General features: G+C 41.8%; 3 protein-coding genes across 3 annotated transcripts; 2 read left to right on the top strand and 1 right to left on the bottom strand.

Moving 5' to 3' along the window:
- The first annotated feature begins 52,159 nt into the window (after positions 1–52,159).
- Positions 52,160–202,524, top strand: LOC139444959 (uncharacterized). Its single transcript, XM_071225989.1, has 6 exons — positions 52,160–52,722; positions 149,422–149,575; positions 171,883–172,031; positions 191,621–191,750; positions 193,637–193,778; positions 200,698–202,524. The coding sequence occupies exons 1-6, from the start codon at positions 52,644–52,646 to the stop codon at positions 200,881–200,883; spliced, it is 840 nt and encodes a 279-aa protein (XP_071082090.1). The 5' UTR covers positions 52,160–52,643; the 3' UTR covers positions 200,884–202,524.
- A 10,180-nt stretch (positions 202,525–212,704) lies between these two features.
- LOC139446552 (putative golgin subfamily A member 6-like protein 19) lies at positions 212,705–214,594 on the top strand. Its single transcript, XM_071227852.1, has 2 exons — positions 212,705–213,112; positions 214,550–214,594. Exons 1-2 carry the CDS (start codon positions 212,705–212,707, stop codon positions 214,592–214,594), a joined length of 453 nt encoding a protein of 150 aa, XP_071083953.1.
- Positions 214,595–260,702: 46,108 nt separating this feature from the next.
- On the bottom strand, positions 260,703–262,965 carry LOC139446551 (uncharacterized). The gene is made up of 3 exons (XM_071227851.1): positions 262,942–262,965; positions 261,258–261,776; positions 260,703–261,206 (listed from the first exon to the last, which is right to left on the bottom strand). The coding sequence occupies exons 1-3, from the start codon at positions 262,963–262,965 to the stop codon at positions 260,703–260,705; spliced, it is 1,047 nt and encodes a 348-aa protein (XP_071083952.1).
- Between the last annotated feature and the right edge of the window lie 11,897 nt (positions 262,966–274,862).

Here is a 274,862-nt window from a genome sequence, read left to right as displayed (position 1 = left end):
CGTCAAAAGTCCAAATCTTGATCAGGGCAGCACATAGATATGGTTACCACAGATACATGTGCACTTGAGCTATGAAGTAGGATTAACTAGGTTTGAGACCCGTTAAGCCTCCGGGGTAGAATAGGTCTTCACCAACCCATGCCTGCCGTAAAAGGCGACTATTGTCGTAGGAAGCGACTAACGGGAGTAGTTGATCAGGCTCGCAGACTTGGCTGATGCATGTCATCGTATCCCAGTTGCGTAGATCGATGCTCATGATATCAATCACTGGATGATCCGATTATTTACAGATCGCCGTCATATAGCTGAAATATTGCCGAGTGGAGCCCTAAACACCAAACAAACAAACAAAACATATGTTTGAAGATAACCGAACTCCGAGGTTCATGGCGTATCTCCATTATTTTTCCACACATTTTCCCCAAAACCAGTTACAAACATAACACATAAATTCTAATAAACATTGTGGAACATAACCTCAAAGTTTTAATTATCGGTTGTTTATATTCCATCACGAAGAGCACGAGGCACGTGTCATACACATGTACACAGTCTACAGATAGCACCTGTCATTCATTTTCATGTACATAACCCCTCACTCCCGAGGGTTCTCTTATCACGTGATCTGCATATTCTCATCTGTGGACATTTTGCATCTATTTTGTGTAATGGATGTGTATTTCAGAACTAATGACTTTTTAAAAACGCTCACGCGATAGCGATTTCCTCCCGTCATTATTTATCATAATATAATCCCTTGTGCGTAAGGAGAATATTAGGAGTTACCATCGCCACCGAGGTCGTGGTTGTCTAATATACTGTGCTTGATAAGGTTTTGATTTAAAGCGTTGCGTATTTTGTTGCGTCGTCTAAGATGAAATTAATTTATCATAAGTCGGATCTGGACTCGGCACGCATACATCATACATGCTTTAGTATGTAGGTTTCTTGTTTACAGTGAAATATGTGTGTGGTTGTATGTTTGAACAGGGTTGAATTTAAAATTTGTACAGCATGCATTTAATAATGGTAGAATGAAATATAAATAGTTTTTCAAAAGATAAATCAGAACTAGTCTACCTTGATTAGGATTACATAACGGTATATACTTTTGTTGAAGACAAAAACATGTCAGAGAAATATTTCAAAAAATAAAGAGAGGGAAATTATGTAACAAAAGATAGGGACGGATGTTGTTTAATAAAAAAGGACGGATGTAATTTATAATAAAATATGTATATTTATTAATAATATGCTTAAGTCTGTACTTTTCTCTTGCCAATGAAGCAAGTTTTCATCGACTCGCTTCTGTTTGTCGAATGTACTTTTGTTTGTGTTTTTGTTGTTTAACGCTGCACTCAGTAATATTCCAGCTGTATGAAAAACATAATCGAGTCTGGACCAGACAATCCAGTGATTGATATTGTGAGCAAAGATCCACGTTGTTGAGGTACGATGACACGAATCAACCAAGTCATCGAGTCTTACCACTCGATCCATTCAGTCGCCTCTGACCACTAGCATAAGATTCTGGTGACCTATTCTAACCCGGAATCCCCACAAGGGTCGAATGAACCTACGCAATGTATCATATATCTATTGTTGAAATGTAAATTATTATATTTATTCCAAGAAGAAACTAAAATCGATATTTTCACGAAGTGAAATATCATCATGTTACTTATCTCATGGTTATTCCATATCAAATATGGCTCCGTCCCGGAACTAGTGAGTGAGTGAGTATGGTTTAACGCCACTTTGACGTCAGGTTGGTGTGGAGTGAGTGAGTGAGTGAGTATGGTTTAACGCCGATTTTAACAGTATTCCAGTTATATCACGGCGTGTCAGCTTAATGTGGGAGGAAAGCCCGAAGTGATGCAGGTCTCAGACGTTTACCACTTCGGTGAAACCCACGAGCACGGGTATGGTGCTGACGAACCTAGAAACATAATCGGGGCGAACCGGGATTTGAACCCACAATCATAGGTTTCTGCACAGCGAATCGTGGCGCATTGGGTACAATGTGTGAAGCCCATTTCTGGTGTCCCCCGCCGTGATATTGCTGGAATATTACTAAAAGCGGCCTAAAACCATACTCACTCACAATACTTCTCAATTGTTGTTTTCTATGCAAATTTGCTGTCACCGTTTCACAGTCATTTGGTACCTCACATCAGCACGTGCTGTAATGTGCTATTAAACTCGCCACTAGACACGCATACATCCATCGTACTAGTTGCTGCGGGCCACTCGCGACCCCTTTCTGAACAATAGTCCGCGACAGCTGACACTTTGGCGTCGTCGACCATTTGATGTTCTGGGTGATGCTCGCGATAGTTCACTGGAAATCCTGGATTTTGGCAAAATATATTATAAACCTGGCACACTTGCCAATTGTATTGTAGGTGAGTGAGTGAGTGAGTGATTGGGTTTAACGCCGCTTTTAACAGTATTCCAGTTATATCACGGCGTGTCAGCTTAATGTGGGAGGAAAGCCCGAAGTGATGCAGGTCTCAGACGTTTACCGCTTCGGTGAAACCCACGAGCACGGGTATGGTGCTAACAAACCTAGAAACATAATCAGAGCGAACCGGGATTCGAACCCACAATCAAAGGTTTCTGGCGTGCCCAAGGGACGCAACTCTGCACAGCCAATCGCGGCACTTTAGACGACTAGGCCATCGGTACCCCCCTGTATTTTAGGTATCTTCCTATTGTATCCCACTGCTTTCCCACAGAGCCACCGGGGCAGGTGATGAAAAGTTGTTCAATTTTACTTTTCATGACTTCAATTTCTGCTGCATGTGTTTTTTTCTCTCGCACGCTCTGATCGAATTCCATTTATACCGCGACACACTGTATTGTTTCACTGAAAGGTATCCCGATGGGTTTTTTAAATTTTCTCTGGCATTTCATGCATTTAGACATAAGTTTAGGTTCATAAGTAGGATTAAACACTCATCGGTATTGGTTCGCGGTTTTACATTTTCAATAATTTCTCGTGCAGCGACAGCTTTCGCCAACAATCTTATACATGAACAGGCTTTACTATTGTCTCTTTAAACGCACCAAATGTAAATTTTAAATTAAACTCTTTTGACGGTTCAGAATCCAGAGGTTTTTGGTTGAAGGAGGCGGGAAATCCCTCACCCTCGTGGTAACATTTTGAACCAAAACCTCGGAGGCGTGTTTTCTCCTATGCATAAAATATCTAACCTACCCAATTATTTTTTCCATGTAAGAAAAGGTAGACACTTGAAAACTGGATTTGACCAAACGTTATCAACACGATACCAGGTTGAAAACAGCGGCCGAAACTTTGCAAACTTTAGGTCCAAAACACAACTATGATACCTGCATCAAATGCACCATAATCGAATGAACATTTCTTGTTTGTTTCACTTTAAGTCACCATCAAACATGAGTGTATATTTTCTTTTACCCGCCTTTTTTGCTCTGAATGATGAAGTTTCGCTTTGTTATTTGAAACTTCACATACTTCGTGTCAGGTGAATTAAAAAAAAAGTAACTTTGATTGAAATACAGTTTGTTTTTTTAAAAACCCAAGTCAAATACTAGATGATCTGTTAAACTGGTACTGCATAACTATAGTCTTTGAGAAGGAATGTCAGCTCACATTTTGGGAGTAACACGATTGACATACCCTCGGATGTGAGGTATTGACAACCAACATGGACAGCTTTATGCTTTTAACAGTTTGTTATTGTTAGGAATACCTCGTATAAATCCCGTATATATAGGGGTATGGCATATAAACATTGACAAAAATTGGGCGAGTTGATGTGAAATGGGGTTAGATGTCGCGTTCAAGATTGTTTTACTTAGCCACGTCCAGGAACGTGTGTGTGGCTGCTTGTACTATTCCAGGCTGAAACTGGTTTCATAGCGCTAACCGAGATACCATACCGCAGTTTAGCATGCATACTCTATTCAGACACAGTTTACTGACTCCGAGGCGATCAGTCCTTGTTTTATCCCCTTATCACCGAGCGCCAGGCAGGGAAACAACAAGTTCCATATTTTAACCTTTTTTTGGTATGACGCGGTCAAAGGATCGAACCTTTGATCTTGCGCACAGTATGGTTATGGGAAGCGAATGTTTATAAACCAATGATGGTAGGAATCTGGCTTGCCTAATGGATGAAGCTCCCGTATCATCTTTAGGGACCCAAAATATTTTAGGGTTCATTCGAGCGAGCACGATAAGACTTTGTATCTAAATCGGGCAAATGTTTAAACATATTGACGACCTGTACATATATACGTTTTGCATTTACTTTTGAACAATTTTAATTGTGTCTTTTATTTCTTTTTGAGTGCATATGATTTGCTTATAAATCGCATGGGTATATTCCAGCTATTATACAACTGCCTGTAAATAATCGACTCGGTGCCAGAAAATACAGTGATCGATATTGTGAGTAAGGATCAACACCGTCGGGGTACGATATATAATAATAATAACAAGAAGAAGAAGAAGAAGCAGAAGCAGAAGAAGTAGAAGAGGAAGAAGCAGAAGTAGAAGAAGCAGCAGAAGAAGAAGAAGAGGAAGAAGTAGAAGTAGTAGAAGAAGAAGCAGCAGAAGAAGAAGAGGAAGAAGTAGTAGAAGAAGAAGAAGCAGCAGAAGAAGAAGCAGCAGCTTTGGCACAAACACAGTATCTAAAACGACATGATGGAGTGGTTCGATCATTTCATTACCGTCTTCGCCATGCTTGTGGTTTTGACGCAGAGGTCTATCCATGGTACGACCCACAGAATATATAGGGCGTCATTGAAAATCATAAATACAAAATTATTTGGAATAGGCCCGTAGACAGCCTCAGACCTCTATCCAGGCCAACAAACCTGATCTTGTCCTTTTTGATAAATCCAATGAAATCATTTATATTATAATTAAATTTTCTGTCCCTTTTGCGGACCTCGCTTTCGAAATGTCAAGCTTGTATCCCAAGTACCAACTTGTCCGACTCCCCATTGTTCTCAGTGCCTTAGGTTTGGTACCTCCCAATCTGTTGACTGACATTGGGAGAGTACCCGGGTTTGCTACCAGGAATACAGCCCTTCTGGCAATCTGGGTAATGCAGAAGGCTGCAGTGTTGGGGAGTGTTCACATTCTCCGAAAGGTTCTGGGTGGGTTCGACTAGGCAGTGCTTCCTGGGAGAAGTCCCATTCACTGTCTGGGCTGCGTGTAGAGGGGGCAAGGGCCCTAAGCTGATGATGAGCCTAACCAGCCTGACTGTGCCAGGATCACACGAACCCTCTTTGCTGCATTTTAATATAAATAATAATAATAATAATAACAATAATGATAATAATAAAAATAATAATGGACCTTTGACCACTCACTCACACGGGTGTCCCATGGGTCTATGTCACCGCATCTCGTTGTGCAGGTTTGCCTCCCTTTGGGATACCAGGATCCGCTGGACTAAGGTTTGTGTTTCAGATATTCAATTATTATGACGCAAAGTCTGTTTTATCCGTGTGTCTGTGGGATGTCTTCCCACATTAAGCTGACGCACCGTGAAAGGAAATGAATACAGAGCCTTAAAGAGGCGTTCAACCCATGTCAACCACTCACTCACTCCAGGTGAGCTCAATTGATTTTTCAGATTCTTCGGAGAACGTTACCGACGAATCTAATCCTTAACGATGCAGTGCCACATTGACTGCTTGTGCAGAAGATCCCCCAAATAAAGTTCCAGCTGCTAATGACTCACGGTCATATAAAGTAGGCTTAACGAGGACCGAAAACAAAATCTAACCATCATTTCATAATGGAAGACTCAATCTAATTACAGATCCCACTTTGACACTGAACATTTTTCACATATCGATGAATCATGCCCCTAGGCAGTGAAAATATTGCCCGGATGAGTAAAAAAAGCAGAAAGTGAAAATAAATTCGATATTCTCAGTGATTTGAGTCAGGTCGACACAATGATTTACGATGTCCCTGTCACAAATTACGCAATGTGCAAATATAAACTAAATTTGACCACTAACTCTCGAGTCAATTCTGATGAATATCGGTATCATTTTTCATTGACAATTATTGTCAATAATCTACTGAAATTATTTAGATCAATGGCTTACTCCCGTTACGGGGGTTCGTTTAACACCGAGGGGAGAACCAAATGTTACTATTAGGAGCCAATACGTTCTGTTTCTTCACACTGTGATGTGAGCGAGGAAGGACGGTGAATGTTTGGTGCCCCGGGGAGAGGATTTCAGCGGCGAGACATTGGCGGTGTTACTGGTGGTGCGCATCTTTTCAGTTGAAATTCCTTCTTGAGCTGTTTCTGAAGTTTGTTTTGAAGTTTATTATCTCACGATTGCTGTAACAAGCAGCTAGAGGGTCTGGCCTTCAAGCGTATCATTGCTCTGACGTTGATACTAGAGGTTGATCCGACGTTGATACTAGTGCTTGATCCGACGTTGATACTAATGATTGATCTGGCGTTGATACTAATGGTTGATCCGACGTTGATACTTATGGTTGTTCTGGCGTTAATACTAGAGGTTGTTCCGACGTTGATACTTATGGTTGATCTGGCGTTGATACTAGTGGTTGATCTGGCGTTGATACAAGTGGATGTTCTGACGTTGATACTAATGGTTGATCTGGCGTTGATACTAGTGGTTGATCCGACGTTGATACTAATGGTTGATCTGGCGTTGATACTAGTGGTTGATCCGACGTTGATACTGATGGTTGATCTGGCGTTGATACTAGTGGTTGTTCCGACGTTGATACTAATGGTTGATCCGACGTTGATACTTGTGGTTGATCCGACGTTAATACTGATGGTTGATATGGCGTTGATACTAGTGGTTGATCCGACGTTGATACTAATGGTTGATCCGACGTTGATACTTATGGTTGTTCTGGCGTTGATACTAGAGGTTGTTCCGACGTTGATACTTATGGTTGATCTGGCGTTGATACTAGTGGTTGATCTGGCGTTGATACAAGTGGATGTTCTGACGTTGATACTAATGGTTGATCTGGCGTTGATACTAGTGGTTGATCCGACGTTGATACTAATGGTTGATTTGGCGTTGGTACTAGTGGTTGTTCCGACGTTGATACTAATGGTTTATTTGGCGTTGATACTAATGGTTGATCCGACGTTGATACTTGTGGTTGATCCGATTACTGGTATCACTATATCAATTTCTGATATCTATTCCTGATATCACAACATGCTGTTCATTAATTGATATCATCAGTGACATCCGGTTCATTGTGGGAATTACTGATATCATCACCGAGAGATATTTGGTAAAGTCAGTCGATTGTATAAAGAATATTTAAGACGCTTCAATCGGATATTTGAACACTCAGTCATTAAAGGCTAGACGTCACAATGTGTTGACGGTATAGGGTCAAATACATGTTGGGAATTAAGGTCTTATTAGGTTATAATTTTTAGAGATCAATACCTTTTAACTGATATCAGTAATAAAGCAGTAGTTGTGATAACAAGAATCCATTAGTGACACCATGAATTGAACTGTGATATCATGAAATGAATTATTAATATCATCAATACTCTATGAACAAGTGATAACATGAAATGAAATGTTGATATCATCAAATCAAGTAATATCATTAATCAAAATCTTGATATCATTTATCCAATGTATGATATCCGTAATTATGTTTATATCAATTATTAATGGTTTTATATGATGTCAGTACTTAGATATCAATAATTCATATCATGATATCATTAAAACAATCATTGATATTCGGGAAATAAATAGTTTATTAGAAAATTGGCTTTTACCGCTTGGGGTTTCGACCACCACTTGGATTTGACCTTGGTGAGGATATTCAATCACTGTGTTCTGACATTGCCACTGACGATTTTCTTGCGTCGGTATAGGCGTTTGTTCCAGCTTTGGAACGAACGATTGTTCTTGTGTTGGAACTGACGATTGTTCTAGCTTTGGAACTGACGATTGTTTTTAGGATGCAAATGGCGATTGTTCTAGTGTTGGTACTGACTATTGTTTAAGCGTTGGTACTTAGTTCTATTGTTCTAGCGTAGGTACTGACGACTGTTCTAGCGTTGGTACTGACGATTGTTCTCGCGTTGGTTCTAGTGTTGGTCATGACGATTGTTCTTGCGTTGGTTCTCGCGTTGGTACTGACGATTGTTCTTGCGTTGGTAATGTATGTTTAGTTTGGTTCCTTGATTTGTTCTGGCAGTAATACTGACGAGTGTTATGACATTAGCACTGACGAGTGTTCAGAGGTTGTCATATGGCCATGCTATATATTGTTAAACAATGTTGCAACTGTACTACATAATCTCTGTTAAGATTCTGTAGAAGTTCATAGGATTGTGTTTTGACAATAGTTAGTTGTCAGGAATGTAGTACTATCTAATGTAAGTAGTGGTGTGGAAGTTACTATATTTAGAAGATTTTGGAGTCAAGTGTAATCCGGAATGTTCTACAACAGCTAGACTAATCCATCTTGGGATGGAACCTTCCGGAAGGTATTAAGACAATACAAGGGGGCAAGTGCGTGTCTGTCGAATCTCCAATTACATTTCACATTACATCAAGACCAGCTTTTGTGAGAAAATCATTGTTGTCACCCTGGATATCTAGGATAGGCATATTTCGAAAGTTTGACCACTGTTGTTGCTAGGTGAATATTATTACCACAGCTATTATATTTTATACTGCCATTCTACTTGTAATTCCGGCCTATCGTGTACTGCCAGTGTACACCTTGCTGTGCAGTAATTTGTATTGATTTGCAAACCTGGTTCATTCTATAATTCCCATGCTTGCCGTAAAAGGCGACTATGCTTGTCGTAAGAGGCGACTAACAGGATCGAGTGGTCAGGCTCGCTGACTTGGTTGATGCATGTCATCGTATCCCAACTGCGTGTATCGATGCTCATGATGTCAATCACTGGACTGTCTGGTCTAGACTCGATTATTTACAGACCGCCGTCATATTTGTGGAATATTGCTGAGTGCGGCGTTAAACAACAAACAAACCAGCCAACCAAATCATTCTATAATTAAGTATTAATCGTATACCAATTATTTCTTGTTTGTTGGTTTCACACTGAATTCTTTTTATGTATAGAATTCTGGGGTAACTTATTGTTCAGTTCGGAAGTCGACACGTGACAACGTTGATATAACTTGTTGTGATGACGTTGGTTCAAAACGTTTGGTGTTCTGTCCTGACGTTGGGAATTATTATATACTCACCGACAAAAGAAGTATGTCGTGATAAGAATAAAGACATGCTCTGGTAACACTTGACTGATTGTTAGTTTTGTCATTAGTTGTAACACATTGAAGACATCCTTTCTTAACGTACATACTGCTCTATATGTTTCTAGGGTTTGCGTTTCTTTTGGCGGTGAGTATATTTGCCTATGTGATGTTGGTTCTTTTGTTCTGACGTTAAAACTGATGACCTTTCTGCGGTGGTGACGTGGCTTCTTGACGTTGGTAGACGACAGCATGGTAACGTTTGGACAATGTTGGTTCTGATTATTGCGCACACAACAAACATCACATTAAAATCCTAGACATGGTGGGGTGGAGTGGGGGTGGGGGTTGGTGGGGGTGGGGGTTGGTGGGGTGGTTGTTCTGACGCTGCTACGGACTGTTCTGATATTTCGCCCGCGACAGAGATTAGTTTACCTCTCCTTGACACGATGCACACACCAACATATTTTCCAATCTTCAAATATTTCTGACGCTGGTAATGAAGTGGACCTGTTCTGTGATGGTTCTAATGTTGATGCTCACTATTGTTCTGACCATTGTTCTCAGTTTACGCACACAAGGGACATTAGTTGACTATTCCAGTTACATCTTTCATATTCTGGGATGAGGGCTTTCAATCTGTCTGTGCAACATATCATATATGGTCAACCAAACCACGTGTATTTGTGTGATGAACGTGCACAACAGAGTCAAAACTGACACGTGAGCTTTGATGATGTCCAAATCCAAATATGAAACAGAGCGACGCGCATGGACGTGTGTGAGTGCCCCTTAATGCCGAGCGCCAGACAGGGTAACAACAAGTACCATCTTTTAACGTCTTTTGGTATGACGCGGCCGGGGATCGAACCCCGGACCTTCCGCTCTCCGGGCGGACGCTCTACCACTCTCCACGGAGGCGGTCTGATACCAAGGGAAATGATGGAGCAGTGATATAATAATTTCAGGATATCACTGTTATCCCTATAATCCCAAATCATGCCCCTAAAAGTTTAGATAATCCCAAATCATGCCCCTAAAAGTTTAGGGCAGACATTTAGAAAGGCCTTTAATAATAGAAATACGGTAAAGTAAAAATATTCATATGGGTTTTGCATAAGGGCAACGACTGCAGCCAGACTTTGTCTGTATTGTGATAGTAACGTGAACTAGTGAAACTAGTTATTCAGTTCCAATCTTGATTGCTGCCAATGCTGGTCGAGAAGACAAATGGGAATGAGGTGAGCTCAGTGATATATAATAATGCACTTGTAAATACTATTTACCTTCAAACTAGTTCAAATTTATATAAGACCCTCCAAGATGTTCGTCGCAAGAGTATTATTTTTGAAGTTGACATAGACATCAAATGAAAGAAGAAGAAAAAAGCATTAGTAATGAATCGCACTCTCTGTTCTGGGAGACAGACAGTCAGGTTGATTAGGAGAGAAAAACAATCACTTATCTTGTTGAAATTACCTACCTTTGACAAGACACAGGACGTCGTATGTAGGCCCCCTTAATCTGAATATCGCCAAGGACGCATCGCGAGGGAGCTGTCATTTTTCATTTCCTGATGGCTTTAATTTCCCTGGATGAACCGCTTTGGTGGTAGATAGCATCAGAGTAATCATTCAAATAACTAACGGCCCCTTCTAACCTCCCAAGGGAGATCACTCTGTTTGGTAAGTTGCACACGGTCGTGCGCGCGAAATCCCGCAGGAGTCAGTTTCTGTTATTGAAAGTGGATTTTTCACTCTGCGACCTGTTCAGATTGTTAACCTAGTTTGAAAATATTTGGAACCGTGAACTGAGAAAGAGAGGTTTGTTTTACACGGCAGCCACGACAGGTTACTGCCATAACACGGCGTCGCGTAAATTATCGAATCTGTTTTCAGTCCATCCTGTGGTTGATATTATGAGCGGCGATCCATGACGTAAGGGTACCAGGATACACATTGTTGCCACGTGATGTTTTTAAGTCGGCTCTAACAACAAGCACGGGACAGATGGTTTATTCTGCTGCGAAATGCCAGTGGAATTTTGAAATGGAAGTTATTTTGTTTAATTTGTTTGTTTGTTGTTTAACGCCGCACTCGGCAATATTCCAGCTATATGACAGCGGTCTGTAAATAATCAAGTCTGGACAAGACAGTCAAGTGATTGATATCATGAGCATCGATCCACTCAATTGGGATACGATGACATGCATCAACCAAGTCAGCGAGTCTGACCACCCGAGTCCGTTAGTCGCCTTTTAGTACAAGCATAGGTTGCTGAAGACCTATTCTACCCAGTATTTTCACGGGTTTAAACACCCACGGCCACATTTTGTGTTCTTTACCTTCCCTGAAAGAAAAGTTTACCTACGAGATTGTAAAGCGATCACCTAGAATTCACTTGCTATCTGCAATATTGTCCCCGGACATTAGCAGTGAAATATATCACATGATATATACAAAGCGAGTGAGTGAGTTGAGTTTAACGACGCTTTTAACATTATAACAGTTATATCACGGCGTGTCTGCTTAATGTGGGAGGAAAGCCCGAAGTGATGCAGGTCTCAGACGTTTACCACTTCGGTGAAACCCACGAGCACGGGTATGGTGCTGACAAACCTAGAAACATAATCGCGGCGAACCGGGATTCGAACCTACAATCATAGGTTTCTGGCGTGCCCAAGGGACGCAACTCTGCACAGCGAATCGCGGCGCCTTAGACGACTGGGCCACCCGTGCCTCCGATATATACAAAGGAACGGATCCTGGGTTGGTGTAAGTTGGTGTAAGTTGGTGGGTTGGTACATGGTCGCCGAGTGACATCTTTATATTTTTATGGGTATGTCATGGAGTGCAGCAACTTGCGTAAGCATGGTCGTCTGCTGTTAGGAACTATATAGCTCGCAAAGATGAACTGTATCACTGCAAGATGTCGCTTGTCAACAACCAAAGCTAAAAAGCTTCAACATTTCAGTCAAGCAATGTTGCAAATATTGCCCCAGAGACTCAACAATATATTTCATGGGCTATATTTCACGTCTTATGCCCGGGGCCAATATTGCAGAGAGCTAGCGAAATCTAGGCGATCGCTTTACAATCTCTCATGGGATTTTCGGCAATTTCCGTATCTTTGATGTCTACAGCCAGTTGCCTACAAAGTCAGCTTTGATAGCTTCCGTAGAACGAGAGCGGCACATCCCGTTCCCCGCTTAGTTAAAAAGCCCTCTCGATTCCATTGATAAAGTCATCATTCGCATTACAATAACGTGCAGGCTCTTTGACTGGCTCCGATTGCTGGCAGAAGGACTATATTACGATATCGCGGAAGGATTTGGTATGGTGTGAGCTTGGGTCACAGATGAGAGGATTATATGGCTTTCTCCAAGACTGGAACCATTACCATTTAGAGAACACTTCACTCATAACGAACGGTATCAATTCGGATTCGTCTTAAAGTAAACATTAAAGTTTCTTCTTTTAGAAACTTTTTGAGCTGTGACCTTTTCTATGGTTTCCTGTTTAATTTACAACTTCTAAATAAGGCGCACGTTTCAAGGAGGGAGACGGGTGAAATACGGCCAGAGTCATACAGTCGGTCAGTGACACGTACTGGATACATATGAGTGAGTGAGTATAGTTTTAGGCCGCTTTTTTTAGCAATATTCCAGCAATATCACGGCGGGGGACACCAGAAATGGGCTTCACGCATTGTACACATGTCGGGAATCGAACCCGGGTCTTCGGCGTGACGGGCGAATGCTTTAACCACTAGGCTACCCGACCACCCCGAATACACAAGATACACGTAGACATAGTTTTATTGTCATTTGGGATTTTAGTGGGAAGGTTTGCACAAAGACATGCATCTAAACAAGTGTTTGGAAATTGAAATTGTTTGATCAATACTTGTATAGCCTGGTGAAGGAGGAACGTTCAAAGTAACGCTCGTCGAACCTGCTTCCACTTTGGGGAAACCCACGAGCACAGGTAGGGAGCGAACGGCTCAGGGATCCTAGTCTGGGATTCGAACTAGCGAACAACAGATCCTGGCTCGATTGTAATGGACGCAACACTGCACAACTAGTGAGTGAGTGAGTGAGTGAGTATGGTTTTACGCCGCTTTTAGCAATATTCCAGCAATATCACGGCGGGGGACACCAGAAATGGGCTTCACACACTGTACCCATGTCGGGAATCGAACCCGGGTCTTCAGCGTGACGAGCGACCGCTTTAACCACTAGGCTACCCGACCGCCCCCACTGCACAACGAATCGTAGAGCCTTGACCTAAAAGAATCCGATTTTCTGATTGAAATATTGAAATTGTATGCCTCTTTCACTTCCACAAATTTCCGTCTGTTACAACATTCAAGGCCTGAGTAATATTTTATAGTATAAACATGGGGAGGATATTCCAACATTTGACGTATCAGTGAGAAAATGATGTCCGATGCAATCAGCTATTTTGACTTTTACCATACGCTTCCGGTTTTTGGGGTGTGAACCATTGACTTGTCTTTGCATGTGTTTGTGACTGATGCCACCGGTGGGACGGGAGACATTCACCTTCACGCGAACACCTGGTATCATCATAATTAGATAGTGATAAATACATACATGTTTATAACAGGGTTATAGTTGAAGCTGGTTCAGGATTTTTTGTTTAATATTTGTTTTGTTGTTGTTTAACACCGCACTCAGCAATATTCCAGTAATATGGCGTCGGTCTGTTAATAATCTAGTCCGGCCCAGACAATCCAGTGATTGACATCATGAGCATCGATCCCCCCAATTGGGATACGATGACATGCATCAACCAAGTCAGTGAGCCTGACATGATCCCGTTAGTCGCCTCTTACGACAAGCATAGTCGTCTTTTACGGCAAGCATGGTTTCCTGAAGACCTATTCTCTACCCGGATCTCCGCGGGTCCAAAATGGGTGGGAGGGTGGCAGTGTGCGCTAGCCGAATCGGGTGTGGACAGAATATATGAAAGCGGGACTGACAGGGATGTCTTATCACATGTCTGAAACAAATGCAGTCATGGTTCCTTCTAATTCCATCTTCGGCAGCTGTAACAGCATTAACTACCACTACACAGCTGCATGTTTACGTTGTCGTGTTTTGTTTAACGCCGCACTCAGAAATAATCCAGCTGTATGACCGTGGCCTTTAAATAATCGACTCTGGGCCAGACAATCCAGTGATTGATATTAAGAGCAACGATCCACGCCTTCAACAAAACCACCGATATATGTTGATATGTTCGTGCAAACCTCTCGCAACCAGGTATACTAGTGAGTGAGTATGGTCTTACGCCGCTTTTAGCAATATTCCAGCAATATGACGGCGGGGGACATCAGGAATGGTCTTCACACATTGTACCTGTGTGGGGAATCAAACCCGGGTCTTCGGCGTGACTAGCGAACGCTTTAACCACTAGGCTACCCCACCGCCCTTAAGAATGGAGAGATACTTGGACATTTCCCCTCTACGTGGGATACGCCTCTCCCCAACCGCTGCCTCGCGTTATCTACCAAGCAGGATAGTAAATTCGCTGTTTACTAACCTTCTGGCTGATGCTACTGATTAAGTTAAAGGAATTCACTCGACTGTTACCCAGGGAGCTTAATGTGGGAGGAGAGCTCCAAGTGATGCAGGTCACAGACGTTTACAACTTCGATGAAACCCACGAGCACGGGGATGGTGCTGACAAACCTTGAAACATAATCGGGGCGAACCGGGATTCGAACCAACAAACATAGGTTTTTGGCGTACCCAAGGGACGTCATGAATTTGAGAGACCTGAAGGTTCCTTCATGTACTCAACGCTTCCTAAACTCCGCAATTTCAAAATATTAACTTGAAATTTCAACTTGATATCTTGAAAAATTTCAACCTCACATCTTGAAATGTCAACATAGTATCTTGAAATTTCTAGTGAGTTTCTTGAAATTTCAAATTATTGTCTCGATATTTCAAGACGTTATGGCCCTAAAAGGCTTCCGTGCTCCCATCTCACTAGGGCTCCTTTCCAAGTTATATGTAGCTGCTCGTTGTTGACCAAATACTATAGACCAATAGAGACTAAATGTCAGTCTATAAAATGCCTTTATCATTATGTTATTGTAAAGGGCCCAATAGTTTCCCACATAGAATCGCGCCAGTCTGACCTATATCCTTTAAAGAATCTTACGCAATGTCGACTGGTATCAGTTATCTTGCGTTCAGAAAACAATCAATGATGTGGATCTCTTTACACACAGTTCTGCCAGATTCTTGTCTGTGATCTCTCGACCCGGGGCTGGGAGTAAGTCCCGCTACAGTGGCGGACAATTCATTTCCCTCAGTCAGTAAACACTGCGAACACATTGCAATCCTGATGTGAGCTCGGGTCGTACACGGGTGGATGGGTCAGCTCGTTCGCAAAATGAAATTGGAAGATCCGAGAAACGGGTTGAGTTGTCCTGATCGGGGGACGTGGTTATTGTGATTTAACACCTCCCTCTATGGGGCTTTCAGAGAAGACTGGGTACTGAACCGTTACTGTGCCGGAATCATGGGCGGATACAGATTTTATTTCGAAAAAAATCGATATTTCCGTATAAATTACCACCAAAGACAATAAATAGATGTTAATTGTGCACACCCCCCCCCCCCCCACCCCCACACACCCACCCCCCCCCCCACCCCCCACCCCCACCCCCACCCCCCCACCCCCTCCCACCCCCCTTTTCAAAAAAGCTGTATCCGCCTCTGGGAATGTTAGGCTCAGGACTCGTGGTTGCTTTGGGGAGAGACCCTCGGGGAGTTCCGAACCTGTAATAAGTATACATGATTATCTGTTTGGTGTTCAGGTCTCAGACACTAGTATTCCGTTTTATATGGCTGTTTCCATATGACTGTAGGAGGGTGGGCACAAAATATTTTCTTCAGGTTTTTAAAAACCATCGATGAATTTTAGTGTATATTATTAAGTATTCTTCCAACGAGAGAGAGGGGGGGGGGGGGGCAGAGAGGGAGAGGGAGAGGGGGGGTGGTAAGAGAGGGAGGAGGAGGAGGCGAGAGAGCGCGAGGGAGGGGAAAGAGGAGAGGGAGAGAGAGGTGGTTGGAGAAAGGGAGAGAGGAGAAAGAAGAATGGGGGAAAGGAGAGAATTAGAGAGAGAGAGGGGGGGGGGGGGGGGGGGGGTAGAGGGAGAGTTGGGTAGGGAATTCACATACAACCTAACATCACAATATTATTTCTTCCCAAAGGTTTATCTGGGCTAAAAACCCAACCCATCGATCACCCGACTCCCAGCATAACAATACTCCGTATGTCAGCCCACCAACACCCGATTCCCCTACCCGTATCTATGCGACACTACCCCGCCCCACGCACTTCGCCCCATCCATCACCCCCTGACGACAGCGAACAGTGAACACACTGTTACAGCACAATCTGATGAGTCGCATCCCAATGCCCGTCACCTCTTGACACGCCATCAATTCCCCTGGCTCAGATGGAGAGATAGAACGCCAGGGTTACCTGTCTCAAACACCAACCCAGCAGTTAGCACAGTGTCTATCAGCATCGCATGACCCGTGCGCTGGAGTCGAAGAAGAGCGTTACTTACCAGGCCTGATAATGGCAGGTCGAGCCGCGTCCAAAGACTGATGTTCCAACTCCGTGATTAGCGTCTATATTACTGGGATAAGTGTTGGTTCTCTACCTAATGATATATAACCGTAGCTATGGATATCATTCCTTAACTGCAGGGCTAGCTCCAAGATGACATCTATGCACGATCTACACATGATGTTGGCACTGAGAACTTTTGTTTGTAGTTATTATTAGGTGTTAGATATGTAAACATTCCTATTTTCTGATTACTTCTGGAGATAAAACTGTTTCTTGGTAGCATAGCTTGTCAGTGATGATCTATGGTGTTTTCTTAGATTTTATCACTGTTATTGAGACATTTTATTGGAGTAAGGTCATTGAATCACTTCGGTTGTTTATACCGACTAAATGAATGATATTCCTGCGTGCATTATTTGAACAATAAACGTTGTTTGTGTTCCATCAAACAGAACCATGCTGGCCCCATGACCTCCGAACAGATAAAGCACCCCGGCTGCCTGCAGTTGACATTATGATTAGTTTCAATTAATCTCTCGGGATAACGGCAATCCACAGGAGAAAGAGGGAGAGAGAGTGAAACAGAGCGAAACAGAGAGAGGAAGAGAGAGAGAGAGATGGAGAGGGTGTAACAGAGCGAAACAGAGAGAGAGAGAGAGGGAGAGAGTGAAACAGAGCGAAACAGAGAGAGAATGAGAGAGTGAAACAGAGAGAGAGATGGAGAGAATGCAACAGAGCAAAACAGAGAGAAATGGCGAGAGAGGGAGTGTAACAGAGCGTAACAGAGAGAGAGACGGAGAGAGTGAAACAGAGCGAAACAGAGAGAGTGATGGAGAGTGTGTAACAGTGCGAAACACAGAGAGAGAGAGATGGAGAGAGTGAAACAGAGAGAAAGGGGAGAGAGATGGAGAGAGTGCAACAGAGCAAAACAGAGAGAAATGGCGAGAGAGGGAGTGTAACAGAGCGTAACAGAGAGAGAGGTAGAGAGTGAAACAGAGAGAGAGAAGGAGAGATGGAGAGTATGCAACAGAGCAAAACAAAGAGAGAAATGGCGAGAGAGGGAGTGTAACAGAGCGTAACAGAGAGAGAGGGAGAGAGTGAAACAGAGAGAGAGGGAGAGAGGGAGATGGAGAGTATGCAACATAGCAAAACAGAGAGAGAAATGGCGAGAGAGGGAGTGTAACAGAGCGTAACAGAGAGACATACAGAGAGAGGGAGTGAGATGTAATTTTTAAATTAGGTTAATGACAAACGTATTTGTTGAGAGAGAGAGAGAGTGAAACGGCGAAACAGAGAGAGAGAGAGAGAGAGAGGGAGGGACAGAGAGAGCGACAAAGAAAAAACAATTGGAGAGACCGGAATTAGAAGGTCGTGTTGAAGGAGACAAAAGGGGACAGAGACAGAAGGAGAAGGTCGTGTTGAAGGAGACAAAAGGGGAGAGAGACAGAAGGAGAAGGTCGTGTTGAATGAGACAAAAGGGGACAGAGACAGAAGGAGAAGGTCGTGTTGAAGGAGACAAAAGGGGACAGAGACAGAAGGAGAAGGTCGTGTTGAAGGAGACAAAAGGGGAGAGAGACAGAAGTAGAAGGTCGTGTTGAAGGAGACAAAAGGGGACAAAGACAGAAGGAGAAGGTCGTGTTGAAGGAGACAAAAGGGGAGAGAGACAGAAGGAGAAGGTCGTGTTGAAGGAGACAAAAGGGGAGAGAGACAGAAGGAGAAGGTCGTGTTGAAGGAGACAAAAGGGGACAAAGACAGAAGGAGAAGGTCGTGTTGAAGGAGACACAAGGGGAGAGAGACAGAAGGAGAAGGTCGTGTTGAAGGAGACAAAAGGGGAGAGAGACAGAAGGAGAAGGTCGTGTTGAAGGAGACAAAAGGGGAGAGAGACAGAAGGAGAAGGTCGTGTTGAAGGAGACACAAGGGGAGAGAGACAGAAGACGAAGGTCGTGTTGAAGGAGACACAAGGGGAGAGAGACAGAAGGAGAAGGTCGTGTTGAAGGAGACAAAAGGGGACAGAGACAGAAGACGAAGGTCGTGTTGAAGGAGACAAAAGGGGACAGAGACAGAAGGAGAAGGTCGTGTTGAAGGAGACAAAAGGGGAGAGAGACAGAAGTAGAAGGTCGTGTTGAAGGAGACAAAAGGGGACAAAGACAGAAGGAGAAGGTCGTGTTGAAGGAGACAAAAGGGGAGAGAGACAGAAGGAGAAGGTCGTGTTGAATGAGACAAAAGGGGAGAGAGACAGAAGGAGAAGGTCGTGTTGAAGGAGACACAAGGGGAGAGAGACAGAAGGAGAAGGTCGTGTTGAAGGAGACAAAAGGGGAGAGAGACAGAAGTAGAAGGTCGTGTTGAAGGAGACACAAGGGGAGAGAGACGGAAGGAGAAGGTCGTGTTGAAGGAGACAAAAGGGGACAGAGACAGAAGGAGAAGGTCGTGTTGAAGGAGACAAAAGGGGACAGAGACAGAAGGAGAAGGTCGTGTTGAAGGAGACAAAAGGGGAGAGAGACAGGAGGGAGAGACAAGTAAGAGAGAGAAGGGATAGACTCAGAAGAGGGAAGGCGAGAGAAAAGAGAAGTTCCTTGTGTTCATAATGGCGAGAGGGGCGTTTATTGAGAACTGACGAGAGGAAAGTGAGACCAATAATTGTATTCGGACCAATGAACGCTGTATCACGTCAACATTTCGTGGAGGAATACAAAAGTTTACAGAGGATTTACTCCAACTCAACAATACATCAGTGATACAAGAGATTAATCACTCTACTCAACCAGTAGCTAACTGAATAAGAGAATTATTGAGAGAGAAAACACAACCTGACAATGCACGACAAATATGTTGAAATGTAAATGCAGTTGAAGCAAATAGAACACTGCGGTTAAACAAAGGCAAACCTGTTACAAATATATTAACTGTGTGGGTCGTATATTACGCTGCGTTCAGCAAGACTCAAGCAATATGATGGCGGGGAAAGCAGGTACGGCTTCTAGCCATGTGGGGAATGATTGCGGGGAAAGCAGGTACGGCTTCTAGCCATGTAGGAAATGATGGCGGGGAAAGCAGGTACGGGTTCCATCCATGTGGGGAATGATGGCGGGGAAAGCAGGTACGGGTTCCAGCAATGTTGGGAATGATGGCGGGGAAAGCAGGTGTGGGTTCCAGCAATGAGGGGAATGACGGCGGGGAAAGCAGATACAATCTCATTTAAATCAGATCTTAGTTTTCGCTACCGCTAAACAAAGATCTGAGGACATCCCTTAACGGGTCACGTCAGAACGACCTTTCGCGAATTGTGACCGACCAATGAAATGACTGACACGAAATTGACATTAGCCCATCCGAAGGCAGCTTTCTCGAGCTTTACGACACAAGTTTCAAACTGGCGAGTACGCTTCGAAACATATTTTGACGTATTCTCGATTAAAATTAAAACTGATAAGAAGAACATTCTGGAATGGCTTATATATATATACATGGCCTAGATTGTATGTATATAATCATAAAACCCGTAACTGTCGTTCGGAATACCCCGTGTAAAATAGTTCGTGGTTTTATGATTAAACATCACATTCCGACTGTCACTTTCATGATCTGGTAAGCGACGCTCTGATTTGTTGGATGAAAGGTCGTTCTGACGTGACCCTTATGGGATGTCCTCAGATCTTTGTTCAGTGATAGCGAGAACTAAGATCAGATTTTAATGAGATTGAAGCAGATACGGGTTCTAGCCATTTTAGGGTGATGGCGGTGAAAGCAGGTGCGGTTTCTAGCCATGTGGGGAATGATGGCGGGGAAAGCAGGTACAGCTTCTAGCCATGTGGGCAATGATGGCGGGGAAAGCAGGTACAGCTTCTAGCCATGTGGGGAATGATGGCGGGGAAAGCAGGTACAGCTTCTAGCCATGTGGGCAATGATGGCGGGGAAAGCAGGTACAGCTTCTAGCCATGTGGGGAATGATGGCGGGGAAAGCAGGTACAGCTTCTAGCCATGTGGGGAATGATGGCGGGGAAAACAGATACACGTTCTAGCCATGTGGGGAATGATGGCGGGGAACGCAGGTGCGGGTTCCAGCAATGTGGGGTATGATGGCGGGGAAAGCAGATATGGGTTCTAGCCATTTTAGGATGATGGCGGTGAAGCAGGTGCGGTTTCTAGCTATGTGGAGAATGATGGCGGGGAACGCAGGTACGGGTTCAGGCAATGTGGGGAATTAATGCGGGTAAAACAGATACGGGTTCTAGCCATGTGGGGAATGATGGCGGGGAACGCAGGTACAGCTTCTAGCCATGTGGGGAATGATGGCGGGGAAAACAGATACGAGTTCTAGCTATGTGGGGAATGATGGCGGTGAAATAGGTGCGGTTTCTATCTATGTGGGGAATGATGGCGGGGAAAGCAGGTACAGCTTCTAGCCATGTGGGGAATGATGGCGGGGAACGCAGGTACAGCTTCTAGCCATGTGGGGAATGATGGCGGGGAACGCAGGTACAGCTTCTAGCCATGTGGGCAATGATGGCGGGGAACGCAGGTACAGCTTCTAGCCATGTGGGGAATGATGGCGGGGAACGCAGGTACGGGTTCCAGCAATGTGGGGAATGATGGCGGGGAAAACAGATACGAGTTCTAGCTATGTGGGGAATGATGGCGGTGAAATAGGTGCGGTTTCTATCTATGTGGGGAATGATGGCGGGGAAAGCAGGTACAGCTTCTAGCCATGTGGGGAATGATGGCGGGGAACGCAGGTACAGCTTCTAGCCATGTGGGGAATGATGGCGGGGAACGCAGGTACAGCTTCTAGCCATGTGGGCAATGATGGCGGGGAACGCAGGTACAGCTTCTAGCCATGTGGGGAATGATGGCGGGGAACGCAGGTACGGGTTCCAGCAATGTGGGGAATGATGACGGGGAAAACAGATACTGGTTCTAGCCATGTGGGGAATGATGGCGGGGAACGCAGGTACAGCTTCTAGCCATGTGGGGACTGATGGCGGGGAAAACAGATACGGGTTCTAGCCATGTGGGGAATGATGGCGGGGGAAGCAGGTGCGGTTTTTAGCCATGTGGGGAATGATGGCGGGGAAAGCAGGTGCGGTTTTTAGCCATGTGGGGAATGATGGCGGGGAAAGTAGGTGCGGTTTTTAGCCATGTGGGGAATGATGGCCGGGAAAGCAGGTGCGGTTTTAGCCATGTGGGGAATGATAGCGGGGAACGCAGGTGCGGGTTCCAGTCATGTTGGGAATCGAAGTGGATTCCGCATGGGTACATCTGTGAATCCCATTTTCTGGTAGACCCCCCAAACGCATATTTACATTCGATTTGAGGTTAGATCGGTTAACAGCTTAACTGTTGAGGTTAGATTGGTTGACATCGTGACATTTCAGGTTAGATTGGTTGACATCGTGACATTTGACGTAAGACTTGTTGACATCGTGACATTTGACGTAAAACTGGTTCACGTCGTGACATTTGCGTTTAGATTGGATAACATCATGATATTTGCGGTTAGATTGGATAACAACATGACATTTGACGTAAGATTGGTAAAGATCATGACATTTGCGGTTCGATTGGTAAACATAACATTTGACGTTAGATTGGTAAATATCATAACATTTGCGGTTAGATTGGTAAATATCATGACATTTGCGTTAAGATTGGATAACATCATGACATTTGACGTTAGATTGGTAAACAACATGACATTTGACGTTAGACTGGTAAAGATCATGACATTTGAGGTTAGATTGGTAAACATAGCATTTGCTGTTAGATTGGTAAAGAACATAACATTTGACGTTAGATTGGTAAAGATCATGACATTTGACGTTAGATTGGTAAACATCATGACATTTGACGTAAGATTGGTAAACAACATGACATTTGACGTTAGATTGGTAAAGATCATGATATTTGACGTTATATTGGTAAACATCATGACATTTGCGTTTAGATTGGATAACAACATGACATTTGACGTAAGATTGGTAAACAACATGACATTTGACGTTAGATTGGTAAAAATCATGACATTTGCGGTTAGATTGGTAAACATCATGACGTTTGACGTTAGATTGGTAAACATCATGACATTTGCGGTTAGATTTGTAAACATGATGACATTTGCGTCTAGATTGGATAACAACATGACATTTGACGTAAGATTGGTAAAGATCATGACATTTGCGGTTCGATTGGTAAACATAACATTTGCGGTTAGATTGGTAAACAACATGACATTTGACGTTAGATTGGTAAAGATCATGACATTTGCGGTTCGATTGGTAAACATCATGACGTTTGCGGTTAGATTGGTAGACATCATGGCATTTGAAGTTGCAGACAGACAATGCAGTGTTAGAATGACTGGAAGCAACCTTACTGGGACTGTCATATTGGCCCGAGCGTAGTTCCCCTTTAAGGCTTGACATCTGTGGTGATAATTCGTGAGTCCGAACACCTTAGACCGGACAGCCCGCCTTTCGGACAATATAGGCTGGGAACACATCCATGTTTGATCACACACAAAATCACATTACTCCATTAATACGGACATTTGTATATCCGCACGATTTAATTGGAAACGGTACCGTTCGGATTAACAGGGTTTCGTTGTATAGTAATTCAAAGCTCTAGTGTTTATTCGCTTGTCTCCAAGATGTCGTCAATCCGTTCCGTCTTCATTTGACAATAAGTATCACTACATACGTTCTGCCTCTTTCTCTGCCTTGTTTCTCTGGCCACAAGCTCATCAAAGCGCCTCTAATGCCATCGGTTGTTTGAACAACAATATGACATAGAAGAATTAAAACTTCAAACAACAGAAATCTATTTGGTGCTGTCGTTATTGTCAAGTAATCGTAAGTCTTGAATATCATCTCACGTCATTTGTCTTGAAGCTTCCCATCATGTGACAACCTTTTACATTAACGCTGTTCAAGACAACAAGCGAGTTTTTTTTCTGGATAATGTTTCCAATTCATACATTTGGTTGAAGGCTTCCAAAAACCATTAATCCTGCTAATCGTTTCATTCGTAATCTAACATTATAAAGTATTCTCGATTCTCATGAGGAAAATTGTTTATAGTTTTATGCAAATGGTGCTATTGTTAGTGTGATGCTTAAAGCCCCAGTCGGATATATGCGGCGGAGTTTGAATTAACGAGTCTAACCAGACAATCTAGTGATCGATATTGTGAGCAACGATCCACCCCGTCGGGGCACGAAGACTGGAGTCAACCAAGTCACCTGACCAGGTCAGCGAGCCTGACCACCCGATTCCGTTAGTCGCCTAGTCGCCTTTTTCGGCAAGCACGGGTTGCTGAAGACCTATTCTACACCGGACCTTCACGGGTCTCGCCTAGTACGCCAGAAACCTATGATTGTGGGTTCGAATCCCGGTTCGCCCCGATTATGTTTCTAGGTTTATCAGCACCATACCCGTGCTCGTGGGTTTCACCGAAGTGGTAAACGTCTGAGACCTGCATCACTTCAGGCTTTCCTCCCACATTAAGCTGACACGCCGTGATATGACTGGAATACTGTTAAAAGCGGCGTTAAACCCAACTCACTCACTCACTCATAAGAAAAAAAATGAGATACTGTTCATGTCAACACTTGCATGTTTTGGAATGGATTTATCTCTAAGGAAATGATTTTTAGTTTAAATCATAATTCATAGATCATATAAATAATATGAATATTGTATTGATATATAATATTGCCCCTATAAAAGACTTGCGACCTACGATGCAGTGTGGGCTTATCTAGACTTGCCTGTCATAAGGATATAAGTGCCGTACATCCATGTACTTATCATTCAGTACAGCCTTGGAGCAAGGCTAGACTTGTCTTGTCTTTTGCTAATCACCTGTCAGCGCCATCTGTTGGCTTCCCTTGTAAGTTTCTACCCTTTTGTAATTTTTCACCTATTGTTATCTAATTAATTATGTTGTCCTTACATGTACATATACATACTCCGAATACTCCGAAACATTGTGTTCCTCATAATAAAGAAGTTGACATCCATATATTCTCTTCCTTGAATGGAGACTGTTTTAGAGGTTTTCATGAAGCTCTTTTCATATGTTTAAAAGTCGTCCAAAAGTATAATTATACATATGGTAAAACATCATCTCACTGACTTTTAATTTTCATACTTGTCACTTGAAGATCACTTTGTTGATTCATATCAGCCATAGTTCTATATATGAACATGTCATAAGTCCCAAACTTGAAACTGTGCCAAAGAAAACAAATGTGTAGAACTGACACATGTCTGGTAAGTTTAATACCAATATTTCAAAGTTTTCCACAGTTTTAGAACTTATCATTTCCAAGCGCCCAAACAGGGCCTCCACGTCGGCCGGAACCGGAAGTTGCCGTACTTGTTGACGTCGCCCAATATCTTGGCATAGCCTTGGTCCCTGGAACGTAGAATAACCGCGTGTCAAAGAGCTTGGTCTCCGGAACATCGAGTAATCTCAAGTCAAAGTGAAGTGGTCTCTGACACTTCGAAAAAACCGCGAGTCAAAGTGACTTGCATATAAAAGTGACGTTCACATCAAACGGCTACGATTACATCTATTATCGCTTCGATCTTGCTGTTTTGTAATCGATCGGTGTATGGTTAAATGTTGCAAATTGTCTCCAGTCACTCGACACTAACACGTTCGTATCTTATAACATACCATTCATATTGTTACAGAGTGACTTGCGAAAAGCAAGAATGTGAAGATCTGATTATTAGCGATATGCTGTTGAAGATTGGTCGTTTATTGTCTGCTATAGCTGTCACAGGCGGTTTACCACTGATCACTGCGCCTATATGTCGAGATTACGTTAAATATCCAGCTCTAATTATCATCTGATATGTTGAAAATTTTCCATTCATCGCACATCACTATTACATATTAGAGGAAGAAAAAGGTTTAATTTGAGTCGTGCTGAATGAATCCAAGTTATGTACAAAAATAATAGTTTTAATTTTCCCCAGGCAATATAATCCTATCTAGACACGAAACAAAAGTTTGATTTACTGTGTCATTTTTTCCGTAGTTATTAAATTGCTGTCTTTTTGTGTGACATGTTCTACACCAAAAAGTTTAAGTGGAATAATTAATTGATATTCATTCTGTTTTCTTTCATTAAACTTTCAAAGTTAGAAACGGAAAGTTTCAAGTTTCACCGATAATGTTTGAAGAGCGACAGATCTTCGTTAAATATATTACTACACTGCAGTTCCTATAGTTGAAACGGGTCCTGGAATATTTGTTTGTTTGTTTGTTGTTCAACGCCGCACTCCGCAATATTCTAGCTATATGACAGCTGTCTGTAAATAATGGAGTCTGGACTAGACAATCCAGTGACTGATGCTATTATCATCGATCCACGCAACTGGGATACGATGACATGTATCAACCAAGTCGGCGAGCCTGACCACCCGATCCCGTAAGTCGCCTCTAACGACAAGCATAGTCGCCTCTTACGACAAGCATAGTCGCCTGTTAGGGCAAGCATGGGGTGAAGAAGACCTATTTTTACCCAGACGCTACCCGAGTCAGGGTGAACAGAATACATGATGGGGGACTAAGGCAGCTGTCTAATCACAAACAAAACGGGGAATTTTATAGAATGTTGAAAACCTACTTCTTCGTTGAAGTCAAATAATTAACAAAACCGCAACTATGTTATCCTCTCGTCTACGTGATCATAATTCAAAGGGGGGCACGGGTGGCCCAGCCGTCTAAGGCGCCGCCAGAAACCTATGATTGTAGGCTCGAATCCCGGTTCGCCCCGATTATGTTTATAGGTTTGTCAGCACCATACCCGTGCTCGTGGGTTTCACCGAAGCGCTAAACGTCTGAGACCTGCATCACTTCGGGCTTTCCTCCCACATTAACCTGACACGCCGCAATATAACTGGAATACTGTTAAAAGCGGCGTTTAACCCAACTCACTCACTCACTCACTCACTCACTCAAAATTCAAACACTTTTACTGTACCTCACGGCGTTCTTAATTCATTCATAAATGCTGTGCCTTACGATTATTGTGGTAAACTAAGGTCACAAAGCTGTTTTTTTTTCTACGAGTGTCGTAATTCTATGTTAAAGTGTAGGAGTTACGATAGTCTATCACTTTCAGGAACTGGGTCAAGCACCACTGGGTATCTAAACACTACGACTACTCTATCAGGTCAAGTGAAATGGAGTTCATCGTCACGTTCAAGATTATAGCACTTATATCAATCTCTTTAAAATCAGATCTTAGTGCTCGCTACGGCTAAACAAAGATCTGAGGACATCCCATTACGGGTCACGTCAGACCGACCTTGCGCGAACTTTGACCGACAAATGGAATGACCAATCAGAAGGCCGCTTTCTCGTGCTTTACGGCACTAATTTAAAATTGGCGACTACACGAAACATATTTTGACAAATTCTCGATCACAATTTTGAAACCTGAACAAAAGAATATTCTGGAATGGCTAATGATGGTCTAGATTGTATGTCCTCAGTGGTTAAAATCGTAAATATCGTTCGGAGTTAAAGTATTCGAGGTTGCATGATTAGAAATCACATTCCGACTGTTACATTCATAATCTGGTAAGCGATGCTTTGATTGGTCGAATGAAAGGTCGTTCTGACGTGACCCCTAATGGGATGTCCTCTGATCTTTGTTTAGCGGTAGCGAGAACTGAGGTCTGATTTTAATGAGATTGGCACTTATATATACAGCGTCCTGTATGAACATGTGTGTGTGTGCGTGCGTGTGTTTGGCTTACTGTACTTGTCGGGACAAATGCAGACTTTATAGTGCTAGCCCTCTGAAATACCATACCAAGTTTACCCTAGATACCCCTCTCAGATAGTATACTGACTCCGAGCCGACCAGTCCTTGTTTTAGCCCCTTAATGTCGGGCTTCAGGCAGGGTAACAAAACGTAAAATCTTTTAACGCCTCTTGATAGGACAGAGGCGGTCTTCGACACTATCAATAGACTTGGGATCGTGGCAACTCTTCGACGGCTCAGTGGGACTAGTCCTGCAGCCGCACACGGAAGAAGACAAGCTAGCTGTCGACACAATGACACGACGCTGAAATAGCAATGCAATTAAATTACACTCACGTGAGATCAACTCTGTGGTAAATTATATATAGTGAGAGAGTGAGTGTGGTTTTACGCAAATATTCCAGCAATACCACGGCGGGGAACACTAGAACTTGGCTTCACAGATCGTACCCATGTGGGGAATCGAACGCGGGCCGTCGGCGTGAAGCGCGAACGCTATAACCTAACCGCATATTTATTTTATGAACGCATACAAAAGCAAGTCTAACGAGCTCAAGCTAGCTCTATTTCACTAGGGAATTTTTATTTTATTTTTAGATTCAAGAAGGATATTGTGTAATATAAGATTTCAGAGACTAATTGTTAGTCTAAGGTAACAACATTGAAAGGCTCTAGTCCATAGCTGGAAAGTCTATACTGAGGAACAGATAGCAGGTGTTGATTTGCTGATCGAAGAGTTCTTGGTGGATTATGAAGCTGGAGCAGAGTGGAGAGATAAGCTGGAGCCCGGCTGTTGACACACTTATAAGTCAAAGATAGAATTTTGTACATGATCCCAGATTACCACATTGAAACAATATGTTTACCCGAAAATCTGCACGTAGGAGAACATAGTGTGAAACCAACAAACTTAACAAATCAATAAAACATACTGCACACCTATTACAATGGCAGTACACGATAGAGTGGTAGTACAATATTCAATATAATATGGTGGCAGTGGTTAAGCTGAGATGGACTAGGCAGGGAATCAGTGATGATGAGCGATCCTCACATGGAAGCTGGTACCGATGAAATGCGCGAGAAATACGCAAACACACTCTTGTCCCGCTATATATACACAGTCTAACAAGCTACTGGAAGTTTCTATACTGTGCCCTCACCAGTCTAGAAGCACTAGAACATTCAGAACTTCCCATATGTTTCTATACTATATAACTGTCTAACATACTATAACTGTCCGCGGTATACCGAGCCGGAAGTTTACAGACCTCACCAGCCAAGCTCCTCACAGCGATATCCCGTTCGCGGAGCTCTCTATACTATCGCTGACACCAGTGAAAGCTCCCTACTGTGATAGGTGGCTACAACCATGCTTGGAGTTGAACTCGCAATCGCGGGACCGTTATGTTTACAAACAAACGATGACAGCCGTGACGCCGAATACAGTTACCCCTGCTAACCTATTTCTTTGTCAATCTGAATTTCTGTTTCATTACATCTGTCATGTAATTGATACGGTAAGAATGTTAGGGGAAAGTTGATTGATTATCCGTTCTTTGGCAATATCGAACCAATCTGATCAACAAAACACAAAGGTAAACGCATCTAGGAAATATGCTCAGTCGTAAACCTTTTCAAAATTCACTTTGATTGCATTCATAAAGACATAAACGAAAGTATTAAAATGACAACATTTGGGGTTAGTGGGCAAATTGCAAGATTCTGGTTATGGCCGCGCCCACACTGGTCGCAGCTATGTTACCGAAATTGTAAAGAAGGTGTCGCGCGCTGGGAAGGAGTTTGCACGCTTGCATCTAAATATAGTAGCGTCCTGACGACTGCTTACTGCCAAAATACAATTAAACGAGCGTCTTCCGAATCTTAACAGAGACAACGCAACACAGCTATAAAATACGATAAAATAAAAGGATAAAATAATCTTGTTGCAATAGTTGTACAAGTATTTATGATATTATGGATTCATAGCAAAGCCATTGTTGTTTTGTTGCCCTTACAAAATATAGCTAAGAAGGACAAAATTAGTCAAACATCTGCATCGTGACAATTTTTACCAATTGTTTTTAGTTACATTATTAGTAATATTTTTGACATTGAGAAATGTCGCTTTTTCGTGTTGTCTCCCTCTGGTAAATATCCGAAAGTATACAATGCGGTCAAGATGCCGTGTAATCACATTGCACTTTCGTTAATTGATTTGATTTTTGCATGGTTTTGTCAAAGTGACAACGTGACAATGTCCCTTCTAGAATTCCATACATGTAGAAAATTACAATTACGATCAAAGGCTGACAGTCAGATATAATTAGACTTCTTTAAATGTTTTCTAAATTATGAAACATTTCATAAATCATACGAGTCCCCTCGCTACTCTTCTTTCTTTTAATATGCCATGACAATTTAATAATTTGTCAATGTCTGATCATAACCGGTCATTCGTGACACGCTCCGGTAAAGCAACCGTCGCAGGACAATAGAATATGTCTCTCCTATGAATCACTAACTCGTGAATCTCAAACCGTGGAGCGTCAAAGCTATAAGTCACGCGCATGCCTTGGGGATTTCTTTGTTTCGCGGAGTTGTTGAATGAGTAAAACTGGCGCAACAAGGCCAATAAATAACACAAGCAACAATCGCGATTAAATATCAAAGACATACAGAATTAAATATTGATGACCACATACTTCGTAGAGATGGTATCGACTGTGATCATCATCCCAGCGTTGTTGGGATGCTTTGCTCAGAGGTGCCGTGTGTTCAGGTGTCTTAAACCGAAGCATTTCCGCATGAATTATTCATGCTGATGTGTCACCCAGCGGGAGAGGAATGTCCGCCGTACCTAAAGTAGCGGGGGATTAAATGGAGCCCCATACCTCCGGCACATTCAGCAGGAATAAGCCAGCTGATCATGGTTATCACTCGTGAAGCAGCTAAACCATCACTCCACGTGTTGGGGTTTGATGATATACTAGTTCAGCCAGCTAAATGCATCCAGGGCGGTCATGAAGCATAGTGGTTTAAAGCGTTTGCTCGTCACGCCGAAGGCCCGGGTTCGATCCTCCACATGGGTACAATGTGTGAAGCCCATTTCTGGTGTCCCCCGCCGTGAGATTGCTGGAATATTGCTTAAAGCGGTGTAAAAACATATTCACTCACTCACTCACTCAAGGCAACCAGGTTGTCACGTTCTGAACGATTTAATAATAATTACTTTTTCATTTAACTGGGCTGCTTTGCGCCGTTGATAATCATTTTCGGTCTTCTTTAAATGTAAATTTCAAGTTTGAAAGTATACTTTAAACTTTCTTTATGATTATTCACAAAGTTTTCTTGAAGTTTACATTTCAAGTTTGAAAGTATGACACAAAAAGTGCTAATTTTATAACATTATATTTTTTGGTACAGGTGTATTTGAATGGACATTTCTCGAACAAAATCGCATAATAATAAAAACATGTTACAAAGGTACTCCCACAAGGGAAGAATAAAAGCTATAAATCATAATTGAATAAGAATAACGCTTCTGAAAAATTGATTTGAGCGTTGCTATGACAGATGCATCTCTTGGGGTTTCCAGGCTGCGTCTTTTTTGTTTCCCCATGCCACTGAAACAACGCTGATTACTTTTCATGTCAGCGGATGACCGTATCTCTGGCTTATCGTCTATCAATTAGTTGCAAGGAAGACAGTTTCTCGGTAGTGACACATCCGGCTCTTCGGCTACTCGATCATATATCCATAGGGTCGACCCCGGTAGTGATAAATGACTGTTAATGTGGGACTCCGGCGTCGTGCGACGTCGTGCGACGTCGTGGTGGGGATGTCGTTGTAGCGACGTGTTGGAAATAAAAGGGAGTCCAGTGGATGGAAATTGGTGAAAACACACCCTATTCAAACCAAATACGTCACTAAGGCGCTGTATTCAAAGATGGTGGTTCTCCCGCTTCCGGTGCACAGCTGGAAAGTCTACGGTCGTTGATGGTTACACAAAACAAAATGTTTTCCCACAGACTTCTATTGTAACGTTATATATTTTTTTAATTAATGAGGCATTCAACAGATATTACATATACATGTGTTTACAGTTTGGCCGTATGGCAACAATAAAGACGAAGGGAATGCCTAACTCAGACAGTTTCAGCTCTCCTACCCAGAGTTCCTTGCGGCCAGCATAGTACCTCTGCTACACAGGCCCGCGCCATGTGACGATTCGCCACATCTTACACTACCATTTACGATAATGTATAATGTTTTTAATTTGTTTCAGTTTTGACGAATCTACATATTGAGATACACATACACTCTTAAAAAAAATGAAACGCACAGGTAGATTTTTAGTAAATTTAGTGTACCTTATAAAGTGGATATATTTAATTTAATATCATAGCTACAAACATGAAATTTTGGAGCTCGATCGTCACATGTTGTTACACATAGGCACTGAAAATTGTTCACTGTCATGTCACATAAGGCCACAAGGTTGCGCTTAACTCCGTATATCGTGTGACCGCTCCGGACAGCAATCACGGCTCTGCATCTCTTCGGCACTAACAGGATAAGTGTACGAATTCTGTCCTGCGGAATTCTGCGTCATTCTGCCTGTAACGCATTGGTCAGTTGTGGGAGTGTCTGTCGATTGTTCTGACGTTGACGTACACATCGATCGAGTTAATTCCAGAGGTGTTCATTTGGGTGTATCTGGAGATCTCGACGGCCAGGGCAAGGCGTTGATGTTGGCATTATGACGGTAGACCACCGTGACACGAGCTGTGTGCGGTGGATCGTCGTCCTGTTGAAACGACTCCCTGTGGTGGTCAAGGATTGGAAGAAGGTGAGGTTGAAGAACTTGATTCATGTAGCGATTTGCTGTCAAATTTCCCTGAACCACAACCAAGTCAGATCTCGTGGTGTAGGATAGCCCCCTATTTCCATTTGCGCAGTTATCCTATGTTTACATTGGTTGTACGGCTCCACGTACTGTCATCGAAGCCATAATGAGAACCTGCGATCGCAGTTGTAGTAGCATATCTATGTAATTATGCAAAATAATTTGTAAATCGAACGGGAAGGCTTGCATTAGGCAGTTCTGATTTTAAAATATGCAAGTTTGTCAAAGTCCGGTCACGTGATATGTAAATTAGCCTTTGGCAGTGGTCTTATGCCAAGTCACCACGGCGCCGGAGTGTGCCCAGTTTCTTTTCCGAGTACAGGAAGCTAAACACGCCACCCCCAGTTCCGCACCAAATATCACTAAGAAGGGTGGCCTAATGGTTGAAGCTTTTGCTCGTCACGCCGAAAACCCGGATTCGATTCCCCACATTTCTGGTGTCCCCCGCCGTGATATTGCTGGAATATTGCTAAATGCGGGGTAAAATCATACCTACTCACTAGTTCATTAATAAACAATATTACAACAATGTTAATATTACTTTAAAAAAGATAAACTATGAAAACATATTAATAACTAGATATATAGTCGCCTAACACTTCAACGGTCGCTGCTGAGCAAGTCTAACCCGGAATCCCACGGGGTCAAGTGACCTGTTTGAATTTGCAAACGCGTCCGTATACCATGTCAAACATTGTCAAACCTCATCTGAGAACAATATGCGTATTTTGGGTCATTCTCTTTATGCCAGAGCTCACTCACTTGTTTCCCTGGTCCAGGTATTTTAGATGGAATAAAATCACTCTCTCACTCACTCACTCGCTCATTTGTGTGATGTAAAACCTTTACCTTTTTACTACCACAAAAAAAATAATTGCCACGATAGCCAAGGTATGTATGGAATTTTACTTTAACCTGATAACAAATACAAAGAAATCTTTTCCACGTAGGCTGTTGACCATGTGATATATACTACTCAAAAGAAGTTAAGGACCACCTGATTCTTTCATATTACTAAAGTTAATACATCATGGCATGCCAGATTAACTGGAGTGGTCCTTACCTTCTTTTGAGTAGTATATATATGATATTATCATACGAGCATGTGTGTTATACTGGTTTTACGAAACGAGTGTCAGAATTAATGTATTTCTTGAGCGTCAGCGTTTCGTGATTCAGTATGGCAGCATGTGAGTGTAATAATTTCCTTGTTACCCATTATTTCTAATTCCTTTTGAGATCCACTTTAGAAAAATATAGTGACCACCACCACTGTCCTAGAAATCCACAATTTATCGAATGTCGTTAACAATCTTCAGCTTTGACGACGTTTCTAGTCACTATAGGATTCGAATGACGTCAATAATGCCGTTCGGTTGACGGAAACAATACACTAGTGCACATTGGTTTTTCTTTTTAACTCGGTTATTTTTAACGCTATGGGTGATAAAGACGATTGTGATGTAGATGGAATATTTCTGTCGCGTTAAACAAAATTCACTCAAACTCTAATTTGTGTAAAGTTAAACTTTTACCGTTTAACTACCTCAAATTAAGAAATCTTATCCATTAAGGCTGTGGACCCTGTGATATAGACGATTGTGATATGAAGGGAATATTTCTGACTGTCGCGGTAAACAAAATTCACTCACACAACTCATCTGTGAAAAGTTATCTAATACAAAAAATTTAATTGTTGGCCAAGGACCGCTGTGATAGACATGGAAGATCAACTTTCTGACAAAATTCACTCACTTGTTTAGAGTTACACTTTGACCTAAAAACTAATGTAAAGAAATTGTATCCAAGTAAGTTGAAGACATACAACCCCGGAGGGTCAGGGGTGGGCCATTCGTCCAACGCGCCGCAATTCGCTGGACAGAGTTACGTACCTTGGGCACACCAGGAACCTATGATTGTGTTCGAATCACGGTTAGGCCCAGATGATGTTTCTTGTAATTGGGTTCACCACAGTGGGAAACATTTCAGACCTGTATCACTTCGAGCTTTCCTCCCACATTAAGCTGACACACTGATATAACTGGAATACAGTTAAAAACGGCGTTAACCCGTGTGTTTCTATTGGCAGACTACCAATATGTAAGACCCGTGAAGATCCGGGGTAGAATAGGTCTTCAGTAACCCAGGCTTGCCGTAAAAGGTGACTATGCTTGTCGTAAAAGGCGACTAACTGGATCGGGTGGTCAGGCTCGCTGACTTGGTTGAAGCATGTCATCGATCCCAATTGCGTGGATTGATGCTCATGATATCAATCACTGGATTGTCTGGTCCAGACTCGATTATTTACAGATAGCGGTCATATTTGTGGAATATTGCTGAGTGCGGCGTTAAACAACAAACAAACAAACAAACCTAGATGTAGCCAATGTGTAACATGCACATTCGTATCAGCCGGCTGCAGTTAAAGAAGTTATTTTATTTAGAGAAGTTTCATGAATCCAAAGATAATTTCAAATTGAAATTTAGTAGTGTCAATTATTCTAGATAAAGAGTTCGTCCTAAAGAGACACTGACGAATATGATTGCATTACGTACAAAATTGGAAAAAGAAATTATTAAAAAAAAGACAAAGTAAAATCAGTAATCACCTCCTTACTACATTAAAATCCTGACTTGGGAATAAAAGTAATCAGAAAGTGATTCCATAATTTCTACCAGTGCGTTAACCCAGTGTTTATTAACTGCATTTTCAGTCAGTGATCAATGCGGTTCCTGTTTGTACTGACAATGTGATGAATAAATACACTTAGTTCCTGTAAACGGGCTACGATGCATTGTTGGGGGCACAAGTGGTCAGTCGTCTAAGGCGCCACAATTCACTGTGCAGAGTTGTCCAGAATCTATCATTGTGGGTTCGAATCCCGGTTCGCCCCGATTCTGTTTCTAGGTTTGTCAGCACCATACCCGTGCTCGTGGGTTTCACTATGTGGTAAACGTCTGAGACCTGCATCACTTCGGGCTTTCCTCCAACATTAAGCTGACACGCCGCGATATAACTGGAATACTGTTAAAAGCGGCGTTAAACCCAACTAAATCACTCAATCGCTATCTAAAACGAGGTCACAATCCAAACACCATCCTTAGTTCGTTTCGTTTTCCATGGCAGATTTACAGTAGTCTGAAAAAGACATTTAATTGAGCTAAAGAGATGGGTCATAATGCAGCTTTTGCCCATAAAATAGACAGGGTTTGGACCAGACAATCCAGTGGTTGATAACAGAATCGATTCACGCAATTGGGATCGATGACATGCTTCAACCAAGTTAGCGAGCCTGACCACCCGATCCCGTAAGTCGCCTCTTACGACAAGCTTAGTCGCCTTTTACGGCAAGCATGGGTTGCTGAAGACCTATTCTTCCCCGGATCTTCACGGGTCCATACGTAAGAGGCTAAAATATAAATTATAGTCATGATATAAAACCATGTAGGTTAGGGTTCAGGTTTAAAATAAATATCTTTGAAATGTGAACGTAGGAAATTCATTTCCATGCCACATACAATTATCCTTGGACATGGATATGCAAATATGCAACTGTAATCTTCATCTGTGACATGACACGCGCTTTCATCGACCTCTCGTCAAAACCATTATGACGTCACGTATTAAGCAGACGACAATATTTATCCTTTCAAATTCAAATTTTCGGTTGACCTATGTTTGCGTCAGGCCTCGATCCTATGTTGCGGCGGCCGAAAAGCTAACGGTGTTTTAGTAATAAATCTGCAAAGCAAACTTGCCATTCATTCAAGTACCCTAGCGCCGTCTGTACCCCCTCCTTAACCCATATAGACTCCTCCCCTGGTCTTCACAAAACAGGATACCCGACTAGATTTAGGGGGTATCAGGTTACAAGCCAAACGTCCCCTTCTCTATTGAGAAAACAGACGGGGGGATCATTTTTGTTTGATAAATATTGAAAAACTTGCATGACTTTGTATTCTGAATGCTTTAAGAAATGGAGCGAGTTGTTGACTTTGGTCGTGGATGTTTTCCTCACTTGTCTAGCGGCAATATCGGGAATATGTTTGCTTTGCCTGAAGTCGGCAGCTTTGAGCTGTATTGAAAGGTTCGAAGTATTTGCTTTGAGTTGAAAGCTTAATATTTAAATTCCACGAGGTGAACTGTGAAGGGTGGATTGTCCGGGTAGATGACTTGCCTTTCCTTCCTTCATGATGCGGGTGGATGTACCCGGTTGTATTTCATCCAGGTAACTTTGAATATGCAGGTTACGGGCCACATAGAATTCACCTGAACTTACGCATATGCATTACATTATACGTGTCTTTCAGACTGCTTATGCAGCAAGTTGCACGGAAATTTAGAACTGAATCGTTTAAATGAATTTCTCAATGTGTCGGCATTTATTTATTCATTCTAAAGGGTGTCCTCCAGTAAAGCCAGTTATTCCGTGTTTATTAATGCGATACTGAATTTATCGGAAAATATAAATCAATATCTCATTCGATTGAAAAAAACATGTCACTTCACTTGAGTGAGACCGCCTCCGTGGTCTAGACGTAGAGCGTCCGCCCGGAGAGAGGAAGGTCCGGGGTTCGATCCCCGGCCGCGTCATACCAAAAGACGTTAAAAGATGGTTCTTGTTGTTACCCTGTCTGGCGCTCGGCATTAAGGGGCTAAAACAAGGACTGGTCGGCTCGGAGTCAGTATACTGTGTCTGAGTGGGGTATTCATGTTAAACTGCGGCATGGTATCTCAGTGGGCTAGCACTATAAATCGGCAACTGTCCGGACTAGTACAAGCAGCCATGCACACAAACACAAACACGTACATGCACGTCGCTATATAAGTGCAATAATCTTGGACGCGACGTTAAACCCCATTTCACCTCACTTCGCTTGGAGCAACATTTAATGCCGGAACTACTTTCTGCCAGTCTCAATGACACTGTGGATTTGAGAGAAAGACCCTTGAAGGTTAGTAAGAAAATACATAGTATAAGGAAATTATGTTTGTCGCATCTCGTGACCTGCAAAAGTTGACAATTTCACTCCTTGAGGCGCAGTTCATGAGTAAATTAAACTTTTTCTCACTCGATGAGATAAAAATGTTATTTATAAAGAAAAAAAATACGCCGCACTCAGCAATATTCCAGCTATATGACGGCGGTCTGTAAATAATCGAGTCAAGACCAGAAAATCCAGTGATTGACATCATGAGCATCAATCCACGCAGTTGGGATAAGATGACATGTATCCACCAAGTCAGTGAGCCTGAGTACCCGATCCCGTTAGTCGCCTGTTACGACAAGCATGGCTTGCTGAAGACGGATCTTCACGGGCCAACGTTAAGACATAGCTTGCCGAGGGTGAGTGAGTGAGTGAGTGAGTGAGTGAGTGAGTGAGTATGGTAACTTCCGCCTTTAACAATAGTCCTTATTCCAGCAGTAACGAACACCGTACACGCTAGTCTGTGGCACTGACCGTACTGCAGATGAAGAAATGTAATTGCTTTTAGAATTAGATTTTGGTTAACTGACAAGTGCTGAGTCTCACACAGAAGGAATTGCGTCACAAGAAAAATCGTTTGCTGGGGACATTGCATGGTGTCACAGACGTTTATCCAGGAAAAAAAACTTGAGTAATTGAGAAAGTGTTTAATAAGGAGCGGTCTGTGACCTTTTGCAAAATGGACAAACACGAGGAACGTGATCAAGTACTTGCAGAAAATAGCTTAACACCAAAAGGCATCCATGAATGATGAGGACAACACGAGAGAAGGATTCCACTTCCCTTGCCAGCATAAAGAGGTAGGTAGCAGAGTAGCAGGCAAGGAAGCCTTCATATCACAGGAATTAGTACACGCCATTATCACAGAAAGTTCCCAATGAAGAACGTATCTGGATCCAAAGCTTCTGATGACCGACTGAAAAGGGACAGGCACGTCATGTCTCGTGATAATTAGGTCTGTTTGAAGCTTGTCGAGAAAGGTTCTTGCAACGAGTTGTGACAGGATGAAACCTGGGTTTTACCACTTCCAGTCTGAGTCTAAACGGTGGATGCATTTGACATCACCTCCGCCAAAGAAGACAAGGACATCCCATCGGATGGAAAGGTTATGGCCTCCGTGTTCTGTGATGCCGAAGGTATCATCATGGTGGACTTTCTTCCAAAATGCCAGACAATAAACGGAAAAAGAGTCCTATAAAGCCTAAAGAAAAGATAAACACTTGGGCCGCTTTATGTCATCAGAAAAAAATGATTAAATGCGAAATTAATAGACATAAAAGGCATCTTCTCTGGAAAAAAATTAACTCAGCCTTGACAAGTGTCTATCAGATAAGTTTCAGTTGCTTCTGAGAAAACGTGTTCACATTGCAAACACTATGCTGCAGTAACATAGCATGGATCAAGGGCCGTGACGCTGGAAAATTGACGGCACCAATGTTCGATCTCAGTCTTGACAGGTGTCTCTTTTATAAGCATGCAAACTTATGAGGGGGCACAGGTGGCCCTGTCGTCTAAGGCGCTGCGATTTGCTGTGCAGAGTTGCGTCCCTTGGGCACGCCAGAAACCTATGATTATGGGTTCGAATCCCGGTTCGCCCCGATTATGTTTCTAGGTTTGTTAGCACCGTACCCGTGCTCGTGGGTTTCACCGAAGTGGTAAACATCTGAGACCTGCATCATTTCGGGCTTTCCTCCCACATTAAGCTGACACGCCGCGATATAACTGGAATACTGTTAAAAGCGGCGTTAAACCCAACTCACTCACTCACTGTAAGCATGCAAACTTTCATTCTTGTAACTTCAGTAGTTCTGAGAAAACGTGTCCCCTTTTTGCAATCTCAGAAAAAAAACAAGTTCCATTCTATCAAAACATTTGATTTTTCAGCTTTGTACACCGCTATCCCACATGACAAACGTGAGGCAAAACTTCATTCCTTGGTCCATGGGGCTTTTGTAACAAAACGTGGTGAAGACAGATACAGTTTCATATCTATATTGAGAGGTTCAGGACAATCTGTGAAAAATGAAAGCAAATGACATCTGAAGTTTTTTGAGAGAAAACAATATGTGACATGCTTGACTTCCTCATTGATAGCATCTACGTAATATTTTGGGGTAAGACATTGAGGCAAGAAGTAGGCATCCCCATGGGCACCCCTTGCTGCAGATCACATGGTCATGACATAGCCGGAATCGTACAATCGATTCTGTTTTATGCAGAGCCTCTATTGCTTATGGAAAGGGTTTTGTCGCTTTATTTACGTCAGGTCTTTCTAGGTGAGGCTCGGCCCGTAAAGATCCGGGGTAGAATAGGTCTTCAGCAACACATGTTTGCCGTAAAAGCCGACTATGCTTGTCGTAAAGGCGACTCGGGTGGTCAGACTCGCTGACTTGGTTGATGCATGCCATCGATCCCAATAGCGTGTATCGAATCTCATGTTTGCGTGGATCGATGCTCATGTTGTCAATCACATCACTGGATTGTCTGGTCCAGCCTCGACTATTTACAGACCACCGTCATATAGCTGAAATATGTCTGATCTAACTCCCCCCCCCCCCCCCCCCCAAAAAAAAATAAATAAATAAATAAATAAATAAAATAAATATATATGATATATAAAAACAAACAAAACAACAACAAAACAAACAAAAACAACACAAATCAAAAACAAAAACAACACAAAACAAATAAACAAAGCAAAAAAACAGGTAGCGTGGGTGAGAGGACAAATCTAACACATCATGTTTTGAAATTAAACAATACTGACATTTTTACATTCATTTTGTCATTTTTCCGTAACTAAACAAACAGGTTTTTCGCAAGTAAAACATATACAGTGAAACCTGGTTAACCCAGACGATTCCGCTGGGAATACTTGAATGTATATAATCAAAGTGATATTACTCCAGACTCTTGATTCGTTAATCCGGACATTTGTGAGTCCGGATTAGAGGGGTTTCACTGTAGTCTCTTTCTGTGACGTACTGATAACAAATGATTAAGAGATTCCAATGAGTGTCTCGTAAAAGATATCAAATGGTGACTGGGTGAATAGTCCTCAGTTGGCTTACAACCCAGATAGGCCCATTCTCGCCCGTGACCTGTCTGTCTGTCTCTAAACCCTATCGACCTTCGGTCTCGATCACAAACTGAAGTAATGTTAACCCTTTGACTGCTCAATTAATTTAAAGAGCTTCGGGAAGTTCAACAACGCATAAAGTACAGCTCTCTCCTCATTAATTGAAGTTTTATTGAATATTTTGGTAATTCCCATGTATGATAACGGACCACTCACTGACAGACATTTGGAGCTTGTGGGGAGTCCAAGTTAGACCAAGTGCCCAGTGACACCAGAGCGGAATGTCCGGGGTTCGATCCCTGGCCGCGTCATAACAAAAGAGACCCGTGAAGATTCCGGGGTAGAATAGGTCTTCAGCAACCCATGCTTGCCGTAAAAGGTGACTATGCTTGTCGTAAAAGGCGACTAACTTGATCGGGTGGTCAGGCTCGCTGACTTGATTGATGCATGTCATCGATCCCAATTGCGTGGATCGATGCTCATGATATTAATCACTGGATTGTCTGGTCCAGACTCGATTATTTACATACCGCCGTCATATAGCTGAGTGCGGCGTTAACCAACAAACCAACCATAACAAAAGAGATTAAAGGTGGTACTTGTTGTTACCCTGCCAAGCGCTCGGCATTAAGGGGCTAAAACAAGGATTTGTCGACAAGGAGTCAGTATACTGTGTCTTAGTGGGGTATTCATGTTAAACTGCTGCATGGTATCTCAGTGGGATAGCACAATAAATCGGCAGCAGTCGAAACTAGCACAATCAGCCACACATACACACGTGCATGCACGTCGCTATATGAGTGCAGTAATCTTGGAGGCAACGTTAACCCTCATTTCACCTCACCCCAGTAACCTATACTTGTCGCAAATAAATCGGATTTGTTACATGTCATCGTAACCCGACGGCATGGGAAGTTGTTCACTATATCAACCACTTGTTTGTCTTGTCCTGACTCGAATATTTACAGGCCGCCGCTTTGGAACTAGAACATTGCGGCGTGCGGAGTCAAACAACACACATAGAGCAACATGGTTAGCCTGGCGATAACAACCGCGAAACCGCAACCACTTCCAGCTTTTATTTTATTAATCGACATTTACTAATGACAACAAATAAACGTCACAATGAAAGCACCAGTCCATGGCGACAATTTCCCGGCTGTGCCGATAGTAAAAATAAAGCATGTCAATATTTCTGTGATCGACATCTTCACACGCAAAGAGTGAAATGGATTCTCCATTTTATGGCCAAATCAATGTTTGAAGCAAAAAAAAACACCCTTTAATAATCGTAAAAATCTTTTGAAAAAGATGCTAGTAATAAGATAACATTGGCCCTGCGGCTCCATGATCGGAAATGCCAGACGCTGTTTCGCATTTCTCTCAAAGGTTAGCTCCGATTTTGTAAACGTAAAATAATGGTTTTCTTAATATTTTACAATTACAATTACGCTTTATTCGGCTATGTTTCACCAGACCCAGACAAAACGCATTGCTAACGGCCTGTGAGCAGCCCTCCGGTTTATCCAACGCCAGTCGTTCTTGCTCCTATATTCTGCTTAAGCTCACACCCCATGGATAAGCTTTGACATTGAGGAATGGTCAGTTGTCTAACTGACGCCTAATGCCGTTTTTTCTTCCATTTTCGTCGATTATTATTCATTGAACAACAGAACAGAGTGAGTTATTGAACACTTGTTGAGGCGCTCTGCCAATTTGAGAGCGCTCAGTTAACTCAATCAGTTAGTTGAACACAACGGGAATGTGCGCATGTGTTTAGAGCATCTTGCACGTGCATGCTCAAATAAATGCGTAAAAACAGCAGGTACACAGACAGCAGACGCCAAAAAGATTAGGCCGATTTGTTAAAATCATTATTCTGATGTCGAAATAAGAGAGGGTTGGTTAAAGATGCACAGAGAACAAGCGAACGCGAGGCCTTCTGTTGTTGGCGGTCTGAAATGATGGCTGGCAGTCGATGCAGGGAACATGTTGCTATTTGATTTGAGGTTTGAACAACTTTTACGGTTTCTTTGAAAAAAAATGTTGTATGGAGTGATGCGTGCGTCATCCGGGCCTTAAGAGAAAACGAGACTGTTGTTTTTTAATTCAAAGGTTTTGGGAGGCAAGAGAAATGTTACTTCGGGCTTTCCTCCCTAATCAAGCTGACACACCGTTCAATGAGTTTGTTTTTTTATTTGTTGTTAAATGTCGCACTCAGAATTATTCCAGCTATATGAGGGCGGTCTGTAATTAATCGTGTCTGGACCAGACAAGCCAGTGATTAACATCATGAACATCGATCTACGCAATAAGGATCGATGGCATGCATCAACCAAGTCAGCGAGCTTGACCACCCGATCCCGTTTATCGCCTCTTACGACAAGCATAGTCGCCTTTTACGACAAGTATGAGTTGCTGAAGACCTATTCTACCCCGGGTCTTCACGGGTCCGTTCAATAAGCGAAATACTGTTCAAATCTGCGTTAAACTCAACTCACTCGCTTACTCGCTAAAGAAAGGAAACAACGCTGAACGTGTCGTAGTGTTTCCAATTTTTTTGTTATTGCTTCTTGTTGACTTGATATCAGGTAATATGTTGTTCATGCATATTTTGTCTAAATGTTGTACATGTGAAGATCTTAGCTAGAATTGGTCTACAGCAATCCATGCTTGTCCTACGAACGGGATCGGTTGGTCGATGCATGTCATCGTACCCCAATTGCGTAGATTGATGCTCATGATGTTAATCACTAGACTGTCTGGTCCCGACTTGATTATTTAGAGACCGCCGTCATATACGTAGCTGGAATATTGCGGTGTTAAATAACCCCAAAAAAGGATTGTACTGCACTATCAAAGAGTGAGTGAGACAGGTTTTACTATAAGGGCGATCTCTAAATCTTTGTGTCTGGACAAGCGATTGATATCATCTGCATCTGGTTCCATAATGGGGTAAGATGAGCACATTCAACCAGGTCAACCAGGTCATCCTATGTAGGCGCTCGGCGCCAGGTTAGAAAAGCAGCCGGAATGTGGGGACGTCATTGCCACATCGTCCTGGAATCTTCTGCCTCCCTGGAGCCTCCTTTGCGCGACCGACAGCGTGCATTGAACGATGACTGTGGCGACCGCTGTGCCTCCATTCGGCGACCACGGCAACCCTTGAGACACCATGGCAATGCTTCTGCCTCTTTTCTGCCTCCTTTGAGCTACCTGTAGTGTCTCCTCAGCCTGCCTATAGATAGAGGGCGTGTACCTGCAGTGTTTCATTGTGGTTGCAGACGTTGAACAACTCGAGCAGTTACTGCTGAACAACTGCTGGAGCAGTTACATAGAAACATGATTTTCTGGGTTCAGGCGACCATTGAGCGTCCTGGCCAGTTTTTGATCGCTCGTAGGTGGCACAAAGGTCGCAGCCCTGTGTAAAGGGGGCTTAAGATAACTAAGCAAAATGAATTTATGTTACGAGACACATTTTCTTCCCTTGAGCGATGTGGTAGATGTCAATATTTCACAAGTGTATGACGATGTTTCATGCCTTCACTCGCTTATCCACGACCAACGGCCCGCGGTTCACGGTCCACTCTCAAAGGTCCACGGCTCATGGTTTACGGTCGACGGTCGACTCACACATGAACGTTACACCCTCCAAATCAGGATCTCATCATTGGTGTTGTCTTATACTACCTGCGGTTGCCGTTACCCTGATCCATTCCTCGTTTGATAGGATTTTACTAACGGAACTATGGATGGAACTGATAACCGCTCGTATTCCGATATGCGCTGTAGTGTTTGCATCTCCGACTGGTTACAAATCATAACATACCTTCCAATATGTCACTACCTTACTCACGTATTGTTTATTTGTTTCATGTTTGTTTAATGCCTGGACCAGACTATCCAGTGATTGACATCATGAGCATCGATCCACGCAAATGGGATATGATGACGTGCATCAACCAAGTCAGTGAGCCTAAACCCGATCCCGTTAATCGCCTCCGAGCATAGTTGCCTATTAAGTGAGTGAGTGAGTGAGCAGGGTTTAACGCCGCTTTTTACAGTATTCCAGTTATATCGCGGCGTGTCAGCTTAGTGTGGGAGGAAAGCCCGAAGTGATGCAGGTCTCAGACGTTTACCACTTCGGTGAAACCCACGAGCACGGGTAAGGTGCTGACAAACCTAGAAACATAATCGGGGCGAACCGGGATTCGAACCCACAATCATAGGTTTCTGGCGTGCCCAAGGGACGCAATTCTGCACAGCGAATCGCGGCGCCTTAGACGACTGGGCCACCTGTGCCCCCTTGCCTATTAAGACAAGCATGGGTTGCTGAAGACAAGAACTATTCTACCCCGGATCTTCACGGGTCTTACTCACTTATTTTCATTTCATCGAAATTGAACTTAAAGTAAGTTAGGAGGAGAAGTGTGTTGGGGGGGGGGGGGGGGGGGGGGGGGGGGGGGGTGTTATCGAGAAACTCTGACGAAAAAAGAAACCTTGGTTGTTTCCCGTTAACCCACGCGGGTCAACCTTTTCCGCCAATGTTGTCATTCATAACACGGGAAGGTAACTCTAAAAACATTACAGTGACATAGACACATGTATTTCTGTTTGTGCAACTTAATCTAAATCCTGTGCGGACTACCTATTCGAAAAGTGTATATATTTTAATACCATTCAAAGGCGAAATATATTTAGACACATATGTCAATAACCAAAATATGCTTCATGAGTTTACTGGGATGAATCCTTCATAAAATATTTAGTCAAGGCGCCTCAGTCCATCAGCCGGGTACAGTTTAGTTGAGTATGGAATACTGTCAGGGACATTCTCGCGATCTGGCATTCTCGCGATCTCGACCTCTGGGAACGAGCCTAATATTCCAAAAGTGCGAGAATGCATGGCCAAATCTCGCGTTCTCGCGATCTCGCACTTTTGGCATATTTAGCTCGTTCTCAAAGGTCGAGATGGCGAGAATGCAAGAATACGAGGATGTCCATTACAGTATTCCATAGTTGAGGGAGTATTTTGGAACAGCGAAATGTGTTCAACGAGAGTCGAGGCGCTCCATCAGAACGACCGCTCTACCGCCGTACAAGTGAAGCATTGATTCTTGTAGCTGAGTCGAGCGTACTCAGAAAGGTAAACGTGTCAGTTTTATCACTGGAATGGTTTTGTTGAGACATGATATTTCTTGTTTAATCACTAAGTTGCATGTCTGGAGTGTAGGACTATATATCGAGGTGTTACATAAAGAACGCAATCAAAATATATCACCGTCTTTCTCGGCAATACAGCGCCGTGTATATAACATGGGCACAGTTATAAGAGCTTGTGTCATATTCATCTTCAAAGAACATTTGAAAAAGAGTAAAATCGTTACCGTTAATTATATAAATGTTCTTCATTTAATTATACAAAGTTGTTTGTGTTAAGACGCGGTGATAGCCAGAGCAACGTTACGTACAAAGAGAACGAAAAGTGTTAGATTGCATTACGTTCGGTGGAGATAATTCATCTTTCTGTGTTTTCCTCTTCAGATTGAGTATTTTCTTGAGAACGGATGATGATGTGACGATACCAAATGCTTGTTTTATGGTCTGATTGAGTGAGGTGAGGTGAGGTGAGGTGAGGTGAGGTGAAATGGGGGTTTAACGTCGCGTCCAAGATTATTGCACTTATATAGCGACATGCATGTACGTGTGTCTGTGTGTGTGTGGCTGCTTGTACTAGACCGGACTGTTGCCGATTTATAGTGCTAGCACACTGAGATACCATGCTGCAGTTTAACATGAATACCCCACTCAGACACAGTATACTGACTCCGAGCCGAGTCCTTGTTTTAACTACTTAATGCCGAGCGCCAGACAGGGTAACAACAAGTACCATCTTTTAACGTCTTTTGGTATGACGCGGCCCGGGATCGAACTCCAGACCTTCCGCTCTCCGGGCGGACGCTCTACCACTAGACCACGGAGGCGGTCTCTGATTGAGTGAGTGAATGTCGTTTTACGTCGTAATCGTGTTATTAGCAAGTTCACAACTGCTTTGTCGCGACGACCTGTAAATTATGGGGTGGTGGGGTAGCCAAGTGGATAAGGCATTCGCTTGTCACACCGAAGGCCTGGGTTTGATTCTCCACAAAGGTACAATGCGTGAAGCCCATTTCTCCCGCCGTAATATTGCTTGAATGTAAAGCCATACTCACTCACAGTATTTGTTTGTTTTGTTGTTTAACGCCCAACTCAGCAACATTCCAGGTATATGACGGCGGTTTGTAAATAATCGAGTCTGGACCAGACCAGACAGTCCAGTGATTGACATCATGAGCATCGATCTGGGCAACAGGGATACGATGACATGTATCAACCAAGTCTGCGAGCCTTACCACCCGATCCCGTTAGTCGACTCATACGACAAGCATAGTCGCCTCTTACGACTTATATAGTCCCCTGTTACGGCAATCATAGGTTGCTGATGACCGGATCACCACGGGTCCCACTCACAGTAAATAATCATTTGTGGCCCGTAAACCCAGTGGTTGATAGTATGAACAGCGTTCCAAGCCGCCAGGATCCAATGACATGTTGTAAGAAACTCAGCAAGTCCAGTTCCCAAGTGGCGGAATGGGGCGGAACATGCTGTGGTTTGGTCGGATCAGCTGTTCATGGAAGCAATTGCTTGTAACTTCGCCATATTGATGCAAATTGTCGGGTAAACAAACAACAACATTAGACATCAGACCGTTGAGGATTCGGGTTAAAATAGGTCTTCAGCAACCCATGCTTACTGTAAAAGGCAACTATGGTTGTCGTAAAAGACGACTAACGGGACTAATGATCAGGCTCGCTGACTTGGTTGATGCATGCTATAGTATTCCAATTGCATGGATCGATGCTCCTGATGTCAATCACGGGATTGTCTGGTCCAGACTCGATTATTTAGAAACCCCGTCATATATATATATATATATATATATATATCAAGTGATGACGTAGTGATATATGGATCCAGGACGAACCGTGGACATTTGTCACTACTCGCAACTTTCTGAGTGTGGCGTTAAACAACAAACAAAACAACAACAAAAACACATTGGACATCACAGAGCACACATCAGACAACTGACATCATGTATCATACAACAAAAAATAACAGACATCAGACATCACACAACACATAACAGACATCACACACCACACAACACGCAACACACAATACGCTTTCACCGCACGATACAGCACGTTTTGCTCTTACAGTGTGCCGTCCTTTCTCTAGCGCTGAAATAAAACGATTCTTGGAATAAAAAAGTCTTGGAATAGGACCGGAGAGGATGCAGATCTTAATTCATCCTATTATAACGAAAATGGTTTGGCAAAAAACGGGCACCGGTCTGTAATTACACGAAACTAGAATAATGGAATCCTCAGCGAAGATTTTGCAATTATAACAATTCCAAAGAAACCATGTCGTCTTGTAAACCAAGATGTAGAACCGTCTCTAAAACAACCATCTTACAAAATGTGATTTGCACAACACGAAATGGTTTTCGTACATCCAGAGACGCTAACGAAACAGCTCCGCGATCTTCCCAAGTCCGACTTGCGCAAACCACCACCAACAGAACAATAACATCGACCACGCTAATGCATGTAATAATAAATCTCTCTAGGATGTTGTCCTAGCTCTCCTTTATCTTAATTTGCAACATGATTTTCAAGAAATCGTAACAGAACTTTGGGTTTTAATGAATCCTTCGTCATATTTTATTTCCATGCTTTGTTTAACTACCTGGGCGGCAATCCTTTGATGTCCTAATTGCAGGAAAACGATGGCTTGTTTATCACAAATGATCAAAGCTCCAGAGGCCGATCATGTAAAGGAACTAGCAGTAGTGATATTGAGGATTATCAGCTGTCAATCATATCTACAATCGTGCCAATTATCAGTCGTCTATTAATTAATATTGTCATTGTTCAAACAATGAGGATGACGTATGGTCGACGGTTACGTTTCCAGAAGCGTATTATATCCTCTGGCGAGGATTTTTTGTTATTGATCAACGGATCAGGGACAGGATGTGAAACAGACATTAAAGTCATTCTGACCATAAATGTTTCCAAGGCTCTTAAATTCCCTATATTATTACCTAAAATGAGTTCGTTTACATTTGGAGATCAGGTCGATGTCTTTTTAACGTCCCATGTATGACATTTCGGACTTTCGCTCAGGTTTCATTGCCCGTAAGTTGAACTGATTAAATCAATATTTCTCTTTTGAAAAGGTTTAAACACAGAAAATATCAATTTGGCTTGAGTTAAGCCCTCAGAAGCCTCTGTGCTTATCGGAGAGTAATAAGATTAGAGGCCTGTTTTTCTTTATTTTTGAAAGCAAGGTGTAGTACGTTTTCATTAAAGTGACGTTATTTTACAGACTTATAGATGTGACGTATTGGTCCGTATTGCGAGCTCTGTGTGGTGGAGGAAGAACCAGATTAGAAAAAAGGAACCTCAAAGAACTAAACTAATTAGCTTCTTTTCACGTGCGAGGCTGTTTTGCATTAAACCTGAACTGGCTCTTTCAAAAGAAAGCGCGAAGGGTTTGTGCGCAAAGATATTTGAAAATAATACGTGCAACTTATAATTTTGGACAGAGTAAAACGTCATCCATCTCTCAAAGAGATTGATAATGACACCAAAAACTTAAACCTAACAGCTTGGGCCACTTGTGTACGTCGTGCTTCCTAATGTTAAATTGCGACGCAATAGGCTATACACAGTTACGTCCCTTTGCCGTATACGGATGCGATTGTGAGCCTTGGTCAGCACAACACGTGTTTTGGTAGGTTTATGTAAAAAGAAAAGGTCTACGACCTGTGATCGTTCGGCTTTCCTCAACAATAAGCCGACCCGGCGTGAAAAAACTGTGGAAGCCATTGGCCTAGCAGGCGCCTCAATTCGCGAGTTGCGTCCCTTGGCGTGCCAGGAACCTATTGTCGTTGTTTCGAATCCCGCAGTGGTAATCGTCTAAGACCTGCACCACTAGCGACATTCCTCCATCATATACACAGAGGCGCCATGATTTGAAATTTTGTTTAAAGAGGCGTTAATCCAAACTTACACACTAGCCCGTAAATGCATCAAATATTCAACAACAGTTGAGAAGCATATTATATTGGTGTAAAAAAATCCTGAAATGGCTTATTCTACTCAGTTCACGAAATGTGAACGTAATTTGTTATCTCATTCGTGTGGTAAATTGCCTACTTTCCCAATACGACTGTAGGCTTGCACATGGGAGTTAGGATGAACGTCAATGGAACACGTATGGGTTGGCCACGAAAATGATTTGGTGCCAGTTTTCAATTTGGCGAAAGTTTAATCACAAATTTCAAAATACCCAAAACGTCGCATAACAATTACTTTTGACGATCGATTGATACAGCAAACCATTCATGAGCTGCTAGATTTAAACCACCTGCCGCTATTATTAACCACCGTAGCCCGCCTTGTCGTCTGTCTGCCAGACCCTAGAGAATTAATGAAAATATAAATTCAAATAAATCCAACTCAAGTCTACAATGATTGAGCAAGTCTAGATTACCTCAGATCCAGAAATTACGCATGGTTTGGGGGCTCCGTTTGATTACTATAATTTGTTTTGCAGATAACTATTTTGACTGGGACTAAATGTTGTTTTTTTAACAATATTCCAGCTTTATGCGTTGGTCTGTAAACAGTCAAAACCAGTGATTGATAGTGTGAGCATCGTCCCCCGTCGGGGTACAATGATACGCCAGGTCACCGAGCCTGACCGCTCGCTCGCCGCGTACGATGGACAGGGGTTGGTGGGGACCTCTACTAACCAGGCAAGTCTACGTTTCCATTCGTGACCAACTCGTGTCACGCTGTTACAGAAAGGTGCGAGTAGTGACAAAAGGTCACGGTTCGTCCTGGATCCATATATCACTTTCTTTGTTGTTTAACACCGCACACAGCAACATTCCCGCTATATGACGGCGGTCTCTAAATAATCGAATCTGGACCAGACAATCTAGTGATTGACATTATGATCATTTACGCAATTGGGATACGATGAAATGCATCAAGAAATTCAGCGAGCCTGACCCGGCCCCCGGTTCCGTTTGTCGCCTCTTACAAGCATAGTCAGTCGACTCTTACGGCAAGGTGCTCGTGGGTTTCATCGAAGTGGTAAACGTCTGAGACCAACATCACTTGGGGCTTTCCTCCCACATTAAGCTGACACGCCGCGATATAACTGGAATACTGTTAAAAGCGGCGTAAAACCCAACTCACGCACTCACTCTTACGGCAAGCATGGGTTGCTGAAGACCTATTCTCTACCCGGATCTCGTCATCACTAAACTCGGGGGTAGCCAAATGGTCAAAAGGTTCGCTCGTCGCGCCGAAGTCCCGGGTTCGATTCCCGACGTGTGAACCCTATTTCTTGTGTCCCCAACCTCGATAGGGCTTGGACATTGCTAAAAGCGGCGTAAAACCTTACTCACTCACAAAACATCCATTCGTATTTGTTGCTGTTTCATAAAACCTGTACATGTACAAGTGGTAACTGTAAAATTAACCAAACCGTAACGACCCTTCATTCCAATGATTGCAACACGCTAATAAGCTATTGCGCTGGAGATGGGAGAATAAGCCCCACACTTCTCTCAGTCCAATTCAGGCTGTAGGTTGTTTGCGCTACAGCTATTAGCAAGCTCACCCGGTTGTACGGCTACGTCACAGAATATCACCTAAAACACTTCACACCAAGATGCTTGTAAATCGGGCGTATGTATATTTATTCAAGCATACGTTATATTAAAATCAATGCTCGTTATGACAAAAAGGATACCATGGTGATGGTCGAACCAATTGTGATTTTATGACTGCTTCAAGCGTCTAAACAATGCCGCCTCGGCGTAAACTGTTCAATACAATAATGAAATTGGTCTCGCTACAAGCACGCTAGAGTAAGATAGAGACAGCGTCACTTCGTTGTACCATACAGGTGCATCAGCGAAACCGCATGGGATGTGTGTAGACTAACACTAGGCTTACGTGTACCTTAATTTTTTGGCAGCATTATCGCGACTCATTCATCGGTGGATTACAAAGAACAGCTCTGCGTGATCAATAATAACACATGCTTTTCAAGCAACGGTTTGTAGAACGCCGAGGAAGGCAACGCGGCAATTTCTCGCAAAATTAAATCCGAATTTGCGTTGTCTGAATATACCGTATCAAGCGTCAGCACCAGAGCCAGTCCTGGAATGGAGAAGCCGGCGGTGATTTTCTAAGTACTTATCCCAGGCCCATATGTTTAGCATCTCTCGTGGTTGACAATGTTGCTGTAGCTAATAATACCATGTTTAATCGCGACTGCATGCTTCTAGGGATAAGCAAAGACTCGAGGGAGATTTGGATTGGAGGATGTCAGTGGGCGTGGGCAGCCAGTGACCATATCGCTGTCATCGGCAAACGACCCTACCCCCGGGCTCTTACAGCGTGATGATAGCACTGTGCCATAGTCTGGCGAGCGCTTTACGTTAAGCGAGTTGGCCCTAACGCTATTGTACGCTGGCTCTGCGCTCGGAGGCCCATTAATCTGCACAGAAGGGAGAGGCGTTTCGCTGTTACGCTAGCCCATTGGACGAGCAGTCGAGTGTGTGTACGTTTGTGTTATATTATAAACTGGCGACGGACTGCGTATGTATATATCCCTTGCTCACTTCACAAAGCAAAGGGCACCGCGGCAAGCGCCTTTTAATAAGTCAACAAATAGTCGATAGATACAGCGAAGCGTTGCAAGAGTTTGTAGAACTGGTGGAACCGCAGGAATTAGCTTTGGTACCAGAAGACCGGATTTAGAAGTGGTGATTTCCTTGGATTGTACCGTCTTCATCAGACCTGAGACAGTTTACCCATCAGACGACGAGTGATTTAGCAGACGATGGTGACGGGTAAACAATGCGGTGGGTGATAGCAGTTTTAGACAGGCCGGTGGATCGTACCATTCTTGCAGCTCTGACTGTCGTCTGCACACTTGGTAAGTTGCCGCCAAATTCAATCCACTAACCCGTGCTTACTTTATTGAACTGCTGAGTGATTTAAAGCCCCTTAGCAAACTGTCTTACATCGGGGCACGATATCACACGCGATGTCAGGGTAAATCGAACATCTTCCAGACGTGTTGATCACAGACGTGTTGCGTCTTCCTGCTAATTTGCTTTTTTAGAATTCTTTATAGATCGTGTGTACGCCGACCGTGTGTATATTCTGACTTACTCTAAGTCGTTTGCCCTGACGTCGGGCAATGCCACTCATTCAGACGAAATATCGAACTGAGTCGGTCTCCCACTCGTCGCCGCATACCTCTCTGCTCGGACAAACACGGTATCACGTAATTGCAAGAGATATCGTGCCTTCTGTCAACAGTGACCGCTCAGAAAAAGGCTGTATACATTTGACTGAATATTTCCTTGGTTCTAACAACTTCGTTTATCCATTGGAAAGGCATCTTCGCAAATGTCATGTTATGCCTCTGTTTACACGTGAAAAGTATGTGAAACGACCCCCATATATTGGACGGAAAAAGGGTCTTCAAATTTACGACAATGAATTTTGCTATAAATGTAGTGTTTTGAAAAGTATTTTAAACAATGTTAAAAAAGAAACACCATCACAAAAGTTATGCTTCCCTCCTCTCTCTCTCTCTCTCTCTCTCTCTCTCTCTCTCTCTCTCTCTCTCTCTGTGTATATAATAAATATATATATATATATATGTATACACATAGATAGATAGATAGATAAAATACAAAAGTTCAAAGATGAGCTGTATAATTTACACAACCGGTTTCACGCATGTGATTTTCAAGATGTATATTATTTTCATATGTATATAGCAAAAATGTAATCGAACGCCACAAATTGGACCCTAACTTCTTCAGTTTTACGACAATGAATTTGATTATCAAAATATGATATTTAATCATATTTTGAAATAATTTGTTTTCTCGTATACCTAATACAGGGAATATACGTCATGAAAGATATTTTGTTGGCTTGTTTTACATATTAAAAAAGTAGAGTTAAAAAGTGTAACTTTACTTCAGTAAATAAAATCAAAGCCGCTTGTAGTTTATTGTAACATGTTGTTCTGCTTGTTTAGCCCTGTTTGACAAGCCACAGTACCGGAGAACATTTGATTCGTGTTTGCGGAGTATCAACTAAACGAAAATGTCAAATGTTTTCGAACATGCCTTGTGAGCCAGTTTTGTTTGCATACAACTTAACCATTCAAAGTAACTAAATCTTCAGATAGCCTAATTACAACCAAGGACTTAATTGAAAAACAACATCAAACTAATTGACAAGAAAAGTTCATATCCCGACCCTACTGCTGAATATAAGTTAAAGGATTCTTTTAAATGCGTTATCAAACAATCTATTTATGACATAATAGTTTAATTTTATTGTCCAAAACGCATGGTGTTACCGACAAACCGATGACATCAAAACGTTTTAGAATATTTATTTTCTATGGCTATGAAATATTGACACCCAATATGTACCATTTATATAAAAACAATCGTATTTTTATTTAATAAATTCCATAATATATTCCAACTATGTCTATCAAGAATACGTGATTGTAATTTACCGATACATAGGTTCTGGTGGAGAGTACATTAATTACAACAGAAATTGACATGATAGCTGATGACCCTACTGAGAGCAATGGACAACGGTGATATAAACTCAATAACCATATTGGAATCCCAGCTGTTGTGCGCAGTATTTAACCCCTGAAAGGACACTGTATATCGACATCGTGAAATCTACAATGTATGTAGCTGCATATTTCAGCGGTGAATATCCGAGCGCAACGTTACGCTTCGCTATTGATTGCAATGTACCAGCATTTTACCTTGTCAGTCATGGTAGTTACACTTCGGTCACGACTGGTCAATTCATGCGAGCTTATTGGAATTAACACGAGCCCGGCGTGGGTATATATTTGTATGTTGATTTCCATCACTATGAGTCACACCTGCCTTTGTGTCACACCAGGCTCTCTGTCGCTGCATCAATTATGCATTTGTCCATCGAGATCTGTAATATTTCACAACAAGGCCACAGCGGAATTCGTGTATCTGACATCAGTTTAACTGCTAGATCGGTGTTTTCGAAACACAGATATCATGAAAAGGCTACATTTGATAGTGATTTATAAACTCAAGTTCATGACAGTCGGACTCCTATTTGCTTTTAACAGAGATTTCTTATGATTATGGAAATGGCTTTTTGTCGCTTTTATTTACAGTCTTTTATTTGCAATATTGGCATTACATGTAATACATTATTCGTACGTTTGATAACGGTATGATGCATCTTTGAAGTATGAGTATGGTGTCATGCCGCTTTCAGCAATATCCCCGTAATATCAACGCGGGGGCACCAGAATTGGAGCATGTTTCGGGCAACACTTGGTATAGTGTGGGTCGGTCGGGTAGCCTAGTGGTTAAAGCGTTCGCTCGTCACGCCGAAGACCCGGGTTCGATTCGACATGGGTACAATGTGTGAAGCCAATTCCTGGTGTCCCCCGCCGTGATATTGCTGGAACATTGCTAAAAGCGGCGTAAAACCATACTCACTCACCCACTTAACATAGTGTAATACGTTAGATTTTATTCACAGTAATATATAACATATATTGACACATGGAATCAGGTCAAATGGACATCTTCATGGACAGTATCACATTAAAGAAAAGAGCTGACATATATCTGTCAGCTTTGTCTCGATTCTAGCATGCGACTTAGATAAACGTTTGCACGATAAACGTTTGCGCGTTAGGCATATATGCCGAATATAGCATTTGAAGTTCGCTCTTATGCACGAAGAAACTAACCCCGCCCCACCCGTCCCACCCACCCCCGCTAGAAGCACAAAGCAACCAGAATGAAACATTCTCGTCCTCTACGTTATACAAGCAGTCCATTTTAAACTACCTTTTTAGTGTATTTCCAGACAGAAGTAAGTTCAGTGGTACGTGCATCCTTTGTGGTGGCGGGCGACAGGTATCATTAATATCATTGTAGGCATCCATGCTTCTCTTTGCTCACACTCAATGGGGCAATACTGCTCTCTCTCTCTCTCTCTCTCTCTCTCTCTCTCTCTCTCTCACTCTCTCTCTCTCTCTCTCTCTCTCTCTCTCTGAAATTGTTATTTACTGTCACACGCCAGACCTAATTAAAATAATGAAATAGTATGCCTTTTATACCAGACACCTCGCCATATATACTGTCTATTTTAGGAATATTTGATAGTAAAAATGAACACCAATTTAATTATTTAAATCAGAAGATCCGATTCCTGTGCATATACCTACATACAGACCTAGTTTCTGATATAGCATACTCCTGCAGTGTTTATTTAGAACATTTATCAAAATATCTATATATTTTATTCTTGATAATGATCATATGTTAATGGAGCAATTTCATAAATTGAATTAAGTATTGACTCGTAGTTTTTAAGACACGACTCTCAATCATAACTGTCGCGTTAATCCCTGACTTTTACGTACACTATATAACTACTCTAAATTTAATAATTCACAAGACTCTCCCATTAGGGTATCACGTCACGCTCATTTCTCCATTACAACGAACGCGTAGACAACAACGTAGCCAGTGTTAACTAATGGCCAATTACAATTTCACTAATGCACTTTTGTAAAGCTAACAGTGTATGAATGATCCAGCTAGTCCATGCTAGCAGTTTATCTAAGCTCGCTGCTTAAATGGCTTACAAACAAAACTGTTGTAAATTTCTCTTCTTTGAGCCAGTTCAATCAATACGAGGACCAAAAAAGACACGTGTTGATGGCTTCCGTAGGAAGTCGCTTGAAATTTTCTCAATATTGGATTTTAGATTATTACCGAGTATGCACTTGAAAATTTAATCAAAACTTTTTTTCCATCTTCCGTTTGAAATACGCCCTTGAACACAAAATAGCTACTTGAAGTTCAGTTAAACACGTCTTCCTTGTTTTTATTTCATTTTCAAGTTATTTTTGGACGTTTTTGTGATTACAATTCGCGATTCAATCCTGATACAGAGGATAAAATTACACACGTCTTAATATCTTACCATGCTTGCAGGAAACAAGAACTGGTAAAACAGACATATCTTTAAGTTTAATGAAGATGACACCAGTTGAATATGAAACTTGGGGAGAAATGTGAATCTCATTTAAATTTGTTAGAGGTTGAAGAACGACAAAGTAGATATAATGTGTGTACAGCAACTCCTTTATTTACAGTGAACGAAATATAATTCCCAAAACATTTTCGTAAGAGACTACAAATCAAAACGACATGCACATTTCACGAGACAGAATCTGTGTCACCCACAAGATAAGTTTTGAATAATTCTATTACCTCTTACCGAAGGTACCTACACCGGAGACCAATTCAAAAAGTTCAAAGCCATCACATGATATAATTGAATTGATACAAAGTTTATTAATATTGATGTTATCAATCACTTGCCATGCATCTCCCTCATGATATTGTCTTCCTTTTGTGCTCTAGACATACCTTGCCCCTAATCAAATCAATCCCGCTGCATGATTTGATTACAGCCATAAAACGGCGACAGCAAGCAATATGCTTGAGTTAGTTCCGAAACATTCCTTTAATCCTGTGACATTACCTCGGAAAATTGTCTACGTTTACTTATATAACTTATTTACCTGACCAAAATATCTTGGCACAACCCTTTAACTACATGTAATGGTGCCACGCTGTGTATGTGTGTGGGGTGGGGTGGGGTGTGTGGGCAGCATCCGGGATGAAGCTGGGGATGAACGATCTCGTGTTCCCAGCTGCTGTCGCCAGATTACAGGACAAATGACACGTTTCATCTTGTCCTCTGAAAACAAACGCGAGTTTAAAGGCAAGCTCGTCACTTCAAAAATCTGTCCAGAGACTCGCTGATTTCTGGTCTATGTTGTAGTTTTTGTTGATGTTTTCCCTCAAGGGTTGTTTGAACAATAATGAAAGTAAGTAACGCAAATTTGAAATCGATTTCTTTTTTCCCACCCTTTCCATTCATGTGCTCAATAAGCCGATGGGGAGTATGGTCGAACGTTTCAAGAGTGTTTTATTTTATTTTGAGTCTTTTTTTCCCTCTTATTTTGATGGCCGTTGAAGTGTTGAAAATTTCTTTTATAGAAAAGATCAATATTCTTGTTAAATCATCATCACCATCAATCATCATCATCATCATCATCATCATCATCATCATCATCATCATCATCGCCTCTAAACCCAACTGAGACTAACATTGACTGTTATTATTATTTAAATCCTTACCATAATCGTTTCAGTGTTATATAATTTCCCGTTTTTGTTACAATTAACATCGTCTCCATCACCAACATCATAATCATTATCACAATCGTCGTTGTTTTTGCTATTATCACGATCAACATGTTTGATGAATATGTCAATAGATAAGCTAAGTAGTTACATAATAACTTATATACATTCACGGATACGTGAGGTTTAGGGTCAACACCGGTTATCACGGTAACGATGGTGGTATATACATTGAAGATAAATTCAAGATTCTCATCAAGGTGTTTTAGGATGTTTTGCTGAACCTTAAAATAGGTAAAACACAGGTGTGTGTTTTGTTTGATCAACTCTTTAATCTCAGGTAAATCCTGCCTTTGATTCGCCGCCTATATGGAATTGTCGATAAGGTTCTTAACATGTATGGCACGCTAATGGATCTAAAATAACTGCTATCTTTTCATGGTGCGTGCTGTTTACTGAGTGTATCTTTTGACTGACAGGGTTACAGTTTAATTAAAAACTTTGACATTTCTTAAGTAATGTCTCACAAGAGAGGGATGTTGCGACAACCTGAAAGGATTAACACGGGCGGAAAATGTTTGAGAAGCAAAGAAACGAAAGAAATTGCTGGATTAATGTAACATATCTTATGACTGGTTAATTTAAGATCGCAGGTACTTTAGATACTGATGTATATCTTGTTGTGATACATTTGAAATGTTTCATCCTCATCACTGCTTGGGCGGTCGGGTAGCCTAGTGGTTAAAGCGTTCGCTCGTCACGCCGAAGACCCCGGTTCGATTCCCAACATGGGTACAATGCGTGAAGCCCATTTCTGGTGTCCCCCGTCGTGATATTGCTGGAATAGTGCTAAAAGCGGTGTAAAACCATACTCACTCACTCACTCATCACTGCTGGTTGTAAAAATGTTATCACATTGTCCAATCACCTGGTAGCTGGAAGATTGATTATTACGGCGTTAAACAACAAACAAACATAAAACCCTGAAACAATGCAGCTTCGTGCAAGTCCACTGTACTTTGACAAGTCTACATTTGTTCGGTTTCAGGAACACTAAATAACAAATAATGTTAAAATAGTTTCTTAAAAAACGCTACAAAGCCATCACCTCCTATCTTCTCCATCCTGATCACACTCTGTACATCAATATGACTTGCACTCCATCCCCTCAAACGCCAAGCGCTGGACTGTCATTTCGTCCTAGAAATAAAGTTATCTTATTTTAAAATGTATATCTTCAAAAAAAAAATGAAAAAAAATAATCCAAATGGATCCGAGAACAATCTTTAATTGCCTAGAGCTGAGGCAATCTAGCCTTGCCAAATCATTCCAGACTTAAGTTGGACTCCTTTTTATATTTTTTGTCTCTAGGGTCTGGAAGTGGCTGTGAGTTGGCCTAGTGGTTAAAGCGTTCGCTCGTCATGTCAGGCCCGGGTTCGATTCCACACATGGGCAATGTGTGAAGCCCATTTCTGGTATCCTCTGCCGTGATATCGCACAAAGCGGCGTAAAAAAACCTCAGACACTCACCCAAGCGCTGACAACGATATTATTTTATGATCTTGGTCAGGACAGTTCCGTTTGGGAACCCACGCTGTGTAGTTTTGACTTGCCTTTGCATGTGTTTGAGACGTGTGCCACCGGTGGGGCAGGGTACGCTCACGTCGTCGCGAACACCTGGCATCATCACTATTGATAGTGATTCATAAACACATGCTCATGATATAGTCGGAATCGTACAATCAACTCTGCTTTATATGATATTTCTATTGGATTGGATTTTGTCGCTTCATTTATTTGATTTCAAACATAAACTGTAGTAATGACGACGCAATAGGTTCGTACGATTACCGAATTTAACTTAATACACGTGCGATGTGTAAACCTAGAATAGTTGGTAATTGGCATATGAGGCGGCCACGTGATGTGAAATCAACTACACATGAATTTGAAATGTCATAGTGTATTCTTAAAAAATGGGCATAAATATATGAAAGGTGAATTTAAAACTTTTCCCAAATGACGCGCCTTTTACATAGGAAAGTGTTCAGCATTTTTTATTTACATTGCTTGTCACTTATGAATAAATTCCAGCATGGGTTGAAAGAGACACCTGCGATGTTTATTTCATGTTGACGGTCCATATGTCACTTTCCTTGTACATTTCATGTTGACGTTTCATGTCACTTTCTTTGTACATTAACACGACACTTGGTTTGGTCGAGCTTGCAACCCTGGTACCAGCTGTTACATCACAAAATATGAATACACCCATATATTTCATATTTGTTTATTTTGCGATTTACAAGGCTAATTACCGCCAGCTGTGCCGAATTAGGCAAATTAACACGTGAGACAGTAACTATAGGATAAATATTAGTGTTGGTTTTTTTAAACGAAAATATTAACATGCATAAACACGGCGATTATGAGTAATCTCGTTTCACAAGCAACATATTTCTCTAAGCCTAACTGATGACGTTGTCCAACATTTATGACAGGGATGGGAAAATATGAAATATATGTGTCAGTGTCAAGATTAATATATGAAACAGGAGACAGGTGTAGTTGCCGACTACGGGAACGACATGACACGTTGTCCTTGTAACGCCGCACCGCTCTGACGTAGATGAATGACCAACATGTATGCGTGAGACTGGACAGTGGTCACTGTCCTCCAGCGGTCATGTGTCGCCCACGATCCACCGAGTGGACGTATCTCTTCCCCGGATGTGTTGATGTCAATCAAGGGAAGATGGTATCGCCGTGTGTTACTCAATAGTCTGAAGTAATACCTCTGACACGGCGGTATTGCGGACGTCAGCCGATGTTCTATGTTGATAACACACGTGTCAATGGCCTAACAGATTCCCCAAAGCCGGCTGTTCGCTAAAACGCATAACCTACCGTAGCAGTGGTCACATTCGCATCGTATTCATCTAGGTGTACATCGTTGACGAACGATAGCCTTGGTAGAAGAAGAAGAAGACGAATATTTATTGTGCAAAACACCCACAGGGGGCAAGGTACAAAACATGAACATGACTAATTAAAACATTGACATACAAAACAGAATACAAATATGGCTATGATTATATGAGGGAGGAGATGCAGATTTTCTTTGCCTGAACATTTTGTGAATGAAATTAAATATAATTTTTGCAAGGGGCTCTGGTGGATTTAATAGCATTTTTAACGATACTAGGTGCATAGCAAAGCCGGTTGATGAATTTAGTTCCCCTCTCAGATCTTTGTAGAGAGGGCAACGCAACAGGACGTGTTCCTCATCTTCTGTTTCATTAAAATCACAGAAGGCACATAATCTTTCTTCTGTTTGAGTGTTGAAGTATCTTCCTCTCTCAATATGAAGGTCGTGAGCACTGAGTCTGAGCCTTATAACTGCTCTGCGGTGTTCTAATGTGGTGGTTAGTTTTAGATATGGTTTGATTCCATATGATCTTAGAGGCTGCCAACTCCCTTTGATACGCAAGGTTCGGTGTCTATTTAGAGGGTATTCGAAACTTGGTAGCGTTCTACGCGGGACGCAAACAAATAGAATTAGGTAATCAGATTGAACATATAGAAAAAAAATATGGTTTCCTTTATAATATTTGCTTTTTTCATACCCTTTTAAACGTCATATCGCATTTCCCAATGCTTTTGGTGAGCAATGAGACTCCGAGTGAAAAGTTATCTAGTATTCGGGCAGCCTCGTCTTATGGTTAGAAAATGGTTTGGTCCCGACACATCGCTTGTATCGACATTGGATAACTCGACACTTTGTCTATCGTTAATCTCTACTTTCGAGTTGAAGCAGTTTTACTGTGGTTTTGTTCATTTGTCGTTTATGTTCAACCAGTGGAAGTTACTATGTTTCATACACTGGTCAGGTTTGTTTGATCTGGGGCGTAGTTTCACCAGATATTTAAAGCATGACAACGAGTTGGTGGTGCACATGCTTTGCAAATCCTGCAATCGACCGAAAATCTGCCTGACACTTTACGAACCGGATTTCGATTCCGTTGCGAGATTTTGATTGGACTATGCATAGACTCGTTAGTCCAGCCAAAATGTAACTCCATAATACCAGCCTAGTTCGGCAAGGGTGGAAACTGGACTTATATAGTCAGTTAACTCTATTGCCTCGGGAATATGTGCCAAGGGGACAGAAGAAGGGATGCTATTTCTGATATATACGGTCTGTTACTAACGATAATAAGAATTAGGCAGTGTGTATAGGTGACATTATCCTCGATATTTTTTTACAGAAAAAAATCAATGTACGACAATGTACGGAAACGGCCGAGGTTGTCCGACTGACTCAGAACAGATAGTGTTATCTCAAAGCATGCATACCCGGAGGTTCCTCGATTCCATATCGCGTTCAATTTCCTCTAGACGGAGACGATGTCACGTTACGTAACAATGTTACGGTTTTCTATTACGCACTTGACAGTCATGTAATTCGCCTAATTGTTCTAAGACAACATGCCAGTTTCGCTATGTGCTATGACGTGGGGAGCACCTGCTTACTGGGGCTAGCTGTCACTTATCCTCATGGACGAGCAAGTCAGAAATTGACTGGGCTCAATAACAGTCTCCCGAGTCAGACATTGACAACGTAATGATATTAACGTCACCCTGAGCCCGTACTCAGACGTGGTAATCGTACAGTAGGGCAAGGGAAAGTAAATGCACTTGGTGTATAGCATGGGACATGGATTTTCACTGTCTTTTAAGGCTTGTATTTTTCTCCATATTTTGCCTCTTTTTCTCTCAATCAAGTTACTTACTCTTCTGCGTTTTTTGTTTCTAAGTTATTTTTCATAATTGGAAACTAAGTTTTTCTTTCTTGTCTTCCACCCGCATTGTTCTCTCATGTGCGGATTCTGCACAGGCGCCTCTCTCTCAAATTTACGACAATGATTTTTGCTATAAATGTAGTGTTTTGAAAAGTATTTCAAACAATGTTAAAAAAGAAACACCCTCACAAAAATTATGCCTCTCTCTGTCTCTCTCTGTCTCTCATTGTATCTCCATTCTCCAACCATCTCTTCTGTCTCTCTTTCCCTTGTATCGCTCCCTTGTCTACCCTTCCCCGTGTCGTCCTCTCCCCCCTCTCTCTCTCTTCCGTCTTTCTGTCGCTCTCTCATTGTATCTCCATTCTCCAACCATCTCTTCTTTGTCTCTTTTTTCCTTGTATCTCTCCTTTCTCTGCCATCTCACTGTGTCGTTCTCTCTCTCTCTCTCTCTCTCTTTCTCTCTCTCTCTCTCTCTCTCTCTCTAATTGCGTCGTTCCACGTGTACACTCGGGTTTATAAATCTCATTACAATAAAGTCTTGGGGTTTTCAAGAAAAGTATATATTTCTAAATGCAAAGAAAATGTTTGAAATCTCGGCGACACTGGTGAGCTTGCTTCATCTGGGAGGGTCCGTCCCTTCATACGAGTCAGCTGAAGCCACAAGGGACTTAGGTCGAATTCAAATAAAACTACAAAGAAGTGTAAACCTTTGCTACTCGGCGACTAATCGACTTACACGCAGCTGTGCGCTAAGGTAATTATCCAAGTAATTAGATTTGACAGATAAAATTACGCATATAATGTCTAGTGTTGAAAGAAACGACACCAAGTGGACGCTGTCTACAAATGACCGTTGTCCATTTCACCGCAGGGGGGTCAAGCTGTTAAACTCCCCCTTGTGCATAGCACCCCCGGGGGCAATCAAGAGTTGTCGTTTCGATGACGTACAACTTTGTTTCGGGAGGTTAACGTAATGGCTCTTGAAATGAATGCCTGTCACTCAATGTAGGTATCAAGTCAGCTGCCCATCAATCACGGCGTGCCATGTGTTTCAAATCGTGTTGATTTCAAGAGTTGTTGATGTTTTGCCTCAGCCACATGCCGCGGGTTGCATGCTTGAAATGGATGACATCACAATTATTCAAACGTAACCTTTGAACCTGTACATATCCTAGAACCATAAATGCTTATCACGACCTTTGAGATGCATTTCAAGTGATGCATGAATGTTGTTCAGGGGGACCATACGACAACCAGATTTCAATGTTACGTAATATTGCATGAAGCCACTTGCGTTAGAACAAAGGCATGTTACAATCAGAAAATTTAAACATGATTCCTTCATCGAACAAGATGTCTATACACATAAAGGTAGCTAGCTGTACGGTAGGTTATTTCTGATAACAATGATATGTGTGTATTTACAAAGATAGACATTTTATTAGTCCTGCACCATGACCGTGGAATATATTTATTTTATGAAAAAAACATAATCTAGAAATGCATACAAAAGCAAGTCTAGCCAGCACAAGCTAGCTCTATTCCACAATCAGCATAGGGAATTTTTTTTTTTTAGAGTCAAGAAGGATCTTGTGTAATATAAGATTTCAGAGACTAAATGTTAGTCTAACATTTTATATATAGCTATTGTAAAATAAGAAAGGAATTGTTGATGATTCATGTACACGTGATTGATATACTAACATATAGTTCATGACAGTTGTGTCTGAGGTTAAATAAGAATAATTCTACTGCGAACCCTCGAGTATTGAGGAACCCTCAAGTCTCTTAATTTCAGAGCCGAGACTAGAATGAGCGCAGCCTGATGCAGACGAGGAGGGGATGGGGGATGGAATGAGGGTGATTGTTTCATTAAATATATGCTCCGGGGTCCGTAAGAGAGACTAGCGTTATTAACGAAATGTCAATATGTCTGGGGTTTTTTTTATTTGATAATTATAAAAAAAGTTAAACCTCTTAACTCAAAGTTCCCGGGACCATCGATATATATCCAATTATTCAATTCGAGACAAGCGGAGTGCCGGTATTGAGTGCAAATTAGTATTCTACCGAGACCATATAGTTACGTGGTTTTAAACGACATACAGTGTACCCCCCTTAATCCGAACAGACCGTCCCTAGTGAAATAGTTTAGAAGACTGAGTCAATGTATGATGTCCCCTGTGAAGATCCGGGTTAGAAATGTTTTTCAGCAATCCATTCGTGTCGTGAGAGGTGACTGATGGGAACAGGTGGTTAGGCTTTGTGACTTGGTTGATGCATGTCATTATATCCCAGTTGAGTAGATCGTCCTCCTGAGGTCATCACTGGATTGTCTGGCCCAGACTCAATTTTGTACAGATACCACCCCACAGCTGTGACAATACTGAGTGCACAAACATTGTGTAATGTCCATTGTATGTATGTTCAAAGGTAGGCGAATGAAAAGAAGGGTTTCCGGATTAACAAGGTTCCACTATATTAGATTTATGACGTAACTATTACCCATCAAGCACTAGGACGAGCGATAGCCAGTGTTATAATTTACAGCGTTCGTAGAGCAAGACGTAGATGGGGGTTCTTGATATTTTTTTATGTGCCAATAACATTACTAAGTCAGTCATTCAATTAAAGTGGTCTATAAAGATTAGAGAAGGGGGTAGACTGATTTATGACTAAACCCTTACAGTCTAAAACCATCCTCTCACAACAGTTACTTGTAATATATTTGGTCCTCATCCAAGTTTATGTTTATTGTATTGTAGATCGGATTTATTTATTCAATTATTTTATTTACCCACCCTCAAGTTTATTACGGTCGGTCCCCGCGCTAATATTGGTTCAAGTGGCTGTTTGATGTTCAATGGGTTAGATCAGTTTATCGACATAAATACTATTGTAAACAAAAAAATAAACATGAGGCTTTATCGACGGGTGGTCGCATGTCAAGTTAGTTTGTAATTTATTTCAATACTTCTTGACATTGAGGGGCGATCGGGTAGCCTAGTGGTTAAAGCGTCCGCTCGTCACGCCGAAGACCCGGGTTCGATTCCCGACATTGGTAACAATGTGTGAAGCCCATTTCTGGTGTCCCCCGCCATGATATTGCTGGAATATTGCTTAAAGCGGCGTAAAACCATACTCACTCACTCATGACATTGAATTGAAACAAGTATAAGCTCAAATAGGCCGTACTATTAAAATACCTTACAATGTAATTGCATTGCCTAAAAACTATCTTTTGGAGTCATTATGGTAATAGGGATTGTGTCTGATTACAATCCAACCTCGATAATCCAAACTTCATTAGCTCGGACACTCAACATACCGGATGGTACAGGAAACAAATTCCAAATCAAGTTTTCTTTTTAATTTTTAGTTTAGTTTGAGGTTATTTACTACGATGCATTTGTTTGTTGTTCGGTACAACGACTTCACTATTAGAATCTCATGGAAATTAATCCATATTAACATTTATTTCGGGATTTGCATTGGAATTACGCGAACAAACATGGTAACGAAGAACGCTGCTGGAAATCAATGTCCCTGTTGCGTGGTTTAAGTTTTAAAAATGTGAAAAAGTGAAACTGCATTAATCAGTGATTATGTGACTCGGTGATTTTATTAACTTGACACATTTAATGTTCCTATTACAAACATTTTGCCTTCTGTAAACATTTAATGTCAATTCAATACACGCCAATCGAGTCAATTATCTCTATAGTAACATATTTTCTTTCCTAACGGTTATTATCACAATATCAGTTTTTACACAGAAACGGGAATGGAAATATGCTTGTGAAACCGATATTTATGATCCCAAACGACAAACAGCAAAAAATATTTGTCAATATTGAGAAAAGCTACCCTCTCAAGTTGTTTGTAACAAGGGTTGTCAATGTCAGCATATGGCGCTCACGTGACTGGAGAACACCGTATTCCACGCTTGATACGAGGGAGAGGGAAAAACTCTTCACGCCAAAAGCTTTGCAAGCCGAGATGGCAAAAAAAATGCACGCATTTGTTCCCTTAGTCTTCTTGTTGCGTCAGGCATGTGATTTATTATCGATAAGGCAGGTTAGGAAGTTTGCGTTTCTCTTTTGAGTTTATTGTATTGACGTTTAAAATCCCCGTCCATTTGCGCCAGAAGCGTTCGATTTCATCGCAAATACACATGTTTATGATAGTTTTGATATCGGAAACCGTGTCCATTTCACCAGTGTACATTTCCCACTTTGTGCTAATCCAACGCTTGTTCAATGTCACATTCGTGTGGAGGTGTTTTACCGCATTTTCAAACGTTATCTCGTTTGAATTGTATTGGATCGCAATTAAGTCATAGTACGATCTCAGAGAATTGAATAATGTCATTTATGGGAGTGTTTGCACGTACCGCTGTCTATATCACTTTAAACTAAGATGAAGTCGGATATGTCTTGGAGAGCGTGGGGGAATGTCGTACGGTGAAACTATGTACATATAGACCAAAATGACCCCGTTTTAATACTCGAGACTTTAAGCTCTGTCCATTTAGACGGTGTTCGATTTCTACAAGTAAATCCGGTCTAATAGCCGGGAGTTCTTTGGCTTGTATCTTGCAGAAATACACTAATCTAACCACGACACTCGACCTCGTATAGAAAGGATGTTTTAGATGTCTGGTCTCACTGGCTTAATTGCTGTCAATCAAACACGTACAATTTTGACAAGTAGAAACCTATAATGGCATACAATTTGAAATTCGCTCTTTAAAACTTTGTAAACCCGAAATCTCGACAAATCCAGCTTTGATGTCAATTTTGTTGCCTTTCCCGTACTCCAAATTCGATTCCACTGACTTCGTTACGAGCTGATATGCTAAGTGTCTAACGGGAGAAGTACGTTTCAAAAAGACATTTTCTGTCAGGGTGTCTCTTGGATTTAATCATTTTTTTCAAATTTTCCCGATCAAGTATTCTAAAAATAGCAACGGCGACCGAGACAAGGGAAAAACTCTTAATTCTTAATAATGACGGCGTAAATTATGTTAATGTTAAAAGTGAAAGTACTACAGAAACACGAATTAGAGTCTAGAATATTTATTTTGCTGTTATGCATTGGAAGATGTGATGGACTGCCCGCGTATTATAATCACAGTGCCATTTTAGACACACACACACACACACACATACACATACATGTACACATACACACACACACACACACACACACACACACACACACACACACGTTCCCTTCAGTTTAAAAGGTGGGTACTAACAAATAAGGACAAAACTAAATTAATTATTTTATCGCCTTTTGTAACTATCAAAGTGAAGAGATTCCATGTGGAATATTTTGACGAAAGGGTCAGGCTTTGACCTATGGGCAGTGATAACACGGTGCTTGGATGTTCGTGATGGATATAGGACGCCAAGGCTGTTTTAGGCACAAAAGACTGTATTTCTGTTGGTCAAGCACATGGTCAACGCTGCTGGCCGGAGGCTGCCATTTTGGTACATATAGAAATTGGAGAATGGTAAAGGAAACGAAATCGAGTATAACAAAAGTGGAATTTAACAACGAAACGAAATAATAAACATTTGGGCTCAAAAGGCCGTGCTGCCAAGTGTGATTCAAGTCATCAGTCAGATGTGTGTTTTCTGCTACCTCATGTTGCATGGTGTATATCAATATTGATCGATCCTATTTGCATATAGACGGGATTATAGTTGCACACGTGACACTTATCGCAACGTCTAGACGGCTTAACCTGAAACTAGACACCAGAGTGTGAAACATAGCCTCTCAATTAGCAACACATTAGCCTTGCATTAACACACGATTCGGGCGTGATGGCTTTTAGTTCTTCACTAGAAACCATTTGCTGGGAGGTCATTTGGGAGTGATATGGTCAAGGGTGACATAAACTCTACCAAATTTAAAAAATAGTTTTATCTCGTTTTCGGCAAACATATTTTAAGATGAGATGAGAAGATGAGAAACACTTCCTTTTGTACTGTCCAAATTATCAGAATGAAAGGCAGATACTTCTTCGAAAACTAGACTTACAAAACTGCAAAATGATAATAAAATCTTAGCAAATATCCTGAACCCCTGTCCTGAAAGAGCAAAATATGTTACACAAACTATCTCCGACATGTTTGTTAAAAGAACCTCTCTTATAGACAACATCTAGATATGACCTTATGATTATTATGTCTTATCAATACAGTATCAGCATCATTCAAGTACACGCTGCCAGCCACCTCATGATATATATATATATATATATATATATATATATATATATATATATATATATATATATATATATATATATATATATATGTTTATACACTATGAATGAAATAATATGTAATATTTATATATATAATGTACATTATGTATATCTACCTTTCATGTTGATAGTTGTATTATTCCATATGTAGATAGTTCGTACCCTGCCCTACGATGGTGTTCTGTACAATAAAAATTATTGATTCTTGATGATTCTATTTTTGAAACACAACATGTTTCAACGTCTTCTGATCAATATGGGATGAGGTGAAATTAGGTTTACTGCATTTAAATTGAGCCGTACATGCATGTGTTAATGTATGCGCGCGCGCTCGCGCGTGTGTGTGTGTGTGTGTGTGTGTGTGTGTGTGTGTGTGTGTGTGTGTGTGTGTGTGCATGTACTAGTCTAGACGCCGGTGTTATAGTGCTTGCCCACCGAGATACCATGCCACAGTTTGACATGGATACCCCACTCAGACACAGTATACTGGCGCCGAGACAACCAGTTCTTGTTTTATCCTTTAATGCCGAATCCAAGACAGGGTAACAACAAGTACCATCTTTTAATGTCCTTTTGGTATCATGCGGCCGGGGATCGAACCACCGACTTTCCGCTCTCCGGGCAGACGCTCTATCCACTGGACCACTGAAGCGAGCGTTCAGTGTCATTCGTCACCACCCGCCCCTTTCCGTAACCTGTAAGAAGACTCGTCCCCCTATCGATGAATGTTATGTGCGAAAATATGACAAACCAATCAGAATGCGCGTATGATTTCAAGTTCTTCGCCAAAGAATCCCTCAGAAATAATTTCTGTTTTTACATATGTCTTGCATCTAAAAATATACTACAGTTAAATGTGCTCAATCATACTGTATAATTTCGCATGTCCTGGTGTGCTTTTAATTGCATCTGAAATATGAATGATAAATGGGGAAATATATGTGAACCATTGCGCAACGAGTTGACAATTGTTTTAGGTATGCCCGTTTGCGCTAAGACGGAACCCGGTTGCAAAAATGGCCACGAGAGTGGCACGAGTCGCGAGTCCCGGAATAACACGAGTTGGTCATGAATGCGTTCAGTGTAAGCGCTGTAGCGAGGTTATAATAAAAGTTTCTAATACAAATGACAAATTTAGAGTTCGTTGTTGCGATAATAGAATAGAATAGAACTGAATAGTTGAATGACCACTAGAACACAAAAGTCAACGATAATTTGACCTACAAGAAACCAACCAAGTAACTTGGCCTCCCAAGTTTAGTATCAATAACCAAGCCGATTATCTATCTAGGATAACTGCCTTTTCGTTTTGTATAACCAATAAATAACGCCTTACTCGCCGTCCTAATCATATTTCTTTTACGTGACTAATAACAATGGCTCCGTTACGGAGGAAAGTGGATCCCATCAGCTATACTGAGGTGGAGCCAATTCTGGAGTAAATGTGTCTCTCTTGGGAGGTGAAGAACCGAGGGCTAAATTTTTGTCAAGGGAGAAATTAGATTAACCATATTTCAATTTGGAGCCACGCTTTCTACACCTGTTAGGAAACAGCCGTTTGAGATTGAAAATATTCCGAATATTTCCCACTTCAAATGATTTGCACGTGCAGGAAGAAAACACATGCAGGATCGGTCATCGTTGACCATAAGGATGTAATTGATTCGTGTTTGACGCCAAGCGGCGAAGGTCCCAAGGGAGCGGTCATTTAAGTCGAATGGATAAACAAACAGTTATTGAACGGCTCAGTCGGCGTCCTGATGGTACAACAAATGCTCCCCCGTGGCTGTAATCTAAACGAAAGTCGATCGGATTGTTACCATAGCGAAATTGACCCTTAGGGCGATGGTCATGGGACTTAAACACAAGATATGTTCAACTTGGTAGGGTCAATTTGAGATGCTGGTACGGTCATTGAATTGTGTTTTCTTTATTTGTTGAGTAGCCTGTTTGATGTGGATTACTCGGTAATAACAGACTTGACAAAGCAGATCAATCGACCTTTCAGCACATTACTCATGGAATACCACTTGGGTGTTAGTGTTGCTGTTTGAACGAAATCAAACGACCTCAAATGATAAATTGAGAAACACAACAGCAATGAAATCATCAGAGAAACGAATTAAGTTTGATTGTTTTTTATTTGCATATTACTTAGCTGAGAACAGGGAAGAGGTCGAACAGCCGAGACAGGACCCTGTCGAGGAGGGTGTCCAACATTTAAGATATAAGACCCTGTCTCCAGTCGTGAGACCTTGTCTTGACTGTTGGACCCCTCATGACTCTAGTCTCAAGCCCACTGACGTGAGGCAGGCCTTATCTTGACTGTAGCCTCATGGCTGTCGTCTCTAGTCCACTGACGCGAGGCTGAGTTTTGTCTTGACTGTAAGACCTCTCTTCACGACGTCTCCACTCCACTGACGTGAGGCAGGGCCTTGTCTGGACTGTTGGACCCCACACGACTCTAGTCTCAAGCCCACTAACGTGAGGCAGGCCTTGTCTTGACTGTAGCCTCCTGGCTGTCGTCTCTAGTCCACTGACGTGAATCAGGGCCTTGTCTAGACTGTAAGACCTCTCTTCACGACGTCTCCAGCAAACTGACGTGAGGCAGGGTCTTGTCTTGACTGTTGGACCCCACATGGCTGTCGTCTCCAGCTCACTGACGTGAGGCAGGGTATTGTCTTGACTGTTGGACCCCACATGGCTGTCGTCCCTAGTTTCGTCTTGATTGTAAAACCTCTTCACGACGTCTCCAGCCCACTGACGTGAATCAGGGCCTTGTCTAGACTGTAAGACCTCTCTTCACGACGTCTCCAGCCCACTGGCGTGAGGCAAGCCTAGTCTTGACTGTTCGACATCTCATGGCTGTAGTCTCTGGTCCACTGACGTGAGGCAGGCCTTATCTTGACTGTAGCCTCATGGCTGTCGTCTCTAGTCCACTGACGCGAGGCTGAGTTTTGTCTTGACTGTAAGACCTCTCTTCACGACGTCTTCAGCGCACTGACGTGAGGAAGGCACAGTCTTGACTGTTGAACTCCCCACAGCTACACCCATCTGTCACATTATTGCTACTGTATATGTATCAACTATCTTCAAACAGGACCCAATTGATATTTTTAAAAGAAACAACCTCATCGACGAATCATTTTCAGAAATAAAAACAAAGTGCAACGTTGTAGCGGTTTCAATACTCACTTTTTCAGCCCGCAATTCAATTTAACCTTTTCTTGAGTTTGTAAAGAAGCACATTAGTACCACGACAAGCAGAATAGGTATAATTTCCAACTTTCGTGACTTTGCCACAAATTTATCAAACTCTATTTAAGCACTAACAAAACCTAAAGGTTAGAGTCCCATCACTTGAGCCGAATTGCTTCCCAGCTACAGCCAGGGAGCACGTGCGTATGGTCCAACTAACGCCAAGATCGATGGAAATTGGCCCCGTATCTTCCACATCCTCGATAGCAATTCCAAGGGCAAGGGCCCCACTACGGATGTTCGTAATTAAATTTGCTAGCGATGAGACCTGATACTAGATAGACATCCTTGATAGCACGGACACTCAGTTACAGATCTGTTGGAGTTGGCACCGTCCCTCGACCATTTACTGCAGACTTCGGCGTTTACTCGCAGACATTAAGGGTCACGGCTTGAGTACTTCATCGGCATGGAATAGACGCCATGTACCAAACAGTGTTATCTGTTGGCGACGTTTATCGCCGATTTTTTGTGTGAAAATAACGTTGTTTAAGTTATGCTCGGCAGATAACCTTTCAAGGAAAGAAAAGGTGGTGTCGGTCAGTTCTGAACCTGCTTAAGTTTTTTCCTTTCCGTTTGTCTTTTGTACTGTATGACATGGAAAGTACGTTCCATAATCAATATGTGAATCGGGAATTGATGTGTGGCAGGGTCTCGTCGTAATCTACCCCGTTGAAAAGTAGTTCGGGTGCACGGATTGCCCAGTGGTCGAAGGCGCCTCAATTCGCTGTACTGAGTTACGTCCCTTTGCAGTGCCAGGAATCGAGTCGGAGGTCTGGTTGTCATTCTTGGTTTGTCTCTGTAGATGTCGGATAGTAAAAGCGGAGCTGTAGATACCGATGATTTCTCAGCTAGTCATCACCATATCCCTTCTCGTGGTGGAAAACTAAATTGATATACCTCAAAGACCTGCATTACTTTGAGGTTTCGTCCCTCATAAACTCACAGGTAGTCTGTCTGCCGGACCCTAAAGTATATATCAAAAAATAAATCTAACTCAGTCTACAATGATTTGGCAAGTCTTGATGCCTCAGCTCTGAAATTAGGCATAGTTCTGGACTCCATTAGGCTTGTACTTTATATTTTGTAGATATATATTTTTTAAAAAGAGATATTTTGTCCTTCGTTAATATCAAGACATGGATCTGGGGATATACTTATATACACGTCCATCTAATCATATAATGTAATAGGATAATTGTTAATACTTAGTAATATAATTGATTAATGATAAATGAGGGTAATATCAGTAAGTTTGTTTGTTTGTTGTTTAACGCCACACTCAGCAATATTTCAGCTATATGACGGCGGTCTGTTAATAATCGAGTCTGGACCAGACAATCCAGTGATTGACATCATGAGCTTATATTAATTGGGATCGATGACATGCATCAACCAAGTCAGCAAGTCTGACCACCCGATCCCGTTAGTTGCCTCTTACGACACGCATGATCAAAAAAGGTCAGCTGTTTTGGCTCCATCTTGTGAGCCTTCTTAGACATACTGTAACAGAGGTATTATCTAGAGCCATTTTTCAAAGAAAAGAATAAACGACTTAAAAAAAATGAAAGTACGGTTCAATTTGATTTCAGATCTTAATATATACTTAGATAATATAAGATATTTGTATGAGTTACAAAGGAGGAATAAAGATTTTCCTTTAAGGAACTTGACAATTGTCAATTAAAACCTAATGTAGCTTGTCAGAATGTATGTCAATTGGCACCATCGTTAGAGATGTAGAGGGCATAGATTGTGATCAAAGGAATTAACTTCATGACATACTAACAAAGTCAGTTCCACTTTTCTGACATTTCCTGTGATAACTTGGATCATAACTAACGGTAAAATCACCGTATGCCAAGTAGCATGAATAGGTCATTTGAAATGACGCCCCATTTCGGTAGTGATCGTGTTTATTTCACATACACAACATCGTATGGCCGCTAATGACAAGGGTTAAGTGTACTTCTACATGTTTATGACAGCGATTGTCACAATAACGATCACTGAGATCACAACTCCTCACTCCAGAGCAATTCCGGTAATGACCGGTCGTGTCGTTAGCATGTACATTTCACTGGTTTCAATGTAAATGTCTCTTGCGTCAACTCATCGCCAGAGCTCAATGCGAGAACAGCTTGTCCGCTAACGGCTTTTCTTCAAAACACGGTTTTCGTTTTCATGCAAATCGATTGGCGTTGGTGTATGTGTCACATATTTCTGTGGGGACCATAGCAAAGGCTCGTTAGATAAGAAAGACCGGTGCCTGCAAATCATAGTTTCTGCCAGTGTGAACGACTTTTCTGAACACATCATCCATATCGTGATTTAGCATCATGGCTACTACAAGATCCTTTCATGTTTGGCTCTTTGAGCTACTCGCCGATATCGATGGTGTAATTTTAGTTATTGGCTTCAAAAAAAGAGAACAATCTCACACATTTGGTAGTTTTATGTCCCTTGATACAATCTCTGCGTTTTGGAGAACGTATAGCATTGATTTGTTGGCGATTGGTAGTCTTGCTTTTTTTAACACTCTGGATCCAATGGTTGTCCGAACTGCCATCTGACGCACGAGTTGTAGTTTTCACTTGTCAATGGCACTGCTTCTGAAATAGGCTATTTGTGATAGAGAGATACAGCGCCTGATATGTCAATGGGGGCTTGTTCATTTCACTGACTCATAGGATTTGTGGAGGAATCGAATGCAAGGCTTTACCGGAGCCCATCTTCTAGGCGGTTTGGGTTTCGTACACATATAGCGAAACCTGTTTAATCCGGACGGTGCTGGTTTTGGTATAATCGCCCGGGTTAACAACTTTCCGGATTAACAAATCATCGTTACAGAGTAACGTGGCTAGCGCTGTGTAGCTGTGTCCTGAAAGGGATCGTCCGTTAAGCGAGGTGTCCTGATTAACGAGGTCACACTTGGTAGGTATTGGCTATACCCATATCATGTAATGTGACGCTTAACATTCATAACACGTTATGTATAGAATGTGCGATTGTGATGAAAGCGGGACTTGTGAGTGAGTGAGTGAGAGTGTGAATGAATGAATGAATGAATGAGTGACCCAGTGACGGTCATTCATTCATTCATTCATTCATTCTGTCTATGGTTGTCCTTGTTAGCGAGTGGTTGATGGAGTGAGTAATTGTCTGTAAAACCCTCGTCGTGATGGCCGTGAAACCCGGAGTTCCAGTCTCTGAGAAGTAGTCCCTCTTGTCTTGTATTGTTGCAGCTACTCCATCATCAATCGTCCACATGGGTTTTGACCATTGTCTAAGAAGTAGGGCAAATGTTCCAAACTAGTATTCCTTGGTACCATAACAAACTGTAAAACATAATGGTGTCTTTGGCATAAATACCATATCTATACGTCTATAAATATTGATATTGGTCAATATCTAGTCTACCATGCAGACCCTCATACAAATAAATCCAATACAGCCCATGCAATGTTTGGCAAGTCTATTGATCAATATCTAGTCTTCCATGCAAACTTATACAAAATATATCCAATACAGCCCATGAAAGTCTATAATGTTTGGCAAGTCTAGATTACTGCAGTATCAGGTAAATGAAGAGAGTCTCGGTGCTCCTTTTTATATTTTTATTAAGATAATTTCACAACGGTTTTTTTTTTCTATAAGATATGTTCATTTCAGAGACTAGATGTTAGTCTAATCCATATCCCCCATACAGGTGAACCGGTGAAATTAAAGTTCGATCTACGTGGGGAAATGCATGTACATCCTAAATGCGTCAGGGCCTTAAAAATGCATTTTGCAGAACAAACGGATATTGCACTCGGCGTTCTGCTCTTTTGCGTTATTTTCACGACACGGCGCCAGAACCTTTCGTCCAATTTCTAATAGAAATAGCAACAAAATTAAACCTCGATGAAAATCTTATTTAGATTTTATCGAGCAGCGAAGAACAGCTGGATAAAAAAGCCGGACTGGTGATATTGATATATGTTTATCGCTTACAACTGCCTTTCACATGTCGGATCGCAGCTCATGCGCACTACACTAGCTCTGTTAATCTCGAAGCAAAGCATCACACAATTGATGGAGATTCTAATCTTACGGAGCTGGTGTTGAAACAAGGTCAGCGAGCAGAATCTTGAGACAATGAATCGTGGCTTGGTCGTCATGCGTTCCTGGCCGTATGTGGGGCACTCATGTCTTGGAGAGAGCGCGTCTTGTGGGGAGAGGGTCTTGTAGGGACAGCGTCTTTGAGAAGGTGGGGGAGGGGGTCTTGGAGAGAGTGTTGCTCGAAGGGAGCGAGGCTTGTTGGGACAGTCTTTGAGAAGGTGGGGGTCTTGGAGAGAACGCGTCTTATAGGAGAGAGTCTTGTAGGGACAGCGTCTTTGAGAAGGTGGGGGTCTTGGAGAGAACGCGTCTTGTAAGGAGAGAGTCTTGTAGGGACAGCGTCTTTGAGAAGGTTGGGGAGGGGATGTCTTGGAGAGGGTGCGTCTCGATAGCAGATAAACTTGCACAAGTCTCTAAGGCAATAATGATTAGTTTTAATCATAATTTCTAGATTATGTACATCAAAAGGTCAAGTTGTCCCTAGAAGAAACTGGAGTCCTTACATATCTAGACTTACCTGTTAGGAGCATAAAATTACTGCCCATCCTTGGACTTTTCTTTCAGTACAGACTTGAAGCAAGGCTGGGATGCAGAGTGTAGGAGTTGCGGCATCTGGCGTGACATCCTGGTAATAGGCGATGTTCACTGAGCACAAGCATGTAAATAAAAAAAATCCATCGCAATCCTTGCAACCGGCTTTGATATTTCTTGAGTCGTCATCACGTTCCGCCTTTGATGTTTTATTAACGAGATCACATTATCTGTGTAAATGTAGACATAGGAGAGAGAGAGAGAGCTACAACACTTATTTCAGCAGTGTTACAACATCACGCGGTTAGACACGCCAGGCAGCGCATACTTTAATTTTGCAGATATTGCATTGATAAGACATAATAATCATAAGGTAATATCTAGATGATGTCGGAGATAATTTGTGAAACATATTTTGCTTTTTCAGGACAGGGGTTCAGGATATTTGCTAAGATTATATCAATATATCATTTTGGCAGTTTGGTAAATCTAGTGTTCAAAGAAGTATCTGTCTTTCGTTCCGATAATTTGGCCAGTACCAAAGGAAGAGTTTTTCATCTTCTGTCTTATTTGGGTTACATAATTTACACTGAATGTAAAGGGTACATTAATTAGATCATACCTGTCTTCTGGTGAAGACACATTTCTAACGGGAATCGTTTCCATCAAAATATTCATTTTCCTAACATGTTTTAGTCTGTTGCATAACGCCACATTACAAAATATTCAAGCCATATGACAGCGGTCTGTAAATAATCGATTCTGGACCAGACAATCCAGTGATCCTCGCATTAGGATGGCATGCAAGTCAACGAGCCTGACCACCTCATCCATTTAGTCGCCTCTCACCACATGTTTTGTTTTCTGGGTACCGGTGTTCTTACACAGAAAGACCACGGGTTTTTTTAACTCATGAAGGAGATACATGTTCCAAACATACATCAATGAAGATTCCGGGAACAAAAAACAAAGAGGCACGTGCGTGTAAAAAACCCATCAGTTTGACCCATCCCCTTAAAGGTTCAGCGTGACCCGAATACAATTACCTATAACGACACCTTGAGTCATGCGCAATGGACCCCGTGCAGGTCTTGACATGCGCACAGAGATGGCTCCCCGCAGATCACTGCCAGCTCATGTATATCTATTCTAGTGATTCGGTTACCGCTAACACAATGCATCCTTGTTTATATATCCATTGGTAGCTCATTAACCTCCGCCAGGGGCACGTGTTTATCATCTCGCGAGTTTTGTATGATGAGAGAAGTAGTGTGTGTGGAGAGGTGTATCGACTGGTTATCCGATGACTTCGGAAATGGATGCTTCTCACGCAAGTCTTTGGGTGTCGAAGGTGGCTTTCTACTGTTGTCTCTCATACACCGACTCTACGCGCCGTGGGAGATTGTATATATTTTATGTCAGGTGGAAACTCGGCTTGCGTTTCTTGATTCTAGGTTCTAGGTATGTGTGTTGCTCTGTTTACTGTTTGCTCTAGACTGGGCATCTGTCTACTGACGATTCTTGATTCTAGGTTCTAGGTATGTGCGTTGCTCTGTTTACTGTTTGCTCTAGACTGGGCATCTGTCTACTGACGATTCTTGATTCTAGGTTCTAGGTATGTGTGTTGCTCTGTTTACTGTTTGCTCTAGACTGGGCATCTGTCTACTGACGATTGTTAATGCAAGCATTCGAATAGGAGAACAGGTTTTGTTGTACAAGATGAATGCTTCATTTCATAAGCGGTGTATGGTAACCGTATAAAAAAAAATTATGACAAGTTTCACACATGTAGGGTTGTGTTCTTGTAACTAAAATCCTGTTTTCTTTAAAGTCGAGGTAAAATAAATATTTCGAATTGTTTTCGAATTTGTCGGTATGCCGCAGATTTCCGCAAAATTTCAGCAAATTATTGCACTTTCTCTCCGAATCGTTGTGCATATTATTCGCAGTATTCGCTGGTAATTTTGCGGTATTTTGTAGGTTTTGCTGTTTGGCATGATAGTTCACGAGTCCCTTGTATCAGGTGTTCACCACATCACCAGTTCCATGTATAACCGATTTCTTTAAGCATGTTTGAGGGGGCACGGGTGGCCCAGTCGTCTAAGTCGCCGCGATTCTCTGTGCAGAGTTGCGTCCCTTGGGCACGCCAGAAACCTATGGTTGTGGGTTCGAATCCCGGTTCGCCCCGATTATGTTTCTAGGTTTGTCAGCACCATACCCGTGCTCGTGGGTTTCACCGAAGTGGTAAACGTCTGAGACCTGCATCACTTCGGGCTTTCCTCCCACATTAAGCTGATACCCCGCGATATAACTGGAATACTGTTAAAAGCGGCGTTAAACCCAACTCACTCACTCACTCACTCACTCACTTGTTTGACGTCCCTTGTTTTGTTTTTTATAGATTTGTGCGGACTATCATTTTACTCACATGTCATGCATGTTTGAGAGCCACGAACTGATTATATTTACAAGTAGTTGTCACTTCACCAATGTGCTCCGTTATTGTTACATATTGCTCCTGCGATGCTGAAATATTTCTCAGTCCAAGCAAGATTTAATGTGACGAGGAAATCCATAGCCTCGAAGTTAATAAAGTACTGAATTTGATTTATTACCTAAACATGTAACGCTATATTGTCAATCAAACCGAAACACGTTTTCGGATTGCAATTCTTGTGGCCACCTTTAAACTACATCTTTTCAAATCCAATACTCTAAATAAAATTAGCTTTCATCCAGCAGGTCCTAAATGTTTGCTTTGATTCCCAGGGGGGATGGAATAAGCTCAGCTCCGTTCGGCATGAAGGCAGCAAAAACAGCAGCTCGGGAGGACTTAGGAGTAGGGAGATTATTCCTTGATCGATCTCGTTTATATTACGACAACCGTAAAGCTTTTCTCATCTTCCGGGTTATCGCGACAATCGTACAGCGGTTTTCATCTTCCGATTCTATTGAATGCTGAGGATCGGCGTTTTGACGCGATGGAGTCAGCAAGTCGACCCCATAATCGATCCCAGTGTGCACCAGTGAATATGGAGGGTCAAAAGCGCCATCTCCATAACCAATTACAAACATGGAATCGAAGAGCTGGATGAGGAATCCTTTCCCGCCAGACCACAGTGTTAAACCCTGTAGACCTCCCTCTCTACTTATTCCAATTCATCGGCTGTTCCACCATATTGCAGAGCGTTTAGATTGGCTTTGGGAGGTCATATGTCTGACACACTTTCGGCACCCCTTTTTGAATGAAATGTACAGCCATGAACAGTGTATGCACTAACGGACTGATGTGGTTCTTTAGACACTATAGATATGTATTAGTAAAAATGTTCGCTTTTTAATATTAGAAGAAATTATTTCTATTTTTCAATTACACTTCGACGTAATTCCTTTGTTTCGAGACAAGTATGTGTTCGACCGTATTCAACACACGTGGATTCTTTTTATCGAGCCAAATGGAAAGGAATGGAACTTTTTGTTAAAGTTGCGGCGGTGGATATATTTTGTCAAAAAGTAAATATATTTTGGCTTGTCCATTGATATGACTGTGTATTTTCAAGGATTTTGCTTGGTCAAACTCCACATGCGACTTTTCAGTCAAGAATATAGACTTGTCCTGAAATTCACTATCACGAGAGATTGTGTCTCAGTACACAAAAAACCACCAATGTCGTGCCTGATGAAATGCGCACATTTCGTGTGCATATGGACACGTGATACTCTGGAACAAGGAAATAGTGAAGATTAATGAGGCTGTGAACACCAACCTCATCTTGAGACACATGATAAATTCTGCAAGAACACGTCATTAATTTGTGCACGCTTTTGTTTTGCTCTGTGCAACGCGTTGCGTGTGAACTGCCAACGTGTCAATTTCACCTGACTATCACCATGATGTTTTCTAGCGAACGCCAATCGAAAATTTGACACAATGAAGTAAAGTGTCCTTTTCTAGACTGAAAAAGAGCCAGGAAATGGCCACAAGAAACAATTTAGTATTGATTTTTGAAAATGAGAAATGAAAAGGTGAAATACTCTTTACTGGTGAAGAAATTCTCCTGTCAGTTGTAGATAGGAGAGAGGCAAAAAATGACAATGAAAAAACATGAAACGGCAGCCGAGTTGAGGTGTATGCTTGTGGATAGAAGGTTATGACGTTTAATGTTTTATCTGATCTTTGTAGGAGCGGTCGGGTAGCCTAGTGGTTAAAGCGTTCGCTCGTCACGCCGAGGACCCGGGTTCGATTCCCGACATGGGTACAATGTGTGAAGCCCATTTCTGGTGTCCCCCGCCGTGATATTGCTGGAATATTGCTAAAAGCGGCGTAAAACCATACTGACTGACTCACTCTGATCTTTGTATGAAGCCATGGTACCCTTCGACATTTGAAAGTTAAGCCGCATTTAATATGAAATTGCGTAATTATTTTAATTTTGAAATATGGGATTCTAAATATTACTTGAAACCCCTTCTTCCATTATATTTAAAGGGCACGGGTAGCAGAGTGGCTGATTAACGTCCTTTTGTCGTTACAGGATCCACTGATCCAAGATTCGAACCGATCTATACATGTGTCGCTTTGATCTTTTTTGAGCTTAACGAAGTGACATGCCATTCAAAGTGGCGTTAACACCGACCCTTAAGTTTTATTATACACTTTGTGTCTGCAACTGCATCGATGGTTGAAAGATAATGGTTAACAATGCTACGTGGTACTAAACCCCCACTCACTCACTATTACTTTAAAAAAATCACTTAGCCCTATGGGTAACGTGTTCGCCCATCCCGCATACGGTCCGGGTTTGATTCTCCATTTTCTCGCTGTGACGTTATAAGGTTGTTATTAAGTCTGCCCATTCAATGAGTTAAGACACGACTGCGGTTGTTTGTCAAGAGGCGTTGATGAGGTCATACACTCCTTGAAACACGATCTCATGACCTGAATCAGAAACAATTCAGATTTGTCACACATATCACCCAATACCATAACAACCTCGAATTAGTTTCTGTAATTGCAAACCTTGGATAAGAGAAATAACAGCAATAACGACCGACCTGATCTCGTAATTCCCATATAGGCAGGCATATCTTGGACAATTTAGTAATCAATGTTTGTCTCAGTGCATACAATATGCTACTTACAAACCAAACAGTCATATCGTATTTAATCAAATATGGGTTATATTTCAATAATGTGCCAAATTAATAATCTTAAGTGTTTCCATTTAAACATAACTTGGCCCCGGTTTGCCATGACTGGAGATTAAGAAGAAATTATGCATGTTTAAACAGTAATTGTAAATCCCTTCTTTCCTTGTTAGAAAGCAAGTCAAACAAATCAGCTGAGAAATCCCGGGCTTGTTTGACAGGGGTGCAATTAGAACTGTAAATCCGACGTTCTTATTTCGCACCGGACGCTGAAAAGTATTCCGATATTTCAGCTTGATTGACAACTGTGATTTCCATGGAGGAAATTATAGAAATGTGATGAATGCTCGTTTCCGCTGCCCCGGGCTATATTCAGCGGAGTAACTGCGATTGTCCATTACTTGTATTGTTTTATTGAGCCTCTGACTAAACCGCGGGCTGGTTCAACTCGCGACAACAATACAACCATGGTTGTATTTGCAGCCGAGAAAGCTAATAATTAGTACTTCGGTAGATTGATTAAGTCGAGGATTTCTCTAGGGCGCTGTATGTAATTGGGACTACAAGGCCAAATGAGAATGTAAAAATAAGTATTGAATAGAGAAAAAAACTGGAGCGATGCATGTCTTGAGACATCCCACTTTGGTGAAACCCAAGAGCACCGGTTTTGTGCTGACAAAACTAGAAACATAATCAGGGAGAATCCTGAATTTGTACCCAAGGTGCCTGGCTAGCATGTCTCCCAGACCTTAGGAAATATATTACAAAATAAACCAAACTCAAGTCAAGAATGAGTTGGACACGTTCTGGGCGGTTTGTAGATATATGTAGATTTTAAGATATATTTTAACTTTATTATAACTTTATTTCTGGGACAAAGTGTTTGTCTAGTCTAAGGCACGTCTTAGTGAATTTCTGCACTTTGGTTTGTTTGTTTGTTTGTTTGTTTGTTTAACACCGTACTCAACCTTATTTCCGCTATATGACGGCGGTCTGTAAATAATCGAGTCTGGGACAGACAATCCAGTCATTGACCTTATGAGCATCGATCTACGTAATTGAAATACGATAGAATGCAACAACCAAGTATGTGAGACCTATTCTACCCCGGATCTTCACGGGGGGTGACAAGCATGGGTTGCTGAAGACCTATTTTCCCCCGGATCTTCACGGGGGGAGACAAGCATGGCGCTGAAGACCTATTCTCCCCCGGAATCTTCACGGGGGTACAGTATAAACAGATTATTGGCTAGGAAAACTGCGAATAGATTCGATTGTTCACATTCATGGAATGTAAAGCATGTGAACAATTTGGGAAGCGCAGGTCAGATAAATGTACATGTGACCGCTGCGATTCATACCCTAACGCTTCTACACCATTAGCGTTTTATGTGCGGGGCGGTCTGGTAGGCTAGTGGTTAAAGCGTTCGCTCGTCACGCCGAAGACCCGGGTTCGATTCCCGACATGGGTACAATGTGTGAAGCCCATTTCTGGTATCCCCCGCCGTGATATTGCTGGAATATTGCTAAAAGCTGCATAAAACCATACTTACTCACTTTTTATGTGCGAGAGGTGCGAGAATGAACACCACCACTACTTTGACAGGTTAAACTAACAATTATCATTCATGGTACAGTCCATGTTGTTTTTGTTTCTAGCCCCTAATAAGTATACATATTAACTCGGAATGATTGACATACGTTCCAGGGAATATATACTTTTTTTTGCCGTGGAACTGTTACTTCCTTGTCTGGTGTATAAAACATTGACAAGTGTTGATATATGACACTGAATGTGTCGCAAAAACACGAAATAGGACAAGTAGTTGTCAATTTCTTTACGATTAACTTTTGAAAATCTGTCTGTCTCTATAATGAGAATGTCAGACGTTCAATATGACGTCAATGAGTCGGTATGTAACGGTAACTGCCATGAACATATTTATCGAATACTTTTGATGATATTATGTTTGCCGTTTTGTAAGTTGTTTGTTGGTTGTGTTGCTGTTTACCGCCGCACTCAGCAATATTCCAGCTATATGACGGCGGTTTGTAAATAATCGAGTCTGGACCAGACAACCCAGTGATTGATATCATGAGCATCGATCCACGCATTTGAGGTCGATGACATGCATCAATCAAGTCAGCGAGCCTGACCACCCGATCCCGTTAGTCGCCTCTTACGACAAGCATAGTCGCCTTTTACGGCAAGCATGGGTTGCTGAAGAGCTATTCTACCCTGGAATCTTCATGGGTCCGTTTTCGATGGGTTTGGAGAAGTATATCTTTCAAATCATTATCTTCATCAGAAGTTAAACATATTTTAATCCCCTGCAAGTCATTAATTTGTGATATGTTATCGTCAAAATATTTTATATGTAAGCAAATGGTAAGTCACAACAAATATCTTGTAAATTCTCTTAAAAAATATTCTGAAGTAAAACATAAATCTGCTTGAATATATGCAAATGAGGGAAAGTTTGTATTTTAGTTAGACATGCTTCAAGCCGCTAATTCGATATATTGTATATTTATAATACTTTCATCTTCCTTTAATGCTTGGGAATGATGTGATACATTATTCTTGCAAAATGTTATGAGAGTTAATCCGATAAAAGTATTCAAATTTCTTTTGAATGTTGATATTTAGAAAATGTAACCAAATATCAATTTTGGCCTGAAGCATTACAATGACGTGTACCATACACTATAGAGTACTAGTCTATAGGGCGGTTGCTTGTTAGACTGCAATCGGTGCAGAGATCTTTGTAACCATGTCCTGATTCCATTAAGACCCAGGCCACACGACTGCCCAGCCCTCACTCACTCACTCACTCACTCACTCAGAATTTTAGGTTTATTGACAGCTTGTTTGTTGTTTGTTTAGATACGGTCGAGTAGGCCCGTTTTGATTAGATATGTGCCTAGTGCATTATAGGTTGGTAAGTTATTTTGAGGGTTTAGTAGCGTTGCTAGTGTTATTTGATTGTTGCAGTATAGTGTGGATTAGAGTGTTGTTCTGTGTTGCTGGTACTATGTGTGATATAGTATTACGTGTTCAGGCGTTTTTTTTAAGTTGCAGTGGGAGCATTTACCCGTTTGATGTTTTTTTAATTTGCTGTAGGTGGGAGTTTAACTTAGTGTGGCCTGTTTGTAGTTTGGTTATAACTCTGTCAATGTTTTTGGTTTTATGTTGTTGTTTTTTTAGTGTTTTAGTTTGTAGTCAGATTTCTTATAGTTATTCTGTCCAGTCCCTCCAAAAAATAATTTATAGCTATAGGACACCCAAAGCCCTAACCGGATTATTTGAACAATGTCAAAAGTAGTTTATTTTCATTAAAAAGTGTTCATCCTAGAATTAGCAATACTCATCTAGTTATGATTGCAATTATCGAAGCTATGTTTGACTATTGGTATGAATTATTAGCCCTTGGGGGTTACACGATAGCAAGGCCTGCGACAAGGGACGTTTCTGAGGGGCTCAAGATTGTAAAATATATTTGTCTGTCACGGATTCAACTGTCCCAGTCATAGCTGCGATTGGCATTCTTTTGATGCAGTAACGTTAAGAGATGCTTAATTATTAACAAAATTGGAGTCTTTCAGCCGTTGGTAAGCATTTGAATTGAGCAACTATAAAAGCTTTTATGTCGTATATCAAACAGAAACATACGTAGCGTGTCACCTGAGCCCCCATATTAATCATTTGTTTTCAGAAGCATTGGCGGTGAATGAGTTCGTTTGTTTTTATGTTACACCAAGTTGCGCCACTATATCAGCAATATCGCAGCGTTTAATGTACTACATGGGGATTAATGCAACATAAATCATCAGAACAAATTAAAGATGGAAATAGAGATAAATAGATCATTCCTAGAGCACAACCACGTCTTTGCAATGCTCCAAATTAGGGTATGGGCGGGGCTGATCCTGGGGGGGGGGGGGAGCTGAGGCTGGGGTTGTTTATTGTTCAGGAAGGGGGATGTTGTGTGAGCTTTGGATGACTTTGACGCGGCAAATATATATTTTTTCTAAATGTCTTTTTTTTCTTAACTTCATACTATAAATATGTCTAATATCCAAATAATACAATTATAATATTAAATCGTGGTAGTAAATATGAATTATGGCTGAAACTACAGCAGCTGGTGAATGGCGGTCATGTTAGTTTTACACCTGCGGGCGTTAAACATTAAGCTTCGTATTTCCTCCCTGCTAGTTTGTTTTCAATCTGGCTTTTTAGTTAAGAGCTATCGACAGATGATGCACGGTCGGTTTCCCAACGTCGCAATCAATTTCAATTTGTACCAGGCAGAATACGTTCAACCCCTTTCAAACTTTTATTGCCTTTATGATAAATCCTTTGGGCCTTACGTGGACGATGTTTATGTTAATGTTTTGCTCGCATAATGATTTTGACATCAGGTTCATATTTCAAATAAACCTGATCCTGCATTTGTATTTTAGTCGTTTGATCAAATTATTATTGAATCAAAGGATTGTGCATGATGTTCTGTGTCGAACAATTGTCATGACTCAATGCAGGGGATCAAACTGCAATGTTTTGAATCGGTGTAATACAAATTGAAATAGATGATTTATTATGGCCACTGCAATGTATCATTTTGAAAGTCAGCAATCCCTGTCTACTAAATAAACATTTAATCGGATTTTGTGAAGAAACGTCAAACACTTGAACGGATTCAGTGTTTAGACTGAAGTAGAGATTGGTGAGAAACGACTTGAAGTGTAAAAGGATGTAAATTATCAGTTGATATTGGTACAATATGTACAGGATACCTCACACATCTCTGACCCTACCCCTTTAAACGTCACCCCACCCATCACACACACGCACGTACCCGCCCATAGCTACTCCCTCACCCTACCCCCCTTCAACGTCACCCCACCCATCACACACACGCTCTTACCCGCCCATAGCTACTCCCTGACCCTACCCCCTTCAACGTCACCCCACCCATCACACACACGCACTTACTCGCCCATAGCTACTCCCTGACCCTACCCCCTTCAACGTCACCCCACCCATCACACACACGCACTTACCCGCCCATAGCTACTCCCTGACCCTACCCCCCTTCAACGTCACCCCACCCATCACACACACGCTCTTACCCGCCCATAGCTACTCCCTGACCCTACCCCCCTTCAACGTCACCCCACCCATCACACACACGCTCTTACCCGCCCATAGCTACTCCCTGACCCTACCCCCTTCAATGTCACCCCACCCATTACACACACGCTCTTACCCGCCCATAGCTACTCCCTGACCCTACCCCCTTCCCCATCCTTTAGCTTTACCCCCACCCTACCCCACTACCCCACCCATACCAACCCCTTCACCCTACCCCATTCCCCGCGCTAAACCTTCTTCCCTACCCCACTCCCCCGCCCTATATTGATAAAATACACAAATATGACTGAGCCCGTGAAAAAGATTGATTTTGAGAAATACGTTATCAAAGATGAATTTACTACCCCATGTTCGTAAACTTTTTTGACTTGTGTACATCTCCTATAAAAAATAGCCTGGCTTAAAAAAACAAACGTTCAAATATTTCAAATTGATAATCGTTTCATTAAAACCTCTAAAATCCTCCTTTTTGATACATTTTATACTTGTCTATGCTTTAAATGTTGTCGTAAATCCCAAACAGGCAAAACAAAGTTTATTTCTCATCCATAAAATACATCGGAAACATTTCATGGCAATGTCTTAAGGCTTTGTCCAAGTATTAAATTATGCACATCCTGTAGGCCAAAAAGGGCCATTATCCCAGCCCGCCCTTTGTTGTTTTACAAATGGTTCCATTAACATTTTAGCCCCAAATCCAAGAGGTGACGTATGACGATACCACTCAAACTTTCATCATACATCACGACAGCGGGAACGTAAAAAATCACTTCGGACCTCACGTCACGAAAAGTCGTTTTCATATCGATTAATATGTTCCCATTTCACTAATTAAGCTGTACTCGTTGTCACTAAGGTTCGGTCTAATCACCTGAGAAATGAACACGGTAAATTGGAGCAACATCAAAGGCTAGGGGCTGACTGTGTGAAATAAACATTGTATTTAGCCCTGCCGTAATCGATTTGCTTTCGCGTCACCGACTTTCACGAGTTTAGTTTTTAAACCAAATTGGGGTTGTCCCAGTTTTATGATCAGGCACACATGACGGTAATTGGGCCGCCTTTTCCAAAATACAATAGCAGAATTAAGGTAATGTCGCTGGAACCACGTCGCTGGGGTGCACTGACGTTTCATTTAGGACACATAAAATATTTCTGAAGTTTTCAAATGATGATTAACATGACCGAAATTTCGATTTTTCGCTCTCTCGTATGAGCACATATTGAGATTAATAGCTGAACACGTTTTTATTTCAAAGAGAGCGTCTTCACAATGATTGCTCATGCGATTTTGTCAGGGAAATTAAACCTGTCAGTGAGTGGATCATGCTTCAACTGCCAAATTACCAGACTATCCTCATGGTGTACTATATTTTTCATAGCTGGTGAAAATAACAGGTTTTTTGACAAGTATTCTTATCACTTTGGATTCGGGAAAAGTTATTTTATTAACATAATGATTTTAGTCGTGATCGGAAGGATCTAATGAGATTTGATTATGTTTAAATCGGAATGAAAATGGATTTTTGTATTAATAAGAAAGAGTGAGTAAGTATGGTTTTTTCCGCCGATTTTAGCAATATTTCAGCATTATCTCGGCGGGGGACACCAGAAATGGGCTTCACACATTGTACCCATGTCGGGAATCGAACCCGGGTCTTCGGCGTGACGAGCGAACGCTTTAACCACTAGACTACCCGACCGCCCCTTATAAGAAAAAGGAATCAGTATAGTTGGTGTATTGTGGATACGTGTTCAGAGTACGTTGTTCCTACATACAGTAACATACGGTTATAAAGAACTCAAATGGACTTCTAATTTTAGTTCGTTATAACCGTAGTTCGTTATAGGCATATATACAGTATAACTACAGCAGATAGTCGGGGCCAAAAATGTAAGTTCGTTATATCCGTCAGTTCGTTATAAGCGTGTTCGTTATAACCGCAGTTTACTGTATTGTCATAAATGTACACACTATTAAAGACCCATGACGATATCCGAGTTAGAATTGATCTTCAGTAACCTCTTGTTATAAGAGGTGAAAAACGGGATCGGGTGGTTAGGTTCGCTGACTTGGTTGATGCATGTCATCGTATTTCAGTTGCGCAGATCGATGCTCATGATGTCAATCACTGGATTGTCTGGTCCAGACTCGATTATTTGCAGACCGTCGTCATATACGTAACTGGGATATTTCTGAGTGAGGGGTTAAACAACAAACAAACAAACATAACAGCTTTAAGAAAAACATTGGCTATCCTGCATTGATTGACCCCGGTCACTGCAGGGGATACAAATAATGGACCAAGTCTTACAGTTAGACAAGTTGTGGAGAATCGAACCCTGATTCTGTACTTGGCAAGCTAATGCTGGCGACTGAGTAACCTACCACGCCCCTCGCCCCGGAAATAACAGGTTTTATCCAAAAATGCTTGTCCCCATGGGGAGAATCGAACCCAGATCAAATGCTTGGCAAGCTAGCGCGCTAACCTTTAGGCTACCCTGAACAACCATTATCCCATACGCTTTACACAAGTTTACCAAATATGGCGTTCTTCTTCGTCGGCTTTGGAGAATTTGTTCCACAGTGTGTAGACATAGAGCTATTATTGCCCCATAAACTACAATATATCTAGGCTGTTTTGACAGAGCAATTTTCTGCTGTTTTCCAACTGCAACAGTTGTCCTCCGTAATTCTGGGGATGTACGTGTTTCCTCCGTCATGGTAAACGCTCAGACATCTAGGGTCTTCTTTTTCCGTCGATCGATAAGTAATATCTAAATCAAATTCTTTAAATTCCAATTAAAGACAAGTTATGGTTTTGTAGCGGTGCCAAGAACATCAGTGTGCGTACTGTTTTTTTACATACAGCTCATTGACAGCCGCTCATAAAAGTGAGTGAGATATTCCTCGATTAAGTCAAATAAGCCCAAAATAGTAATTGGGATTTGGAAAGAAAGAGTTTTGTAATTCACTGATTAGTGTAAATTTCATTTAATGTGTAGAAACGGAATGTTTTTTGTCAGGAAGCTTCAGAGCATGATGAAGACTGGTTTAGAGGCTATCTGCACCGAACGACTATTCTTACAAATTTTGCAGAACCCGAAATAATAAAATACTCTGTCGACATGTAAATCCTCTTTTCTTTGAAGTATCTCTTTCAAAGGCATTTATTTTACTGCGAAACTATTAAATTCCTGACATTTGGTTAATGAGGAGAGTCACAACAAAGTGTTCATTATGAGAAAATTGCGTGCGAATTGAGAAGGGTAGAACCAAGAGATGTTTTCTATGAATTAGAATTAAATACAGTGCTTTGTTCTACTGTCGAGTTATAATATGTGACAACCCAACTTCTGATTAAGTCTGAAGAATAATCCGTGGTTATCGTACATTCTGTTGCCAAATTATTGTGATTGATGATAAGTCCGCATGAATGTGACCGGAAGTGCATGATTTATGTCAAAGGTCACTCGGTGTCCTCGTGACCTTTTGTAGGTGACCCTCACACCTGCAGTGAAATGTACCCCAAGTGCACGTGACATGGCTACGACAACGGAGACTGCGCAGCGGCGGATTACGTTTTGTTTTTAAATCGTTTAAAGTTTGAGACAGCTGTCCGGTTTAATTTGTCTTCCATGACACTGCATGAAAGGTCAACATTATACAGCGATCAGAACATTTGTGACCATTCGTGGCATTCCGTGAGTTCTTGCAGGGTACGTGGGCAAGTGGTTACGAATGCGACCTTCATGCATTCAAGGTCAAATTATCATGTAAGCCATAGGAAATCTCAGTTATAACAATATGATGATGATGATGAGGATGAGGATGAGGATGAGGAATATGGTGATTATAAATACGAAGTGTGGTGGGAGATGTAGGAATTGAGTTCGTCCGTTCGCCCGTCTGCTTCTCAAAGTGGACAACATTTCTCAAAAACTATTTAAGTTTGGGAAATTAAATTTTACACACTCATTTTACTGGTCATCATCTTAAATGGGTTCGGAAATTGATGTCGTAAATTCTGGTTTTTTTGCTCCGCCTATTTCAACTTAGTGCATGCTGCTTGAAATGGGGAAAGTTTTCTCAGAAACTACTGAACGTACATGAATGAAAGTTTGCATGTTTATAAAATTGTTACTTGTCAAGATTGAGTTCGAAAGTTCGGGCCATAACTCTTTTTTTTCCAGTGAAGGGGCCCTTTGTGTGTATTAATTTCGCCTTTAATCATTTTTTCTGATAACATAAAGCGATCCTTCATCCTATAATCTCTTCTTAAGGCTTTATAGGACTCTTTTTTTAATAGTTTAAATTCACTACTATATGAACAAACAAAATTCTAACGTGCGCCATCGCAGGGGATAGTGATGAGGCTGTTTTCATCATTATTGGTAGTAGTATTATGTGCAGACCTAAATATATAAATGCAGCAAAGAGGGTTCTAGCACAATTTTATTTATTCATTCATTCATTCATTCATTCATTCATTCATTCATTCATTCATTCATTTATTTATTTATTTATTTATTTACTGGCAGCTTAGTATCTTGTCACCATAGTATCAAGTCAACCTGAATAATATGTTCCTAAACTCTAATCGTACCATTATAGGGAATTCAACCTGTCACGTGACTCCACGCCACCCCAGAGGTGGCCGTAATTCACCCCCGATTATAGGGTTAGGTGTAGCTGACAGCTTACAGGGGCACTACATTGTCCTGGATTAGACTCGCGTCACTCGGGGCTTTAGGTTAATATACGGGCCGCAATTGCCAAAGCCTTCTGAATGGACGACAGTGCCGCGACTGCGGGAGAGCCCTCGTTGGTCTTACACTGGCGTTTGTTGTGTCTGTTCTTCATTATTTTCCTTTGGTTCTGGTTATAATAATTTAGGGATTCTGTTATAGTTGACGTGTAAGTGTGAAGGTGGATCCTGTTCATGTTGGTATGTGTGGTGTACGCTAGACATGAACATTTGTGTTAGTTATATTCACTTTAGGGGTTGTAGGGTAGCCGAGTGGTTGAAGACCTTGTTCGTCATGGCGAGGACCTGGTTCGATTCCACATGAGTGAATTGTGTGAAGCCAACTTCTGGCGTACAAGTGATATGGCTAGTCCTGTGACATGACTGTGGATTTTATATTTTTTAGGTATTTTGTTTTTGTTTGCTAAAAGCCTAGGCAAGTCTAGATCAAACTAAACCAAGTCTAGTTTGCTTGATTCCACATGAAAACAGCAGAAGAGAAAAGGTTCTTTCGAAGAAAGAAATATATTATTATTTTAAAGAAATGTTTTCATTGACTAAGTGTTATCTTTGATATGACTAGAATATTTCTTTTGAGAGAGATAATTCACCACTCACTGTAGTATGTAATATAGTGTTATCCGCGCTATGTTGAATTCAGAAAGCAACGCAACGCGGTATTGCGGCTGTCAAATCAAAGGTTTCAATTAGAGGTGATTATTGTGATTTGAGACCTCTTAGCAATCTGAATCAAATATTTTGCTGATTCAAGTTACGATTCATTACAACATACACTGCCGCTGGTGACATAGACTAACTAAGGTTTCAATTAGAGGTGATTATTGTGATTTGAGACCTCTTAGTCTATAAAATATTTTATGACACAACACATTTCTCACCTCCATGGCTATACTTGCTTTCTTTATAATCTAAAAGGTTTAATACAATATACATACACATATTCCACAGTCATTGTGCATGGCTGCTTGAGAGACGGTGACACATATTTAACGTGCACTACAGAAACGTTTTGACGGAGGACAAATCCAGAAGGGACTCCTTCACTGGCTGTATACTATTCCATCAGAATATCGTAGTCACAACCTACTCAGCACATCCGGGATTTCTGGGTAGCCTAGACTTGCTCCAAGGCTGTACTGAAAGATAAGTCCTAGATGTGAAGTTAATGTATCCTCCTAATAGGCAAGTCTAGATATGTGGACAGTACGTTTTAGGAACAACTTGTTCTTTTTATTGACATAATCAAGAAATTATGATTTAAACTTATAGTCATTGCCTTAGAGACTTGTGCAAGTCTAAGGGTAGCCCAGTAGATAAGTCCTTCAAAGGGCGGGTTCGACTCCTCACATGATGGACAATTTGAAAGTGATTTCCGGTGACCCAAAGTGCTGATACAAACCCCCACAATGCGGTAGATCTGACTCAGTGATATACAGGAAAATGGCAGTCAAGCTTACACTTTTCTCGTGAGCGGAAAGCCATATTTCTTATTTTGAAGGCAGTTTATGGAGGGCTTGTTTACTTCTAATTTTCATAATTTTCTTCCTCCTCGCTCAACCCGAGAATTCGCCAGGTTTAAAGACAGTTCAAGATCGGAAAAAATGTCGTGTAATGATAAAGAACTGCGTTATTTTCTTCCCCATCGCCACATGCACACAAAGCCCTTCACAAGGCACCACGACAGAAGCAAGAGCGTAAAGCTCGCAAATTACCTTAAGCCCACAAAGCGGTGTACACCACGCCGATTTTAGACTTCTTCTACGTTCAGTTTAAGCATCTCAAATAATAAATCAAGCCTGCATAGCTAGATCCCTGGCTGCATCGCAAGCAACAGTATGTCACTTGGCGACAGAAAATCTCCGAGTTGGCATTCGCCCACCATAAAACAATGTTTGCACTTGGAACAAGTTCGTTATCCCTGGATCATTGTTCCCGGATATGCTACGAATGTTGAGCGTTATGTATCTACCACCCTGCTTGTCAGTACGGATTGTTCCCCTGGCAAAGGTTGTTCTTATAGCAACGTGTTGAGTGTTGTCGTTACTGTGTTGTTTTGCTTTAAAAGTGGGTGGCGTCGTCGTGGTGTGTTAAACGGTTAACCAATTTCGTTCCAATCCTCGACATCAATATTGACAGTGTACGATTCGTAGTGAGTGAGTGAGGGAATCAGTTGGGATTAACGCCGCTTAAACCAATTTCGTTCCAATTCTCCATATCGATCCGACACTGTATAATCCATAGTGATTGAGTGAGTGAGTTGTGTTTAACGCCGCTTTCAACAGAATTTCAGTTATATTACGCTGTGTTAGCGGCGTGTTGGTGAATATCCAAAAATATAATAGTGAGTGAGTGAGTTGGGTTTAACGCCGCTTTTAACAGTATTACAGTTATATCACGGCGTGTCAGCTGAATGTGGGAGGAAAGCCCGAAGTGATGGAGGTCTCAGACGTTTACCACTTCGGTGAAACCCACAGGCACGGGTATGGTGCTGTCAAACCTAGAAACATAATCGGGGCGAACCGGGATTCGAACCCACAATCATAGGTTTCTGGTGTGCCCATGGGACGCAACTCTGCACAGCAAATCGCGGCGGCGACTTAGACGACTGGGCCCCCCTTGCCCCCCCCCCCCCCCCCCCCACCCCCACAAAAAAATTAAAAAAATAAATATAATAAATCAAAGACAAGGGTACAGAGATTACAAACAAAAAACACATGGGGGACGAATCTCAGATTCGAACCCAGGCTTAGCGAACTATGACAAGACTAAGAAATGCAACTCTGCACAGTCAATTGCCACGTCTAAATCCACTTTGTGGCTCATGCCTTGATGGTCATCTTGTCCAACCGTCTCTTCCCTTGGACAAAGTGATGGTCAAGAATCTAGAATCAAGAATCTAATTTTTTTATTGTACAGAACTCCCTCGTAGGGCCGGGTACAAACTATCTACATATGGAATAAATATAATTATAGACATGAGAGGTAGATATACATACTGTACATTATATAAATAAATATTACATACTATTTTCATTTATAGTCATGATGCATTCGTCACCACTCGCCCCTTTCCGTCACCTGTAAGAAGACTCGTCCCCCTATCGATGAATGTTATGTGCGAAAATACGACAAACCAATCAGAATGCGCGTATGATTTTCAAGTACTTCGTCAAAGAATCCCTCAGAAATAAGTTTTGATTTTCATATGTCTTGCATCTAAAATTATACCCAGGACACAGTTAAATGTGTTCAATCATACTGTATAACTTCGCATGTCCTGATGTTCTTTTGATTGCATTTGAAATATGAATGATATATGTGGAAATATATGTGAACCATTGCGCAACGAGTTGACAATTGTTTTAGGTATGCCCGTTTGCGCTAAGACGGAACCCGGTCGCAAAAATGGCCACGAGAGGGGCACGAGTCGCTATTCGGCTTGTCCCGGAATAACACGAGTTGGTGACGAATTAGTCATGATGTTAATTATTGAGGATTAAGGAAATGTAAATAAATGTGATAAAGTTCTGTTCTGTCTTCTCGACACTCGAATAGCTTATTGACACGCCTGGGTTGAACATTGTGATCTGCGGTACCCGATTGGCTGAATTGCAACTGGTTTCATCTGCTAGTGTCATTGCTGCAACAATACTCTCGCCCTCGCTGTTGAATGATTGTGCAGTGGTGAGATAGATAGTGTCCTTACTCACTGAAACCCCAGACGCCGGAATTCTTTATCTCTGTCCAATCTTTAACAACACCTGTCGTGAAACAAGAGTCACTGGTTTTGTTTCTACCCTCAGAACAACGATCGCCACTGTTTCTATCCTCGACAAACAACACCATCGACAACATATATAAGAATACGAAATATACAATACATAACAATCATAGCAATCAATATATCGATGACTGGTAATGAAAACAAGAAACTATGGCAAACAACGATCATATCAGAATCGCAAATATTTACCCAAATGGTTAAAACACCAGCATTTTTGCAGAGCTATCTTCCTGTGATCTCAACTGTTTCTTCACCCGCTCGCCCTCCCTCAAGTCAAAGGGCTTGTGTAAGACTGCATTCCACATGTCCCGAAAAGGATTTATGGCGATGTTGACATCGCCAGCTGCAGTCGTCCTCGGTCGCCCGGTAGTGCCACTTTAAGGGGGTGAGGATAGGGTAGACCCCGGACTTGACTTGATGGGAGGGTGAGGGAATTCTGGGGTTGACAGTCTGGAGTACCACGTCAACTGTCGCGGGTCCGACTGAAATCTGTCCGTTAATTTGTGAAACCACGTCTCTGTTTGACGTCTGAAGGTTTGATTGTTTTACCATTTGATGGTTGTTGGGTTTTTTTTAAACCTGGAAGTGCATGTTTGCCTTCTGTCTATTGTCCTCAATATAGTAATTATCTGTATTTATCGATCTTACTATCACCGAGCTTACATTCCCATGAACAAAACGAACTCCAAAGGACTGTTGAAATTAGTTCGTTATATCCGTACTAACGTACCCACCATTTTGGATATTTTCCAAAAACTGTAGACGCATAAACAAACGAACCAAGTTTCAAAGATTGATTAACCACGTGTTTTCATCACGATAACAATAATACTTGTACATATATTCACACATTCGCCTGTCCTGTATGTATATTTTAATGTATATTCTCTTAATCAGGACACACCTTCCTGGGAATATGACAACAAGAACGAGCTATTTACCCAACAGTATTATACAGTGTATTGGGAACCTCGTCTATCCGGACGATGTTGATGTAATCATGAGTGTTTCTAATAACGAGGTCCTATTGTAAATTATCATCAGCATCATTCAGCATCTTCCTACCCATCTACCTGTTTATACTCGAGTCTACATCAGCACGGCGTCTGCAGGAGACCTCCATCGGCTATCCCCGTATTTACAGAAGGTTCACAATTCCTCAAATCATTCTGATTTCTATTGATCCCGAGCCCGCCGGAATATTGTGAGAAGTGCCGAGATTTCAAATTGATTTGCTGTTTTAATTTACTCCCTCCCATCATCTCGCATGTGCAAGCAAACACCGTCTCCCATTGACAACAGTTACTAAGGGGGAAATTCCCCCTCTTCCCCAAACCTCAAGCATGGACATATTCCCCCATCTAATACTTCACTTCTTCAACCGTTTCAATCTTTACGCTTCTCCTGATGCGTTATTGGAATCATATTACGCAATTTTATAGCTGAGCGAACTGCGATTTCGGGAGAAATACTGCCAAATAAATTAGACTTCACGGTCCGCCAGGGTCTCCTTCCTAAATTTTCATGACCAATTTATCAGGAAAGTGAATCGTAGCTTCTGGTTCCAACGAATGATGAATCGGGTCTCACGGGAACAATCTGACAAATTTAGAGAACCTTTGATAGGGACTTGTTGTACCATCGACGTTGTGGCTATTTCCAGACAGAGATCAACCACGTCAGTTACCGACACTGGTCCTGGGGAATTACCGTTTCCATATTGGTTTTGATTAACCACATGGTTACTGGTGCACCAGACTATCGAGGTGTTGGGGATCGAGGACGAGGTGAAAATGGGTCAAAGGTCGCGTTTTTAATTAATGTACTTATATAGCGAAGTGTGTGTGTGAGTGAGTATGGTTTTACGTAGCTTTTAGCAGTATTCCAGCAATATCAGTGTGGTTGCTTGTACTTGTCCAGACTAATGCCGGTTTTATAGTACTAGCCTACTGAGATACCATGTAGCGGTTTTAACATGAATACCCCACGCTCAGACACAGTATACTCTGAACTGACCAGTCCTTGTTTTACCGACTTAATACCGAGCTCTAGACACGATAACAACAAGCACGTATTTTGATATGACGTGGCCGAAGATCAAACCACCGACCTTCCGCTCTCCGCGCAGATTCTCTATCCGCTAGGCCACGAAGGCAGTGTTTGTGAAATGTAGTGTCCCTTGGTGAACGTTTTTTTGAGTGGGTTCACAGTGTTTGTGTTTTTGCGATATGGAGTGACCAAGTTATCCCGGCAGCTGGGGCCTTCTAGCAGGGGTATGGATCAAACAAACCAAGGATCAAAATCGGGACAAATCTAGGATCCGAACCCAGTACAAACCCTAAGTAGTTTGTTTGTTTGTTTGTTGTGTAACACCGCGTTCATCAATATTCCAGCTATATGGCGGCAGTCTGTAAATAATCGGGTATTGACCAGACAATCCAATGATTGACATCATGAGCATCGATCTATGCAAATGGGATACGACGACATGCATCAGCCAAGTCAGCGAGCCTGACCACCCGATCTCGTTAATCGCCTCTTACGACGAACATAGCAGCCTTTTACGGCAAGCATGGGTTGCTGTAGAATTATTCTAGCCAGGATCCCCAATCGGAACCCCGAGTGAGTGAGTGAGTGAGTGAGTGAAGTGGTGTTGTCTGTTGTTGTCCAGTTAGTATTGATTCAGTTTGAAATGGGGGATATCGTACTGACGGGCGCTCTCACACACTATGAAGTGACTTCTTTTACAGCTGATCGTATGGGATTCTGTTCTGTAACAACTCCTAATGTCAAAGTAATTTAGAACATGGCTTCAACATACATTGTGGGTAACCCACCCGTCAAAACAAAGGGGTCTTATTGCAGCACGCAGGCCCATCACTCCAACACTTCTGTCACAACACGATGCATCCTTGTCCATCAAACTGTTTGGTACCAATTTGTTAATTGGCAATCGTCTTCAATGCTTCATCAACAACGAAATCAATTACTGTTACACGACACACAGCTTCTCCTGCTTCTGTGATCAATCACGCAAAAAACACCCATCAAAACAATAAAACAACTGATGTATCATTTTTGGCATTCACGAACATTTCCCCTTCAAAACAATGCCTCCACACCATAGACATTTCAACACATCCACATGTCTCTCTCTCTCTCTCTCTCTCTCTCTCTCTCTCTCTCTCTCTCTCTCTCTCTCTCTCTTCCAGCGCTGTATATAGTTGCTTCCCTTAGCCTGCCAGGATCCGCTGGTCTTGGTTTCGAGTCCCAGATTAACCCTGACTTCTAAGCCACAATTCGCTGTTCGAATCACATATTTGCCCAAATTATTGGGGTATTTTTTGTCAGCACGAAAACCGTGTCTCCAAAACCAAACCGTTTAAATACTGCATCTCAGTGGCTTTACGAAGCTGACTCGCCGTGATACAACTGAAATACGCTCGCTCACTCACTCACTCACTCACTCACTCACTCACTCACTCACTCACCCACCCACCCACTCACTCACTCACTCACCCAAACTCACTCATTCACTCACCTACACCCGACCCCTGCAAAAACTACGGCCGTGATTTGCACAAAGGATGCGTTACTGACTCGGCTATCATCAGGATTAGTTTCTATCAGCTGTGGGAGCGTACGCCAGATAGTGCCGTCTATGCATGTGTCTGTCAGGAAGAAACCTGTATGCCCGTTCCTTCCGTATACCATACTGAGTAAAACGACCCTTCCCCCAGCCCCATAACGATCTGTTCATAATGAGGCCCCCAAGGGATGCTGCCTTAAGCCGATGATTTGATATTTTGATAACAAGTATCACAAGCTTCCAATATCATTTTTTAACATGGTTATTGTTTGGCAATATTTCATTGAACTTAATTCATTCCGTGTTTTATCTTCACTCCAAATGCCAAAAAATGTTGCCGCAATCTTAAAGCGATTATTGAAATTTTCGACATCAAAGCCAGGTTATTTTCCCTGATTTCGCGTTAAGTGGTTAAGAGCCTCACAATATTTGGTTATTAGCTCATCTTGTCTGTTGGCTTGGTGTTATTAGCCGTGTAGTCGATGAAGGCAGGCTCACTTAGGCATATAGCATTTCAACCCCACGTTTCGCCTTCATCATACGGAGCTAGCTTTTCACCGAAGTCAGACTCCGAGCACGACTTCGCTATCCTAACATTAGAGGAGATATGATCCGCTTTCCGACCCTGCGCCGCTCTCAATCCCCTCCCCCGGGGAACAGATGATAAATAAGCTGCAGAGGCGACGCGGGGAAAGGGTTCGGAAATGTTCAGGAAATGGAGTGAATTAAGTTCGCGGTCACTCTGAAGAAAATGTCACTCCCAGAGAATATATATATACATCTTAATTGATCTGTGGGTGGTATTCGCAGTACAATCAGCTGAGTTTGAAGGGTTTCAGGAAAGCCATTTATTCCTGGTAGATATGGGTTTGGAAACTGTTGTAGAAAAATGGCAATGTGACATCATTAGCTGTGGCAACAGCATCAACAGAAGGAGACGTGGTCGACGTAATAGCATCAGTAGGAATAGATACGTCTAACATTTTTCGTTGTTAGTGACAAAGGTTGTGCTTTTTGCAACACTAGCGGTGACAGTAGATAAAAACGACAAAAACCTTTCCATTGTCAAAAGAAATGTCTGCTAAAAGCAGAATCGATTGTAAGATTCCGTCTGAACCTTGCACGTGAGTTTATGAATCAAATAGTGATGCTAAGTGTTCGGGAAAAGGTGAGTTATCCAGCGCCACTGGTGGCACCCGTCATAAACACATGCAACGGCAAGTCAATTGTTCAACTGAAAAAAACACGGGAACATATGAAGGTGACGGTGGTAGTGTCATATTTAGTGCGTGAGTGAGTATTGTGTTACGCCGCATTTAGCAGAGTTCCAGCAATATCACGGCGGGGACTTCAGAAATGGGCTTCACACACTGTACCCATGTGGGAATCGAACCCGGGCCCTCCGCGTGACGCTTTAAACCCCCGCCCGATGCTATTATTCAAGGCGAGTTGCATTCGTGACCAACTCGTGTTATTCCGGGACAAGCCGAATAGCGACTCGTGCCTCTCTCGTGGCCATTTTTGCAACCGGGTTCCGTCTTAGCGCAAACGGTTATACCTAAAACAATTATCAACTCGTTGCGCAATGGTTCACATATATTTCCTCATATATCATTCATATTTCAGATGCAATTAAAAGCACATCAGGACATGCGAAATTATACAGTATGATTGAACACATTTAACTGTGTCTTCGGTATATTTTTTAGATGCAAGACATATGTAAAAACAGAAATTATTTCTGAGGGATTCTTTGACGAAGAACTTGAAATCATACGCGCATTCTGATTGGTATGTCATATTTTCGCACATAACATTCATCGATAGGGGGACGAGTCTTCTTACAGGTTACGGAAAGGGGCGAGTGGTGACGAATGGGGGACGAGTCTTCTTGCAGGTTACGGAAAGGGGCGAGTGGTGACGAATGGGTGATTTAAAGACCCGGGTAAACTAAAAGAAATGCAACAACCTGGAATGGCAGGAATTACAACAAACTGTCATTTGGACCGCTCTCGGCTAGAATTTATAGATTTCATTTTTGTCCATATCACTCACACGTCTTCGTCTGCTGTTACGGTGATCTCCGTGCTGAAAACATGTTCGGTGCGAGGCTTTGGTCTTGTGACGTTTAATGCAAATTGTTATTCAGCACATCGTAAACGGCGTGTTTATGTGTGTTTTGTGAGTGGTTTATCGGCGCTGTTCGGACCATCACCAACATATACCAGTTGAGGAGGAAATGAGGGCTATAAGCTAGTCTAGACTAGACCAAGAGCTGTTTGATATGGATGACCGACCTTGGCTTAAAACAATAAACGAAAGCTGGAATAAAATGCGTCGAAATAGGGGTTACAGCAATCATGAAATTTGAGTTATTGATGCAATCAGAACACACCGAGGCAATCCGATGTATCTCGATTGGGACTTTGGGATTTTGACTGGGTTGTCTAAATCGGTTTCGCTTTAGATTGATAAATCCACCTTTTTTGATATCTGGATTCAGTCATGAATCTTAGTTTTTTATGTGTACAACAAGCCATGAAGGTCATCTTGTGTTATTGACGCCAAGTCTTGCGCATCGGCAGATTTGACCCGGAAGTGGATAATTGACCTTTCGATCCGCCATGATGTGTAGATCAACGGTCTGTGTTTACTTGTGCAACATGTGGTGGAATAATATTCCATGACCCATAACTGGTCAGATGTTTATCTATGCTATTGACCATCAAATGAATAATTTGCATTTATTTTACATATCGGATTTTGTAACAGATGTCCTTTAGGCGAAGTGTTCATGTCGCGTTTGCCCTTGCGGAACCCCTGTATGCAGAGGAAGCCATTTTTGAAAAATAATATATGTCAATAATTTGAATGGCTTGAAGTCATTTTTTTCAAAGGTTTCCAGTTTTATTGCGAATGTATTGTTCCTCTTTTGTACGCAAAACGAGCACTTTACAAATTATTTTACTTCATATGATCATAAAGTTTAAATACCGGTTTAGATACTGCGTTTCAATAGCGAATGATGGTTTGATATGCTGCCCTGGAATACTCGTATACAATGTGTAGCCCCAGGCACTGATGTGGAAACTACCATGATGAAGCGACCGCGTGGCAAGGCTTCCCTTTATTGATATAGTCCAACCTGGTACTTTACGACCATTCATAACCTTTATAGAATAAACTGTCTCCACTCCCCAAACCAAATAAAGAGAAATCGACGGCATGACAGTATAAATGAAGACCAACCGCATGAGGGACACTGTTAAATTTTGAATTATTACCAACCAGGTGTTTTACGACATAGACTAACATATATAGCAGAACAACTTTCGGCAGTTGTCGCTGTCGGGATTCAGCTTGAGGATGGCGAGATACGCGATGCTTGCTTTAACTGTTTCAGTATTAATATACTTTGGACAATTTCAATTCAACTTCCCGTGGCTTTCCGGTCCTATGCCGTAATTCATAAAAGAGCCATAAAACGAGGTCACCGTCTGTTCAGAAATCTTGATATCAACCGGTGTCTTTGCTTTTAGTTCCCTGTGGGTTATGAATAATGTATGGAGATCATAAACCATCCCGAAAGCAAGTCGTCTCAAGTCCGACATTTTCAATATTTAGATCTTTCAAACAATAAAACTTTACCCGCTGAGAACGTCTCATACAAACGTCTTAAAAAAACAGAAGTTATTTTATCTCAATTGAGCTAAACTGGTTTCATATTCACGACTGACTGGTTTAGTTTTGACATAAAATGTGTTCATTTGCGATTCATGTCATTCTTTTGTTTCTCATGCCATCAAAACTCACTGAAATAGGCCTTATGTCTATTCTTAAGCTCTACTCCGGTCTCTAGTCCAATAAAAACAAATAAACAGGTGTAGCATTGTCCCTGAATCGCAGTGGGTATCCGGCTGTTTGTTAGAGCAAATGTCTTCAGAACAATTTTATTGCATAATGTTTGAGCAAATGTGCATAAATAGGATTCGCATGAGCTAATAGTTGTCAGTCATTGTTGTGACTTCACGATAGAGGCGACAAGTATAATAGTGTTATCCCTGTTATATCATATCGTGTGGTTGGTCCGGGGGTCTTTTTTTAATTATGTATGAGATTTGCAGTCTATAGCTATTTGCATTACAATTTGTGCAAGTTATTTATCATGGTGGTTGCCGATTGTTAATTAGAGGATTGAATTTATATTCACAACAACTAACTTACACATCCTCATTCGCACCGAACCACCCGAATTAAGTCCCCCCTCGCACCGAACCACCCCAATTAGGACCTCATTCGCACCGATCCACCCAAATTAAAGCCCCCCTCGCACCGAACCACCCCAATTAGGACCTCATTCGCACCGATCCACCCCAATTAGGACCCCACTCGCCCCGAACCACCCGAATTAGGACCACACACGCACCGAACCACCCGAATTCGGTCCTCACTCTCACCGAACCACCTGAATTAGGTCCTCACTCGCACCGAACCACCCGAATTAGGACCTCGCTCGCACCGAACCACCCGAATTAGGTCCTCACTCGCACCGAACCACCCGAATAAGGACCCCACTCGCACCGAACCACCCGAATTAGGACCACACACGCACCGAACCACCCGAATTCGGTCCTCACTCTCACCGAACCACCTGAATTAGGTCCTCACTCGCACCGAACCACCCGAATTAGGACCTCGCTCGCACCGAACCACCCGAATTAGGTCCTCACTCGCACCGATCCACCCCAATTAGGACCTCATTCGCACCGATCCACCCCAATTAGGACCCCACACGCACCGATCCAACCCAATTAAGTCCCCACTCGCCCCGAACCACCCGAATTAGGACCACACACGCACCGAACCACCCGAATTCGGTCCTCACTCTCACCGAACCACCTGAATTAGGTCCTCACTCGCACCGAACCACCCGAATTAGGACCTCGCTCGCACCGAACCACCCGAATTAGGTCCTCACTCGCACCGAACCACCCGAATAAGGACCCCACTCGCACCGAACCACCCGAATTAGGACCCCACTCGCACCGAACCACCCGAATAAGGACCCCACTCGTACAGAACCACCCGAATTAGGACCTCACTCGCACCGAACCACCCGAATTAGGACCTCGCTCGCACCGAACCACCCGAATTAGGTCCTCACTCGCACCGAACCACCCGAATTAGGACCCCACTCGCACCGAACCACCCGAATAAGGACCCCACTCGCACCGAACCACCCGAATTAGGACCTCAATCGCACCGAACCACCCGAATTAGGACCCCACTCGCACCGAACCACCCGAATTAGGACCTCACTCGCACCGAACCGACCGAATTAGGACCCCACTCGCACCGAACCACACGAATTAGGACCCCACTCGCACCGAACCACCCGAATTAGGACCCCACTCGCACCGAACCACCCGAATTAGGACCCCACTCGCAAACCTCACTCACATGAAAACCCACCAACATCTTTACGTTTAACCCATTCAGAGAAACTTTCAATTTCCTGAACGCACACCAAATTCCAACATCATCCGACCTCCCACTCATCCCACAAACACCCATACCATCAACATGCCCGCAACCATCACATTTCCCCAAAGTACAGCATCAGCAAAAGTCTATGATAGAAATATTGACAAATTCATGGCTGCCAAGCTTTAGATGTATGTCTAGCGAAGTCGACTTGTGGATCAAATAGCCCATAAATTGTCTGCATGTTATAGAAGGCTGTGGTCTAAGATGGGAGATCTAAGACTGAGAAACAAGCAGGCTCCTCTGATGTGTAGTGATGGATAGGAATAAAGGTACGCTCTCGCAACACTGTGTCGCCGTCGGATGAGGGATGACCTTAGTATTTCACAAACTGCATCGGATGCTGCTTTTGATCTCTGGGAACACTTTTGTTGCATTTTATGATCCAAGATCAAATTTGGCTCAGAGAGTTAATTATTTTTTTCGGCAACATCTACATCGAGGCAGTGGTTCGTTTTGATTACATCCCTGCAGTTATATATACAAATGTGGGGGGTCCTTGTATGTCCTTGCTATTTAAGGACGTTTAATTGTTGTTGGTTTTTTTGGGGGGGGGTCGATTCCCCTCTTGGGTACTATGTTTGAAGCCTATTTTTTGTGTCCTGTTCTTATTGCTATTATTATTATTATTATCATTATTATTATTATTATTATTAACCGTGGCTCAAAATCATACTCACGCGTGTTGGTGCACAAAATCAGTACACTGACAGATGGTAAATTCTGTCTTTTCAATCTTTCATACTATATTTTGTCCGAGAGATCCTGCCTGGTGTTTTTTTCAAACCTTGCGTAAAAACATACGTTTTGGAGATTCAAATATAAACTTGCCTCACATTTTGAGATGACATCAATGTCAAACATAGGTCCCTAATTGTTTAGACTGCCACGAAACATAAGCAGATGGGACCATCTTTCACCCGATGCTGTAGGTAGAATTATTTGGAGGTCTTGTTTACTATAAGCAGAGGAGCAATAGTTCCCAATCTTACATTAGTAGTATAGTTACTATGTAAGCAACAACACTGTCAGTGCACCCACGCCCGAGCTTATTATGACAAGAAACGCGTCTCGCTGTTACCACTCGGTTCTACAACAAACGACCCAGGAAGCCACACAACATTCGTTGTGGTGGAATCTTGGTGCCAGATGTGGTCTAGCTGTGATACACATGTTCGACCCTGCTATTGAACGATTGTTCGGCCCCTTACTAGACGGAAACAAATATAATAGGTAGCCTTATATTGAGTAATTCAACCCGCCCCCCACATGCAACCCTTTAGTGTCTCCGAGATGTGAAAGCGTGGATATGGTTTGGGCGTCATTCCTTGAGGGCTTGGCGATCTTGGGAATATGAGCTTCGTTCGGTACCATTTGAAGAAGGAGGGACAATTTGGCAAAAACAATATGTGGTTTTGATCATATGCTAGAGGTGCTGTATGCATGATCCGACAAAGCTCTTATTGAAATGTAGACATCAATGAACTTGCAACCTTGATTTCGGCATTGAAATAGAATATGAAGAGAATGCTGACATTCGTTATTTATCTTTTTCGGTGAGATTATTGAAACCAGATTATTGTAGGATTGTGAGCGTGTCACTATTAAGGTCCGATCATTTTGTATGGGAAAAGTGCCATTGAGCCATTAAATTTAACTCTCAAACTACTAATTCCGTCGTAAATTCGATTTTGCTTTAAAATGGAATTACTTAATGCTAATGACAATCTTTAAATTGCAGTTGGGAGAGCTGAATCATTATGAACCTTGTCGATAATATGTTTTTTTTAAAATACCCTGTAAATTTCAATAAACTTTGAAAGGAATAATAGAATAATGAACAAAGAGAATCAATCGCGTTTGACAAAATTTCGACTTCAAGTTCAGAAATGAGTTTTCTGAACGGCGATACATGATCTTTACTGTCGATGTGATCTGAATGTCTGTATGGTGCGACGTTGGACAGGATCGTTACGGAAGGTTCAGAAAGCATTAGTCCGCCCGACATGAGGGACGAGGTTGGGGCCGGATGCCAGTCCTTGCAATGTGATGCATGTTATTTAATACCCACTTTGTCTCAGCTTGACCCAGACCTGACGTGGTTGACCTGGATTGGTAGTTCCTGCGCCATGACTGTGGAATTTATATTTTTTAGGTATTTCTTTTTACTAAAAGCCACGGCAAGTCTAGATCAAACTAACCAAGTCTGGTTTGCTTGATTCCATTGAAATCAGCAGAAGAGGAAAGGTTCTTTCGAAAAAAATATTTTTATTATTTTAAAGACGTTTTCATTGACGAAGTTTTAGTTGACTGGACTGGAAATGGACCTGGGATAGAGCAGACTAGTCACCTACCTCTGTATTTGAAGAGCCCAGTTGACCTATCGTAGTAAGCGTCGAAATTTGCTGTGCAGAGTTGCGTCCCTTAACCTGTGATCATGGATTTGAATGCCAGATTTACCCTGATTATGTGTCTTGGTGTACCAGGTCCAAGACGCTCGTGGGTTTTACCAAGCGGTAAACGTCCAAGACTGCATTACATACAGCTATCCCCACACACGCTCATATAAGTGCAGGAACTATTGTTCAAAGCAGCTTTTAACCAAACTATCTAACTTACTCTGATCCGAACCTCGTGCATAGCTCCCCCACAGTTCCACTCTATAGCTACCCGCCGATACTGGGACTTAGGCATGCCCTACACGACATCTATTCCGGAATCCCGTTTGCAAGCATCGAATTTACGAGGAATAAACTCAATATTTGAGGACGATTTGGGTTTAAAAACAGAAGAATTTGAACCTGTCTGTATTCAATGGTTAAGTAACCTATAATATGCTTACGACGACTGTTCGCGCAACTCTTCTATCTCTTTCACACATATAGGCTTCGGTTATGCATAACGAGTCACACTTGGCCTCGTTGCCGATGTCGCGCACTCAGACTCCGTCTGGACCTGCTGCGGAGACGCAGCGCGAGAAGCCGTAAGACTGAGGAGGTTGTTTCGTTTCTTTAATGTGGTGTATGACACGATTACAAGATGGCCAATCAGGATAGCTGTCTGTCTGTGCATGTTCGCGAGATTCGGCGTGAATTGACCTTGTGATAACAAACACATGCGATTGATGACGTCATGGCTACGCGGTGAGGAATCGCAGCCATTGATTGACGACTGAAACGGAATGTCCTGATAACGAAACGTGAACATACAGCTTGATTAACTCTGATGCAGAAATTGAATAAAGAAACTATTTCAGCTATTATGTCACTGTTAGACTAGGTTAGAGGGTGCAGAGGGTATTATTTTTACGCAATCTGACAGCTCATCAGGCGTCATACGCCACTCTCATTTATTACCGAATCCCCCAAAGCTATTTGAATGCGCGTTGTTCGGCTATCTCAAATACCAACAGTTTTTGTTGCTTATTTCTTCTATTTTGCGGGTACGCATGCGCTGTAGTGGAGATTGGAGTCGGATTCGCCACCAGGCGGCGCTGAGACATAGATATTTCCTGTTGTACCAGAATTCCCATAAATGACATATGTTCACCTTTTTCTAAGTAACACTGCACGGAGATAAAAGGCTGTTATTGTTTTGACATGTGCTAATTTGTTATCACAATAAGATTTCTTATTGGCGGCTAAGCAGAGTGCAACAATGTAGGAGTTTTTGATTATTTGTTGAAAACAATACGGTTAATTGTTACACAATTTTGCGCTGTGGAAAAAAAGAACGATACCGCGCCACAACCGACCAAAAAGGTATTTCATAAGTTCAAACATTAATGCGAAAACAATTCTCTGAAGGAAATGCGTGAAGACATATCGGCTGCGGAACTGTTGTTTTGCATTACAAGCACGATATAGGAATGTCAGCATAGTTGTTTGTTTACCCGCTATTTTCTTGAGATATTTGGAATCCCGTGAAAATTACTGACTCGGCAAATGTGCAAAGACATACACATGGACTGATATCTGCTGGAACCTAAGCAAACATTTTCGTGAAATTTTAAAATATATGCGTTCATTATCTTAATCAACAAAATGGTCGTTAATTATCATACTCTCATTGGCTGCCATTCCTGTTTCAGTGAGTGAGTGAGTGAGTGAGTATGGTTTTACGCCGCTTTTAGCAATATTCCAGCAATATCACGGCGGGGGACACCAGAAATGGGCTTCACACATTTTACCCATGTCGGGAATCGAACCCTGGTCTTCGTCGTGACGAGGCTTGAACCACTAGGCTACCCGACAGCCCCTACTGTTTCAGAAAATGCAACCCTCCCAGAGGATGCAATCAAATTGGTTATCTCATTCACTCACTCACTCACTCACTCACTCAAGCTCACACACCCACTCTCAGATAACGATTGCATTTCTTTTCCTCCTCAGTATATGTGGATGATCAAAACGAGTCGGTCATTTCAATGCATGTCTTCTATTTCGCATTCTGGTGCAGGACACATTATCGTATTCACAAGAATGTCAGTTGATGTAGCGATGACAAGCAACGGCGTATGGATTATTTACACTGTCAACAACCTAAGCTTACAACAAAGCAAAGGAAGTCTAAGCTGGAAACAAACCCAGAATACATACACAAACACGGCATAAAAACGTAAGTTTTGGCACAGAATACTCTAGCGAGGAGCGGGGGTTTATTTAGAAGGATAGGCATTCCTGTAACATATGCATCATATTCTGTATACTGATGAGTGTTAGTTGGATGCTGTCGTAACAATTCTTTCCCTCGGGATCAGCAAATATTGTATGGGGCTTCAAAGGGTAACAGAACGCGCCCCTCCCTTACCAGACAAATGACCTCATTTCATTGTATTGATATGTTTACAACCCTGAGCAGTATCAGGTTTCCAGATTATCAACTTCCGGTTTTCCCGGAAGCAGTTCCGTTTCTGAGTCACGTTTGCTTGCATGGCATCCTTCCCGACCTGATGTTATGTGGGCTGTGTGGATTATGGGAAGGGATTTTGAATTGTCCTTTGCACGCAATTACGTTAAGAGTCATTTGTTGTGTGGCATTATCAGCCTTGAATATTGTTAAATATTCCATACATGATTGTATGACAAAATATTAAATGGTTTTGTTTGTACATTGACAAGAATGAAGTTATGGCTGTTCCAGATAACAGTATTCATTTATTTATCAGCGGACTCACCCACCTCCCCAAAAAATAAAAGCATAAATAAATAAGATAAAATAATAAAATCAAATAAATAAAGCAATATATAAAATAAATCAATCAATCAATCAATCAATCAATCAATCAATCAATCAATCAATCAATCAATCAATCAATAAATCAATAGATAATAAAAATAATAACAAAAAAATAGATAAATAAATAAATAAAAATAAATCCCCATCTCAACGATGTGATATGTCGTGTTTGGCTCTTTGGTTAAATGGTTCTATGTCAGCTAAATAGCGCTGATCATCTCCTAAACAACTTATTGTGTGGAGATTTCGTTCTCCAAGTTCCCTGACATCACAATAAAGAAAGATAGATGGAAAAAATAATCTCGCTAAAATCACAATTAGCTTTTGAAATAAAAATATTTTAGGATTTTCTTTGGGTTTTTTTCAGTTTCCTTCAATAAGTCCTCTTAAGGAAGAATCTAAACTTGCTTGGGATGAATCGGATGTGTTTTGTTTCAGGGTTTGTATTGGAGACTGGGATGTCGATACACGCTCTGGTGTAGGTGAATCAGTCCCTTTCGACATGGCTTTTAGGTCTTAGCGTCGTATAACGTCTGGGAATATTAGATGATACATTTTATATGTGATGCTAATTTTTAATGAGCTGTCTTTACTTTATTTCTTAAATATTTTGATTCTGCTTTTAATCGTATCATTAATATTCCTACGCGGGTCTTTAACTGGGCAACATGATATTTTATGGATCTAATAAGTCCGCTATATGACCGTCAGAAAAAAGTATGTGGGATACAAGTAAATATCACGATTGATGTCGAGTAATATATGTACACTTTATATGTGATACTATACTCTAGACAGATCTACGTGTCAATTTACGAATCACGAATTGACAATCATGTATGAACATTTGAAACCAGCCGCTTTCTTTAGGAAATTTGAAAGTGTCACATTCACAACGAACAGCTCTGAAATCTAGTTCATGGTCATAGTAGATATATACAATTTGAAACCTCTAAACAAGGGTCAGTCTTTGGTGGTACATAACGCATACATTATTGCTCATGGTGGCTCGAGTATTTTGTGCAATACCTCTAATATCGATAATTTCATGTTTGAGAAAAATGCCTTGTGTTTTGATATCGATTACTTGTTATGTTAATAAGCCAATGTCTTCAGCATATTCATAGCAGTACGTCTATCACAAGAGTAAGCGAGGGAGATAGCTTGATGTGGGATAAAAGCTTGAAAAGATGCTGGTCTTAGACGTTTACCTTGGTGAAACCTCAAACACGGGTATGATGTTGACAAATCTAGAAACAATCAGGACAAATCTGGGAGTCGAAACACGGTTGTAGTTTTTCGGCATTCCTAAGGGACGCAACTCTACACAGCGAATTTCGGCTCCTTGGTCAGCTGGGTCATCCGTGTCTCCACCTGACCCAGTGAGTGAGTGAGTTGGGTTTAACGCCGTTTTTAACAGTATTCCAGTTATATCACGGCGTGTTGGAGGAAAGCCCTAAGTAATGCACGTCTCAGACGTTTACCACTTCGGTGAAACCCACGAGCACGGGTATGGTGCTGACAAACCTAGAAACATGATCGGGGCGAACCGGGATTCGAACCCACAATCATAGGTTTCTGGTGTGCCCAAGGGACGCAACTCAGCACATCGAATCGCGGCGCCTTAGATGACTGGTCCATTCAAGAAGGTACAAAGAAGGGTACACATTAATAATCGGTACGAACCACTGTCAAAATATGTATTTACACCAGATCTTCTCGCGGAATGTATGCGCACATACACTTATTGACGTGCATTATTGAGAAAAGTTTTGTTTATGATATTCTAACATTATTTTCATATGAAATATACACCAGCATTTCAGTGGAATTACGTGACAGTTATGGTTCAGTGACAGTAACGGTTTTGTACGGAAGCCTTTTAGGGCCATTTGTTTGTTTTTTAAACAATTTCGATACTATCTTGAAATTTCAAGATACTAAGTTTAAATTTCAAGATACTAAGTTAACATCCTAATATGTAAAAATGCGTGAATAAGTGAGTAACCTTGAAATATCAAACTAAGTTGACATTTCAAGACAGTATCTTGAAATTTCGACTTAGTATCTTGAAATTTCAACTTAGTATCTTGAAATTTCAAGATAGTATCGATTTTTTTATAAAAAACAAATGGCCCTAAAAGGCTTCCGTAGTTTTGGCTCCGATTACATACATATTTTCCGGCTCTATACAGGTTTCTTCCATAGCTTCATAGTATTGGTCTAGTTCCAGTCCGCCACAGACATGGATGGGAAAACTGCAGGTCAATAATCTGATAGTAACGTCTCAACGTGGACGTCAATTGCAATGTCACGTTTTTCAGCTCTATCACTAGGAGCATGAACGAATGATATAACCTAAAAACTGGTGATGCCTCAGTCTTTATGTAATCTAAGCTACTGTATCGCGGTTTTCTGTCTATCGGTGTAGGCATGTGTGAGATATTAGTTCTCACACCAGCGAGAATCCTTCGTGACGGATGAGATAGCATCGCAGGTTTAAAGCTGCCTTCCTTTTACACATAAACACGAAGGAGGCGTGTTATGACATTGGTGATAGGTAGCTGATATACCAAGCTCAGAACTCCTAAATTCTGTTGACTTTGAATATCTACGAACTCCAAGATATGATGCGTGGAATTTATATATTTCTGGTGCAAAAACGTAAGAAGCGTTCGCCCCGATAGTGGTTATTTGAGAATGACTGCTGAATCGATTAGGCAGGGATATGGAGGTGTTTTTATTAAGGGAGAATTTTATTTATAAGCTCAATTTCAGGACTACTCGTTTCCAACCATAAAATTACAATTCTTCTTAAACACGTATTTCCAAAGACAGATTTAGCAATGCGTGTCTTCAAACGAGGTGGTATCAGATGTGTTCCATTTTCTTAACAATGAGGCGATGTGCTTCATGAAGATTTAAGCAAACAAATGTTCCTGTGTTCTGTGAAATTTCGATCGCTTTCAAGGTTCTGAATCCGTTACAGGGAAGTCTGAGGTCATAAAAAACAACATTAATTTGCTAACATGATATGAAATAGGTTTGCTTTGTACCATACCTGGCACTTAGAATAATTGATATGACATCTGAAGTAGGAGAGAAGCTGGTTTGTAACGATGTGTGCGACTTGTGATGGATGCTGTTCCCTTTTGCTCTTCTTGATGAAGAAGTCTTGCTGATGAAAACATACGATTGTATACAAACAATTAACTGTTGTAGTAAAAAAAAAATCAAGCAAGCACTTGGTTAATCAATGTACGGAGTCGAACTATTATAAGCACACGTGGGAGTAATATGACAGTAATTTATTAATTTCTTGATAAACTTACTGCTTCGGGTCAAACCTCCACGTATGTTCCAGAAGTCAGCATATTTATAAACCAAAAATGCTAGTTACACGGAACCGACTTCTACTATCGAACGATACCAAGGATTTCGTCTGTACAATGGCAATTACTCTCTATATAGAGACAGTAAAGTGATTTATATCAAGATTTATTCTAAATCGAAGACCTAAGAATCAGTGCATGCTAATCTATTACCAGCAAGTCGTTCAGGCTAACATGGCCAGGTCTATAAGTACCACGGAGCCAGACTTACATTCAACTGTTACACGCCAGAGACAGGCATCATAGGGAGTCATACCTTAGGTTTCGTACTCAAAGAATTGGATAGCCAAAGCATTGAACGCCAAAGGATTTATACGCTGTTTTGGCTTACAATATATTTGAACCTAATCATATTTCCATTTTCGTAGTAGGATTTGGAAACTTTAGCTACCGTTTTGATGCCTCGTACTAGACAGATGTTCATATCCACAACCTTATTTTCGTAATATAAGGTTACACACGGAGTAGCAGGTATAATGTGTCTCAAGTTTCGAACACAGCATGTCACAACAAAACAGGGACATACAAAGCCACGCGCTCAGTTTCGCACCAACAGTTGGAAAATGGACATACAAAGCCATGCCCTCAGTTTCGCACCAACAGTTGGACAACATAGGGACATACAAAGCCACGCGCTCAGTTTCGCACCAGCAGTTGGACAACATAGGGACATACAAAGCCACGCGCTCAGTTTCGCACCAACAGTTGGACAACATAGGGACATACAAAGCCATGCCCTCAGTTTCGCACAAACAGCTGGACAAAACAGGGACATACAAAGCCATGCACTCAGTTTCGCATCCAGAGTGGGTCAAAACAGGGACATACAAAGCCATGCCCTCAGTTTCGCACAAACATTTGGACCAAACAGGGACATACAAAGCCACGCGCTTAGTTTCGCACCAAGACTTGGACAACATAGGGACATACAAAGCAGCGCTCTCAGTTTCGCACGCAACATTTGCACAAGAACATGCAGAACACCCAACAGCTGGACACAAGGGAAACAGGGGTTAACGTACGTGTGGTTCAACCGATCCTACTTGAGACGTAATCAGCAATGGCGTCATGGTTAGATTCAGACACGGTACAGATGGCAGATTACTACTCGAGCACAGATAACGAAATGCAATATCTGCTTGGGATACAGTTCCACGATCTGATGGCTATTGGAGATGCATGATGTCGGGCAGACATGCATACATATGTTAGCAACTATCCAGAAAGGTCTGATAAACTCAGATGAAAATGCTTTCAGTTCGACATATTATGGATATGTTTGACAGAGCGTAAGCTCTTGGCAGCCATGCTTCAATATTTCCTTGTTTGTGTGGGTGGTTCAGTATGAAGAGGGAACAACATAACCTTTCGCAGTATTGTGAAAATATACTAGACTTTTGAAATAAGAAATAGAGTAAACTACGGTTATAACGAACTCGCTTATAACGAACTGACGGATATAACTAACTTACTTTTTTTGGTCCCGACTATTTGCTGTTGTTATACTGGATATATGCTTATAACGAACTACGGTTATAATGAACTAAAAATAGTAGTCCCTTTGAGTTCGTTATAACCGTACTTTACTCTATGCGATATCACCAAAATGTTGAGTAATAATAACCAAAGTAGCAGCCAGCATGAAACAAACAAGTGTCTCCCTGCTCTGCCAGTTGACCAGTCCCCTTTGAATTGCCTACACTGAATCCGTTTTAAGTAGTTAATTATATAAACACATATGCCATTGACAATTGATGCATTTCTGTTCATGCAGACGTAACACCTGTAGTTTTTTAATATTCATTGATTTATCTATAGGGTATCTGTGTTGGTGCTGTTGCAGGAATAGTCTTTCCTCAGATGAAAGGTTAAGGACTCGTTTCACAAAGCGATCTCAGAGCTGCGGCTATCCTATGTTAGTGTTGTGGACGTTTGGTAGTCATAGCTCCAAGATGGACAACCTTGAATTAAATACCATGGGGTCATGTATTGTTGAGATGCTTTACGCCATTGCTTCACCTCAGGGAATTATATGTTTTTGTTCTTATAGGAAGTCACCTTGTTACAAGAAGAATCTTAGTGTTGTGGTTTTACTAGGTTCATGTCAGTGTGGGTGAGCTCGTTTGATGCGTTTATCTAGAGATACTCTCGGTTCTAACTGTACTAAAGATTGGCTGCGTACCGTGGGCTCATGCAAGGTTTATCCACGAATTGACTCTCGGTTCCTACCCTACTACAGAGGGCTAGATACAGTGAACTCGTAGAAAAAGGTTGTGGCGACTTTCCAGGGATGCTTCCTACGCTACTAGAGTTGGGCTAAATACAGTGGGCTCGTGTAGGGTTGGGGCGATTGTCCAGGGAGGTTCCTACCCTGATACAGGTGGACTGCATACAGTGGGCTCGTGTAGGGTTGGGGCGATTGTCCAGGGAGGTTCCTACCCTCATACAGATGGACTACATACAGTGGGCTCGTGTAGGGTTGAGGCGATTGTCCAGGGAGGTTCCTACCCTCATACAGATGGACTACATACAGTGGGCTCGTGTAGGGTTGGGGCGATTGTCCAGGGAGGTTCCTACCCTGATACAGATGGACTGCATATAGTGGGCTCGTGTAGGGTTGGGGCGATTGTCCAGGGAGGTTCCTACCCTGATACAGGTGGACTACATACAGTGGGCTCGTGTAGGGTTGGGGCGATTGTCCAGGGAGGCTCCTACCCTCATACAGATGGACTACATACAGTGGGCTCGTGTAGGGTTGGGGCGATTGTCCAGGGAGGTTCCTACCCTGATACAGATGGACTACATACAGTGGGCTCGTGTAGGGTTGGGGCGATTGTCCAGGGAGGTTCCTACCCTGATACAGATGGACTACATACAGTGGGCTCGTGTAGGGTTGGGGCGATTGTCCAGGGAGGTTCCTACCCTGCACAGATGGGTTGTATCACCTCGGGATAAAGTCAATGTCAGTCTTACGACTTTCTGTTTGTGGCCATAACACACTGTAGAACAGCAGTTGAACACTGCTCGCGTGTAAGGTCAGAGGTCCTCGGATGTATACGGAGTAGTGATGCTGGATAGAAGAGACAGCAAAGTGGTTCCATTTGTTAGAGCCCAGGTGGAGGAGGAAGAGGGAGAGATGGGCTCATTAAGATGGTCTGTGTCAGGCGGGCGATAGTGGAGCTGTTAATCACATTGTAAGTGAACGGCTATGAAGTCATGCTGCTTGAATGATTGTTTGGTCTTGACGGATGAAGTACAAGCTGACCTTAGTCCCACCACCTTCGTTATCATCACCGAATACGCGGAGATAGTGTTGAATCTGGGGAGGGTTGCTGATTTATGCCAGAATGAAGAGTTGTGAAACTGATGTGAGACTGATGTGAAATTGATTTCAGTGATCGAGTCACATAATTTCCCATTTTTGCCCTAATTGCCCTTTTACGCCTAATGGAATTTGTTTCATCGGATAATAGGACGCTGATGTTTATTTGCTTACCAGTTATCTCGTGACCCCCTTTCATAGACCAGTGAAGATCCGGGTAGAATAGGTCTTCAGCAACCCACGCTTGCTGTAAAAAGCGACTATGCTTGTCGTAAGAGACGACTAACGGGATCGGTGGTCAGGCTTGCTGACGAGGTTGATACATGTCATCGTATCCCAGTCCCGATGCTCATGATATCAATCACTGGATTGTCTGGTAAGGACTCGGGTATTTAGAGAACGTCGTCGACGGCGTTAAACAACAAACAAACAAACAAACAAACAGAATCATACAACAGAAAGTACCGCTTGTTAAAATCTACAGCAACTAAACAATATTTGTCTTCAATGGAACCATTTGGACGTTGATGACCAAGGGTTACGATCCCCATATTCCTCCTGATTGTTCGTGTAAGGCCCGGGTCAGCAGACAAAGTACGTTGTATTAAGCTGATGGGATCAGGGCATGTACTCTGTAGTCCATCTAACCCATTCTCCACCAAATCATACATTCCACATCCAGACAAGTACCAGACTGATGAACCCACTCTATAGACACATGAAGATGTAGATTGTCAGTAATGGCAGATAATCCTGGGTTGTACCAACTGGTGTTGTAAAGCTGTGTCTGATTAGCACAGAGATCGATGCATGACCTCAGTGACCCGTCTCCTCCACGACCGGTCCGTGCAAACTGCCCATTGTAGTGGTCGTGGTATTTCAGATTCATGTTTGTAGATATATGGTTATTGCATACAGATCAATATTCGACATCCTGTTCCCATCAAGAGTATCACCTTGAATAACATATTGTTCAACAGGACCAGCTGGGAACGTGAGAGTAAGATCTTATCTTGCTCCAGTAAGAACTCTCGCAATCAGCCACTTTCAGTATGAGGCTCGAAATACATACAAGTTCAGTGCCGAGATGCTTCTTCACGTATTATCCATGCTCGTGAGTTTGACCTCAGTGATAAATGTCTATGACCTGCATCACTTTGGACTCTATGAGGTTTATGACCTGAATCACTTTGGACTTTATCAGGTATACGACCTGCATCACGTTGGACTTTATCGCCTTTATGACCTGCATCATCTTGGACTGCATCAGGTCTATGACCTACATCACTTTGGATTTTATCAGGTCTCCGACCTGCATTCCTTCGTTCCGGCTTAGGGGTCACGGGTGGCCCAGTCGTCTAAGGCGCCGCGATTCTCTGTGCTGAATTGCGTTCCTTGACCACGCCAGAAACCTATAATTGTGGGTTCGAATCCTGGTTCGCCCCGATTATGTTTCTAGGTTTGTCAGCACCATACCCGAGCTCGTGGGTTTCACCGAAGTGGTAAACGTCTGAGACCTGCATCACTTCGGGCTTTCCTCCCACATTAAGCTGACACGCCGTGATATGACTGGAATACTGTTAAAAGCTGCGTTAAACCCAACTCACTCACTCACTCACTCATTCCGACTTAGGGCTTTCCTCCAAACGTTAGGATGCCACAAAGAGGTGTCCATGCTGTCAACTTTGGCGAATATGTTTCTTTGACCCCATGATCCGAGCATTATAGTAGGAAACTTATACCGTGATAAATAAATCCGTTATGGGCTCTGATAAAGCTTCACTTTCTTAATCCCTGTGTTCATTCACTACAGGTTATTAGTAATAAATTTTAACAGCAACAAGATCAAAGGAGATTTATGTTTTTATGGCTTAAACAATTTTACTATAATGTTTAATCAATACCCGTTCCGGGGCCACGTTTCCGAATCTTCATGGCTGGTTCCTATAATTGGCCTTTCTGCTTAATTCTTTCAAGACCCTCTCTTTGTTCCTAGACAGCCAGCTTCGAAAATTTTAAGATCAATTTGAGATAAAATTATAATTTAAGGATTAAACTTTTTTTCAAAGGTTAAAGAGAGTTGGTCTTGTTTCAAAGACTGCATGTTTTGGTGTGAACATAAACACACTGACGCCACTTTGACCATCACAACAGAAATCTCATGTTTTCATTTTCCATATTCTCAGAGATTCTCGTACATTCTCTCCCATTCTCGTGGATTCTCATATATTCTCTCCCGTCTTGTGGGTTCTCGTATACGGATTTTCCCCGGTAATAAAATCCGGGAAACAATTTCATGTTTTATGCCTGTTTTAGGAATACCTATTACGGCGTGTAATGTACTCACCAAGATGAAACAGTCGCGTTGAATAGCTGGAGATTTGCACACAGTTACTGATATTAAAGGCGTGTTTTCATATTTCCAGCCATTGCTAGAGAAAATACAGGTCCTTTTCGAAATATATGTATTTATGACTAATGTGAATGTTGGATGATACGACGTTCCTTTCATTGTAATATTGACGTTATCAAGTTACAGTAAACTACGGTTATAACGAACTCAAGGGACTACTGATTTTAGTTCGTTATAACCGTAGTTCGCTAAAAGCACATATACAGCATAACTACAGCAAGTCGTCGGGACCAAAAAAGTAAATTCGTAATATCCGTCAGTTCGTTTATAAGCGTGTTCGTAACAACCGTAATTTACTGTATCTGTAAGGTTTTTCAATATTCAGTTCTCATATTTGTATATAGCAAAAGAAGAACCAAGAACAGAACGCCCTGATTGGGCAGTAAATATAAAACTTTAAGGTAAATAAACATTTAATGTACATTATGCATTAAGAAATTGTATATGTTTGTTATACAGATGCATAACGATTCATATAATCATCATAATAATAACAGTTGTTATAAGTTAAAATTTTCATTGAAAGAAGACAATAGCATGATCTGGTCGAGTCTAACATGGCGGCAGTTACCAGCCGCCATTGTTCTCAGATTTCGGTGGTAACGTACATGTCAACTTATTTGATTTACAAAGACGCTAACAAACGCGAAGGCAGATTAAAAACCTGCCCGCTATCTGCGCCCCATCTGGCCTCACTGCATGGCCACTTATGCGTTTGTTTACGAATGGAAGCATGCGATTCGTTTCAAATGAGAATTTTACTTTCTCTTTAAACTTGAAACTCTAAACGACCAGCTCATATGGTTTGTGTCAGTGTGTGGCCTTCCTCAGACTTAAATGTTATGTTTATTTCAATTTTAAATATATACACAACGTTTAGTTAAGAAAAATATGTTAAATTTCACGTATTTGATATTTCTGGTTAAACAATTAGACATACGTTTAAAACTTGTCAGGAGTTTAACACAAACCATTTGGCTGGTATTATTTTTTTAAAACTTTAATGATGTCTAAAAAGCGCCAAAAATTGGAAGAAACTATAAATAATTTAGATTTTGTCTTCAAAAGTAACGGGATGCTACTTTCAACATTCACGAGCCGACATAATGTTTACATATTTATTTGATTGAAAAACTATCACTGATGGGAAAACCACGACATCGCTCCAGGAAATAGTCCAGAGAATTCAACTATTGTAAGAATTTAAGAGGTCTTTGCTGATGGCGTTTGAAGATAACCGGTAACTGTACGCCAAACCAGGGCTTTAAAAAGCTATCAGTAATCTACAGCAGTGGCATTTGTTGTGGATATATACGTATTCAGTGACAATAAGACGACATGGCTCGCAGCGTTTATGGAGAGACGATTCTGCTTGTGTTCCCCCTTCCGTGGCCACTGTTTTTCTATTGTCTCTCATATACCGTTGGTTGACCCAATCTAGACTTGCACACGTCTCCAAGGCAACGAGTATTATCCCCCGCCACGAAGTGGGGCGGGGATATGAGAACGGAGTTCGTCCGTCCGTCCGCTTCTCAAGGTTGACATATCTTCTCCAAAACTATTTAAGTTAGGGAAATAAAATTTCACACACTGGTGTTATTTGTCACGATCACAAATGAGTTCGAAAATTGGTGTCGTACATTCATGTGTTACAGTGTTATGGACCCTGGTCAATGCTTTTAAACTTAGTACATACTATGTGAAATGGGGACGAGATTTCTCAGAAACTATTTAGGTTATATGAATTAAAGTTCGCATGCTTATATAAGAGATACCTTAGTCTGTCTTACAGACCCTGATACAAATATATATCAAATACAGCCCATGCAAGTCTATAATGTTTGGCAAGTCTAGATTACTGCAGTATCTTCTGAAAATGAAGAGAGTCACTGGGCTCCCTTTTATTATACATTTATTAAGATAACTGAACAACTGTTTTTTCAGTACGATATGTTCATTTAAGAGACTAGATGTTAGTCTAGAAATACCTGTCAAGACTGATGTCGGAAATTGGTCCCGAAAATATATTTTGTTATTTAGTGCATAGTGTCTGCATCGGGGGTAGTGATAACGCTCTTTTCTTGTTAGTTTAAATCATAATTTCTAGATTATATAAATAATAAGAACAAGTTGTCCCTTAATAGACTGGCGACCGCTTATCTCTTTTTTACAAATTATAAGGATAAAATTTCTTTACATCCATGTGCTTATCATTCAGTAAAGACTTGGAGCAAGGCTAGCCCAAGCCTGAGGCTGTTTTAACCATGATGCCAGAAATGGTTGACATGCTGGCCTCTGTCAATATTGGGTAACGTCAGGTAAATTGATAAGCGTTTTTGTAATATATATATATCACATCATCTAAGTCACGTTATCTCAAATTTCGGGGAGCAATGGGAGACCTCGAGACACCTAGGAATCATAGCAACACTTCGATATAACCAGAAATTCGAGACAGACGGTGATATGAACACGTCAAATGGCGTAATACTACATGATTAAGTTCGAGTTAAATATTTCTTCGAGATACACCATTCGAGATAACGAAAGTCTTAAAGTGCAACACAGTCATGTTGGTATCTCGAAGCTCGCATGGTATTTGAATTCACTTATATCAGACTATATATAGTTTTTACTTACAGTCATGGTCATATACTTGTGTCTTTTACATTTGTGGTTGATAAAAAACAGTTGTATTTAATCATAAGTTGACCCTGCGACCAGGAAGTACAAGGGTGTGTTCTTACACTTGGCTCGACCCGTGAAGATCCGGGTTAGAATAGATCTTCAGCAACCCATGCTTGCCGTAAAAGGCGGCTATGCTTGTCGTAAGAGGCGACCAATGGGATCGAATGGTCAGGCTCGCTGACTTGGTTGATGCATGTCATCGATCCCAATTGCGTAGATCAAACCATCAAATGTATACATGTATATACAAAAGGCCATTACGCCTCTTGTGTTCTTCGTGTATATTGTGGTAGATCAATACTGTCTCCTTGATTTAAAAAAAAAAGTTTTTTAATTACTTCACACAAACAAGAAATCAAAACAATTAAAATATCAACGATGTGGGACCACGTGGTTTTTTATGGGTCTGTATGTTTCCATTTTAAAAAAAATTGAATTCAATCCAGATTCTAAATTCAATCAAAGAATTCCGAAACTGTAAAAAAAAACGTATTTGGCTGTTGGAGTTTGAAAAGTTTATATTAAAGCTTAATCAAGTTAAAAGTTGGTGCCTGAAATTGGAAATCGTATATCTTGACTGTAAATCGTACATAGACGACCTTAGGGCAATGCGTAGATTTGTCAAAGCCGATTAAAACTTTATTACCGAGGCAAATTCAATCACCTTGTCTTCCGTATGTGCTTTTGAGATCGCTCTGATTAAATTTTCCAACAAAAGATCGTTAAACTGGGATTTTTTTTAGGCTGCGGATGGTACAAGAAATTCATTGCATAATTCCTTTGAAGTAGCTGACAAAGTTCATTAGAAATCCTGAAGTGAATTTAAATTCCATGTGTTCTTCTATTTACGTTCCTTGATATTTTAGACATATTGGTTCAATGTATATTTAGAATAAATTTATGCGAGACCTTTGCTGTACTTACATTAATGAGATGATATTTAGCTGTATTGTTATATTGAAAACATATGTATGTATGTATGTATGTATGTATGTATGTATGTATGTATGTGTGTGTGTGTGTGTGTGTGTGTGTGTGTGCGTGTGCGTGCGTGCGTGTGTGTATGTATGTGCGCAATTACCTTGCCTCTGCGTGTGTTTATGACGGGTGCAACATGTGGGGCAGGAAACGCTCACCTTTTCGCGAACACCTGGTGTCATCACTATTTGATAGTGATTCATTAACTCTGGTCCAGCGCCTTGACTGAGGAATTTATATATTTCATGATTTTTTACTAAAAGTTTAGGCAAGTGTAGATTAATCTAAACCAAGTCTAGATTCCTTTGTTATGAAAACAGCAGAGGCGGGAAAGTGCAGCTGAAAAATAATATTACAATTATTTTAAAGAAATGGTTTCATAGACTGGGTGTCTGTCTACATAAACATATGCTCATGATATAGTCGGAATCGTAATGAACTCTGCGTTTAGCCGAGATTTTTATGATTATGGTTTTCGCTTTTATTATCATGTGCTTACTGGCATTACTTGGAAACTGAATGGGTAATCGAACCCGGACTTTTAGCGTGACCGGCGAACCCTTCGACCCCCCTATGCTTTATAATGAAGACCGTGTCAAATCAGTAGCGTGTACCACATTCATATGTTAAAGAAAATATGCACGAATTGCGCACTTCTATTTGACTTTAAGCAACAATATGTGTGTGCCTTGTTCAAATACGTGAACTTAGCCATAATTTACCCTTTTAAGACAATTGTTCAATAGCATTGTGCGAAAAATGAAAGCGACAAGTGACAGTTCAGAACAAAAAAGCAAACAGTGATTAATTATGGCTGTCATCGAAAGCCTCTGTACACGTCTAATTCTTTCGGGAAATACTCGAAAAATGCTTGTGCCGTATTTGAGACAGAGATCCTTGAAGTGATTATTCTCTCGCTTCCTCCTCCCATCCCCAACCCCCCATTAAGCTGTCGTCTCACCACCAGCATAGCCATTTTTTGGGGCTTTCTTCTCATCAGTTGCATATTAATGTCTGTGTCCTTGCCACTGCTGTGTTTGAGAGAGGGTTGCGACAGGGATAACTGCTGGACCCGTTTCCTTTTATGTTATGCTTCATGCAGAGATTTCTATTGGATATGGAATGGGTTTTGTCGCTTTATTTGACAATCTTTGGTCTCCTAGACATATTGTAGGTGCATTAGATTCCCTATAAACATCTGTTTTCAACAACATCCAATAAGGCATCCTGCGGGGGTGAACAGTTTGTACAATACGTGAAGCCAATTTCGCTGACCCCCGCTGTGACATTGCTGTAATATTGCCAAGACCGACGTAAAACCTTACTCACTCACGCAATAACTTGTTAATCCTTGCTAACAATCATGATCTGATCACCGAACGTACCATGGAATGCCAGTCTGTCGTTGCCAAGATGCCACAGGGGTTAACATGACTAAAAGTCATTCGTCAGCGTCAACTGTATCACGTTCCCCTGACATACACGCATACACAGAAACATATACTACTCTGCAGTGTGAGGCATTAAAAAGACGTGTGAGGAACCACTGAGGCACTAACACACACAACGCCCCGGGGAATCTCTTTATCACCTTGGGGCGGTGGGGTAGCCTAGTGGTTAAAGCGTTCGCTTGTTACGCGGAAGACCCGGGTTCCATTTCCCCATGTGGGTACAAAGTGTGAAGCTCATTTCTGGTGTCCCCCGCTTGATGTTGCTTGAAAATTGCTAAAAGCGGCGTAAAACCATACTCACTCATTCACTCACTCACTCACCTACCCACTCACTCACTCACTCACACCCGACCCCTGCAAAAGCTATGGCTGTGATTTGCACAAAGGATGCGTTACTGACTCGCCTATCGTCAGGACTAGTTTCTCACCAGGCCAGCATTATGTAATAACACCATAACGATAGCTACACTTATTTCAACTGTGAGGAGTCACTCGGCTCGTCCAGTAGGATGGCAGCCAGCCATATTGTAACCAGTTTCGAGCTTAATCACATGACACAACCTGCGGCAGCCATGAACCCAATGAGTTGTTTCCGTTTGTTTTTGTCTTCAAATCAACGTGTAGAAAGATTACCTAATTTCCGTTAGGCAGAGAATAACCGTTCTTCCAAAATAGCCGTCGTGGAATAATAACTATATGGGCGGGATCTCGCGTCATGTGTCACTCCCCCATCGCTGACCGAAGTGTAATGTAGGTAGCGGAATAACCCGAGTAGTCCCGAATGGACCCGAGTGGACCCGATTACGTGAAGAGTTAGTGAGATATTACTTTTACCGAAAAGGTGTAAGGAATTTTAACCCTGTGTTGTCATATGTATATTATTCTACAGTTTACAAATGTAGATAATACAAGGGCGAACGTGTGATAGCTTGTAATTGGTTTTGTAACTGTATGATGTATGCATTGTTGTTCACCTATACGGATGGGTTACCCACAAGATTCGAGCAGAAACATGGCCGCCACGGCCATTTTGAAAATATTACTTTGACCATATATTCAACTCTTGTTGTCATGTATCGACTTGATATTTTGATATTTTGTGAATCTGCCCATGGAGACATGTGGTAGGGGTTTCGATTTTTTTTCAGGGTGTATAATCTGAATACAGTTTGTTGAAAAACAAATAGAATTTGAACTGTATTATTGCATATATCCTCTACTGAGATATTCCGCATAGGCTCGGGGCTTCAATAATCGCATTTGCGAACGGGATGCCGTAAATAATGAACTTCATAATGAATACATTTCATCTAAATATCAATTAACGGTATTACATTCCATCATGTGGAGCCTCGAGATTGGAATACAGCAAGGTGCGACTGTACCAGCTATAATTTCCCGCATGGTTTCAAAGGTGCTTCCGATTCTTATCTCAGCCACTATAATTTGTTTCTGTTAACTAATTTTATTATCAGGCAATTTGTTGAGGACGCCCTCTTTCAAGTGGAGCTAATTCAAAGCGATTTTAGTCCGCGAAGTGCGATTTTTAGCTCGCCTGTTACAATCGATGTTGTGACATATGCGTTTACCCCTAAACCTCACAAACAGTTTGAAATTACATTTGCTGTCTCCACGCTTGTGTTTAACTATTGTGGTGTAAAAATCTGTTTTCTCTGCTAGTGTTAAGCAGAAAACTTATAATGAAATAAAGAATTCCATGATGGGCACTGATCGTTTGCTTTCCCTGAGGCTGTTCCGAAAGAAATGACAATGTTAAAACGCAATTATGTTTTTTTTAAACTCTGAATGGATAGAAACAAAGAATTAGAAATAAAGAATTCCATGTTGAAACTATGTGTATCTGGTTATATGTTAAAAACAGACGCTGTAAGGCTCCTTTGAAGTACTGATAATGTGGTTATAATATAAAAAAGCAACATTAATTTTGTTACGATTGAAAAAGCTCTGTTATTGATCATCCTCCAGTGGAAGACTTGTCATGTTGAAGTAATATCCTCGATCCTACTATTCCTCAGCTGGCTGTGCTGAACATGAATTCTTACCCTAGTAATCAACGGTTTCTCCACCCGAAGGTATGAACGATATGGTAATCAATATGCAATCATATTGCACATATATTAACTAACAAATATTTTGTTCAATTATCTCCTGTTATTTCAAACGTTCCCTGTTGTGTTCTCCATACATCTTCGCTGTGCTTCAAGACAACCGTATTCTGGTACAGATTGAACACGCCACGGATCTGACAATTTGTTATCCAACCTTATCCATTGTTTAAGCTCTTCTGACACAATTGACTCTAGCTCTATGACTTACAAGGCCCTTAGCAGCTGGAGCTAATGCTTTAACTAGGGATGGTTTATCAGTTAAAGCCATGTTCCGGCCTATATTAGCGTTACTTTCACCTTGAGTATATAAGCTGGAGTAACGAGGACCGGTAATTCAAGGGGATCGCCTTGAAGACTCGTCGTCTGATGCGGAGGAGGATGAGGGCAGGATGCTGCGAGACGTTTATGAACTTTCTTCCATAGGGTGGTGATTCATTTGTAAATTTGGGGGATATCACACGTTTCTGAACTCGTATACAATGGCATCGCGTTAACTATAAGTACTGAGAACTATCGAATTTATGTCGAGATATCCGCAGTATGAGACAAGCGGGTTGCTGACACAAGGCCGAAGTCATTATACGTAGAGTAAACTACGTTCATAACGAACACGCTTATAACGAACTGACCGATATAGCGAACTTATTTTTAGCCCCGGCCATTTGTTGTATATATGCTGTATATATGCTTATAACGAACTACGGTTATAACGAACTAAAATTAGTGGTTCCTTTGAGTTCGTTATAACCTTAGTTTACTGTACTTTGAGTTTTGAAAGTCGTGTCTTCCCTGTTTGTTGTTTAACGCCGTACTTAACAATATTCCAGATACATGACGGCGGTCTGTAAATAATCGAGTCGGGACCAGACAGTCCAGTGATTGATATTATGAGCATCGGGATTGGGATACGATGACATGCATCAACCAAGTCAGCGAGCCTGACCACCCGATCCCGTTAGTCGCTTCTTACTTCAAGCAAAGTCACCTTTTAAGGCAAGCATGGGTTGTTGAAGACCTATTCTACCCCGGATCTTCACGGGTCCACTATTATTTGCGTATATGCGGGACCGCGTTTGACATCGCGAGGCAGGCTGTGTTTGACGTAGCGTAATGTGAGCAGCCTTGGAAGTACGGTTCACTGGGAGGCACGCTGGGCATACCTGTTGCAGGGGCAACACACTGATATCTGAGGCCCGCTAATAGCTTGCTCTGTCTGGATGAGTGTTTACTGAACGAATCATCCGACATGGTTGACTTTTTCCCTCTGTGGGAGGATAGTTTGTTGTTTAACGCCGCACTCAGCAATATTCCAGCTATATGACGGCGGTCTGTAAATAATCGAATCTGGACCAGACAATCCAGTGGCTGATCATGAGCATCGATCCACGCCATTGGGATCCATGACATGCTTCGCCTCTTACGGAAGGCATGGGTTATTGAAGACCTATTCTAACCCGGATCTTCATGGGTCTTCCCTTTTGGGGCTGTTTTGGATGTCTTTATGGACACATTTGCAACTTTGAACAACAATTTAACTATTAAAATCTCCATATACATCTGTCTCGAATTCCCTCGTCGAACCACATCCCTACCTCTAAGTAGACCGAATTATGTCGTAATGATGTCTCCGCGTCAGGCAGGACAATATTCAGGTCGAATATCAAAGTCCATTTTAATCAAATTTCAACTAAAATTAATTAGCACAGTCTGTGGGTGTTTTCATCTGGTTGGACATAGCTGATGTTTCGCATAATACATTTCGACACATCCGGAGTGATTTTATGTCAGTAACTGCGGGAATATGACAGTTTCTGGAGTACCGATCATCGTCGCAGATCCGGGTCCTCAGCAATCTATGCTGGTCATAACAGGCGATTATGAAACGGACCTTGTGGTCAGGCTCGGCTTACTGCGTGTCATCGGATCCCATTTGCGAAGATCGATGCTCATGATGTCAATCACTGGATTGTCTGGTTCAGACTCGATTGTTTACAGATCGCCGTCACAAACATAGCTGGAACGTTGCTGAATGTGGTATCAAACATCAAACGAACAAACAAAAAGTAAAGTTTAAACTGAATATCCTTCTCTGGGCTCCAGTTTGTATACTTTGTACAGTGACACGTTTGTCGTCTAGAATAGGTCTTCAGCAACCCAGTCTTGCCGTAAAAAGCGACTATGCTTGTAGTACGAGACGACTAAGAGATTGGGTGGTCAGGTTCGCTGGCTTGGTTGATGCATGTCATCGTATCCCAATTACCTTGGTCGATGCTCATGATGTCAATCACTGGATTGTCTGGTCCAGGCTCGATTTTTGGCCGACTGCCGTCATATATATGGAATATTGCTGAGTGCGGCGTTAAACAACAAACACACAAACTCTATCTGACGGCCGCTCTGTCCACCGATCCTCTCAAGAAGTAGCCTAGTGGTTAAAGCGTTCGCTCGAAGACCCGGGTTCGATTCCCGACATGGGTACAATGTGTGATGCCCATTTCTGGTGTCCCCCTGCCGTGATAGTGCTGGAATATTGCAAAAAGCGGCGTAAAACGATACTGAATCAATCAATCTCGTCAAGCAAAAATGTTGCACAAATACAACATCGCTACTTTTTCCCTTGCTCACATATCGCTTTCAACTGAAACTAATCAATGTAATAAGCGCGTATCATAAGATGGTAGAAAACACCCCGTGAGTCAGGTGACAATATATAAGCATCCTTTCACCGACCCCCGGCGTAATACCCCCGGTAAACACCAGAAACAAGAACGGTCTGTGAAGCATCTATTTACGGTTCGTTTTAATTTTGCCCCGTCTTTCATCATTTGACTCTCCTTTGAGCTGCAGAAATGATTATATCGCCGGTGTTATCAGGAAATGCAAAGGTTGCGACACATTGAAAATAAATCTGCCAGTTTATCTCAGTACCACGTGGCTATATCTCCGTGCGGGCAACGTGCACTTAAGCTGTTGCCACGTGGTCATGACGCCATATTTGATTGTCCTGCATTTCTCACTCACCCTGACTATTATTATTTAATATGATCATATTAATATTTTATTAAATGTACACCGTCGGGGTTGGAATAGGTTTCCTGCGCACTATACTTGGGAGAGCCGGTTAATGGGGATTGGATGGTTGCCGTGTAACCTGGTTGATTGGGTCATCGTGCCCCGCCTGCATGGATCGTTAGCTCATGCTGTCAGTCACTCGGGGTAACAACAAGTACCATCTTCCAACTTCTTTTGGTTTGGCGCAACCGGGATCCGAACCACCGACCTCCCGGTCTCCGGGCAGACGCTCTATCCACTAGACCACGGAGACGGTCATCTGGGATTTAAACGCACGACCGCCTGAAAGACGCACTTTTTTTTAAAGCGAATTGCAGCGTTTAGACGTGTGAGCTTCCCGTGCTCCGTCTCGGGCTTTTATCAACGTTGTGTGGATAGCGATATGGACTCCCTGACATGTATTTATGGGACTGGTTGAGGATACAGCGAACGTTCTGTGTCAATGATGTATTACAGTAACCTACCAGCGTTAAGGAGGTTGGCGGTTACCACCACGTCTCCGCTCGCCATGTTACCATGTGGTCGAGACACAATCAGGTCGTGTCTTAGCCGGTCGCACTATCAGCTCGTGTCTTGGCCGGTCCACGTGTCATACTAATGAAGAAATATTAAACGTTTCGGTCAATAAATTTCGCTTCATGTTTTATTCAGTGCCGCCATGTTTTTAGTGGCTTAAGAAGTTCGTTTTATCGCCAGCATTCCAAAGAGCGTTTTAACCCTTTAACGTGGCCAGGAGTTTACGCGCTTTGAAAAAAAAAGTATCCGGGTTTTGAGAGTTAATAATTGATGCGACTGATCAAACGACCCATAATTGTCATTCATCTTCATTGTGAATTACACATTTGTTATGTTTGAATGTTTCCGGGTGACATATGAATGATGGGCTCACGCGTTGCATCTATTTATGGATTAATAAGTGTGCCTTTGGTCGACATGCCGATATTTATTTGAGATTTTAAGGCATTTTCCTAGTTCGGTGTCGCATTATAGATACACAACATCACGGATGATGCTGATGATGGAACAATCTTTGACAGCAGAGTTAACATAGCATCAAACATTTTACTTTCGATAATAATGTATCCATTGCAGCATTAGTGCAGCAATAAGATGTCGACTGCATCTCGGTGTATAGTGTGGGGCAATTAGGAAGAGGTGAGGTGAAATTGGGTTTAACGTCGCGTCCAAGAATATTGCACTTATATAGCGACATGCATGCACGTGTGTGTGTGTGTGTGTGTGTGTGTGTGTGTGTGTGTGTGTGTGGCTGCTTGTACTAGTCCGGACTGATGACGATTTATAGTGCTAGCTCACTGAGATACCATGCCGCAGTTTAACATGAATACCCCAATCAGACACAGTATACTGAATCCGAGCCGACCAGTCCTTGTTTTAGCCCCAGACAGGGTAACAACAAGTACCATCTTTTAACGTCTTTTGGTATGACGCGGGGATCGAACCCCGGGCGGACGCTCTACCTCAAGACCACGGAAGCGGTCTGGCAATTAAGGGCATCGAACTCGGATAATATGCGAGACAAGCTAAAACCTCAGCTACAAGGCCACTCGCCATGTTTCATTGGGTTAGTTATAACATGCATCTCAAAGAGCATCACTCTCCCAGGGTAAAAGAATCAATGTTTGACAGTATGTGTACAGTCAGTTATAATACTATAACAGTCAAGCTTCTAGATGTAGATCTCTATGCTAACGGGACATTTTGTATTTGGAAAATCTAGTGTGCTGTTCATAACTGACTATGGTGTATTTGTGAATGAATCACCAACATGAGTCTTTGAATACGTAGTGATTACAGAATAACGATTTTTTAGCCTTATTCACTTAAACAGTTCTGTATACAAATATTCATGTTTCAGGCATTTTACAAAAACGAAGATAAAACAAAACATTTTCCAATTTGCTTCCATTTTCTTGTTCATGTCGCCAGTCTTTATTTGTCCAACCGATTCTGAGTCGATGATTATTTTCTTTAGATTCTACAGATTATGATATTATGTTTAACACAGTCAAAGCTTCACGTGAAATATAATCTTGGGATGTGATGTGTCGAGGTGGATTCATTAACACAAAAGATCTAAAAAAACATGTTAATATGACAATATCTTCGGAGGAGATTGTATCATTAGCTTAAAGATATCAAAATAAAATATTCATGGGCGGTTGAGGTGCTTGCGAAAGCATGGTATTTCAACGGTCAGTTTGCCTGGAAGCATAAATATTTCAACAAGCTCGAAAACTCGACATCATGAACGTCCCAGGGATGCATTTTTGCAATTATCCGAGCTCCATGGCGAATCAGTTATAATGTGGCGCGTCTTAATTCTGTACGAACGTTAGGAAATATGATTTCAATCGTATGATTAATTATTATATATTCCGCGTGTAACAATGTGGTTTCGATATTATTTTTACGGTTGTAATTGTCAAACACAGGGGGTTTAAAATGGTGTTCTTTCAAAAGGCAACAATATCATTATCAATACGCTCACTTTAAAACAGAACACAGTTAGTCTTTCGCAAGAATAAACTAATATTTCTTTGAAGAAAATACACGATAGAGTTTCAAATGCGTTATCTGTCGCACGAATAAACTAATCTCCCATCAATAAAAATAAACGATGGTTTTCAAGTGTGTTATTTTGCGCTAAAACACACCATAACTCAATAGCAGGGAAAAACGTCCTTTAATGTCTATTTCAAATGCTATGGGCGGAGACGGGACGATGCTTATCGGTATGATGGGGGGATATAAACCTGATATTATCTCCATGGCCCCAATTACGTAATATTACTGATTTCCGAATCATTCATGTAAAAGACATCTGGTTTTGGCGTATACTGTAAACAGCATTGGGTTGCTATTTAATTATACAGTGTGAAACTTGCATTGGCGTCCATTAACTTAAGCGGGGGGTTGATATCGGGCTATGTAAATACGAACCGTCACTGTAGGATGTTTTAACAATACACTGCTTGTGAGATAGCATCGCATTATGGAGTCGCGATGTTTGTGACTCTGATTGTTGATTTATTATAGTCTGTGTAGGAATTATCGAGACTCGTCACACTCCCCACGAGACAAAGTTATATTGGTTTTTATGGAGCGCCAAGCCATCATTTCGGACCCACTAATTATGATTATTGCAGGATAACATGGTACAAAGCTGTATTGTATTGGGTCAAATTACAAGCTGAAAGAAATGGGGAGGCGGGGGGGGGATTCTCTAACGCTGTCATTGGAGTTTCGGGAAAGTGAGTGAGTGAGTTGGGTTTAACGCAGCTTTTAACAGTATTCCAGTTATATCGCGGCGTGTCAGCTTAATGTGGGAGGAAAGCCCGAAGTGATGCAGGTCTCAGACGTTTACCACTTCGGTGAAACCCACGAGCACGGGTATGGTGCTGACAAACCTAGAAACATAATCGGGGCGAACCAGGATTCGAACCCACAATCACGGGTTTCTGGCGTGCCCACGGGACGCGACTCTGCACAGCGAATCGCGGCGCCTTAGACGACTGAGGGACCCGTGCCACCTGTTTCGGGAAAGAAATTATGAGACGACTTTGCAAAGGTGACATCTATGGTTGCTTTAGAAGTCCGTTTCATTCCTGTGTGTGGTGTAATACATTACACTGGGTAGTATATAGGGCAGCGGGTAAGGTGTTTGCCCGTCACGTTGAACACTCAGGTTCGATTCCACACACTGATTCAAGGTTCAGATTCCATTGTTGATATCAACTGGCTTGTTCTGCCGATCTGTAACAGTGAGTTAAAACGTCGGTCACATCTGTTGATTACCTCAACTGGTTTATGGAGAAATGTGCGTCGTTTTGTAGTTGTTGGTGCATTCGTCGTTTTGATATTTCGTCACCAAAGTAGGGGCGGTCGGGTAGCCTAGTGGTTAAAGCGTTCGCCCGTCACGCCGAAGACCCGGGTTCGATTCCCGACATGGGTACAATGTGTGAAGCCCATTTTTGGTGTCCCCTGCCGATATATTGCTGGAATATTGCTAAAAGTCGCGTAAAATTCACTCACTCACTCACTCGTCACCAAAGTCATGCCAAGTTTATTTTGCGGGTAGATTATTTTTTTGGAACTTTTCTTCGATTACCTGTAAATCAAAGTACTCACTGGGTGCATCTATAGAAGCAAATCTGATATCACCTCGTGAAACGAAGTTTCCGAATTGAGGCGTTGAATATCGCCGAGGTCAATATTGTTAATTGTCTTTTACCTGTGTCAACAGCGATAACATCAACCAATTACTTTTCAAAGCCACATGTAATTCATTAATTTTCCAAAGTTGCGTTTTAAGCCATAAAACCGGAAATAAAAGATTTCACAATCAGATACTTGCGTGCCATATCCGATTGATCCAAATTTTACATCCCCGGGAGAGTTCTTTATTTTAATGGAACCCGCTTCCAACGTATGAGAAGCATGGGACACTCACTGTATGTAAATACCAGTGGAATACACAACCAATGTAATCGTCAATCTATCCACAAAAACACGAAAGTACTGTAGAGATATATAGCGATAACCCTAATCTTAATCTAGCCTTTAACATATGATGTCCTTTATCTAAGCTACCACTACAATCACATGCCCAGAATTGGTGTCTCGGCAATAACGCCCAATCATGTCCATGGCCCAAAGGCTCTAGTTACAAGTGATACACACGCGGATCTCGCTAGCCTTGTTATTGAGCGAACTGGTTTATTATCTCTTCAATCGGATACGGGAACAATTTAATAGAATTAACAGTAAGGGAAAACGTTGTTAAAATTATGTGCTGAAAGCGACCTTTTATCAAAATTGAGGCCAGATATTTGAGTGAGTTAGTGAGTATGGTGTTACGTCGCTTTTAGCAATATTCCAGCAATATCACGCGGGGGACACCAGAAATGGGCTTCACACATTGTAACCATGTGGGGAATCGAACCCAGGTCAGCGAACGCTTTAACCACTAGGCTACCCGCCAAAGTCCGAAAGGGACAGAAACCGAACAATTGAACCCCAGAATCCTGGTCTGTCATACTCGTGGGTTGTACCAAACTGGTAAATGTCAGCGACCGGCATACTTTCTTACTTCCCTCGTGCTAAATGGACGCACCGCGATATAACAGAAAAGTGGCGTCATTCATTCATTCATTCATTCATTCATCCATTCATTTATTCATTCACTCACCCACTTAATCACTCACTTCTTCGACCAATAGACAACATGGAAAGATCCGGGGTAGAATAGGTCTTCAGCATCCCATACTTGCCGTACAAGGCGACTATGCTTGTCGTGAGAGGCGACTAACGGGATCAGGTGATCAGGCTCGCTGACTTGGTTGATGCATGTCATCGTATCCCAATTGCGTGGATCGATGCTTATGATATCAATCAGTGGATTGTCTGGTCCAGACTCGATTATTTACAGACCGCCGTCATATAGCTGGAATATTGCTGAGTGCGGCGTAAAACAACAAACCAATCCTTCACATCAAGACGTCTTTCTCTGTTCTGTTTCTCTAACTGTGTGTCATCGAGGTAAAGCCCTGATATAATACCATTAGTTGACACTGGCAGGACAGAACACTTATTTCTAACCGGCTTTTCGCCTTGCTAATACTTTCCTCTATCCGGATATTAGAAAAGGTGACAGACTGCTGGAGCCGAACAGTTCCCGTTGTCGACTAATAGGGAATGTAACAACGTATTATCAGACTAACAGACCGTATTATGTTCTAAAAACAGCAACCTGCCGTTAATCCTTGAATAAGCGCTCGCCTTAAATAAACGCCGGGTCAACCGACGCACGTCTCTCAACAATACATACGCCTACCCCTTGAATATACATTTGGTCAAACGTTCGATGGAAGAACAATTAAACCAAAACACGATTTAAAATGCATGCAAATACCCCCTTTGTAAAAAATGACGCTTGTCCCGAAAGAACTCTAATATAAGTACGTTCGAAACGAATACACCGGCGCTTAAGCGGGGATGTACGGAAATCCGGCACAAAGAGTTCGTTAACTTTCCCGACATCCACAAGTTCCAAGGTCAGATTCATTCCCCAATAATCCACACAAAATCTCTTCAACTTTTCTTCCAGAAGCTTATATAAACTTACGATAACCAACGCTGGTGTATATCACTTGTGATCCTCAAAGTCGGGAGGGGGGGGGGGGGGGGGGGGGGCGGGGGGGGCTAACCTTTCGACATGATCCAAACGTAATTTACTAATGCTCGGGAGCTCAGTGTCAGGTGACTATGAGGTAGACCTCACAATTCTCTACATGTCTCTCGCGACGCAAGCTCTCGACGGGCAATCAAAATATTGTCTCGAATCGAATAAAAGCAGATTAGAGGCTGGTTCTATGTGATCAGAGCCAACTTTAGTCGATTGTTACGTAAATCATCTCAAGCCGGCGTCGTGTTTGAGAGTACAGGCGTCTCGCGCGTATAGACGTCCGCGTTTATCCGGCGTCTTCAGGGGATTATCGAGCTTCGGGTTGCGCCGAGTCGGGCTAAGATTTCAGATTAACGTCCGCTTCTATCAAGAACTGTCTCATTGGTGCCGTAAAGTTGACACAGTCTGGGACTGCCATTCCTTACACTGGCTATATCGTAAAGTGATGGGATTTAAAGAACGGCTCGCCGCCATAGCATACGTGGTGCCACTGAATCTAGGCAGCAGGGACGTTTCATCACAAAAGCCTGTTTCTCGTTATACATCTTTAAATACTTCGAAAGAATCAATTACAAGATGGCGTAACACCTTTGTAGCTCTTGAAATACGCACGGTTTTAACTCAAGATAGAATATTCTTGCGCTTTAGTGTACCATAAGCTAATCTGGTTACCTCTTTGCTTATTTCTAAAGTTGTAAGAACATGTAAATATTTACATCTTGCTTACGCAATACGAGAGATGTTTGCTGGTTTAGGGTTCTTCGTAAGCCATTTTATGACATCGTGTTGAAAGGTCTGTCTACAGAATCGCTTCTCAACATCGTAAAGTACAGGGATATGGGTAGTCGACCTTCTCCCAGTTCCTGGCACAGAGGATATTCGCTGGCATAACGGTTCTTAATAGATATGTCAATTTGTGTTCGGTTTATAATGACCAATAGTGAAACTAAAGTCACGCACTTACATTTACCGACACTGAAAAAATAGCCCATACTTGGTAGCATTGAAAGATATCTCTGAAAGAGACTGTCACGTTTATGGCACTGGTGAGATAGTTCTTGATAGAATTGGACGTAATCTGTGATTAATATATAGCAAGGCTTATTTTATCAAATATCTTGAAGTTGGTTAGACAATATTATTGCTACGTTCTTTTGATGGTTTCTGTGTGGTATTAAATGTCAAAGGTTCTTCACAATATTGAATCGATAAGAATGTCATGTGAGGAATGTCATCTACCAAGAATGAGTTAGTTACTCAGTGTCAGTTATTTTGAGAGACTTATGGTTAACACCGCTTTGAACGATATTTTAGTCACATCACGGAGTGTCAGCTTCAAGAGGGAGAAAGCCCGATGTGATGCAGGTCTTAGAACCTTTTCATTTTGGTGAAATACACAATGGTGCTGACAAACCTAGAAGCATAATCAGCGCGAATTTGAGATTCGAACCCATGGTGGTAGGTTTCTGAAATACTTTAGGTAAGTAGTGAGAGAGTGAGTTGGGTTTAACGTCGCTTTTAACAGTATTCCAGTGTCAGCTTAATGTAGGGGGAGAGCCCAAAGTGATGCAGGTCTCAGACATTTACCACTTCGGCGAAACCCACGAGCAGGGGTATGGTGCTGACAAACCTAGAACACATAATCGGGGCGAACCGGGATTCGAACCCACGATCATAGGTTTCTGGCGTGCCCAAGGGACGCAACTCTGCAAAGCGAATCTCTGGGCCACCCGTCAGGGGATGACTGCCGTTTTCCGCTGTGGTTGTGACATCATGATATATCACACTTGCCTTCAACACTCGAACCAGAACCAGTGGTTGACAGCATGAGCAACGATTGACGTCATCTGTCTTTGACGACACACGCACCATCCGATCGTAATGTCAGTCGGCTCTGACAACAAACCTGACGTACCCTGTATCTATTAAGTACGAGAATCAACGCGAGAGACTATGAAAGCTTAATTCAAGCCACTTACCACTGCCGACAACACTCTGCTGTTTTTATCTCTACAACCGCGTTCAATATACAACATGCATTTGTGAAACGAACTTAATACAGTATTGTACAATCGGAACGACCCTTATGCATCACCACGTCATCGATTGTCCTCATAATATATTCTACTCCACACGCTGTAATTGAATTAAAGTGCATGGTTTCACCAACTCCACAACAGCGCCTTCAAGAATGGCGCATCTTACAACCAGAAACGGAGCTGCAACCACGATAACCCAATCTTCGCCTTCCTTCCCCGCGTTCTGCACGACTGCGACATCACGACCCCACGCTGATCCACGTCCAGTACTCTTCCCGCCGCACACCGTTATAACATAGTCCCTTTATAACCAAGCGCTGGTTATAACCAGGGTTCTCGCTTCCTTGCAACAAATCATGCGATCGCTTGTCTTGGACAATAATGGAAGGGTCATTGACAAGCGAAGGAGCTTTCATTTTTTGTTTATGGAATGGATGTTTTTTGCTTGCTCGCCTCGGTGTATATTTAGGCTAAAGAGAACCGACTTGTGGGAGTAAGAAGATGCACATTTACTGGCGCTTTATCTTCCCAAGTGGGCAGTGTTGTAGAACATATTGTGCGGAAGGGTTTATCAATGATATTTCACGAATCGATATAACGGTATAACAGCAACTACTGTGTGTCTACCGGGACATCTAATACCGTCTAACAAACGACACAGTGAAACCGGCGAGGCAATAAATAGAAAATATTGGAAATTTATTTTGCTAATAAAATCTTGTTTTACGTTTTATCGACGAGGGCGCCACCCGGATACAGTAGGTCAAATTTTACATTTAAAAATGTATTTTTGTGTTAAATCGTAAAAGTTTTCTTATCACATTAAAAGGATTTCACTGAGCTGCGAGTTACGACCCATTTTGAAGTCTCATTACAAATCATGGCTTCGTTTATAGTTTTCACCTTCGTGAACTTTTGGGAATGAGCAACATTTAGAATACCTTCATCGCTTGAGAATAATAAACAACACAGGCAAGTAATTAAAGCTAACCATATCAGCCATGTTTAGCCCATGAGTCTATATCTACACCACGCCTGACCAGCTGTCGTAAAGCCGAGAGGATCAAACTGGTCGCGCTCGTCGCTTTAGCCCAGATAATCAGGCCTCAAGTTACGCGGGCAGGGATACGTTCGAACCTTTCCGTGATGTTTCGGGAAAATTTAGTAGTTTTTTATTATTTAGAATTACGTTTAGTCGATTAACTTGTCTCATTTATTGTAATACGAACCAAAATAGATCTTGCATGTATGAAGGAATATATTTCAAATGTTTGATTAAGAATTATGTATGTTCGTGTTTCGTTGATTAACAGAAAGGATCCTTTTCACATAAACATTACTGGTGCACAAATTTGTCTGGGCTGGATTCTTTTCGCCTGTAGTTATTTTGGATAATGAATTGTTCCAGAGTATTGAGAAAAAACACAATTCTAATATTTATTTCTTTTTATTTCGATTATTATTCAAATTTTAAGTACGACCCTTTAACCATGATAACAATGGTTCCTTTTATGTGCGAGCACTAGTGTATGCGGTTTGGCCTCGCGTCATTGTAAACAACGGGTTTAGAAGTTCAAACAATCAGCTTCAATCAAGTGACCTGTTGTTTCCGACTACTCGGTACTAATCTCCGCACAGTGTCGGAGCTCCGGGTACCGGCGGCAGCGCTGGTATGCCAGGAGAGGTATCAATGTCCGCGCTGGCTTTGTTTATACCCACAATGCAATGAGATGATGACCGTTTGGTCAAGTCGGACCTTTGTGTTGAATAGCTGATCGCGGCTGGAATTCCGGCCAGCTGATACCGCTGACCTCGCCTTGGACAGTTTATACAAACTAGGGCGATGTTATCAAGGCGGACTGTGGTTCTAACGATGATGGTTAGATTGTCAGAGGGACTGTTCTTTGAAAGGACGTTCGGGTGGATCGGGTTTCCGTGGTTTAAGTGATACCTTTACGTACAGTTATATGAAAGAACGGGGGGAACAGTTAAATTACAGGTTTATGGTGTTAGGTATTGTCAGGGGTTATTGCGGATCACACGGGGGTGTTTACAAGTGCTGAAGTCGACTGAAACTGCCCCGTCTTGTATTGTGTGCAGATAACGTTACAAGTTGATGTAGCAGATAGACTCCCACGGGTGATCATTGACAATGACCATTAAACATAACCGAGTTTCCCAATCGACAAGTTATCCCCGAGAAAGTATACCACTCAACATTTGATAGGGACACGATGTTTCATTATCAATCTCATTAAAATCAGGTCTTAGAATCATTATGTACAAGCGATATCTCTATCAAATGTTGAGTAGCGCATGTTATGCGTAATCCTGAATCTGAATAGTGACGGCTTTAGTTCGTGATTCGGACATTGATTCCAGTGTTACTGACAGACATTGCATGCCAGTCCACGAATACAATCCTTTGGAAAGTCTAGATCTAAGTTTTTTACAGTTTCATGGAGAATTTCTCTGGGTTCTGTTAATATAACACTCGGGGGCACGGGTGGCCCAGTCGTCTAAGGCGCCGCGATTCGCTATGCAGAGTTGCGTCCCTTGGGCGCGCAAGAAACCTATGATTGTGGGTTCGAATCCCGGTTCGCCCCAATTATGTTTCTAGGTTTGTCAACACCATACATGTGCTCGTGGGTTTCACCGAAGTGATAAACGTCTGAGACCTGCATCACTTCGGGCTTTCCTCCCACATTAAGCTGACACGCCGTGATATAGCTAGAATACTGTTCAAAGCGGCGTTAAACCCAACTCACTCACTCACTAATATACCACTCACAACACCCGGGTTTTTCACATTACTATAGTTAATCTGCCATGGCATGACGTCTTATCAACAGAAATATGAAAGGATTGGGCGTTCTTAACGTTTTTTTCAATAGTATGCATATTAATATCATAGACATTTGACATGAACAATCTTAAAATATTTCCATGTCACAACTATATGTTAGATATACTTCTGGAGAAAAACACAGCACCGGAGACCACATACCTACATACCTATATACATATGTATACTGAAGACAATAATATCTATTGCATACAACACTGATAAAACTGACCAGGGGTACATCTAGCTTTGTGACAAATTATTTGGGCCGGGTCATCCTCCTTCATGGCGTCAAGCTTTGTCTGTCCGCACTCAGCAATACTCCAGTAATACCTGTAAATAAGCGAGGTTGCATCTAAACAAATCGTGTTTCCCTAACAACAAGACCGTACAGAGAAAACATACGACCCGTGAATGACTTACAGTGATAGAAAACAGCCCCGCGCTCTTTTCAACAGCTGGAGCGCTAATAACAGTCGTAGGGGAAATCGTATCAGACATTGGGGGCTATTATTTCAGAATTAGTGGTGTGTACTGAAACAACCGTACCAGTAGACTTTGCTCTAAAAGCAAAAAAAAAAATGTGTCAGACAGTTTAGCAAGGGGATGACAAGATATATTTCCGGAGAATCATATGATGGGGAATAACAGTCATTTAATGGAAAATGATGGCGTTAGATTGGGGGGCATTTTTCGCATCATGTTCGTCAGTTAAGTAGGTTCGATGCTGGGAATGGCGATAAAGGGTGGGCATTAGAACAGCGTGCTTCGAGGTAAATTAATACTGTTGAGTTGGTTACGCCCAACACATAAAAATTAACGGTTTTAACCTTATTTTGTATAAATGTAATTCATCTCGACCACAAGTGGTCAAACCACAGGCAATTCATATCTGTTGTGAAACGGTCAATGTCCTTGCTTGCGGTGATGCATATCTTCCAGCATCTTGTTAAACCGAATAACTAAAGAAGGCTTTCAGCTGCCCATACTTGTTCAGGCTGTTGACTTGGTTGATACATGTCATCGTATCCCAATTGCGTAGATCGATGCTCATGATGTCAATCACTGGAATGTCTGGTCCAGACTCAATTATATACAGATCGCCTTCATATGGCTAGAATATTGCTGAGTGCGGCGTTAAACAAACAAGTTATGGGAGACATGGGGACATATTTTACCTTGAAACGCGATCTTCCTGTAGCCTCAGAGGAAGAGAAACTATGATATAAGCTATAATCACGTTGACATTTCATATTTACGTGGCAAAATATCATATCTACCTAATGTTCAAGTCAATAGAAAGCCGATATCAAAATTGCCTTGCCCCCGTTGACGTGGGTAATATTCGGGACCTAGCGGGGTTCAAAACGCTTCCCAAGTCAATATCATAATGGTCTAAATTTCACCATATAGCATTACATTAAAACAAGGGCTAATTTAGGGCGGTGTTGAAGCTGTCGGGGGCGTAAAGACGTCTCATGCTGTTATGAATATTATACAACATTTTTGTGATATTTTATTGCGAGGAATGGCTACCAATGCGTCCGATACTAGGACATTTGGCGAGGAACGCAGTGGGGTGTTAGGCTTCCATACGTCGAAAAGCACCCAAGCGAAAACGTGGCATTTATTTCAATAGCACACCGGGATAAATTACACTGTCACGGCTGGTTTGTTATTTTGTGTGGATAGCCGACTTCACAGAATGATTTATCTATCCTGTATACCGACGAGTCTGGTTTTGTGAAATAGTCATTTGTGTCGGTCATTCACGTAGGCTCCTCTGTCGTTTGACAACAGTTGATTGTTGATAATTTGACCATGGTGAAGCGTGGGTAATCCTGCTTCGCGGTTCTTGACTCAAATGAGGATTTGATAGACTTAGCTGATCTAAAGCACACACTGACTTCCAAGATGGTGTGGGTTTGTCGTATTAGGTGTGCGGTAAAAACAGAATAGTGAGGACCTCTTTGGCGTCTTTGAGCTCGCATGCTCCATTGCGGAACTCACACCTGCTCAAAGACTTCATTCTATATCGACTTGAGATCCGGGCGCATTGTCACGTTCATCCCAAGGCTAAATAATTCAGTCGATAAGAAGCAGGTTGCTTCGACATCTGATGTGGAACATGCGAAAATGAAAAACATATTGTTTTGGCTCTTGTTGATATTTTAGGATACACTGAGATGGTTTAGAGTGAGTGAGTGAGTGTTGGTTTGACGGCGCTTTTAGCAATATTCAAACAATATTAAATCCCCGTTTTTAACCGTCTATGGTGTTTTGTGCCAATTAGCTAAAAAGCGTTCGACCTGTGTGTGTGTGTGTGTGTGTGTGTGTGTGTGTGTTTGTGTGTGTGTGTGTGTGTGTGTGTGTGTGTGTGTGTTTGGGGGGGGGGGGGGGGTACTTTGTGAATGAGTGAATTGTGTCAGCACTATTCGAGGTAATAGGTACTTGATCCAATCAAATAGCGACTGCTGTTAATAGGTTCAACACCAGTTCCAACTCGTCCTCAGGTCTATTGACAGACGGGAAACACCCCTACATAGACCAACTACCCATCCCACCCCGACCCAGACCACCCCTACCCGACCCACCAAACCACACCCATGCACCCCACCACCCCGCTCCGGCCCACCCCACCCCACCCCACCCCACCCACCCGCATTTCCTGGCCCCGCCTTTGGTCGGTATGTATGTCTTTGCAGCAAATCTTCTTTATTGAGGGGCGGTCGGGTAGCCTTGTGGTTAAAGCGTTCGCTCGTCACGCCGAAGACCCGGATTCAATTCCCGAGATGGGTACAATGTGTGAAGCCCATTTCTGGTGTCCCCCGCCGTGATATTGCTGGAATATTGCTAAAAGCGGCGTAAAATCATACTCACTAACTCACTCACTCTTTATTGACACTTCTGTAACAATATGTTCAACGTCAGGGCTTCATAATATAAATGGTTGCCATGGCGCTCTCTAATGCATTAACTGGTATATAACACCAGTTACTCGAAACAACGTACTTGTAGCTTGTGGCAACACAATTCCTAGAACTCATATTAATGTTAATGTATCTAATATCGAGATTTTATTTCCAAGGCTTGAAACCTCAAGTACATGTTTTATTGATCAAATGTCTATTTTCTAGAGACGACGAATTAATTAGTTGACCTATTTCTATGGTTGCACGTCTTTTCATTACGTTACAATGTACTACGACAAGTATGACTGTCAATAAAACGTAACATCTTCAGAAAATTAAAGACAATATTTGCAACATGGCTGCGTCATCAAAGATGCATGTGTGACCGTTACACACAATGAAGCTACGTCCTGAATTTTACGGCAATCTGTATCAAACAAACTCCCGCCATAAAATAGTTCGTCACGTTCTCTTGTCGAGATAAGAAATACAATTTAATAAGATCAAATGAGACATTCAGATGGGCAGATTGAGATTGGGAATTAAACAATCCAGGCATTAAAGAACAAAGCAGAAAAAGTGTTTCCTAAAGATTTGGTGTTCATGTATTTCGTTCATGTCACTGAGCCTCGTAGGGATTCCGGTTAATGAGCGAGTGAGTAGGGTTTAGCGCCGCTTTCAATTATTCTAGTTGTATCACGGCGTGTCAGCTTAATGTGGGAAGAAAGTTGATACAGGTGAGTGAGTGAGTGAGTGAGTGAGTGAGTTGGTTTTACGCCGCTTTTAGCAACATTCCAGCAATATCACGGCGGGGGACACCAGCAATGGGCTTCAAACATTGTACCCGTGTCGGGAATCGAACCCGGGTCTTTGGCGAGATGATTGATATTTACAATAATGCGTCCTTTGTCTGAAAAAAAGGTAAATCTGTTCAATATTTCTGAATGTGAGTGAGTAAGTGAATATGGTTTTACGCCGCTTTTAGCAATATTCCAGCAACATCACGGCAGGGGACACCAAAAATGGGCTTCACACATTGTACCCATGTCGGGAATCGAACCCGGGTCTTCGGCGTGACGTCTGAATGTGAAACAGCCAGTGAAAGCAACTTACGTAAGATGACCCACGGTCACGTGCGCATGTTTCGGACCAGTGATAATTTTGTCATCCCGCCCATTCTTGCTGTTCAGCGACCCCGTCATTACATGAAGTTTTAATTTGTGCCACCCTTGTTGAATTTTCATGAGTGCTCTGTAGGGACCGGATGTGTTGAAACCAGATTGCAATTCTTGATTCACTTTTGATGCTCCCGTCTCGGCCTCCCTTTTCTCGAGAGCTTCGGCTAATCAAGCAGAAAGAAAAACACGCAGTGTGTCCGTTGCTTCACAGCCTTATCATCAACACATTTCAGATCACATTGCATATTTTATCATATCCCATCTGGGTTTGGGTCGAGTTTAACGAGGCAATTCTCCGCAACGAGCATCACGTTTAGCACGTGCGTTGACGAGCGCTGAGCGAGCGATCTGTTTCATCTAAACCTTGCATGTATCGTTGTTCGAACATGCTCTATTAGCAGAGGAAGTCTAAATACTGTAAAACGACCCCTTTCTTGAAAAACTAGATTGGTAACCGATTCCAATTCTCTGAAGCATTTAGACGGGCCACGTGAAAACCGACTTCATCTTCTGCTAAAGCCTGCGGTTTTTATTTTCAGTTTACGACCCCAGCAAACGAGCTTTCATAATATTTTCCTTTCCCCTACCGTGCTCCGTACTTGCCCCGTGATTTATTTTGCGGCTTTTCAGCGGGAATGGTATATTTGTCAAAGAATTGTATTGGTGTATCACGTATGAAACAAGCCAATGGCGCGTGACCTGGAATTTGCTCCGTGACTGTGAATGCGGAAGAACATGAAAGGTAGTTCCGGTTCAATTGAAGTGGGAGTTTTTTCAATCAGCGGTACCACACCTTGTGGCGGAGGCGGCGATGCTGTGTTAGTTCATGTACAGAAATAAGTTTCATCTCCTTGTTTTGACGTATCTTTGGAATGTGATGTATCTGTCGTTTTAGGCACCATAAGGCGATGGCAAATGGGGAAAATAGCTACTTTGCAGCATGGGAAAAACACCATCTTGGCTATGTAAATAGCATCAGGGACTACATGAAAGAAGAGAGGCTGTAATTACCATTGACAGTGTGCAGGGCTTTCTTGATCATGATGAATTTGGTTTTGGTTTTCTTGAAACGACAGGAAAACAAGCATAACCGAATATCATCATTTTATGTACAGTTAAAGGGGGAATATGCACGGACAAATCGGCAGTCCCAGCGAATATTAATGATACCATTATGAAACTGTCTGATTTATCTGCTAACGCGTTTCTAGATGGTTAATTGGCTAACATTTAGTCCCAGAATTTTTTTTATCTTATTTAAGAATGTATTCTACTCAAAAGAAGTTAAGGAACACTCTATTCTTTCATATTAATAAAGTTAATCTGTCATTCCATAAAAAGGAAAATTACAATGGTACCCATAACAATACTGAGGCAATATAGTCTTGAGTTGGATTCATTTTTCACTTCATGTTTCGGGTCTGGGAGAGAGACAAAGTGGTTCTCAGCCTAGCAGCTAAAGGTTAGCAGCTAATGGTTAGCAGCTAATGGAGAAAATTTGTTAAAAGCACAAACAACAACGTCTGTGCTGAAAACAGACAGCAGTCCCTCTTTATACCTTGTACATGTTCTTGGGGGAGTCGAATACATCGCAAGAGGCGACTAACGGGATCGCGTGATCAGGCTCGCTGCCTTGGTTGATGCATGTCATCGTTTCCCAACTGCGTCGATCGATGCTCATGATGTCAATCACTATATTAGACTTGAGTGTCAATGTGCCTTTGAACAGCTGTTCGGTTATATCATGGCGTGTCAAATAAGTTAGAATGAACGGGCAATGTGTTGCAGGTCGCATGGATATGATGCTGTCAGACTAGTGCTTGTTACAGAGCGGTATCTTACATTCGAGCCTTTGGGTATAATATCCTTGCTCATCTAGGGGACGCAACTCTGCAACACATTGCGAGGATTGCTATGCGTCACGCTCCGTATCAAATACTGCTAATGATACTGCTAGATAACACATTGTTACCACCCGATGGTCATTAGTCGGTTCTTGCGACTAGCCTTAATCAGGGACATATTCTGCAGCGTGTACTGTTAACGTTAAACCTTGTTACAAGGGGCGGTCGGGGAGCCAAGTGGTCAAAACTTCGCTCGTCACGCCGAAGACCCGGGTTCGATTCCCGACATGGGTACAATGTGTGAAGCCCATTTCTGGTGACCCCCGCCGTGACATTGCTGGAATATTGCTAAAAGCGGCGTAAAACCATACTCACTCACTCACCGGAATGTGCAGGTGCTATTTTATACGTGTATTCGGATTAAAAGACAAGAAGGGAGTCGGTCTTCATGTTGCAGACACTGCCTGATTTATTACAGTAATTATCAATATCACAACACATGATTAGAAAGTATTTACCATCAACTGCCATATCATAGGCCGAGCCACGACACAGTGATGTCTTCAGGACGGGCTGAAGGTTTAAGTATACTGTAATCTGCTAGGGCAATCTGATTCCTGCCAAGATGGCACAGAGATTTTAACATAAGGAAACATGTTCACCTCTACCCTACACAAGCATGTTCACACACAGAAGGATAAAATAAACACGATTAGGGTCATATCACCGGGCATTTCGGCCCTTATCGAGTACTTTTGTTCTCGCTGTATCTGTTTTCACACCTGGTGTATTTCATTCACATCAACATCTTATGATTCGCTCCATCTCTCAGCTCACCACCTCCACCATCTCGCGGTTCTTATCCTGCCTTGTGTTTACTGAAGTGTTAAGGGCAGAGGCATCACATTCTTGTTGAAAAAAAGTCCAGCGTATTGATTTAACTGGCTTTCCAGTTTGACATGTTCCATCTTGACGCTGGATATGATCTGACAGAGATATAGTGCCTCTGTTGCACCCCATAACCCCCACAACGCCCTCTACCGGCGTCAAAGGGAGGTCACTGGGAGCAGAGAAGCGACGGGTTCGTTTGATGGGATTGGACGGTGTATACATGCTCCAGTTTTTATTATTTCACTATAATAACTGGTGTCTTGGTGGCGATCGCAAACACCAACCTGTTCTGTGCGAGTGAGTGAGTATAGTTTTACGTGGCTTTTAGCAATATTCCAGCAACATCACGGCGGGGGACACCAGAAATGGGTTTCACACATTGTACCCATGTCGGGAATCGAACCCGGGTCTTCGGCGTGACGAGCGAACGCTTTAACCACTAGGCTCCCCGACAGACCTCTGTTCTATGCGAAGCGTCCGGGGTCCTTTGTGTTGCGAGATCGCCAGTTCCTTTGAATTTTTAACATCAACTGAAAGTATCGCAATAAACTGGCTCTGAATCTAGATTGAAGCAATGGTGTTGAGTAAATATTTCTCCTATCTGTGAAAATCATTACAAGAATGACGTCACATCTGCATTTTTGTTATGACTGTTTTCCGAGTACCCGAGTATGAGCAAACGGTAGTATGGTGTAAACTTGCACACGTCACTGTGACGTTTTGACGTCAGGCGTCCAGAGTACCTCCACACTAAATCAGGTTGACTTTGTTTTTAACCGGTGTTCCTAATGACGAAACGGTTCACAAGGCATTTCAAAACGCTTCCGCACCATTTCAACGCCAAGCGCGAAGTTTTCACAGACACTCGTTGTGCCGCCAGACTTTCGGAGATATCAAAGAGACTTTGGTGAGACCGGTACAGTCATGCATATCAATTAGGCCTGAGACTCGCTTTTGAGGGGCCTTCCAATGAATATTTCAAGAGACAGGGTGTAGATAGTGGAAGACGTACAAGAGAATGTGCAGTTGTTTGGAAGAACAGTACCCGCGAGGGTAATTCAACTATACGTTTAACAGTGTTTTTTCCGCCAACATCAAAAGCTAGTGCTTTCAAGGTTCTCGCACAGTAAACACTCAACGGGGAAAATTGGCAAGCGTACACCTCTTTCTATTTTTCCTACATCAAAGGTCGTAAATATTTTGTTTTAAATTACGGCTAAAACATTTTCGCCTGTTCTGTCGTGAGTTAACGAGAGGGACGTGTTAGCGGTGACAGCGTGTCTTACTGAAGGTCAATCGATCTTGTGGGACGAGATTCTTATGCCGGACAACCTGTCCCATCCATTTTCACTTTTACAAATTTATGGATTTTGCTCCGTTTGCTGGACACCGCGTTTGTGTCAACGTGTCCTTGACCTTGCACCCACAGGTCAAGGTCACGTGCTTGTTATAGATTTTAACGGTCATTTGTTTCTAATGAAAGTTGTTATGGTAAATGTAATGACATGCGTATACACATTACTGTGATAAAGGTTCTTTATTCTGTATTTTATCTAAAATTGGATAGGGAACCAAACGAGAAGTTTCAATCATGTTATTGAGATTTGAAACTTCTGATTAACCAATAAAAATCGAGGTTGTTCCAATGACATGACACGAAACACTGAGACAACACCTCGAATACTAACGTGTCTATCAGCTGTCGTCGCTATATGGCTGAAATAATGCCGTTGCGACGTTAAATTTTAACTCACTCGCTATCAGCTGTCTATTTATTGTTGTTGTTGTTTGTTTCAGTGGTATGTGGGGTGAAGGGAGAATGTCCCCAGGATGTCAAATCGCAGGCTTATAGCTGCTTCACAGACTACAGCAGCCAGTACCAGAACATGCAGTACTCTCAGCGGAAGATGTGCTGCGGCGTCGACGTGGAGACATTGCGCGCCTTCTGCAGGTAAGAAAATAGTTCCTGCCTGCTTCGATTTAACAGCGGGGTTCGTTCACAAGTTATTCAGCATGCATACCTCGCAGTCGAGATGGTGTCGAATAAATTAATTGCACGCGATTCTGTGGCATTTGATATGCGAACAGGTTTCCATGACCCAAAAAATAGTCCTCTCCCACTGACAGACTACTGTTTCCTGATTGGCTGATAACAGAATGGGCGGGGCTTTTCTGGTATTATTACGCTGCACGATGTCACGGATTCTGTATTGTTGTCTACATTTTAGGTTTGCTGACTCCGTAAGCTGTAAGTTAATCTTCTTGGCGTATATATTCATAAGACTTCACGACATGCTTATCATGGCATGCCATTATTCATTCTACTGGTTTTGTTTCGATTGTGCGTTCCATGTGTAAGTTCCACTTACGTAAAGCCCCGCACGCCAACTTTTGCAATGCCTTTGGTGAAAATATCGTAAGTGATTTGTTTGTGTGTGTTTTGCTCCTACGCTGCTAAACAAGAGCGTCGTCTAACTGGCCTTGACCTCTGCGAATGATATACGGAAAGTTCTATACAGAGTTGTGTCCCTTATGCGTGCCAGACACTACTTATCTTGAGTTTGAATCCCGATTTGCCCTGATTATGTTTCCAGGTATGACAGCACCATATGCGTGCTTGTTGGTTTCACCAAAGCGGTGAAGGCCATCACCTCATCACAAGCGGACACGTCGTGATATAACTGAAATACTGTCTGTTCAAAACGGCGTCAAACGCGACTCACTCACTCGCAGTCAGGAGGAATGAGTATGTGAACGACACTATGCGCAGCAGTGAGAACTGTTCCTGTGTTCAAATACTCTAAATCCTAGCGGCCTGGAAATATTCCAGTAAGCCAGACGTTTAGGAACTGGGGATTCATTTTGCCCCACAGGGGTTGCCGAAGAACGCCGGAAATCACCGATGACCTTTATAAACGAACTAACAACGCCCGTACGTAATTCTGTAAATCAACCATCTATAGAGCCTTATTGGCCCAGTGGACCAAGCGCCACAAGCCGTTCTGGGCATCTTCACCCCTTAGTCTTTTCAGAATCGATGTGGGTTTGGATTCTAGATTCACCGTAATTGTTAAGACGTAAGATCTGCATCATTAGGGGCATTACTCGCGAATTAACATCCCCATACCCGTACTCAAAGTAGTAAACGCCTAAGTGAGCGAGTATGGTTTACGCCGCTTTTAGCAATATCCAAGCAATACCACGGCGGGGGACACCAGAAATGGGCTTCACACATTGTACTCATGTCGGGAATCGAACCCGGGTCTTTGGCGTGACGAGCGAACGCTTTAACCACTAGGCTACCCGACCGCCCCGAGTACACGTCTAAGACCTGCATCAAAACGGGCTTTCATAAAGAAGCTAAGATGTTAAAAGAATTAAACACTGCTGAATCCGACTTTGGACTTAAACTCACTCGGTTAATCTTTATCTGAAACTATAATTCCAATCTTGATAAATCCTATATAAACAGGTATGTGACTCGAGCGCTGTGTCCCTCTGTCCCCCGGGAACTCTATACCGGGTGCATATGTAAACTAAGTCTACCCGCTTGGTCCATTTGCGTGTCATTTTCTTATTATGTGGCAGGCATTGAAGTGTTAGATGTCAAGTGTAGGGTAACCACGCCTTGTGCCCCTACAGCACGTATAGATCGTATCGGACGTTAAGTGCACCATTAGCTTCACAAATGTAAACGGAATGTTAAACGGGTGCCTCATTTTCGTCCTAGCATACCCGTTTTAGCGAACAGGTGCAATGAATTTTGAAAAGTGTACGATACTGTCAGCAACGCTGGTTTAAAAGTTTAGGTAAATAGCTGACTGAATTGTACTGTTTGAGACACAAACACTAACAAACATGTTTGGTAACCAAAGGGGATATGTGATCGAGCTGCTCTAGGGTTCTCAAAATGTAAAATTGCAAAACTGTTTTGCAAACAATCAACAAGGACGGAAATGTGAAGAACAATGGCAAAACGATGGTTCGTGGCAAGCGGTGAAATGATTTATGAAACTGTCACTGAATTAATATTTATATTTATTTATATTAATATTAATATTTCCATCATATAAACACCATGCATATGTTTCATTTGTTTTCATCCATGTTCAGGGCAGAATGTTTCTACGGTACAGCCCTGAACGTGACATTAGTACCCCCTGATAAACTCTTTATGTAGGTCGTCGTAATAAATGAAAAAATAATAATTATCACTGGAATCCTAAACTGTTCGCTATTGATAGGTAACTCACCTTCCACCACCCTAGGGGCAGTGGGGTAGTGGTTAAGGTGTTCGCTCGTCACGTCGAAGACCCGGGTTCGATTCTCATATGGGCACATTGTGTGAAGCCCACTTCTTGTGTTCCTCGCCGTGATAATGCCGAAATATTGCTAAAGCACCGCAAAACTTCACTCATTTTACCACCCTAGCATCAGTTATTGAACCCAAAGGCAGCATGGGTGGCCCAGTCGTCTAAGGCGCCGCAGTCGCTGTGCAGAGTTACGTCCCTTGGGCAAACAAGAAGCCTATGATTGTGGGTTCGAATCCCGGTTCGACCCGATTATGTTTCTCGGTTGTCAGCAACGTCTGAGACCTGCATCACTTCGGGCTCTACCTGGATTACTGTTAAAAGCAGCGTTTAAACAAACTCATTTTATTGAACCTATAGGGAGTACGGTTCGATGTTAATAGTGGAAGCATCATTAAACCCAACCCATGCTTGTAAGAGGCGACTGGGATTGGGTGGTCAGGCTCTGTGACTTGGTTGATGCATGCATCCCAATTGCGTAAATTGATGCTTAATATGTCAGTCACTTGATTATCTGGTCCAGATTCTATTATTTACAGACCGCCGTCATATAGCTGAAATATTGCTGAGTGCGGTAAATAAACAAACAATTAAGCTTTTGAAAAAAATTGAATGGAAATCTAATAATTAATATTTTATGGTCTTAGTTCTGCATAAATGGGTCATGGGGAACCTCTGGGACAGGTGCTTCTAGTCTGGTCCATTTGTGAAACATGATGAAAATCATATTTTGACATTTAGATGTTAGACAACCGAGACTCGGTGTGCGACATGCAGAACAGATCATACTGTTGCCTTGTTGCTATTTGCAAACTGAAACTTCGTTTCCAGTAATCGCGTAATGCTGATGTATCACCGTACACTGTGGCATTAGATACTCAGTCCAGACGTACAAGAGCGTGAAATCTTCTTACAACCAGCAGCAGTATCTATAAGAAGGATATCATGGGATGCGTCAGTGTCCGCCACTGGCTATGTCTACCAAATCTCTGTTCTCTTGAGAGAGAGAGAGAGAGAGAGAGAGAGAGAGAGAGAGAGAGACGGCTGGGCAACGATGCTTTTTAATGGGGACATTAGCGAAAACATTATTAAAAAACGTCAGACCTTCACGGAAAAATAACATCGACAGAGCCAAGAAATGATCCATTGAAATTCAAATCCGATGTCGACAATGTCTTTGGTACATTGCCCACAACATTTAAAAACAAATGTGATTAAGCTTACGTCTGCAAACACCTAGCCTAGCAGGTAGATGTGTGAACCAGGGTGGCAAGAGTCGAGCGGATTATCTAGTAGCTTCATTTCCACAGAAGGTACAAAAATACATTGGTAATCAATCATTTTACATGTAAATCACCAGACCATCAGTGTAAATGTATCGGAATTAACCAACATGAGATCGGCTCGTTCCATACAGGGAGCTATACCCCAGACTCGATGTCCCTCTAAAGAGCCTACTCTATTCACAATTACTGAATACCATTTCGCGTTGTCAGCAGTTTTATGACATAATTGCATGGTTTGTACGGGGAAAGACACAGGATAGGTTTATTAAAGGACCGATATTGAAGGTATATATCCGTACTCCCTCGAGTCGATCGATCAGCGCTGGGCGTAAGGATATACATTCCATACAGACATCTGTCTTCAAGAGTTGGACCTCCAGAAACCTTGAGGATGACTGACAAAATTCTTATCAAATTCCTCCCATCACACAAACTGAAGCTTTAACTGTGGTCCGTGTATTTTCTCAAAGAAAGCATCAATTCCAATTACCCTGCTTGGAGTGAAATAGATAGGAAAGGTTTATCGATTTTTCGTTATATAATTCGGAACCCGTAAGGTACATTTTTAATTTCGCTTTCAGCAGTTTAATGTTAATGTAAGGTAAATAATTCATGTTGAAGCGTGTTGTTGTTGGTTTTATTGTGAAGTTTGTGAATATAACAATTATTTATTTATTTGTTTATTTATTTATTTATTTTTCGCCGGTGTTATAGTTATTTCCTTTCACTGGCCTGACAGTGTGTGACTGTGTGTAATCTTCTATCGCTGAGGACGCCATAAATGATTCATGATTGGGTCTAGACGATACTCCAGGTCCACGTCACCTTGAGCTGTATTCTGGTTATCGCCCTTGTTATTCCTTGCCGCAAGGTGTCGCTCTCGTCTTGCTGGGTGTCATGGCCGGTATCGTCTCTCCGGCCATTTGGTGCAACGACTTTATCAGCGTAATTGGATTTGAAATAAGAAAATAGTCCAGTTCTCGGTGGATACAACAAGTTCCAATGTCACGTAATAAATTTCTGTTCGTGCTGGGAAAAAGTGTTCGAAGCGCCAGGGAATGGAGTCTGCAAATTTAATTGTAATTTCTCCGTGCATGGTGCTTCGAAACAGAAGCAGCTTATTAAACGAAAAGCCATATGTGTCCTTCTGGGATAGAGCCCAATTTGAATCATTGAGAGGGGTGTTGACTGTTTGCCAACTATCCCTGTCCGACAAGCTTGAAGTCCCTCGACTGGAGTATCAAGTTACCCGGATTTCGAGAGAAGCGAGTGTCGATATCTGACATAACAATTCTATGTAGGAATGAGTTTATGTTGTTTAACGTCACTTGTATCAATAGTTCAGCTATGTTTATAGCTGCTGGAGTAGATGTAAAAACGGTTGTTAGTAGTACCAATCACTGGTTTGTCTGGTCCAGACACAATTATTTAAAGGCCGTCTGGATATAGCAGGGATATTGCAGCAGCGTTCAACAAAACATCAGAAACTTTATAACACTAGTTGACGTATCCTGATACAAAAGTGATTGAGTGTTGTCTTACGCCGCTTTTAGCAATATTCCAGCAATATCACGGCGGGGGACACTGGAACAGGGGCTTGACACATTGTACCCATGTGAGGAATCGAACCCGGGTCTTCCGCGTGACCACAACGCTACCCCCAGCCCCCAACTTGATCGATTACATGTAAACACAAACACGTACATGGCCCCGTAGTATCAACGTTTGCCCGCCTCGACGAACCCAAAATGATACCAAAAAAATGTGTGAACAATTTATTTGTAACCCCGTCGTGAAATCGCTTTAGTACTACTATGAGCAATGTAAAAGCTCACTCACTCATAAACGTTTAAACCCCATTAACTTCATTTTTAATAACACCTACTCACTTAATATTCTAAGGGTGCAATTATAATTCCGTGCGTATCCTAAAAAAAGACGTCTGCGACGGTTGTGTTTATTCTGAACACTTGGAGTGTGGACGGGCGAAACAAATGCGAACCCCAAAGTCAATGACGAAACGTTTTAAACACTTTTAGAATTATAAAAGAATCATTGTACGTTAAAGTCCCCCATACAATGTTATCTCCACACGTGACAATGTAGTCGGGAGGAGTTAGAAAACTGCAATTACGTTTTGTCGAGTTAAAAAGCCCGATGAATTAAAATTACAGGGGCTTGCTATCCGCCATGCTTTTATCTCCATGATTAATTGGCGCTTCGAGGCAGGTGGTAAGGGGAGGGTTTCGTGTTCCTTGTAAACTTTGACTGATAATATAAACATTTGTATGTCAGTCATGTACTTGAGATTAATTTAACGTATGGGGATAAGGTGTTGAAATGATGGTCGTATGTTGCAAAGTTTATTTCGACATATTGACAGGATGTGCGTTGAGTGTTTTAAGTGTTGGAGTGGGTGAGTGAGTTTGGTTTTACGCCGCTTTTAGCAATATTCCAGCAATATCACGGCGGGGGACACCAGAAATGGGCTTCACACATTGTACCCATGTCGGGAATCGAACCCGGGTCTTCGTCGTGACGAGCGAACGCTTTAACCACTAGGCTACCCGACCGCCCCTTTAAGTGTTGGAACGCTATTGACAGTGTATACATGCAACGGAGATTGTCTACGGAGTGGCCTTGTGGTTGTAACTCCCTAAGGGTTGAGTGGCTTTATTAGGTCTATTCGGGGTGTATCGAAAAGGCAGATATTGAAACTGCACAAATTGTCTGACCTCCTGATTCCGAAGGTATACCATGACAAGTTTGTGATTGATCAGTCGGTCGTCAAACTTATTACTTCAGCAACTTACGAGTGGATGGGGTCGCAGGCTTGATATAAACCACGATTGACGATTTGGGGCCATCTTAACCCATAGTTCTACTACCACTAGTTTGGTCCACGCGCTGACCAGCTTAGTGCATGCTTACGCTTCGTGTCTACCATTCTTGTCCACCTCTCCACATTATGTCTAACAACGTTAACCGGCCTAGGTAATCTCTATTTCTGATGTTGAACAACTCTGACAAGCTTAGACCATCTCAGGATATCCAACCCGTAATCTCCGTTAGGACCACTCTCACCCTCTACGTTTACCACTGCCCCACTGACAAGCTTGGCACACCCGTACCCTCAATGTCGACCATCGCTAACAAGCTTGGCACACCCGTACCCTTAATGTTGACCATCACTTACAAGCTTGGCACACCCGTACCCTTAATGTTGACCATCACTAACAAGCTTGGCACACCCGTACCCTTAATGTCGACCATAGCTAACAAGCTTGGCACACCCGTACCCTTTACGTACACCATCACTAACAAGCTTGGCACACCCGTACCCTCAATGTGTGCAACCTTTGATAAGCCGTTCCTTTTCCAACGTTCACTGCCCCTACAACTGAGTAGCTTTGATAATCACCCACACTAATCGCTATCATCTCCTGACAGTGACACACCCCCCCCCCCCCCCCCCCTTACACACTCATTTCCTACCCTTAATATACCTCAACCCCCAACCCCCAACCCCCACCTCAATAATAAATAAATACTTAAATAGATAAATTACACCCACACCACTGAGTAGCTTGACCAGCCACCCACTGTAACCGAATACAGCCCTTCCACCATGATATCGCGGCCTACTCATACATCAGACCATGACTCATACAATATTTGTGAAAATGTTTTAATATCAAGCCTCAAAAGGATTCTATAATTCCCCAGTGAACGCTCCAGTCGCGATAATGATGACCTATGTGGTGATGACGCGGATCAAAGTGAAGAGGGTTCGACATCTGAGCCATAAACGTTAACCATATTGCTTGTGTGATGACAGTAACGGATTTGTGCAGGAAGGAATCAAGGAGACTGCATCAGTGAATTTGAATTGTCACAACATTTTTAAGCAAATACAGGGCATGTATCTCATTTGGAACAGATGCTAGTTCAACAATACCCTTTAGGGAACGCACAATGGAGTGACAACAGAGAACATTTCTCAAGCGATACGCCATCATCCCTAGTTACGTGATGATGGTATAATTCGGCCCCACATTAAGAGTGTTAGTTAACCATTATGCCTGAAAACATCGATACCAGTCGTAGTTTAATGTCTTCTCACTTAGAAACGCCTTTAACCGTTTAAGCAGATATCTGATCTAACCTAAGCAACCGAAGAGTTTTAGCAGAATGGCCAATGTCGAATGTGGATCACTGGACGCTGACGCGAGGTGTTGTATTTACACGATCACTGCGGATCTCCCATGTGACGATTTACACAACGTACTCTGGGAAACACATCGCATGGTGACCCAAAAGGACGACGTGTAACCCAAAATAAGCGTAGTGCATTCCATAGTAATAATAATAATAATAATAATACAGTAAACAACGGTTATGACGAACTCGCTTATAACGAACTGACGGATATAACGAACTTACTTTTTAGTCCCGACTATTTGCTGTAGTTATACTGTATATATGCTTATAACGAACTACGGTTTTAACGAACTAAAATAGTAGTCCCTTTGAGTTCGTTATAACCGTAGTTTACTGTAATTGTTTATTTGTCTTAAGATGGCATATAAATATGAAAACATACAAGACATAACCATAATGCCATTAAAATACTAATCGCAAGTCATGAAAAAATACACAACACAATGCATACTAAAAAGACACACACACACACACACGTACACACACTCACACAAACACACCAACACACCCGCACGCACAAAGAGCATACACAGGCACATACCAAATGCACAATCGGGTGTGCGTAATAAAATGCACGCGTGCGCTCACGTGGTATCGGACATATCATTATACAAGCTCATGCACGCATTTACATGCACAACAACTTCCTGCGGGCATACATTTTTACACACATTTTGTCAAGGGTAGGAATGAGGCTGTCATCTTGAAGCAGACTTGGTAAACATTCCAATGTCATTAAGGAATTTCGTACACTGATCGAATGCTGTAGAATATACACGTAGACGTCACAGTGACTGAACTCTGTCCACTTGTCCGAAACACAGACGGAAGAGTAACATAATGTCTGGGAACATTAATGAGTGAGTGAGTGAGTATGGTTTTACGCCGCTTTTAGCAATATTCCAGCAATATCACGGCGGGGGACACCAGAAATGGGCTTCACACATTGTACCCATGTCGGTAATCGAACCCGGGTCTTCGGCTTGACGAGCCAACGCTTTAACCACTAGCCTACCCGACCACCCCCTGTGAAAATTAAACAGTGCAGGATTTGAAAATGTCATGGCTAGTAGTCATTGACCCCTGCACCATCTTAGCAGAACACTCGTCAAGCAGTTGGTTATGTCCAGAAGAGAAAATAGTAACTGTAGTCATTGACCCCTGTACCATCTTAGCAGAACAATCGTCAGGCAGTTGGATATGTCCAAAGGAGAAAATAATTACTGTAGTCATTACGTCATGGACCATCTTAGCACAACACTCGTCAGGCAGTTGGCTATGTCCAGAAGAGAAAATAATAACTGCAGTCATTAAGTCATGTACCATCTTAGCACAACACTCGTCAGGCAGTTGGTTATGTCCAGAAGAGAAAATCATAACTGTAGTCATTAAGTCATGTACCGTCTTAGCAGAACACTCGTCAGGCAGTTGGTGAATGTCCAAAAGAGAAAATCATAACTGAAGTCATTAAGTCATGTACCATCTTAGCAGAACACTCGTCAGGCAGTTGGTGAATGTCCAAAAGAGAAAATCATAACTGTAGTCATTAAGTCATGTACCATCTTAGCAGAACACTCGTCAGGCAGTTGGCTATGTCCAGAAGAGACAATAATAACTGTAGTCATTAAGTCATGTACCATCTTAGCAGAATACTCGTCAGGCAGTTGGTTATGTCCAAAAGAGAAAATCATAACTGTAGTCATTAAGTCATGTACCATCTTAGCAGAACACTCGTCAGGCAGTTGGTGAATGTCCAAAAGAGAAAATCATAACTGTAGTCATTAAGTCATGTACCATCTTAGCAGAACACTCGTCAGGCAGTTGGCTATGTCCAGAAGAGACAATAATAACTGTAGTCATTAAGTCATGTACCATCTTAGCAGAACACTCGTCAGGCAGTTGGTGAATGTCCAAAAGAGAAAATCATAACTGTAGTCATTAAGTCATGTACCATCTTAGCAGAACACTCGTCAGGCAGTTGGTGAATGTCCAGAAGAGACAATAATAACTGTAGTCTTTGCAATCCCTGCAGAACATTTAGTCAAAATTTAGTAAATGTCCTAAAGAGGACATCGCTACTGTAGTCATGGAACCCGTGGTCTAAGCAGAACACTCGGCAGGCAGTCACAGGCAGTCACAGGCTGCAGGATCTGAGCATCGCGAAGTGTACACCTTCAACCACCAGCCGCCCTCCCCTACAATCGAATCAATACCGCGTTTGTAGGTACGGTGTGGCAGTTTAAACACTATAAATACTCGATGACTGTGTCAATAGGCACCACTAACTGGTGCTCATTGATTCCACACAGTCGAGCAGGGAACAGGGGTATACGAGTAATCTTCACTCGAAGCCAATCAGTCGGATTACTGTAATAGATTGATTGAGTTGAGTAAATTGATTGTGGTTTGCTTTTAAGAGTTCGTTGTTGACTGAATTACTTCTCGTGGCTTCATATTGCTTTAGAGAGGACTGATTTCAGGTTTATCATATGGTTGTGTCGTGTGATATGATTAACGGGTTACTTGCGTTACTGCAGATTAAACATGTTAAGCGTGTTATCATATATGTTTCCAAGTTTGGAAACAATATTTCTGAAATGAGAAACTATTGCCAATGGTGGTATTGCAGGTTGGTCTGGCCAAGTCTATAAATGCGAATAATGGGTGCAAGGGAGATAGGTTTTCTTCTTGCAGAAATTGATTTTCCGTTGGAGTAAACAAGAGCCAGACTCTTCACAGGTTCTGTTCTTGAAGACCAATCTGGACGGTGTCCATCTCTATCCAATGATAAATGCGTGCTGTAGTCTCTTAGGTTGTTCAACGGCATCCTCGGTGATCCAGTGTGTTATATCTCCACTTAGACTTGCACAAGTCTCTTGGCAGTCTCGACCCGATCCGGCAATGTAGTGAGTGAGTGAGTTGGGTTTATTCCACTTTTAACATTACTCATATACTTTTTCACAGGGATACCAGACATTGGCTTTGTTTTTGTTGTTGTTGCTAAACGCCGCACTCAGCAATATTCAAGCTATATGACGGCGGTCTGTAAATAATCGAGTCTGGACCAGACAATTCAGTGATTGACATCATGAGCACCAATCCACGCAATTGGGGTACGATGACATGCATCAACCAAGTCAGCGAGCCTGACCACCAGATCCCGTTGGTCGCTTCTTACCACAAGCATAGTCGCTTTTTATGGCAAGCACTGGTCATATAGCTGAAATATTGCTGAGTGCGGCGTTAAAGAACAAACCAACCAACCACCCAACCAACCTCCCCGTCCCGCTAATCTAATGCAGTAAGCCCATTGATTACCTACGCTTAACTGGAGGCAACTTGAAGTGGTCAGAGGCGTATGTGTCCAGTTGAGAGTGACCGATGGCGGTGACGCCTGTAGCTGGCATCAGTAAGGAGACGGGCACTTCATCTCTCTTGGTCAAGCTGTGTGTGACAAGTTAACGGCTTGACGCACGACATAAACATCAGAGGTGATTCCAGGTCAAGCCTATAAGCCTCGTCATCAGTTCTTGGTCGTCTTGTTATGGGTAAATATCGTGGTATCGAGACATTGAAAAAACACTATGGGAATGTGTTTCTGGTTTTATGGGTAAGTTTGGATATGTGGCGCCATGGTGTTCGACGCCATTCAAATACGTTCAACAGTCTATGTAGATTCACGACTCTTTGACATAATAATGAGAGATGTCGTTTGCAACATAATCGTCAAAGAATGCTCGTGGGGTGTTCCATTCACCATGGAAACATTTGAAAATTGCTAATGGATAAAAAACAGATTTCCAATTTGAGCTCCTCAATCTTCATCAATATGATTGTACACTGTCAATCATTTCATGAATATCTAATTGATATGAATCAATAATAACGCATTTATCTAACTTTGGCTGTTCTTCATTAGCATCAGTGAAGTAAAAAAAGGCAATAAATGAATTAATGGGACTTTTTAGAAATAGCAGACGCTATACGTATTTCAACGTTTGGATTTGGCCCAAAACATATTGCATACGAGTAATTGTGCATGAAAAAAACGACAGGTCACGATGACTTCAGTTGTGGGTTAATTAAGCTGTCAGATCTGACATGTCCCTCCTTTAACAATGCAGACAAATATTTGTCTCTACTTGTTCTAATACAATATACTTCATGTCGCGATTTGAGCATTTGGAAATTCCATAAACCACTCCTCAATCACATTCTTCAAATCCTTCTTGAAATGTAGATCCGGATAAAATACTACAAACATACTTTCAACAAACAACTCCGACTTTGAGAGTCAATTACGACGTTTCCCAATCCACTGGACTAACCCATAAATCACTCCTAATCACCAAGGGTATCTGAGACTCTTCAACACCGTGAGGTAAGATGATAATTATTATTCAACGGTCACAATTTATTCTCAAGACTTCCCGACCCTCTCAAGTCAGCCCAGAGTTTGAAATCCTAACCCTAAAGCAGCGCTTGGGCCGAGGTCTGACAGACAGCAGTTCAACCCAAGGATGAGAGGGTGTATCGGGTGTCTAAGCCTGGGATTTTCTCTTGTCGAGAGCTTTGCTCGTCTCAACTGCATGGCCTTATGAATGTTGGAGATATCGCACTTAAAAGCATTTTATCGCAAGAGTGGAATCTGATTCGTTGAATCAATATTTTAACTTGGATTCAAAACTGTCAAGATACTGTAAGAGATCAGGGAAATTCAGTGGCTCCAGTTTCGACACTAAAACGTGTTTTTGTATGTTTTCAAAACATGTTGATGTAAGTATTTTTTAGGAAAGTATTTTGTCATAAGAGAATAATCTCTGCTTATCTCTGAGACGTCGATACTGGCGGATGATGTATTTCTAATGATTCTTGAAAACTATTTTTATCACATGTTTCCTCAGCGTAAAAAGGGTTTTATTCTGTACGCGCGTTCTTTTGATGGAAGTATTGCCTATTTGACAGACATTCTTCAGGTGAAATAACTCATTTGGAATTCGCTGATCTATTTGTTCATTAACCATGTGTGTTTTGTAACAGTGAGTGAGTATAGTTTTACGCCGCTTTTAGCAATATTCTAGCAATATCACGGCGGGGGACACAAGAAATGGGCTTCACACATTGTACCCATGTCGGGAATCGAACCCGGGTCTTCGGCGTGACGAGCGAACGCTTTAACCACTAGGCTCCCCGACCGCCCCTTGTAACAAGGTTTAACGTTAACAGTACACGCTGCAGAATAGGTCCCTGTTTAAGGCTTGTCGCAAGAACCGACTAATGACGATCGGGTGGTAATAATGCGTTATCTAGCTGTGACACTGATCGGCCGTCGGTGCTCATGACATCAACCACTCTCCCTGACTAGACTGAACCCTTTACGATAGTCGTTACATGGCTGTGAAACAAATTCACTCGCGTAAGTCCGATATTAATATTAAAGGAAACCTTTGTCTGTAGCGAGACTCCGTACACGTGATTGCTATTTGAAAAGCTTGACCCACATTGAAGAAGAAACACCCCGTTGTTACCTATAGGTTGTTTGTATTGAATACGAAAGCGCCTTGCATGTTTTGATTGACGTGCCCAGCAAGCATTATAATTATCTTGTGACTGAAATATTTGCGATGTGAACCAGCTTTGAACCATTGAGTATTTCATGTTCTTTGAAAACTCGTAAATTGCATCCTTTCAATTTACTATCGCTAACAAAGTATAGTGGATTTCTTTGCTTTAATTGAAAATGCAAGCATTTCATTTCGGTCACCGTGACCTTATAAAATTGATAATGTAATGTATCAAAATGTTAAAGGTAGCAGCGTAGAATAAGTCAGACTCTTCAAATATCAAAACATAATTTGAGAAAGATAAAGATCCGTGAGAAGCTCACTCATTTCCGTTTATTGCTGGATTTTTTTATATACATGAAGTGTACTGTTATTATGAAATGATATTTATCACAAAAATATAGGGGCGGTCGGGTAGCCTAGTGGTTAAAGCGTTCGCTCGTCACGCCGACGACCCGGGTTCGATTCCCAACATGGGTACAATGTGTGAAGCCCAATTCTGGTGTCCCCCGCCGTGATATTGCTAGAATATTGCTAAAAGCGGCGTAAAGAATATACTCAATATCACAAAAATAATTACACACTCGGCTTTATCTGAAACTGGTTTCTGCATATTAACACAAAGCTATTACTGAAATACTTGTGTAACTGGATTGTGTAGATTGTTGCACAATCGCAGAACTTGATAGAGTGATGAGGAACGTGGTTCTATTTGCATGTTCTGGGGATCTAGAATACGGCATATTTGCACAAGTAATAAAAAAGCTGTTTTCGCCCTGTCTATGTGTGTGATCAGTAACTGATCCTCGAATGCACAGACGTAGAGGCATCACAATAAACCGTATAGATATTTGTGATTGTCTATTTGTCTAGTTGCTATAGACTTGTGCTGTGGCGCTGCATACTAAAGAGGCAGAATATCAGGGAATTGATGGCTCAATCAGATGCGGAATACGACCACATCGTATAATGGAATCCCGAATGTTGTATACTATGTATTAGTTATAACCTTTAGCAGGGACTCAAGGACACGCTGTACAACAGTTGTGGTAAAGTGTAGTATTTAGCATATTTGTTGAAGGAAACTTACACAGAATTTATCTAATATTCTGATCACATTATATGTAAAATCGATCAAATATGCGGCATGTGGAGAATCTCACCCTTTTGAGAGTTGATAAAAGTGTAAAAATCTTTTAGGTTTGCCTTGTTGATATATTTTATATCAAAAGACACGAGGGTGAGAATTTACTTATCATCCAAAAGGATTATTTTTTTATAGAAAACAGCTTTATTTGAATAATGAAAATACAAGTTGGGGACAAGTGATACTTGTACAAATATTTGCCCCATGTCAAAAAAAAGTTAACTACGGCCTTGCAAACAAAGCGTGAAGTCTCTATACCTTGGACACAATTAATAGACGCAGCTCCCAAATGACATTGTGTAACGATATCAATAATGATTTGTTTATTTGTTTGTTGTTTAACGCCGCATTCGGCTATATTCCTGCTATATGACGGCGGTCTGTAAATAATCGAGTCTGTATCAGACAATCCAGTGATTGAAGACATGAGCAACGATCATTGGGATACGATGACATGCATCAACCATGTCAGCGAGCCTGACCACCCGATCCCGTTAGTCGCCTCTTACGACAAGCATAGTCGCCTTTTAGGCGAAGCATGGGTTGTCTACCCCGGATCTTCACGGGTCGTACCAATAATGAAGGTTCCAACGAAAAGTGGAATGATTATCCATACCATCTTGGATTATGAACAAGACATAATGGCGTAAGTGATTGTTGTTTTATGCCGCAACCAGTGAATCACGGCGGCCAGTCATTAATCATGCCTCGGACAGGAAACTACTGTTTGGTCATATCGATGCAAAGTGGTAGACAACCAGCCAGGTCAGACATTGTAACCATCCAATACTCATTAGTCGGCTCTTATAACTCGAATAGGACTTTGGGAAAAACCCACGGGCCTATTTGAAACATGAGAGACCCATGGCGTTTGGGAGTTTAGTTATAGACAGAGTGTTGTTGTTTTTCTTGGTGACCAACTCGTGTTACTCCGGGACAAGCCGAATAGCGACTCGTGCACCACTTTTGCGACCGGGTTCAGTCTAAGCGCAAACGGACATAGCTAAACGATTTGTCAACTCGTTGCCGAATGATTCGCGTGTATTTCCCCCCATATATCCCCCCATACATCATATACATTCCAGATTGGAACCAAGCATATTCTACAGTATGATTGAACACATGTATCTGTATCTATGGAAAATAGGAAATTATTCCTGCTTACTGGAGGTCATACGCGCATTCTGATTGGTTTGTCGTTTTTTCGCACACAACTTTCATCAATAGGGTCTTCTTGCCGGTTACGGAAAGGGGCGAGGGGTGACGAATGCTTTTTTTTAATTCAGAATATCTAGCATGTGACTGACAAGAAGAAACTTTCTTTTCTTGGGCTTGGGGAACAATTTATCCAGTTCCACTCCCATCCTCACCACCATCACCAATAATCCAATCAATTCCTTTATGGTAGACATGTGGAGGCCATGTTCCCATGTTTGTTCGAGTGAACATTTGACTTGCCTTTGCATGTGTTTGTGACGGGTGCCACTGATGGTGCAGGAGACGCTTACCGTTTCGGTAACACTTGGTATCATTCTAAATAGTGATTCATGAAGATGCGATAGAGTCGAAACGTACAACGCACTCTAAGTTTAGCAGATATTTCTTGTGATTATGGAAAAAATGAGTTTTTCATTAGCATAACTACATGGTTAAAGTCGGTAGCGCAATACCAATCGCCCTGTCGTTTAACCTCACACTTACCACACTGTGCATCCTTGAAAACCACACCGCCAGTCTAATCACAGATATCATCGACTTAATCGATGTGCAATCACATGGCCCTGTCAGAGATTACCGTTAGATCAAGAGTGCGATATACACAAATGTTTAAAACGCGCCAAGGGTCGGTATTATTACAGCGTGAAAGATTGCTGATGTCTGCTCCCCTTCGACAGAAATAATCCATCTCTACTTTACTCCCAGTTCTCACGATATTTGACAGTTATGTGTTTGTGTAACAGCGTCAAAGAACACACAAACAATATCAAAGATTTATCACAATGAGCCCAAAATGCATAGCTCGGGGGATCTCAGAGAGCGTTTAGTGAGGAACGTATTTGCAGAGCTGTAATCAGTGGTAATAGAAACACAGATTAAGGGCGTTTGGAGCCAATGATGCGACAATCTGTTTTCTCTGATCGTGCGTGGTTTTTAACTGCTCTTTTAAACCAGAATCATACGTTTAATCAACATACAGTAAACTACGGTTATAACGAACACGCATATAACAAACTGACTGATATAACGAACTTTGTCGTATATATGCTTATAACGAACTACGGTTATTATGTACTTAAATCAGTGGTCCTTCGAGTTCGTTATAACCGTAGTTTACTGTACTTCAGTTGCATCAGCATCCCATACATCCTCGATTATCAAGTACATTACATCTTTATTCTATTGTAATGTATAGCCTCCAATCTTACGCTACCTTGGGTATATTTAAATCATTCGTCACCACTCGCCTCTTTCCGTAACCTGCAAGAAGACTCGATGAATGTTATGTGCGAAAATACGACAAACCAATCAGAATGCGCGTATCATATCAAGTTCTTTGTCAAAGAATCCCTCAGAAATAATTTCTGTTTTTACATATGTCTTGCATCTAAAATATATCCATGACACAGTTAATTGTGTTCAATCATACTGTATAATTTCGCATGTCCTGATGTGCTTTTAATTGCATCTGAAATATAAATGGTATATGGGGAAATATATGTGAACCATCTCGCAAGGAGTTGACAATTGTTTTAGGTATGCCCGTTTGCGCTAAGACGGAACCCGGTTGCAAAAATGGCCACGAGAGGGGCACGAGTCGCTATTCGGCTTGTCCCGGAATAACACGAGTTGGTCACGAATATATATGAATGGCACGACCCTGATAATAGACGTCCAATGAAATTACACATTTCTTTCATGACTGTAACAAGCCACAAGTACTCGTCTCAACATTTCAATGTTTTCCCATAGACTTCCATAGTAACGTTATATTTTTTTAAATAACTAAGCATTCAACAGTGTTTGAAAGTTTGGCCTTGGAGCAGCAATGAAAACCCAAAAAACATGACAAGCTCAGCCAGCTCTTTTTCCGAGTACAGGAAGCTAAACACACCACCCCCAGTTCCGCACCAAATGTCACCTACTTGAAAATATCTGGTGTCACAATCAGCATAAGTCATCATTTTGAAAAAGACAGCACTAGATATAGGAAAACATGGTCAGTTTTAATTACTTGATGAATGTACATTTAAAGAGATAATAACATTACCCAAAATCATCCAATCACAGCTGCCAGATGATTCAATCTGCGAAAACTGCTTGTTGAACGACTGATTCTGATTTGGTGTAGTAGAACCTGTTGCATGAGGACCGCTCCTACAAAGAAACATGGCGCCCCCCTTGTCTGAAGGCAGTCGCGTCAGAAATTGACCGTCGGGGATCTGGACAAATTAACTGAATGAATGTTATGATTTAATTTATTAAAATACCACTACCAGATTCAAAACATAAGCGTCTTAACAGGGGCGTAGCTGAGGCCTTTTACAAATGAATGTACATTTGAGTATAATTTGCGGAGCACTTTTAGCGAAGACGGTAGCAGGGTCAGTTTCCATAGGTGTATGCTTGGGGTCTATTCCTGAATTTTAAACAGTTGAATTTGGCCGAAATATGTCCGAAATATTATTTTGACATATAAAATTAAATATAATTTTAATCTAAATATAAAGCCGCACTTGTCGTACCAACATGAGCGCCGCTGCTGGTGTCATAAATTTTAACCGCGTCTCAGTGTCTACAAATCACGTGATCAACAGGTGACTACATCTGCCCCTAAAAGACATTTCTCGTTAAAGAAACAATCCCTCTACAACCCGGAACATCATAAAAAATTAATCATCGTCACGGTCTGCCAATCTAAAACCAGACTCTTCGCACCTTCATTTTAAATCAAATCTTCCGAATCAGTTATTCTAAGAATAGCTCAGCATGAAACACAACATGGCGGTCAAAATGGCTTCGCGCGATCGCTATCTGTTCCAGCGCTCCAGACATTATAAGAGATACAAATCTAACAAGTATGGCTAAAGACAGGCCAAATTTTTAGTGGCAAGACTTTGATTTTGATCTGTTTTGTCCCAATTACGACCTGGGTGTTTTCGTATCGGTCGCGACTGGGACGATGGGGTCTATACCGAAAACAGTCAGGCTGAAATTTTGGATTAACCCTTATTACTCTGGACAGACTCCCATCTTTGAGGTACACGCGATAACATCGCAGACTGGTGATTATACCACCCCTGCTACTCCTAACAGGATATTTTGAGTAATTTAATACGTTTTGCTTGGGAACCTGGCCCTGCATGTGTTAATTGCCATATACTTAGATTTCACATGATACACCCCTCCGTCATCTTTAAGACTTATTAGGTTGTAAATTGTTTCAAAGACATTTTACCCGTGGAGAATCCCTATTTTCCCGGTGATCTTATCGGGTGATCAGACTCCATGCTTTGGTGAAGCAGTTCATCGTGCCCCGAAGCCGTCGCTTAATCACTGGTTTGACCGTGATATATCTGTCTCTACACCAATTGACGCTTTAAACTGTATTCACGTACTCACTCAAAGCCATCAATGTTCCGCCGGACAGAAGGTTTAACTTCATCTGGTCAAAATTAATTTCGTATTCGCACAAATATTATCATTTCAAAAAACGTATAATCTTTGGTAGATTGAAATATCAATATCAGGTCTAAAAAGACATCGCTTTGAAGTTTCATTTTTCAGGCCTTACTTTAGATAACAGGAATCTTATTTCACATCAAAAGATCTCAACAAAAACAGAACGGAAACGGCCATGTTTATAGAAAGATTCTCAAAAATATTGAATAACCCACTGAGCCAATTGCCTCATAAAACGAATCAGCACTCGACTGCAGCGAAGAGCATAAAAAGGACAGAATGATGAGCCCTATCTAACAATATAATTCCACATCCAACATTTAATTCATATACTCATTACCCAATATTAGAAGCCCACCAGTGCTTGCGTTAGTTCATCAAGTGGTCGACTCTTGTGCACAGACAAGATGGCACCCTTGTCTGCCGTCTTTAAACGGACTTCCAGCATACTATTCCCACAGTTCACGACTAATTATTTTATGAGTATCGTTGCGCCATTGACTTGTTGCTCAGGCTGTCTACGGAATCCTCCGACTAAAACTGTATGCAGGGTATTGTCTAAACGACTTGAAGACCTGACCATCTGAGGCACCAACGGTCTACCCGTCGGCGTGAGGAGTGTTCTGGTTCTGCAATATGTAAGGTCTACCTTGAGCTTTCTGAAATTCTGAAATGGAATAATATCATGTGATCATCAGCTGACAACGACTGTACATGGTCACATCAAATTAATTCGTATAAAAAGTTAAGTGGGTGTTTTGAGATTAAAAAACCGCTTTAAAAAATATTTTTGTCAGATTGGAGAAAAACAAAGGGATGCGGGTCGAGTGAGACAGTGAGGTTTTACGCCGCTTTTAGCAACATTCCAGCAATATCGCGGCGGGGAACACCAGAAATGGGCTTCACACATTGTAACCCTGTCGGGAATCGAACCCGGGTCTTCGGCGTGACGAGCTAACGCTTTAACCACTAGGCTACCCGACCGCCCCTTGTAACAAGGTTTAACGTTAACAGCACACGCTGCAGAATAGGTCCCTGTTTAAGTCTTGTCGCAAGAACCGACTGATGACGATCGGGTGGTAACAATGCGTTATCTAGCTGTGACACTGATCGGCCGTCGGTGCTCATGACATTAACCACTGTCCCGGACTAGACTAAATCATTTACGAAAGTCGTTACATGGCTGTGAAAAAATTCACTCGCCTAAGTCCGATATTAATATTAAGGGAGACCTTTGTCTGTAGCGATGCGGGTCGAAGATGGTTACCACTCTGTTGTGTGAGTGAGTGAAAAAATGCCCTCATATTCGGGCCATAGCGACGACATGAGAAACGAAACACCCGGAAGATGGCGCACTCACTATCACCATGTCGTGCATCGTGACCATCCGATCTGCTTTGAACATGGCTCTTACGACAAGTTTTGGGGTCGCAGTTTTAGGGAAACCCCTCGCATGCATATCGGAAGTGTCAGTCATTAGTGCATGGTGAAAAAAGGCATTGCATTGATGTATAGAACTTGAAGGTAGTTCCTGCTAGCTGACCTCATTTGCATATTTATCGGATCGTGATTCCACGTTTATAGGATTGGTTTACCTCATCGATAGCACTACCCAATTATGTGATCAATTTGGTTATGTTCAAGACTTAAGGTACGTTATTACCATCAGCACCAATGACGATGTTTCGTAAATGCTTTTAAAAATTGGCTGATATCACAGTCTAGTGGTCAAAGTGTTCTCTCGTACTCCCGGGTTCGATTCCCCAGTAGGGTACAATGTGTAAAACCCAATTCTTGTGTCCCGCGCCGGAATGTTGCCGGAATATGGCTAAAGCGGCGTAAAACCCATTCATTCATTCATAACTGAACACCCCAATGTATTTCATGATGGCTTAGTCACTGACAGAACTGACAGTGTTTCCTTGTTAAAATATCGTTGTCTAGACACAAGAATGTCATCAGGTCTCCGAGCGCTCCACATTTCCACACAGCCAAAATGATGCAATCGTGATTCCTTTTGTGGTTTATGACTACATAAATGTCATAATTAATCCACGGTTCTCGTTCATGGTCCCCCCAAGTCGCTTTCTACTCGTTTTATGACGATGTAATCTCCAAATCGATTTAAAAGTCAGTAAATGTTTGACACTGTTTCAATCATCCGACCCCAAACGGATAAAATGATCGCAGTTTCAGTAGCGCCTCTTACACCAGGCATCGAGTGCTGTGGGTGGTTCGTTGTAAAAACGAATCTGCTCTTTGGGGTGAAAGCTAAATGGTAATAATGCACCAATCTACAGTTGGTTCACGGTGCACTTTTGCACTTAGTTTTATAGTTCAGGCGACAATAGGTTCGCAGACAAGGATGGATCGAATTATGTTCGATTTTGACGTTATCTTTTAACATGACACACGCTATCACCGTTATGATAATGATATTTTTGTCAATAAAGACTTCTGCCAAAGTACATTATTTTGACAATACGGAATCCGATAGCGTTTTGATATTGCACACAGAGTAAAACTTAAATGTCAGATTTTCTATGCTATCTGTGTAAAGGGCATGCCTTGAAAGAACATACTTATGTGAGTGAAATATGGGTACACATTAACGTGCACCCTGAAACGACATACCATTAAATGTATGCTGTGCCAGTATGTTCAATAAGAAAGACATACCATTTAATCGTACATCTATTTGAAAAATCTGTTACCATATCAAGGGTATGTTCTTCTGTAACATATTTATTATTTTTGAGAATCCGTTACGAGATTGATGGGTACGAATGACGATGTTTCGTAAATACTTTTGAAACAGATTTCAAAATCTAGTGGTTAAAGTGTTCTCTCGTTCCCCCGGGTTCGATTCCCCAGTTGGGTACAGTGCGTGAAACCCAATTCTTGTGAAGAATTCTTGTGTCGCCTTGCTTTTTATGTAGCCGGTTTCCTTGTTGAGGGTAAATTCTGGCGCTACAAACATATGATTGAGAAATCGGTTTTCTTATTGGGGATATGTCCTGGTATTAAGGGTACTTTATTGACTGTTTCAGCTCCTTCGTGCAAGCTATGCAGTGTCTGGACCATCTGAAAGGCAGGTGTCCCGCGGACAAACACAAGCTGATCGACCAGACCAAGCAGAACTTGAAGGGGGCGGAACAAGGCTTAAGGGACCTTTGCTCAGATGATAATATATATGAAAGTAAGTAAAACCTTCGTTTTGGGAGCGTCACTACAAAAAGGAACAGACCTGTTCTTGGTTTCTAGTTTCTAGTTTTTTGGGAACGAAAGGTTATAGTGTCCCAAGTTTATGAATGAAATATTTGAGAATGACAACTGCTGCCTGTTTTTTCCTTCAAGATGGTTTAATGGCCAAAGCGTTCTCGTCAAGTGAGTGAGTGAAGGTTGTTAACGCCGCCCTCAGCAATATTCCAGCTATTTCACGTCGGCCGGTAAATAGTAAAGACTGGACCAGGCGATCCAATGACTGATGGCAGGAGCAACTATCCACGCCATCTGGACTTGGTGGCACAGTATCAGTCACTAGTCAGGCCGAACGCCTGGGTTCGATTCCCTGTCTGTAGAATGCTTTGGGACCAGACAGTCCATTGATTGTATTGTGCTCTGTTGTTCACGCCGTTGGGGTACGATGACACGCAATCAACCAAGTCTAATCACCCGATCCATTTGATCGACTTTAGGACCAGTGTATGTTGCTGGGGACTAACTCTAACCGTAATCACCACGGGGGGTTAACCAGGTGAACAATGTATTGCTGCACAAGCACCATACAAACATACCTGTTTGACAGGGGTACTGGAAGCCTAGTTGTACAAGGCGCCCTTAATCGCTATGTAGATTCGTCCCATACTTGCAACAGGATAAGTTGAACGTAGGTTCGAAACCTGACTGGCCAGATTAGACCTGTGGTTTATCAGCAACAAAAACGATGGTTTCATCTCATGGGAAAACGGCATAATCTTCATCACTTTGGTCTATCTTTGAGCATAACCTGACACGCTGTGATAATTTTTAAAGTCCAAAGCGGGTATAAACCCACTTCACTCACTCACTCACTCACTCACTCACTCACTCACCGCGCAGCAGCGGCCGTGCATAGATCACGTGACCTAGTCAAGGTCACCACACTAGGAACTCCAGGAAAATAAACATTACAACCAACACAGAAACATCTGAAGATTTCAGAATAGCGAAATCCGCATAAAATAAAACACGAAAATTGTCCACTATATACATTTACTTTGAATAACACGAAAAGGTTGTCCAGTTTTATGGACAATGACCATAGACCACGCCGTTACGGCAAGACACTTCAGGCCATTCCAGAATTTACATTCCTTCCTAACATGTTATGTGTTGTTAATGGACAGCCTCGCTTTGACGACGATTCCGTTTTCCTGCTTCAGTAATTTGCAGCGAGCGTTCATAAACAGATTTCAATTACTGCAAATAATAGTGAAAAACATGCACATAGGCTTGGTCGTTTGATGTCTGGTACATTTTAGCAGGTTCTTAGTCTTAACATTTGCCAATTGGGCTTCCCTGCTAGTAAATGCACCGCCCCAATACAGATCAAACGGGGAGATGCTTTTATGACCTAGCTGGGGTCCTGATGGATTCATTCACCACTGCTATCTGTGACCAGCATCTACTTCATAAAATGCCGTATTTACCCTCACTTCACCGACTTACGACAGGAATCAATAGCTCAAGGTTTCAACAAAGGCAAATAGGCGATGGATGAGCGTGTGTCTCCATTGGTGTATTTATTGATGTTAGGTTATGATCAGACCAACCACGTGATGCCTTCAGTGGGAAGACAGGGTCACTATGGTACCTGGTCAACTAATAGTGTTATTGTCAGTTTGGCCACATCGTGTGTTTGTAGGTATGTGGCTGAGTGTGTGTGTGAGTGAGTATGGTTTTACGCCGCTTTTAGCAATATTCCAGCAACATCACTGCGAGGGACACCAAAAATGGGCTCCACACATTGTACCCACGTCGGAAATTGAACCAAGGTCTTTTGCGTGACGAGCTAACGATTTAACCATTAGGCTACCCGACCGCCCCTTTGTAGGTATGTCATTATTCGGATTGTGAATATGACGGCATAGGGATTGTAAGGATATCCGCATTGGGATTGTAAGGATATCCGCATTGGGATTGTAAGGATGTCCGCATTGGGATTGTAAGGCTGTTCGCATTTGGATTGTAAGGATGTTCGCATTGGGATTGTAAGGATGTTCGCATTGGGATTGTAAGGATATCCGCATTGGGATTGTAAGGATGTTCGCATTGGGATTGTAAGGATATCCGCATTGGGATTGTAAGGCTGTCCGCATTGGGATTGTAAGGCTGTCCGCATTGGGAGTGTAAGGATGTTCGCATTGGGATTGTAAGGCTGTCCGCATTGGGATTGTAAGGCTGTCCGCATTGGGATTGTAAGGATGTTCGCATTGGGATTGTAAGGCTGTCCGCATTGGGATTGTAAGGCTGTCCGCATTGGGATTGTAAGGCTGTCCGCATTGGGATTGTAAGGCTGTCCGCATTGGGATTGTAAGGCTGTTCGCATTGGGATTGTAAGGATGTCGGCATTGGGATTGTAAGGATGTCCGCATTGGGATTGTAAGGATGTCCGCATTGGGATTGTAAGGCTGTCCGCATTGGGATTGTAAGGATGTTCGCATTGGCATATATGTATGACACCCCGTGAGCCAGAGTATTGCAGTGACGCTTTAGGTAACAAACACACACTATTTATACAAGTTGTGGGCGTTCCCGGTTTAGGAGGACATCCCTACCCTTTTCGCGAACACCTGGTGTCATTACTTTTTTCAGTGATCCATTGATATAATTTTCACCGCTATTGTGTCTTTTGCGCCGAATGAAATCTGGGAGATAATCAAGACTGATTATTCTCTGGCTATCATAAGATGTGTTTCATCTAAATCTGTAAAAAAAAACACCAGTAAACATCAAATGTGTCGGGAGTGCGAAATCGGCTGTGCTTGAAGCGCTCTTACAATGTCCAACACATGCAGATTGAAAGTAGTTGCCTAACGTTCAATAGCAACAATTAGATCATGCTCGGTGATCAGAGCGAAGGCCGGTTAATCGGTTCATAAAAGGCATTGAAATTCGTCTTTAAATTAAAGATATAATCATATAAACTGCAAACACCGTCAACTCCACCCTCCGCGAAGGAACATGTACAATCTGAACAAAAGAATAACGGAGGAGGTCAGATGCCAGCGTGAAAATATTTCACCCGCGGGACATTAGAAGACTTCGAAGGGGAGATAACTGCGTACTTGTTTAGGTAGAAAGGAGCCCAGTAAAATAAACCACATTCCTTCCTCATGCAAATATTCACAAAGGCCGATAACTGCGTAAAAATGAATATTTCCCTGCAGCTGTGACTGAATTTGGCCGATAACCTGACAGCTGATTCAAGATTGATTCAAATACGCCTGTGTTTAGATGCCAATCCCGACCTGCTATTGATCCGAACATGTACGAATTGTCTCTAGTCTGTTATCATATAAAACAAGCGGTTATTCACCGGTGCTAAACATGCAATTTGGTGTTTTTTCCGTCGCAAACGACACAGTAAAATATCCTAGATTTGACAGATGTGACAGCAAAGAGACACCGAGTTCCATGAATTATCCCCCGGGGATTCGAATGAGTAAAATTAAAGATACGTTGCTATCTCACTGATGGCATGTTTTGGGTGATTTGGCTGTTCTATAAATATTAACGGTGGACATTTTTTAGGAAAGATTATGGTTTGGGGTTAAGATTTTCATATTTGTCGTGAAGTTTACGAACTCCGTGCCCTCTTGCTGAGTCACTAAACCTATTAGTTAGCATGCTTGCTTTTATGATTTAAAATTGATGTGAATGATATTTCATGGTTCTTTTTAGGTTGTGAAGGATTCTTGAAATGAAACATCGCGGTATTATTGAGTTATTTCTGCCGGAAGAAATGAATACAGACATGTGAGCATGGCAATCCTGTTGACACAAATTCTCAGTTATATATCATATCCCCATTTCAATAACGGCAATTACCGACGATGAGTTGATGAGTGCGTGAGTATGGTTTAACGCCGCCTTCGGCAATATTACGGCTCCACATTTTGCAGCAATGTGGATAATCGTTCAAATGAAAACCTACACAAAACATGAAGTATAAAATCAAAAATATTTCTTTGCATTCGGAACTTCTCGACCATGTAACAAATTTTATATTTCGGATAACACTTTCTCAGTAAAGTACAGAGTCTCATACTGTTTTAGGTTGAGTCCCGTCTGGACTGTACTTTCCTGAAAGTGTTAACCCAAATATAACATTGGTAACATTTGATCACTTTCTAAATGGCACTATGTGTCCTCGATCATATCTGAAAGTGTTAACCCAAATATAACATTGGTAACATTTGATCACTTTCTAAATGGCACTATGTGTCCTCGATCATATTCGTTTTTGAGAAATCACAGAAATCATACTTGTCTGAATGCTTCGTTCACGTTTACTGAGAATTTAGAAGCCCCGGCGCTGATTGGCTGATTTAGAAAGGTCAACCGATACACGTGACCTATGGGGTGACCTCAGATCTTCAGGCAGAGAGGTGTCGTATATGAGAAAATGATCTGATTTATTTTGAACAGATTGGGTTAAGTCCGTCTAGCTATTTGAAATCAGGATCAGAAACGAAATGTAAAATGTTATTAAGAATTTATGGAATTGATGTTTGCCTCAGATGCACTATGGCTCTGATTGAATTAATTCTGGCATTTTTAGTGAACACTGAGTAAAGTAATTGGGTTGATGCCGCTTTCAGCAACAGTCAAGGGACATCAAGATTTGACTTTACGCAGGTTATTCAGAATCAAACGCGGATATCCGAACCAGTGAACGTTTGAGCCAATAGTCTATCGCATTTCTCCGATCAACATCCTAAGCTGCAACGATTGTTTCAAATTTACAACCCGTTGATACCCTAACTTAAAACAAGAAATAGTTGAGTGCATTGGGCTTGTGAAAAAATATAATAACATCGTTTAAATCCTGGTTAGCTGTGATAATGTTCAATGGTTTGTCAACACCTAGCTCTTGCTCGTTGGTTTCACCGAAGTCGTAACCGATTGCACCACTGTCCCCCCGCATGAAACTAGCTCGCCCTGATATGACTGAAATACTGGCCACAACGGCGTTATATCAAACTCACTCAATGATTAATGGTTATAAATGGTCATTGATTACCTGGTAATAAAACACCAAGAATGATCTTTAATCGTCCTCTCAACCCAGCCTCTTTCATGTTCGCCGTTCACTCAACCCCGCTAACCTACTGGTATTATACGTGAGAATTAGACGAAGAAGCGCCACAAATACAGTCCCTTCATTGATAACACAAAGTCAGCCTGGCAAGTCTCTGCCAGTTACACAACTTGCATCCACAGAAACTGGTCGGGAAACATATTGCATGGTGATAATACCGAACATTGCAGTGTCAGAGTGCATGCGTGCACATGTTTCGGTTGACCTGCTCGCTTCACAAGTAGCGCCTAATGGCGGGTTTTATCACCCGTTCCTTTGTGATCCTACTTCTTTGTGAAACACCTGCAGAAAGCAGTTGCAGTGTTTGAATAGCTGACAAAACGTAATATCATGTGGAATGTAGTTAGCTAGGAGGGCAGATGTTTAGCAGGGACACGTGACTCATAACATGATATGGGAGATAGAAAAGAGCAATGTAAGTTCGTGGTGTTAGGCAGGGGGGTTGTTTATGTGAAGTGTTATTAGGCATGAAAGCATGCGCGTTGTTAATATCATGAACATGGCCGCCCCTATATATTGCCAAACACATTACTTTCTGGATTTTAAGTCGGTTGATTACTTAAATGAGAGTTTGTACATTCTCAACTTACAATTTAGCTATATTACATAACTGATTTTCAAAAGGTCGGTTTATTCAGTCAAACATTTGAGTAAATATTACAAATGTCAGGTGACATTGCCAAAAAAAACACAACGCTAGAATAGAAACTATCACACCCTTAATACAATGGGGGAGCGTCGGGGTAGCACAGTTGGTAAAGAGTTTGTTCGTCTCGCCGAAGGCCCGGGTTCGATTCCCCACATGGATATAATGTGTGAAGCCCTTTTCTGGTGTCCCTCGCCGTGATATTGCTGGAATATTGCATAAAGAGGCGTAAAACTATACTCACTCACTTAACACGATGTACTTCATGTGTACTCCATGCCTTCATTCGTGTATTCACGGTCACTGTTTTGAAACTACATTTATTCTCAGAGTAAGGTGTGCAATCTCAATTTAGTCTAACATTTAGTCTCTGAATTTAAACCATTTCAAGATTGCATTCGTTAAATTGTCATGTACACCCTATGGCGATTGACCAGGGCCCACTTGCACAAAGCGATCTTAGCGCTAAGATGATCCTAACTCCCATGCTTTAACATAGGCTTACGATAGTCGTAGCGCTAAGGTCGCTTTGTGCAAGTGCACCTAGAAGATTATCTATGTAATGGAAATAACACAATCATTTTTAAATTCACCCACTTTGCATCAGTCTCACTCAAATCAGATCTTAGTTCTCGCTACCGCTAAACAAAGACCTGAGGACATTCCATTAGGGGTCACGTCAGAACGACCTTTCGTCCGACCAATCAGAGCTTCGCTTACCAGATCATGAAAGTGAAAGTCGGAATGTGATTTCTAATGATGCAGCCTCGATAACTTTAAAACGGGGTATTCCGAACGATAGTTACGGGCTTAACGACTGAATCCATACAATCAAGACCACATATTAGCCATTCGAGAATGTTCTTTTGTTCAGGTTTCAAATTTTTAAGCGAGATTTTGTCCAAATATTTTTGGAAGCGTAGTCGCCAATTTGAAATTAGTGCCATAAACCTCGAGAAATCTGCCTTCTGATTGGTTAATGTCGACTTCTTGTCAGTAATTCCATTGGTCGGTCAGAGTTCGCGAAAGGTCGGCCTGACGTGACCCGTAATGGCATGTCCTCAGATCTTTGTTTCGCGGCAGCGAGAACTAAGATCTGATTTTAATGAGATTGACTTTGCATCAGATCACAAATCACCAGGAATATATTACATTCCTTAAATTACAAGACTAGAATATCAATGTTCTGTCAGTTGATACTGCACAACAAGGATGTCTCACCAGACCAACGGGTCCAAGGTATCAGAACCTCTTCTACAATTAAACAATTCACCCTGATAACCAGCGCTTTTCAACCAACGCTGTAAACTTTGTGTAATATGGCTTCAGGAAGCTGTTAGAATGGAGCTGTGGTTTGTTGCGGCGGAACAGCCAGCTTATTATGGCTGATCCTGTTTTATGTCATAAAACTCCATTAGCCGGTGCTCCAACGGGAGTCCAGAAATGCGGCCATCGATACGGTAAAAGCCAAATCCGATAAAATCAGTCAGCTTAACGAAAGGTAGCTGGATACGGAGAAAGCCAGTGACGTAAACTCCTCTTTGTCTCCAACCCGGAGGGGGCCAGGTGGAAACCTTTGGGACGTTTAAAGGATTGAAATTTGGTTCATTTTGCTCATAATATTCTTTAGTTCGAGTTGTGAGGTCTGGCCGTATGTCAACCCCTGGCAGTGAGATTATATCGCTTGGGCAATTATTATTTTGGATCTGATAACAGTGAATCCTCAGGGCATGCTGGCTGGGAGAGTATGATGGATGGCCCTTGTCTCCTGGTGGGTAACGAGGAGAATAACTACATAATGGCAAAGGTTTCACACTAATAAATAATGATATCTTGGATAATGGAAAAGGTATACTTACACATCTTATATGCTCCAGTTCAGTACTCATTTGTGCGTTTCATGATGTGGTCTTGATGTCCGTTACAGGGGACTATTCCCCACTTCCGTTCTGTTCTCGTAAACCTTAGGGCAGGGAGGGTAGCCTAGTGGTTCAAGCGTTCCGTCACGCCGAAGGACCGGGTTTGATTCCGCAAAAGGGTACAGTGTGTGAAGTCCATTTCTGGTGTCCCCTGTCGTGATATTGCTGGAAGTTTGCTAAAAGCGGCGTAAAACCATACTCACTCACTCACTCACTCCATTTGCTGACTTGAAGGTCCTTTTGCTGGAGAGGTGAAAAAGACATTTTTCTTAAATATTAAGCGATTTTAGTGCATGATGGCTCGTTGGAAAGCTCTTGAAATTCTAAGACGTTTGAAACCAAACCCGACACACCTAAAAGGGGTCGTTAGGGAAATACAACTGTTTGAAGCTGTCCAAATTGACGTCAGAGGCCTCTGTTAGGATGCTACCGCACGTGCATGCGCGACACCATTGTGGTTATTTTAACACAGTTGGACAGCCAATGTAACCCTTTCAATGTTTCCAAAAGATTTACCTACCTCGAAAATCTTCCGAAACATCATCTCTGTTATGAATCGGGATTCAACCCTGACATTGAAGGATGCTCTAATTTGATTTGTTAGTTTTACTAAATTTGAAGGGGTTAATTAGCGATAACCACTTCTGACTGCATCACCTCACTGAATACGAGCGCGAGTCAGTTTCAAGGAAAGCATTTTAGTCATGGTAAGAACCAAGAGCCAAGACAATTTATTTATAAGACAATTTAATAGTCATGGTAGAATTAAGAACCCTTTTCTGTTTTTAAATGTTGTAACTTTAGCGGTGTTCAATCAACGATGAACCACCTCAAAATTTAAAACAGACTTTCTTCCAATCACTATGTTATGTGAGAAATATTGAGTGTTATTCTACTATGTGGTGTTTATTTGTTCTTATCCGTGATATGGGTGGTGGGGTAGCCTAATACAACATTCAACACAAACAAGATGATTTAATTGCGGAAGTGTTCTCCTCAGGTGAGTGAGTGAAGCTTGTTTATGCCGCACACAACAATATTCCAGCTATTTCACGTCGGCTGTAGTAAGTATGGTCCTGACAATCAAGTGGTCGATAGCATGAGAAACTATCCCCGCCATCGAGACATGGGGGCACAGTATCAACCAGAGCACTCGTCACGTCACAGGCCCGGGTTCGATTCCCAGTTGGTTGAATGGTTTGCCCCTGCCGCATCGCTGCTTGAGTATGTCCAAACGCAGCCTGAACCATTCTCACGTTTCAATGTCAGAAACGTCGCAACGAGGTGGTTACGATTCTAGCTTGAATTCAATTGGCACTGCCGGGTGTTCAAATGTATATAAATGTTAATGGTTCCGAGTTGAGTGATAAAATGGACACATAACGGTATTAAGGCGCTGTAATGATCCCCACAGTAAGTTCAGTTATAGTTTTATGCCCGCACCAATCGAGGGATGACAGGCAAACGGGGGAAAATAAGAATGAACTCTTCTTTTAATGTATAATTTAACCAATAAAAGGTTGTAGCTGTCGTCAGAGATTATGGTAGTAATTGTTATAGACAATCGTTAATCCGATAAACTGTCCATAAACAACACGACCTGCACATGAAATCCTAACGTGCACATTCGTCTTACAAATCCCAGGAACACATTAATTCACAAAGACAACTATCCGGGTGTCAAGCCATAGGTCACCGTGACCTTCCGGGTCATATCACAGCGCCCCATATTAACCGTATTTTGTAGAAAAACGACGGTTCGACCGACACCGTTTTTGAGAACGCTCCAAACATCTGACTTCTATACAGTATGTTCGCAATTTAACTTAGGATAGACCCTCGACTCTCAGCTTTGTTCCATCGGTTCGCAAGTCATGGGGCACGCGCCCTTTTCGAATTGAGAACAGCAAAACTAGAAGTATCAACTCGTTTCTCTCTTGCCCCCAGCTAGGAGGCGTGTTGCTTCAAAGAAACTGGAGGGAGAGATAGCTGGAACGTACTCGCGATACCAGGGAGGCCATTGCCAGTTTTGTGGGGGTCAATTTGTTGATAATTTCTGCTCTTTAAGAACAAGGGTGTTGCGTCCATGCAACTGAATTCTGGGCCAGGCCCGCACTTCCGGTGTACCACAGTAAGGGGCGATGGACGCTGATATCAAAGGATTGCAGGCGTTGTTTGGTTTCCCTCAGACTCCTGCAAAGGTCGTGTGTCGCCACATGGTGAGATTGTGTGTCTGTAATACCTTGTTAGATACTTGTATTACACTTGTATTACGCTTGTATTACACTGGTGGGGTCTGGCTTGCTCAATGTAGTCACGATTTGCCGTCCCGTTAACGTCTTTGAAGGGGGGTAACTCGTTATTGAGATCAGCTGATACATCTGATATACATAATAAGGAGTTGTATTTCAGGGTGTTATCGGCCCAAGTGAGCGCCTTTGAACAATTCATCAGGCCCGGTCAGAAACTAATATAAGGATCATTGAATAGTTTTATGTTGTTGTTACTATTATTTTATTTTTTTTATTTTATTATTATTATTATTATTGTTGTTCTTGTTCTTGTTCTTGTTGTTATTATTATTATTATTATTATTATTATTATTATTATCATCATCATCATCATTATTATCATTTATTTATTTATTATTTTTATTGTTGTTGTTTTTATTATTATTATTGTTGTTGTTATTATTATTTAGAATTAGTGGTTTATAGCGTTCGCTCGTCACGCCGAAGGCCCGGGTTGAATCAACACATCGCTTCTCTCGCCGTGATATTGCTGGAATATTGCTAAAAGCGGCGTAAAACCATACTCAATCACCCACTCCCCAGACTATACTGCTACGTGTATCAGCGGTTAGCAAACAGGACACCACCGCAGCAATGCATCTGCAGCCCTCTGCATCTGCAATTTGTAGATGACTTAATGATTTTCCTCAGTCTTCATTACATTAGGCAGCCTCTTTACCGAATCATTTTTCTCATTTGCCGTTTGAACTATAATCCAAAATTACCAATCGAAGTCCCATTTAAATAAGCATAAATATTGCAATAAACAACATGACGCTAAATTACTCTTTTAAAAAGTTCATTTAAGATACTGTAGTTTTTATCGGACTAAACATTGGAAGTCGCAGCAGTCATACTGGCGTCTTTAATTAAGCCCACCTAATGCCTAATGGCTCCAGGCTATACTAAAACCTTCATAATTCATATTCCTTCTGTTGGTGATAAATCTCCCAAGGGCTACAACATGACGTTCGTGGGCAGGTGCACGAAGCATTGACAGCCTTTTTAAGGGAGTGTTTATGAGGGGATGCTTCGTTGTAACGAGGACAGCAGCATACAGTCGTTAACAATGAAATCATGGGGGGAATTAAATATGTATAATTAAAGTAAAAGTCGAGTTGTTCTAGTTTCAAGAAAGGTTGATTGTCGACATAATACAACAGTTGCCTTAAGACGTCTTCCAGGGATCCGTTCCAGAAAGCCTTTGCACTGAGATCAGATCATCGGTATCACGAAGACCAACGATTTAGGATTTCACCTATTGACCGCTATACCGTCTCCGTGACAACGTTTTTGCGCCGCTTTTAGCACTTTTTTCTGTAATATCATTGTATGGAACACCAGCTTTCGGCTTCGCTCATAATATTCATATTGGGAATCGAACCCGGACCATGGTCGTGTCGACCGAACACTTTAACGAGTGGGCTGTATATCGCCTTAACGATTTATTAGATTGATGAAGATCGCATTGAAATGAGATTTCGTTGTATACAAGATTTTATGTATACCAACTGGCAGTTTCTGAGTAGTCTGGCTGAAATACTTAAGCAGTGAATGCTCATGCTCATTAATCAAAGATAATGTCTCTTATTCAAAGATAGAACTAATTACAATAACTCTATACTGGAAATGGCTCCATGCCGTGGATCGTAGGACCACGCCCTCTTTAAGGACGACCCCCCAATACGATAGTATAGTCCTCTATATCTAATAACCCCCGTTCTTTTTATTATCGGGTATTTACTACAACTATTAAGCAAAATACATTTAGACTGCAGTATTGCGTGTAAATTGATCATTGGCTTAATAAAGAAATATTCTGTCTCAGTGCGACAGAGACAGGAATATGCCTGGTAGAATAAGAAACGGTTCGGGATTAGGGTGTCTTCAGTATTTTACAAGCCTGAATTGTTTTATGTGATTGGGAGAAAGTATTGTCCACTGAGTAATTGTTGCGTGATCAAAGATGTGACTTTAATGACGCTGTTGTTTCCGGATTAGACTAATCGTGTTGGTTGGGTTCTGTCTGAAGTTCTCGTTTGATTATCTTGTGGGGGTCCTTATTATACGTTGTGTGTGTCTCTCTGACTGATGGCAGATGTACCCACCCAACCAGCCAACCAATAGCAAATGTGACCTTAGTAATATAGTTAGACTAACATCTAGTCTCTGAAATGAACATGTTTTACAGAAAAAAAATATGTAGAATTGTTAAATTGTAGTTATAAAATATAATAAAAAGGAGCCCAGAGACTTTCTTCATTTTCGTGCAGTAATATAGACTTGCCAATCAATACAGACTTACATGGGCTGTATAGTATATATTTCGTTCATGGCCTGTATGGTAGACTATATTATAGTGCCAATGTTAAGGGACGACCAGTATCTGTCCGTGAAAGCAGACCAAGTCCTCACTGAAACAGCGCATGTGGCAAAGGGCGTATTTGGTTGGTCAGGAATGTTTCACGTCCTTTCTCAAATCAGAGGTTGATATGACGTCTTGCACACAGACTCAAACCTTGAGTGGAGCAGATCCTGGGCCAGGATCCACAAAGTGAGCTTAGCTCTAAGTCGACGTAACTCTCATACTTAGACTATGATGATCGTAGCACTAACATCGCTTTGTTGAATGGTCCAGGGCGATTGTAGCTCAGTGAGCTAGCACTAGAAATTGGCATCAGTCCGGACTAGTACAAGCAGCCACACACACACACACACACACACACAGATATATATATCTGTGCAAGTGCAATAATCTTGAACGCGACGTAAAACCCAATTTCACCTCACCTATGTTAAAGTATGGGAGCTTCGATCACCCTAGCGCTCAGATCGCTTTTAGGAGCTTGGCCCTGCATGAGTAAGGAGAATAGCATCTATGTAAGAGGTGTGACAGAAATGGGATCAGGTCTTGTGTAGAAGTCCCATTGAATGTGACATTAGTTAGAACAAATGTGTGACACTTCTTGTGTGAACGTTTCGTGGAATATTACATCAGATGATTGTATTTAATCCCTACATCAAAGACGCTGGTTTAGAATAGACATAACTGAACATAAGGATGTCGACAGCAACTCCGTCATAAACATTGACTGGGCTCCTGTCTATGAGAAGACATTCGAAGGCTATAATTGGACGACATTTTACATTCATTTCACTTCGGTATCGAAAGAAACCACATGGCGGACAAAACATCAGCAGAACAGATTGTAAAACTATTTTATCACCAAAAACTTTTTTGAGGCGTAGAATTGTCTCCATGTTTATTTACATTCGTAATTATTTTGTTTGTTTCTTATTTAAAGCCAATATTATGCCGATCTGTAACTAATCGAATCTGGACCAGACAATCCGTTGATTTACATCATGAGCACCGACCTACGCAATTGGGATACGATGACGTGCATCAACCAAGTCTGACCACCCGATCCTTTAGTCCTTTACGACAAGCATGGGTTGCTGAAGACCAATTCTATCCCGGATATTCACGGGTACCATCAAGGAATAGAAACATAGAACTTGATAAAGGACAGATGTGGACATTTCTGGCTGCCACCCTTTGGCTAGGAGCGCGAACCAATACTAGAACCAGGTTACGTTGATAAAACGCCCCCACAGAAACAGAATAAGCGCTTGACCAGAACATCAGTCATCTCGGACACGACCTTGGCAACGTGAGAAAGATACACAACAAGATGCCATTAGTTCTGCAGAAACTCCAATCGCCCTCACGTTGACGTTAGTTCTAACACAGACTCTAACGTCAGTAGAGACATTACTTCATGTAAAGACGTCGACCTCAATCGGGCATACGGGGCTTCTATTATCCCCCAACCGCACTGCGTTATTCACTGGCTATATTCAAGCCTAGGTTTAACATCCTGATGTCCAATTATTACGCCCTTCACAGTCCCTACCTTTTTACAAGATTTCATTATATCAGCATTCACGGTTTGACGATAAAGTGAAATTATTTTGAAATAATTTTTACAGCTAGTCATTGGCTGGCTTTTCACTGTCCATTTTCGGCATTTTTGTGAAGTTTAACTACATTTTCGGCGACATCGTCTGAAAGGCAAAACCACTGCTCTTCAATAATTAAAGTCATTCTGCGAGCTGATAAAATCGTGTAGTTGTATTTTAAGTGGCAACTCGTGTTTTTCAGAAGGAACGTTACGCAGCGCGGAAGTACAATTACCCTAACGACTGTTTAGGATCGTCAGACTCAATGCCGTCTGAAGCGAAATTTGCCGCAATTTTCCTTTCAACATCTCCAGCAATATTAACACTCATGAGGACTGGCCATGGTTGTACCATAAAGTTAGACACCGGTAAAGGATTCAGTGAGAAACGATTCATTATTGTTTGTTATTACGTTGGATATTTTCATGTGCAGATTGAATATATCATTTTCGTGGGATGCTCTCCCAACTGACTACACTTTCGAAGAGCTTTAAGTCATATGAAGCAAGTTCATCTCATGTCTGTAATGACGTGTTTACGAGCGGTATGTAATAAGTCCACCGGAATATAGTATATTCGTCTAGCCTGTTTGTTAAACCTCTTCAGTGGTTCTTTTGGTCTAGAAATATCTTCACTTACGTTTCAAGGAAGAAGTGATATTACACTCGAGTCGTAGTTTGTTTAACACCATCTTTAGTGGGTCTAGTGGTGTAGGAATGGCTTAATGCTTACTTACGTTTCAATGGAGACGTGATATTACAATCGGGTCGTAGTTTTATGCTGGGCCAAAAGTAGTCGTACCGAAACTAGTGGCGGCACCCAAGTAGAACGGCAGCAGTTAAAGAGGTAATAATATCACGAATAACATCAGAGGGTCAAACCCAATTCTAGAACTGGTTTAGACGTAGACGCAGCCACTGTGTGGATGATTATGATGAGTATATTGTTGTTGTTGTTGTTGTTTTTAACAACGATATACATATGTTGTCAATCCAATCTATTATTTTTTATTATTATTCTTATTGTTGTTATATTTGTCAATAGTATCCATATCTTGTCAATCCGATCTATTTTATGCTCTTTCACCGCCATATGGTTATACATCTAAAATGTATCTCATGCTTTTCTTTGTCCGAGACCACATCTGCCAACTCAACGACGGTTTCAAATCTCCGTCGCCGTCGCTCTTACTTCTTTCTGTATTCAGACGTAGTTAATCGCACCATAAATTGTTTTGATTCGCCCGTTATGAACTGTCAGCGTTTCTAACGTAACGTCCATGCCTGAAGAACTGTTCCGATGCCAACAGTCGTCATAGCTCACGTCGACGTAGTCGCCATGGAGAGGCGATGTTTGCCTTGTCCAAATAAAACCAAGATTACTGTTTTCAAGACAGTATCGATGACGGTATGCTTGTAGCCCATAAAACACCAGGGAATTCCCTAAAATAAGTTATTTTTGTCGATGTTAGCTATTCTTATATTCATGATTGCTTGACTTGAAGCCGTTTATTTCCGTGGCCAATAAAAATCAATAGTCGTTCTATTTTGACAGGAAGTCAGAATTGCGCGTTGATGACGCGCGCATCTATTTTCCACCGTCCTTGTAAGTTTACTCCCAGCTCAGGTTTTGAGAGCCACGTGGATGAATGTTATATTTTAGCATTAATGATCACATAAAAGAAAGAGAAGTCGATAGGGGAAATAAACTTATATGGCTATTTAAGTCGAGTGTGTGATTTGCTTTGAATCGAATGAAGTCGAATTACGGCCTCTGTCGTAGCAGATATTGTGTTTCGGTTGTTAAGTAGAACCATATTGGCTAGGGAGGGACATGCTCTATTCAATGAAGCATAAGTAGAAACGGGAATTCATTAGTAAGAAGGACTCTTTGCGCGTCCAAGGATAGCTAGAGGTGAGGTGAAATTGGCTTTAACGTTTCCTACAGGATTATTACACTTATATAGCAATGAGCATGCACATGTGTGGCTGCTTGTACTAGTCCGGACTAATGCCGATTTATAGTGCTAGCCCACTGAGATACCATGCCGCAGTTTAACATGGATACCCAAGTTAGACCCATGTCATCGTATCCCAATTGCGTGGATCGATGCTCATGATGTCAATCAGGGGCGGTCGGGTAGCCTAGTGGTTAAAGCGTTCGCTCGTCACGCCGAAGACCCGGGTTCCATTCCCGACATGGGTACAATGTGTGAAGCCCATTTCGCCGCGATATTGCTGGAATATTGCTAAAAGCGGCGTAAAACTATCATCAATCACTCACTCATTCATGATGTGAATCATAGGATTGCCTGGTCCAGACTCCAGACCACCGTCATATAGCTGGAATATTGCAGAGTGCCGCGTTTAACAACAAACAAACAAAATTAAGACTCCGAGCTGGCATGTTTTTCCCCATAATGCCGTGCGCGGGCAGTGTAACAATAAGTACCATCTTTTAATATCTTTTGGTGTGACACGACCAGAGATCACCCACGGACCCTGGCTCTCCAGATAGACGTACAGGTCACTTCACCACGGAGGCGTTGGGTCCAGGATGGTATAAGTCCCATCACTATTGCTGACCGTAAGATTCTACAGCGTCGGGTGATAAAGCTCTGCGACTTCATCTTGCCCAGTGGCGGGGATCATCATTGGTTTGCCTAGTCCAGACTCGATATTTTACAAACCTGGATTTGTTTGCGGAATGCGATATTAAATAACATTTACCCACTTACCCAGAATATGTTTACAAAATGTCAAATGAAGTGGATTCGTTCAACCGTTTTAGATTGTAATTGAAACTACCGGTTGCTCTTCTTTGCCAAGCCTGACAACAGAACCCCAGCTGTTCCCAGATATAAGGCTATTATCCAACCCATATGCCTCTTGATTAACATGTGCGAGTAAGACATTTACATCTTGTGTTGAGCTCCAAACGCAGATATTGGGCATCTTGTACTGTTTTTAGCCTTGCTCCAAGGCTGTACTTGAATTTCAGATAAGTCATGGATGTGTTGTAAGTCTATCCTCCTAACAGGCAAGTCTAGATAGGACTCCAGTTTCTGATAGGGACAACTTGTTCTTATTATTTACATAATATAGAACTTATGATTTCAACTAATACTTATTGCCTTAGAGACCCGTGCAAGTCTATGTTGGAGTATATGCCAGCATGGTGGCACGTTTCCCCATACGACAGTGGAGACTCCTCTGCAAGAACAGAGAGCATGAGTAATTATATTACACAGATCTTGTCCCTTTTTCTTGGGTCTATTTTCGTGCAATGCAACAACACCTCCTTAATAATTTCATTACATTGTAAGGTTGGCCACTAACACATATTGTTATACGTAAACTGGACAGCCAACCCATCAATTATTAACACCAAGGTGTAATGACGTTCTGGACCTCGCGAACATCTGGGTTGTTGTTTGCCTGTATGTTCCGTTTTTTTACTAAGGCTCAGAGCAGTTGTGTTATCGACAGAACAAGCAGCCACGTTTGTCAAAATGTCTACATTAGCTGCAAGCTATATGTGTTTTTCCTTTGAACGTATCCCGTACCTGAAACAATGCTATTGACGCCCACTCGTAAACTGCAATTTGCAAAACACCAAAGCAGCCTCCCGATCATCTTGCAAAAGGTTTGTTACAGCCTGAGACTGAAGCCCTGTTTACACACAGCCGACATCTGAACAGACCTGTCGGTTTCGACATGACTTCAACTTAAGAATGATAACGGGGCTGAATTGTATTTGATGAATTAAAGGAAATGTACGTCGAAACCTTGTGAAACTTAATTGTAACCATGTTGGTGAGGTAATCTTGCTTATGAACAAACAATGCACTCACTGGTGGGCTAACCTACTCCCCTGGTAAATCGGGATTAGCCCTTTAGTAAATATATTTACGTCAACTTGGTACGAATTTTGTCCCCTATCGAGTCTAACGCGGTTTCGATTTCCCACTTTGATTGGCTAACTGGTGTTCAATTTGACATACTGTTGATGGACATCTTGCAAATGGCATGCGACAACCATGTGACCCCGACTGTCGCATCCGACAATCTGTTGCTCATATCCTAGGCCTCAACAATCTTGTTTCTTCATCGGTGCCTGCAACAAGTAATATTGAGTTTTCCAACTCAGCATATTCTGTCTAGCATCGCGTTGACCTGCAGTGGTGGCCATTCATTATACACAGCTCTCAACATCATCATCAACGCTGAGGGATGAGGATGGGGGTGGAGCGGTCACGTGACCCTATAATGTTTGGTTGACAGGCTTGCAATCTTGTAGCGACACTGCAAGATCGCTTGCACAAACTGTTGAGCTAATTTCTATTGATCTTCCCAGCTTCAGACGCATCGAAACAGTCTTGGGAACTCTTCAGACGGGTTCGGTTAAGATTCCCAAATTAAAAGCACGCGAAAGAACCCCAGATAAAGTTTTAAGGCTTTAGAATGTTAGGCCCAAGTTGAAGAAGGTCGGTACATAAAATAATAGAATTTATCGCCGGAATTGAAGACGACCGGTACATTCGATAATGGGATTTATCATTCGGCAGTGATAATCTAGATGACAGTAACGTGAGGAGACCTGATAGGGCTTCAAATAAGCCCGTGAAACGTCAACTCAAATATCTCCGCCACTGTCTTCATCGCTTTGTAAAGCAACAAACAATAAAACGTTTGTAAGCCATTGTGAGAATTAACGATTTTTTTGTCGCTTTCAACAATACGTGCCTGTGATTTTGCTACAGGCAAATGGCATGGGGTTATTTTCATGATTTGTATAGAATTGTCTACTGTATCATATGCCAATGTTGGATGAAGATCGGTGTCCCAGAAAATGAGAGCCAAATGTCATTTTGTGATGGTTTTCAAACCGGTGGACAGAAAATGCGTAATTCCGAGTAGGTTGATGTACCAGTGTCATGTGAAGATTATCAAACATGAGCAAATACCAAAAGGTGCCAAGAGGTCTGAGTATGTTGACAATGTGATTAACGGTTTAATATGTTGTTAATGCCTATGTCACACTGATTGGATGCTTTTTTATGAAACTGAAAAAAATGGACAACGCCTATACAAAGCAAAGAACAATAATGGCACTGGGTGTTATGATTTATCCAATGGAATTTTAGGAAAGAAAGGGGAGACGAATCTACGATATGCCAACTCTACGATGGAACTGAGCTAGTGTTCCGACGTCATATCGTATTGTCCTTTGAAGATCCGGGGTAGAATAGGTCTTCAGCAACCCGTGCTTGTCGTAAATGGCGACTATGCTTGTCGTAAGAGGTGACAAACGGGATCAGGTGGTCAGGCTCGCTGACTTGGTTGATGCATATCATCGTATCCTGATTGCGTTGATCGATGCTCTTGATGCCAATCACTGGATTGTCTTGTCGAGACTCGATTATTTACAGACCGCCGTCATATAGCTGGAATATTGCTGGGTGCGGCAAACATCACATTGTCAATAAAAGTGTTACCTCAACTGACAAATAAATTTTGAGAATCGCATCGGACGCATAGGAAGCGTATGACACTTCAACCCACATTGGTACTATTTACAATATTTTTATTTTTATCATTTCAGAGTATGCCCGTCATCAAAACTGTTTCGCCTTGCAAGGTTACGTGTCGGAAGATTGCCTCACCAAGTACATGAACAACAGCATCCGGCTTATGTCAAAGGTCAACCGGAAGACGATAGACGAACTATGCCGGTAAAGCAACATATGTAGAAAATGGCGAGAGATGTCAATTTGAAATATTACTCTCCATCTCTGAACTGTTTGCTCCGTGATTAATCTTGATCCTCCCCAAGCTAACACAGCAACATGTCGTTGATAGATGAAGATGCAACACAAATGTGAAGTCAGTTGTCATTACTTTCCAGTCTGTTTAACGGCGTTATCACCATTTGCCCGAGTAAACACAACGGGTGTCGGAAATAATTCTTTCTTTTGTTTGCATTTTTTGGAGGGTTTCTTTTATTGTTTGGAACGATATTACCAACGTAATCGTGTTAGCAAGGTCCCGAGGATCTTGGGCCCGAGAAGATTCCGGGGTAGAATAGGTCTTCAGCAACCCATGCTTGCCGTAAAAGGCGACTATGCTTTGCTTGTCGTAAGGGGCGACTTACGGGATCGGGTGGTCAGGCTCCCTGACTTGGTTGATGCATGTCATCGATCCCAATTGCGTGGATCGATGCTCATGATATTAATAACTGGATTGTCTCGTCCAGACTCGATTATTTACAGACCGCCGTCACATAGCTGGCATATTGCTGAGTGCGGCGTTAAACAACAAACCAGCCAACCAGCCCGAGGATCTTGCTCAGCTTGTAATGTGAATTTGGTGAATTTAGGGTCGGGAGGGTGGCAAAGATGTTACAGCGTTTGTTTATCCCGCCAAATACCCAGGTTCGAATTCCAACATAGTACACTCTTTAAATACCATGCCTGGTGTCCCCTGCAGTGATATTGTTTTTAAAAAGATGTAAACGGCGTAAAACCATTCTCACTTATTTTGTATCCCAGGCACTCACAGCAGGAACTCAGAGCTCCAGATAAGCTGCGTATCTGCGTAAAATACGCATCAGACATGCAGAAATACGCAGTAAAATAAACTCCAAGCGTATCAAATACGCAACGAACATTACAGATACGCTACAAAAATAAAACTTGTGCATATCATCAAAATATTGTGAAGTAACCCAGCGTATTCGATTAGCAAATCAGCAACTTATTTTGAAATTATAACCGGGCATTCCGTCAACCTTGCCAAACTCCACGATGACAGTCACATCATGATCATTTGCCATCACACTTTCTTGTGGAAGTATCGCGGTATTTTTGAGTCCTATAAAGCTCTGGAAACCACACGACACCAGTTTGCAGGGACTTGATGAATAGTGTTTTTAAATATTTAACTTAAATACCCACATGTGTAAAAACTAGTGGGTAACAGAAATTTGAATACCCAGATAGAATTACTGATACCCAATGATTTTAAAATGCATGGGTAAAATACACACAACACTAAAAGCTTATCTGGAGCTCTGCAGGAACACTGAAAGTAGCGTGTAAAACCAGCACATTCGTGGTTCGTATTAAAGGGGCGGTCGGGTAGCCCAGTGGTTAAAGTGTTCGCTCGTCACACTGAAGACCCGGGTTCTGTTCCCATGGGTACAATGTGTGAAGCCCATTTCTGGTGTCCCCCGTCGTTATGATACCGGGATAGCGTAAACGCGGCGTAAAACCACACTCACTCGCTTTCTCTTTAAATAACGTATAATCTTTACTGACTAATTAAAACAATGGGAAGTCTCGTGAGGTTTGTTTGACGTGGTTTGAAGGTAGAAGCACCTTGGAATTTTAATTGTATGTTTTAATATAATATTTTAAATGTAAATCACGTGTTAGATGCGCCTGAATCTTCTTCTCTTTCTCCTTTGACACACCCTCGATTTTCCAGTGTATTACATCCCCATTTGAATGAGTGTTTAATATATCAGACATGTGTGCCTGTTGTATATAATCGGCAGAATGAATGTAAGCTTCGGTTGTAGTCAGGGTACAGACAATTTAAAGAGTGTTTAACATTACAGAGATATGAGAAACGCCATGAACTGCATCAAACCCAATATCCAGGCGATGTGTGGCGTAGAGGCGTCCAAGCTGGTCGAGATCCTCATCAAGCCCATGGTCAGAGACAGCGCCCAGTGTGACTACAACATTATACATATAGAGGTGAGTGTATGCACATCTATATTTTAGCTTGTGTACAAAATGCTGAATTTTATTGGCCAATGACGTTTTTTTTAAATAAATTTCTTTTTACCCTTAACGGCGGAGATTTATGAAAATTGGTCCCGTTGCACAAAGCGATCTTAGCACTACGACTATCGTAAGCCTATGTTAAAGTATGGGATTACGGTCACCTTAGCGCTAAGATCGCTTTGTGGAACGGGGCCATTGGCTTTTTAAGTACCTGCTGTCTCGCGCCTATCGTGTATTTGTTTGTTTGTTTGTTTGTTTGTTTGTTGTTTAACGCCGCACTCAGCAATATTCCAGCTATATGACGGCGATCTGTAAATAATTGTGTCTTGACCAGACAACCAGTGATTGACATCATGAGCATCGATCCCCGAAATTGGAATACGATGACATACGGGCCTGAACACCCGATCTTGTTAGTCGCCTCTTACGACAAGAATAGTCAACTTTTACGGAAAGCTTGGTTGCTGAAGACCTATTCCACCCCGCATCGTCACGGGTTCGAGCCCACCAGGTAATATAGGGACCAACAAACGTTTCGCATCCATTTGTTTTGAAATGATGGTAAATGATAAAGATAGCGGTAAGATTAATTCGTTGAGGGTTTACTATTTCGGGGAATACGGTTTGTTGTACCCTCTGTATACCCCGCCACGAAGAGGGTATGTCGAACTGTATTACCTGAGGTGATAAGTGCACAACTTATGTTGTACCATGGAGGCCAAACACGTTCCCACTCTGTGTAGTACGGAGGCTGAGAAACATTTGGTGACTGCTGTTTCGCAAGTGAAGGTCCCGGGCTATGGAACACAGTACCACTGAACATCAGAAGTGTTCAAAAACTGACTACTCCCCAATCGAAACTTTTTTCCCAGTTCGGTTTACTCAGGAATTTGTATGCGCGGTGTCCGTATACAGTATATGTTAATCACTACGGTCACGGAAGGTCCTTGCAAATCTTAAACTTCAAGGTTATTATGGTAGGCTCAGCGATGAAACTTAAACTAGACGGGACCCAGTTCGGTTTACACAGGATGTGGTATGCACAGTGTCCGTACTATATGTGCTTAATCTGCCGCACAAGTTAATGGTTACACCTTACACTTCATCAGAGACAATTGAAAAACATACCCCTACGCTTATAAGTACAACGGGGCCTCGTTCTGTTTACACAGTATTTGGTATACACAGTGTCCGTAGAACATGTTTTTACAGTGTAACAGTAGGTTCTATTATCTCTTATACTTAAGGATAGGTGTGCGGAAGTCATTGCGGTCGTACGTCGACCGAGCCCTGTTCGGTATACACGAAATGTGGTATACACAGTGTCCGTAATAGACAACATCCCAGTCCTGGTAACTGTATAGATTTGCGAAAACTTTAAATCCCACGTATTCTCAGCTCATTAGGTTAATGTCAGAGCCACCGGACCTAGATAATTCTCTTCAGCTCGCTCGCTAATCATGTATAGCTGTATTTGCCCAGAACACCTTAACTCTTTGTAGACGCGTGACTGCTATGGCTTCGGTCGTTATTCATGGCACTGTTGTAATCAGACAGGTCCTAATGTAATGAACATCCTGTCTTGGGTAATGTCTGTATATCTGTATAATTGTCAATGGTAAGCTTTGTAGAAGGCGGCGATGCCACAATAAGGCCGGTATGTTCAGCAGCCAGTTAGATGGAACTGAGAGTCGTGCCGACGTGCAGACTGGGTCGACTTGCCTTCAGACACACACAGGAAGAGCGACTTCGCTTATTGTTTACCGTCTAATGCGTTGTATTCAATAGAGGAATTGCACGGCATGCGTCAAGATAACTTATTCAGTGTTCAGATTTGTAAACCGGTTACTGTTTGAGTTGTGAATGCTGTAATTGTCGCTGTCAGTTATATTCCTGCTATATCCAGACTTCATGTTATTTAGTACATTAAGTTTTGCTTGTCAAAACCTGTCACTTTAGCTAATCTGATATATCCTGACGCAACTTTATCATTGATGATGTTGGATTTCTTTATAATAAATACCTTTAAACACATAATGCCAAGTACGAGAATCTGTATTTTACAAAGATAGTTGTCTCAAATATAACATTTGTTACAATAAATACCTTGTTTTAGAAAATACAAAAAATATATTTTTATCTCGGGTTTTACAACAACAACAAAATATTCGTGCTGAAAAATTATGCTATGTAAAAGAAATGTTCGACTCCTCCTTCCCCTCCTCACCCTATTCCTCTTCATTATCCTCTGCATCAACTTCATCCTCCGCTTTCTCCTCCTCTTCAACAACCTCCTTCTCTGTCTCGTCCTCGTCTTTCTCCATCTCAACCTCCTGCTACTCCTCTGTTTCCTCATTACGGAGATAAAAAAAAAGATAGTATTACTAAGTTGAAATTTCAAAAACATAACTTGTAATTTCAAAATGTTATGTTGAAATTAAGATACACTGAGCTAAAATTTCAAGATGCATACCAAGTTGAAATTTTAAGGTTAAGATCTTGAAATTTCAAGATAATAAGTTGAAATGTGAAATCTTGAAATTCAACTATGTATCTTGAAATTTTAACATTGTATCTTGAAATTTCAACATAAGATTTTGAAATTTCCTGTCAGTATGTTGAAATTTCAAGAAAAAAAACTCAAATGGTCCCTTGAGGCTTCCGTAATTATTGGTGACTCCCCGTGATGAATCTGTCGACTGACCTGGCGAGAAGGATTGGTTGTTTGGACCTGTATGCTGATCCGGGATCCCTACGTGGTAGTCAACATATAAGATTGGTTTGGTGGGTTTGTTGTTTAACGCCGCACTCAGCAGTATTTCAGCTATGTGGCGGCGGTGTGTAAATAATCTGGACCAGACAATCCAGTGATTGATATCATGAGCATCGAACCACGCAATTGGGATCGATGACATGCATCAACCAAGTCAGCGAGCCTGACCACCCGATCCCGTTAGTCGCTCCTTAAGACAAGCATAGTCGCCTTTTACGGTAAGCATGGGTTGCTGAAGACCTATTCTACCCGGAATCTTCACGGGCCTCAACATATGAGAAGCCAAGCAGCGAGAAAACAAAGCCTCGTTAGCCTGGACCTAGCCACCCTGGGAGTATCATTTCGACAACTACAAAACAAATAATCTACTGTAAAAATACCACGATTCTTTAATGAGGACCCGTTAATCTTGACAGTTTTCAAAAGAATGTATGAATTTGACGGTTTTACAGTGCTAGCCAACTTAGATACCATACCGCAGTTTAACATGAATACCCCACTCGGACACAATATACGAGCCGACCAGTCCTTTTTTAGCCCCTTAGTGCCAAGCGCCTTGTAGGGTACAACAAGTACCATCTTAACGTCTTTTGGTATAAGGTGGTCGGGGATCGAACCCCTTCCGCTCTCCAGGCAGACTCTCCGCCACTAGACCACGGAGGCGGTCTTCTTTGGATGGGAAATACGAAACCTGGAGTACTGAGGGTTCGCGTTATGTGCGTCAGTAATGGTACTCTTGTCGGAACAAGCTGGCAGAATTCTTTTTATGTTTCAATTTTCTATTTCCTTAAATCAAGGAAAGTGCTCTCAGATAACGGTTGTTATAAATATGGATGGTTACATTGAATACCAGCATATCTATATCTCCATATCTTATTAAGTCTGGGCAGTTATGAATAATGTCTCGCATCAAGCTTTATTTACAAATATCGACTTGCACAAGTTTGACTGCTGTATGACAGATATTGGACTCTTGCTTGATTAACTTCATAACAACACCCTAGACAATCCGCGTGCAGGACGGACAACCAATCACACGACACATGATAACACGGGCTGCACGTGCGTGCAGTGGGATTCTAATCAGCATGGCGATGCAAATCTGCTACAATTATCAAACCTTTTGACTGATTTTTGACATTTTGATAAAATATAGGGCCATGCTTTTACTCGACCTTTCAGAAAAAGAGGGCTCGAGAATTAGTATTGATCAGGAATGCGGGCGTCCGTTTCTCTCTTGCCATCAATTACGGGGCCGCCACAGCTAGTGTTTTACGGAACAGGTTTAATTCCCGGGGCGAGTTTTGAAAACGGCATGTGGAGTAGCGGAATTTCATTGCGATTTTGTAATTTTCTGACAAGTTGCAGTTCCCGCTCGGCACGTTTAGTCATTCAAGAGGCAGCCAGATTAGCCGGCACTGCACGGGCGAATCCCGCGTTTTGACAAATCACAGTTAAAGAAGCCAACAGAAATCTTGTTTGCGTTGTCTAATTAAGTGCCATTCGATATCAAAGTAAATTATTTTAATCTATTTTTCGATGCCGTAATTGAATGAAGGGAATTGTTTCGACGAGAGGGCGCAATCGATGAGAATAAATATGGCGGATGGGCTCGGGGCACGAGCTGCCTCGACAACGGTGGGTAAGACAGGAGAATGGTCCGTATCGAACATATTTACTGCTACATCTTCTGGCAAGCGGTCCTCCTGGGATGTGTTCGTTATTCCTTACACGCGGCCCTGATCGAAATGTAGTCAACTGATATGATATTGGTTGAAATTAATATTGACACATTTTGGTAGCCATCACGCTCTCGTCGAGTCCTTTATGGGCCGGAAACGATGTTTCAAGGCACCCTCACGCGACATGACATCTTCGGTGTTGATCTTCGTGGCGCTAATGATATCAACCCAGGAACGTTTCATGAACAATAGCTACTACATGGTGGAAACATGCTTGCCAATAGCCGTTACAGGCATCAGGATATGAAAACATGTTCAAATAATACACGCCTCTTCAGAACATCGATTGTATGTTTCACACCAGTATGGCCGGACGTGGTGTTTCTGGTAGCCTAGTGTAAGATGAAGGTGGTGTGGAGTGTTCCAGGTGGTATTCTTGTCATCAGAATCCGTGATCGAGAAAACATTAGTCGGTGATCAATTCATATAATTTTCTCCGCTATTTTGCCTTTTACACCCAATAGACTGTCATCTAGTTCCTGAAATGAACATATTTTACAGAAAAATAGTTGTTAAATTATAGTTATAAAATATGATAAAAAGAAGCCCAGAGACTTTCTTCATTTTCATGCAGTAATATAGACTTGCCAAACGTAGACTTGCATGGGCTGTGTTGGAAAATGTTTCAGGGTCTGAATGTCAGACTTACCCAATGTTTCCGCGGATGTTATTCCTTTGGGTGAGTGAGTGAGTGAGTTATGATTTTACGTCACATCGGCAGTATTTCAGCCATATCGTGACGATGTTCCTTTGGAGTTGATGTTTTATGTTAACATTCGACGTTGAAGTCTAGCTGATGAAGCTACGTGTTATATACTATGAGCTAAAGTTAAGCATAGGAAATTGGTGGCTGATTATTTCCAGAACAGTCACCCACGAAATGCAACGGATTCGATTGCACAACGGTACACAAAAAATACAATATCCTACTACAGCTAAGGGACACAACTCTGCATAGCGAGTTGTGTTACCTCATATTTTATGATAAGAAACTACTTCTTACATACCTTCGCCTGTCTCAAAAACCCTAGAAAATAAATGATGAAGAAAGGAAACCAACTCAGATTCTAAAATAATTAAGCATTGTGGTGGACTCCATTTTGATTTGATTATGTGATTGAGTGAGTATGGTTTTAGGCCGCTTTAGCACTATTCCGGCAATATCACGGCGGGGGACACCCGAAATGGGCTTCACACATTGTACCCATATCGGGAATCGAACCCGGGTCTTCGGCGTGACGAGCGAACGCTTTAACCACTAGGCTACCCGACCGCCCCTACTGTATTGGATGTGGTGAAGCTATCAAATAATTCTTTCTGTTCCACGATGGTCTGGTGTGATTGAACAGTGTTTTACTAAGTATTGGTCAGTTTTGGGAACATGAACTAGTCATTTGATTCATTCACGGCATTTGTTTTTTTATTAATCTTCAAATGTTCATATAGTTGCAGTGAAGCCAGTACCTCCAATGCATAACTTTTGGTTATGAGCATGTGTAGAATATGGTTGACCAGTCACTGGACTGGTTGATTGGTTATTTATGCATCCAAAGTAGGAAAATTCAAATGTCTATATATTTCCACTTGGACAAAAAAACGTGACATTTGTAATTTAGTTTTTGATATATGCCGAAGTAGACAAAATGAGACAGGGAGCTGGGTATTTTCACATAAAGCAAAATTATCCTTGTTCCTAGCACTACGGACAATGGTTTACTATTCCAGTCCCTGGGCCATCGTGGTGATGGATTATTGGTCACTTGGTATTCCAATCAAGCCAACGTCTGGAATGTTTCGCGACAAAATAACAAAATCACCAATCCAGTTAAAAGTAGAACCCTGGTGCCGTATTCACATGCTACGACTGACATAACTCTATGTTAAAATATAGGCATGACGATGGTCGTAGGTCGCTTTGCGAAACGGGGACCAGGGCCCCTTTCCACAAAGCGATCGTAGCGCTAAGACGATCGCATCGCTAAGACGATCGTAACTCCCATAGTTGAACATAGACCTACGACTGTCGTAGCGCTATGATAGCTTTGTGGAACGGGTCCCTGACAGTTATATAATTCTTAGACTGTTTGGGCATTGTTGATTTGAATAGCGAGATTATCAAAGTCGTTTCACACATCATTAGTTAACTGTTTGCGACGGTTTTGAAGCTATGCATTCCAAGCTGTTTCCTTTGCTTCAAACAAACAAGGCGAGTTGCGAGGAACGTTATTGGTTAACCGCTCGCGACAGTTAAAGATTCCATGCTTAAAACACACAGATGTTGTAGCACCTAAAGGGTGAGCTGTCAAGAGCTTCCCAAAGACAGTAGAGGTAAATCTATGCAACTGACCTTACCATTTTGTTTCCTTTTTTTCAGTCAACGGAAAAGCCCCAGCAACACCAGCCAGGCCACACGCCAAGCTCAATGGATGATAAAAATAAGTACAAAAGTAAATACATTACAGACAATGGCAATGGTGCCTCGTCACTAGTGACGCCACAGAGACTCCCGGCAGCACTAACGGTTTTACTAAGTGTGATAATACTGCAGGCTCGACGCTGATTGGCTAGCGGAGGAAACAGACGCCATTATACCAGCAAGCTATACGGATGTAACATATATTATTTTATCTACTTGATTGAAAAAACAATAATGTACAAATATCAGTGTTGGAAAACATTTGACCGCCAACTTTACGAATGTCCACTGTGCATGTGTTTGATGATGACGTGAAAGACCTTCTCTCTGATTAATAATCCACTGCGCATGTCCGTTCTGATGCATATCCGGTTCATGTACTCTGTACATTGACAGAGATGATTACAAAAGTCTTGATTACACGTTGTCCCAAAAGTGAAATTTGCATACGGTGTGTCTTTGCAAAGATCGTTTCTCACAATTTAATCCAACCTTTTTAAAATGGTTTGATGTAGTGTGATCGACATATTGGCAATTATGCACATGATATCGGGTTTTTTCTGTAAAAAGATAATTATGTAATGGTGCCTTCTTAACCCCGAGATTGAAAAGGACAAAAACGCAAAATATTATTCTGAAACAAGGACAACTAAAGTGTTTTGTTTAAAACATATGACATCTTTCTTAAATTGTAAAGTAATTCAAATATATAATGAAGTTTAAAATTTTAAAAATATAGAATTATTACGAATGGTTGAACCGCGTCCTTCAATATCTTTTAGAAGTAGTGTAGTATTGTTATGCCGACCCTGTATTTTGGTTTTTTAGTCCAGTAGCAAGTGCGTTTGCTCCTTACGCTGAAATACCAGGTTCGACGCCCCATAGGGTTTCAAAAAATCCAACCCAAATTCATTAAGCCCATTGAATCTGTATTCCTGCTTCTCTTGCATAATAAGACTGAAATATAATTCAGCCAGTATAATTATAAACCCGATATTGTCTGCTATCAAGGCATAATGCTACTGTAGATTCAACTGAAATCTCTCCACATTGTGCTGTCTTATCATCCTCGATGATCAAGGACATCATATCAGAATTCTATTAAGATCATGCTTGGGACCCATTCGCTGCCATAGCTTCGTTTTGAGCCCGATTCTAGTGGAACGATGCTAAAGATGGCCGTCCAATCAAATTGCTGTGATGAGCGATCGCATAGCTGTGCTAAGCCATGGATAGGCGAGATGAAGATAGTTAGGAAGCTATGGGAACAAATGAGTATTTATCTTAATGGGATGCTGATGTTACTCCCTGGACAATCGAGGATGATGTCTTATATACATACGGTGGCTTTGTATTGCCAGATTTATGCTTATGCTCTATTTATATGGACAAAGAGTACAGCTTCGTTCGACAGTTTCATTATTAACTATGCTTTGGTAAAGGAGCCCAGGATATGATGGTTATAGTTTTTGTGATTTAGACGTCCCTGAAATGGAAATTTTGGTTCACGAAAACTGTTATTGTCACAGATTACCCAAGCAAGTTTCGTCAAGTTTTGTCCCAAGAAGGGAACGTGCGAGATATTTTAGTAGTTTTTAATCTGTATATTCCCCTTTTTGATGACGTCATCAATATTTGCTGTCAACCTCGTTTTCAAAATGGCGGGTGTTGAACATTTTCATGTCAATATATGATTGCTTTCTTGACATTGGTGACTGTATGGTGTATAGTATTTAACATACATTATTTGTAAATACATTATTGAATAAATTTGATGATGTTTTACCAGAAGGTTTTTGTTTTGTTATTTAAGCCAGTGTGGCCGAAGTGCGCCTCGCTGTAACATTTAATATTGTTTGTATTAAAGAAGTCGAGGCAACACTAGGTACACTTGAGAAACAACGACATGTATAACGAGCATGCATCTTTTCGTGGCTGTAATTTTAGATTATGAACAGTATTCATATGAACTGAATGTGACGATCAAGATAGCCACGTCTAGTCTCAATAATGCTGCTGGCAGCCACATCTAGCTTCGATATTGCTGCTGAGAACCACGACTAGCTTCCACATTGCTGCTGATGGCCACGCCTAGCTTCGATATTGCTGCTGATCGCCACGTCTAGCTTCCATATTGCTGCTGATAGCCACGTCTTGCTTCCATATTGCTGCTGAGAGCCAAATCTAGCTTCAATATTGCTGCTGAAAGTCACGACTAGCTTCAATATTGCTGCTGAGAGCCACGTCTAGCTTCAGTATTGCTCCTGAAAGTCACGACTAGCTTCAATATTGCTGCTGAGAGCAACGCCTAGCTTCAGTATTGCTCCTGAAAGTTACGACTAGCTTCAATATTGCTGCTGAGAGCAACGCCTAGCTTCAATATTGCTGCTGAAAGTCACGACTAGCTTCAATATTGCTGCTGAGAGCCACGTCTAGCTTCAGTATTGCTCCTGAAAGTCACGACTAGCTTCAATATTGCTGCTGATCGCCACGTCTAGCTTCAGTATTACTGCTGATGGCCACGTCTAGCTTCCATATTGCTGCTGATGCCCACGTCTAGCTTCAGTATTACTGCTGATGGCCACGTCTAGCTTCCATATTGCTGCTGATGCCCACGTCTAGCTTCAGTATTACTGCTGATGGCCACGTCTAGCTTCCATATTGCTGCTGATGCCCACGTCTAGCTTCAGTATTACTGCTGATGGCCACGTCTAGCTTCAGTATTGCTGCTGATGGCCACGTCTAGCTTCCATATTGCTGCTGATGGCCACGTCTAGCTGCAATATTGCTGCTGATGGCCACGTCTGGCTTCAGTATTGCTGCTGATGGCCACGTCTGGCTTCAGTATTGCTGCTGATGGCCACGTCTAGCTTCAGTATTGCTGCTGATGGCCACGTCTAGCTTCAGTATTGCTGCTGATGCCCACGTCTAGCTTCAGTATTGCTGCTGATGGCCACGTCTAGCTTCAGTATTGCTGCTGATGGCCACGTCTAGCTTCAGTATTGCTGCTGATGGCCACGTCTAGCTTCAGTATTACTGCTGATGGCCACGTCTAGCTTCAGTATTGCTGCTGATGGCCACGTCTAGCTTCAGTATTGCTGCTGATGGCCACGTCTAGCTTCAATATTGCTGCTGATAGCCACGTCCAGCTTCAATATTGCTGCTGATGGCCACGTCTAGCTTCAATATTGCTGCTGATGGCCACTTTTGCTGCTAAAAGTCACGAGTACATTTTCTGTTACTGCTACTACTGCTACCGCACTACCATTCCTACCGCTTACTACTACCATCATTGCTGCTTCTAATTATGTTAAAACACCTCGAAGATATGGGCATGATAATATTGTTTTCACGTATTTGATTTACCTACTCCTACTACTACTACTACTACTACTACAATCACTACTACTACTGCTGAAGCTATACCACCACCGCCACTACAAATACTAATAGTAGTAGAGTCTGGAATATGACACAGTGATGGTACATTGCTAAACGAGGCTTAAACCTCACTCACTCACTCACTCACTCACACACTGATGCCAGTGACCTCCACACCGACCACCTCTCCATGTACATCTCCCAAATGCTGTCTACATCCACTTGGCAAACTGCAAAGATCAATCACGCGTCGACAGTCAAGTGGTTCATTGCCTTACCTGGCCTTTGATGTGACCGACAGCTTGTATTAATACGCATTGTCTAGACACTGAGGACGGGGATCGGGTCGTTCACAAATACAGGACTAAGAAATGTACAATACCAGTGCTAGATGCATGGACATGACATGCTTCGCTGTGACGCCAGCATGACGCAATACGCATATCATGCTAGCCTTGCTCCAAGGCTCTACTGAAAGAAGAGTCCATGGATGTGTAGTAATGCTATCCTCCTAATTGGAAAGTCTAGATATGTGGACAAAACGAAATAAGGATTCCAGTCTCTTAAAGGGACAAGGGGCGGCCGGGTAGCATAGTGGTTCAAGCGTTCGCTCGTCACGCCGAAGACCCGGGTTCGATTCCCGACATGGGTACAATGTGTGAAGCCCATTTCCGGTGTCCCCCGCCGTGATATTGCTGGAATATTGCTAACAGCGGCGTAAAACAATACTAACTCACTCACTCTTATAGGGACAACTTGTTCTTATCATTTATATAATCTAGAAATTATTATTTAAACTAAAAAGTATTGCCTAAGAGACTTGTGCAAGACGAATGGGACGCCAGTAGCCGTATTTATTCGCTCTATATCAACACCGAAATCAGGAGTAATTGAGTAAGTATAAAAGTAGGGCTTTTACCTAGTCTGTCGCACATGACTCTGGAATATGAGTTGGGGCGGTCTGGTAGCCTAGTTGTTTAAGCGTTCGCTCGTCACGCCGAAGACCCGGGTTCGATTCCCGTCATGGGTACAATGTGTGAAGCCCGTTTCTGGTGTACCCCGCCGTGATATTGCTGGAATATTGCTAAAAGCGGCGTAAAACCAAACTCACTGGAATATGAGTTAAATGACGGGGTAGTTGAGTTCAACACATTACACGAGCCATTACGCAGAGTAGCTAATGATACGTGCATTCCATTACATTGTATCTCGCCTCCAACAAAAGTGCAACCTCAGCATTTTAAATCCAGTCCTGGAAAAGTGGATAATAAGTCTGTCTCACAGTCCCTGAACCATATATGTTCCCTGTAATTCTACAGTCCCAACTTAAGCAAATCTAGATTTTGCCACAAGTGCTGAAAATCCTATCCTACTGGGGCTTATTTTCAGTTTAAATGGACTTATTTGTTTCTATCAAAACTATATATTTTCCCAGACTAGGCGTTAGTCTGCTGGATTGTATAGATTTGAACCGCTTACACCTTTCAACCAGCATTATCACGTCGAGGATACCAAGAATGCCTTTAACAGATTGATTGTCAAAAGTAGGAATTTATCGCTTGTGTCGGTAGTTTCTGGATACAGCATCTTATTGATTTTGTATTCTTAGGATCCTCTAGACACTACAAGTACACTTCGGTAATTTGAATTAAACGCTGCTTTAAGCAGTGAGAGGTCGAGTTGCCCTGGGGTAACGGTTAAAGCGTTGCGTCGACACGGCAAAGACCCATTTAGCCCGATATTTGCGTACAACGCGTGAAACACGTTTCTGGTGTCCACTGTCGTGATATGTATAATATGGCTGGAATATTGCTATACGTAACGTAAAACTCATTCGGGCCACAATTGTAAACATTTTAAGGAGTGAACTAGTTGCCAATGGATTTAATGCCACTTTTGAACAGTGTTTCTCTTATCACAAAATGACACAGGTCGTTGACGTTTACGAGTCTATTTATTGATGTGTTGTGTGTGGACAGCCCAAGGACCCGAGGATCAGGGACTTGTTCCACAAAGCGATCGTAGCGCTAAGGTGTCGTAACTGCCATAATTTAACATAGTCTTACGTCTGACGTAGCACTAAGGTGATCGTATTCCCCATACTTTAACATAGACTTACGTCTGACGTAGCACTAAGGTGATCGTATTCCCCATACTTTAACATAGACTTACGTCTGATGTAGCACTAAGGTGATCGTATTCCCCATACTTTAACATAGACTTACGTCTGACGTAGCAATAAGGTGATCGTATTCCCCATACTTTAACATAGACTTACGTCTGACGTAGCACTAAGGTGATCGTATTCCCCATACTTTAACATAGACTTACGTCTGACGTAGCACTAAGGAGATCGTAACCCCCATACTTTAACATAGACTTACGTCTGACGTAGCACTAAGGTGATCGTATTCCCCATACTTTAACATAGACTTACGACTGTCGTAGTACAGAAACTATTAGAAATTTATCAATGTTCATTTATCATGCCATGAAACTAAGAAAATGTATGAATTTGTAACACGTCCCACACAATGTACTATAGGCCTTCGGCCTCATAAGTACCATGAATAAAGATTGAAAGATTGACTGTCGCAGTGCTACGATCGTTTTGTGGAACAAGGCCCTGTACGAAAGTGAGATCCCAACAACGATTCAGCGAGTTTGGGATTCTGATCTGACCACTGGTCCACACGCAACTGGTCTGTCAAGTAAATACAATGGTAGTCCTTTGCAAAGAGTGAGTGGTTTGATTTGGTTGTTATTTTACTCCAGTCATTCACATCACGAAAGTCGATCTACACATCGGGAAATCCTGACAACCCGATCCCGATCCCGTTAGTCGCCTCTTATGACAAGCATGGTTGCTAGAGACCAATTTAAATCTTGATCCTCACGGGATTCAAAGATTGAGTGAATTCGGGTTTGGGGTCTTCGGACAGCCATGCTTGTCGTAAGAGGCGACTAACGGGATCGGGTTGTCAGGCTCGCTGACTTGGTTCATGCATGTCATCATATCCTGATAGCGTAGATCGATTCTCGTGATATCAGTCTCTGGATTGTCTGGTCCAGACTCGATTATTTACAGACCGCCGTCATGTAGCTGGAATATATTGCTGAGTGCGGCGTTAAACAACAACCAACCAGCCAGAAATGGGCTTGTGAGTGAGTGAGTGAGGGGGTATGGTTTTCCGCCGCTTTTAGCAATGTTCCAGCAATTTTATGGTGGGGGACACCAGAAATGGGCTTCACACATTGTACCAATGTCGGGATTCGAACACGGGTCTTCGGCGTGATGAGCGAACGCTTCAACCACTAGCCTATCCGACCGCCCTAGAAGTGGGCTTTTCACAATGAATAGAAGAGAAATCGAGTCTTACGCGTGACGAGCCAACGCTTTAATCATTAGGCTACTCCAACGACCTTGACAAAGATAATACTTCAACAGGGCAGATTTTGACCAATGTTTCACATATTTTTCAAAATATTTGACAAATGTTGTCATTTATTTGGTAGAATTTTGAGAAAGATAAAACATTCTTTAGTCATGTTTGGGTTCTAACGAAGCCTTGAGAGATTAATATTTTCCCTCGGCTGTCATCTTCCGGATTTTTCAATCCCAGATACAACCGAGAATGACCTTCATATCCTATACGCTTTGAACATGACATGTGTCGCAACATGATTAATGCGGGCGCCATTTTGAATTTCAGTTCAGAACGAAAATGAAGTCATTATTAAGAAACTGACAACACTCACACAAACACAAAGGTCAAGGGTTTGGCAGTCTCACGAAAAAATATTAATATTTTATTTTCACTTGTTCTGGCAGTGGTTGTGGATCGACCGCAGAGGTCAACGCGGTGTACAAAGTTAAAAAATACGTTCAGCAAACATTCATGCCGCGTTGGAACAACTTGCAGCATTCACCGACTTGAAACCTCATTTATGAGCTCCCACATCTCAAGGCCAATGATTCCACGGCTCGAATTCTCAGAATGGACGAAACATACAATATTAATCTTAGTTTGTTTTTCAAACATGTTCCATCACGTGAAGGAGATACTATAAACTATTTTTATATTATTTTATGGTCTCTGGGTGAGATCTGAAACAAGGTTTTGGTTTTATGACACGGGACAAGTTCCCTTGCTTTCCGACAAATATTAATGTTTCGTGTTAATCATTGGGAATATCTGCCGGGTTTTTTTTGCCATTTTACCACCTTGTGCCAACAGGTGTATTTATGTTTACCGAAAGAAATCTGTTGATAGATCACCAAACTCGTCAGACATATCGACCTCAAGCTTAATTTCAGAGACCAAAATAATGAGTAAAGTCGGTTCTTGGAGCCTTGGGTCATTGTCGATTGTAATTAAAACGGTAGCTAACCAATTTGCTTTGTTGTGCATACAGCGATCAAAGCTTAAATTCTCAGCTTTAATGAACCCTGTTAGCGGGGAAGCGAATTCTATGGGTACGGTGAAAATGGGGGGTGCCCATATTAACGCTGATGACACCTTGAAGTTTTCGGAATGACATTATCTGTCTATACGCTTGCCACTAATGTGAAATGTCACGGGAGCGATGGGTCACCAAGTGATCTAGATGAAGAACCAATTTTCCTCGTGTTGTAATTTAGCCAAAAGTCTTCACGACAGGGGGCGCTGAGCACAAAGGTCAGCTTTCCACGGTGTTCCCAGCAGGCCATGGGGGAAAACGTTATATCTGTCTTCGGCTATTTAGTGATTACTGGATGATGCTTTAACCAGACCCTTCCGCTGATTGTTTGACGATCAACAGACCCCCGAATCTGGTCATCAGCGTAAGGACACAAAAAAAGGTCTTCGTCCATTTGACCCTAACCTTGTTCATCGGCGTAAGGACACAAGAAGGGTAAACTGTAAATAGTCCCGTTGACCCTTAATTTGTTTATCTGCGTAATGACACAACAAAAGTTATCCGTAAATGGTTCCGTTGACCCCCCTATATCTGTTCGGCGTATGGATACAAGAAGGGTCAATCGTAAATCGTCCTGTTGACGCTTTAGTCTGTTCTTTAGCGTAAGGACATAATAAAGGTCAATCGTAAATAGTCCTGTTGTTGAATTAAGGTTATAGGTCAACCACATAACTGTTTCAGTGCAAATGTTTGTCTAATTGATGAAAACGAGCGAAGGAACCCGAATGACGAACATTTAATTGATGGGTGTGGGATTCGAGAATCTAATCACAGTCGGCGGTGATCTGGACGTGTTCGTAAAAGTGATTGTTGCCGTATCCATGCACATCGTTCATGTGAATATGTACAAGGGTAATCCTGACTAACTAGCTCTACACATTCGTGACCAACTCGTGTTATTCCGTGCCAAGCCGAATAGCGACTCGTGCCCCTCTCGTGGCCATTTTTGCAACCGGGTTCCGTCTTCGCGCAAACGGGCATACCTAAAACAATTGTCAACTCGTTGCGCAATGGTTCACATATATTTCCCCATATACCATTTATATTTCAGATGCAATTAAAAGCACATCAGGACATGCGAAATTATACAGTATGATTGAACACATTTAACTGTGTCTTGGGTATATTTTTAGATGCAAGACATATGTAAAAACAGAAATTATTTCTGAGGGATTCTTTGACAAAGAACTTGAAATCATACGCGCAATCTGATTGGTTTGTCGTATTTTCGCACATAACATTCATCGATAGGGGGACGAGTCTTCTTGCAGATTACGGAAAGGGGCGAGCGGTGACGAATGGCTCGATGTTTAAAATCCTGTTTCTTGAGACATGGATGTGATCAAGGATTGATGGCGAAAGTTTGACTGGACCTCGGAATTACATAATTACATCACCAGAGGCCCGTGGTTGATCAGAATCGTCAATTAATGTGATGGTCATTGCGCCTTTAACTTCTGAAGGTAACGGCTTGTCTGTCTGGAAGGACCGCCCCTCCGTGGTCAAGTGGATAGAACGTCTGCCCAGGGAGAGGAAATTCGGGGGTTCGATCCCCGGCCGCGTCATATCAAAAGATGGTACTTGTTGTTACCCTGCTTGGCGTTCGGCTTTCAAGGGATAAAAAAAGAACTGGTTTTCTCGGAGTCGGTATAATATGTTTGAGTTGGATCGCTCTCTCTCTCTCTCTCTCTCTCTCTCTCTCTCTCTCTCTCTCTCTCTCTCTCTCTCTCTCTCTCTCTCTCTCTCTCTCTCTCATTTCACCTGAACTGTCTCACAATCCCTGACCCATATTATTTGCCCTTCCGCCAAGCCCTTACTGTAAAGCTATATCCCTAAATGAAGCAAGTCTAGATGTTCCACAAACTTCCGTCTCACTAGGGCTCCTTTTCACTTGAAATGTAGTTGCTTGTTTCTATCAAGATTACTGTAAGTAATTTGTCAATATCATATATAAAGTAATGATAAGTATATTCTGAGCGTGCCGTGACCAAAGCAAAAAATCTGCAGCAGTGATTTTCCCACTTTACTCAATGTATATATTTTCCGAGACCAAGCGTTAGTCGAATGAAACATTTACGAGATGAGTATTACTACAGTGTCACTGCAGTTGTTATCATCTCTTTGTGTGGGGCCGAGGGATGTTATCCTATAACTCACGGGAAACTGTGACAACAAGACTCCCCTCTGTGATACATTGTCGCGAACGACCTCGATTTCATTGCTGATAATCTTATATTTTGGCTACGTTTAAATCAGTGGCACTAATGGACAGCTATTACTCAATCTGAAGGCGCAATATCCACTTCCATTTGCCGGGAAATCGCCAATTTGGAACTGCCCTATCACGTAACGTTATATGGAGGATGTACATGCTTTTCAGATCACAGGGTCATTCAGACACCAAATCTTCAAATTACCCAATCTTTTTACGCTTTATTGACGATAAACATGTCTAGCTGAATGATTCTGTATCATAGCATTTCTCTGATACCCTAATTCCCTCGTATATTTCGGAATGGATTGGTTATATCGCTTGAGTATTGAAAATAAGCAGCACGTGATATCACTATATCCTAAATCTTCATTTTCCTGCCTATATCCGAGTGACGCACAACGATGTAAGTGTTAAAGGGGATCGCCGCTCGAGCAAAACGCTTTCCCATGGCTGCGGGTCAGCCAGGTTGGCAATAAAGTATTCTGGGATTTCTTACATCTGACCAGACCAACAATTGATGCCACACGGGCAGAACACGTCGAGGAAGGGTCGGTGCCATAGCGGAACAAGAGTTTCATAGTGATGGGGGGGGGGGGGGGGGGGGGGGGGGGGATGCACCAGCTGCTAAAAGAGGTCGATACCTCATTTCGATGGTGTGTTCGGGCGATGTGTTCCACTACTGGCTCACAAATTGGAATTCCGTATTTGTATTTTGATCGGCCGGTAGGAGAAAACACCGAATTCTTTGTGGAAATTGACATTTCCGATAACAGACAAAAACCATGATCCATCAAGATTCCAGGGTAGAATAGGTCTTCAGCAACCCATTCTTGCCGTAAAAGGTGACTATGCTTGTCGTAAGAGGCGACTAACGGGATCAGGTGGTCAGGCTCGCTGACTTGGTTGATACATGTCATCGTATCCCAATTGCGTTAATCGATGCTCATGATATGAATCACTGGGTTGTCTGGTCCAGACTCGATTATTTACAGACCGCCGTTATATAGCTCGAATATTGCTGAGTGCGGCGTTAAACAACAAACCAACCAACCAACCAAACCAACCTATCCATAACTGTAAGAAATATCTATTAAAAGCAAAGTCGATTGTTCGATTCCAATGAGCTATGTTTATGAACTACTATCAAATAGTGATGATAACTGATGGTAGCAAAGAGGTGAGCGTATCCTATCCCTTTTCATACCTATCGGTAATGTATAATTTATTTCGAAATACAATGGGGTCAATGTCTGGTAAAATGGTTAGATCATGAAGTCGTGTTAGTTAGTTTGACGGAAAATAGCATAAACATTAGCAAAACAAATGTGTCACATATTGCGGATATTATTATAAAATTAGGAAACAGATTATGATTGATTTATCATTAATACCGACATATGTTCCATGCTATATAACTTGATATAGAGGACGGTGTATGCTGGGTTTTGAATCCGATACATACATTTTAATTACAGACTGATCAAATACCTTTTCACAGAAAGTACTTGAAACAGATAGCCTGGTATGTTCGCCGGATATCTGAGATGCCCTGATAAAATGGGTTTTGAAAAAAACCACAATTCCTTCTTTTTGAGAAAATTTAGGTTTGAAAAAAACTTGATTCGGAGAAAAAATAGGTTTTGAAAAAAGTTCATTTGGAGAAAAAACAGGTTTGGAAAAACTTCATTCGGAGAAAAAGTAGGTTTCGAAAAAACTTCATTCGGAGAAAAAAATGGGTTGTGAAAAAGCTCCTTCATTCGGTGAAAGCAATGTAACATGTTTTTGATACAATACTCACTTACTCAGTATGCTAATCAATAATTACAACCTATATCAGCAAGAATATGTGATACTTTCAGAGCCGGGAAGATAAGTGTGTTTAACCAGATAGACAGGGTGTTTAAACAGATGGACAGGGTGTTTAACCAGATGGACAGGGTGTTTAAACAAATGGACGGGGTGTTTAACCAGATGGACAGGGTGTTTAAACAGATGGACGGGGTGTTTGACCTGATGGACAGGGTGTTTAACCAGATGGACAGGGTGTTTAAACAAATGGACAGGGTGTTTAACCAGATGGACAGGGTGTTTAAACAGATGGACAGGGTGTTTAAACAGATGGACAGGGTGTTTAAACAGATAGACGTGGTGTTTAACCAGATGGACGGGGTGTTTAACCAGATGGACAGGGTGTTTAAACAGATAGAAAGGGTGTTTAAACAGATAGACGGGGTGTTTAAACAGATGGACAGGGTGTTTAACCAGATGGACAGGGTGTTTAAACAGATAGACAGGGTGTTTAACCAGACGGACTGGGTGTTTATAATGTCAACTACTGGATTGTCTGGTCAAAACTCGACTATTTCCAGACCGCCATCATATAGCTGGAATATTGCTGAGTGCGGCGTTAAACAACAGACAAACAGGTACACAAATTCTCAGTTTATAAGTTATATATATACATTGGATGTCATCATGTTTTATAGCTAGCTAGGCTTGCCTAATTGTATCTTCTAAAATGCTGTTTTGGACCTAGAATTAATTCCATTGTGGATAATCCTCTAAACTAAAGCTTAGTCTCCGAAAATACGCAATTTTGATAGAAACTAACAACTAAAATTGAAAAGTAGCCCCGGTGAGATAGGAAAACATGAGAGTGATCTAGACTTGCTTCAATAATATTGTAGCATTACAGGTCTGGGTGGAAGGGGGGAATATGGTACAGGGAGTATGAGACAGACTAGTAATCCATAATCACTGTGCAGATCTGGATTTAAAATGCTGAGATTGCACTTTTTCGGAGGCCATTTGTTGAACTCCACTACTCCGTCATTTAACTCATATTCTAATTAATAACTTAATATTAATATTTTATGGACAACGGGACGACCTAGACAGCTTTGTGAATTCGTGACAATGTTCAGTGAATGATAAACATTATATTCACAGTCCAGAAGCGAATAAATGAACTGTTCTAAATCACGGTAAGCAAATATGTCAGCCAGTGGAATGCTATGGTAGAACCTTTAAGTCATGTATGACATACACGATGCGCGTAATAATTTTGAAAGCATAGTATCGATGTGAACTGGGATAGATGTGCAAGACTGTTCGGGCAATACATCTTTTATATAAATATTTCGTGTAAGTGTTGCTGCTTGTCCCTCCTGGCCTTGTGGTATTTGTCGGTAAATGAAGTCTAGACTGCCTCCATGATAATCGCAGGGCTCTCGTCCACCGCCTCAGCGCTGTAAACAGGTTGATGTTAAACAGCATGGTTCACGTTCTGCACGCGACCACGGATATCACGAGAAAAACCGATAACGCAAGTGACCTCAAGAAGGTTATCACGGAATTAGACATGGTCCGGCTCGCCCAAACGCAACACGACAGCGGCCATGGACTTCTTTGGGAAATGAAGGGTGTCGGAGCAATATTGAAATGGGAATTGGCGGCGTTTAGAGGCGACGCAGGCCGAGGAAACGTCAAACGTTTGCGCTCAGAAGGGAAACAGTTGGACGAGCGCAGTGATCGTGTGGAGTGCACTGTGCATGATCCGTCAATTTGAGGAGACGTTTTTTTCGTACAGGAGAAATGAGCTCTGTCACACGGAGGCATCACTTGATTACTGTGTCGTTACTGTAGATTGTTCTTTTTATCAAAATACTGTAAGGGATAATTTGTTTAACGTCTATGCGTTTAAGGGTACCTTAAGGTTAGAGTTTGGCCGTCTGATCTGTTTTCTTGTTGCAGACTTGCAGGAAGGAAGGCAGACTTGGGAATGGTATGCGAGTTTAATCAAGGGATGGTACGGCTATCTTTAACAAGGAATCTCTCAAATACGGTCTGTTCGTGAATGAATTTAAATTCCTAACCTTGAGTGTACATACGGATTCGTTATGTAAACAAATACCATTTGATTCTTTTATCACATAGTATTCACTCGCTTGGCTGATAAACCTGTGGTCTTCAATGCAGAGTTATGTTATCTGTAGATTTGATAGTCCTTAATTGAATTTGAAACCGAAAGCGTTAGTGCTATCAAATGTCTGCAAATAGCTGGATACAGGGACGAAAAGTCCGAGTTGTATATTGTCGAAGAGTGTCGGCGTTTACGACACGTCAAATCATCTCAAGCATGTCTGACCCTTAAAATATATCTCAGTAGTGGAATGCGGGATATGTTTTTTCCTCAGCGTAAATACCAATAGCGTCGTGACTCACCTGGGTATAAATTCAACTGTTTGAACTGAACACAAAGATAATGTCTGCATTGATATTGAAATATTGATTGCATATATGGTCAAATAGCCTTGCTCCAAGGCTGTACTGAAAGAAAAGTCCATGGATGTGTTGTAATGTTATCCTTCTAATAGGCAAGTCTAGATATGTGGACAGTACATCTAAGGAATCTAGTCTCTTATAGAGACAGCTTGTTCGTATTCTTTACATAATCTAGAACTTATGATTTCAACTAATAATTATGGCCTTAGAGACCTATGCAAGTCTAATTGTCAAATCAAGGTCCAACTTTAGAATTTCCCAAATAACGGAACACATATGTTGACTTCCACTGCTAGCTGCGCATGTATCAAATTTCATCACATTTTGTACAATGGCTGGAAAATGGTCATAAATAGTTTTTCAAAATGTCTACCGTGGCAGCCATATTGAAAATCGGATTCCAACCTATTGAGCACATTGGGGTTTCATCATTGATCGGGGCGAGCATGTGAAGTTAAGTTTCAAACTCAAAGGTCCAGTGGTTCCTAGGAGATGAGGATGACAGGGAAAGGAAGGAGTATGCGAAACGATCAAATCAAGGTCAACCTGTATAGATATCGCGAAAAACGGGACATATGTGTTGGGTCCTACTAATTATAAATATACCAATTTTTAATATATTATGAACAAAAATGGCTGACCAATAGCCATACATAGTTCGGTGGGGGGGGGGGGGGGGGGGTCAATATGGCTACCATGGCAACTTGAAAGTGACTTGATATATGTCGTTAAAGGAAAATGCATTTCTGCAGCAGTTCAAAGAACGGTGTAAGGATATTGGAATTCAAAATTGGCATAGTAAAGTAGAAAAATCTCTTTTTTTAGAAAGTTATTCTAGTTTTAAGACACTGTTAACTCCCGAATCCTATATTCTACATTTAGAACACAAGGATTTGATTAGAATTTTGTGTAAATTTAGGTACCCTGCTCACCACTTGAATATTCAAAAATTACGATCCTTAAATGATTTTAATTTTGTCAAATGTATTAGAAAGTTTATGTGAAAAATGTGATTTGGCAGTTAAAGAAGAAGAGTATCATTTTTTATTGGTATGCCCGGCATACAGAAATTGTCGCCAACAATTTATTCCATCATATTTTCATAAATTTCCTTCAGAGGATAAGTTTAAATTGTAAATGGCAATTAGTGATGTACATGTACAAAAAATAATTGCTCTGTTCTTTAAGAGAAATTTAATTTCTTTATGTTTGAAACTGAACAAACAAATCATTGTATGACATTTTGTTCCACGCATGCATGCATGTTGTAATTGGATGAAATTTCACATTTGCCCTATAAAATATGAATGGATCTTTTGTACTGTAGGCCATGGGGCCCTTTTTACAGAAATAAACACACATCTAGGTTAAAGGACAAATGCACAATAGTTTGTGTTACAAAAAACAAGCTATCCAACCGAGCAGTGACCTTGTTAAACAAGATAGAGTTCTCCGAAAACATAAACCGAAGGTCTGTCTTCTTCTTGGGCCACAGACCCGTGAAGATCCGAGTCATAACATACAGTCTATAAAACGATGCCATGCGTCAACCAAGTCAGCGAACTTGACCACGCGATCCCGCTAGTTGCCTCTTACGTCAAGCATAGTCGTCTTATACGGCATCTTCGAGGGTTAAACATAGAAACACTCGGCTTAAATACATTATAATGATTAATATTTCAACATAATCCCTTTCTATTAAGATACACTTTCGCCAATGATGTAGGGGAATGTTATCTCAGTTTCGTAAAAGTCCATGCTTGCCGTAAAAGGCGACAAACGGGATCGGGTGGTCAGGCTCGCTGACTTGGTTGAAGCATGTCATCGATCCCAATTGCGTCGATCGACGGTCATGATATCAATCACTGAATTGCCATTATTTGCAGAGTGCCGTCATATAGCTGGAATATTGCTGAGTGCGGCGTTAAACAACAAACCAACCAGCCAACGTAAAAGTCCTTCTCTTGACTTGCCACAATGTTCTCCACAGCTGCTATGCTGCTATCGCTTGAGACGAACATGATTCCGGCTAGGTCTTTCTTCGAGTGTCGGAACAGATGGAAGTCTGACTGAGCCAGAACAGGAGAATAATGTGTCAATAACTGATTTGTGCAGTGGCGCATTGTCCTGGAAGAGCACACATTTTCTCAGCTTCCCACGTCTCGTTGTCTAAATTTCATCCCGTAATTGACTCAAAAAGTGCAGCAGAATATTATCCGTTTATTGTCTGCCCTTTTGGAAGATGGTCCACCACGATGACACCCTCAACATCACAGAACACGGAGGCCATACTCTTTCCAGCTGATGGGACAGTCTTGCCTTCCTTGATAGTTGTGATGCACCCGGGTTTCATCCACAGGCATGAATCATTGCAAGAACCTTGCTGGATCAGCTTCAAACAGAGCTAGATTATCATGAGACATGTTTTGCCTGGTAGATCAGAAGCTTTGGAACCCAACGACCTGATTCTTCGTTGCCAAAGTTTCTGTGATCATGGGAAATACTCTCAAATGGGAAATGCCTACTGGACATGTGATCATGGGAAATACTCTCAAATGGGAAATGCCTACTGGACTTGTGATCATGGGAAATGCTCTCAAATGGAAAATGCCTACTGGACTTGTGATCATGGGAAATGCTCTCAAATGGGAAATGCTTACTGGACTAGCAATATGACGCTGTCATTCGCCTGTCGGTCACCACCATATCGTGGATTCTCTGGGTCATTTCTGGTGTTGCTGACGTGAGAGGCCTCCCAGGACGGGGGTCGTCTTCAAGGTTCTCGCTGCCACGCTTAAACTCTGCTGCCGACCTCTTTACGGTGTTATAGGAAGGGACATGCTTCCTGAGCGTTGTACTCATATTAATAATATTTGTATTCCATTGTGCATATCAGTGTTCCCCCAGTGGGTGTTTATAAACAATAAATCTTCTTCTATCTTCATGGACATCTTACCACTTCACAGCACGCGTATCAGCTTCTCAAGTTTGTCCATTTTCGAAAGGTCACCGACCCCTCCGTATTTTACCGACATGTTGCAGCAAAAACAATTTGTTCATCTGACTTAAGTTTTTTGTGGAGATACATCAATGCCATCATGTAATGACAAAAGATTTCTCCATTACGCAATATCCTTCCATGTGAAGCTTAGAACTTATCAATTAGCCCTAGTATATCAGCTTACAGGTGAGGTGAGGTAAAATGGGGTTTAGTGAGTGAGTGAGTGAGTATGGTTTTACGCCGCTTTTAGCAATATTCCAGCAATATCACGGCGGGGGACACCAGAAATGGGCTTCACACATTGTACCCATGTCGGGAATCGAACCCGGGTCTTCGGCGTGATGAGCGAACGCTTTAACCACTAGGCTACCCGACCGCCCCAAAATGGGGTTTAACGTCGCGTCCAAGATTATTGCACTTATGTAGCGACGTGCATGCACGTGTATATGTGTGTGTCTGGCTGCTTGTACTAGTCCGGACTGATGCCGATTTATAGTGCTAGCACACTGAGATACCATGCCAGTTTAACATGAATACCCCACTCAGACACGGTATAATGTCTCCGAACCGACCAGTCCTTATTTAGCTCCTTAATGCCGAGCGCCAGACAGGGTAACAACAAATACCATCTTTTAACGCCTTTTGGTATGACGCAGCTGGGAATCGAACCCCGGACCTTCCGCTCTCCGGGCGGACGCTATACCACTAGACCACGGAGGCGGTCATATCAGCTTACATATTAGAGAATAGAATAAACGTTCTAAAAGTGATGCATGTTTGACGTTTACCACTTTGGTTGAACCTATGCCCCCGGTATGGTCCCGACAACCTCGGATCAATATTTAGCCGATCCTGTCACAGCTAAGGGACACAATTCCGCACAGAAAATTGCGGCGACAGACTAGTGGTTCAACCGTGCCCTCGTGTCCATGAATTCATTCTATGGAGAATTTTTGTTTTGCTTTCTTACCTACATTAGCTGCTAAAGATTGTTTTTAAAGTGGCGCCTCTGGTTCGTGTAGGCTTTGACATGGTGTCGCCATAGGTTTCAAGTGAACCTGCATGTTGAATTTAACCATTATATATGGCTGCATTTTTCGATTATCATTCACCGTATTGACCAAGTGCCTCTACTGGCAAAACATCAAACAACATCTGTGGCTGCTGGCTGTGTATATCTTTACAGTAATGACTGGATTCTATTTCGTGACGGTGTTCTATTTCGGAATCTGTGAGCAAATGATTATTTCATAACCCCCACACTCAAACGTTACTTTGATAAATATTATTGTTTTCTGTTTATTTAATAAGGTGCATTTGTTTGAGGTTTACAAACAGCATTTCTTGTACGAGCCCCGTTGATCAAAGGCATTAATATCAACAAGCGCGGACGAGTGTCAAGATTGTAACATTCACACGCTGATATTACGAAACACGTGCTGCATAATTCATTGCGAGCTTGTGAGATCAAAGCTTCGGTAAATCGCACGCGACAAACGCCGGAGAGTCGTGATGGCCTCCAAGAACAGATTGTCAAGAAGCCCTTCATTGTTCTGGTCTAATGCACCGGCATTAATACCACCAAGATATCACAAGTGATGGGAATTTAGTTGATTATCAACCGCCCATCGAGCGCACATCTGATTGAGTGATGCACGTGTAAACTGACTGCGAGGACGCCGTCATCATGCCCTGTGGAGACCCCGTCGCCGAAACATCTGCCAAGGGGGATCATCAACTGTTGCCCGCTAGGGGGCGTTGTGAGGGTCAAAGGGTAATCTGGTCCGGGATCACAGAAGACTTTGTACAGTTCTGATACCGAAGTCTGTACAATGACAGATGCGATAGGGATTGAAAGCTGAGTGACATGTCTACTTTAGATAAAAGCTCTGTGAAAAAACAACACAGTGGACTTGATGGCAGTGATTGAGCGGGTCAGATAGTCGTAACATGATCCCCCTAGGAAACTAGGATTAGTTATTAAGCTGAGGATGTACTACAGGCTACTGTTTCACTGTTTAACTCGATGTATTAGCCTCATTAACGTGCACCATGCACTACAACTGTGCAATGTCATTCAACTTGATGACATCTTGTCAAATTTAAATTTGGACACATCAGGAATTGACAGTACAATGAAATCAGGGCATCCAAAGACCAGATTGGAGTTCCAGCGTTATTTTCGACTTGGCAACAATTAAAAACACACTTTTCATTTAAAAATGTAAACTTCCATTGTAATGCCCGTAACATAAATATATGTAATAATGTTACAATCTTCTTATCCGAATACCTTTGTCCTCATCTAACGAACAGATCTTGCATACACAAGCAAGAATCAAAATATTTTATCGTACAAAAACGCCCGCTTGGGACCTGGTACAAAAGTAGATTATTTATATGGTCTAGAGATAAGAACATGATATATATACATAGCATACATGCATGAAAACATGATGGTGATAGAACCCTGTCCAGAAGAATTATTACACAAAACCCCCCGGGCCAGGGTACAAAACATGAACATGACTAATTAAAAACATTGACATACAAAACAGAATTCAAATATTGCAATGATTATATTGTTAGGGAGGAGATGCAGATTTTCTTTGCCTGAACATTTTGTGAATGAAATTAGATATAATTTTTGCAAAGGGCTCTGGTAGATTTAATAGCATTTTTAACGATAGTAGGTGCATAGCAAATGACGTTATTGGCAACGTCCATCAGGGTATATTACGTACAGGTACGCATGCACAAGGTTCGTATGATAATTGGTAGTGTCCCTCCTAGGATTCCATAGTTCAGAAATTTACATATATGGCAACTGGGCGAAACACACATTTTCGTGTCAAGGTTCAACAAATGTGCATGTAACTTTTAAAAAACAAGGACAAAGCTTCATCATGTGTAAAATAAATTAGGAAGGAAGAAACCAATACACGTCAGGTGTTGTTTTGTGTATAATCCTTCATGCCAAAAACATTATACTTATTATTATACTTGTGCGCCGTCCATTTAATAATCTGGGAAGAGGAGCTGGTTCTTTGTTGGAGACAGAATATTTTTTCTGTCAGCGTTTCCAGGATGGAAATTGTTTTCTCTGAAAGGAAAATATAAATAAACAATTATTTCACGACTTATTATTTGTCATAATATGCAACATATCTTGTAACTGATTATTTTGTTGTTACACCTCTCCCCATCCCCTCAAAGAGAAGACAAGATAAGATCATTTTTATGGCAGAAACATTCAATTACGGACAGGTGCATTTTTTTTAAATAACACAACATTACGATTCATATACACTCAAGAAAGAAATATACTCTTTGAAAAATTATCCAGACAAAATGTAAATGTAAATATCCACAGTCATGAAGACAAATTATTTCACTACATCAAATAATGAAGCAGACTGTCAACTGCATTTGTTTCCATATCTATAATTTCAAACAATAAATACCCCTTCATAATCAACCGTTGACATTTTATGTATAAAAATATTATCAAATATCTAACATTGATTGTTTTGTTTTTGTATGTGTCTACATGAATGTAAATTATGTATGTCTGTATATATGTATATGAATCATAATATCTTATCTTTTGAAATTGCATCTGTCCCGTAATGGAACGTTTCTGCAATAAATATTATCTTATATTATCTTATCTATATATATAATTATACAAAGACATACATACAATCCTCTAAACACAAAAAAACATTAAAAAATATATCAATATTACATATTTGATGACGATATACATAAAATGTCATCGGTTGATTAAGATCAAGGGGTATTTATTGCTTGAAACGATAGACATGGAAACAAATGCAATTGATATTGATGGCTTCCTTGTGACGGCCCCTTTACAGAATCTCGCAGTCCTAGGACGAGACTGGAATGTCTTCAGCACGTGTCCAACTCCAGACCTTCACCGGACGACGATCGTTCCCACGTGTTCCACATCTCGAGGGCGGCGCTGCCATCCCCCCAAACCATACAAACTATTAAACACTTGTAATAGTGTAAGATGCCTGGCTCCAGTAAACCCCATATGATTATGAAACGATTACACTAAGAACCATATTGCGGGATAACCTCTCAAATATGTTTCTGTTGCGTCTTGATAGGCTCAATATAGACATTCCTGTCCTGGTCTTCACATCGCGCATCGTGCGTAGCCGGGGGCTCTTCCACGTAGAACATGATAGTTCACATACCCTGTCTATCCACGACACATACAAACATACGACTCAACGTTTTCTAGGGGTAGTGGTGGGAAATATGTACAGTCACCAGCATATTTCAGCTATACCAGAGTATGTTTCAGTTATACCACAGTATATTTCAGTTGTACCACAGTATATTTCAGTTGTACCACAGTATATTTCAGTTGTACCACAGTATATTTCAGTTATACCACAGTATATTTCAGTTGTACCACAGTATATTTCAGTTGTACCACAGTATATTTCAGTTATACCACAGTATATTTCAGTTGTACCACAGTATATTACAGTTGTACCACAGTATATTTCAGTTGTACCACAGTATATTTCAGTTATACCACAGTATATTTCAGTTATACCACAGTATATTTCAGTTATACCACAGTATATTTCAGTTGTACCACAGTATATTTCAGTTATACCACAGTATATTTCAGTTGTACCACAGTATATTTCAGTTGTACCACAGTATATTTCAGTTGTACCACAGTATATTTCAGTTGTACCACAGTATATTTCAGTTGTACCACACTATATTTCAGTTATACCACACTATATTTCAGTTGCACAACAGTATATTTCAGTTGTACCACAGTATATTTCAGTTATTTAACGGTGTGTCAACTTGATGTCAGAGAAGAGACGAACTTGTGCAGGTCTAAGACGTTTACCACTCTTGTGAAACCGAGAGAACGGTTATGGTGCTGACAAACAAATATGTATATTCGGGCCAGTGTAGGATTGAACCCCCCTGCCGCAATATATAATATAAGTGATATCAGGGCTGTGACGAAGAACTATTGTCCACGATCGAAGCATCGGTTTTATTGTTTGGAGATAACTGTCGAGAAAGGATGGTGGTATGTTTGGCGTAGTGGTAGTGATGATGATGATGATGATGATGATGATGATGATGATGATGTAGTGAGTGACGGAGTATTGATGGTGATAGTGATGTAGTGGTGATAACAGCGAAAATGTAATGGTGGTGATAGTGGTGATGATGATGTTGTTGATGATGATGATGATGTGGAGGAGGATGATGATGTAGGGAGTGATGGAGTATTGATGGGGACGATGATGTAGTGAGTGACGGAGTATTGATGGTGATAGTGATGTAGTGGTGATAACAGCGATAATGTCATGGTGGTGATGGTGATGGCGATGATGATGGCGATGATGATGATGATGATGATGATGATGATGATGTAGGGAGTGATGGGGTATTGATGGGGACGATGATGTAGTGAGTGACGGAGTATTGATGGTGATAGTGATGTAGTGGTGATAACAGCGATGATGTAATGGTGGTGATGGCGATGATGAGGATGATGAGGATGAGGATGATGATAGTGATGAAGCATTGATGGTGATGGTGACTATACTGATCTTTACAATCAACGGGGACATCATCTTGCATATGAATGGGATTTACGGAAATATAGAAGACAGTCTCATAACATAATTATATGGTTAGATATACAGTATTACTCGATTGACTTGATTCCCTTGTGAGAGTTGAGACGCATTTCATGAAACACACGGGCACGATGTGGGCGTGACAGTGTCAGCCGCTATGGGTCACCCGCCACTCTGGTTAGGCGAGTATATGGTTCAGCAACTATCGGAATGTCATTATATACAGATTCAGCGACTCCGAGTCCCATCACACGTGAGCGAGAGGTCGACTTTCGTCGACGTCTTACAAAAAATAATCGTGTTAATGCAGACCCCTTTACCTGAGGACCTCACCGCTGGCCACATATATTAAAATTTATTCCTTCTAATATAAAATACATACAATACTTCACTATAATCGGGTCGGCTAGCCTAGTAGTTAAAGGGTTCGCTCGTCACACCGAAGACCCGGGTTCGATTCCCCACATGGGTACAATGTGTGAAGCCCATTTCTGGTGTCCCCCGCCGTGATATTGCTGGAATATTGCTAAAAGCGGCGTAAAACCATACTCACACACTATAAACGTTTCCCTGCTCAAAACTGTATTTGCGACATCAAGGACTCCGATATTGTAAAAACAAATAGCGGTAATCGTACCTGCGATACGCCATCATAATAATCGAAACTCCGTTGCTTCAGAAACTTGCAGTCGTAACTACGACATAACCCTAATCTTAGCTCGCATAGCGCCATCATTACCCTAACGCAAGTCGTTATGACGATACTTCACCTTGCTACAGACCCGTTGATATCCGGGGTAGAATAGATCTTCAGCAACCCATGCTTGTCGTAAAAGGCAACTATGTTTGTCGTAAAAGGCGACTAACGGGATCGGGTGGTCAGGCTTGCTGACTTGGTTGATGCAAGTCATCGATCCTAATTGTGTGGATCAATGCTCATGAGGTCAATCACTGGATTGTCTCGTCCAGACTCGATCATTTTACAGACCGCCGTCATATAGCTGGAATACTGCTGAGTGCGGCGTTAAACAACAAACCAACCCAAAAAAATCACCCTGCTACAGTCATGCCCAGAACCCATTGACAGTCGGTACTTGGTCACTTCTCTCCTATTCAAATAAAGATATTACACAAAATATGTTAGAGAACACCCGAATTCTTCATGTGACTATAGTTTATTAATCACGGCAATGACAGATTAATTAAAGCAATATAAAAACTCAGCTGTTTTCTAACTTCTTTTGAGTAGTATAAATCATAATTGTAACTGCGAAGCTGTATCATTGACTTACGACAATCAAAACGTCGATACTTCGCCATAACTTACGACAATCTTAAATTGATTTCCACCAACAACCTTATGACTGCCCAACTACGATACTTGACCCACCATAAACTAACGACATTCGAAGTGATGATATTTCGCTTATCGCAAACGTTCGAATCATAGCTACATTACTTCACTCGCAACACCGTTACGACACTGGTAATTACGACACGCCATCATAAATCTATAATTACGACAGTCGTAACATCGACACTTCACCCACCACACACTTACGACAGTCGTAACTACGATGCGCCGCCATAAACTAATAGCTACGACATTCGTAACTACCCCTACCTCTCCCACTATACCCTTACGACAGCCGGAACAGCGATACGCTCTCAGGATTGTATAATTACGACAATCGTAACGACGCTACCTCACCCACCATACCCTAACGACACGCCATCATAACATATATTTACGAGAGTCGAAATTAATTACGCTACTTCGCCAATCATACCCTTACGGCAGTCATAACTATGATACTTCCAATCCTTACGACAGTCCTAGCTTCGCTACCCCGCCATAGCACTTATGACAGTCGTAACTACGATACTTCACGCATCCTACCCTCACAACAGTCGTAACTACGATACTTACGACACTTCATACCTTTACGACAGTCGTAACTATGATACTTCTTACCCTTACGGCAGTCGTAACTACGATATTTCATATCTTTACGACAGTCGTAACTACGATACTTCATACCTTTAAGACAGCCGTAACTACGATACTTCATACTTTTACGACAGTCGTAACTACGATACTTCATACCTTTAAGACAGCCGTAAATACGATACTTCATACCATTACGACAGTCGTAACTACGATACTTCATACCTTTACGACAGTCGTAACTACGATACTTCATACCTTTACGACAGTCGTAACAACGCTACCTCACCATAGCACTTATGACAGTCGTAGCTACGATGCCTCATACCTTTACGGCAGTCGTAACAACGCTACCTCACCATAGCACTTATGACAGTCGTAGCTACGATACCTCATACTCTTACGACAGTCGTAACAACGCTACCTCACCATAGCACTTATGACAGTCGTAGCTACGATACCTCATACCTTTACGGCAGTCGTAACAACGGTACCTCACCATAACACTTACGACAGTCGTAACAACGCTACCTCACCATACCACTTACGACAGTCGTAACAACGCTACCTCACCATGCAACGACACCAAGCACTAAATGAACGCTTTGTGGAGGACATCCCTGGTTGCAATGCCTGGAACAAAATACAATTTGTCATTATCTCTTGTTATGCAGTTCGTGATATTTTGGTCTCCCACTTATTGACACATATATGTTCGACATCATTCATGTTTATTGTACTTCCAGAGATCTTTATGTTTTGCCTTCCTTAGCATGATTAATGGTGTGAGATTATACGGGCTGTAGGGGATGTTCCGTTGGTTTTAATGTTCAGGTGCTGATGTTTTAGTAGGTTCTGTAGCTCTCCTTGATTATACACGTCAGTTTCATATTATTTATGCGTTTCGTTGATCCTTGTATGTTTTATTTAGAAATAGTAGGATACTTTGTGAAACAGAAATTATACATTATAATATTTTATTATTTATGTTATTGTTTCATTAATTGTGTATCTATTTCTTTATTCGTAACGTTTACATTCGCTTTCCTTTTATCATCCACGCGTCAATCACAGATCTGAAATGCATTTATTTAACTTTTTGTTTTACTTTTTTTTCAAAATTCAAGACTTTTTCTTAAAAAACCTGGTTGCCGGGACTTTAATAAGCGTCTTACAAATGCTTCGAAAGTGACATTAATTACGGTGAGGTGTCTTGAAAGCTTCTCGCTGAATCGGAAAATATTTGTCATCATTAGGCACAAAATCCTTTCACATAGTTTTTAATTGACAAAACCTCACCATCTTCGTATGAATCACTTTTCCCGGGCAGCATAAGCGAAATCTGGTGACTGAAATGTTTGCTTGTGTTTCTAATAGACCTGAACATAACGGTTTATGTCTGGAGGCGAAAACAGGAATCAAGTGACGGCATTTAGCAACCCCGGCGATGTTGTCGTGAATAAGACGCCGTAAGCCTATCGATGGCGATCGTATTCTTTCCACATACTGAGAATAATGCGGAGGTCGCACTGTGAAAGATAATATCCCCACAAAAAGCAAGAACATCTTACAAAATTAGCCTAAACATTCCCGGGGTTTACGCGTGGAACCAAATACCAATCTTCCGGTGATGTAACGTGAAGCTCGCACTTGGTATTGCCATCTCGGGGACTGATAGAAGAACGCGGATGAACCGAGGAGGGATGTAATCTTCCTATGCAAGATGAGAAACAGTCGTTTCACATCTCTAATAAAATGAGGAGTAACGTCACAAGTGCTATGTCATTTTTGTACAGAACGAGTCATAGTGACACATATGTTAAACTAAAATGACTGAATGGTCACAATGATCTGCTGTATATAAAATTTAAAAGATAAGAGGTACCTATGGAGCGTTCATTTCAAGCGCTGCTTAAATATGTAGCAATGCTTACATTATCGCACTATATATTTTAACGTATTTTTTGCTGTTATATTGTGTGGCTTTATTGCGGAAATAGAGCTAGTACAACGTAACGCTCTGTCAATACCTACTTTAAATATATAAAACGTCAAAGGGAATAAGTTGTCTCCGTTATCAGCCGCATTCCATTGGACGTGAAAGGCCAAATACTGCTGAAAATTATATGAATGGATCACTGAAAATTAATGACAACACCAGGTGTTTGCGAAAAGGTTAAGCTTGTCCTGCTCTATCGTTAGCTAAACCATTTTTTGTTAATCAGACTAAAACTTTCTTTAAAAAAACTATTTTATCTAGGAAACGTAGTATTATAGATTCTACATACTTCCATATATATCCGACAGCCTCCGTGGTCTAGTGGTAGAGCGTCCGCCTGGAGAGCGGAAGGCCCGGGGTCCTATCCCCGGCCGCGTCATACCAAAAGACGTTAAAAGATGGTACTTGTTGTTACCCTGTCTGGCGCTCGGCATTAAGGGGCTAAAACAAGGACTGGTCGGCTCGGAGTCAGTATACAGTGTCTGAGTGGGGTATTCATGTTAAACTGGCATGGTATCAGTGAGCTAGCACTATAAATCGGCATCAGTCCGGACCAGTACAAGCAGCCACACACACACATATACACGTGCATGCACGTCGCTATATAAGTGCAATAATCTTGGACGCAACGTTAAACCCCATTTCACCTCACCTCCACATATATCCATACGAAACCGCACACTGCTGTTGTGGAAAGTTTTAGTTTAATAAAGTTGTGTAGATAGTTTTGTTATATTAAGATAATCATCTGTAGGTCGGTGGTAGAAACAATAATATTTTTAAAAGGTCGTTTCGAAAGCACATTGCTCTGCTTTTGCAATACCGTGTGTGTGTGTGTGTTTGTGTGTGTGTGTGTGTGTGTAGCTGCTTGTACTAGTCAGGACTAACACGTATGCCGCTTCCATAGAACGAGCATACCGCAGTTCAGCATAGTACGAGTATACCGCAGTTCAGCATAGTACGAGACGACCAATCCTTGTTTCCGCCCCTTAATGCCGAGCGCCAGGCAGGGTAACAACAAATACACCTTTCAACGTCTTTTGGCGGCCAAGGATGCCAGGGGATCGAACCTTCCGCTCTCTGGGTAGGCGCACTATCCACTACACCACGAACATGGTCTTTTACGACGCTTTCCAGATATGTCGGATAGAAAAAGCGTACTAGTACATAGCTACGATTTGCAGCACGAAAAAAGAAAATTAAAAATTAGGAAACCTGTTTAAAACGGCTGAAACCAAAGATAGTTAAACCCTTTAGACTGGTGAGAACAATTTTTCCATCACTTCATGGTACGCCCCTCTATTTTGAAAAAAATGTATGAATGTTGTAAAAAATATTCATAAACATTCTTGTTTTACTGAAGTAATGGAAATACATAAATCATCGTTTATGTCCCGCTTGGTATTTCAAAAGGAATTTGTAGCGTTGGGACAGAACAAACGTAATCTTGAGTGTAGCAATGCATATAATTAGTCCTCCTCGAGCCAACATGCACAGAAAACACCATATCTAATCAGATACCATAAATCGTGTTTGAAAATAGGACAATTACACTGAAATAAAACAATCATCAACCACAAAGGTCGGTGCAATAAAACATTTATCTAATGAGGATAAACGTCTCTCCTATCTCGACAAACACTTCCACACAGCGAGTTTGCCACGCCCAAGTTAGCAGGCTCGGGGACCACGCTGATGCACACACGGCTTTGTCATCAAAGCGAGGGCCTCGCTGTGGGATCACTAAAACGAAACTATCCGTTTCAAAAACGAACCACGGCACACGGATCTGTTAAAGTACTTAACACTCCACAGACAATATCACCACTAAGGCTCACAAACGTTTGATACGTGTGTCCCAAGCGAAGATTTATTGTTTGGGATCTAAAAAGTATGCCGAAAATCTTATTTAAAGAGCCCACGGAGCTGTTGTTTTTCGAATTCGCAAAACTTTCAACCGTAAAATATAATTCCTATTTCGTTTTTGCGTAAGTTTAGAACCCTGATTGTTTTTCATGATATAGTATTTTCCGAACAACATGTTGTTATATATGATCAAACAAAAACATTTGTTTAAAATATGAGATCGAGCATCTTGCTCCTATCATTTAGACGGAGCCACCTCGGTACTTAGGTTTAAGACTGTATTAACCTTAATGGTCTTCAAACCATCTTTCCCTCCTAGAAAAAAAGCGAATCTTTGTATGATCGACTTTTATAGATTTTATGAAATTGCAGTTTGTTTTACAGACTTGAATAAAATCATTGCATGGCTTTGATGCACGGGAGACAACATGAAACATCATTAATAAGACCTGGATCCTAACAACCGTTTATGGGCATCTTGTCTTGCATTACGACCCCCCAAATCCCGGCACAAGGAGACGGGATTACGCCCTGGTGATAAACACACCGATATACGAACAGCGGCCATAAACTACGTGGTTGTTATGGTCAAATATTAAACGTGGGCGACTTTAAATAAGAGGAAATGGCATATAAAATGCGAAATGTCGGATGAGAGATTGTTTAATAACGACGGTAGTGGCCATACCGTAAAGCTACGCGCCGGCATGACGAGTTCTTTAGCACCTCTCGGCAAGACAAATGGAAATAGCTGTGTCTTGAATGCACAGCACGTTATACAGTGTATAAGATGGTAATATATACGTGAGTTTGGTATGCTTCTAAAAGAGCTGAATGAGGAAACGGCATTAAGTTTGATGTATGCACAAGGTGATTGTTAACGATATGTCAAATTCCGAAAAGTCAATCCGTCTTCTACAGGTGACCTAGGAGTTTACAGAATGCTTTAAGAATGTTTAAGCCACGGTCATATATATACTGGCGGGAAAAAGTAAAGAAACATATTATGATACTGGAATGTAAAGCCAGTACTGCTTCACCGTGAAAGCTTTGTGTGATAAAATAACAGTGAGTGAGTGAGTTGGGTTTAACGCCGTTTTTAACAGTATTCCAGTTATATCACGGCGTGTCAGCTTAAAGTGGCAGGAGAGCCCGAAGTGATGCAGGTCTCAGACGTTTACCGCTTCGGTGAAACCCACGAGCATGGTTATGGGGCTGACAAACCTAGAAACATAATCGGGGCGAACCGGGATTCGAACCCACAATCATAGGTTTCTGGCGTGCCCAAGGGACGCAACTCTGCACAGCGAATCGCGGCGCCTTAGACGACTGGGCCACCCGTGCCCCCTGATAAAACTACAGAGTAAAATATTTGCTGGGTTAACAAAGAAGTGACGATATGTTTAATAAAGTACACAAAACGAACTTAAATTACCAAACCACCGGGCGGTCGGGTAGCCTAGTGGTTAAAGCGTTCGCTCGTCACGGCGAAAACCCGGGTTCGATTCCCGACATGGGTACAATGTGCGAAGCCCATTTCTTGAGTCCCCCGCCACGATATTGCTGGAATATTGCTAAAAGCGGCGTAAAACCATACTCACTCTCTCACTCACCAAACCACCATACTGAAGACTTTATGCAGAACGTCATGTTAGAGATCAGCGTCCCCTTCCGTTTTTTATTTCCGTCAGTATACACACGCACTCTACGGAGGAATACGTAGATGTCTAAAACAATTAAACGTAAATTCATTCTTGAATTAATAAAAGCTATTAGTCACATGCAACAATATTTGAAAGTAACAATATCCTTATTTTTAAACGATACACGTTTTCGTAGTATGAATATTTGTACATCGTACTTTGTTCCGCTTTCTGCCAATGATCAAGATTGGTTGGTTTGGTTTGTTGTTTAACGCCGCACTCAGCAATATTCCAGCTATATGACGTCGGTCTGTAAATAATCGAGTCTGGACCAGACAATCCAGTGATTGATATCATGAGCATCGATCCACGCAATTGGGATCGATGACATGTATCAACCAAGTCAGCGACCCAGCCTGACCACCCGATCCCGTTAGTCACCTTTTACGACAAGCATAGTAGCATTTTACGGCAAGCATGGGTTCCTGCAATATGACGGCCGGGGACAACAGAAAAGGGATTCACACATTTTACCCACGTGGGCCAATGATCAAGAACCCACGTGGGTATAATGTGTGAATCCCTTTTCTGTTGTCCCCTGCCATCATATTGCAGGAATATTGCTAAAAGCGGCGAAAAACAATACTCACTCAATCACTAAGATACATAAAGCCATTAAGATAAATATTGATAAATATTTGCTTTAACAGGATGTCATAACTGTCCACTTCAGCATGTTTGACAAGAGCTATAGTGTTGTATTAATAATTATTCCAAATGATAGTTGCTGAGAATCATCATTTGATGGGAGTAGTGATGTAAACAAAAATAACGATTGCGATGATAGAATCAGTAAGAATTTAATTGATGTCATTAGTTGGTTTTCAACTTGCATTGTGTCGTAATGAATCAAATCTTAGTTAAAAAGAATGAATCGAGGGGTAAAAGTGATAGGAAACGGTGTCCACGTTTACACAAATGTTTATATACATATTTACACAAGAAAACTACTCCTGCCCAACACATCTCGCTTGTCAATATTTAACCGCGCTTAGTTTAAAATGGAAACTATCAAATTGCTACACTACTTCTCACAAATAACATTCAAAATATATGCTTAGTTAATATTGATCCCTTCTCCTTTTCCGTTAAAGAAGGACTATTGCGCAAAATGTGTTGTTTGAATCCAGATCAAGACGTTGTGGGTGTTGCCATGTGACTAGAAATAATATTTGTGTAAAAAGGATAATATCTTTGTTAGGTCGATTAACATCGTTAAATGTACAGCAAAGTGGAGTTTGAACGACTTGAAACAAATTTGCTGGGACTACCAATGTGCCAGAGCCTAGAACCCTTCAAGTTGACACAACTGAACGATTTTTTCTGATATACTTAAAAAGAGGCGTAAAAGCATTTTCTCTTCTTAAAGTTCATATAGGCGATCCCCTCATCGGTAGGGTAGCCCAGCGGTTACAGCGTTCTCTCACCATGAAGACCCAGGTTCGATTCCTCCAAGTATGTCAGGCGCGCTGGTGCCATGACATGCTGACTACGGTTCATCACTGATTTTGTATTTTCAGATTCCTTTAGAAGTACACTTCATTAATAATATGATTGAAATTACACGCCTCTCTAAACAATGGTGGATGGATGCTTCTAGAGGTCTAGGGCCTATTTCGATTCCGTACATAGGAATACTGTGTGGATAAAAGCGACATAACCATTTTCAAAATCATGAGAAAATCTGCTTGAAGAACAGTTCGTTGTAAGATACAATCTTTATCACAAGCAAGCTTTTCCGAATCACTATCAATAAATGAGTGAGTGAATTGGGTTTAACGCCGCTTGTAACAGTATTCCAGTTATATTGCGGCGTGTCAGCTTAAAGTGGGAGGAAAGCCCGAAGTATTGCAGGTCTCAGACGTTTACCACTTCGATGAAACCCACCAGCATGGGTATGGTGCTGACAAACCTAGAAACATAATCGGGCGAACTGGGATTCGAACCCACAATCATAGGTTTCTGGTGTGCCCAAGGGGCGCATCTCTGCACAGCGGATCGCGGCGCGTTAGACGTCTGGGCTAACCATGCCCCCCAACAAATGATGATACCAGGTGTTTGCGAAAGGGTGAGCGTATCCTGTCCCAGCGGTGACACCCATCATAAACACATACAAAGGCAAGTCAATTGTTCACGTGACGAAAACAGCACGGGAACATTATATTACAAGTCAAAATAGGAAATGGCATCGGTGAACATTTTGGTCTCTGGTACATCAAATTTGGAAATGTCCTCCACGTCTTCCATAAAACTTTTTAAAGCTTAGCTGGGATCTTGAATGTTGTGACCCTGATCAAACAATTTTTGAGTCCTATGGCGGTCTTTGCAGAAGAGGATGCTCGATTGTTCCTCAAACGTTGTGTTGTAAAACATAGACACCAAAGGCTGGAGCTGCTGAAATAATGCTCCACAGAAACACGCCGTGAGAACACGTCTTCAGAACACGCCGTCAGAACACGCCGCCAGAACACGCTGTCAAAACACGCTGTCTGAACACGCCGTCAGGACACGCCATCAGAAACTCACCGTTAGAACACGATGTCAGGAAACTGACATCAGAACACGCCGTCAGGACACACTGTGAACACGCCGTCAGAACACGCCAGGACACGTCGTCAGAACACGCCGTCAGGACACGCCGTCAGAACACGCCGTCAGGACACACCGTGAACACGCCGTCAGAAAACGCCGTCAGGACACACCGTGAAAAAGCCGTCAGAAAACGCCGTCAGAGCACGTCATGAAGCACGATGCACACAATCAGCCAGGGTCCTGTTCCACAAAGCGATCTTAGTGCTGCGTTGATCGTAAGCCTATGATAAAAGAATGGGAGTTACGACCAACTCGCTTTGTGGAACAGGTTCCAGGTCACTGTAACCACTGTAACCACCCGATGTTACAGTGACATCTCCTACCCCTCATCCTCCACATAGTTGCAAACTCGGTCAAGAATTCCTGGTGCAAGAAAACACAAGAAGGATGACTATATAAGTCGAATATAATGACACAAATATACTGGAGATTGTATATCATCAGCCAAATAAAGATAGTCATCGATCTCTCATGTCAAGCTCCGATTGAACAAAAACGGGTTTTTTAACAGCGGATCCAAGGGCAAGATGCGCAGAGAAAACAGCAACTTGCATTTGCGATATGGGTTTGCCAGTTTTTTGGTATTGGTTGATGGCTTTCTTTTAAAAGTTAATGTCATTGTATGTGTTTCGCCGTCTTTGAACTTCGTTCTCTCGAGAACCTATAACTCAGAACTTAATAACACAAACTGGTCAAGGCAGTTGCCTGACAACCCCGGCATAACCGTCGCCTACCAAAGACGTTTCTCATAGCATGCTCAATGTGGAAATGCATCAAGCGTAATGGGTTTCACTATAGGCGGTAAAGTGCTCGAAAAAATAGATCTGATAAGGATATAAAAATCATACCACTTTTATAATTAAACTAGAGTCACGCTAGTAGCTTTCAGTGATGTCCCGTCGAGAAATCCATTATGGCTGTATTTATATTGATGAGAGAATTGTAAAGTTTGCGTAAAAAGCGAAAACATTAGGTTTCCAGCAGGACCCGACACAAAACATAATTGTGTACTAAAACATGGTCATTATCAATTAAACACCTACTTAAAACACGGGGTCTTTCATCTATCACTGTGACAGGTCGTGAATTATTATGTGTGCAGATTGCATTTCAGCACAAACAATAATCAAGGCTACTATCGAATTCTTAGCACCCTTAAAACGGCAATTTGGTCACGATCATGAAAGCCAATATCAAATCCCCGTAAAACATTAATACGAATTATCTTTCTTTTGTCAAACATACGTTATTACATAACATAAAAATACACTGAGCTTTAAAGTAAAGTACGCATGTTATATGAATAACTGTAATGAACTATTTCAATTATTCAAAGAAAGTTTAAGCTCTTCATTTTATTTCCCTGTGGCGCGACTGAAACAGAGACTAGGTTCTGGTCTGGCATATGTGTATATCGGTGAGTCAAACCGGCTGCGCATTTCAAGAACATTGCCAGTTTAGTCAACACGTCGCCTTCCCTGCTTAATCCCTGGTACGGGTGAGCGCCTTCAGCTATGGAGAGACTGTAGTTCTTCACTGACATAATACGTTATATAGACTTGTTGTCGGAACCGCGTGGGTATAACGGTTAACCTCAGCGCCACTGAGACATTCCGGTAAAACATATTGCAATTTCGTCATACCCTAATGCCACTTGACTTCAATCAAAACGGTGAAATGTACAGTGATGATTTACAGTCAATTAACTATTTCGTTCCTAGTTTGACCAGCGTGTTTCATGTAGGAATTACTAGACACGACATCTTATCGTGTGAATTTTTAATACTTTATTAATAATATTTCCACGGAAGCTCCTGTCTGCCATGACACAAAATACACTGTTCCCTTTTTAACCATGGCAGATAGGGGTCAGCGAGTGAGTGAGTTGGGTTTAACGCCGCTTTTAACAGTATTCCAGTTATATCACGGCGTGTCAGCTTAATGTGGGAGGAAAGCCCGAAGTGATGCAGGGCTCAGACGTTTACCATCAGCACGGGCATGGTGCTGACAAACCTAGAAACATAATCGGGGCCAACCGGGATTCGAACCCACAATCATAGGTTTCTGGCGTGCCCAAGGGACGCAACTCTGCACATCGAATCGCGGCGCCTTAGACGACTGGGCCCCAAAACCCCCGGGAGATAGGAGCTTGGGAGCAAACCAGTTTTTAGGACTGTTTTTCATATTGTGGCTTCTCGTTCAACGATTTAAAGAATTCATCCCTTGTTAAAATGTTGAAAATTCACGACGTATGAATGTCATCCAGCGCACTCGTGAACTCACGCAACGTTGCATTAACGCGAACCGCGTCAATACACCGAGCATCAATGAGAGTCAGCGGTTGGTATTCTTCCTGAATTTGTTTTATGAAACATAAATACGACAGGAATTATTTGTGTGATTTCAAGCAAAGCACGCGCTTAAAAATGTCTCCGAGGCAGTATCTCAATGACCTGATAAAATGGCGAATTGTAGGTACGATACAAGAGGGCGTCAATATCCGAATGTTTGGAGAAACCAAAAAGTGAATGAATGAATGAATGAATGAATGAATGAATTTCTTTATTTCCTCCAGAGTTGAATCCGAAGATTTTACATAGGCAAATACATTATTTACAACACATCACTGGAATTACTTGACTAGATACAATGAAATCATGTTATTCACTGCTATGAATAAACAATTTACAATGTACATTTGGAGAGCAGTAAGGTATCTAGTATATATACATAAGGTATTTCTTTAATTTCCATATGAAGTGACAAAACGACAGTATGATGCTTTGACAAGTATCGTAATCAGGTTCGTTAGTAAAGTCATGGACATCTGCACCGAGTGGCGAACTGTGGGTACGATATAAGAGGGCGTCAATATCCGAATGTTTGGAGAAATCAAAAAGTAAAATTTCTCGACAGACAAGTATCGTTGAACGGGTGGGATACGATGAGACCTAGGCGTGGCAGGGCTACAACAGTGACACCTAGACAAGATCTTCTGATTAGAGTATTTGCACTACGCAATAGGTTCAGATCTGCTCCTGTTATCAATAACGAATTCTGTACAAAAACAGGAAGGCGAATTTCAACATCTACCCTAAAAACCGGCTTTCTGAATCCTGAACCTGGCAGCTCGGCGTCGTGTTAAGGGTGTACTGTAACAGCTTACCATCGGCGGCAAAGATTGGGGTTGATTAGACAACACCAGGGACGGGCTGTGCCTCCGATTCACAGATGGCAGAAAACGTGGTTGGCGACGTAGCGCCGAGCGGTATGCCACGGCAAGAGGTCTTGACAGTGATCGGTATGCGGGCCATAGCGTCATGGTGTGGGGCGGTATGACACATGACAGGCAATCTGATTGGGTTATTGTGAATGGACACTACAGGTTCTACTACACCTAATCAGAACCAGTTGGGACAGTGTGGTTTTCAGTGCAGATCGAGAGATATATGGAGGCTGTGATTGGAGGATATTGTGTAAGATTTTTATGTCTTTTAAATGTACATCCATCCAGTTATTAAAACTGACCATGTTTTTCTATATTTAGTACTGTCTGTTACTGTCTCTTTTTATTGCTGCTCTAAGGCCAAACAGTGCACATGCGTACTGGTAAAATCTGTTGAATGCTTATTTAATTTTATTTAAAATGTATCGTTACTGTAGAAGTCTTTGGGAAAACATTTGGTTGTGTGTAACCTTGACTTGTCAGCGATATGTTAACGAAATTTGGCATACTGACGATGTTCCATTCGCAAGAATTATCAGTAGAAATTTTGAACTGCAAGATGACAATGCCAGATCACATTGTGCCCAGGCCGTCACCGATTATCTCCAAGGAAAAGGCATATGGACATTGAACTGCCCCCCCCCCCCCCCCCCCCCCCCCCCCCCCCATCCCCAAGTCCCATGACATCTTCCCCCCCCCAAAGAGCATTTGTGGGATTCCAGCGGAGAGAGTACCCCAGAGACCTAGCACCCGTCAACGTGGCCCAGCTTGTGGTAACTTCAGGCGGAATGACGGACAATACCAAAGGCACCGTACGCAAGTTAATCAACAGTATGACATCGTGCAGGCCCGACGGCCACACCTATATTGATTTCAACGCCCTAAATTAATTATACAGACACATTAATAGCTATAACACCTTTACTTTCATTTCATCACTTCCATTATTTTTTTGTTTTTATTCTTATTTTTTTTATTTAATTAAATTTATTTATTATCATTTATTATTATTTTTTCCGGGGGGGGGGGGGGGGGGGCGGAGAGGGGGGGATGCGGACACGTCGAAGACCCGAGTTTGATTCCCTACATGGGTACAATGTGTGAAGCCCATTTCTGGTGTCCCCCGTCGTGTTCGTGGGGAGGATGTTGTTATTTTATGCCTGCGAAAATCATGGACAGGTTGTAAGCTAAATCACAGGGCTATGACCATCGTTTCCAAGGGAGTCGCCTTTTATTACGACAGCAATATATAAATTAATGATATTATTCGGACCAGGTCAACACCGGCTTCAAACACATGAGAGTAGTCGTATCTATTAAATCGGTCAGTTCGTTATAAACGTAGTTTAATATATATATATATATATATATATATATATATATATATATATATATATATATATATATATATATATATATATATATATATATAACGAACTTAGTTTTTAGTTCCGGCCATTTGTTGTATATATGCAGTATATATGCTTATAACGAACTACGGTTATTGCGAACTAAAATATAGTGGTCCCTTTGAGCATGTTGAGAGTTCGTTATAACCGTAGTGTATATCACTTTCTCAACAATTGTCATATGAAGCGTAAAGTGTGTTTTTGTCTTTCTAAAGCTCATTATCCCAAACGGCACTCATCTAAACGGGTTCTTCGTCACGTAAACGATAACGCCGGAATAAAAGGAATTTTCACCAGTGTACTTCCCTGTACAATACGTATTGTGTGAGGTGTGAATTTCAGGAATGTCAATCAAAGCATGAACGTCCCTGGAGAGAGGTGGCTACGATTCCGCGGATACGGACTGAATTGCCCGAATGTCTTTCCGCGTTATCTAATGTTTTTTCGAAGTGCTGACTTTCTCAACCAAGTAAGATTTATTGACTTGCGAGAGAACCCGCCTCGAGAAAATAACACGTCGTTCAACAGACCCCTCGTTTGGGTGGTCTGTTCTCCAAAGTACTTGTCACTTATTGTTTGCCAATTGAGCTAGTGCGTCGGTGTTTTCATAGCACAACCGACGTATGACTGCAAACTGTTTATGATATTACGTGTCAAATATTTATGGACGAGATTTCAACTCCAGGGAGGAAGCCATGATCATTACCTAAAAAAGCCCGGATGAGATAATTATCTCCCCCTGCCTTGACGAAAGAGGGCGCATAAATCTTAGGTTTCAAACGCCCAAATGTGCAAGGCGTTTCCTCTGTAGTTTCTGATAATTTTGACCATATGTCTTTGCCATAAACGTGTCATTATCATTAGTTGCACAGAAGACAATATTTATTAGAATTCGATGATGTTTTTTAGAATGACGTGTGAAACTAAAATGCGAGGCTTCAAAGAAGTATTTCTGTTTCGGCATCATGCCTTTGAGCACGTGTTTCTATATGCTAGAGAAATAATCTAATGATCTACAGTAATTAACAGACTTAGTTGAAGTAATTAGTAATAAGTTAATGCTGATCATCTTTTTCGTGAAGCATTAACAGAGATTCGGTTTAGTGTGAGAATTCTTATCTAATGGCACATATCCAACACTACAGTAAACAGAAAAACCTTCTAAATTATTGTCAACTGGCAGCAAGATCCCGTTACCATGGTACCATAAACTCCTACTCCAAACAACAATATATTTTTAGGAGTAGTGATCAGTGCTCTGACCTTCGTGACCAGGAATGCTACGCAATGGCAGTTAGCATAGACAAAGAAGAATTAAGTCTTTGAAAGTCATTCAGAAGTGATACACATAAGAAAGAGAATATGTGGATGTCAACTTCTTTTTTATGAGGAGTATATGCTTACTCCTTCATCAGGTGAATGAATGCCATGGGGCAGAGAGCATATATACGTACATGTAAGGACAACAGTAAGATAACAAAGGGTAGAAACTAACAAGGGAAGCCAACATGTGACTGGCGCAGTTATGTGATTAGCAATAGACAATGGAAGCCAACATTTAAGTTATCTTAGCTCATCCCTCAACAGCTATCCTGCCCACCTTGTCTCCAACTCAAAAACCATCCGCAAGATCCTCAAGAACTCCGACCCATCTATCTATCTATCTATCTATCTATCTATCTATCTAGTGGTTAAAGCGTTCGCTCGTCACGCCGAAGACCCGGGCTCGATTCCTGACATGGGTACATTGTGTGAACCCATTTCTGGTGTCCCCCGCCGTGATATTGCTGGAATATGTCTAACAGCGACGTAAAACCATACTCACTCACTCACTCACTCTTATTATCATCTATCTATCTGTCTAAGTATCTATGTACCAATATCTATCCATCCTTCCTTCCTTCCATACGCCCATCCACTTCTATCTATCTACCATTTAATTTCGTTATTAAGCGTGTGAACGTTGTTATTATAGTTAGTGTTATTATAAAGTGTTATTATTACTATACATAATAAACCTCCCTGAAATGACCTGGCAACACAATGAAGAATGGAAACATTACAATCTCTTCTCTTCAGTTCCCACGCGTGGAGGTTTGTCTATTTACATTTCAATGCTAGAAACACAGTAGGGGAAAGTCTGACATATTCAGGGTAGGGTCAGCTGAGTAGTAAATGCTAGTTTGACCCCTACATCCCCGACTCCCTCCCGTCTCCCCCTAGCCCTGCCCCCTTGCTGACTCGGAGAAATATCAAACTGTCCACGCCAGAGATTTATCATCCGTTTCCTTTAATGGTCGATGCGTGCCTTCACTCATAAATATACAAATATGTTCGTGGGGTGCGATATATTTAGCATTCAATTTGTAAACGAAAATTACGTGTACATTCCGCGTTACACTTGCGGCTCGCCAGTATCCCACGTAGCTAGAGCTGTAAAATACACGGCATAAATAAATGCAAAGCTTTCTATTTTCGCGAGGTGTAAGCTGAGTTTAGAAGTTTTGAGATGAGAATATAAAATGTAGGAAAAAGCTCAAACTTCTTAGCAATTTTACAACTGTCAAAATGTAAATTAATGTTTCTGTGCTAATTTGGATTCCAATATGCTGCTGCTATCGTTGTCAGCTAAATGTTTATATATCACTACAGATAGATGAAACGTGTACATCACGTGTTCAACAGCAAATGCATGAAGTCATTGCATAAATCTGTTTCACTCCATTTAATCACATATACCAAACATAGTATTTTATCTTTTATTGCTATATGCCAATTATATAATTCAAAACTCGGTCTTTAAATAGTTCTTCATATTCCATTGTTCGTGATAAAATATGACATCGTCTGATATTGTTCATCATATGCATGAAATACGACATCGTCTTTTAGTGCTCATCGTATGCCTGGAATATTACTGTCTTCGTCTTTTGTTGTTTATCATATGTATCAAATATTTTAAAACCTTCATTGTTCATGATATTCTTGAAATATTTAAAAACCTTTCATTGTTCATAAAATGCATGAAATATTACAACGTCTTTCAATGTTTATAAAATGCATGAAATATTACTGCGTCTTTCATTGTTCATAATATGCATGAAATATTACTTCGTTTTTAATTGTTAATCGTATGCATGAAATATTACTACGTCTTTCATTGTTCATAATATGCATGAAATATTACTTCGTTTTTAATTGTTAATCATATGCATGAAATATTACAACATCTCTCATTGTTCATGATATGCATGAAATATTACTTCGTTTTTAATTGTTAATCATATGCATGAAATATTACAACATCTCTCATTGTTCATGATATGCATGACATATTACTTCTTTTTTAATTGTTAATCATATGCATGAAATATTACTACGTCTCTCATTGTTCATGGTATGCATGAACTATTTCGTTATTAATTGTTGATCATATGCATGAAATATTACTTCGTCTTTTCTTCATCACAACAGCACCAGTCGTCTGAGATGCCGCAGTTCGCTAAGTTGCGTCCCTTGGTCACACCAGAACCCTATGATCGTCGGTTTACAATCCGGTTCGCCCCGATTATGTTTCTAGGTTTGTCAGCACCACACCCGTGCTCGTGGGTTTCACCGAAGTGGTAAACGTCTGAGACCTGCATCACTTCAACATTAAGCTGACAAGCAGTGATATTGAACAATAATTTTGCAAAACCCAAGTCACTCACTCAAATCCCGTGTTCACAGTCACCGATTAGTTAAAATAATTGTCAGCACCATACCCGTGCTCGTGGGTTTAACCAAAGTGTTAAACGTCTGAGACCTGCATCGCTTCGGGCTTTCCTCCCACATTAAGCTGACACGCCGCGATATAACTGGAGTGAGTGAGTGAGTTGGGTTTTTAACAGTATTCCAGTTATATCACGGCGCGCCAGCTTAATGTGGGAGGAAAGCCCGAAGTGATGCAGGTCTCAGACGTTTACCACTTCAGTGAAACCCACGAGCACGGGTATGGTGCTGACAAACCTAGAAACATAATCGGGGCGAACTGGGATTCGAACCCACAATCATAGGTTTTCTGCACAGCGAATCGCGGCGCCTTAGACGACTGGGCCACCCGTGCCCCCGATATAACTGGAATACTGTTGAAAGCAGCGTTAAACCAACTATCTCACTCAATATTGCACAACTGCATCCTGCCACTCGCTGCCCTCTCTATGTAAAGAACCAGGAAACGAGATAAAAGAGTATAGCTTCAAAGTCGCCCCTTAGTCATACACGAGACTCTTAGCTAATAAAACATGCTCGCAAAGTGCCCTTATAATGTCCTTATAAGAGAAGATTTAAATCGGGAGAAGATGTTGTTGTACGAGCAAGACACAAATTGAGGATATGTTGGGATCTCACTGGCTCAATTTGAATCACTTCTACCGAGACCGTCAGTCGGATAAAGCAGACAGGGCAATTGTCCCCATGATTTAGGCTGAACTTTAATTGATCCTCAAGGGCAAAAAACAGCCCGAGAGGTTTGTGGCAGCGCTTCCCCCGTCGCTGCGTGGAGCCTTACGTTGACATTTATAAACGTCGAACAAAAACCAAATTGAAATATTTGCCTGCCGCTTTCACGTACAAAGGGGGCATACATTGTATATCGGAAACTTCATGGCATAACTTCTACATCTCTATTTGCTTACAACTCCAATTCAATATTTACTCCTGCACTTTTTTTATTCAAGATGTGTGTAGATAGTTGGTCTGACGGTTGAAGGGTTGCTCGGCGCCATATTGATAACGACTGTTTATACATTAGGCCTTGGACATCGTGTTGTTTGTGCTGATCGTAGAATCATTAGTTTACTTTGTATTCAGACATGGTCTCAGTTTCAATTAGTGTCGGAACAAGCCACTTCAAAGAGATCACAGGGGTCGAAATACAAATGAAACGGACATGGTTTAAAGAATCTATTTGATCCTCTTGAATTAAAACTCAACAAAGTCATGTTACGAGTTTCAGCATTCTTTATGAATGTCCCCTTTAATGACACAGACATAATGTCAAGAGAACATAGAACTGTTCTCACTTTAATGTCCTGTGATGTGGATACGAGTGACAGATCATATATGTGTGCCTCAATGTGATGCTATAAAAGATTGTTTAACGAGAACCCCTTGGTAACCCTCACTGTAAAGGTTGGGGGTTCGAATAAATATACCACTTTTGTGGGAGGACTTTGGAAGTAGTATCATCATTAATATTTTACAGATTTAACATACATATAGTTAACTATGGTTATAACGAACTCAAAGGGACCACTAATTTTTGTCCGTTATAACCGTAGTTTGATATAAGCATATAAACAGCATATAAACAGCGAATGCCCGGGACCAAAACACCGGTTCGTTATATCCGTCAGTTCGTTATTAGCATGTTCTTTAAACGTATTTTACTGTATCTGGTAGGTCAGGTCATTCATGGTGTGCGTGGATGGGAATTTATCATCTCCTTGTCGTCTTTGGGTATCACTGCTACCACAGCCGTCGTTGTCATGATGCTCATCGCCGCCATCATCATCGTCGTCGCCATTACCACCATCATCCTCATTAGCATCATTTAGTGTATCGCCATTTTCATTAATATCATCACCAACAACGGAATTGTGATGATTTTTCAATCTCATCCCCGTCCTAATCAAGCTGTCTCGCCAGCCTGAAACAGGCCCTGAAACAAATATATCCATACACCCCTTGCAAGTCTATATAAAGCCTGCAAATGAAGAGAATCTGTTGGCTGCCTTTTATTGCATTCTATTCAAATGTTTCCAGTTCAGAGTCGAGATGATTGTCTACATCGTCATCACCGGACAACGCCTCTATCACCATCATCATCATCATCACCGTCATCGTTACCAGCATCAAAGGGTATCCCCTCCACTAACCACAATCCAATAACAGAATGAGAAAGGTTCTCGAGCATGAAACCCACGAAAGCCGTTCTTGAAAAAACCCAAACGCTTTCAAATACCAAACAATAAAAATGCAATACAAAAAAGACTTGAGCTCCTGCAAGGCACAATCTTGTATCGAAAAGAAGCTTCGATTCAACCAGGCGTTGTCCAAAGCGGACCTACCGCTGGGACTATCGTTGTTCTTTGTTTTAAGTTATCAACAAACGTATCGCAAAGACCGCTTTGTGGAACAAGTCCCAGGCCAAGAACTCCAAACATCACGGAGACTAGGGAACTCCATTCCCACCTCACCAACATGTTACGAGTTCCAGTTAGTGATGCTTGGATCTCTCCTGGTGTTAATAAGAGGATGCGCCTGGACCAGATCAAGAGCTCCAGTCACAGAAACGAGACGAATCGTTACCAAAGTTTTTCTTTTTGATTATCTATATTTTTAAAATTCAGAACTTGCTGATGTTTCCCCTTTTCAGGCGCGAGAGAGTGTAGGTTTATTAAGAAGACAAGGAGTCGCTGGGGTATACCGAGGCTTAGCCCGCCTACTTAGAACCTTTAAAATGGATTAAAAAGTTACTGGCATCTCTCAAAGGACTCGTCTTTAAATGGAGTTTAATTGATTTTGAAATGAAATATCGCTTGTTCTTGACGCGAGAGCACCAGGCCGATATTTACGGCTATTTAGGGTCTACTCCAGAGTCGGTTCTATATGTCTAAATTGTTTTCTGCAATCTCAGACCCAAAAAAAGCAGTTCCCCCAAAAAATAGAAACATATTTCTTTTCAACTATGTTTTTCAGAAATTTAGAATATACCACTGTATAAATGCATTTAAAAAATAACCGATTTTATGACAAAAAGGGTTTAGAGTCTTTTATCCAATATGTTCTGTGGCCTTCAGAAAGACCTTCTGTAAATAATCGAGTCTGGACCAGACAATACAGTGATTGATATCATGAGCATCGATCCACGTAATTGGAATACGATGACATGTATCGAACAAGTCAGTGAGCCTTACCACCCGATCCCGTTAGTCGCCTCTTACGGCAAGAATGGGTTGCTGAAGACCTATTCTGACCCGGATCTTCACGGGTCAAATGGCAAATCTAAGAATTAGTGAGCATAGTGCATACACGTAACGTCCTTAATTACGCATGTATATTAACATGGAAACATGTCAACACTTCGAAAGATTGTTTTGGGCGATTTAGCTTAATTTGGTCGAGAGGAGGTGGTGAGGCGAAATGGGGTTTAACGTCGCGTCCAAGATTATTGCAATTATATAGCGACGTGCATGCACGTGTGTGTGTGTGTGGCTGCTTGTACTTGTCCGGACTGGCGGCAATTCATAGTGCTAGCTCACTGAGATACCATGCCACAGTTTTAACATGAATACCCCACTCAGACACAGTGTACTGACTCCGAGCCGACAAGACCTTGTTTTAGCCCCTTAATGCCGAGCGCCAGACAGGGTAACAACAAGTACCATCTCTTAACGTCTTTTGGTATGACGCGGCCGGGGATCGAACCCCGGACCTTCCGCTCTCCGGGCGGACGCTCTACCACTAGACCACGGAGGCGGTCATATCAGCTTACATATTAGAGAATAGAATAAACGTTGTAAAAGTGATGCATGTTTGACGTTTACCACTTTGGTTGAACCTATGCCCCCGGTATGGTCCCGAGAGGAAGTTTATTCCATAAACGTATTGTTAAAATTCAAGGAAATCGACCAGTGAGTGAGTGAGTGAGTGACTGGGCCTCGACGAAGCTACCACTAGGCTACCCCTCCTTGGACAAAAGTGTATGTTGGATAACGAATACCACAACTGTTCAGGGCTTCAGGCATATAATATTTCATTTCTTGATTTTCAGATGCACTGACCCCAGACAGCAGGAATATGGAAAAAAAAAAAAAAAAAAAAAACACTTAAAGGGTCTACTTATGTGTTGATTTTGTTTTTGGACCACCCATCGTAATAAAGAACTTAGGTAAACCATAAAGAACTTAGGTATGCCATAAAGAACTTAGGTAAATCAAGGCAATAAGAAAGGGCCTAAGTGTCGTGGTGGGTGTGGGCGAGTGAGCATTTAGCGGTATTCCAGGTATACTCAAGACAGGCCTGTTAATAATCAGGGACAAACATTCCAAACAAAGAAGGGTAGCTTAGGCATTAGAAACATACGATTCGTATCGCTGGGGTGCAATGAATCAAAATCCGGTGCCAGGTCGTACATCATCACAGCCTGCAGCCCAGGAGTCAACCCCTGAGAATCAAGAGAGGAGTACAAATGTGCTGGGCACCACCTATTCACAACAACAGTTGAGTACATGGCACCTATTCACGACAACACTTGAGTACATGGGACCTATTCACGTCAACAGTTGAGTACATGGGACCTATTCACGACAACTGTTGAGTACATGGGACCTATTCACGTCAACTGTTGAGTACATGGGACCTATTCACGTCAACAGTTGAGTACAGTGGACCTATTCACGACAAGAGTTGAGTACTTGGGACCTATTCACAACAAGAGTTGAGTACTTGGGACCTATTCACGACAAGAAGTGAGTAGGTGGGAACTTTTCGAAGCGGGGTATAAGGGATTTATTCTGCCTCTCAGAATCCACGTGCAGCCTGGTTTGCTCGTGGCGGGGTATAAGGGATTTCTTCTCTCGCTGCGAAATTTATTCCCCTCCAAGGCAGGATATACAGTATCTTATCAAGATCACGTGGACCAATCTGATCTCATCATTCTAACAAGGAGGTATGATAATTGGGTTTAGACTGTAATGCATCTTTTGTAACGACGGTAGGCAAAGAGTTAATCGACCGCCGGGGGAAGGAAAAGAAGTGCTCGATAGTGTGGGCATCGACTGCATTCTTACTCTGCTAAGTCACAATCAAACTGGGGCGGTCGGGTAGCCTAGTGGTTAAAGCGTTCGCTCGTCACGCCGAAGACCCGGGTTCGATTCCTGACATGGGTACAATGTGTGAAGCCCATTTCTGGTGTCCCTCGCAGTGATATTGCTAGAATATTACTAAAAGCAGCGTGAAACCATACTCACTCACTCACTCACAATCAAACTCTCCCAAATTAAATGTACAAACAGATATCAGATATGAAATTGAAATATATTCTCGGTTATTGTTTCAACGTGATAATTCGGTAACTCCGTCGAAAAACAGTTCCCCTTTACATATACTTGTCATGGATGACTTAAATGTGGATTGGTTGGTCACACTGAGTGACCTGCCATCGCTGATTGTACTTCTGATAGGCCGACGGCGTGCATTGTTGTTCATGCCATCAATCACTGGTTTGCCTATCCAAGACTTACTTCTTTACAGGCTGTCCTAATGAAGCTGGTTGGTTGGTTGGATGGTTTGTTGTTTTACGCCGCACTCAGCAATATTCCAGCTATATGACGGCGGTCTGTAAATAATCGAGTCTGGAACAGACAATCCAGTGATTAATATCATGAGCATCGATCCAAGAAATTGGGATACCATGACATGCATCACCAAGTCAGCGAGCCTGACCACTCGATCCCGTTAGTCGCCTTTAACGACAAGCATTGTCACCTTTTACGGCAAGCATGGGTTGCTGAAGACCTATTACCCCGGAATCTTCACGGGTCTAATGAAGCTGGAATGACTGCAGCGTCGCTTCACAGATGACACATATCCATACATTAAAAAACAAATCTGAAATTCATCAACAGTTGATATTATTTCCCTGGGAATTAGAGATAAGAATAAATATTAGAAATAATGTTTTTGAGCCAGGAATATGAAATACAACTCACGCAGTCGCGCAGCTTAACCGTGAATCGTTAATGCTTTGCGGATAGAAGGTGTCAACTCGCAATCCTTCCCGTTATTAATCGTGTCTTAATATAGCTTTGAGTATTAGATGGCTTAGTCCCTATCAACCTGATATTATATCTTACGGGTTTATTTGGACAAAGGAATAATGGGGTTCTAACAACATGGGAGTATTTGTGTTTGTCGGGATGGGCTTCCTCAGAAAATGTAAATAGGCCCCCTGTACGCACCTCTTTCTTGTGAGAAATAGATCCCTAGTAGTCATCTCTTGTGAATAGGCCCCTTGTACGCCCCTCTTTCTTGTGAGGAATAGATCCCTAGTAGTCATCTGTTGTGAATAGGCCCCTTGTACGCACCTCTTTCTTGTGAGGAATAGATCCCTAGTAGTCATCTCTTGTGAATAGGCCCCCTGTACGCACCTCTTTCTTGTGAGGAATAGATCCCTAGTAGTCATCTCTTGTGAATAGGCCCCTTGTACGCACCTCTTTCTTGTGAGAAATAGATCCCTAGTAGTCATCTCTTGTGAATAGGCCCCTTGTACACACCTCTTTCTTGTGAGGAATAGATCCCTAGTAGCCATCTCTTGTGAATAGGCCCCTTGTACTCACCTCTTTCTTGTGAGGAATAGATCCCTAGTAGTCATCTCTTGTGAATAGGCCCCTTGTACGCACCTCTTTCTTGTGAGGAATAGATCCCTAGTAGTCATCTCTTGTGAATAGGCCCCTTGTACTCACCTCTTTCTTGTGAGGAATAGATCCCTAGTAGTCATCTCTTGTGAATAGGCCCCTTGTACGCACCTCTTTCTTGTAAGGAATAGATCCCTAGTAGTCATCTCTTGTGAATAGGCCCCTTGTACGCACCTCTTTCTTGTGAGGAATAGATCCCTAGTAGTCATCTCTTGTAAATAGGCCCCTTGTACTCGCCTCTTTCTTGCGAGGAATAGATCCCTAGTAGTCATCTCTTGTGAATAGGCCCCTTGTACACACCTCTTTCTTGTGAGGAATAGATCCCTAGTAGCCATCTCTTGTGAATAGGCCCCTTGTACTCACCTCTTTCTTGTGAGGAATAGATCCCTAGTAGTCATCTCTTGTGAATAGGCCCATTGTACGCACCTCTTTCTTGTGAGGAATAGATCCCTAGTAGTCAACTCTTGTGAATATGTCCCTAGTACTCAACTCTGGTAGTGAATAGGTCCCTAGAACTCAACTCTGGTAGTGAATAGGTCCCTAGAACTCAACTCTGGTAGTGAATAGGTCCCTAGAACAACTCTGGTAGTGAATAGGTCCCTAGAACTCAACTCTGGTAGTGAATATGTCCCTAGTACTCAACTCTGGTAGTGAATAGGTCCCAAGTACTCAACTCTGGAAGTGAATAGGACCCAAGTACTTAATTCTGGTAGTGAATAGGTCCTTTGTACTAAACTCTGGCAGTAAACAGGTCTTATTCATGTCGTGAATAGGTCCTTTGTGCTCAGCTGTTGTCGTGAATAGGACCCAAGTACTCAACTTTCTCCGAGTCAGTGAAAGTCACGCAACATAGCACACGTTAACCTCAGCTCAATCGAACAACTATTTTCTACCAATTTTTCATTTGTTTTAATTCTTTTACAATGTCATATTAAACATATCGGTAAGATAAATTTGTTGTAGCAGGATCACTAGGGATACATGAGGTTTCATGCGGCCCTCGTAAGTTCTGATATACTTCGATACACATGTACACAAAGCTGGCATGAACAGACCAGAAACACGGGGACCTAAGATTACCTGCCCTTAACATCCCCACAACAATGGAGTACACATTAAGGAGTTTTAAAGAATAACGATATGCGTGACCATGAAGTCACGGACTCTAGTCACAGACAGTAACAGCTGTGTATGCATCTGCAGCGTGATTGACGGCATCAGCTGATTCCACACCTTAAGTTACAAATGGTCACGTGGGCGCGGCGACGAGATGCGCCTACAGATAACACGACATTAAGACCTCAACTCCAAATCTCTAATGACGCAATTTCTCTAACACTGACACGACTCTGGGGAGAATAGTTTCCCAATTCTCTGACAACAAGTGAAAAAAAAATTCGACCATAAAAGGCATTCTATTACATAATGAGAATATTCAAGAATACTGTTTCATGCAGCTTATTTAACCACGCGATATGTCAAGACGACGATAGAACGAAATCAGCATGGACGTTGGGTAGAATGAGAAATGTTATAAACAGACTAGCGGATAAAGAGACACAATTAACATTGCTATGCGAACCGATGCTATCGCTCTAATCTGACAAATTATATCACCGTGTCAGTTCATGCGGACGATCGAGATACCGTGATAATATGGTCTGCAAACGATCCCATTTCACACTTTTATTCATAATTATGTTCCGGCTTTCATGCACATCGGACACATGCAACGAGTATATTATTACAACGCATTGGATCTTATCTCAAACCCGATTGTACCTGCACTGTTGAAAACGCGGGAAATTGTGACACACTGGTTGACGCGAGTTGTGGCCGTGTCGCCCTGTTGCTTGTATCCTGTATTGCCGCACACATGTAAAACACCCGGACAGAAACAATGAGGCTTGGGAGGTCGAATGATTCACAGACAGGTTGATAGGTTTTCGTTGTTACCTAATCGTACGATAGAAGACGTTATGTCTGATGGAGGTGAGATAGATTCGTTTACAGGGCGATGGCAGCCACATTAACCGATACCTAGAAACTTGATAATGTAACAGAAGACATATGCTGGAACAGGTGTTAGATTGAGAAGTTCATTGTTACTTCATTCGTTAAAGTGTCTTAAGCTCATTTTTTGTTTTACTGGTATCTGTTTCTACACAACAAATCACGAACTGGTTGTTTGTTATACCTGAAAGGGAGGTAACTTTGGACCACCTCTCCGCAAAACGACCTTTGTGGTCCAAGTTTCCCAGTTATATACCACCACCACCACCACCACAAACTCGCAAAATGAAACCAATAAAAGTTGTTAAATGCTGAACCTTTGCAAAAATGAGTTTTAATTTCCTCATATTATTAGTATTCATTACCTTGACAGATAGTACTTAAAAAGGCAAAGGTGGTGCAGTTGCCCGAGACGCCTCAACTCGGTGTACCTAGAGAAGTGGGTTTGAATCCCAGAGTCGCCCTCATTATGTTTTTTGGTTTGGCAGCACCATATTCGTGGTGATGGGTTTCACCAAAGTGGTAAACGTCTTAGACATGCATCTAATAGGGCTTTTCACACGTAAAGCTCTCACACCGTGATATAAGGTAATCTGTTCAGAACCGTGTCGTTAAACCCAATTCTCTCACTATCAAGGAGAAACAGATAGTGAGGATTCCGCAAATATCATTTAAGACCCTTTTTATATTACTGTATTTGACCTGAAACTCGGAAAATAGGGGATAAGTTATTTATTCTTTTTCGACCTTCGACTTTACTAATCTTGGATATATTCGATTAATTTCGGAGTCGGGTCATAATAGATCCTCGTAATTGTATGCAGTACGAAAATGGTTGCATCTTTATCTTGCTTTCAGTCACTAGTTTTCCTGGTCAAAGCTCGATTATTTACAGACTGTGTTGATAAATAACATGAATATTGACTGCGGCACAACACACACTCACTCATTCACGTTTGAGTGTACTATCCCGTTTAACCAAGCTAACTATATGATTTTAAACATCGGTTAGGTCAGAATAAATGGATTATTAATTTTACTGAAGATTTACTTATGGTAAAACTAATAACTTAATACAATTCCCCTTGTACGAAAGAAAACATTTTTGAAAACTTTACAAATTTAAAGAGAGAAAAAATCAGAATCACATTTCATAAATATGCAGAGAGAATTATCAAATACCATAGAGGTACTAGATTTATTGCCTATTACAATCACTTTCTGGTCTTACTTTCATTTTGATTTTCAAATACACAACTGTGAAAATCATTTATGAACTTTAAATTAACAGTTAAGTTTCCAAGAATATATAATTATATATGTTATACTAATTTAAGAATAAGTATGCAAATTCGCTTTGTATCACAAACAATTCAGCAGATATGTACGTACATATATATATTATGTACATGTTAATATATACAGTCAACCCCGTTATCTTGAACCTAGCGGAACTGTGTTGCAATTTTGAAATATCCGGACATTCTAGACAGCGAGGCATGGACATCGAGACTGATCAAGTAACAGTGTTATAGATCCACACCAATACGATGGCATACACGAGAAATGTAGAACACACAACGTGCATGCGATGACAAATAATTGTATACCGCAGGCAATGATCAATAACATTTGTGACAAATTGTGAACACTGAACAGTGTACGCATATTACAAGTAGGATTGACAAAACGTGTAGATGTACCTTATTAGGCATAGCAGCAATCGGTAGTTAATGCACTGCAATGTATAATATTATAATCTCTCAAAGGTTCTACCCCAGTTGTCAGACAGGTCAACAAGGAAGGGTTGTAATGTAATGATAATGTTAAGCTTGGTCTACCTATTGTTACAAAGGATCAGTCCAGATTGTCTCAGAGAATCTCAATTAACACATCGTTCTATTCATATCTTAAATCATTTTAATAATTTTCTCAGCTAATATTAAAAAGAAAGAAATTCTAGAATACAAAATAACGACCCTTTGTAAAATATATTTTAATCCTGTTTAACAAATAGGTATACAGGAAAATATCGTTATCTATGCATACATACAAGTCCATAAGTCCATGGATGTGTAGTACTTCTATCCTTAAGTCAAGTCTAGATACGTCGACAGTACAATGCCAACAAGGATGTATCGGTGCAAATCTGGATTTCACAAGTCTCTAGGTCTCTAAATACGCCAGTACTAGTTTATATAGGGACAAATTGTTCTTATTATTTATATAATCTGAAATTATGATTTAAACTAAAAATCCTGTCCTTACATGCGTGTGCAAGTCTATTTCCATCCTACGACTGTGTGTTATCTAACTGTACCCCAGATCCAAGACATGTACCACTTTGGGGAACTCAATGGATATGCCTGTGATGCAAAGGATCCAAGGACCAGGGTGGGGGCGAATCAGGATCCGAATCCATGACCAGTGGATCCTATCACGTCTAAGAGACGCAACTCTGCACAGAGATGTACAGCGCCTTGGACCATTGTGCCACACGTGGTCTCTCTGTAGTAAGACACAATCGCATATCCTGCCTCTGATACAAAACATTTGAGGACTGTTCTGGCTCCGTCGTCTGGTCAGAGAGCGGAAGGTCTGGGGTTCGATCCCCAGGCTACTTCATACCAAAAGATGTTGAAAGATGGTACTTGTTGTTACTCTACCTGGTGCTCGACATTAAGGGGATAAATCAAGGACTTGGCGGCTAAGAGTCAGCTGACTGTCTGAGTGGGGGTATTCATGATAAACTGCGGCGTGGTATCTCAGGGAGCCAGCACTATAAAATCGGCATTAGTCCGGACTAGTACAAGCAGACACACACACACGCACGCACGCACGCACGCATACACACGCGTGTGCATGCGCGTCGCTGTAAAGATGCAATGACCTTGAACGAGACGTTAAATCACATTCCACCTCACCACTGGGCAAATTGTGTCATTGTCTCGCTGGATGCCTAAACGGACGTCAAGTATTGCATTTAGAAACCAACTTAACATTAATAATCTTTATACGGAAGGGGCAGAAGACGTTGCCGCCATATTGTCCTTTTTTTCTAAAATACTGGCACTAATAAAACAATTATTTGTTTCTTTATCACAGCCGCCTCCTGGCGAGACGATACTTCACATACGTTAGCCACACAGCTACCGATCTACCACCATTCATCCAGCGATTCCATCTCTATTATAATGTCTTGTTTGAAAGACAACACGGTCACCTATAGCCAAAAGGCAAGTAACATGCCTTTGGATATGTCTACGAAACTAAATCCGAGGCTCGTATTTTCGGGCCTCTTTGACAGTGATGGATATTTCATCAAAAGATACGTGTAAAACAATACTGTGTGAAAGGAATATTTAATTCGCAGCTATCTTACAATGTCATAAACGACGGAGGCGGTGACAGATAACATCATAACCGACTACGACAACGCCTGGACTGGCCTCACACTCTGGCGCCTGAGTTCCTCGCGTCCATATTCAAAATACATCAAGCTGCATACTTACGTTTAATTGAATCTTTTATGACACAGCTCTTTGCATGAATTCCACAATAAAATCTTGACATTTAGTATGAAAGAGGTGTGTGTGTGTGGGGGGGGGGGGGGGGGGGTTAAATACTTTTGCTCCATGTTTGTCCTTAATTTAGTGTTTTATACAATTTTGACATTAAACAACAAAGGATGGTTAAACATTTCTTCCACATTATTCCATAACTATATGCGTAATACTATGTATTCGAGGACGTGGTACAAACAATATGCAGCAGAAATCAATATGCTTACACCCGTTTCATTTAATCTGACAAAATAACTTTGTAGTCTTTGAACGAATGTTTAACAATGATAATTTGCCATGCGTTAACAGAAACGGGAGAGTACTACATTTTTGCTACTTAGAAATGTCATTGACAACAGCTACGTACAATATACAACAGAATTCAAGATGCTTACATTCTTTAATTGATTCATATTGAATACCATTATCTTTTAGTGAAATTTAACAATAGGAATTTGATGACGCACAGTCTCCATTGTTATACCTTAACAGAAACAGAAAGATGAAGGTCATTTGTCTTGTACATATCATTAACAAGAGTGACAAGAGCAGTTATGTACAATATATACATGAATTCAAACTATTTATATCACAATCATGAAATTTAATCATGAATGTAATATAACAATGTTATAGTCTTTGCGTGCAGTTGATATGATAATTTGACATGTTAGCCGGGATAAAAAGGTGCTTTTGCTCAATATTTGTCCTTGTCATAATTATTCATTGTCTGAAAGGACACCACGCTATACACACTATGCATAATACATGCACATTAATCAAGCTGTGTAGTTCAACTTAATCATATTTAACACCGTTGTAGTCACGGCCTGACTTCCACAGTGATATTTTGACATCTTAACCAGAACAGAGGGGAACATTCTTGATGTTAAATGAGGATAAATATAAGCTAAGTACATACATTAAGTCTTTTCGTGACTTCCACAATGCATATCTGACGAGTTGGAACGAGTGTCTACAAAACATGATCGGTTATCGGTCCCAAAGACTCTGAATGACACATTCTGTTTTAAAGATTTCAACAAATTTATTCCCCTTTAAATATTTTTAAATTTGTTTATATTTGACATCACAGAGAAATACAGCACCTTCGTTTATGTGCATCTTTATGTCACATGTTAAACGTCTTTTTTAGTCTTGTTTTTTTGCATAGTCCCAGCAAGGCTTCAAAGGGTATATTTCTTCCGAAAATCCATCGACTTTTCTTGAAAATAGAAGTCATAAGATTGGTAAAGCAGAGATGAACAAATTTCAAAACTCTCAACCTTTCATGGTTTTGTTCAAAATCCAGTGGATGCACTCCATGTTCAGATTATTAACACATGAATTTACAAAACGGTTTCCTGTCGATAAATGTACGTCATTCGGATCCACTCGGTTTATTCCGCTACCTGATATCATACCTCGAGGTTCTATTGGTCTGAGACGAGACGAGTGTTGTATACGTTAGACATATATACAACACGGCGTTCGGTCCGTTGCGTGGGAGTATGAAAACAGATTAAAAGAATGTACATAATGCATCGACGTTTCTAAAGAAAGGGAAGGATTGGCTTTTCCCTAACATAGACAAATCCTTCCGTTCGTCGTGAGTTAAAGTCCAAAATAGTCCTAAGTATTTAACTTATTTTGGCACAACCTCTCTGTTTCAAGTACAAGTCGTACTCTCGTCTCCAGCGACTTCTCGTTTAGTTCCTACGAGACACCACGAGACAAGACGTTACAGGTAATACACTGACGGCCCATGTAATCAGGTTCTCGCGTCTGTGCTATCAGCTAAGTATCGACATAAATCTCACTCTACAAGGTCCCACTTACTCCTGTCTGTCGCTGGAGTCGAGCTGTGACAGCACCAAAGTACCAAGATTAAGTTGAAGTTGAATTATTGCCTCACTTAGCACGGGTGTGACAGTTGCAGAGGCTGGCAATGTCCTGCTGTGGTTCTTGAGAGCAGAGGACCTTGTCGCAAGAAAAGCTTGGGTCAAAGATAAGGATTACCCAGACACTGCCTGCCCAGACGAGACATGTCAAGTGAAGTTTCATTCCAAGTGCATGGTTTCTAACATGGCAAATTCAATGATGACGTCGAAAGTGTTCCATGTAAATGCAGAGTCACCTGTTTTCGTTGTCGTTCACCGATACCAAAGCGGCGTTTAAGGATTCGGTTGTTGCGGATGATGAATGAGTGAGTGACTGAGTAATTATTGTTTAACGCAAAATGAAAATGAAGAGAGTCACTGGGCTCCTTTTACTATATTTTTATTAAGATAACTGAACAACTGTTGTTTTTTTCTGTACCATATGTTAATTTCAGAGACTAGATGTTAGTCTACATCAGCAGTCATGCAGCTATTCTCGGCGGTGATGAAGAACGCTGAAATGTCCACATCAGTATTGAAATTCCAAACCAAATGTCCTCGTTTTGTACGTCACCTGAGCGAAATCCCATTTGTTCTTCTATTTTACACAACAAAATCTACATACAACGAGAGAAAATAACGTCAAAAGATAATATGATAGTTATTGGCCCACAAACATACAAAACATTTGTAATATATAGGAACGTCCCAGTGGGCGGGAAGGTGTTTTTTAGAGCCAGGTGTGTCACGTTACACAGAAACCTTTTACTCATAAACATATTTAACACATAAGCTTCTTTAGTCATTATTCACTCCCTTCGTATAAGTTCTATAGATGTATTGCAAACGCGCTGTCACAAACGGCACAAGAAAGCTACTGCGAATATTCATTTCAAGTCACTTTTTAAAAATTACTTGAATAGGAAGCGGTTAAAGGTATTCACCGAGGCTTGAGTGTATAGACTTTGTGTAATGGGTGAGGTGGGGTGAAATGAGGTTTAACGTCGCGTTCAGGATTATTGCACACGCGCGTGTGTGTGGGTGCTTGTACCATGCCGCAGTTTCACCTGGATACCCCACTCAGACACAGTATTCTGACCCTTTAGCTCCGAGACGACCAGCCCGTGTTTTATCCCTTCCGTGCCGAGCGCCAGACAGGTAACAACAAGTACCATCTTTTGACGTCTTTTAGTAAGACGCGACTGTCTTGTATGATAAATAGTGATAGTATTTAAAATGTTCTCTCAAATTATTTTTGTTGTTTTGCAAGATACGATGAATCAGGATGTTGTACTCCTGACGTGTTCAGAAAGTGAACTCCATTATGCCGTCATTAGACAACGCGGTTACGTTAGGCCCTCCAGTCTTTTAGTGTGACTCGATGACTATCTTAAGTTGTAATCTGAAAAAAGCATTGTCCAGCTAATTGTGTTATACCCTTTATTGAAACCTCATTGAGTCTGCTTACAGATATATGTCCACACACTCAATTTTCGACCGTGACGTTTTTGGCCGTATATTGTTTTGTGTTATGTTGAAATATATCCATGATCACCCATTGACGCGTGCCACTGCCTGTGACGTCACTATTGACGGGGAGCTCCCTTACATATTGTACACCGAGGTAGTGTTCCCAACCAAGAACGTAACGAAAGCGAGCCCACCACTACATCACGTATTGTGACAGGCTTGTTCATTGCAATTTTTGCGTTGCATCCAGTTTATTTTGTGATTGTCATTTTTTACGCGATATATTTTAGTAACCTGTTATCCCGCGAGTTCCCATTTGTATAGCCTATCAAATCTATCCAATACAGTCTATTATGTTTGGCAAGTCTAGATTACTGCAGTATCAGTTTCAGAAAATGAAGAAAGTCTCTGGGCTCCTATGTATTACATTTGATGACTATAAGTTAGCAACTGTTTTTTTTCTGTAAAATATATTCATTTTTGAGGCTAGATGTTAGTCTACCATTGTATTACGGCCAATATTTTAACAAAATGCACGGTAATGAACGGCAAACTGTCTAGAATTAATTCTTTGATAGGCATTTAGAAGATGGAGTACTAAGTACTAAGTCACTTGTTTGATAACAGTGTTAGAACTTACACCGACACGTCGCTCTTAATTGTAATACAGAAGTTCATCCATAAATTCTTATCCTTACTTGTCTACACTTGTTTCCCTGTATTAAACAGAATTTAAAATAAAGCCAAATTTTGAATGTATGATCTTGCATCGTCAACATATTAATCATTATCGACTGAACGTAGCTGATTTGAAAATATCTGATAATATGTATTGAAATTACAGGTTGAAAAAATCAATACGAAAATATTTCTGACAATATAATTAGATATCAAGTTAAATCCCAGGGAAAAATAAAAATGGTATCCAGTCTATGTTAACGACAAGGTGAAGGCCGCTTATTTGTGAGAAAAAAATGCATTGTAAGACATGACAAAGTTGACAAAATTTATGGATAACAACTTCTTTAATACTGTGGGTCGGTCGGGTAGCCTAGTGGTTAAAGCGTTCGCTCGTCACGCCGAAGACCCGGGTTCGATTTCCGACATGGGTACAATGTGTGAAGCCCATTTCTGGTGTCCCCCGCCATGATATTGCTGGAATATTGCTAAAAGCGCATAAAACCATACTCATTCACTCACTCACTCTTTAATACTGTAAAGGCGACGTTTCGGTATAGATCCTTAGACCGTTGTCAAGCAAGGAAAACGGTACAAGGACCTATACCGAAACGTCGCCTTTACAGTATCAAAGAAGTTGTTATCCATACATTGTGTCTACTTTGTCTTCCGTCAACTTCTAAGTAATGCCTATGAAACAATTTAATTGAAAGACATGTTCGTCTCCAACCACCACGTCAAACTAAAACACTAAAAATGAGACCCAACACATATCTTTGTTTTACTCTACCGCTAGTCACAACCATAAGTTAGCAAGGACGAGGTTGCAGTCGTAGAGAAGATGACGCTCAATTAGCCCAAACCTACAAGCTTGGCATGGCCTTATAAAGGACAACAATAAGGTTCAGCGCCGGAGGCAAACCGCTTTCGAGTGTCCACCAAAACAGATTCCATGAAGCGTGAAGGCGAAACAGTGACGAAATTATATGAATGGATCACTGAAAATCACTGCTTCACCGGCCGTTCGCGTAAAAGTAAGCATGTCCTGCCCAACTGGAAGCCTCGCCACTCACAGCCTGGTTCCCTGGGTATGCTGCGCTGACGCGACACTGTAGCGCCAGCACAGCATGCCCAGGAAACCAGGCTGCAGTACTCCTGCCAAGCGACGATGTCGCCTCTCAGACCAACTATTATGTCCATTCAATGAGTTATCACAAACTTGGCTCTGGAAAGATAAACATTGATATATGTCACTTAAAATAACTTGCTGTAAAGGAATGCTAGAAAGACGTATGGATTTCTCCCTGTGAAGCTTATGAAGTGCCCCATGGAGATTCCGGGTTTGAGTTGGCCCCTAGCAACCTATGCTTGCTCGCAAGAGGTGTGTATATGGGTGGGGGAAGCCTTGGTGACTTGAGTATCGCCGACAGCTGGATCGTTGCTCATAATATCAGTCACTGGTTTGTCTGGAACAGGTTGAACTTTTTATTATATATACCCTCACCTTTTCGCGAACACCTTATATCGTCAATATTTGACAGTGATTCACAAACACATGCTCATGATATAGTTGGAATCGTACAATTGACTCTGTTTTTTGCAGATATTTCTATTGGATATGGAAAGGGTTTTGTCGCTTTATTTACAGTGCCGGCATGGCTGGAGTGCGACAGGAATCAAGAATTGAGCAAGAATCCAGGAACCGACTCATGGAGTCGACTCATCAGAGGGGAGTTACAAAAATCACATATCTCTGTTTTGCGAGACAGTTTTCCTACACACGTCATAATCTACTCTGAGAATTATGTATATTTGTTTTTCATTTTAGCTCAATTGTACAATCATATATAATATCAATTCGTTTCATGCATCATAATGTTATAGATATATATCATCATGTTATAATGTGTGCAAACGTATTGGTGTGATGTCTGTTCTCTGTGGGCGCGTCGTGCAATACATTTCTTCTTCATTCTTCCCTCTTCTCTTCCTCCCCTTCTCTTCTTTCCCTCTTCCTCTTCTTCCCCTCCTCTCCTCCTCTTCTTCTTCTCTCTAATCCTCCTCCTTTTCCTACCCCCTTCTCCTTCTCTTCCTCCTCCTCTTCTTCTCCCTCCTCCCCTCCTCTTCTCCCTCCACCTCCCCTCCCTCTTCTTCTCCCTCTCACTCCTCCCCTCCTCTTCTTCTCCCTCCGCCTCCCCTCTTCTTCTTCTCCCTCCTCCTCGTCCTCTTCTTCTCCCTCAGCCTCCTCTTCTTCTTCTTCCTCTTTTTCTCCCTCTGCCTCCTCTTCCTCTTCTTCTTCCTCTTCTTCTTCTCACTCCTCCTCTTCTTCTCCCTCCGCCTCCTCTTCCTCTTCTTCATCTTCTTCTCCTTCTCACTCCTCCTCTTCTTCTTCTCCCTCCTCGTCCTCTTCTCCCTCCTCCTCCTCATTCTCTTCTTCTCCCTCCTCCTCTTCCTCTTCTTCTCCCTCCTCCTCGTCTTCTCCCTCCGCCTCCTCTTCCTCTTCTTCTTCTCCCTCCTCCTCTTCTTTTTCTCCCTCTCACCCCTCTTCTTCTTCTCCCTCCGCCTCGTCCTCTTCTTCTCCCTCCGCCTCCCCTCTTCTTCTTCTCCCTCCTCCTCGTCCTCTTCTTCTCCCTCCGCCTCCTCTTCTTCTTCGACTTCTTCTCCCTCTCACTCCTCCTCTTCTTCTTCTCACTCCTCCTCGTCTTCTCCCTCCGCCTCCTCTTCCTCTTCCTCTTCTTCTTCTTCTCCCTCCTCCTCTTCTTCTTCTCCCTCCTCCTCGTCTTCTCCCTCCGCCTCCTCTTCTTCTTCTTCTTCTCCCTCCTCCTCGTCCTCTTCTCCCCCGCCTCCTCTTCCTCTTCTTCCTCTTCTTCTCCCTCCTCCTCGTCCTCTTCTTCTCCCTCCTCCTCGTCCTCTTCTTCTCAGGCTCCTTTTCGTCTTCATCTCCCTCCTCCTAACCTCCCCAACCCCTTCTTCTTTCCCCTCCTTTTCTCCCTCCTCCTCCTCTTCTTCTCCTTCCTCCTCTTCTTCTGCCTCTTCTTCTCCCTCCTCCTTGTTCTTCTCCCTCCTCCTCCTCCTTTTCTTCTTCATCTCCCTCCTCCTCCTCCTCCTTTTCGTCTTCATCTCCATCCTCCTCCTAACCTCCCCCACCTCTTCTTCTTTCCCCTCCTTTTCTCCCTCCTCCTCCTCTTCTTCTCTTTCCTCCTCTTCGTCTACCTCTTCTTCTCCCTCCTCCTCCTTCTATTTATTCTTTATTATTATTATTATTATTATTATTATTATTATTTTTATTTTTATTATTATTTTTATTATAAACCACATATTATCTGTACGTTTTCAAAACGTTCTTGTTACTGCACATTAACAAGGCACGTCCGGATGAGGCCAAGCAGAATGCCTGCTGGCATTAGACAGCGTCACGAACCATTACTGAAAACGTCATTGTTGCCTTCAGAAAGTCAGTAGTGTTACATCATGAGGGAAATCATGTTGAATTACGTGAGAGGAACAAGTGGAATACTTTATACAACTCAGGAAGATAACACAATTGAACCCTCCCTGTACAATCAAGAAAAAGAAATGTAGAAAAAGAATGACATGCTGTTGCATTGTGTGTCATAGAATACGGAAGAATAGTACGGCAGAATATGGTGTGGTATACAATGTAACTAGTCTCGAAATGTTTGGAGTACGCTATCGTGTATGTATATAATTATGTTTTGTTCCAGGCACTTTAAGGTCATTTTGATATTTATTTTACATTTTTTTTAATTCTATTTTTGGGGTAATTGTTCCTGTGTTATTTTGTATTATTATTATTATTATTATTTATTTATTTATTTATTTATTTATTTATTTATTTATTTATTTATTTATTTATTTATTTATTTATTATTATTTATTTATTTATTATTATTTATTTATTTTATTTTTATTAAATTATTTTTTTATTGTTGTTGTTGTTATTATTTCTTTGAGGGGTGGGGGTGGGTGTGCTAATGCCCGACTGTCTCCGTTTTATGACATCAGAGACTTTGTCATAATATCGAGTTTGGGTTTCAAAATTCTGCTTCACTTACTGAGTAAACGGTACACCCTTTCTGTTTCGCCAGAAGATCCGGTTCAAGTTATATGCAGGACTGGTGAAAATGGTTTAACGCAGCATTCATGATCAGTAGAACCCAAGATAGATCAGGGGGCGTGTCCACAATGGAAAACTAGTGGTTGATATTATGGACAACGATCTAATATGTATACTATGACGCGCCACCAACCAGGTCACTTATTCACACCATTCATTCAACAATTCTCTATTTTTCTTGAGCCATATGTTCCCGTGTTTTTTGTCTTGTGTTGGCATGTGTTTGTGACGGGTGCCACCGGCGGGACAGGATACGCTCACCTTTTTGCGAACACCTGGTATCATCACTATTTGATAGTGGTTCATAAACAATGATGTAGTCTGAACCTTACAATGGTCTCTGCTTTTGGCATAGATTTGATGTGACATAGTCAAGGAGACAACATCATGCTTGCATGTTATGGTTCTGCTGACACTCCGAAGATGGCATTGCCAATGATAGTTCCTCCAGCGCCAAGATGCATTGTCAATGATAGTTCCTCCAGTGCCAAGATGCATTGTCAATGATAGTTCCTCCAGTGCCAAGATGCATTGTCAATGGTCACTGAGCAGGATAGCGTTGTTGGCACGCCGTTCATGACATACCAGCTAATAAAAATGTCATATTACTTATGATACTCACATTCGTATGCAGTGGAGTTGGGCGTGCAGTGCAGTGGAGTTGGGCGGGTTTGGGCTTGGTATGCAGTGGAGTTGGGTGTGGTATGCAGTGGAGTTGGGTGGGTTTGGGCTTCGTATGGTGTGGAGTTGGGCGGGTTTGGAGATGGGCGTGGTATGCAGTGGAGCTAGCGTGGTATGCAGTGGAGTTGGGTGGGATTGACCGTTGTATACAGTGGAGTTGGGCCTGGTATGCAGTGGAGTTGGGTGGTATTGACCGTGGTATACAGTGGAGTTGGGTGGGATTGACCGTGGTATACAGTGGAGTTGGGCCTGGTATGCAGTGGAGTTGGGTGGTATTGACCGTGGTATGCAGTGGAGTTGGGTGGGTTTGGCCGTGGTATACAGTGGAGTTGGGTGGGATTGACCGTGGTATACAGTGGAGATGGTGGGTTTGGGCGCGGTATGCAGTGGAGTTGGGTGGGTTTGGCCGTGGTATACAGTGGAGTTGGGTGGGTTTGGGCGCGGTATGCAGTGGAGTTGGGTGGGTTTGGCCGTGGTATGCAGTGGGGTTGGGTGGGTTTGGGCGCGGTATGCAGTGGGGTTGGGTGGGTTTGGGCGCGGTATGCAGTGGGATTGACCGTGGCATACAGTGGAGTTGGGTGGGATTGACCGTGGTATACAGTGGAGTTGGGTGGGTTTGGCCGTGGTATGCAGTGGAGTTGGGTGGGTTTGGGCGCGGTATGCAGTGGGGTTGGGTGGGTTTGGGCGTGGTATGCAGTGGAGATGGTGGGTTTGGGCGCGGTATGCAGTGGAGTTGGGTGGGTTTGGCCGTGGTATACAGTGGAGATGGTGGGTTTGGGCGCGGTGTGCGGTGGAGATAGTGGGTTTGAGCGTGGTATGCAGTGGAGTTGGGTGGGTTTGGGCGCGGTATGCAGTGGAGTTGGGTGGGTTTGGGCACGGTATGCAGTGGAGTTGGGTGGGTTTGGGCGCGGTATGCGGTGGAGATAGTGGGTTTGAGCGTGGTATGCAGTGGAGTTGGGTGGGTTTGGGCGCGGTATGCAGTGGAGTTGGGTGGGTTTGAGCATGGTATGCAGTGGAGTTGGGTGGGTTTGGGCGCGGTATGCAGTGGAGATGGTGTGTTTGGGCGTGGTATGCAGTGGAGTTGGGTTGGTTTGGGCGCGGTATGCAGTGGAGTTGGTAGGGTTTGGGCGCGGTATGCGGTGGAGTTGGGTGGGTTTGGGCGCGGTATGCGGTGGAGTTGGGTTGGTTTGGGCGCGGTATGCAGTGGAGTTGGGTGGGTTTGGGCGCGGTATGCAGTGGGGTTGGGTGGGTTTGGGCGTGGTATGCGGTGGGGTTGGCCGTGGTATGCAGTGGGGTTGGGTGGGTTTGGGCGCGGTATGCGGTGGAGATAGTGGGTTTGGGCGCGGTATGCAGTGGAGTTGGGTGGGTTTGGACGCGGTATGCAGTGGAGTTGGGTGGGTTTGGGCGCGGTATGCAGTGGGGTTGGGTGGGTTTGGGCGCGGTATGCGGTGGAGATAGTGGGTTTGGGCGCGGTATGCAGTGGAGTTGGGTGGGTTTGGATGCGGTATGCAGTGGAGTTGGGTGGGTTTGGGCGCGGTATGCAGTGGGGTTGGGTGGGTTTGGGCGCGGTATGCAGTGGAGTTGGGTGGGTTTTGACGCGGTATGCGGTGGAGTTGGGTTGGTTTGAGCGCGGTATGCAGTGGAGTTGGTAGGGTTTGGGCGCGGTATGCAGTGGAGTTGGCTGGGTTTGGGCGCGGTATGCAGTGGGGTTGGGTGGGTTTGGGCGTGGTATGCGGTGGGGTTGGCCGTGGTATGCAGTGGGGTTGGGTGGGTTTGGCCGTGGTATGCAGTGGGGTTGGGTGGGGTTGGCCGTGGTATGCAGTGGAATTGGATGGGTGGCCGTGGTATGCAGTGGAATTGGGTGGAGTTGGCCCGTGGTAAGCAGTGGAGTTGGGTGGAGTTGGCCGTGGTATGCAGTGGAGTTTGGATGGGGTTGACCGTGGTATGCAGTGGGGTTGGGTGAGTTGGCCCGTGGTAAGCAGTGGAGTTTGGATGGGGTTGGCCGTGGTATGCAGTGGAGTTGGGTTCGGTTTGGCCCGTGGTAAGCAGTGGAGTTGGGTGGAGTTGGCCGTGGTATGCAGTGGAGTTGGGTGGGGTTGACCGTGGTATGCAGTGGAGTTGGGTGGGTTTGGCCCGTGGTAAGCAGTGGAGTTGGGTGGGGTTGGCCGTGGTATGCAGTGGAGTTGGGTGGGGTTGGCTGTGGTAGCAGTGGAGTTGGGTGGGTTTGGCCATGGTATGCAGTGGAGTTGGGCGGGTTTGGCCGTGGTATACAGTGGAGTTGGGTGGGTTTGGCCATGGTATGCAGAGGGGTTGGGTGGGGTTGGCCGTGGTATGCAGTGGAGTTGGGTGGGTTTGGGCGTGGTATGCAGTGGGGTTGGGTGGGTTTGGCCGTGGTAGCAGTGGGGTTGGGTGGGGTTGGCCGTGGTATGCAGTGGAGTTGGGTGGGTTTGGGCGTGGTATGCAGTGGGGTTGGGTGGGTTTGGCCGTGGTATACAGTGGAGTTGGGTGGGTTTGGCCGTGGTATGCAGTGGAGTTGGGCGGGGTTGGCCGTGGTATGCAGTGGAGTTGGGTGGGTTTGGCCATGGTATGCAGTGGGGTTGGGTGGGGTTGGCCGTGGTATGCGGTGGAGTTGGGTGGGTTTGGGCGTGGTATGCATTGGAGTTGGGTGGGTTTGGGCATGGTATGCAATGGGGTTGGGTGGGTTTGGGCGTGGCATGCAGTGGAGTTGGGTGGGTTTGGGCGTGGCATGCAGTGGAGTTGGGTGGGTTTGGGCGTGGCATGCAGTGGAGTTGGGTGGGTTTGGGCGTGGCATGCAGTGGAGTTGGGCGGGGTTGGGCGTGGCGTTGCGTGGGGCAGAGCAGGGTCGAGTAGAGTGGTATGGAGAGGACTGGACCGGACCGGGGCGTCGTAGAGAGGAGCGGGATGGAGAGTTAACTTGTAAGGTCGTTTAGCTGGTGCGTAATCTAGCGATGTATTCACCACTGAGACGAGTACTCATGTGTATGAAATAGTGCGATGAAATAGGGTTTGTATTTCAAAATGAAACACGCTCCGTAGATATGATTGTGGTGTGATTGCTGACGTCACTTGTGCAGAAAATAATTTACCTGAAACTGAAACAAACGACTTTAAAAACTCCTCCAAATATGAAATGTCAAATGCCTGGAGCTGCAGATGATTGAGTGTATATTGCTAAAGACATCGAGATTATAAGTTATATATATTGATAGATGAATGAATAAAAGGTCAAGCGGTTGAAATGTGACTCTAATTAGTTAAAAGGGCAAAGAACAAATATTTTATTACACGTTGGAGGGAAAGGATCATGTATGTAACATACCCAAACCAAAGTAGATTCAGACAGGAATCAAATGCATTTTACTTGTTTGGGTTATAGAGCACTATGAAATTTGAAATAGCATACAAAAAAATTAATAGATCGTGGAATGCGAGACTAAATACTTGATAGGATGAGAGGCGGGTGACACGATGACATATAGTATAAAATTACATATTCAACTTCTAAATAAATGGTAACATGCAAGATCGAGCTATTGTCGATATCTATTCAACTTTTCCATAAACAACGGATTGATACAGACAGATAGATGGAGAAAGAGAGAGAGACAGACAGACAGTCAGAGAGACAGACAGACAGTCTCTGAGAGACTCAGAAGGGGTGCACATACCCGTTGCTGTATTGGAAAAACTAAACTATATATAACCTTTGGTGCCATGCTTTTAACAATTATAACATTATTTCACTTATTATTGGCTAACAAACCGCCTCCGTGGTCTAGTGGTAGAGCGTCCGCCCGGGCAGCGGAAGGTCCGGGGTTCGATCCGCGGCCGCGTCATACCAAAAGACGTTAAAAGATGGTACTTGTTGTTACCCTGTCTGGCGCTCGACATTAAGGGGCTAAAACAAGGACTGGTCGGCTCGGAGTCAGTATACTGTGTCTGAGTGGGGTATTCATGTTAAACTGCGGTATGGTATCTCAGTGAGCTAGCACTATAAATCGGCATCAGTCCGGACTAGTACAAGCAGCCACACAAACACACACACATACACATGCACGTCGCTATATAAGTGCAGTAATCTTGGACGCGACGTTAAACCCCATTTCACCTCACAAATAGAGAATCTCACCCGAGAGAGAGTTAAGGGACTATGAAAGTCCAGTTTCCACCCTTGCCGAACTAGGCTGGAATTTCGGAGATATGTTTTGTCTGTACAAACGAGTCTATGCATAGTCCAGTCAACATCGCGCAACGAAATCGACACCCGGTTCGTAAACTGCTGTGCAGATTTAGGTCGATTGGAGGATTTAAAAATACATTTGTACCGTCAACTGTGTGTCTACAGATATTTTCCAAATCTGGTCATGTTTTAAATCAAGGTGCTCAAATAATTTGATGCATTTTTAAGCAAATGCAAGTAATATTATAGTTGGAATATGATTTAACCACAAGGCTACCCGACGGCCCCTGAGAACAATAGACGTAGATAGATAGATAGATAGATAGATAGATAGATAGATAGATAGATGGATGGATGGATGGATGGATGGATGATGGATGGATGGATGGATGGATGGATGGATAGATAGATAGATAGATAGATAGATAGATAGATAGATAGATAGATATCGATCTGTTGCCGAAAATGTCGGCTCCAGGATATTTTCAATATCATGGATTTGGCTGTCAGATTTAATGTATTTGACGGTCATTTTCTTCGTCATCTTTGCCCTTGAGTAACGGACTGTCATCAATCAGCACAGACTTCATTGCACGTTAGATCCGTCACTTCAACCAAGCAAAACAAATGTTCTGCAAGCAATTCCAGCGCTCTTCAGCCAAGACACAGAGAAATGAAACAAACAAAAACTATGGCTGACACTTAAAATGTCTTTAGCTTTGGCAAGAAAATACGAACAAGTTCTTCTGCGGTTTAATTTCTGTGGAACGGAGATACCTCTCTACAATCGACGTTTTCGTGACTTTTTGATTTGATTTGAAAAGGAGTGAATACTGGACGAATCGAAGAATTTCATCATAATTTAAGCTGCGCATGGAGTGTAAATATGCTCGCGAAACACTGGCCGTTTTTCACCAAACAAGCTTGTTTCTTCACTCGTCTTCCCTCTACAATGTATGCCGGGTCACGTGTATTTGGAGAATAAAAATTAAACAGATCTGGAAATGTCCAATTCGATCATTTTGAAATGTAGGCGAGATGCCCAAAATTGAAGAAATTGACTTTTTTGGACGGAATACAGCAAGTGAAATAGCCTAAACGTGTCGCTCGGATTTTTTAGCATTAAATCCATCACGCAAAATAGATTTATGTACAATTGATTTCGTTTTTTTCGGGCTCAAGTTTACGTGCGAATATGTTTTACCAGGATTTCCTCGAGCACTACAGCTTATGTGATACGTTGTCAGTCGAATTGAAGGCCTGAAAGTTATCGTGGATCGAATTTACTATTTTTTATGGTATTCAAGTAAATGCGTTGCCGCAGAAGGCCACGAAATGTATATTCCCCGTAGCAATAATCTCACAAACGTGTCGCAATAATCAATTTACTTATAAGTCTTTTTTACATACATGTATCAAGGGGGTTCATTTGCAGTACATTTATAATGATGTTTACGGAGAAAAAATGGCGAAATATTGAAGGAACACGCGGGACCTGGAACCTCTTTAAAGATAACACACAAATACACTCCTAGTTGGTTTACGGGCGCTTCGGATGCTGTATTGGGAGGTTTGAAATAGAAATCTATAGATATGTAGTGCTGCAAAAACGGAATTCGATGGTCCTGTATAATTCTGCTATCCTACACATATAGTCCACTATCCTACACATATACAGTCCACTATCCTACACATATACAGTCCACTATCCTACATATACAGCCCACTATCCTACACATATAAGTCCACTATTCTACATATAGAGTCCACTATCCTACACATAAACTCCACTATCCTACACATATATTACACTATCCTACACATATACAGTCAACTATCCTACACATATAGTACACTATCCTACACATATATAACACTATCCTACACATATACAGTCCACTATCCTACACATATAGTACACTATCATACACATATATTACACTATCCTACCAATATAGTCGACTATCCTATACAGAGTCAACTATCCCACAAATATATTACACTATCCTACACATACAGTCAACTATCCTACACATATAGCACACTATCATACACATATATTACACTATCCTAAACATATAGTCAACTATCCTACACAGAGTCAACTATCCTACACATATATTACACTATCCTACACATACAGTCAACTATCCTACACATATATAGTCCACTATCCTACACATATACAGTCCACTATCCTACACATATAGTCCACTATCCTACACATACAGTCCACTAACCTATATATATAGTCCACTATCCTACACATATAGTCAACTATCCTACACATACATTCCACTATCCTACACATATACAGACCACTATCCTACACATATAGTCCACTATCCTACACATACATTCCACTATTCTACACATACAGTCCACTATCCTACACATATAGAATACTATCCTACACATATAGGCCACTATTCTACACATATGGTCCACTATCCTACACATATAGTACACTATCCTACACATAAAGTCCACTATCCTACGCATAAACAGACCACTATCCTACACATATACAGACCACTATCCTACACATATACAGACCACTATTCTACACATATAGGCCACTATTCTACACATATGGTACACTATCCTACACATAAAGTCCACTATCCTACGCATAAACAGACCACTATCCTACACATATACAGACCACTATCCTACACATATACAGACCACTATCCTACACATATAGTACACTATCCTACACTTACAGTCCACTATTCTACACATATACAGACCACTATCCTACACATATAGTACACTATCCTACACTTACAGTCCACTATTCTACACATATACAGACCACTATCCTACACATATAGTACACTATCCTTCACATACAGTCCACTATTCTACATATATACAGTCCACTATTCTACACATATACAGTCCACTATCCTTCACATATACAGTCCACTATCCTACACATACAGTTCACTATCCTTCACATATACAGTCCACTATCCTACACATATACAGTCCACTAGTCTACACACACAGACTCAGATTGATGGAGGCGTGGGAGCGACCCGCCGATTACAGTAGTCCCATTATACTTCCCCGTTCTTGTAAACTTGAGTTGACGATATGACGCGTCAGATGCATGTACACATTACAGGGAACGTGCACAATCAGGGCTCGTGTGTTTAGCGCCTGAGTCAGAAAGGCCCCTTTACACAGGGCTGCGACCTTTGTGCCACCCATGAGCGATCAAAAACTGGCCAGGACGCTCAATGGTCGCCTGAACCAAGAAAATCATGTATCTATGTAACTGCTCGAGTTGTTCAGCGGCTGCAACCTCAATGAAACGCTGCACTTACTTACTTAAATTGGGAATTTAACGTGCGATATCCGACATATGCGTATTTCGCGCACGGTACAAGTAGCAGCAAATGTGGATAGTGGAACATGTGCAGCAGAACACATCTATTACCTGGCGACCACTGGGCGACCACTGGGCGACCACTCACTCACCCTCACTCACCCTCACTCACCCTCACTCACTCCATCCCTCACTCAACCACCAAACCAGACCCACTCACTCACCAATACAAATATGATTCATTATCAAATCGGGGCAGAACAGAATATTTGGTGTACACAACATCATCTGTTAGGTATATTTGCCTTGTATTAGGACAATCAATGATCCGACATGTCAGATACCCTGACACACCCGGCTACTGTGTGTCTGACATCAAGATACGAGGGAATTCGCTGCTACTTCACAGATCTTTCTCTCAACTCTCTATAAACGTGCATGCGAAATGTCATAACATAGACGTTCATTCATATTTATGACAATCTATATACGCAAACGTAGGTTTAGTTGCGTATTTGGGAGTCCTGAAGTAGAGGTCTGGCTCCATAATCGTAAAGAGCGTGTTTCTATTTCCACGACAGTCATAAGCAGCTGTACAATACGCACAAAGTAACAGACCGAAATGAAAAACGACCTTTAACATTTCCCGTCTAATCAGAAATTATTAAAAACCGTTTCGAAGATGTTTACAAAGTAATGAGTATGTAATAAAGTTATCAATGGCTCTAAAATTGCCATCTTTTCAGGATAATAACGAAAGATATCTTCGATCAGTTTAAGCCCCTTTAGCAAACATCCAAATCATTGAACTATTTCATAAACTGATACGTGACGTTTATGCTCAAACTGTAATCGTAACCGTTCTTCATATGTCGATGCCGATAAATATGCAACTGTTTGCGTGATGAAATAAAGAATCGTTTGGGCAAACCAAAAAGATGTTAATCCTGAAACGGAACACGCTTCTTTGATAGCATCTCCCTTTAACACATATGCAAGCTTTGTCTGGTTGCAATTTAGTCTCGATTAAAAGTGCCACACAAATTTCACGATCCAATTTCCTGCAGTAGAATAGAATAACATGACATGCATGCTATTTACACTCGACCAGAAAATACCGGCCACTCCACGATGAACTGGTATCGTGCGGTCTGTGTTTACATAATGGAACGCAAACAAGCATGCATGTCCGCCATTTTGTTTACAATCTGGGAGGGACATGCGTAAACAATAGCAAGAAAGACACTGACAAGCTCGTTAAATATTATAAGATGTAAACTCGTTGACGAAGTATAATTAACGGCTATATTTATTTCAACATATTATAAACAGTGGTCGTATTGTGTAAACTACATTGCTAAACAGCGGTTAATGATATTTGAGCATTTTAATCTAACCTCCGACCATCGTCTTTCTCAACAGGAAGCGCCGGAAATTGTATTGTGTGTTTTAAGGTTTCTTACCATGAGGCGCAGCGTTCAGTTAGGTAACTATAACAACATATGCATATGTTTCCTTCGGTTTTATTGTTTCCAAAACAATTGACACATAATGAAGAGTTCTTTGCAACATATTACTTTTTGTGAAAGAAACGCCATGTTGTTTGGAAGTCGGTGGTTGGTTGAAAAAATGGACACCAGAGAACGATCAATCTCGATTATCTCCCGAAACAGATACCATTGAGCGTGACAGCCAAAATGGTGTTGAAAATTACATGAAGGGATCATTGAAAATCAGGAATGTTAGCAGGTGTTCGCGAAAGAATCATGTTGTGTTCTGCCGGTAGCACCCACTCACACAAACTTAAAAAACGTAAACTGTCGTGCAGATTTCGGTCGATTGCAGGATTTGTAATGCATGTACACCGCCAACTCGTTGTCAGCAGATATTTTCCAAATCTTTTCATGCTTTTAATGAAGGTTCTCACGTGATCTGGAGCACTTCGCGATGTAAGACCCGTTTTATCACAATATAGATGTTGATTATCGATCAGATCGTCTTGACAGGACGCCGCCATTTTGTTTGAAACAAGTGATACGATAGGTGGAATCTGATTGGTCCATAGGAGAGGCATAGAAGGGACATAACTCGTAATAGCCACTGGTGGTGCTACGATCGAGCCCAGGAATTTCAGTGTAGTTCGGCAAGGGTGGAAACTCTTAACTCTCTTGCCTCGGGGAGATGCATTATTCATTTAAGCTGCACTGTGTTCTACCAGGTTTCAGTATTGTTACCCAGCCGCATCCGGTGACATCGTACCCCGACGGCATGGATCCTGACTCATGACATCACTCACTGGATTGTCTGGCCCCGACTAGATTATTTACAGTGCGGCTTTAAACAACAAATAAACAAACAAACTTAACTCAGTTTCGTCAATTCAATAACAATAACTGCTTATATGACACCATCCGTTTCAACGATCGAGTCTAATGGAACATGCCCTTGAAGCTCTCTGCTATATCTCTGTCACCGCACAGACCTCAAGTGACAAATCCCGGAAAAGCAAGATATAAAATACCTCATCATGTTTACACAATCAAAAGTCTATTTTATCCAGTAAACGAGCATACATGTTTTAACAACACTTGCATTTTGTTTACCCCTGTAAATATTTCTGTACGGTTATCGAAACAGCAACTTCCTTGACACGAAGACGACGTGGAAGCGGCTAGCCTTGCTCCAAGGCTGTACTGAAAGAAAAGTCCATGGATGTGTAGTAACTCTATCCTCCTAATAGGCAAGTCTAGATATGTGGATAGCAGTAAGGACTCCAGTCTCTTATAGGGACAACTTGTTCTTATTATTTACATAATCTAGAAATTATGATTTAAACTAATAATTATTGCCCAAGAGACTTGTGCAAATCTAGAAGCGCCTTCCTCTTACAGTTCTCACACGCGAAGAAAGCAGATCTTGGTGCTGCATCGTACCTTTCAACAAAAAAGTAGCTGACAACCCCACCCTCCCAGAACCCCTATGTAGATTTCTCAACGGTTGTTTTATCGCGGAAGGTCACCGACTGACCAATCAACAGGCCGATTGTGGGCTCACAGGAAACAGCTGTGGGATCATTAGAATTGTTGCCTTACGTAATCGTCATGAAATGCGAACTATGCTGAACGTTGTACGCGGTAGAACCGACTGTCTGGTACAGAGCATTCAGCACAGATAGAAGCTGAGTGTCGAACTTTTTCATCTGAAATTTATCTTAATTCTGAAACACTTTTAGCCTTTACCTTGATACTAACAGTGACATTGGCATTGGCAAGATATGACATGGATTGTGAAGTGTTTAAAAGATGCCGTGCGTATTTGCAAAAACATTTAAGATATTCAACAGTTCAACACTCTTTTAATCGCTTTTATTTTTCAAGAAATATCTACATGTGTTGAGGGGTGGGGTGGGGTGGACTAGGAGTTGGTTGTACTTGTGGTTTAAAGCTTTCGAGCAACACGACGAAGACCCGGGTTTGATTCTCTACATGGGTACTATGTGTGAAGCCAGACAGGGCAACAACAAGTACCATCTTTTAACGTCTTTCGGGATGACGCGCAGAGGATCGAACCATCGACCTTCACAGGAAAAGACGCCGAAATGTCGTTCGATGGTGACATGTTATCCAAATGCCCTTTAAAGGACAAGGAATGATAAGAACCATGTTTGGCCCACTAGAATTATTCAGTTAAAAAAAAAAATTAAAATATTATCATCAGGCATTTCGTTCTTTCTGTCGGCAATTATCACTTTTAGACCTGCTGACAACAAAGAAGAGTGACATATCTTTCATTCAAAATTAGGTTATTAATTGGTTCTTTCTCGTTTCTGTCATTCTGCTTTACTTGTGTTTTCTTGTCAAAACGGTGAAAGTGACGAAAAATAAAGATGGCTTAAATTTTAAGTCATATAAACACTTCCGACTTCCTTAACATTTTCGGAAATTTTCAAAATTTTCAAAATTT

The sequence above is a fragment of the Haliotis cracherodii genome, unplaced genomic scaffold (genome assembly GCF_022045235.1).
Source record: "Haliotis cracherodii isolate W230 unplaced genomic scaffold, xgHalCrac1.p SCAF_6, whole genome shotgun sequence".
NCBI classification, from domain to species: domain Eukaryota; kingdom Metazoa; phylum Mollusca; class Gastropoda; order Lepetellida; family Haliotidae; genus Haliotis; species Haliotis cracherodii.
The sequence above is the reverse complement of the archived record's forward strand: the minus strand, read 5'-3'. Positions and strand labels throughout refer to the sequence as shown.

Excerpts from the sequence above, each read along its gene's own strand:
- LOC139444959 (XM_071225989.1), top strand. The coding sequence starts at position 52,644 with ATGCGGTGGGTGATAGCAGTTTTAGACAGGCCGGTGGATCGTACCATT. Across the intron at positions 149,576-171,882 it reads ACATTGCGCGCCTTCTGCAG|CTCCTTCGTGCAAGCTATGC; the intron begins GTAAGAAAATAG and ends TGACTGTTTCAG. Across the intron at positions 191,751-193,636 it reads ACGATAGACGAACTATGCCG|AGATATGAGAAACGCCATGA; the intron begins GTAAAGCAACAT and ends TTAACATTACAG.
- LOC139446552 (XM_071227852.1), top strand. The coding sequence starts at position 212,705 with ATGGACAGGGTGTTTAACCAGATGGACAGGGTGTTTAAACAAATGGAC. Across the intron at positions 213,113-214,549 it reads TGTTTAACCAGACGGACTGG|ACTTGCAGGAAGGAAGGCAG; the intron begins GTGTTTATAATG and ends TTCTTGTTGCAG.
- LOC139446551 (XM_071227851.1), bottom strand. The coding sequence starts at position 262,965 with ATGATACCAGGTGTTCGCAAAAAG. Across the intron at positions 261,777-262,941 it reads TACCAGGTGTTCGCAAAAAG|GAGGAGGAGGGAGAAGAAGA; the intron begins GTGAGCGTATCC and ends AATAAATAGAAG. Across the intron at positions 261,207-261,257 it reads AAGAGGAAGAGGAAGAGGAG|GGAGAAGAAGTCGAAGAAGA; the intron begins GCGGAGGGAGAA and ends GAGGAGTGAGAG.